General features: G+C 43.1%; 2 protein-coding genes and 2 long non-coding RNA genes across 21 annotated transcripts in view; 2 read left to right on the top strand and 2 right to left on the bottom strand.

The window, feature by feature from the left end:
• Positions 1 to 139626, top strand: part of ARB2A (ARB2 cotranscriptional regulator A) — a 269563-nt gene extending 129937 nt beyond the window's left edge. For 2 of the 6 annotated variants that reach the window (XM_077347630.1, XM_077347633.1), the window contains exons 9-12: positions 37377 to 37493; positions 45921 to 46005; positions 76067 to 76239; positions 137070 to 139626. In XM_077347630.1, coding sequence (XP_077203745.1) covers positions 37377 to 37493; positions 45921 to 46005; positions 76067 to 76239; positions 137070 to 137090 — 396 coding nt within the window. In that variant the 3' untranslated portion in view covers positions 137091 to 139626. Of the gene's footprint in view, positions 1 to 37376; positions 37494 to 45920; positions 46006 to 76066; positions 76240 to 112751; positions 125041 to 137069 lie in introns of those variants that run through there. The other 4 variants (XM_077347634.1, XM_077347632.1, XM_077347631.1 and 1 more) reach the window with 4 other exon arrangements.
• On the bottom strand, positions 125040 to 157774 carry LOC143842450 (uncharacterized). The gene is made up of 3 exons (XR_013233124.1): positions 157480 to 157774; positions 128623 to 128720; positions 125040 to 125219 (listed from the first exon to the last, which is right to left on the bottom strand). It is a non-coding gene; the product is annotated as an uncharacterized LOC143842450 (long non-coding RNA).
• A 6589-nt stretch (positions 157775 to 164363) lies between these two features.
• Positions 164364 to 175607, bottom strand: NR2F1 (nuclear receptor subfamily 2 group F member 1). 2 transcript variants are annotated; one of them, XM_077347596.1, is made up of 3 exons: positions 173222 to 175607; positions 170346 to 170873; positions 164364 to 165310 (listed from the first exon to the last, which is right to left on the bottom strand). In XM_077347596.1, the coding sequence occupies exons 1-3, from the start codon at positions 173646 to 173648 to the stop codon at positions 165030 to 165032; spliced, it is 1236 nt and encodes a 411-aa protein (XP_077203711.1). In that variant the 5' UTR covers positions 173649 to 175607; the 3' UTR covers positions 164364 to 165029. The 2 variants fall into 2 exon arrangements, with proteins under 2 accessions (XP_077203711.1, XP_077203712.1); XM_077347597.1 differs by lacking the exon at positions 173222 to 175607 and adding an exon at positions 171496 to 172785.
• A 264-nt stretch (positions 175608 to 175871) lies between these two features.
• Positions 175872 to 287044, top strand: LOC143842434 (uncharacterized). 12 transcript variants are annotated; one of them, XR_013233113.1, is made up of 10 exons: positions 176794 to 177612; positions 197429 to 197617; positions 201467 to 201550; positions 212623 to 212783; positions 219434 to 219522; positions 220331 to 220423; positions 221781 to 221865; positions 232042 to 232167; positions 255717 to 255748; positions 262964 to 265155. It is a non-coding gene; the product is annotated as an uncharacterized LOC143842434 (long non-coding RNA). The 12 variants fall into 12 exon arrangements; XR_013233112.1 differs by lacking the exon at positions 219434 to 219522 and adding an exon at positions 286679 to 287044 and having other exon boundaries at positions 176798 to 177612; positions 262964 to 263124; XR_013233116.1 differs by lacking the exons at positions 176794 to 177612; positions 219434 to 219522 and adding exons at positions 189355 to 191647; positions 192066 to 192222.
• The last annotated feature ends 1314 nt before the right edge of the window (positions 287045 to 288358 follow it).

The raw sequence follows: 288358 nt of genomic DNA, 5'->3' as shown, positions 1-288358 counted from the left end.
CGCTGATATCACTGCCCGGTCAGAACAGTTTTATCAGTGCCGTGTCGAGCCCAAGGTCACCCAGCTGGTTGCATGTGGGGGAGCACAGAATCGAACCTGGAATGCCAGATTAGAAGTCTGCACTCCTAACCACTACACCAAACTGGCTCTCACTGAATGATATGAAATTAACATATACAAATGTTGATAAAAACATCATGAAAATATATTTTTATATCATAAAATAAAGCATTCTGATGTGAAATGACAAATATGTTTTGGATTTTTGAGGATTACTGTAAGACCGTACAATAATACTAGAGGTGAAAATACCAGGCAACGCAGTGAAATTTTTAGACAGCGTGGTGACCTGAGAACTGAAATTTGTCAAGCCCTAGCATAAAGAAATTATTAATGAAACAAATCTGAGAAATATGCTTCTGGTTTTCTATATCCACTTGTTTTCTGTATTGATCTCTGTTCCACTAAATTTTATATAAACCATCCTGAGCCTCAGGGGAGGGCAGTATATAAATAAAATAATTAAATTAAGAATCACGCACTCAAGGTTTTGTGCGCAGTGTAGTACTGATAGAACAGGGATTCCTTTCCCGTTAGGAGCCGGAAACATTGGGCTATCCAGGGTTTGCTTGAACAGTGGCTCACCTAGGCTTGGTCCATGTCCCACAGTGTTATGATCTAGTTCTCATAAACAGGATGTGAGATGATAAACCTGTGCCTGGATTGCAATACTCCAGACTTGCATGATGGAATGCTCCTTATGGCGGGGGGGGGGGGGACTTCTCGCTGTGGATAGAACTACATATTTTAGTCTTCATTTCTCCCTAACACATTAGGTTGTATGAGTAGAAGAAATTCACAACATATTATTTTAATAAGGGTTTAATGAGAAGCTTGGTTGTTTCTGAAAAACAAAAGAAGAAATGACGTAAAAAGATAAATTACTGTCTTCCATTCTTCCTTCTTTTTTCCTTCTTTGTTCTGTCATTGGTCTTGCTCCCTTTCATTAGATGAAAAACAATTCTGCTGCATGTGCATGCAGATTGGGGAGTGGTGAATATATGAAGGTGCCATATCAAGATCAGTATTGTCTACTCTGTCTGGCAGCAGCTCTCCAGATTCTTAGGCAAAGGTCTTTGCACATCAACTACTATCTAATCCTTCATCTGCATGCAAAGCAGATGCTTTTAGCACTGAGCCATGGCCCCATATCTAACAGGAATGAGATGCTTCATTGTCTGCATTGGAGGGGTGAATCTAGAACAAACTCTGTCATGTATGTTGTTCCATTGAACATTTATGGTATGTCCAAGTAGGAAAACAGCTGAATAAATGTGTTCTCTGTTAATTTGATAAAGAATGTAATTGACACAACTTCAAGTGAATCAAATGAAACAGAAATTATCTAATGAAAATCAGTCTTTGTGAGGGTAATGAGGTAAATCAGAGAGGCAATTCACTATTGTCACTGGCAGAGCATGTGTGTGAGAGATGCAAATAACCACAATGCTTATGTCTTACTTTGTTTTGAAGAGTAACTCATGGTAGATGGGCAAGACCATCTACTTGATTGGACCTTTAAATAGGTAACAGCAAGAGTTGGCCCCAGATTGCCATATCCCATGTAGCTATGGGTTAATATTACTTACTGGACATCACAGAGACTTAAACCTAAAATCTGTGTGTGTGTGTGTGTGTTTAAAAGGTTACCAGTTCTCTTTTGCAACATAAAATTATTTGTACAACTTTCTGGGTTGCCTAGCTATTTGAAAATACTTAGCAGTTAAGATTTGACCTATGTATTATCTACCAATTAACATAATTATAAAGACACTTAGTATAAATCCTTAAATGCTGACTTGATAAACCTATTACATAAGAAGCTGAATTACTAACCATGCTGCTGTATGCTGTGCTTTTATATTTAATCTGCTACTGACAAGCCTTTTATGGCACAGACATAGGGAAAAATTAGTTTCATTCTGATAAAACTGGACTATATTCTGCTAGGATTAAACTATGAAAGAGAATAGCTTTTTCTTCAGCTTCCATATACTACCTTGTATTTGTGCCAAGGAAAATAGGTACTCAAATTTTGGAATATTTCATTTGGCATTATTTATACCAACTTATTCCATAGGTAAGATAAAGAGTGTATACCAATCTCAGTTCCACAAACAAAGCTTCACTAATTAATATTTATGGTAAGTGTGAGCCCAATTTGAAATCCTTGACAGTAGTAAACCTTGACTGTTGTTAACCATGACTATAATTGATGCTTATGTAAACCTAGAAGGGTTGAATTCTGTTAGAAAGAGTCTGGATGAAGCGCATATATAATTATATTGCTCTCTTCCATCTCTTACCCTTGGTTAAGGGATCAAGAACAATGTGTCTGCTATTGAGAAGGCATCAGTTTAGGCAGAAGCAAGTGAGGTATGCCTTGAACTTCATAGCCAAAGCTAGACTGACCTCATCAGATCTCAGAAGCTATGCAGGATCACCTTGATTAGTATTTTGATGGGAAGACCACCAAGGAAATCCAGGGCTGCAGTTCAGAGACAGGCAATGTCAAATAATCTGTGAACTTCTCTTGCCTGAAAAACCCTACGGAGACATTATAAGTCAACTTCAACTTGATGATGCTTTCCACCACAAAGAGAGGTATGAGCTCCTTAGGCTCTGCCATCTCTTTGTCTCTTATGCTTTCACCGTCACCATAGACCCAAGTCCCTAAGTGATAGTTTACTGGTGAAGTCCCTTCCTTCTGTCAGCATGATGCCCACTTTACCATAACAGTAATCTTGTTTTTCCCTTCCAGAAAGGAATTTAAGTCTTCTGCAGGTATCTGAGTGAATATATGTTCTCAGAGAGAAAAGGTACACTCCTAGTTCAGATGAATTTTGCTCTTATATTCATTTTCCTAAATTAAGGCATGCATGCTCTAGATCAGATTTGCTTATAGATTGCAAGTTCCAGAGTCACAGAGTTTCAAAGTAAATCATGGTGACACTACTTGAATACAAAGATACAAAACTTTATATAGCATTGTAATTATTATTATTATCATTATTATTCTGCCCTCCCATATGGTTGAGGGCAATAACATGATAGATCTGATTTAATCTTAAGAAATGACGCAATTCTATAAGAACATGCCTTGCACTAAATCAAAACAGCCTTTGACTGAATCAAAACCATTGGTTCGGAGGCAAATTATGCCATTCAGTACGTGAAAAAAATATTCTGATCATGGAAGAACTAAACTCTTTCCATGATCAGAAGAGTACCAATGCATTGTCTGTCTTGTGCAGAATTGACCCTGACCTAATAAAGTTCATGACTCACTCCAAGTATTGTTGAAAGGTTTTGACTGCTTTGTTCTGAATAGAAGTCTCTTGTGATATGTTGAAATCACTTTTAAAAAATGGGGGAATAGTTATAGGTCTGTGTTACACTATATTGTCACTTTGATGAGCAAATATGCTAATAGTATGATCAGTCACCATTTACTTGTAGTACAAAATGCTCAATTCAAATAAGTGTTTTTAAAATAATCTGTTTGGATAACATTTTCATTTTTAAATTTACAACTGGTCTAATATTTTATTAGTAGGTAATATTTTTCTTTTATCACAGAAGACAGAAAAGTATTAATTTTTATAATTGTTCTCTCTCTGGTGTTGCATCTTAAATTGATAGGTGACCAACATGTGACAGTTCTAAACGTTCTATCCTATGCAGATTTACCTCAACCAAAGCCTTTGGTGGGCTTAAGAGTTGAGTAATTCTCCATGGATAACTCTGTAAGAATTTGTTTGGAGATATAAGGCTGTGGTCTAATTTTTACAGAGATAAACAATTCTTTGTTAGCGTTCCTTTTATTAATTACAAGTACCTGTATATGCCATTAGAGTTCAATTAAACATTACTAATTTTTAAATAAAGCATACTTTACTAAATGCTTGATTCATTTTATTACCTGTTTGCTTCAATCTAGTATGAGTTTTCAACATTTGCAGTGTATATTCATTGTTTCCTTTACCAAAACTAGATTTGTGGGGGGGTTTACTACTTATATCTAGCATATGCTCAATTTTCTATATTACTAGGTAGGTAGGAAGTATGGGAAAGAGTTCTAAAAGCCTAAGCCTTTAAAAATGTTTCTATTTCTTGCTAAATTAAAGACTTTAACTTATTGTTAGGGAAGTTAAAATAATACTGACCATTCATTCCTGTATTTCTTTAGAGCTTTATTTCAGTTTCCCCTCTGCTTCTACATACAGATCTCAAGTAATTTTCAACTAGCTGTTGGAAATAACCTAGTTTAAGAGTTCAACTGAGAACGTGAGGGATTCATCATTATATATTTACTGTCTGCGGCTGATATAGCTGTAAGGTTTTTCAGATCCCATTGATCTATTGCGCATGTTCCCTCCCTGGGTTGCAGGACGTGCTTCTATTTGCATAAGGCCCTGGGCAAGGTTCTTTCTTGCATTGATTGGCCTGTCCAAGGGAGCCTGATGTGTTCTTGCATTGATCACTTTGTCTTTTCTTGGAAGACAGTGTTATACCGAGTTCATCTCAAACATTCTAGGGAGAAGCGAAAACTTTACTGCAGATGTCTCAGTTTTATTCAGATGTTCCTCTAAGTGCAGGTTTTTCTTTCTTTTCCTGGATATCCATTTCTTTCTTCTAATTTGGATGTCTCTTTGCTGCTTGGCACACTATTCATTTTATTTAAATATCAGGTAAAACAATTTTCAGGGTGTTATGGTTTTAATTCAAATAATGCATTTTGCTGTTAGCAAAAATAAATTGCATGTTCCTTAAATATTTAGAAATATATTAACCTGCCTATCCCTAGAGTTTTCTTTTCATTCCACAAATTCCACATTCCTTTAGTTGATGCAAATCAGTCCCAACACAAAATAATGACTAGGTATAATTCTCAACATGTGAATCCCATTGATCAGGAAAATTCATTATTTTAAATTAATAACTCAATATCAATGTCCACAATATGTCACTGTAAAGGAAATCTGATATTAGCCAATTGTGTGTTGTTTAGAAGACAGTAATTTCTCTAAAATTCTTTTCTTAGAAGTAGCATGAAACTGAAATCTTTAAAAAAAATCCAGGCTAAAAAGAGACAACCATTACTACAAATGCAACTATGAAACTCTTTACTTTGGAGTGATTCTACTATAGTCAAATGAAGTCACTCTTAAAGGACTAAGCACTGAAGTTTCATGGCCCCGGGGGTGTGAAAGAGCGGTGGACTCTCATCTGGAGAACTGGGTTTTTATTACCCACCCCTCCCCATGCAGTTAGCTGGGTGACTTTGGGCTAGTAACCTTTTTCAGGACTGTTCTTGCAGAGCAGTTCTGTTAGATGTCTTTTGGCCCCACTTCCCTTAGAGGGTATCTATTGTGGGGAGAGGAAGGGGAAAGTGTTTGTAACATGCTTCTGGACTCTTCTTCAGGCCAGGCTAAATGCAAGGCTGCACTGCAAAGGCCACTTAGATCAGATCTGGTAAGTTGTGCCATCAGTGGGCTTTGGCTCACCAGTTGCCTCAGATGGCAGTAGAGAAGATGACACTGCAGAAAAACCTGAGCCAAGTGGATCCTGCAGAATTGGTGGAGCTGCTGGGACTTGACTTGCTCCTGCCTGCCTGCTGCTCTCCAGCTCAGTGTCCCACTGGGAAGTTTCCCAGTAAATTAAACGGCCAGTGTTCCCCGGGGACTAAGTTGATGCATCCCTGTTTCCTGTTTTAGCACTTGCTGACTGTATTATACATCAACATTTAGGCTAAGATTCATAGAACTATTATTAGCCCAGAAAGATGACAATTTCAACTGCAGCTTCTTTAACTGATTTGGGCACAGAATATCCACCTCTACTTAATGATTAAACAGTGTCTTAAAATGTATCCATGAGAACAGTTGGACAACAATCAAAGCTCTGGTTGCATATGTGATTGTCTGCTGCTTGTGTGCATGCCTTGTTTAGATTCTAGACTTTCTGGCTAATGCATATATTTGTCTCCTCAAATATGCTTGGTATCTTAACACAGTTAACTTAGATGTGTGTGTAAACGTTCATCACACTAGCCATCACACTATGGTGCTATTAAGCACCATACGTTCATAAATACCAGGCTGTGGAATCATCTGTTTATGGCATTATGAAAACAATTAACTAAAATGGAATTTCATACCTCCTGATTTCTCAGAAAATGTCTGGTGCAATTTTGAAACTTGTATTAATGTTTAAAGAGTATAGATTTATAAGGGATATCATAAGTATCAGCTGTCGCAGCACATAAAGTGCATACAGCATGATCTAGCAAAAGTAAATACTTTGACATCCAGTTGTTGGGTTGCTAACCTCCAGGTAGGACCTGGAGATGTCCCAGAATTACAGCTGATCTCTAGACAACACAGATCATTTTCCCCAGATAAAGTGGCAGCCTCTGAAGGTAGACACTGAGGCCCCTTCATAAACCCTGTGCTGCTGCCCAGTCTCCACCCCAAATCTCCAGGAATTCCCCAGCCTGGAACTGGCAACTCTACAGTTGGCTTCAGGGAAGAAACAACTATGTGCTTATTTCTCCTTTTAAAGCAATACGACTTAATTAAACCATAGGCTTAATTTGGGTTGAATTGTGGTTATAGTGTGCTAGTGTTTCTATTATATGTGTATGTATATTTGTCTGTAGTATTTTAATTAGAAAATGCTTTGTTTTAGGAATATGTTCTTGTTCTTAATAAGAGTTAAATAAAATCTTGAATCAGTGGAATTGAGTCCACATGCATAAAATAAAGTATCTTCATTATTATGCATCTACAGCATGAGTATAACATTTCCCAAGATGTCATTTTGCTATTAGGATCTTTAGAAAATGACCTCTCAAAGTTGTGAAACTCATATTCCTCAAGAAAGCAATATAATGCTTAAAAAGTGTCTTATCTTTTTTCCATATGAATAATGAATGTAATAGGAAAAGCCATTATTAAAATAGAAGAATACATTGACCTGTGCGTTGTATATGAAAACTGCCTCTGCTTTTCATATTTGTAGCAAATGCTGACAATTCTCTAGAACTAATAAATGAGCATGCAAAAATAGTTTGTAATATTCTGTAATAAAAGGGCTAATTTTACTTATCGGTAAAGATTTTTAATTGGGACATGAAAAATATTCAGGACGTGTACAATGGTTAGCTATATACTCTGTTTATTCTTTGAAAGCCGTTATTGTTTATTATATGAAAACAATAACTGCATAAAAGTCACATTACACTAATTTCCATCATGTTAATCTTGGCCTGGTCACATTGGTTAGATATAGAATAGCAATGGAAATGGGAGCTGCTTTCTTGTCAAAAGAAAACAGATATTTCAGAACAATTTGTGATGAAACAATCCAGTACTAATTCAGAAAAGTGCTATTGCCTAGCTGTATGCGGAAATTAACTTACCACTAGAATGAGAACACACAAGTACTTCAGAAGGTTCCTTTAAAATAGCCCAGTAAAATACAAGACCCAGATATTTATCTATATTCATTTATGTTACAGTATAGTAAACAGTGTAAGTCAAGGTAATCAACAGGATTAGATAGCCAGTAAGCAGTGTAATAAGAAAATTAAAACTTGTGTAACATTGCTCTGCCTCTAGGCATGTATCAGGCTTATCTATGTTTGAGAAGTTATTTTGTTATTTAGGAAAAGTTGCTGGACTGCAGAGCTGTGTATATCAATGTAACTGAGGAATTATGCTGATTGATGATTAATTTGCCACCAAGTCACAGCAGTTAAAGATGTGCAGATCTCACATGTTGTGTTTTGAAACTAGTACTTTTAAGTTTGAGACATCATATAGCCAGTATAGGCATAATTGCTAGCAATTACTTATCTAGCAAATTGGGAAAGAAATAGACAATCACACTCTCTCTTCCATCTTTCTCATCTCTGACACATATTGTCGCACCCCTTTCCCTACTATGGTTAAGTATTACAGTGTCAGTCACATTAATTTTGTGGAATTAGTTTGCTAACTGGTGCCAAACATTCCTTGAGGGTGCCATAGTTAGCATTAATTATGATTAATATAATTGCCAATGTAACATTTAACCATGGTTAACAATGGGGGAGGAGAGGGTTCATACCTGAAGGAAGGGGGTATGAAGTCCTGTGTATTTTTTCAGATCTATTGACCAATGTTCAGATGTTATCATTGTCTTCAACATCCCATGGTTGTGGGAACTATTGACTTGACAGCTTTAAAGAGTTTGCTGTTGACTGTTTTTATATAATATGAACATACTTCTATTTTTAAAAAGTCTTTGGGTTTTCAGTCGCATTTATGTATATACTAAGATAAAGACATTATTTACAAACTTCTGTATTTGAAGAGTAGTGGAGCGATTCGATTTTTCTCTATGCTTCACAGTGAAAAAGTCCTGGCTGATTCTCTAATTGCCATAAATAGTTTGTTCAGTGCTTTCTACCCTCAAGCAGTTTCTTTGTCAATCATATTCAGTGTCCTGTCCCTTGATTAATATAAACGGATATAAGTGGAAGTAGTCTATTTTAATAACATTGCAGCCACAGTTGCATCATATGTGGGATACTTTGATGTTTTGCTTGAGGAAATGTTATATTTAATTTTGCTTTAATTTTTATATAACAATGGTCATATAAAGATACTCTAATTTTTAAGTTGCTTTCAGTAATTTCATTAAACAGTTCTGAATTGTTTTATATTTAATTTCTATATAGTGCTACTTATTACAGTTTACTATTTTTATTTCACATGGTTGTGGTTTTTATAGCCTATAAGTACAGAACATGGATATGTCATAAACCTGCTAGATTGCAAAGCTTTATCTTTATATTCCTTTTCTCTTTCTGGACATAAATGAATGATTGGTCTATGCCATGGGAAGTTAAAAATAACTACTATAATGATTACCTATTACCAGTATATTTGTGTAGCGAAAATAATACTGACCAGAGCAGCATTGTCTTAAATTCCTATCTTCTATGTGGCATGTACATTTTTGTGTCCTTGAAACATTCTGTTTCTAGTCAAGTTTCTGCTTGTTTAATTATGACTGAAGTGTTTGGAATGAGAAACAACTTGATAATTACTTCACTATGTAGTAGGTTTGCATAAATTTCATGAACCAGACAGTACAGCATGTGCATCGATATTACAAGTGTGAAAGATTAAAATTTAAAGATTATTCTGAAAGGGTCTTAATTTACTTTATACCAACATTAAAATAACTCTCAGCAATGATTTGGCACTTTAAAGTTGGGTAGGCACCTAATATTCATATTATTTAAACATATTCCTTATGAATTTTGTAAAAGCAATGATAATTGAATGCATTCTTTATCATTTACCTGCTGCTACCAGTTTTCTAGTTATCACTATATCTGTACAGACATGCATGCCCTTCAACACATTATACATGTGGAAAATTCTTGGCATTCTTAATCAGTTTTGGTGCAATAATTGTGTAACATCAAAGCCCTATTGATAGTCTTAATGTAGGAGGTGTGTTCCAGTCCTTCCCTATTTCTGCCTGACCTCTTGCACAATAGTATGCTCCGCTTTCAATCATTTCATGTCAGCCCTGCCGCATCACCAGTGAAACTTTATGTTCATGACTGTCAGCAGAAGTGGACTCTCTACGTTCTTACAATGTACATTCTACCAACCAACCAACCAAAATATAACACAAGCAGTCATATAGAATAACAGATTATAGGCTCAATTAGCTGCAAAGGGGTAGCTTCCATTTGGGATTTAACTATCCATATACTATACAGAATAATATTTAGGTGACGTTCAGTGTGTAGGATTTGAGACTATATTACTTTCCTCTCTTAAAATGAAAAGAGGGAATAGTTGTGTGTGTATAAGTGTATGCTACGTTATGTATCAGTATCCATAAAGAAAATAGTAATCTGCAATTACTATTCCATTGTAGGCTGCCCCATTTATTTACTTAGGGTTTTAACCCTTTCTTTAGCTGAAATTCTCAGTGTAGCTTGATATACTGTACTATAAAATAATCCATGATACTAAAGTACTCCTTAGTGAAGCCACGTAAGTCTAGGGTCCATTATATAACACAATTCCAACTAGACTCAGTTCATCTTTATAACTGCTCTGTGAAAATCAACCATCATTCTGAAAACAGTGGCAGTGTACACTATGTGGAACTTAGTTGCAATAAAACTGGGTTTAGATTTTTCTTTTAAGTTCCATCTTTCAGACCAAGTTTCGCAGCTTAGATCCTGATATAGTAATCTCTTCTAGTAAATAACTGTCAGTTAATGTATATGGGCTGAGTAGGGGGGAGGGGATGCCTAAAAGCCCTGACATGGACTTTCCCTCACTTCACATTAACAAGCATGTGTCAAGGTAAAAATGACTTAAAACTGGGATAAAGACATGAAAAAGGTGTAAAGTGGCAGATCCACATAGGAGCGACCTCAGCACTGGCTAAGGTCACCGTATAATAAAAGATTCCACATTTAATCAGTAGTGTTATATTTTCAAATATTATTAATTATATTAATGACTAGATTTTAGATGTACAGTTCTGATAGCTCAGGACCAATTCCCAAATTACCCAGTAACAAGGCCACATCTGCCATGTATATCCTTATTGAGGGACTGCGGCCTATCCCAGTTCCAATGAGGTCACCAGTATAGCAACCGTATCTGAAAACACATTTCAAAATAATATTCATATGAGTAACTATAAATGTTTTAATGGAAACATCTTTAAAATGTAATGGTTGAAGGCCCATCTGAGTGCCATGCTTGTCTTAGAATATGAATGCATATATTTCACTTAGTACAGAGTGACTGAATTTAGCCAATAAAAGTTTCACCCAGATTTATCTCATACAGTTATTGTAAAATGTCTAAATACCCAGGTGCTGTCGCCTTGAGTGTCAATTTATCACATTTTGTCTACTAAATTAGTGCATTTTGTGTCTTTCACTTTAAACATTAATTTAAAATGCACATTGTAATATTTTCATAAAAGCCTAATTATGTACATTGCTTTTTAAAATGCAAGGGTAGCACGAAATGTCTATTAATGCTTTAAATGAAAAAAAGACTACAAACATTATGTGATCTGAATTCATTTTCAAAGTCTTCTGTGCTTTTAATGCAAATAAAACGGCAGTTTGTCAGGCTTTCTATTAATTTGCCGTATGTTTTAAAATAGTTTATTTGACACCTTACTCATAGCTTCTTGAGTGTTCCTATTGTCTCTCAAGCTAATGTCTTTTAATATAGTGCTTCCCCCGTTTATATTTTGTTTTTATAAACCGTTGTTTGCAATATTTCTTTTCTTCTGACCCTTGAGGTAACCATATACTGCTCTATATATTTAAAATATTACGTGTTCACATTATCCAGGGTCCCTGAAACTGAATAAAATAAATGTACAAGCTTAGCCAAGGCTACCTACATATTTTCTATTAGATATGTGGGACTTTTACAGAACGCTGGCCTCTTCGACTAAATTTTTGAGTGTACTGACCATTTACTGACTTATTATTTATGTATCTAGTGAATAGTTGCTGTAATAATTTGCACCAAGGCATCTAAGTTAAATTTTAAAAATTTTGACCTCAGACCTCAACAATATAATAGAGCACACCTCTAATTAAAAGAGAGAGAGAGAAATCAAAATGTTCATTACAGGTTTAATTGTAATATCTAGTAGATTTAAAACCTTCATGCTATGTTCTGGCTATCCAATTTAGTCATTCAATCCATGCTGCCTGTATTGTGTATTCAGCAATCCCTATTAGACATCTTCACAGTGAGTGATTCTGCTGGGCTTTCTGACACCCGCTTTCATGCATGGCCTGCTATTCTGTGTGGAAATGTTTTTTTTTTTCTGAGCTGGCTGGAACATTAAAGACATCTTGGCTATGTCAGATATCTTGAGTGAGAGTGCGCGTGTGTATGCGCACTGTGTATGACTATGCTGTGTATGTTTCATTCACTGCATATAACATACTTTGATGTGTGTATTAAACTCCTATGTTCAAATATATATTTGCAGTGAATTGACTTGTATAAACATGTATTTAAACTGTATTTTTAAGTCTTGAGTTCTCCATAGATTCTGTTTTACCTCTATTTGGATGTTTGTATGTTTTAAATGACACTAGGGGGCACTGCTTATCCTCCGTTGTAGATTTCTTCTGGGACTGTGAGAAAAAACCCAACTGATTTCTGTAATCTTACTTTAATTAACAATGGTATTCTTATTTAAAAAAATCCAGACAGTTTAATTCATTGCTGTTTTTGTTTCTAGTGCAGTGTCTAATCTAGTGTAGTGCCCAAGTGCAGCATTAATACAAAGGATGATGCTATTTGTGCTTAAAACAAATACAGAATCAAATGTCCCATAGAATAAATAACTTTTTTTCCCATTTGAAATGTCATTCTTGGCAAAGCCAGAAGGCTATCTTTGCCCTGCGATGAGGTTTAGATCCCTTGCCAGCTGTGCTTCTTGCTAGCAAGTGTGATTTGGGTAGCTTTAGAAAACAAGTGAGAAGGCATCACTGTGAAGAGTTACTGTAATTCATTTGAACAAAGGTCAAGAGAAAGATATCCATGGAACAAATATTGGAAGTTTTAAAAGCACATATTCAATTATGGAGGCATGTATCAAACACATTTTCTGTACTGCATAGTTAGAATTTAATTATTGAAATATTGTTTGTAATATGGATTTCCTTCATTCCCAAAATATTCTTTACCAGTTTATAGTTGGAGTGCAGAGCTGAAAGTTAAGTAGAAGAAAACATGTTTCTGTGATATGGCAACTCATAAATTGGGAACATAGAATAAAAAAGAGTTGCCCAACACGTAAAGGTCATTCAGGATCAGTATGACCTTGCAAGTGTGTAGCTAATAGTGTTAGATATATGCTGAGTTGTTTATTGAACTGAAACAGCACAGTTTAGGTTCTTTTCAGTCTATACAACAAGTTACTGGTTCTCTTTAAATTATCACAATTACTAAATTATTGCCCAAATTGTTTCTGTTTATGTTCCCAGAACAACTGAAAATGTAGTTTGTGAGTTGCAAGATATCTTCAGCCAGCTCCTGCTAACTTTTATTTAATATCAGACAAAGCTCCACCCCTTCTTACAAGAGGAAAAACAGAAAACATGGACCCAGTCCCTAATAAATGTACTGATCTAATGGGGAATAATAAATAAGGACTTTTTGATCTAATTTTAAGAATACTAGCAAGTACAATAACAAGAATAGTTTTACATTGTTCGAGGAGGGCTTCTAGATAAAGTTATGATTACTATGATGATTTTGAAATTAAATATTTTTTCTCACTGGTAGATGGTAGTATATTTTATGTTGAGCATGATAATGAAACTGCTATCTCTTTGTGATTGCAGAAATGAAGATAAGTGAGCTGAAACATATGTTTAATGAAAACATGAAAAACAGTACAGTAAATAAAAGTTCTTCTGTATGTAATTTGCTCGTTTTCTATGTTTTATAGGCATTTTTATACTTTCCAAATGCAATTAATTGATAATTAATTAATTCCAAATGACCAGACAGTACAAGCAAACTAGTAATGACCACATATAGTATATTAGATACATTCTATGTTGGAAGATGGTTGTCTTCTTTTACAGTCCTCCTTGCCTATTAATGGCATATATTTAAATATTCTAGTGTGGCAATCTCATCACTTTATGGATGATATCAATTGGAAATTACTTGACTGTTGAGAGGAAATCAACCTTATTTTTGTTTTAACATGTAACTTTTCAGACCCTTCCTGAATAATAGTCCAAAAATCCCCAGATTTTAATGGTGCATACTGTGTTATATATTCTGGTTTAGGAGTCTGTCTTAAAAGAAAAACTGGTATCACCAACATTTGTCATTACATTTTACAAGAAAAATACCAATTTATCAGTTCTCTGTTGATAACTCTACATTAAACATGTTGCCCTTTGAGATTTTACTTTGATGCTTTAATGGAGTATAAATAATCTCTTAGAATAGATTTACCATTCCATTAAGAATGTTTCTTTTGGCTATAAAATTTTAATTTCAAGTTCTGATATACTTGTGTTAAATCTAAGACACTGGCTGGGTATAAACCACAAAACATAAGAAAGAGAGACAGAAAGAAAGTAACAGTACACTTTGCTATAGCTAATTGTTTATTACCTCAAGCCAAAGCGAAGCAGTGCTCCTGTTCAGGCCACAATGTCTGCTGAGAAGTGGGGAACTGACAGGGAAGGTCTTTAAGGTTTCTTCCTGAGGCTCATGAGAAGGAGGGCCAAGGCAGAAAAGAAGAAAAGGCAGCATCCTCTTGTAACATGAGATCATTTTCAGCACCTTTTAAAAATGGATGTTGGCGCATTTGAAGAATCAGACTAATACAATGAAGTCATTAAAGCACTATGACTGTTAAACAACCAGTCACTGAAAAGAGAAAACTATTCCAAACAAAACAAAAGAAAATTATTCCAAACAAAGCAAAGCTCAGCTTGGTAACTTTGAGAAGTTTGCTGAATTGTTAGTTCATTGTGATTTGTTCTGTGTTCAATAGTAACATATTTGGAATATTTTCTATGGGCTCACATTTTCTGTGGATTTGTCAGTAAGTGGTTGTTATCTCCACTTCCATGTGAAAATGGCTCATCAGCACCTCTAATATCCAGCAAGAGCGTTATCATAAATCATTATCATAAAAAGCATTGCAGCATACTTTTATACCAATACATTTATTTTGAAATTAATAGGGGGAAAGTAGTACAGAGACGATGCTTGAGATGGACTAATAAGCGTGCCCATGAGAGTTTCCTTTTAGAGCACTAAATGAAAGCTTTTGCATTGCTAAAAGGCTACAAAAGTTGCTTAGGTAATAAGATTCTCTCTTATCAGTAAAAATGAAGGGGGGGTGGACTGCATAGCTCAAAAGATTGGTAATCAGATTACAAAGTCTTTCACTTCTAGGTCACTGGTTCAGCTCTGCCCCCTGTTTAGCAGTGACGAAGAGCTATTCCCAGCTGATGGCTTTTCAGTGGCTTTTGTTAAATAAATCAGTTGTCTCTGACCAATGCCTAGTGAAGTCAGAATTAGCACACATGTTGCATTCTCAGTTGCATATCTTTCTGTAAGTGAGAAGAAATGTCCTCCTTGGGAGCAGAAAGGATTCCTTCAGAAAATGGACAGAGAAAGTTGATGGGACAATGTGAATGAAGCTTACTCTTTCCATTACAGAATGAATAGTTACAGTCATTTTAAGAGTATGGTGTTAAAACTCAATAGTCAAAATAATTCTTAAGGCAAACAGAAAAAAGTTGTTTTAGCAACTTAAGAAAGTTGCTAAATCTTTTACAATCTCCCCCTCCCCTTTAATTTGTTCATTCCCAAATGATCCATGTGTGAATTTGATTTAAATAATGTTATAAGGAAGGTAGACATTTCTTAACTTAAAAGTTTGAAAGGTTATCTAAGACTGCATTAAATATGGGGGATACTGTACTATTGTTTCCATTCCTTAAATGCCCAGGTAGGATTATTCTTCATTTGGATATTTGAAACAGATTCTTATTTGTCAATGCTTTAGCAAAGCTCTGGCAATTTTGCCTTGAGCATGGAAAAGGGGCTAATTCAGGGATATCTTCATCCTTATCTATTGTTCCTCTTCATATTTGTGAAACAGCCTGGGGGGTGGAACGTGTCCTGGGTGTCTGAGTTGGAATAGGGCCAATCAGGGTGCAGCCAGCAAAGCTGGTTGCACCCTGATTGGCCCTGCCCCTGCAGCTCCCGCCCTCCATCCCTGGACTCTAGCCTCTTTGTTCTCAAATGCGCCTCAGTGCCTGGAGCCAGCAGCAGGTAAGGGGAGAGGGCCCTGGCCAAAGGGTGGTGGTGAAGGGCCTGTTAATGCTAACGAGTGCCTCCAGACCTGCTAAGCAGGGCCTGCTAATGAGTTCTGTTCTGGGCCTGCAAGCGAGCTGGCCAGCCCCTGCCCGCCCCGGAGTCAGAGCGGCCCAAAGCCACCTTAAACTGGGGGGCCGGGGGGGCCCTTTCAAGGCCCGTTCTTAGGAACAGGCTTTGAAGCTAGTTTGGTAGAAAAGGGGAGTTGAGCAGAAACAACACATATGTGTCTCAGCTGCAGAAGGACTTTCAGTAGTAGATTTAGTCAGAGGGATAGTGCAGGAAGCAGAAACAAAATTCATATGCCAGGCAGGCCAAAGAGATCACGGTTCAAAACATAATATAATAACTGGTGACTGGGCTAAAGAAATCAGCTCAAAGGGCATTTGTGCATAAATCCTCTGTATTTTGAAAATCAACAAAGTGAAAAGTTTGAGGAAAATCTACCAATATATCTGTTATCAAATAATATTTGTATTAATTACAGTTATTTGGATACACAATACCGAACTAGATGCTCATCCTTATGGTCACTGTGTATTCCCACATGGGCACTGCACATGTGCAGGACTGCTTCAGAGGATACAAATGTTCCTAAGAAGACAATGTTCCCTCCCCAATATCAGTGTCCTGCCATTCTCAAAGTGAAAGTGGGAAAGACAGTGCCTCTCCCTTAATTCTCTCTTTCTGTTCTGTTATTGCCTTTAGACAAACCTAGATTTCAGGTAAATAAAAAGAGTGGTGGTGGTTTTTTCACCATCAGGCCTCAAAGACTTTGCAATTAGTGCACATTTAACTGCTCTCTTAGTAAATGCGTCTCTTTTTCTTATGGTGCATTTTCTTTCTGTGTGTTTCAAATTGTTTAACAAGGCCCTCCTTAAGAAGTATCAAGTCTTCCAGACCCATGAACATGCCCTCTGCTTCCTTGGTTATAAGGAGGAACACAGTGTCCCCAGCTAAAATATTTGTAAGCAATTCACAGAGACTTGTGGTGGGGTACAATATAAAACCACCATAATACATGATAAAACCCCATCCCATAACAGAACAACAAAACATAGTTAAAAAGAGGATAAAACAAGATTGGTGGTATAATCTCTCCCCCCATCCCTGCAGCCGTCCACTCCCTAGGATGGAGTATACTGGATGTTACTGCGTAGCCTGAGAAGGGACCCCTATTGTTCCGGGCTTTGACCACAACCAAAGACCTGGTGAAAGAGCTCCGTTTTGCAGGCTATGCAGAACTCTGATAGCTCCTTTAGGGCCCTCAGTTCTCCTAGGAACTCATTCCGCCATGTCGGAGCCAGGACCAAAAAGGCCCTGGCCCAGGTTGAGGCTTCTTTAGAGACCAAGGACCTCCAGTAGATGAGCACCCACAGAATAAAGTGCCCTGCGGAGGGAATAAGTAGACAAGTGGTCACTCAGATAGGCAGGGCCGAAGCCACAAATGGCATTACAGGATTGGCAACCAATGCAGCTGCTTCAGCACAAGCTGGATATGGGCCCTCCAAGGTGTACCAGTGAGGATCCTAGCAGTTGCATTCTGCACCAACTGACAAGGGTAGGCTTGCATAGAGCAAGTTACAGAAATCCATCCTAGAGGTGACCTTTGCATGAAACACTGTGGCTAGACAGTCTGGGGGAAGATAGGGCACTAGTAGCCTCACCTGGCAAAGGTGGTAAAATGCTGTGAGGACTACCCTTTTGACCTGGGCCTCCATAAAGAGGGCTACCCATTTAAAGGATGCTATGTGGGACCATTACCACACTGGAGGCATTGTGCCACACTGCCACCTGGTCCATTCCAGGGCTAGTTGCTTTGATTCTTCCCGCTCCCACATGGGGGAGTATTTGGCCTGCTGCATCCCATCCATCCCGGATTTCTGCCCCTGCCCCTGCCCCTGCCCCTGCCCCTGCCCCTGCCCCTGCCCCTGCATGAGGCAGCTGGAGTGGCAAGGTTCTGCCATTCTACAGGGCTACATGGACATTTAAATGTATTCCCACATTCTTAAAAATAAAAAATGCCCCAAGTGGTTCCGCCATGCTACACACCGTGGGACAGCTGCCTAGGGCATTACTTTTTAATTTTAAGAACACAGGATTGTGGGCAAGGATGGGAAAATTACAGGATGGCCTGATTTTTCTCCTTTTGGATTTTCCAGGCCTGACATATGCCCTGATGCGGCCTGTGGCAGAAAACTGAGGGCTGCAGGCCAACTGAGGGCCTGAGTCACATCAGGCCTGGAACTGCCCCGGACTGGCACCGATGTCATCTGTAAGCAGGAATTTGGCCTATCCCAGAGGAGTAGTGAGTCAGGCCAAATTCCTGTTGCAGAAATGGTCTGGGAGAAATCCCTTTCCAGCTCAAACTCAAGGGCCATACCAACCCTTATGCTACTAAGGCTGCTGAGTAACTTGCAAGATCAGCCTTGGTTCTTCAGGTCCAAAGGAAAGTCCCATCCGAGGCTCAAATCTGGTCTTATTTCCAGCCCCTGTGGCTACTTTTCAAAGCATTTCTGATTCACCTCCAAATAAGGCCAAGCACAAGCACCATGACAAATCGAGGTCTGTGCCTGCAAACCACAGCACTCAGATCTAGTGAATTCCCAGTCCTGTGATACTATTTCCATCAAACCTCCTCTAGAAACCATGAGTGAGCCCCCCCCCCCATTTTCAGGGACAGCTTCACTGTTTTTTATCATGGAGTTGAAGCCCCATTTGATGCTTCGATTTTGTGGCGGTCTAAACACAGCTTGGACCCATTTAATGTGTTCTACAGTTAATTTGAAAGTTGTTCATGCCACCTCCTGTCATGCACTTTGTCATTAACAAGGTGTTTTTTTGCACATGCTCAGTAATGTTACAGTGCATTTGCATTGTAAAAACATAGAGCTTGCTTTCCAATGAGGAAAGCCTAGTGAGTTTCCGTTTTTATTCTTGCCAGTGGTAGTTCCTGACTAGCATCCATTTCAAGGTCCACTATAATTCTGAAACCACAGCTTGCCTCCATCTTCACCAATGTGTGTGTTTGTGTGTTTTTCCCCACATAAACAGTAACATGGCAACACAATAGCCAGTCCTCTGGGAGAGTGGTATAAAAATCAAATAATGATTTTGGTGGGGCCGACTGAGCCATAACACCTACAGGTGCCCCCCAGACTGAGGGAACGAACCGACTGAGGGATTGTCAAGTTATTGTTGAAGTGCCAAGTTATTGTTGAAGGTATAAAAATATAAATATAAATAAAATAAATAAAATAAAATAAATAAATAAATAATAATAGTAGTTTTAAAGGCATGATTTGTAATGGGAGAAGTTTTACAACACCCCCCACCATCAATGGAACTAATTTTTAATTTGGTAAAGAGTCACACAACATTCATAAAAGCGGAACTTACTGCCCCCCCATGGCTGTTACCATAAAGGTGGCCCATAATGGAAGGGTGCCTCACACAGAGACACCTTCACGCACAGAAGCCTATGACTGGACTCTGGGCAGGTTGGTACATACAGAAACCAGGCTGGTAGAGACTGACCATGGAGTCAGTAGGGACCCTTAACAAATCTAGGAAGCCAGGCCAGGTCTTCATCTTGTTTGATTCACTAGATTTCTTTCTCTTGCCTGGTTTGAGCAAGACTATCTACAGGAAACAATATCCCTTCCAGGTACTAACTACAACATCTTTTGTCCAGTGCAATTTCTGCCTATCAGCATTTCTTACCCCCAAATGTCTCCTAGCCAAGGAATTGTTCCACTTGATGAGCTTACCCCATACCTCCCACTCCAGTGACCTTGTATGCCAACCACGCTATCAGATTCATACATAACTCACAACCAACTATCAATTACGGACCGCCTAGTCGGCAGTCACTGGGCTGGCCTGGGAATTTCAAACAATATATCAAACCTTGCACACACCTAAGGTATGTGTGCATGTTGTGCTGATCCCTCCACACCCAGTATCCTGTCCACCCCCTGTTGTCATCAACCCTGTGTCTTGGCTGCTTGGATGCAAGAAAGGTGCAGTATCTTGAACTTGTCCCCATGTAGAACTCTGTGTATGTATGTTTTTTTGCTTCTGTGTGTGTTTTGAATGTATCCCAATATTTTCCCCAAATAAATCCCCTAAGCATAAGCTTGTCTTCTTCATTTAAGATGGCTTTCTTCCAGGGAACGGACCCCGTAAAAAGTGGTAGTAAAGATCCTGCGTTACCCAGCCTCTTGCTATATTCATGATTCCCCAGCAATTTGGGTAACATGGCCAGCTCATTATTTCCCTGAGAATCTCCAAACCAATGTTTTCTTCCACAACATGCCTACAGGATCAGCTTCATTGTGAAGAGGCAGGCAATCTGGTGGGGTTGGTAAATTCCCCAGCCTGGGCCATGGTCAGCGTATGGAAAAAAGGCATCCCTCTCTGAGCCTCTCAAGGGCCAACAATTAAACGGCCTGGAGAGGGGAAAGGTGATTCAGCCAAGTATTTCACCATCCTGAGCTGGGGCATTGTAAAAAAATAAGAAAATTATACACATTCGCTGTCTGCTTGAGAAAGGGGATCATATGAGGAAAGAACTGCTATTTATTTATTTAGATTTATATACCGCCCTCCCCGAAGGCTCAGCTATGTTGCTGGATAGCAATGTAATTAAAACATTACATAGTAATGCAATCATCATTTTTTATTTTTAAATGACAGATGTCTCAGTATGATTTTAAAGGGGCACGAGGGTAGTAGGCAGGGCAAACACATGTCATTGACAACAGACAAAATGATGGCATGAAGGGAAAAACAATTTGACTTCAAGAATTCCCCACTTGGAAACAGCGAGTCAAGATCCAAAGGAAAAAACCTCACTGAAAGGGAGCATTTGGAAAACGCAGGGTAAGGGAAGAAGAGTTGGCTTTTTGTACCTCGCTTTTCTCTACTAGAAGGAGTCTCAGAGCAGCTTACAATTGCCTTCCCTTCCTCCTCCCACAACAGGCATCCTGTGAGATTGGTGAGGCTGAGAAAACTCTGACAGAACTGTTCTAACAGGATTGAGATAAGGCCAGTCAACCAGTTGGCTGCATGTGGAAGAGTGGGGAATCAAACCTGGCTCACCAGATTAGAAGCTGCTGCTCCTCACCATTATCCCAATCCTGAAATTCAGCTCTACTTCTGGAGAGACAGATTTTTGTGCTGAATATTTTGCATTTTTCAAATCATTAAGAACACCAATATGGAGTTATCATTCAATTTTGATTTATTATTATTTGGTTTGTTAACCAGCCCACTCTGCATCCAGGCTCCAATACACAGGTCTGCCCTTCAGCCTTGCTCATCTAACGAGGTGGAGATGTAACATTTCCCCCTGACTTGATGAATAGCTGATAGCAAATTTGCAAGATGCACTACTACATGTCTAGCTAATTCTCATTCTTAAGGACCTTCAGCTTCAGATCAGCTATGGCACATCCCATCAAGAACCTTCATAGGAAATCTTTATAGGTATAGATTGCTTCCATCAACACCCTGATCCATTGGTTTCAACAAGTCAGTTTGTTACCAGCATTACTCATTCAAAACATGCTAGGTCTCATAGCCTCAACCACTATTGTAGTCCCTTACACAAGTTTATACATGAGAACTTTCCAGCCCTGGTTCATCTGTCAGTTCAGTCCCCTTCCACATTGGGAGTCCGATAAGCTTAATATCTCCAGGCCAACTATCTGCTCCCTCTTGTGGTGGAACAAGAACCACGTTTTAAGGCAGGGATGTCAAAAACATGGTATGGGGGCTAGAACCAGCCCATCTAGGTCTTTTAACTGGCCTGTGAGCAACTGGTGTGAGCAATGAAAAGCAGGGTGGTGCTTGTGGGGAGGGGGGAGCAAATGGGTCAGCACATACAGTTAGGAGTGTGGGGTCAAAGATGTCAAGTATTAAAAAGGAAATTGACTGTGACACTGAGGTAAAACTATGTGCGGAGAATGACAGCAAAGGTGGAGAAACAGGAAGCATGGCGTTTTTTCCCTCTGATTGCAGCTCAGCAAGGATTGGCGGAGCTGAGCAGCCAGTGCTGCCATCACTACACAAATGGTGTAGTGGTCACACAGAGCAGCAGTTTGCTGATGAAGGGACAGGACCAGCAGGGGAAAGGGAGGGCAACTTGGCTGCCGTGAATGCACTCTGAGAGGGATGACATTCCAGCCTTGGAAGTGAAGCATCCATGTCCCACATATCAAGCAGCCCACACCCTGGATTCAGTCTTTGGGGCAGGGATACATACTGGTCCAGTTCAATCCATGAGAATGCTATGGTCAGACCGTTTTGCCCTGAAGGCTTGAATCAGTACCCAGCTTCCTCCTGTATAAATGGAGAGCAGATTTATACTTACCCAAAGAGGCTGATGGATCCAATGGATTTCCAGAAGGCTCTTTGGGATCCAGTGCCCTTGGTGACTCAGTTGATGGTGATAGATTAGCATAGCCACCATTCCAAAATCATTGACGAGATTGCTCCCTGGTGCCCTCTCAATTCCAGTCCCTATGATATACATAGGAGCTCTGCAAGAGGAAGAAGGAACTAAGATGGCTAGAGTGAGTCTGGCGGAAATCTCATGACAAAACTGCTAAAGGGCATGCTTGATAAATTTTCTTCCCTTTCTCACCCAGTTCCACAGTGAGATCTGTCCCAGGTTTTGTCTAAGATTATGTCTGTACCTCTAATTGCATTTCCCTCTGACTTCTCACAATGAAAATCATTTTTCTGGTAGCCATAGGGTTAGCTAATTGCAAGCCTTGAGGCCATTCCTCAAGGTAAATAACACTAGAGTGATTCTCTACACCTCCATACAATTCCTATCGAAGGTGACCTCCTCCTTCCATAGTTGAAGATAAAGTCTTTCCCGCTTACAATGTTTTCTTGCAAGCCAAGGCCATTGGCAAATGCTCACTGCATGTGAGACTGGAATTGTTTTTCTACCTTAACAGAACAAGATGCTTTTGTTGTTGTTAGGTGCAAAGTCATGTCCGACCCATCGCGACCCCATGCACAATGATCCTCCAGGCCTTCCTGTCCTCTACCATTCCTCGAAGTCCATTTAAGTTTGCACCAACTGCTTCAGTGACTCCATCCAGCCACCTCATTCTCTGTCGCCCCCTTCTTCTTTTGCCCTCAATCGCTCCCAGTATTAGGCTCTTCTCCAGGGAATCCTTCCTTCTTGTGAGGTGGCCAAAGTATTTGAGTTTCATCTTCCGGATCTGGCCTTCTAAGGAGTTGATCTCCTCTATAATTGACCAGTTTGTTCGCCTTGCAATCCAAGGGACTGGCAAGAATCTCCATGATCCAGTGTATGTTGGTCATTTGATCTCTAATTCTTCTGCCTCTTCGAAATCCTCCCTGTACTTCTTGAAGTTCTTGGTCCACATATTGCTGGAGCCCAGCTTCCAGAATTTTGAGCATAACTTTGCTAGCATAAGAAATGAGTGCAATGGTGCGGTAGTTTGAACATTCTTTGGCATTGCCCTTCTTTGGGATTAGAATGTAAACTGACCTTTTCCAATCCTGTGGCCACTGCTGAATTTTCTAAATTACTGGTATATTGAGTGTAGCACTTTTACTGCATCGTCTTTTAAGATTTTGAATAGTTCAACTGGAATGACATCACCTCCACTAGCTTTATTGTTGTCTTCCTACGGCCCATTTGACTTCCAGGATGTCTGGCTCCATGTCAGTGACTACCCCCTGGTTATCAGGGATGTTAAGCTCACTCTTGTATAGTTCTTCTGCATAATTTTGCAACTTTTTAAAATCTCTTCTGCTTCTGTTAGCCCCTACCATTTTGGTCCTTTATCATACCCATCTTTGCATGAAATGTTCTCTTCATATCTCCAATTTTCTTGAAAAGATCTCTGGTCTTCCCCATTCTATTGTTTTCTTCTACTTGTTTGCACTGTTCATTTAAGAAGGCATTCTTATCTCTTCTAGCTTTTCTTTGGAATTCTGCATTCAGTTGGGTGTATCTTTCTCTTTCTCCCTTGCCTTTCACTTTCCTTCTCTCCTCAGCTATTTGTAAAGCTTCCTCAGACAGTCATTTTGCTTTCTTGCATTTATTTTTCTTTGGGATGGTTTTAGTTGCTACCTCTTGTACAATGTTGCGAACCTCTGTCCATAGTTCTTCAGGCACTCTGTCTATCAGATCTAGTTCCTTAAATCTATTTGTCACCCCTAGACTGTTTATGCACTGGAGGTTTCATGCTGGGTTGCAGGTTGGAGTTTTAGTCGTGGAAGGTTGCCCCACCTCTTCCTATACCCACATGGGGGAACACTTGGCCCGGTGCACCTCATCCGCCCTCGATGTGTGTTCCTGCGTAGGAGCTGGGGCAGTGAAGTTCCCAGTGCATAAATGGTCCTACTGTATATTCGTTAGGGATATGATTTAGTTCATACCTGAATGGCCTAGTGCTTTTCCCTACTTTCTTCAATTTGAACCTAAATTTTGCAACAAGAAGCTGATGGTCTGAACCACAATTGGCTCCTGGTCTTGTTTTTACTGACTGTATAGAACTTATCCATCTTTAGCTGCAGAGCACATAGTCAATCTGATTTCTGTGTTGACCGTCTGGTGTTGTCCATGTCCCTTGGGTTGTTGGAAAAGAGTGTTTGATATGACCATTGTATTCTCTTGACAATATTCTACCAGCCTGTGCCCTGCTTCATTTTGTACTCCAAGGCTAAACTTACCTGTTATCCCGGTAATCTTTTGGCTTCCTACTTTAGCATTCCAATCCTCCATGATGATAAGCACATAATTTTTTGCCGTTGCTTCTAGAAGGGCTTCATAGAACTGGTCCACTTCATCCTCTTCAGTAGCAGTGGTTGGGGCATAGCAGTGGTTGGGCTATTACTGTGATGTTGAATGGTTTGCCTTGGATTCGAACTGAGATCATTCTGTCATTTTAGGGATTGTATCCCAATACTGCTTTTCCAACTCTTTTATTAATTATGAAGGCTACTCTATTTCTTCTGTGAGATTCTTGCCCACAGTAGTACACCTGATGGTCTTGACTAAGAGTTTGCAGAACAAATGTGTGGGTTTCGCAGATATTGTATAACTAAATTCCTTTACTTACCACAGTAAGTCAATTCTGTATCCTGCAAAGTGACCACAGTGGTGAAAACAGGATTTTAGTTATCAGTTCATTGAGTGATCAGTTATACGTTACTCCCTGCAGCCCCACTATGAGCTCTATTTGTTTTTCCTTACTGCTGTAGTGGAGCAGGCCAAATGTCACCAGTGTCTGAACACTACCTCAGCATGTCTAAACTGACAGTCTCATTGTTCATAAGGTCCTACACTGCCGTGCCACTGATTCCAGGCCCTACTGCCAGGTTCCCCATGGCTGCTGCTCCAGTTGGGGGCTGATGAGCTGTGCCACTAGTTGCAAAGCTGGATTCCTGATCAGCTGGACCTCAGAGTAAGGTGGGAAACTTGTTGCTGTTACCACAGCCAATGCTTCCTCATTTGTATTTTACATTGTGAACTTTTTTCCTTCTGCAAAGAGGCACCTATTCAAGGCCTCATCATGCAGCCACAGACAAAGCAATTGTGCAAATTTGCCAAATTGCCATACTAGGCTAGGTGCTACAATTAAGCAATACAGGAAAGTCATTCTTTTTGTTGGTCCCTGCTTTTGCTTTATATTCTGCTGTCTCAGAAGCCTTTGGTAAGAAATGCTCTCAAACTAGTCAGGATATCCCCCTAACAAGTGTCAGCAAGTTGAGCTGATGTTAAAAGAGACTGTGCCAAATGGAGGATCAGGTCTCGACGTGTAGCTGGCGTTTTTCCATATTTGCTAAGCCAAACTACTGGCGCCCTACCTGACCCCAAAACACCTAACCACAGTCATCCATGCGACAGTCACCTCTAGACTGGACTTCGATAACTCGCTCTGCACAGGCCTACCATTATCTTTGCTCCAGAAACTGCAACTGTTCCTGAATATGGCTGTCAGGGTTCTTACAAGAACACACTGGAGTGCACACAGTCAACCTGTGCTTCAACAGCTGTGCTGGCTCCCAATTGAATTCTGGATCAAATGTAAGGCCATCTGCAGTCCAGGTCCTGCATATCTGAGAGACTGCCTTTCTGTCTGTAGCCCACAAAGAGCACTACACTCTGTAAGTACCAACCAGCTGTGGTCCCTGGCCTCAGAGAGATACGTCTGACCCCTCCCTGGTCGAATGAGCTCCTGGAACACATCTGGGTCCTGCCAGTTAACACAGTTCTGCAGGGCCTGCAAGATGGAGTTCCTCCACCAGGCTTTTGATTGGGGCTGTTATGTTAACATCTAGCGAGCCCCCACGCATTTGTTCTGCAAACTCTTTTACCATCTACTATCCATTACCTTATCATTGAGTGTGAGATGCTAGAACACAGATTGGCTTGGATGAAATTTGAAGGGCTCTGGAAATTGTCCTGCTGAGGCAGATATTGTATACCTAAATTCCATTACTTTTAAATTGTTTTAATGGTTTTAATTTAAATTTGCAATTTAAAATTTTAAATCATTTTATATTGTATTGTACACTACCCTGAGCTGGGCAACTGAGAGGGTGGTATAAAACTCAATCAGTCAATCAAAAAATAAATGATAGTCACCAAGCATTATTTTAATTACCCACTAACATTTAGAATTTTTTAATTTTGCATTTTAGTTATTTTGTTGCTGTAAGCCACTTTGTGGATCTCATAAATGGAAACATGGGATAGAAACATTTTTTTAACAAAATATTTGCACTGGGAAAAGCATCTGATTTCTAAATGTCTGTATGTTTTCTCCCTTAGGATAAATAGTAACTTTGGAAGGTGTTTCGATTGGGAAGACAGCATACAGGGGAAAGGTTAAACACAGCACTCCCCCAGGGCATCTTCCTTGATTTGATTCAGGGCCCTCACAGCTGCTCTGAACTAAGAATAAAGAGACAAAACAACAACAAAAAGGGCACCTTGATAGTGGGTCCTCTGCATCACATCTAGTTTGGCCCTTGAGCACTACTAGGAAGTTGGTTTACCAACATTACTGTAGTGAATGATATTCACTGATCACTTTCCTTTCCTCATGTCACTTTGCAATTGAAAAAGCCATACGAAGAATTCCTTTGAACTCTCATTTTGCACTTTGATGTTTTTTTCAGCTTTTTTATTGCCGATGAGTAGAGAAATGGGAAGTCCTTAGTCTCTTGGATGCCAATTGTCTGTCTACCAGGACTGACAATTTATGACTATAAACCAATAGATTTTGGAAATGTATCAGCATTTGCCAATTCCCAGCCTCTTTTTTTATCCCTCTTCAGGGATCCTTTTAATGGCAAAGTACTTCAGGGAGTTACATTCAGTCTTCGAAAGTGAAGCACAAGAGAGATTCTGCAACCTTTGGAGAACAAAGCTTCTGTGTATTACTATTTCACCTTTGAAAATGCTTCTTTCAACCTTTGATGGAGGAAATCACTAAAGTTCTTTGAATAAGCCCAGAGTCAGGTTTACCTGACTGTGAGCTTGGTTTCTTTCCTTTGGAAATTAATTTTTTTTAAATCTTCTAGAGGAGCAGCAAATACCAGGGAAGCCTTGAGAGTCAATGAATTATCATTTACTAGCCTGATTGGCTGACCCTCACTTTTGCCTTCTATATATAAACGCCCTGCTTCCTTTCTTCACCTTTCTTAGTGCAACAAGCTCTCTTTGCTCCTCTGCCCTTCTCCTCCTCTGCTTATCCTCTTTGTACTGCTTTTACTGATGGTAATAACAATATTATCCAATACTAAAACCAACCAGATCAGCTAAAAGACTAAAAGCAAATGAAGGTCATTACCGCTTCTCCCTCTTCACTGCAGTACATCACCTTGCTTGGCTCTTATTCCACATAACTCCTGCCACTCCAGAAAAACATCTTTCCCAATGGTCTACAATGACTGCTGGGGGGAGGGAAAGTAGGAAAAAACCATGACCATCAGTGCCTTCTGCTGATGAGTTGCCGAATTCAACCCATTGCCTGTGTACTGCCTTGGGGACTTGTTATGGAAAAGTACGTATATATAAAAGTAAATAAATACTTTTATGTGCAAATTTCCTTTTGGTTAATCACTGCTTCACAACATTATGCATTTTGAACCTTTGAATAATGGAGATGTTCAAACAGTACATGCATTTAAAATCTGCATATCTTTATTGGGTGAGCTCCTTTCTGGAGTTTACAGTGAAATTACTAAAAACAAAAACACCAGGCATGCATCTCCTTGTCAATGTTTGTTATAGTGCCCTAAGTCAAGGGAGCTACTGTATTCTTGTCAATGTCCCAGAATAATTCTGTGCAGATGCCTAAAGGTGGATATAGAAATTGCTCACACTTATATCTTTCAGTGTATGAATATTGTTTGGAAAGTAGTAACCATCTATATACTAGTAGCAAAGTTGGTTAAATCTGAGGACACTTCAATATGGTGATTGAAGCTGAGAATGGGCATAACAGATCTTTCTACAAACCTGAACAATGAACCAGGTTTGCAAGAAAATCTGAAATATTTTTTAAAAATACATTAAAAGGTTTAAAAACCACAAAACGATAAAATGAGTACCTGTAGCTTTAACAAATAGATCCCCTCCCCCTGACTGTTGCAAGGCAAACACAGCAAGGCTTGCTTCCTGAGAATGAAATGCAGGGGGAGAAGGCAGGATCCTCTTTATTCCTTTTTTTCTTAATCTTCTGTGTGTTTTACATGCTCTGTGTACTTGCTTGTACCTCTTTGATGGTCTTCAATAAAAGAACATTTTCAGTTTATATCTGATTGATTTATTTAGAGTTTCTTTAAGGGAACATCCCTGTAAATGCTGGTTGAGATCCCAAAGTTATTCCCTCTTACTAAATCTCCAATTAAAATGCTAATTTCTTCAGTTAAATCATGAGACCTCCAATATGAGTAACAATTCTGTTTTGGAATGACAGTCTTGTGGGAGTCCTCCTGATCTCCTCAGACAAGCCATTCTATAAGATGGAATCCACAATAGAGAATGGCTTGGTAAAGGCTGCAAGGTGCTCAGATGAATAAAGCTGCTGAGGGGAAAGTACCTGGAGGACTGCTTCTCCTGCTGTACATTCCCAAGTCAGAATGGGCCTTATTGGGGATACAGCATAATTTGAATTGAATATGATAATGCAATTGACAACAAATGAAGTGACCACAAAATTGAGCTAAGATGCATAATTGAACTAGTAACTTGGATTGAGCCACAGTGTTCTAACGGAAATGACAGAGTTCCACAGGGACTGCAAAACGGAGCTCTTACGGCATGTCTATGGTTGAGGCCAGGCCAGTAAGAGCAATGGACCCCCCCTTGTTGTTGTTGTTGTTATGTGCGAAGTCATGTCCGACCCATCGCGACCCCATGGACAATGATCCTCCAGGCCTTCCTGTCCTCTACCATTCCCCGGAGTCCATTTAAGTTTGCACCTACTGCTTCAGTGACTCCATCCAGCCACCTCATTCTCTGTCGTCCCCTTCTTCTTTTGCCCTCGATCGCTCCCAGCATTAGGCTTTTCTCCAGGGAGTCCTTCCTTCTCATGAGGTGGCCAAAGTATTTGAGTTTCATCTTCAGGATCTGGCCTTCTAAAGAGCAGTCAGGGTTGATCTCCTCTAGGACTGACCGGTTTGTTCGCCTTGCAGTCCAAGGGACTCGCAAGAGTCTTCTCCAGCACCAGAGTTCAAAAGCCTCAATTCTTTGACGCTCGGCCTTCCTTATGGTCCAACTTTCGCAGCCATACATTGCAACTGGGAATACCATAGCCTTGACTAAACGCATTTTTGTTGGCAGGGTGATGTCTCTGCTTTTTAGGATGCTGTCTAGATTTGCCATAGCTTTCCTCCCCAGGAGCAAGCGTCTTTTAATTTCTTTGCTGCAGTCCCCATCTGCAGTGATCTTGGAGCCCCCCTTAGGCTCCACTATACAACCTTTAGCGCACCCCTTGTTAGATGACTATGGAAGGTAGGCGGGCCCTGACCATCTTGGTACCTTGGGAGTTATACGGGTTACGGGGTTTTATGGAATTTTATGGAATTTTATTTTTGTATAATAATAAAATGGCAATAACAATAACAGCTGGAATTTCCAGTCTGACTACAAGAGAGAATTATAGTAGTCTAGCCTTACATTTAGAGCCTCTTGTGGTACAGAGTGGTAAGCGGCAGAAATGCTGTCTGAAGCTGTCTGTCCATGAGGTTGGGAGTTTGATCCCAGCAGCCGGCTCAAGGTTGACTCAGCCTTCCATCCTTTCAAGGTCAGTAAAATGAGTACTCAGCTTGCTGGGGGGGGGGGGTTAAAACGGTAATGACTGGGGAAGGCACTGGCAAGGCCACCCTGTATTGAGTCTGCCATGAAAACGCTGGAGGGCATCACCCCAAGGGTCAGACATGACTCGGTGCTTGCACAGGGGATACCTTTAGCCTTGCATTTACTGTGGCATGGATCCATGTGGCCAGATAGGCCAAGTCAAGGTAGGGAGCCATTTTCCAGGCTTAATGAAGATGGGGGAAAGCATTTTTTGCAGGTGTGTTAACTTGCTTCTCCAGCAAATATCCTGAGTTCAATATATAAAGGCTCTTAACTAAGTCAGCAAGGGACAGCTCAACCCCTGTGCCTTTTCCTGCCTTAAAAACAGCGTGTGTGATTTTTAAAAGTAGTGGTTGTTGCCGTTATGGTGCTATGCATGAGCTGGGCCAGGTTATACTTAATCAGAGTACTACGTCCATGGGTAGTGGGTAGAATGCTGAAATGAAATAGACATAGTTCTTTGATAAATAGTATGGCATGCTAAAATTAGTGTGAACGAAAAACTTAAAATATTTCTGTGCCACTGCCTGAGACATTTTAGAGAATGCTAGCCTAAAAATGTTTCAAAAATAAAAATATTACAATAAACAAGTTACAAAATATAATCAAATAATCAAATTGCGTTAGCATATCATAAATACCAATATACCAGAATGTAACCCTGCCAATCACAGAAGAACAATAATTAAAAATCCAAGAAGAACTGCATCAACAGGGAGATAAATACCAGGTAAATAATAGCAGCAACAGATTTAATCGAGGCAACTATATAAAAATTGCAAGTAATTCATAATTGGAGGGAAGGCCGATTGGTATAGCCTTGACTCCTCAGATCTCAGCTGCTAAGTAAGGCTGGTATGTGGAAAGGAAATCAAGGAAAGCTCAACAGAGAGACAATGGCAAACCCATCTCTGCTACTCACTTGCCTTGAAAGGCCCTTGCCAAGGTCACCATAAACTGGTGGCACACAATTCATAATCCCAATATGAAAACATCAAGGGGATGAGTACAGAATTTAGGGGTTAAAAAAAATTTAATGAAAGCGTGCTTAAATAAAAACATCTTAAACTGGGTGCCAAAAAGTAGAGAGTCTTGATGCTGGACAGAGGGATGGGAAAAAAGCAAATTGCCACATCTGATGACATCCTTTATATTGTTTCTTCAGGTTTCTTATTTTCATAATAATTCAACTCTGTGAAATCAGTTCTAGCTAAATGCTGGATTAAATGCATTCATTCATTCATTGTGGCTGTATTAAATGCATTCATTTGTCCCTTGTGGCTCAGAAACTGGGCTGATTGGGTCAGGCTTTGGCTAGCCTATGAAGGCAAACTACAGGGAAGGGCAAAGGAAAGGACATTGTATTGGTGTCTTCCTGGTATCCAGACTTTAAGAATTGTATTATGTCCTGAGTTTTGTTGCCAAAATTTATTCTGTTTAATTCTGTGTAAAGTTCACTAAAATTATATGTTGCTTGGAGAAGTATAAACCAAATGACCTCTTATCACACACAGTTTCACACAGTTTTCACATACTGCTCCATGCCACGGGCAATTGAAGGTGTTAGTTTCTTCAAGAAAAAAAATACATTTAAGTATTTCATTTCTCACCTACTGCTTCTTGTTGGTATAGGATACAATACAGTTATCAATATTATTGAATTCTGTAATAATAGCCTAGCCAACTCCGAATCCATGTTCATTCACTGTGCCAACAGAGACTGTAATCAGGATGATATTTTAATGGCACAACTCAGTCCAATAGATATCTGGTGGGCAGAGAAATTATGAGATATTTATTTTTGATTTACATGTTTCTTCTTGATCCCCAAGTGGCTCACAATGTTCAGGAAAGATGACTATTCAGCTATAAGACTTTACAATTTAAAAATTTGGGAGAGAACAGAAATGGACCCATGAGGAGAGTGGGTAAAAGAGAGAAACAGACTAGATATTAGCCCACCTACATGCTGAGCCTCAAGGGGAGAGCAGTGAATGAATGAATGAATGAATGAATGAATGCTATCTTTAGTGAAATCCAGAAATGCCCATTCATTTTCAATGCTCTTATTTGCTTGACTCACAGCTTAACTTATCCTTTCTTTCTACAAAGTTTACAGCTCATAGCCACTGCTGTTTATTAATCTTAGGGTTGGATCCAGGCTAGATGGGTAATTTCCACCAATTCCTGCTTTCCACTGCTGTCCTCCACTTTTCAGAGTCTCTATCCAGCACAGCATCTGATATATTGGTTGAAGGACGGATGGGTGGTATTTCTGAGCTGCCCCTCTCAAAGAGGTCTCGGAGTGGCTTACTAAAGATAACAGATCTTATGGAGATCAGTGGGCTGCAGTAAGAATGGGGAGACAGGAAAATTCCATTATGCCATTCTAAACTGTAATCTGGGTGTAGCCCTTAAAATTGTATTTTCTTTAACACTTCAATGAAGGCTGGAGATCCACTTCATAGCTATTTGTGTCTGGGCAAATACAGATTTCCCACGTACAATGGGAGGAGATTAAAAACAGATACAGGAGCATTCTTGAGTATCCACATACTAATGTGATTGTGTTTGGGAATATGTTGCCTAAAATGCAGTGTGTTTTTATGCAGTCATGAGAGATATGAAATAATTTTGATCTGACTAGAGATTATTGAGTATTTGCTTGAGATATGCTGTTTATCAGCTTTTATCATTTTCTAGTAGAAAAGCACATTGCATTCTGGAATTCAACAGGTGCTAGCTCATGGTTTGGTGTGGGTTTAGTGCCTCACTTGGAAGCTAGCAACCCTAAGAGGAGGTTTCTCTGTGCATAGCAGTCTTGACCCTAGTCAGGTTTATTATTTATTTATTTATTCATTCATTTATAATTATACTAACTTCAAAGCCTGTTCCTAAGAATGGGCCTTGAAAGGGTCCCTTCCCCTGGCCAGGCAGCTTAAGGTAGCTTTGGGCCACAGCTTGCAGACTGATCAAGTGGGGTGGGCGGGGGCTGGCCAGCTCGTTAGCAGGGCCGGGACATAGTTCCTTAGCAGGCAATCAGCAAGCTGGGAGGACCTCATTAGCAGGCCCAGCCCAGCAGGCCAAGAGGCACTTGTTAGTAGGCCCAGCCTAGCAGGCTAGAAGACCCTCGTTAGCAGGCCCTCCACCACAACCCTTTGCCCAGGGCACTCTCCCCTTACCTGCTGCTGGCTCCAGGCACTGAGGCGCATCTTAGAACAAAGAGGCTAAAGTCCAGGGATGCAGGGCGGGAGCTGCAAGTGCAGGTCCAATCAGGGTGCAGCCAGTGTTGGTCTAAGAACTGTGCACTTCAGTTCTTTAGTTGAAGTGTATGCACTTTTCTCTTTTTGACTGCTTTCTCCATTTTCTGTTACACTAATTCACAAACGCTGTACCCTCTGTTTTCTTAGTTAGATAAAAGAAGAAATGAAAAGTAGCAAACTTATGGACAAGTTCTGCTGAAGAATGTTTTTTCCAAGAAACTAGTTCTCACCAAAGAAAAATGTTATAATGGGATAATTTAAGGGTCTTTAGGTTGTTGAGTGTGTAAGATTGCCTTTAATCCAATTTGTTACTGGACACATCCATCAGGCCAACCACACAGTCTATCTTACCTTTGGTGCTGGGATAGATATGGATCTGATGGCGCCCTGAAGGCTCAGGATACCACCACCCCCTGTGTGGGCAGTGGGTGTATTTTAGCCCACCTGCAGAGACTCATGGAGCTGACTGGATTGCTGAATTCTCTGTGGGACCTCCCGGTGACTCACTAACAGTGCTAGTGGAGTTGACTGCCTCCATTGCCCAGATTGCTCCTGGGAGCCCTCTCCACCTTTACCTCAAATTGTCCCCTTGGTATACCTGGGGGCTAAGGGAGAAGAAGAGGGAAGTGAGATGGAGGAAGACTCATGACAAAGCAGCAAGAACTTATTGCACACTTACGAGGGTGTATGAGATCGCGGTTAGAGTGGCTAAATGTGAGTTTTATGCCTTCTCTATCGTGTCTGCAAGTTCTCGCCCAGCCCAATTATTTATGGTAGTTTGATCTTTGACCGCCTGTGAGAAAGGATACCAAAATAGTAGTCAATTGATTCTTGGCTGTGAGGCATTAGTGAGCTTTTTCACGGACAAGGTCTTCTCACTCCACTGGGACTTTCCTGCCATGTTTAATACAGAGAGGCAACTAGAGGCCCCTTGGCTATCTTGGGGGAATACATTTGATGGCTTCAAGTGGCTCTCAGTGGATGAGTTTCTGGGGTCAGTGATCTCCGTCCATCTTAGTTGCTTAATAAGAGGGACCAGCAGATAGGAGACACTCTGGGAGAGATTATAAACCTCTCCCTGTCTATGGGGACATTCCCAGAGGTGCTGAAGGATATGGTTCATCCCTTACTGAAAAATCCATTACTGGACCTGCAGGACTTGACCAACTGCTGCCTGGTTTTGCATCTTGCGTTTGTGGACAAGATAGTTGAAAAGCCTGCTCCTGGCAACTTGGAGAAAGTTTCAGTGCTCCATCCATACCAGCCAGGCTTCTATCTTGGCCATGGGGTGGAGATGGTGTTGGTCACCTTGTGGATTATCTCCAACGCCAACTGGATTGTGGTGGTTCAGCCATCCTTGTGATGCTTGATTTGTCAGTCACATTTGATATGATCAACCATGAGTTGTTGGCCCATCACCTCACTGGGGACAGGATTCAGGGGACAGCCCTTCAATGGCTGTGCTCTTTTCTCTGGAAGTGGACTCAGAGGATGGCGGTGGGGGAGGAACTATCACACCCTTACCAACTTCCTTGCAGGGTCCAACAGGGGCGATACTCTCCACTACATTGTTTAACATCTTTATGTTTCCTCTGGCACAGCTGGTCCAGAGTTACAGGCTGGAGTATCACCAGTGTGCAGATGACACCCAGCTCTATCTCCTCATGGGTTGCCGCCCAGACTCCCCCTCCCCCACCAGATATATTTGACAGTTGTTTGGAAGCTGTTGTTGGATGGTTAGAGCAGTATCGCTGAAACTCAACCCCTCCAAGACAGAGGTTCTGTGGCTGGGCAGAAAGGCAGAAGACCAGGAAGCACACCTACCCATCCTGGCTGGGGTGCAATTTAACATCTCATCCTCAGCTGGGAATTCTGGATACCTCCCTCTCTATAGAGGCCCAGGTCACAAGTGTATGAGGCTACTAGCGCCCTATCTTCTCCTGGACTGACTAGCTAGGATCCTCACCTGTACACCTTGGAGGGCTCAGATCTGCTCTGTACTGAGGCAGTTGCACTGGTTGCCAGTCCTAGCCCAGATCAGGTTCAAGGTTTTGGTGTTAACCTTTAAGGCCAACCACAGCTTGGGCCTTGCTTATCTGAGAGACCACTTGTCTCTTAAACCCCCTGCAGGGCACTTTGTTCTGTGGTGCTAATCCACTGGAGGTCCCTGGCCACAAAGAAGCACACCTAGCCTTGACCTGAGCCAGGGTCTTTTTGGTCCTGGCCCTGACCTGGTGGAATGAGCTTCTGGGAGAGCTGAGGGCCCTAATGGAGCTATCAGAGTTGGTTGAGATCAGAGCCGGGAACAATGGGGGACCCTCCACAGGCTTTGTAGTTACATCCAGCATACTCCACCATAGGGGGGGTGGACAGCTGCAAAGATTGGGGGGGGGGGGGAGAATTACACCACCAATCTTGTTTTATCCTCTTTTTAACTATGTTTTGTAGTCCTGTTATGGGATAGGATTGTATCATGTTTTATGGGGATTTTATATTGTACCCCGCCACGAATATTGAAAAGTATAATCCACTGGTGTCTAAGTCATGGCTATCCATTGGGAGTCCCTTTGGCATTAACTCTAATCGGAGCTTCCTCAAATCATTGGGTCATTTGTATTAGTGACAGAATAACAGCTCTGTTTCTTTTTTTCTGTGCTGGATAATGTATTCTGTCATTTGGTACTTTGCTATACCAACACTAAGCACCTAGTAATCCAATACAAGCAATACCCAGTGTCAGAACATGACCCACATGTTCTCATCCAGAGAGGAAGCAGAACCTACAGATTCTGCTTGAAAATCTAGGTAATTGCCACAAATATATAGCCACATATATTGATTGTGTAAACTCACCCTTTGTATATAATCACAAGGATTCTCGTTTAGATAAATGGGCTCCTGCTCTGATGTGACATGAAAATACCTGTGTTTACTTAGCATTATAGTGATGGTGTTTTTGTTCTGTTTAGCTACAGTGTTAAATTGATTTTAAAGGTCTTAAGTGTAGTCATACACAGCAAAAGATAGTGATTTGGAAATGCTGAGTTAGCCTTCACAGCACATTCAGTGAACATTAAGTAGTATTCATTGAAAAAGTGCAAAGCCAGGGTGTTTTGTACCATTTCCCCAAAGGTTTATGTTGTAAATATCTTTGCTTTTAACATCTATTATTGTATTAATTATTTCAACAGAGTATTGAACAAGGGTTTCATTCCTTTACTCTTTATCTTACTAATATTGTTTTATTTGTTGCCTGCCCTTATTGCTTGATTGGAGATTTGTTTTTTGTAATTTGATTAGTTTGATATTCCTAAATCATAAATTGAAGAAATAAATTGTAAATTAGAAGCACAAAAATACTGGCCATATTTAGTTAAACAATGATTATATGGATGCAAAAAAATAAATAAAGAATTGCAGAGCAAAACTACAGTATGGTTATTATAGTGGATGTAAAGTGGAAACGAATGTTGCCAAACTAATCAAGGTAAGATTACTGTAAGATTCCTGATATGCAAGCTACTGAAAGCTAATATGTTAGAGACATAGTACCTTATAATTAGCCATGGAGGGTAGTTTTATCTGAAGCACAAGAATAAGAATTTGTGAAAAACCTTATAAAAGATGTCTCCAGGGAATATTCCACCTCTCCACTAAATCCTGGAATTGTCAACCCTCATGAAAAATGAAAAAAGACTGAGCAGCGAGTTCAGAGTTAGTAATGTGTGCGCTTTAAAAAGGTTTTTGGATTTGTATTTTCTTCAGATGATTCAACGAGAGGCAGAAGTAAAAAACAAAGTTACCGCTGTGGCATTAACAGATTCCGTTCACAATGTGTGGCATCAGGAAGCTGGCAAAACGATTCGGGAGTGGATGCGTGAGGTGAGACTAGAGTTTGGTGGTCAAAACGTCTGCAGGTTCATTAACTGACAACTCTAATTTCCCATATGTTTCACAGTGCAATTCTTTGTGAAGCTACATCTTCCTAAGGCCATTGACTTCAATGGGCATAAAAGGATGTAACTGTTTAGTACAGTACTGTTATGTTACTTTTTGTCACAGTATTTACTTGTTTATATGGTAGAGGCAGTTTTAAAATTAAGGGTACAATCTAAATGTAATAATTGTCATTTAACTGTGCAACAGGTGTATTGGTGTAGATTTGTGAATAAGGAAAATAGCGTGATACATTTAGTGGAGTCACTTCAAGGCTCCTTGGTCCCACTTTGATTCAACCCCTCAAGTCTTCTGTCACTAAAGGAAAGAAATGTATGTCCTTTATAGCTCCTTGAACAGAAATGAATAAATCTATAGTCATGAGGTTCCTTTTGATAAACCAGGAGTACATGGTGTTCATGTGGTTGATACTGTCAGCTAGAATGGCATCAATACGAAGTGTCATTGTTTTGCAAAAGAGACTGGGCCCAGTTATCCTCTTCCTCTATCCTCCTAGCAGATGATGTGCTGCTGGTAGTGACCATTTTTCACAGTAAACAGGTTTTTTGTTGCAGACACCTGGACACAGCCTGTTGTGTTACAAAAGGATCACCAGATGAGAGCTTTTGTTAAAAAGCTGAAAGAACCAATAATTGGTCCCAAATACTAGTTCATAGACAGACTACTATAAAAGAACCATAATTCTTCCTTCATATGCCTCATAGGATGTATAACTTATTTTTAGCCCTTACTTTATAAATAAAAGCCAGTTTAGGAAGTTTCTGAATCTCAATTCAAGCAAGTCCTTGGATACATAAAGGTATTACTAGATTGTACTCAGTGTAGACTTTTTGAAGTGTATATTTTAACTTTTAATTATGATAATCCTAACATGAAAACTAACAATTCATAAGGTAAAAAATAATATTTTTACCAGTAAAATAAAATTATAGTTTATTTCCAGTGTATTTGCCCTCTATTTGGAATTTGGAAACAATAGTAATATGTTGACAGTGTCCAGTGATAATTCTAATACTTTCAACATGATAGCGTCTTCCTGTGGATTTAGTTATATTGCTAGACCTAACTTTGTAGCTTTATAGGCTATATCTAATGGTAATAAAGAATCTCCTTGGATACTAGATTGTTAGCGCTAACTTTAAATATATATAAAAATAGTAACCTCTAAGGACTTTGTCAAAAAATTCAAAGTTTCTTTAAGAGAAACCAGAATAAGAAATCCATGTCAATATGAAAAAAATTAGGTCCTTATTTTGAATCTGATAACTACTAGTTCTTCAAAAATATTGGGACATGACAAGTTCATTGTCTTTGATTTCATTCTCAGAAAATAGATCTTAAAGAACAAGAATAATGGCAAGAGAATTAAAATGTGTATAGGGTGTTAAAGAAATCTCATCGAAGCAGTATTTTTATACTATGTGAATATTAGGTGATTGTTACTAAGACAGTGTCATATCACCTGGGTAGATTTTTACTTCACTGGGCTTAGGTCTAGTCGAAGAATGAATAATAATTAAAATCTTCTCTTGATGGCTTTCTGTGTGTAGTGCTAATTGCTGTCATTGAAAGAATGAATGGTTAAAATAGCAATTTTTCATTGCAACTATCCACTCTGTATCGTTGGCTGCCTATTTTTAGTGCCAATAGAAGTCATAATTTTTGAATTTATTAGGCACTGTGATGACTGATAAAACAAATCTTTTCTTCCCTTTTCATATCTTCACTTTGCATTTGAGAATACTTAGTTCTTACAGGCAAGTGGCACATTGTATATAAAACTAGTTAATTGTGTGCAAATCTTCTGTATCATCTCAAATTCTCTGATGTAATGCTCCATCAGTAGCAATATTAATTTTACCTATATCAAATGAACATAATACTTCATAAAAATTCGACTAGCTTTTGTAATTTGCTACCATGTTACAAATCCACATTCAGCTGTTAATTAAAATCTGGCATGCAAATTATAAAATGTGCATCTTAAACCCTTTGTCTGAAATATAGAAATAATGCTATCTCAACTATTTAAGTAAAAAGATAACAAATACACTAGTCAGTAATATTTTAAAATGTTTTCATGGGTTTTTCATACAGTTCAATGGTTTCACTGATCTACAGTTTCTTACAAAAATCTGCCATGCTTTGTGAACTTCACTTTCTAATCTCATACAGCAACCCTTCCTTTATGTTCTTCCTGCTCTCCCTGGTCCCAGAACAGTAGGGTTGCCTTGACAAATCTATTCAAAAGCCATTCCTCTGCTTTTATTGGTGGGGACTGGAGCCTTTGAAATTCTCTCCTCACTGCAACACAGCTGACATCTTCTTCCAGACAGAATGAATTAAGGAACTACAATAAGATACTTGATCTACCAGTCAAGGATCTTTCCACAGTGAGGCTGGATTCCATGGTGCACAACTAGGGCAGCAAACATCTAAAATACACAATACATGTTTGTTTGCCAGAAGAACAATCAGCCATTTTGAAACAATGATTAATGGGATTTTTAAAATGTATTTATTTATGGAGGAAAAGATTAGAAATGGCTCCCCCCATCCACTCTAATTGTAGCTCTTTAATTTGGGAGGGGACAATAACCTGCTTTATTTATATTGTATTGTAACAAAAGATAATTTTAATATATGATGGATATTTTTAAATGAAGTAAGTGCATAACAGTTTTAGAAATATACTTACCGTTTTAAAACACCAATTTTGAATTTGTTGGAAAGTAAAACAACATACTTATCCACTACTTATCCAAAGAGGCAGGATGTTGACACACAGCACACCTCCACAGAGTGACATTTACTTTTTCTCTTCTTAGAATTAATCTGTAAAATGGCAGATTTCTACACTAGCAACTTTAAGTCAATATTTTCACAAACAATATAGGGAGCCTTGCCTTAAGTATCAGTGAGAAAGGTAGACTATGTGTTTTTAATGGAATTAAAGTATATAATTTTAACTATTTTTAATTACTCAAATGCTTTAATGTTTTTATCTTCATCATCTTGTATGACATAAAAGTGTTCTAAACAGAAATTAAATAATATGAATAAGGGAAAGGGAAAAAATCAAAGAAAACTCTGCTAACATTCACGTTGGATTACTTTGAAATAATATCCGGCACACCATGGACGCTAGTCCCAAGGACAACATACTGAACCAACTCTATCCTGACGCATCAAGGTTGTAGTCTTTCTGCTCCTGGACGGAATCTTAGAAATGGCAACATCAGTTTGCAAAAAACAGTCTTCCATTCTTGCCACATCTTGTAAATTAACAAATATGTGCAGGGTTCAGCAAGATGGCTGTCCCTTTTTACCCATCCTGCCCCATCTTCATTAATGCAAATTCAAACAGAGTACCCAGCCAAAAGCTCAATGAAGAAAAAACAAATTTTGCATAAAGGTATAAAATTACACTAAATACAAAAATCACAAAATGTGTTCAGTAATCCACACAAACGGGTATATGTTCCAAACAACCCTGATATAAATCATTTTGAATGGAATTTATATGAAATACATAGCTTACTTATATTTTATTTTCCATGATATAACAATTTTGGAAGATTTTTGAATGGATGAACTCTTTACACCATTTGAATTCCATTCTTTTCTATATACAGTTATATATAAAATTGAGAGGAATAAGTTAGGGGTGTAGGCTTACGTGAAGTCTACAGATAGACATTCATATTTATATTTTCATTCACATCTCCCTTCGCGTTTCATTAATAATTTGCCATATGGACAATTCATGCAGCTGAAACATATATCAACTGGGAGGGACGATTCTGTGAGGTCAGCTCAGGAGTTAACAGAACAACTGAAGAGGAAAAGATATCTGACACATGTGATCCATGGGATCTTCCAGAGAATGGAGAAGATCAATGGAGCTGACTTACTTATAGATTAATACATTCTGATTTTCTAGGCATTAATAATTCAGCAGATAGAATATGAGGATACTATAAATGTGGATTGTGTAACATCTGTTGTTTAACCTTCGAAATTTGAGCAATTTGATTGGTCACTGACATCTTTCCATAGGACAGTATACCATTGTGCAAATTGCAGCTCAAAACAAGACATTTGCCGCCTCCGGCTCCCTAGGACTGGCCACCTTGTCTCACCCTGCACCAACTCACCTTGCCTCACACCACCTCGCCCCATGTCGCAAATTAGGCAAGCTATTAAAAAGTGCTGATGCCTGAGTCCATGGAGTCCTTGGAATACGTGCATGCTCACTCCTGCCTCCGCCCACCTCAGCTACGGACTCGACTGCTTGAGGGCGGGGAAGGGGCGTGTGGGGAGGGTGCCTGGAACAGGGGTGGGAGCGTCTGGGGCTAGCTCCTCCATACTCTCTGGCCAAGGCAGCTGCAGCTGCTGCTGCTGGCCCGCACGGCCGCCTCGCTCAACTGGCCAGCCGACCGCCACCTCCAGAGGGGGGGAGAAGCCAGGGCAGGCGGAACATTTTAGAAATGCTGCGGGACGCAAAGGCACAAAGCCTTTGAAGTCAGGGTAGTATTGCCAAAAGCGGGATATCTGGTCACTATATGACAGAATGAACTCCTGGAGGATCCGAGCCATGACAGAACTGGTACAGTTTCGTAGGGTTTGCAAGACAGAACTTTTCCACCAACCTTTTGGTTAGGTCCAGTGATCCAATAACATCTAATCCCCCTCCCCTTACAACACTCCCATGTCTGGCAGCAGATCTATTCCCAGGGATGATACTAGAAATACTAGCTGTTATGATGTTGCTGTTGGTTAAAAATGGTTTAAAGATGGTTTTAATATAGTACTATTTCGTATTGTTTTATTGATGCTGTATGCTGCCCTGAGCTGGTTTATCAGATAGGCAGTATATAAATGGAATAAAATCAATTAATTAATGTTAGAATTGTTAAGAGCAGGTCTAGGATTAAATATAAAAAACTGACTTTCCTCTTGTACCACATCTTGTTGAAGCTGGGTATACAGAAAATGATTTTTGCTTCTTTATCAGCAATAAATTCAAGCAAATTGCTTTTAATCAATTGGATCCCCAAAAGGTTCTTTTGCAACAAAAAGCAAGATTGATACATCAACTTCAGACTCTTGCCCCATTGTTTATTAGAGTACTAATCTTGTGATTGATATGTAGAATCCTTTTCCTTTAAGAAAGTGAGCAAACACTGAATAATTGATATTTATCAATTAATGGGCATATTATAATTCACAAGTCTTAGTAACCAAGGGAACTTTTCCTTTTGGATGGTTAATTATCAGCTTACTTTATTGTAGCTGTGAATGTTTTCCTATGAAGCTTGAGAGGAGTGAATGTAGTTAACTTCTGTGTTAAGTCACTGAGACTTTTACAGCTGATCTTAAGCTGTTTTCAAGTAACTTGTGAGGATAGGGAGTGACCTGTTCTGATTGCAATTAACTATGATTAGGAGAGACAAGTATAACTATATTTTAAATTAAGTATTAAGATATCATTTGGTAGTAAAAAATAGTTGACAAAAAATCCTATAAAGATATTTTTGAAAATTGGCAAATCATTGGGAGAAGCAAGCAGTCCTCCCTGGTTGTTTAAAGTTGACAGTGCTGTTTCAAAACTTAAGACTTGATAAAGCTACTTTGAACTGAGGCAGCAAAACAGGTTCATAGTTAGCTTCCCACCATTTGTGAAGACTCCATCTACTGGATGTTTTGGGAGACCACATCTTCTGAGGTATCTGGTAAAGTTGGAAATTTCTAATGCTGTGACTTTCATAACTTCATGGACATTGGTCACTATATTGTTCCCTGAGGAACTTCTTCAGAGGAGATATTTCTTGACTGTTTTCTGAACTGTATTAACGTGTTGTACTAGATCTTTACTTGTATAGCGTAGGTATTTAGAATGATCATGGACTGATGATACTGGACACATTTGCTTATATTAGAATTTGTTTGGAACATATACAAGTTTGTATGTGTTACTGAACACATGTAATTCTGGTGCCTTTACCCAAACTTTGTTTTTTCTCATTCATAGCAGAGAAGATGCAGGCTAAGCAAAGAGTGGGTTCACATTCAATCCCAGTTGATAAGGAGGGCGAGCAGCAAGATTAACTCTTCATCATCCTTAAACCTCAGAATAGCAAATTGTTAAGCTATTATAGAGCAGCTTGCCAACTCCTTTGATGAGAGACACTTATCTAGAATAACTTCCTGACGACAACTTCCTGAGTTCAAGGTTTAAGTCCCAGAGATCCTGTATTTGGTTGTTACTCAAGATTTTTCCTGGTTAATAAAAAAGATAGTGGCTTATGTCCTGTTTTGGATCTGAGGGGTCTCAATGTCTTCCTCAGGATTTGTCAATTCAGATGGTCTCCTTGATCTCAGTTTTATAGTTGTTCAACCTAGGAGATTGGTTCACTGTCTTGGAACTCCAAGACATGTATTTTTACATTTCCATTCATTCTGAGCAAAAGAAATAGTTATATTTTAAATTCCAAGAATTCCTGTATAAGTATATGGACCTGCTTTTTTGTTTGGTCACAATGCCTTGAGTTTTTATTAAACGTGCAGCAGCAGTAAGGACTGAGGGATGCTCCATCTTCCCTTATTTAGATGATGATTGGCTATTTACCGTCTGCTCTCAGCTCAGGCTACAGATACAATTGTCACTGGCCCTGGAGATATGCCAGAAGTTGTGTTTATGAATTAATTGGAAGAAATTAAACTTGATTCCCTCTTAACAAGCATCCTTTATTAGAACTGGGTTTGACTCCATTGCAGTATGAATTTTCTTGCAATAGGATCAGGTCTTGAACAAAAGCCTGGTCAACCAGGTTATTTCAGATCATGTTCAAAGGACTACTACTAACTTTGTGGTTCTCTTTGCCCAACTCAGTATGTGGCCTCTGGTTCATATGTGATTTATTCATACTGTTCATTCTCAGAACCATTACTTTTCCATTCTGTAGGTGGTGATAAGGGGGAGAGAATGGCTTTGACTACCTTTGTGGCTTCCTTTTCCTGATTGTTCCTGAGGCACCTTGTCAGATCTGCCAATATACAGTGGGATTCCCCTGACTGAAATTGTGTATTCCCAGAGTCATCAGTATTTCCTTAGGGTAGTGATCCTCTTGGGAGAATCTGCTAAGAAGCTCCCCTTTCAGGATGCCCTCACATGACAATCAAGTCTTTTCTGATATTCAAGACGTTCAGGTTTGGGTATGCGCTATAGTTCCCATGGAGCCTGTTGGATCTCAGGACAATTAGAAATGCTTTGGTTCCTTTTACAGTCCTAGTCACTGGCAAATGGGTATTAATAGCCACAACCAACATTACAGCAAAATGCTATGTAAGTAAGGGAGGTATTAGTTTTCTCCACTCTATCCACAAAGATGGAAACTTGCCTGTTTCGCTTACCTGTTATTGTTGTATGTCAAAAGGTCTCCTGTGCAAGCACACATCCCTCTCTCATTTCCTTGCTGTGGTATCCTTGTGCTCATGGGGTCCTTCCTCAGCAGCAGTGAAAGAACAGAGGGAAGAAATGTTCACCCTGCACCATCACATCACATGCTGGCTGGGCAGGAAGAAGCCAGCCCTTGAGAGGAGGGAGAGAATGTTCCTACTCTACTATAGAGCTTTGAAAAAGATATCTGAGGCAGGCTTGCACAAGCATTGTCAAATATGTGTCTGAAGATCATTAGATGAGCAACAGTGACAGTTAAATGTAACCCTGTTTTCATCTGCAGTACATGTGCATCTCTAAGAAAAACGTTTGTGTTGGGGTACACGACATAGTAGGGGTCCAGAGGATCAGGGATATGGGACAATGGCTGTGATGTTGCTTCTAAGGAAAACGTGATAGTGACATCACCCCTTCCTAGAAGTTTCCAGAAATTTTTAAATGGCTGGCAGGCCAGTGGTGGGATGTCAGTTCCAGAAAAAAAGAAATGATGTCACCTCTCTTGGAATTGTTGGAAACTGATAAAATCATAAAGTTTTCAGCAGTTCCTAGAGATGACTGACTACTTCTAAAGCTTCCCTGCAACTGATGACACATTTATAGGAATAGCCAAAAACTCTATGGTTTTCCATTGACTTTCCAGAAATTCCTAGAGAGACATGTCATCACTTATGAGATTTGGAGGTGGTGACCTATTATTGTCTTCTGACCATTAAAAAAAATTATCCTGCTCCACTAGGATCTGTGGCAGAAACAAGAGGGACAATAAAAGAACTCCTGCAGGGGAACTGGCAATGCTGTACATTAATATATTATTGCTTATGAGTGCCTTTGCCTTTAATGTGGGCTGTAATCTTCCTGTTGATTAAAATTTGTCCTCCTTAAATTTGCAGAACTGTTGTAACTGGGTATCAAGTTCAGAACCACTGGATACATCAGTTGAGTCCATGTTACCAGACTGCCCACGTGTCTCTGCAGGTATGCAAATACTGGTAATAAGCCATCTGTTGGAAGTGTTGTCAGTGCTATCCTTTTTACTTATTAAATCTTGAAAACAATTATTTCTGCTCTCTATAAGACACAGGCGTACAGGTGTTTTTCCTCACTTTTACTGTGTGTCACCATTGAGTTTTTTCATTCTGCATTGATTTTCCCCTCCCCACACTTTAGTGCTTAGTTCACTTTCTAATTGCAGTTTCACCAGGTTTTCTGAAAGTGGTTTTGTGTCAATTTTCTCTTTGTTTCAGTTCCAAACCAAAGATAATTCAAAAACATACAGATTCATTCAGATCCCCCTTGCCGATCCTTGAAGGTCCCTTCCAACCCCCATCAAGGTCATTCTGCCCATTTTGTACCTTCTGCCATTCAAGTTCCATTGATTAATGTGAAAGTTTTAGTGAGCCACACGACAGTCACCTCCAGTCTAGATTACTGTAATTTACTCATGCGGACCTTCCCTTGTCTCTGATCCACAAATTGCAGCTGGTCCAGAATGCAGCTGCCTGGGTTTTCACACAAACACCTTGAAATGTCCACATAAGGCCAGTCCTCCGGCAGCTGTGCTGTTTCCCAGTAGAATTCTGGATTTGATTCAAGATCTTGGTACTGAGCATTGCAATCAGCCAATGCCAACTGGCTGAGAGTCCCTGGCCCCAAAGAAGCTTGCTTGGCCTCAACTAGGGCCAGGGCCTTCTCAACCCTGGCCTCCACTTAGTGGAACAAATTCCTGGGTGAGATCAGGGCCCTGGTGGTATTCACCTGCAGTTCAAAACACATGCAATATGATACCAAGCAGTAAAGCGGTAAAATATAATAATATGGGCAAAAATGCCATATTAAAAAATAAGTACAAAGATCATGGAACTTTAAGGATAATTATGAAATATTAATTGATGAGATCACAAATTTTAAGGCCAAGATTCAAAGGGACATGAACCTGCTTTCTTTAATCCAAAACGCTTTATATTTATGAGGGTTTTTTTATGGCAGGTCATCCATACAAGCCAAATGCTTTTGAAATTGAAGGGTGAGGGTCAACAAGCAAAGCCTAGCAAATCTAGGTATACAGCCTGGTATGTCAAGGGTAAGGTGGCCAACAGACCTAGAGGAAAATGGTCTGTTCCTTTAATAGTGGTTTAAGGATGTTATTTACCATTACTTATCTCCATGCCATGAAAAGCTTCAAATTCCCATTCTACATACTAAGCCTCTATTAAAGATCAAGATGGGTAGCCATGTTTATTTGTCTGTAGCAGTAAAAAACAGCAAGAGCCCAGTAGCATCTTAAAGACTAAAAATATTATGGCAGGGTACGAATTTTCATGAGTCACTGTTGAAGCATCTGAAGAAGTGAGCAGTGACTTATGAAACCTCATACCCTGCACAACTTTTGTTAGTATTTAAGGTGTTACTAGACTCTTGCCCTTTTCTACAGCTATTGAAATAATTTCTTTTCTCCAGGCCAGTTGGCACCCCTAGGCAAGGGTGAAGAGGTAGAATATTTGGTGGGTCAGGAAGTAGACCCTAGAGTTAATGTTCTATTCACCAGGCAATACCATCCAGATGATATCTGGTCACCACCGATCAATTTAGCACAATTTAAACTGCAATTATGCCTCAACTGGAAATCAGGAAGTAATCATTATGTCAAGCAGAAATGCTAAGGATGTTAGCCAAGTCAAAAACTTGGACACACATTTTAGGTATTATATGACCAATTTCACGCCAATTACTTGAAATGTTAGGGGAGGGGTTTTTAGGAATAGTACTGTACCACCATTTATTGTTAAGGATTTTTAGGGGATTAATTTTTATGATGGGGGTTTTATGGTACTTGGGACTGTTTTATGATTTGTTGTAAACCGCTGTGAGCCAGCATTGCTGGTACCGGTGGTATAAAAGTGGTATAAAAATTCAATGAATTTATTTATTCATTTATTTATTTATTGTATTTATATATCGCCCTCCTCTGAGGCTCAGGGGAATGAATGAATGAATATATATATATATATATATATATATATATATATATATATATATATATATATATATATATATATATATATATATATATATATATATGCATGCATTGGGCATCCATTTTAAAAATGGGAAGCATGTCATCAGAACCTGAGAAATGTCAAGCCTCTTCTCTCTCATGCACTCATACATCTGCACAACACGCACATCTCTTTCTGTCTCTTTAATTATGAGATTCTTGGGCAAAACAAGATAAATCTCACAGCCATCCTGCAAGGCTTTTCCATTGTCACAGTATGAGGCACATCAGTTGTTTCCCATCTAGATCCCCCAAATCATTGCTCTTCAGTTAATGCCCCTATAGATAAGACAACAATATTTGCTCTTCTTTCCAGTTCAACCAATGGTTTTTCTTTTCTTGCCTCGTTCTCAAAGAGATAAATTTTGAGCTTCAAAGAAGGTATAAGGTAAAGGTAAAGGTATCCCCTGTGCAAGCACCGAGTCATGTCTGACCCTTGGGGTGATGCCCTCTAGCGTTTTCATGGCAGACTCAATACGGGGTGGTTTGCCAGTGCCTTCCCCAGTCATTACCGTTTACCCCCCAGCAAGCTGGGTACTCATTTTACCGACCTCGGAAGGATGGAAGGCTGAGTCAACCATGAGCCGGCTGCTGGGATTGAACTCCCAACCTCATGGGCAAAGCTTTCAGGCGGCTGCCTTACCACTCTGCGCCACAAGAGGCTCTTCAAAGAAGGCATACATAGCTTTAAAAACAGGAAAAAAGGCAGATTTTTTAAAATTATGGTGCTTCCCCCCCAAGTAATAGAAACAAAGTCTGTACCTTGATGTTGATATCTCAGTGGCCATTGGGAAAGTTGCTAGGCAACCACAACAGTACTGACAGCCTTTTAACCTTACTTTCTATCAATAAAAGTTGGAAGGTGAGTCTGTTCTATGTCTATTTTGGCTACCCACTTCAGTGGCAACCACCAGGCAACTTTACTCCCATGCAATTTGGGCAGTTAACTTAGGTGCAGCTGTGGCTGCTAGAGGACCTAATGCTACACAGTTTGCCAGAGTCCATGCAACTTGTGTGATTTGGCTGGGTTTGGCATTGACTTCCATACAACTCACCTGGGGAGAAAGATGGGATATAATGAAGTAAATACATAATAAATGAAGCTAGAGCCAGGGGGCAGATAAAAGGTTAGTTGATGAGTGGGAAGGAGAGAAGGAAGCTGGGAAAGGGGAGAACATATGGGGGCTGCCAGGAGAAGAGAAAGAGGAAATAGTGTAGGGAAGGGGAGATGGGGGGAAATAAAGTGACACCTGGAAGTCCTTACAAGGCCCTGCCTGTACTTTCCTTTCTATTACATGGTATATTTACCCTGTATGTATAATGTAAGAGATGGTCCAATTCACATTGTCATATTTGCTTCTGAAGTCAGGTTTGTTATCCTTGAGTGCACGTGGAAATTTACTTCTAAAATAGAAATGTTCTCCATGCCCCCTTGTACTGTGCTTGCCTTACTTCTGTTCTGCCTGCCAAATTTGATCACCATACTATCAGTATTAAGGATTATACTGTGGTAACCGAATGGCCAGATCTGAACACTTCTGTTCATTTGACAAAAGCATATTATTTGAGGACTACCTGCCTGCAGTTCCTTTGAGAGAAATGAGCACATTTAACACCTTGTCAGGAAGCATTTCTCTTGTTCCTTAAGCACTAAGCATTCCTTCCCCGTGTGCCTTGATCACGCGTACATATCCTTACTGCTTTGGAATACTGCTGGTAGCTTTTCTGTAGCATTCCTGGTGGTTCTGTCCTTCCAAAAACATACAAGGCAGACAAAAATGGCTAGCGTAGCTCCACCTCAGTGATCCAGAGGAACCAGAAGTAGAGCCAGATCTGCATGCAGTTCAGCAAGGTGGTAGTAAGGGTTAATTCTCACTTCATTAATGAAGTGCAAATTGCTATGAATTAGGGGACAATTACTCCTGAGCAGCTGGGTTCACACTTCATCTGAAGGTGGATTGGTGGACTGGGAAACTGCAAGTGTGAATTAGCTGTATGTCTCATGGGCTGCAAGAAAATCATTATTACTAGTGAGGGAAAAATATGCTGCCTTAGGTATATCAGGTGGAGTTTATGCAGCTACCCATTTTAGATGCTTTCCTTGCAAGCATGATTGCACCTTATGACTCATAATATGATGGGAAGCTTCTACATTTGGAAGACTTGACCTTTTCTGTGGGAATGATATGTGAACCCTATTGTCACTTTATGTTAACCAGTGTTGTCCACATCAATGACTTCCCTTTATTTCCTTGTGTTTGTACTGTACTTACAAAAAGAAGAAACTTGCTTTTAACAAAAATCTAGTTGTGGATTTAAGTATATTAAGAAAATACTACTTTAGATGTGAATCTACAAGTAACTTTAAGAATTTTACAGGCAGCTTTTAGAATTTTAAACTGCCACATTAGATTCATTTAAAGCTCTGTTGATGTCTCTAGTTATGTCATCGGACATTTTTTCTGGTCCAGAAAATATTTTCTTATCTTGTGAGCTATATCTCATAACAGCCAGTATAAGCACAAGAAATCTGTGTGTAAAAGCACTGCTAACTCTTATAGAAGTTGGTTATCTGTTGATATGGGCATTTCCACACAGTGTGATTGTGTATCTCAGCATACTTTGGAGAAAGGCTGGCTTCCATAGGACACTCACTGGACACTGGAAGTGCTCATCTGGACCAGAGCCTGCTTTAGAAACATAAGAGGCCTCATATAATTTTATCTGGCCTTCTGGTCCATAGAATCGATTAAGGTCCTTAGTGTTCTAAATATTAAACATTTCTTATCATTGCATGTAAAGGAGCCTACAGTATATTTATATTTCTTTTCCTGTATTTTATGTATGCTGTTTTATTTATGCCTGATCGTTTATAAAGGCAGTCATGCCAAAATGTGTCTGATCAGTGGAGGCATTGGTATGAATGTACACTTGGATTTTAATGAAGCTATACTTTAAGCCTTGGGTTTTTAATTTTAATAAATATCAATATTCAATTTTACAGTACATTCTACCCTACAGAGCCTTGAGCACATTTTCCTTATTTTAAACATTTTGGGGGGTTCTGACTCCAACTGCTTTAGTTTATTTCCTGACCTCACATTTTCTTCAACCATCCGGTTTCACTTTTTTCCCCTGGTTCTTTTGGGACAATCTTTCTGAGAACCGATACTGAGTCACATTAGTTCTCTTGTGTAATGTTTCCAGTACTTTTATTGGTTCCTCCTATTTTCCTGTAACTGGATTATGAATGTGGGACAATCCCACCCTGTGTCCCCATCCCCTTGGTAATAAGTAATTTTCATCCCTTGTGGCAGCAAATTGTGGCAGCACAGAAGCATCATTGCTCTTGTCACATGATTGTGGCAATTGGTATCTTTTTCTTTCTCCCCTCCCTGCCATTTTATTCTATGTGCCATAGCCATTTGCTTTCTTGCACTTTCATATTTCCTTTGACAGAGACCAAAGCAAGCAATACATCTAAAACAAGGCACAGGAATGCTTGTTATTCTTTCCAAAGGCTCAGGCTTTGCATGTGGGCTTGGCTTTCTTGATATGCCTCAACACCTGCCCCATGGAATGTTTTCCTTGCATAGGCAAGACTTCAATTTCTGTTTTTATGTTTTTAATTCCTCATTAGAGATATATTAGTATAAGCAATGTCCGTGTCTTGCTATCCTTTTTTGGGAACCTGATAGTTTGGGGGGGGGGGGTATTGGAGTACTTATTATCATTGAGAACCCTGTGGTGCAGGATCTGGGACACCTGGTTCAGATTCTCACTCTGCCAGGGAAATTTGCAAGGTGACCTTGAGTGAGGTATATACACTCAGCCTAACATACCTCACAGGGTTACTGTAAGAATAAATACTGTAAGAATAAAATTAAGGAGAGGAGAACAATGTAAGCTACTTTGGGTCCCCACTGGGGAAAAAAGAGAATATTAAAAAATCCCCAAACACTTTTAGTTCTGGTGGGGCTGTTGCAGAATGGCCCACTAGCCTTCTCAATTGTTCTTGGCCTGATTGAGAAGTTTACATAGACATCCATTAAGTACTGGCTACTTGAACACAGTTATTGAACACAGAACAGAAGCATGCAAATATTTATTAAATGAAATTTAGAAATATTCACTCATTGATATATATTAGTCAGGGCACAAGTCTCTAAAACGAGCAACTTCTAAAATAATAACAGCTAGCTTACTATCTAATACTTTGAAGATTACATTAGGAGGCCCAGTCTTGCTTCTCACATTTGCAGGCCTTTCTGTGATGCTGACAGCATAGTCTCAGGAAATCCCAACTAGCCACACTTCTTTCTAATTCTCGGGCCAGTTATACGCTTTGACCTATTTGAGTCAAGTGATGATCATGAACAAATCAGAACACCCTATTGTTAGAACTCTCTGGAAAATTATAGAGTCATAGAGTTGGAAGGGGCCATACCATCGAGTCGAACCCATGTTCCATGCAGGACCAGCCTAAAACATGCAGGATAAGTATCTGTCCTGCTGCTGCTTGACGACGATCAGCAAGGGGGAGCCCACCACCTCCTTAGGCAGTAGATTCCACTGTAGAACTACTCTGACTGTGAAATTTTTTTCCTGATATCTAGCCAAAATCGTTCTCCATGTAGTTTAAACTCATTACTGTGGGTCCTATCCTATGCTGCCAACAGGAACCACTCCCTGCCTCCTCTAAGTCAGAACCTTTCAAATATTTAAAGATAGCAATCATGTCCCCTCTCAACCTCCTCTTCTTCAGGCTGAACTTTCCCAAGTCCCTCAGCTCTTACTCATAGGGCTTATTCCCTACGCCCCGGATCATTCTCGTCACTCTCCTCTGAACCTCTCCGTTTTGTCCACATCTTTTTTGAAATCAGGCCACCTGAACCACAGACAGTACACCAGGTGGGGTCTGACCAGATTAACCATTGTGTTAAAAATGCTGCAACACAGTGAAAGTCCCCAAGCAAGCTGAGTCCCACTATATTATAATTAGGCATAATGCTATTTGCAGGCCCACATGGCAAAAATAACGATATTCTTTGTACCATGATAGATTTTAAGTGTGATTAATTAATATATACTTCTATACCCTGATATATGCACATGTACTTTCATTCCTATGTTGAACCTGCAGAGAAAAAAGTCCTAGAACATGTGGTTTTTGCAGAAAATCGATTGGTTTCCACATGCCAGTCAGGTTGCTTTCAAATTCTACATTATTAAGTATGGACATTTATTCCTATATCCCCTTACAGTATTGCCTCAGAACCAGTGGCAATGTTACCATGCTGTGTTCTTGAAGCAACTGGCCCAGAGAACCTTGATGTTAAACTGCTGTCATCCATATATCTAAAACAGTCTATGAGTTGAAACAAGTAATGCTGTGCAAAATGACACTGCTAGTTAATTGGGACGGGAAATGACATTCTTCAAGAACTTGAATGCTATAAGATTGACCTCTTATCAGATGTCCTATAATCCTCATCAGAAGGGGATATGTATTAGGTTAAAAATATGTTTTTGGACACAGCATGGATTCAACAGTTGGCTTGACTGAGTCCCAAGTGTTATAGAGTCTGTTTCTTAATAAAAGAGTCATGTGTTCTTGCAATGGTTAATGTATTTAATAATTTAATTTTAACATTTTCATTTCTTTAAAAATTAATGCAAAAAGGAAGAAGCAGTTGTTGTTGGCCAGGACCCAAAGAACCATGCAATTAGTTCTGCGAACCCAATGGAATGTGAACTTGTGTTGAACAGCAGTATGCTATGCAGATCAGCAAATCACTTTTGAAATTCAGGAGAGCTTCAGATGCAATTTGTGGCATGGCATATGGATCTGCTGTTCAAAGAGAAAAACAAGGAGGAAATAATCCCATTGGGCATTTACTGGCTCTTGCACACATTTAAAGTAGTTCTTGGATCCTGTCAAGAATATCCAGAATTTTCTGTTTGACTTATCTGGTTATTAATTCTAGTATCCTTTTAATTTCTGAAACTACAATTCTCCCCTTCAATTAATCCATCTTTCCACACCCTTTCCAACAGATATACAAATGTTAATTATTTAGTGTAATAAACTGGCCAAAATTTGTATCACAAATTTACATTTATTTCAGATGTATCATTAGAGCTTTGAACAAGCAAGGAAGCAATGGGTCAGTTTAAATGCAATGCTTAATTTTAACTGTGGTTAGTTTATAAACCAAGTTAGTTTATAAACCAAGATTCAGCTCACAGATGATCATTGAATCCTGGGTTTTGCTTTGCAAATCATAGTTCCACCATCACTCTCCTCCCCACCTGAGATGCAGCCAGGGTTTCACAGTGCTTCACCACATAATTCACCCTTACTATTGTCTGGTAGCATGGGGCCTCTCTTAAAAGAAAGTGCATGTTTTCCCTCTTCAGCATTGCCCTTTTCACTTCCTGTATACTCCTCTTACACAGCTTCTGCCACCCCTGCCTTCACGTGAGTATTTCTGCCTTCAACATGTGCCTTTCACCAGCACAAAAGTAGAGTCTACTTCTTAATAAAAGAAGTGTTTGTTGATTGTTTTGAACCTAAACTCCATCCAATCTTGCCTGGCTCCCTGGTACAGCACTCTGTTGAACCTGATTGAGAAAAATAGTGTTTAGTATCCTTTAAAAAAGGAGATGTCTTCTCCAGGTAAGGATCCTGAAAGGGCTCCATGAAGAACTGTATGGTCCAGTATATTCTCAGGAATGTCCTCCAACTTCCCCCCTGTCTCATACCCACTAATTATCCAAGCTGTTTGTTCAGGATGCAGCTATGACCACCTGGGCATTCCAGTTATTTCCTCAGTCATCAGCCACATCTAGTCATAAGAATGTCTCTTGGAGACCCCAAGTTCAAATCCCTGCTCTGCTATGGAAGCTTGCTTGGTGACCGTGGGCCAGTCGCACAATCCCAGTGGGAAGAGAATGATACAGACAATTTTGGGTCCCCACTGGAGAAAAGGTGAGGTATAAATGAAGTAAATAAACTAATAAAACAAAAGTGTGTCTAGTCAAGGCTATGGTCTTCTCAGTTGCAATGTGGCCGAGCGTCTCTGGTGCTGGAGAAGACTCTTGCGAGTCCCTTGGACTGCAAGGCGAACAAACCGGTCAGTCCTAGAGGAGATCATCCCTGACTGCTTTTTAGAAGGCCAGATCCTGAAGATGAAACTCAAATACTTTAGCCACCTCATGAGAAGGAAGGACTCCCTGGAGAAGAGCCTAATGCTGGGAGCAATTGAGAGCAAAATAAGAAGGGGACGACAGAGAATGAGGTGGCTGGATGGAGTCACTGAAACAGTCAGTGCGAGCTTAAATGAACTCCGGGGAATGGTAGAGGACAGGAAGGCCTGGAGGATCATTGTCCATGGGGTCGCGATGAGTTGGACACGACTTTGCAACTAACAACATAACAGAAAACTAATACAATCCACATTGATATGCAGAGTGATGGAGACCCACTATGAGCTCCCTGGAAGGAATGGCCAGGGATAGGTGGCTACACCACATGAGATAAGGAGACAAAAGCCCACAGAGTTCTCCTGGATGCTATATGTTGTGTCTCCCACTCAGGCTCTGTATTGCATCCAGAAGGATACAGCCATTTGGATCCACAGCAAACAACCCAAAGTGCACAGCTCACTGAATCGGGATATGGGACCCTGGCTGGAAATTAGGAAACCCCTCTAAATTCTCCTACATGCCATGTGTTCTGCACCACAGCCAGGCTCCTGCTTGCAGGTGTAGTGGGAAGGGCACTGTTACTGGCAAATGGAGAAACACCATGGAAAGCTTGCCCTGCCCCAGCAGACAGCAGTCACCTTGCCAGTGAGGTTAATGAGAGAATATGGCCCTAACTGTAGCCCATAACCAGCTTGCATAAGGAGATATTATCCAAATCCTTGCCAAGCCCCAGCAAGGAAACACACAGGAAGTACATCCATCCATTGTAATCACTTTCCCAGTGATGACAGTCAAAGGTGATGGCTACGGAGCAGAACCATTTAAATAATGGGAATGCCCCTGGAGTCTGGGATGGGGATGGTAGAAATAAAACACCCCTTTGGCTATGCTCAGTGCTTAGGCCTGAAAGTCTGGGTCCAGTGATCACCTTACCTGCAAAAGGTACCTTGTGGAAGACAGTCCTGAGTTATGATACAAGTGGAGGTAGCTGAGAGTCAGGGTCAAAAGGGGGCAAAGAGAAAGAGGGAAAGAAAAGGAAATGGAAAGACCAACTTCAGGATGAGTCTTCTTGATGGAGGGGGGCAGTTAGAGGCAGCTCAATGGGGGGTTTCAAAAGGAAAGCCGTGGCTAAGTTAAGTCAGTTGGCAGTAAAAACACAGATCACCTCAAAACAGTGTATCTGGAAGGGGGGGATAAAGAGCTCCCCCCATGGAAACCAGCCCGTAAAAACACTCCCAAGAGTAATCCCTCATCTTACTGCAACCCAAAAGGTGGGAGTCGCAATGAAATGAAGAGGAAACCACTAAGAAAGCAGACAGCTGGAAAACCCCACTAAACAAAAATGTCTGCTATGTGAAAGGAATTTAATCCCAATATTTTCACCATATGCTGCAAACTAACTAACAACAACAAAACCCCCAAATCTCAACACAGAGGAACCCAGGGCAAAGCCAAGTCCATTGGCACCTGACTGAGTAAGCTATCTGAGCAATACTCCACCACCACACCCAGCAGCAAAGCTCTTCCACAAGGTACATTGAAAACCACAATGTGAACAAAGGAAATACGTGCTCATCCTATATTTATATAGACCTCTGAGTCCCACTGTGACAAATGGGGGTTCTGTAAAGCTTTGGAGGGTCCCTGTTTTTGTTTCCATGGCTGGAAAACACCACCCACCCATATTTGCCTAGCATTTTCACGCCAGAGTTTCTGAGTGGGTCTCATTTTCTGAGCCACACCCCAAAGCTCAGAGGTTTCTTTAGAAACTACATGTGCTGAACCTCACCTCCTGAGCCCTGATCTGGTGAGAATTTGGTCCGAGTTTCGGCTGCTCATGCAGTTCGTGTCCATCCCCAGTACCCTATACAAAGTTAAACAAGTTAAATTACCATTGCTGTCTATAATGTTCAGAAGGTCTGTTAAAAGTTGGTGGGGTGAGTGCTTGTGATGTGCACAGTGCAGTTTGGCTAGAGCAGTCACCATTCTTTCACTGATTGTTTTTAGAAAAAATGTCTGGCACCAGGATACTATTAGGCTGTAATTAGTGTAACTAACAACTAATAGGAAAGAGCAGAATAGGGGTCACCATAAGACTTCAAAGGTCTTAACAGGTTAAGGTTGGAGGGCAATCTGTCTCCTTGCTTAATCTGTTGCCATATCTGGTGAGATTTGTTGAAATCTTCAGCGACCTCTAACCTTGAGGTGTTGCTCTCTCATAATTCACTGGTCACATGCCATGTTCTTTATTCCCGTCTCTTTAGATGAGCCTAGAGCTTTGTGAATGGCAGCTTCATTTTGGAGTTCATGTACAAATGTGCACAGATTATCAGCCTTTTCGCCCAGATAAAAGATTATCCTTTAACTGCTTTAACATTCTCATTTTGCCACCACTAGGCTAACAGTTGTTTGCTGCACTATGCAGACTGATTTGTAGGTGATGTTTTAAAAAGACTAAAGAACAAGCTGTAACAAACCGTTAAAGAGACCGGACAAAGTCTGACTCTGGTGGCACCTTTAAGACCAACAAAGTTTTATTCAAGGTATAAGCTTTTGTGTGCATGCACAGTTATTCAGATCACTTTGTTCTCCTGCTTCAGACTAACCCAGCTACCCACCTGAATATGTTAAAGATATAAAATTTCATGATTTCACAGGCTTTTATGGCATACAACTGCTTGATGCTTATGTTGTTATTCTGCAGCAGAAATTAATACTTTCAGCTACTATTAGATATAATTTTGTTTTTCTCCCAAATTAATTTTAGTCCTTGTCAGTTTCACAAGTTTCATCATAGGGTACCTTAACTAAAATACAGCTGGAAGGTTACGGAATTTTTCCTGTATTACATCCCTCCTTTCAGTGTTTCACTTTACTTTGTTGTGGTCTGTTTTCCCAAGTCTCATGACTCTTGCAACACACACACAGGCACACAGAAAGCATGCACGAGGAATTATGGCTCCCTCCTACCTTTTCACTCTCTGGGTCCCAGAAATATACTTTCTGAATGTTTGAGCACCACAGGCCTATCGCCTGAAGTCACTTTTGCAAAGTAATATACAGCCAAGCAAATGAGGTTTGGCTTTAATTACAATTTAAAATTTAAAGGCCTTTTAAAAGAGTGGGAGAATGAAAGAGGAGAAAGCAGTCTGAGACCAGATTTGAAGATCAGTACTGGGGGGGGGGGGAGGAATCATACAAGGATTTTTCAAGCAGTGACACTAAGAATAGTATTTGGAAAATCTTTTCTTTCAAGACTATCTTGCGATTAACTAGGGGAGTACTACATCAAAGCTGTACTGACTTCAAAGCGCAGAACCACTTACAGCTTCCAGCTATTCCTAAAACCTACCACTTCACCCTGCCAACAACTCATCTTAGCAGGTTCACTAAGTTACATCCATCTACTTCCTATCCTTTATTTAAAGGGAGGAAAAATGCAGTTTGAATTAAATATTATTCCAAACACCAAACTAAATTCAAAATTAAACATGCAAGTACTAAAGGAAAGCTTTAAAGACATTAAACTTGGAGATCAATTGTTGTGCTGCTTATTCTTTTGCAGTTTCATCTGACTGCTGTAATGAAACGTCTCATGAGAATTGTCAGGGCTACATTCCACTTCAGGTTAGCCCTCAAATGATATGATCACATAGCTTTTGATAAATAATAACTGCTTTGAAGAAATGACCAGAGAACTTACCTTTGCAGTAAGTCTTCAGTAAGTCTTGAAAGAGAGTTGACCCTCTGGGGAATATATATTTTTTTAAACATAACTCTGCCGAAACTTGATGCTCTTATGTTTACATTCTATAGACCTGAGGATTTCAAAATTTGTTCCATATAATTGTTGGTAATGATTTCCCACCACAACTGTCTTTCAAAGCAAGAGAGTAAGGTGTATTTCTGAATGAACCTAGTAGCATAATTGATCAGTGGTAATCACTTGTTGCTGTAATTTCTCCTCCTTATTAACTGGGGAGAGAATGAGACTATTGTATATTAGGTAAAGCTATCAATTGATTAAACTTTTTAAAAGAATTAAATTTTTACACAATTTAATCTATCCCTAAATTAAAATACATTTACATATTTCAAACCCTTAATGAATGGGTTTTCCTTAGCCACCTGAGGGAAGAGGACATTCCTCTGGAGTATAAAATAGCTTATAATTTCATATTGTCTGCTGGCTTTGGGTATAAACCAGAAGAGGAAATCCACATTAAGTTTCTATTTCACCAAATTTAGCACAGAGATGATGAAGCTGACACAGCTGGGTGACTTGTATGCAAGCTGGCCTTTCAAGAGTTTCAGAGCATTTGCTTATGGTCAGCCCCACACATCAGTCTACAATCAAATGTCGTTCATCAGCTGCACTGATTAATTGTTTTCAGTCTTAATGTGGTATTTTTGTGTCAGCACACTCATTCATCTGCCGGAGAGAGATTTTTGTACTCTACAGTAATAAGAAGGCACTGAAATGGTAATTTACTGTGGTACTAATATTATTCAACATTTCAAATTGTTCCGTTATTATTTTCTGATCGGGAATTCTTATGCCTCAGCTTTTTAAAGTGGAACATTAATCTCGAAATAAAATTTGTCTTGTAAATGACACGTTAATAGAAAGTTAGGAACAAGTGAGCTTCTTTCCGTGTGTTTTATGGAACAGTTTATATGATCAGCAGAGATCTGTGACATGGTCTCTGGAGCTGTGCCATTAATCCATTTACAGGCTCTCATTGCAGTGAAGAGAAATTACTGGCAAAGGAAGAGATCCTATGTGAAGGAGAATGTCTTTGCTTAATTTGTACTCTTTTCCTTTTTTTTATTCTGCAAATGCAGCTGGCACTCTAGCAAATGTCTGAGCCAGCCTGTTCTATTAAAATTGAAAGAATGTGGCAACAGTCAGCAATTTTGAGCCTCTTGGCTAGAGTCCAATCAGCTTGTTGTTTGGCCACACTTAGTTCCACCCCGCTGAGCTCAGAAGGCAGCAGTGGCCCATTTCTGCACTGACCTATTGGTCATGACCACTCCTACCTCATTCGGAGGGTTTTACATCCTAATCTGCTTGCTCACATAATGGAGATCTAAAGCAATAAAATGAAGATTTAAAGTACCAGAAACTTGGTGGTGGTTAACTGTTTCAGATGAATGACTGGTAATAGGTGCAAATGAATGAATGTAAAGCATTCTGTTGAAGAAGATTTTGTCTCTTAAGAAGCGACATATAAAAAGAGGGAAGTGCCTAGGAACTTAATGCTAGATGTTAAAATTCTATGGCAGATGTATGTTCTGTATAAAGAACATTCCTTTGCTTTCTTTTTTTTTGCTTTTTTTTCTTTTGGTTAAGAAAAAGTGCTTTCAGGCTGGCTTATACAATCAAATGTTGATGTGTTTGAAACAGATTGTTGTTAGAGAGCCACATGCATCATCTTTGAATTCATGTATTTTGCTTCATTATTGAGGTTGGTTGGTTGGGTTTTTTTGGTAAAAAGAATATATTTCCCTACCGTAAATGAACAGCTTTGCCATTTGAGGTTCACTGAAAATAAAGAAAGGTATCATATGGCTTGTTCTTTGTTAAACTTAGCATACTGGGTATTTTTGTACCATTTATAACAGAATTGTGGTACATGGTTATGGCAAAATAGGGCAGCCACATTTGAACGTGTTAAATCTATTATATATTAGTTGCAGCCGTCTAGCTCTGTGAACACATTTCTATCACTCTTAAAGAGGTAAAATGGACCAGGTTTTTTTTTTTATAAACGATATAAATGCACTTGCAGAACTCATATTTATTCTTTTTTTCTGTGATCTCTTTCCAGACTAGTAGTCTATTGTCAGCACTTGAACTGGTTAAAACACCAAATAAGTAAAGAAAGAAAGTAAAGGAAAAAAGTTGCTGCCAATTTTTTCTTGCATTTGTGCATAACATTCCTGAAAGTATATGTTCCTTTAAGGTTTATTTTTTAAAAATTAGTCTGCTTTCTTGTATGTACGTTTTTTGTTTAATCTTTTATATCCTTTGTGTTCAAAGATTAAGGAAGCGACAAGTACTGCATACTGCATTTAAATGTACTTTGGATATAGCACAGTGGGAAATTTCCCTCCCTATGAAGCTGTCCTCCATACTTTATTAAACAACTTTAAATACATCATTTTTTTCACCATTCATTTTTTTCCTTTGACTTCAAAGAGCATAATTCTATTGTAAAGATGGAGATCTGTAACTATCTCAAGTAGGTTAAGAGCTGTTTCTTAGAAATGCTTCTGCATTATCTGACATATTTATATGGTTTTCTATTGGATATTGGATGGTGAAGAAGTCATAGTCTTTATGCAGATGTTTTTATGCTGTCCATAAGTAGAACTATTTGATAGAGATGGTGTAGTGCTGCAGTCAAGGTGGCAGATTAAGATTGGAAGAGCCAGGTTCAAATTCTCTCTTTCTGCTTCATAGGATGATCTTAAGCCAGATACTGGCTGTTCAGGCATAATATGAAATCATGGTTTTCTTTAATCGTTATTATTTGTGCAATCAGTATCAGGCCACGGCTCCTCCTCCTCCTCCTCCTCCCTGGCTGCTGCCTCAAGGGCTGCCCTGCCACTCTGCCGCCAGCTCACCTTTCGTGCTCTCCAGCGGCCGCCATGGCTTGGGCACCCCCTCGGCATGGCACTATGCAGCTGCTGCTGGCAGAGCTCCCCAGTGGGCGGCAGAAAGTCAGGGGCGCCGGCGGGAAAGCAAGTGGAGCAGGGGCTCACGCGGCAGCGACAGCCGTCGGCAAAAGACTAACCCCCCCTGGGCCTCAGTAAAATTGTCAAGCGTTGACTGGTCCCCGGTGATAAAAAGGTTAGGGACCACTGATCTAGGTTCCATAGGGCATGCAAAATTGAGCTTTTCTGCCAGGCATTTGGTTGAGGCCTGGGGGATGTGACCGGAGTTACGAGCTGTGTGTCCCAAGTGTCACCTTCTAAGCATATATGATCAGAGCCCTCATGTTATACCATCAGGCTGGGACAGCTGAGTTGGGTTAGGAGTATTAGGGAAGTTTATACCGCCATTTTTTGATACTGTTTTGATATTGTCATTAATGTTTTAATGGGGGTTTATGGGTTATTCTGTCTATTTTGATTGTTGTTAGCTGCCACAAGAAGACACTGTTGAGAGTGATGGGTATAAATTAAAGTATAGATAGATAGATAGATAGATAGATAGATAGATAGATAGATAGATAGATAGATAGATAGATAGATAGATAGATAGATAGATAGATAGATAGATAGATAGATAGATAGATAGATAGATGGACGGATGGACGGACGGACGGACGGACGGACGGACGGACGGACGGACGGACGGACGGACGGACGGACGGACGGACGGACATTCAATTTCTGATTTATCTTGGCAGATGCTGGCTTCATTGCCTTTACTGTTTTCACCTTTCCCATGGTTAGTTTCCCATCTTGCATTGCAAAGAGGACCATGCTGGAGAGTGAACCATGCTGTCTGAATATGTATGTCTCCTGAAACCATAGCTAAGACCAGGGTAGTCAAACTGTGGCCCTCCAGATGTCCATGGACTACAATTCCCATGAGCTCCTGCCAGCATTTGCTGGCAGGGGCTCATGGGAATTATAGTCCATGGACATCTGGAGGGCCGCAGTTTGACCACCCCTGGCTAAGACTAACTGTGGCTGATAAGTCAAGTTCAAATTATGGTTTCAATTCCTACTTTACTGGTCCTTAACTAATAAGCATTAGTAGGCAGACCTGTATTTAGACTTACTAGCCATAACTAGTTTAATTGAAACATGACACTTTAACCAAACCACTGTCTTTAATCAGGGTGGGTAGGACAGGGGACAGTTCGCTTGTGCATCAGGTTCTGAATTCCCAGATTCCATTTTTAAAAAGAACTTTCCTAACCCTTTTTATTGTGGAGCCATGCTGTTGCATTTATGTCTCCACAATGGATGGGGATATAATCTTGTTTTTAAAGGATTCACATTAATTTTATTCTTATGAAAGCTACAATGCATATCGTTTATCCTCATTTTTGCCAAGGGGGTTAAAATATAATGCAGTGATTCCATTGTTTCCTCTGAATTTTAAGTGTGGTAAAGGTAAAGGTATCCCCTGTGCAACCACCAGGTCATGTCTGACCCTTGGGGTGACGCCCTCTAGCGATTTCATGGCAGACTCAATACGGGCTGGTCAGCCAGTGCCTTCCCCAGTCATTACCATTTACCTCCCAGCAAGCTGGGCACTCATTTTACCAACCTTGGAAGGATGGAAGGCTGAGTCAACCTTGAGCCAGCTGCTGGGATTGAACTACCAGCCTCATAGGCAGAGCTTCAGACTGCATATCTGCTGCCTTACCACTCTGCGCCACAAGAAGCTCTTGTGTGGTACTACATTATTAAAGTGTGTGGGGAGAAAGGAGATTGCAGTTTTCCAATGCTGAGGAGAAAGGATTCTGTGGATGGCCAAAAGGATTTTTCTTCCAGGATTGACCTGTGCTGAAAATGGAATCTGTGTCTGAGGGCCTATGGTGGACCTCAGCAGCACTGTCATTCATCCTAATGGGTCTTGCTGGGTTGTTTTGTAGACCAAATGTCTCTGTGTACTACCCTGAGTTCTTTGGAGGAAGGATGGGATAACGAAATAAATATTGTTTATAAATGACACACTTTCCAACATTCGTGAAGACTGATTCTGTTACTTGTTGTACATACTTTAAGACAGGGTTTCTCAACCAGGGTTTAATGAAGCCCGGGGGTTTCTTGATGGCCCTGGAAAGGTTTCCTGAACAGGTTTCCTGAACAGGTGGGAATTAATTGATTTTTAATATATTTTATAAATTTGTTAGGTGATATGACCAAATATGGTCATGTCAACCCACTAATCTCTTCCATAATGGCCAGTGTTAGGTCTGGAGGGGGTAGGAAAGGGAGGGGCCCCAGGTGGGGCATGTACACACCTATGCTTCCCAACCATATTCTGCACAATCGTGCTACTTCTCAACACCTGAAGAATGGTTCAAGGGTTTCTCAGCGGTAAAAAGGTTAAGAAAGGCTGCTTTAAGATATGGTGTATGACAACAATGCTTCTGAATCGTTACAGGATGTTGTGCAAGCAGATAGATAGATCTGTCCACATATTTAAAGTCAGGTGCTTTCTGTTAGGAGAAAAAACCTTTTTTTCAGGGAGGGAAACAGACTCACATATTTCCAATTTAGTTGGCCGTTTACACTGTATTGCTTATGAAAATAATTGGGATTGATGCTACTATTATCATAGAGAGTTTATTAGAAACTAATCTTTTAAAAACTATTTGGAATAAGATAAACTCTGACTTCCTTGTCTCATGATAAAGGTCAAAGTAAAGAAGAAAGTGCCACTGGTTTATGTTAGGTGACACTGTGCCCTCCTTGTCTAATTTGATTACCCAGAGTCACCAAAGCCCCAGGCAAAGCTGATTTTAGTTATAATCAGCTTCTTAAACCTTTGAGAACTAATATAAACACTATCTACCGGTGGTTAATTATGTTGCTCTCTTACATACAGCAAGGTGCAAAGGTAAAAATGTATACCTAGAGTAATTTGTGTTTGTGAAGAAATAGATCCCCTTAACAGATTACAAATAGTTTGTTTTCTAAATGCATTGATTTAATTTTCTGAAGGGATAAGATTAATTACAAGAGGAGAGAATTCAAAATCAGAGTTCTGACAACAAAAGTAAATTAATTAATATTACATTTTATAAATCAGTAGAGGGAGCACAATCACATGTTCCATGTGTAGAAGAGTGATGCATGACACATGCTTTTTCCACAGACTTTTCCAATAGCACTTTCCAACCTGCATTACTTAAGGGGGGGGGCGGAATACACAGTATGAGGGTACATATTTTACACCTAAAAAATTCCCAGGTTATCCTTTTCACTTGCAGGATCTCAAATGGCAAGGTTACAGAAGAATTCTGCCTGTGATCATGGAAGGTTGTTTCTTATAGAGTAGGAACTACTGGACTAAGTGACTCATGTTCTGATTCCAATTAAAGCATTTGACATGTTCAGACCACTTTTTTCTCACTTTACCCTATCTCCATTATTTTAAAAAGTTCATGGTGTTTGAACTCCATGAAAAGATTAGAATTATTCCTGAAAATGTCCTGTTGGCCATGTGAGGACAATAAAATAAAACTGAAGAACTGTAATCTGACATAAATTTTGTATTGTGTAAAACTGTTCTGCTATGTCTTTCTTTCTGATCTTATTTTTCACATTTTGAAGTTCACTCAGTCCTGGATGAATTAATATAAAGCAGCTGGTGTGAACTTGGCCTTACTGAGTATACAAAAAGAATAAAAGTCAAGGTCGTATGCTTCCCTCACACACAATCCAGTGAAAAGGATGCATAAAAATAGTCTGGACTAGAAGCCCCACTGTGTGGAAGTCAAGCCTAGCAATGAGGTTTTTTCATCTCCTTCTGCAGACATTCATCCTGTAGGAAAAGCTACCCCTAGGGTTCAAGAGACAATTTGGAATCTCATGAGATGTAGTAGCAGGGGCTTCAGCTAGAGGGAGAACCTGCGGAAATTTTAATTTAATTTATTTTTCCTTCCTTCCCACTGGGGACCCCAAATGTCTTGTCCTCGCCACCATTTTCCCTCACAACAACACTGTGAAGTAGGGAAGGCTGTGAGTTAGGGTCACCCCTATCTTAGTTTATCACTCTAACCATTATACCACACTGGTTCTCTGTAAATCATTCTGTCTTATATGAAAGAAAGCGAGAGCCAGCATGTTGTAGTAGTTGAGAGTGATTTGATTCCCCACTCCTCCACATGAAGCCTGCTGGTTGACCGGCCCTTGGGCCAGTCACAGTTCTTTCAGAACTCTTTCAGCTCCACCTACCTCACAAGGTAACTGTTATGGAGAGGAGAAGGGAAGGCAGTCACTAGCTGCTTTGAGACTCCTTAAGATAGAGAAAAGCAGAATCTAAAAAATCTGCTCTTCTCATTCAAGAAGATCTTTGGATGCCATCCAGCATCTCTAGAATCACTGCAACATTTTGATAACAGACTCATAGTCAACTTGCATTAGAAGCTCTGGTCATTTGCACGCATACATTGAAACATTATGGCTGTAAATGTGGGATTTTTTGGGGTGGAGGGAGGGTAAATAGCTGAAACAGTGTAAGGTGAAGCTGGTGAGTGGAATCTCTACAGCAGGGGTAGTCAAACTGTGGCTCTTCAGATGCCAGCATTCGCTGGCAGGGGCTCATGGGAATTATAATCCATGGACATCTGGAGGGCCGCAGTTTGACTACAACTGCTCTACAGTCTAGTAGTTTCCACCAGAATGCTGACATTTATTATCTGACAAAAAGTAATATGAGTAATGTCCAGCAGCAATCAGATTATTGGGAAGTACTTGATGGAAAGCCCAGGAAATAAACTTAGCTTAATTTCCCAGCTAAAAAGAAGACTTTATGAAGCCTAGACTTGTTACATAGATAAAGTAGAGTTGTTGGGAAATGTTCTGCATGACTTCTGCCTGGGGATAGATATCCTGTTCTAGCTTTTAGAATTATTTGTAGCCAGAAATCCTTTTTTTTTGGGGGGGGGACAACAAATTTTTTGCTAAGGGGGTAGTTTAGCACAGTGAAGAGCAGCCCATTAAGTGCCTGTATGGAACTGTTCTGCACTTGAAATCTAGCCATTGTTGTCTACTTCTAATTATGAACCTGTCCATTTTCTGACAAGAAAAATATAGATGTTGTTGAACTGTTGCCAAATGTGAACCCAATACACAAGCCTGAGTTACACATTTTTTAAAAATGTTTCACAGATTAAATTCAGAAGCAAGGGAGAATCAGTGAAAATTACACACACACCCTTACACACACACAGTTCTGATAAAAACAGAAGCGTCTTTCCTTTAATGCTGTGGTCCCCAACTTTTAAAAAGTCTCTTTAGCATTCTGATTTTTAACCTACTGCTCCAATGCAAGGCTGCCAAATGATCGGGAAAACAGAGTCCAGTCTTCTCTTCTGCCTTGGTTCAAATCAGTCAGCAGGTGATGCTTCAGGTAGTATGGGAAGAAGCTTAAAAGTTGTATGGCCTGTAAAGGCTTAAATATCAAGCTGCTGTTACACAGAAGCAGGATAAAGATCTATTTATATGCAGCTCTGGGAAAACCCCTGTAGAGGAAATGCAGTCCCAGCATGAACAGACATGGCAATACAATGAAAAACTTCCACTGTCCCTTTTCATTCAGACTTCTGTTAAAAGGACAGGATATTCTTTTTTCCTGGTCAGCTAACAACCTTTGACACAATCAAGGCAAACCAAAAGCACTCTAAACTTCCATGGACTACAGGGGAGGATTCACTTGCCTATTTAAATTAATGGATAGGTGGTGTGCTTAGCTCTGGGGCTGGATCAGTCTGAGGCTATAATCTCAGAACCATTTCCTGGGAGTAGGCCCCATTGAATAAAATGGAACTTACTTCCAAGTAGACAGCTGAGCAAGCATGTTTAGCAATGCAGCCTCAATTTACCTGCATTGTAGTAGAGCTGCATAGAACTGTTTAGGTATCATAAGAAGGGTAACACTTTTTTTTAAGTTACAAGGAAACTTGGATATAAACAGAGAGAAAATGAGTTGAGATTAACCACTGGTTCCAACAGTCAGGCTGCAAACCTTAAAGCTGCTAAGGCTGCAAGCAGAACTCCTTCCCCAAGGAGAAGAAGGCTGGTAACTCAGTGATTGCTGGAGTGGCCCATTTGAACTTCAGCCTGACAGAATGCCAGCCCCAAGATCAGCTAAGAAAATGGCAGGAGTTGCAGGAAATTACAGTTCTCCAACCTGGGCCATCTTGGTGTAGCAGCTGCTGGAGGCCAAGCATAGTGAACAAGTGTTTCCATTTGGAAGAACATAGTGCTGTCCACGCTGGTCTTGAGGAAAGAACATGCCTTGAACAGTGCATGTGAGTTCTGGGCTCATTTGTTCACTCAAGTGCCTTGTCTCAGTTGTGTTCAGTTTGTCTTCTTCTATGGGGGACCAGTTAACACTTGTCTGTTGTTTTGCAACCACCATTGCCTTCCCTGGCACTGGGTGCTCCTACAACTCTGCCCAATTCTTCTAACTACTTGTATCTGCCCTTGATGTGAACTGATGAGAGATGCTTTTTTAAAGCTATTTTGTGAGGGGGCAGGGCACTTTCGGAGCAAGATGTTGGCCGTGTCAGCCTACCCCTGGCTTTGGGGTTGCTTTGAATAGTCACTAAATATTATATACTGTGATATGATGATGCTGCCAGAAAAAGGAATTTATTATAAACCTTCTTAGGAAACTTAGAAGTCATAGTATAGGTGGGCAACTATTCTTGCAGGTTGGTAGCTAGTTAAAAAAGAAAATGAAAAAAACAAAAAATAAACATTTTCTCCAAAAAATGGTAGGAAGGAAGCACAATTTTTAGAGTACCTGTGGGCAAGCTAGATGCTACACAGAAGATGTGCATGATGGACTTCTTTAATAAATGAAGAGGAGCCATGAGAGGCTGTATGTTTGACTGGAGAAGAGGGAACTTCATCCTTCCCATGTGAGTTTTATTTCAGTTCAGATTCTATTCCTGAGGTTGTTTTTCATATCTGGAGTAAAATATAGAAATAGAATTTTAAAGCATATTTTATTTAATCTGTTTCAGATATCCTTACACATTATGGTTACAATTGCAATTATTATACTGATTATATTGTAGTCTGCCTCAAGCCTTTAGCACAGACTGTCATATACATTTAAAGAAACTAAGCAAAACTCATTAGTCTGAGGATATAGACACCTCATCAAAGCATATAGTTGTCTGTGATGGTTTAATATATTGTGAAAGAGACTAAAGTCTCATGTTCATAAGGTGCCTTTCTACACCATACAAGACCAGAGATTTCAGTGGCCCAAGCTGCAGTCTTTTGGTTGTCGGATCCCTAATTGATTCCAGAAGTCCCTTCCTTTTCCTACTGCTGTCTATCGATCTTCCCTTGTTGCAGCAGGCTTCTGCACTGTTGATCACAGCACTGCAGTGTGTAGCTAACCCCAGGCAGCAGCTGCTCTTCAATCCCTTTTTTTTTTTTTTTTGGCTGGGAGCCCTTCTTCCTCTCAGCTGTATCTGCTGTGGAAGTGCTCAGTGCTGCTGAGAGACACCACATGCTACAAATGGAAAGCAGAGCCAGTGGGAGATTCTAATTGCTTCCGACTTGGGATAGATGGTTGGAAGCTGGGAGACAGAAGCCTGGGAGAGGACACCAGGGAGGAAGCAAATGATGGGAGATGGCAAATGGGAACAAGAGGAGGGAAGGCCTGTAACACAAGTACAGGATGTTTCATTTTCTGAAGCTAGTGTGAGGTAAATGGCAAAAAGAAGGCAAAAGGGAAAGTGATAGGGGAAGAAACAAAATAAAGGCATTAGTTTAAAAGTCAGTTGACAAATGCTAATAAAATTAGCAAAGGAAAGTGTAAGATTTGAACTGTTTTAAAAGTATCATCTTTAAATACATTTAGAAGAAGAAGAGTTGGTTCTTATATGCTATTTTTCTCTACCAGAAGGAGTCTTAAAGCAGCTTACAGTCGCCTTCCCTTTCCTCTCCCCAGAACAGATACCCTGTGAGGTGAGGCTGAGAGAGCCCTGCTCGGTCAGAACAGCTTTATCAGTGCTGTGGCGAGTCCAAGGTCACCCAGCTAGCTGCATGTGGGGGAGCATGGAATCAAACCTGGCAAACCTGGCTCACCAGATGACGCGCCTAACCACTACATCAAGCTGGCTCTCAGCTGAATCAGAGAAAGGTCCATTTAGCCCAACATCCTGCTTTCCTAATTGGCCAACAATATGCCGCAGCAAAACATGGGAGGTAAATGCCTCCTCTGCTGTCGCTCCTTAAACAGGTATGAAGAAATACACTTCCTTTGAACATGAGGTTCTAGCCATCATAGTTGTCATTGTTGAAACTCTCCCCATAGCCTGCCTAATTCTTTTTAAAGACCTTCTGAGCTAGTTTCTCTCACTTGATCTTGGACATGAATTCAGTAAATTAGCTCTGTACTATATGTACATTTTCCTGCTGTCCTAGCAACTCTTGGATGCTCCTGAGTTCCAGTCCACCATGCATAGTCTCTGTTGTGTACTGTCTGGGCATTTTAAGTCGTCAGGGTCATATATGTGTTGGTTGTTGAACCTGTTGGTTTTTCCCTGTTCCAAGAGGTATACCTGGCTTTGATCAGGGCCTGGGCATTCTGAGCCCTGGCCTCAGCCTTGTGGAATTAGCTCCTGGAAGAACTGCAGGCCCTGATAGAGCTATCACAGTTCTGCAGGGCCTGCAAGACAGAACTTTTCCACCAGGCATTTGGTTGAGGCCAGGTCAGGAAGATCATGTCCCTCCCTGTATAGGCCCTGTGTGCCAGACATCTGGACAGGAGTTACCCTCTTGGGGTAGAAGAAGAAGAGTTGGTTCTTATATGCCGCTTTTCCCTACCTGAAGGAGACCCAAAGGGGCTTACAGTCTCCTTCCCATTCCTAGTGGGAAGTGGCTAGGATGGTGGTAGGGGCTTGCTGCCAGGTATGGATGGGGGGATCATGCTGCCATTATTTGTAGTGTATCTCTATTGTATTTTATTGGGTTTTTATGACTGAATGTAAATCACCACGAGTCAGCTGGGTCCGGGAGTGGAGGTTAATAAAGGCTAATATAGAATAAATAAATGTCAGTTATGTTGAGCTGAGTACAGTAACTGATTAAATCACTGTGGCATGATCTCACTCGCTGAAATGTTGTGGTTACCCCCACTTCTTGTAGTAGTTGTGGTCAGTGTAGTGTCAGAATTCCAAAAGTGCCTGAAGGCCCAAAAGGAATGGGGACCTCTGCTATATACAGTAATGTAGCCCTCCTTTAACCATTGCAGTGTAACATAGTCCCATTACCTTCATAAAAATGGCTTCCTGAACACTTTTTGCATAGTTTGCAGAACACTGTAAGTGTGGAGGTATTCCTGGCCTCTTAGGCAGGCCAGGTGGAAGCCACAACTCAGAATGTATGTGTACATATTGTATCTGCCAGATCTCACTCAGGCCCCATCCATGATGTAATGCCTGCCAGAGTCAAAGTCTTAGAATCATAGATTGGAAGGTATCTTCAGGGTCATCTAGTCCAACCCTTTGCACAATGCAAGAACTCACAACTACCTGCCTACCCACAGTGACCCCTATTTCATGTCCAAGTGATTCCCCACCACCACCAAAAATCTCCATGATTCTACCTGGCCTGGAGGGAATTCACCTACCATCCCACAGAGGCAATCAGCAATTCCCTTAGTGTACAAGGAAGGACCACAATAGACAAACACTGGCACATCCCTTCCTGTCCACCCACTCACAAACTGCCTAAGTTCATAAAATCAGCATTTCTGTCAGATAGCTATTTATCCTCTGCTTCAAAACCTCCAAAGAAGGAGAACCCATCATCTCCTGCATCTCCGACTGAGGGATGTCAAGTTATTGTTGAAGTGCCGCTGAAGTGCCAGTTGATATTTTGTTGTTATTGTTATATTGATTTTTGATATTGATTTTGATAGTGTTCTATGTGAATGTTCAAAAAAGTTTTATGTAAACCGCCCAGAGCTGTAGGGAAGGGTGGTATAAAAATATAAATAAATAAATAATCTCCCGAGGAAGCATGTTGCCTACTCACCAACAGCAAGTTGGAGAGTAGGCAACCATTTCCTGCAAACAGGGATCACTAAAGAGTCCAAGTAAGGCATTTATGCATAGTGTAACTTACAGAAGTGGTCTCATGCAGGTTATTCCTCTACTTCCCGTACCTGGCCAGTTGGATCTATCTCACCACTTCACATGCCCATGAGACTGCCTGTTGGCTTTCATAGAATCATAGAGTTGGAAGGGACCTCCTAGTTCATCTATTCCAACCCCTTGCACTATGCAGGACACTCACAACCCTATCACTCATCCACTGTAACCTGCCACCCCCTTGAATCTTCACAGAATCAGCCTCTCTGTCATATGGCTATCCAGCCTCTGTTTAAAAATTTCCAAAGATTGAAAACCCACCACCTCCCAAGAAAGCCTGTTCCACTGAGAAACCGCTCTGTCAGGAACTTCTTCTGGAGTAAAGGCTTTCCCCTTACTGTTAGGGATTCTCCTTTTCTTCCCTCCAACTCCTCAACCTAGCCATCCTTAAATCAATTTCCAGCAACTACTTACCACTGGGGTGCTATGGGAGGGGCCCAGGCTCACACCATCCTCTGTACCTCCTCCAATCCAGAGGCATGCCCTTTCCTGACAAGACAACTCCATCTCCCAGTATGGAGCCCTGGCTCAGGTAAGATCTTCTGGCCAGACCCACACTATGAGTGTATCATCACCCACCTTTGTTTCTACCGGTGCCCATACAGCTCCAGGTGGCTCCCCTCAGCCACTTGCAGAGTGTAGCTGTCATGGCAGGGAGTAGGAGGAAAAGCAGTCCTACATATGATGGTCCAAAGCCATAAAGGGCCTTATATGTCAGTTACCTTCAACAGAGCCCAGTAACTGATGAAGTCACTATGAAGTGGATATTATATGAATGTTCCATGACATTTACATACACAGATCTTCTTTTGGCCCCTAAATCCTCATAGTGTAGTATATGTATATTTAAATATTCTTGTGAATGTTCTCAAATGTAGTGAATTGAATCTCACATGATGTTGAGGGGAACACTCGATTATTTTAATATTTTTAGACAATTGTTGTAGTAGTATGTTAAAACAGTCAACCTGTTTTGGACACAAATATAAAGTGATTTTAAAAAACAACAACACCAACAAAGATATTTAGTGATCAAAATATAGTTTCAGGCATTTTTAACCTTTCCACGGGGCAGATTCTTCAAACTCCTGTGACTTTTGACAGTAGGGATGCTTTAGAAAATGTGTGATGATAGAAATACCTGATTGAAGGTTACTTAAATGCTACTGTACTAAATCACCAGCCATGCTTGAGAATAGTAATTCTTGATAGAATTTAACACTCACAATTGACTTGTAAGTACAGGTGTCAAAGCCACCTACTTTGGTGTCAGAAAGGTTTTGTTTTTGAATTGTGTGCTATTTATTTTAATTACAAGATCATTTTTCCTGTTTGATACCGAGTTTGTTTGAAAGAAGCCTAATTGTGTTATTTGTAATGTAAGTAGATTATTCAATACTTTGTGGACATGTCTTATCGCAGAATATAAAACAAGATAAACAGAAACATCTCTCATTAAATATACGAAAGGACACATTTTGTTTCTGATTCAGTGATGAGCTTCATATTAGTCTGCATGCTGTAAACCAAAATAACTTGGGAACTATGCTACATAGCTACCGTGTTTTATGATCTGAGAGACTGTATTTGATGCAGTAGAATTAAGCATATGTGCCAAAAGCCACATGTTCAATGTTTGTCACTTCTGGCTACAGGATTTGAGGGTCACTACTAGAATAGGGAATGCTGAGTTAGATGGATAAGTAATAGGTGGTTTTGTGTATGCCTTATCTATCCATCCATCTGTCTACATAATCTTGCTTATAGAGTGTGTGGGCCCTTCTTCTCTAGAAATGTTTATAGAGTAGCTGGCAAAGTTATATCAAGAATGGTTTACTGTTACGAAGACAGTCACAGTACAAGTTAGAGATCCCCTTCTCACATATGTGTGATAGATGGAAGAATAGAAACCACCCAGCAATATATTACCCAGTGAGAATAGGGCTCTAACAACCAACAGGAGCTGTGCTCTGAAGCAGAATCAGTTAGATGTGACACTTGAGCTTTGTCAATGGGAAATGGTCAGTTGGAGATGACAGTTTGTTGAACGGGTTAGCATAACAGGAAAGAGGGATGAAGGTAGCACAGGGATCAGATTTTCATTAACAATGCAGTCCTAAACAGTGCTACAGCAGTCCTAAACAGTGCTCCTAAGTCCACTGGAAACAGTAGGCGTAGAAGGATTTGACTTTGCGTAGGCTTGCATTAGAAGTCCCCTGATGGTCACAAAACTCGTTTAGTGACTTGAGAGCCTTGGGTGGTTCCTTGACATGCCATATGTGGCTGTTCTGAGCACCATTCTCCAGTGTGGCAACTGACCTGTGTTCCAGTAGCCAGGTCATTGCCTGGTACAGCTTGTTATTGGGAGGCGATTCATACCTTGAAACGACTGCTGCCAGAGGGATTGGTAAACTTCAAGCCTCATGCCAGGAATGGAAGTAAAGGGCCCATCTTCTCCAACACACACACACACACACACACACACACACACATCCTATCTTTGAACTCTCATTGCAGCACCCGAGCAGCTGCCAGGAGCAGAGCAAGCTGACTACAGGGAAGAGAGAATAAAGTGACCACCTGAACAGCCTCCCAGGAAAAGAGCAATTTGGCCACAATGCAGGAGGGGGATTACTCCCCTTTCTTCACACACAACTTGCTGCACACCCTTGCCTAAGCTGCTGTGCTTCATGCTGAGGAGATAGCAAGAAGGCAGAGAGGGTGATAGCCCAGGGCCTGGTTTGGGCATTTTGGAATCATTTGCCTAGTGTGCAGTACCCAAAATAGAATGTCCACTAGACTGGAAAACCTTTTATGATTTTATTCAACTGCAGAAGAACAAAATGACACAGGGGGGTTGTCCCAGAAAAGCCTGTGTGTTGAACAAAGACTTTATAATATTCCATTGAAGGCAGGGAAAGATGATGCTTTTCGGGTCAAACTAGTAACCTGGGGTCTCCACTCCCTTGCACATCCCACAGGACCACCCCATTGCCATTATGCTAAGTCACCGGGAAAAGGTTACAAAAGGCAATTTCCCATGCTTTCTCAGTCCTCTGGTAGCATAAACAATGGCATGATATAAACAATTGTCTCTGGCCTTGAGAATAGAACATATCAGATACAGTCAAAAACTGGGTCTTCTATTATGAAACAATCTGGTACACTAAGCTGCTCATTACAAAATAATAATTAAGAAAATTTCAATTTACCCCCCCCCCAAACGTCAAGGGGAACACTTCCCTTCAATCCAGAGGTGCAACGGCTGGCCAAAGTTCAGTGGTGCTGGGAAGAGACAACCTTACATGCTCAGGGGTACTCTGGTAACGAGAAAGATTCATATATTTTGTATGAATAGTCATTTCTTAGATTATTATATATAGTGGATTCCTCTGATTGATAGTAGTTGTGAATGTGGCTCTCCATGAGCCACAAATGGAGTGCTGCTGCCTTATACTGGCCAGAAAATGAGTGACAATGTTATCAAGTTACAGCAGGGTCCAAAGTTTAGCTCTAATCGTTTATTCAGAGTGCTGTGAACTGGGAAAGTGAAGAAGCTGGGGTGCTGTCTGGTGAAGTGAAGGTATAAAAGCAACATGCCCCAGGAAATGTCATAATATGTTATTACAAATTTATTCCTTCAAAATTTATTTTTTTAAATAGTGAGACTGCACAATATAGCACTCTACTTCTTGGGGCATTGGCAGAGCCATTGGAGTCCCTTCTGATAAACCAGAAGTGGATCAGCCTCCACCTGAAGTGATATAATCACCAGCAACAGGTACCTAAGAAAAGTGGGTATGCAGAAGCATATAGTGTGGCAGAGGAACAATGGCTAAACTAAGAGGAAGGAAGCAATACTGAGGGGACTGAGTCCTCTTTGTCTCCCCATCTGCAGCGACAAGCAAAAATGCACCTCAGGTGGGAGATGTAAACGAGAGACCTGGACAACAGGGCGGAGGGCAAGCTGGGGCCCAACAGCATACAGAAATGTGGTACAACATCTTCTCATTTCCTGCAATGAAAGAATCACGTGCTCCATCTCAGAAATGGGACTTAGGTGCTTGGCAGGTATTATGTGTCATGTTATCAACTTCTCAAGGTAGAACCTGGAGTTTTGAAATTAACAATTCTAGACTATAGGCATACGTTTCTTGGCATGTTCCAGGGGTGGAATTCTATAAGAAATAAAAGTTCTAGAGTGTCTGCAGGGGGGGATGATCTATAGCTTCTGCTTCTCTTATGGTATACTGCAGAGATGAGGAGAAACTGATTGATCGATAGCCATAAATGCACTAAAGTCCAGAGGCAAGTCAATGACGGGAAGACACTGCTGTCTGTTGACATTCTCTTGTGGGTCTACCTCTAATAAAACTTGAAATACTTTTGAGGGGTTTTTAGGTTGAGTTGAACATGACAAAATAACAGTCTGTTATACCACTACAAATAGTTATGATTAAATTGTTAGTAAGACATGCAGAATACATGCTCACAGGACCTGACCCATGATGTAAGATGCGAGAAAAAGGCAGGTGGAAGTGTTACGTTGGCTATCAATTTTACCACAAAATCAAAGAATTAGGGTTTGCTGAATCAGTTATTTTAATTTAGTTTTTTTCTTTGTGCTTGATAAATTTGTTCTTCACATTTTTTTAAATACCTCCCCCTGATTTTCTACCCTCCTATGCTTATAATCTGCTCTCATCTGGTCTTCTCAGGGTCTTTACTCTTGCTTGAATGCATGCTCATTCACTGATGGTTATGAGAGGCATCTTCACTTCTCTGACAAAATTTGTTTCAATTAATTTCTACAATTCTTATCTAAGCAGGGTGGTCCCTTCCTTCTCTCAGATCAAAATCCTGATATAACTTTGGATGTTTTTTCCTTTTGTATTTAGGGAAATAAATATAACTTAACAATGACATTTCAGGTTGTTATACTGCTTAAGGCATTGAGCCATAGAGCTTTGCTTGGATGAAGGGAAATTTGAATTTTGGTGGGGGGAACAAATCTCATGGGAAGGAGATTATTTTGGAGGTTCTGACCTTTGCCCTGGATGTGACATCACAGGTAATATCACATCCCCACTGAGCTCCCTCCACTCCCCTAAATCTGCCCTCTCCAGGCAATACCCCCAATCTCCAAGAATTCCCAAGCTGTTATTAAAATAGTGTGAGTTTTTAACCTCTGGAAGGCTACTCTCCACCTCTACATTTTCAAAGTGTTCACATTCAGTTTTTTCCTCTACCTTACTACATATACATAATATATGTACTGTTCCTGTGAAGCATGGTGGGCACTGGAACTGAATGAAAGAACTTGGAATCACTGTAGTATGTTGGTAGCAGTAGAACAAGAGTGCCTAATTCCCCACCCTTTGAAACCTTTAGGTACTCTTAGTCCCTGATAGTGACTGAAAATAAGATTCATACTATTAGATATAAACGTAATAGATATGCTGAAGCAGGTAACCTTCTCCAGGAGATCTTCCTATACTGTTAAGTGATAACAGAAAACTTCTAAAATCTCAAAAATACTGTTAGCCAAAGAGTTTCACAGACTCTAAGCAAGAGCGCAAATATATTAAAAGATCTCTTACCTGACCTCACAAAAATATGATCAAATCTAAAATGTAGCATTTAGAAAATGTATACTATTCTTTGTTAGATTTCCAGTCTTTTTGAGAACTGACTGGTGCACAATAATGAGGCCAAATCCTTATCACTTTGGATAAGGACACCTAAGGGAGCAACACAAAGAAGGCAATACAAAAATTTGTCTAGGGAAACTTGGCATTGAACATCAAACCAACTGAAGAGGAAATGTGAGAAACTGTTCAAAGCTGGTTATGTATGATATAACATTCTAAAACGTTTCCAGATATGTATTTACTACTGAACTCATTTTATGGTAGACAAGTAAAGCATGTTATACCCTTTAAACAGTAAAATAGTCAATTTTTAAAAAAAATCTATAATTTTAATCAAAACTTTGTTTCAGTCATTGAAATTCTGTTATTGCTGCTTACAAACATTAAAGTCAATCAAAACATCAGTAGCTTGTGAAATCAATATTTTTAATATGTTTGCATTGCAGTGCTGCAGATTTTGGGCTAATAGATCGCACCCATATTGATTTCCATGGGAAATGTTAGTCTGATACTGAAATAATTAAAAAAAAGCACCAGGGATTATTGGTTTGGAATTTTGAAGGAGATAGAAGTATAAAAATTGGTTATTGACCAAATGGCTTGGGGTGAATGAACCTTGGGCATATGCAATAAACTTGTAGCACAGAGTCATTACTGAATACTACCTTACTCCCTTAAACCCCAAAGAAGTCAATAACCCATTATAACAATGCAAATTGTGGTGAAATAACACATGGGGCATGTTAGTATAACATTTTCTCAAATCAACAGGATATTCATAAGTAGATATTCATCTACTTCAGTCATCTTCTTAAACACCAAAAAGGAGGAACAAATTTTCTCATAAGATGAATAGATTTACAGGTGTGGGAAATGTTAAATGAAAATTCCTCTTGCAGTTAATTTCAAGTTTACAAGTTCACAGACTGAAAATGTTAAGTGCAAATGATCTGTTGTGATACTATACAAGCATATTGCCATACCATCATGAGGCCATGCAAGAAATTATTGCTTACTTAGATAATTTGGAAGTAATATCTACAAATTGTAAATATTTTTTCCGATATTACTACATCTGAATTCCAACAAAACACTTTATTTCCTCTGATCTTTAAGTGTTTGGTGACCTTAACATAGAGTACACCAAGCCTTTCTCAACCTTTTTACCATTGGGAAACCCTTGACACATTCTTCAGCTTCAAGAAAACCTGGGAGTGATGCCAGCAGGCCACAACTTTCTGCCATGCCCCCCAAAATCACATGTCATCAGAAGTGACATCACCCAGACATTCCCATTGGATGTGATATCACTAGGCCAGCAAGGATTTGTTTGGCCAGGACCTCTTCTCTTCCCACCCCTTCCAGGCCTATAATTGGCCATTTGAGGGGGGGGGCAGGACAACATAACCATATACGGTCATATCACCCAATTTTTATTTTAATTTAAAAATATATTTTAAATTAATTAATTCTCAGCCAATTGGAGAATCCCTTCCAGGCCTATCAGGAAACCCCAGGGTTTCACAAAAACCTGATCAAGAAAGCCTGGTTTAAATAAACACCACATTATGTGTTAAAACTGTTCCTGGGGGTTTTGTGTGCTCTTTAGAGACTTAACATAGTTCGCTTAACATGAACAAAAGTTATATTTGCATCTTTTGACTACAGTTGCATTGGCTCCCAGTAAAGTTCCAAATCAAGTTCAAAGGTGTTGATGTTGATAATGACCTTCAGAGCCCTACGCAGTCTGAGACTTATATACCTGAGAGACCGTCTTTCCGATTATGTGCCCTGGAGAGCACATAGGTCACCTGGTACAAACCTATTGGTAGTCCCTGTCCACAAAACCATCTGCCTGGCCTCAACCAGAGCCAGGGCCTTTTTGGACCTGGCTCCAACCTGGCGGAATGAGCTGGTACCTGAGACTAAGGCCCAGATGAAGCTATTACAGTTCCACAGGTCCTGCAAGGCAGCACCTTTCCACTAGGCCTATAGTTGAGGGCAGGGTGACCTACTGAAAGGGCCTCCTTCCAATCTTTGTAGTTCTTCCCCACTCCCCTCTTGTCCATATCATGGAAGTACCTATGTATTCAGTAGGGGTGGTGGTGGGGAAGAGGACAGGGAAAATAGGTAATTAGATCAATAAAATTAATTGCCAGGTTGATAATAGATTTTTAGTGATTAATTTTTAGAATGTAAACTTTATTAATAAAGTGTATATGTATGTATTTTTATTATGTTGTAAACCACCTTGAGCCCTATGGGAGAGATGCAGTTTAGAACTAGAATAATAACAATGTTTTTCAGAATACCAAATGCATGTTTATTTGTAAAATTCTATTGATATTAAATGAATCACATTTACGCATTTAAAAATGACAAAGTAATTATTTATCCTAATACCCATTATAATATAGACTTTGTTATTGACATAAGGCAAGCATGATCTGATAAATTAACATATGTACAGAAAATTCTTATTGTAACTGATGCATATCCATGCGGTGTTTTAGTATCCTGATTTTATATATGGGAAATTGATACAGCCATCTTCACAAAACGATTCTTGAAAGATGTAGCAATACTGGGCTTTATTTTTCAAATTTTATGGTATCTACCTCCACTCATGTTAAATTATTTTCCATTTGAAAGTTGAGCATATTTCCACTTCTGTCTTCCTCAGAGGCTAGTTAATATACAGAACTTCAGTTCATCAGCTGTAAATTGAAGCTGTGTTTGCAAGTTACAGCAAACACATGTAGAATCAGCAAATGGTACACTTGATTTTTCCTTATATATGCATTGAGTAATTATGTTATATTGATTAAACTGCGTGTTTCTACAGGTACCGTACCCCAGTTTCCTTTGTAAACGGAACATACATAGTCTCTTTTACAAACTTATGTTCCCACATTTATGCAGAATGTATGCTCATTCTCTGTAATGATGGTGATATTGATGACGATGATGATTGGATTTGTTACCTGCCACTATTGGCGAACCATCTTGCAGTGGGTTACAAGATAAAACCCCACATTAAAATATAACACAAATCCACCCCACAACAACTAATCTCCTCACGGTGCGCCAACAACTAATCTCTTCACGGGGTATCAACGGATGGTGTTGGTTCTACCCTACGATGGTCTGGCCTAATATAAATTCTCCTGGAGTCTTGCCTGGACGGGCTCATGATCTTCTGTGCCATGTCCTTAATCATAAGCCCGGCAGAAGAGCTCTGTTTTACGGGCCCTGTAGAATGCGGAAAGCTCCCGCAGAGCCCTCAGTTCTTCTGGGAGCTCATTCCAACAGGCTGGGGCCAGGATCGAGAAGACCCTGGCCCTGGTCAAGACCAGGCAGGCTTCCCGGGGGCCAGGAACCACCAACAAATTGGAACCCACAGAGTGTGAAGCCCTGTGGTGTGCATAAGGCAAAAGGCGGTCTCTCAGATATGTGGGCCCCAGACCACAAAGGGCCTTAAAGGTCAAAACTAAAACTTGAACCTGATCCGGGCTACAACAGATAACGAATGCAACTACCTCTACACAGGCTGGATATGAGCCCTCCAAGATATTCCTGTGAGGACCCTAGCTGCTGTATTTTGCACCAGCTACAATTTCCTGGTCAAAGACAAAGGCAGGCCTGTGTAGAGTGAGTTACAGAAGTCAATTCTGCAGGTGACTGTCACATGGATCACCATGGCCAGGTGTTCTGAAGACAGGTAGGGCTTATATTCTTAAGGAATAAAGCATAGCTTGTGACAAAAGGAGTAGTATTTGGAAATTTCTGTTGGTATGGAATGCCAATATTAACTGGAGTGGGTCATAGGGACAACATCAAGCTTGGCTAATCTACACTGGCTTCCAATTTGTTTCCAGGCAAAATTCCAATTCAATATGGTGATAAGTTTTCAAAGCCTTATATGGCTTGGGACTGACATATCTGAAGGATTGCCTAAACTCTTTTGAACCAGCTCCACAATTATGGTCATTGGAAGCTCTGTTCGAGGAGCCCTACTGTCCAAGATTAGGAAGGTGACAACCCAGGGGAGGGCCTTCTCAGGCATGGCACCAAGACTCTGGAGCATGCTTCACATGATTCTTCTGGCCTTTTCTGTTGCTGTAGAAAATATATATATATTTGGCATTTCCTCAATGATACCTCCTTAGCCAGTATTTCTCTGTTTTGTATATATTTAACTCTTTAAAAAAACTTTTTAAAAATTGCTTTAATTATATATGCTTGAGAGGAGAGTTGATTTTAATGATTTTATAATATGCTTTTATGATGCATGGTTTAAAATTTTAGTTGCCTTGGAGGAGCTTGTAAGGACAGAAAGGCAGGATCCAAATAAATAAAGTAATAAGGAGCCATGGAATACTTTGATATTTTAGAAATACATTTATTTATTTATTTATTTATTTATTTATTTATTTATTTATTTATTTATTTATTTATTTATTTATTTATTTATTTATTTATTTATTTATTTATATACCCCCCCTCTCCGAAGGATCATTAGAATTAGAGTTAGTGTTCTCATTAGATCAAGTTGATTGTCTGATTTGAATATTTTATCGAAGAGGTTAAGTAGATAAGAAGAAACAAGTTGAAATTTAATCCAGACAAGATGAAGGTAATGATGGCTAGGGAGGATGATAATTTAAATGGGATTCATCTTCCACACTGTGCCAGCTGTTGATGGATCAGATGAAAAGTCTGGAGGTACTTTTGGACTTAGCCTTGCGATTACAGACTCACAGGGAGGCCCAGCGAATAATCATGAGGTGATTCCTATCCAACCCACCTGACCCTAGCTTTGCTACAGCAGCTCCCCACCCTTTCTACCTGACACCAACTGTGGTGGTGATGGAGGCAGCTCCCTCCCATTCCATCTGACCCAGCTTTTATGCCTCAACAGCACTGTCATAGGCTCTCCCCAGCAATCTGGACTCCGGCAGCTGTGATGATGGAGTCAGCTTCCCTCATCCCACCTGACTCCAGCCGCACTACCTTAATGGCAGTGACTCCTGACTTCACTTGTGGCTCCAACAGAGGAGCATTGTTTACATATATATGGACAACTCTCTTATGTTAAAATGAGTAGCCATGTTGGTCTGAAGTAGCATGATAAAATCAGAGTCCAGTAGCACAAAGATTTATTCAAGGCGAGAGCTTTCGAGTGCAAGTACTCTTGGTCAGACTAAGAACTGACCATCATAACAGTAGGGGGCTTTAAACTCCCCTCCACTGCCATCATAATCCGTTTTTCAGATTTTTCTATAAACCTGGGTATCCCCCAAGTTAACAACAAAATCTTCCTTCTGTGTAAATGTTCCTGATCCACAGAGTTAAATATCTTCAATTAGGGTCTCACTTCACTATTAGATATAAGATGTTGCACTTGTACTCGACATTCCTTCTTTCATATAACCTAGTACAAGGCATAAGCCCTTCTAGAATCAGCATCCCTTACCACACTGATGCATACTTCTACAACCTGTAGGCTGGGTTGCTTCCACATGTGGGGCAGCCCTGGAAGACAACTTGGAAACGTCAGCTAATGCAAAGTGTAACTGCCCATTTACATTCCAGTGTGCCTTCATGATCATTCTCACCAGTAGTAGAACAACTGCATTGGTTACCTGTATGCTTCCAGGTTCCACTCGGAGTGCAGCTTTCTATCTTTCAATCTCTTTGCAACCTGGTGCCACACACCTGAAGGATCATTACTCTTTGCACGAATTCACTTACATGCTACTTGCACTCCATGCTGCTATTGTTCCTTCCCATGTGATGGTACAAACTTATGCAGTGGATTCTTGAGCATTCTGCTTTGCTGTTCTATCCTGTAATATCACCTGCTTGAAGGCATGCAAGGTAGTGCTTTTCCAGGGGGTGTTTTTGCTGATTCATTGGTGCTCACTTTCTAGCTAATGTAGTGTTTGGATATTTGTGCAGTTGCTGGGCTTACATTTTTAGCAACTGCTAGCTGAGGGCATACAATATTGGATTATTTTTTATAGTTTTTAATTAATCTGTTTTAAGATTAACTTGAATTTTTGCAGAAATACAGGGTACATCTATTATAAAAAGAAAAACACACTACAGTTGTTATTCTTAACCCTCCCCCGCCAGTTTTAGAGTTTTGATAATTACTCCCCAGGACAATGTAATAAAGTGAAAGTGTTAAAGTTAATTTCTGTGCCTCATCAGGTCAACCCTCTTTGGATGGAGAATCACCTCACCAGTCTTGTTAGAAGAGAAAAATTCCTTTCCTGAGCTCCAATAAGATGGAATCAAAATAAGCTTGGAGAGCCCTCAGTCATCTACGCTTAACCCAGAGAAGGCATTTAGAACAGCTTTCAAAAACGTTATGCTGAGTTCACAGACAGAGAGAGAGGATGTTCCAGATTCTCCAGTTCTGGCACATATCCAAAGAGATGCTAGAGTATGACATTTCCCCATTCTTTCATGTAACTAGCAGTACCTGTCTGCTACTCATATCAAAATTAGCTTATTGTAGAGTCATAAGACATTAAAGGTAAAGGTATCCCCTGTGCAAGTACCGGGTCATGTTTGACCCTTGGGGTGATGCCCTCTGGCATTTTCATGGCAGACTCAATATGGGGTGGTTTGCCAGTGCCTTCCCCAGTCATTACTGTTTACCCCCCCCCCCAGCAAGCTGGGTACTCATTTTACCGACCTCGGAAGGATGGAAGGCTGAGTCAACCTTGAGCTGGCTGCTGGGATTGAACTCCCAGCCTCATGGGCAGAGCTTTCAGACTGCATGTCTGCTGTCTTACCACTCTGTGCCACAAGAAGCCCAGTAAGACATTAAAGGTAAAAGGTAAAGGTATCCCCTGTGCAAGCACCGAGTCATGTCTGACCCTTGGGGTGACGCCCTCCAGCATTTTCATGGCAGACTCAATACAGGGTGGCCTTGCTAGTGCCTTCCCCTGTCATTACTGTTTTACCCCCAAGCAAGCTGGGGACTCATTTTACCGACCTCGGAAGGATGGAAGGCTTAGTCAACCTTGAGCCGGCTGCTGGGATTGAACTCCCAGCCTCATGGGCAGAGCCTTCAGACAGCATTTCTGCCGCTTACCACTCTACGCCACAACAGGCCTCGGGTCACAAATACAGACAAGCTACTGCCTCCAGCTTCACTGCTGAGAATCAGCATGACCCCAGAGCAAAAGGCACCCATGTTCTATTGTGATGATGTACATGGTTGCATGGTATTTCCTGTATATGTTTTCTACATAGGAATTCTTCCATGTTTTGGCTCTGCATCATTGATTTCCTTCAGTATACTAATTACTTTTGTTTTCCATGCATGCTATTACTCTACTAATCCGTAATTAACAGTCTTGTAATTGCTTGGTTAGCCCTAGTCCTGCCCTTGTTTGCCACTTGTCCCAGTACACACTCACCTCCCACTATCACACACATTCTCCCTTAATTTCCAGAGCATAATCTACATCCTTGGGGGAAAGGAAGGATCAAACCATAGATTGATTAAGGAGTGGTCTTCTCCTGTTTTCCCAGAACATTCCAGCCTATTGGCAGAGAATTAGTGTCTAGGCAGAGTTCCATGAAGTTCATTCCTCTAATTCCAGTTAAATTTCTCTTGTCCTCTTTCTCCCAGTCCCAATGCATTTTAGCTATGGTGGAGTCTGCACGAGGCTTTTATTGCAATCCCAGGTCGTTTCAGTCCCTGCCGTCTACACGGATGCAATTTCCATTTGATTTTGGGCAATTTAAATTTCCCCTCTGCAACAAACATGAGTGACTCTACCTTTTCCTCGCGATATCCTGGAGTGCTTTTAACCCTCGATATTTAAAAAATCGCATGACTAAAGGTGCAGCTCACTGCTTTTCCCTGAACTAACTTGCTGCCAAGCCTCCAGCATTGTACAAAAGCCCTGCAGAGATTTGCCTCTTGCCTGAGAGGCTGCTTGCTGGCTGGCTGGCTGGCTGGCTGGCTGGCTGCTTGGCTCCCTCCCTAGCTCACTCCCCCCCCCCCACGCTCATTACAGAAAGAGCCTCGTGGTGCTTCTCCACTGGCTTTCAAAAGAGGAGAAATCCTCCGCCCTCTCCTCTCTCAGCTCCCCGAGTGGTGCAGAGCACTTTCTGTTTCAAGTCAGGGGAAAGTAATGAGGAACACCTGAGCTCAAATTGATCTGAATTCAATAGGAATAAACAAAGTAAGTGCAGATTCAGCCTAGGGATGGGTTTATTTATTTATTTATTTAATCTCAAAGTTGGAAGGAGTCACCAGGGTCATCTAGCCTAACCCCAGCCTGTGTAAGAACTACAGCTATAATATCAGTGACTAATAGGTGTCTAGTAAATACTAAAACATCTAATGATGAAGAATTTGCTCCCTCACAAGGGAGATTATTCCACTGTCAAATACACTACCATCAGGAGGTTCTTCCTCAAATTTTGATGAAATCTTTCCTTTTAACCCATTTCATTTTTCCTCATTATTGTACTGGTTTGTTTATCTGTTTAACATATTCAGCTGCCTTTCTGCCTTGCAGTACTCATGGGGACTTAAAATATAAATTAAACCTCCAATTTGATGGCCTCCTTAATATTCATCCTTCTCATTGTGTTGGCTACAGGCCTGTACAGTTCTACAGTGGTGATGCACTGAAATAGCACTATTGGTTTTTCAGCAGACTCGTTTTCTAACCTGGATTGTCCAGGTAAGCCTGATCCCGTGGAACCTGGCTAGTATTTGGATGGGAGACCTCCAAGGATTTGGGTTATAGTTCTTCCGAGGAACACAAGGGGTCATGATGTGGAGGCAGGAAATGGAAAACCACCTCCAAATATTTGTTACTTGACTACGAGACAATCATCAGATCTCCTCGCTACAGTACATAAATGCCATATAATAGATAAATCCATTTCCAAAATCATTAATTTACTGAGAGCCAGCTTGGTGTAGTGGTTAGGAGTGTGGACTTCTAATCTGGCAAACTGGGTTTGATTCCACACTCCCCCACATGCAGCCAGCTGGGTTACCTTGGGCTCGCCACAGTACTGTGATAGAGCTATTCTGACCAAGCAGTAATATCAAGGCTCTCTCAGAATAAAGGGAAGGCAAGTGTAAGCTGCTTTGAGACTCCTTCTGGTAGAGAAAAGCAGCATATAAGAACCAAATCTTCTCCTCCTCCTCCTCCTTCTTCTAGATCTGCCTTAATAGACACTAACTTTTTGACTTCATCTACAGACATTTAACATAACTGAATCATTTAGGAAGAAGAGGTAGACCAAAGTCTGCTGCTATCTATACATTACAAACCCTTTCCCAGCATGGATCAGGACTGCAGAAAAGGAGCATATTACAAGAAATACAGGGGAAAATATGGTTTGGTGTTGTAAGTGAAGTTGATAAAGAAAATCTTCATAGGTAATCCAACATTAGTTCCTTTTGTGATCGCTGCTGTATAGAAAGTCACAACCTGAATTGCTTCAGTTTTACTGAAAAAAGGTTGATAGGTCATGGTCTCATTGCTGACCTATAAATATGGTCAGACTTAGAGATTTGCATTTTTCTTAGCCTTTGTTTTGTGGGGCACTTTTGTTACGAGCCTCTTGTGGCGCAGAGTGGTAAGGCAGCCGTCTGAAAGCTTTGCCCATGAGGCTGGGAGTTCAATCCCAGCAGCCGGCTCAAGGTTGACTCAGCCTTCCATCCTTCCGAGGTCGGTAAAATGAGTACCCAGCTTGCTGGGGGGTAAACGGTCATGACTGGGGAAGGCACTGGCAAACCACCCCGTATTGAGTCTGCCATGAAAACGCTAGAGGGCGTCACCCCAAGGGTCAGACATGACTCAGTGCTTGCACAGGGGATACCTTTACCTTTACCTTTTACCTTTGTTAACCTTTACTCTTAGAATTCTTTGGTAATATAAACTAAAATGTCAGAAATCAAAATGGAAATAAAAAGTTTCCATCATAATCTTCATTTTTGATCTGTATATTTCTGAGACTTTCTTTGTATACATATGTTTATAGTGGAAATATTGTCCTAATACTGTATGGTTTTACCCCTATCTTCTGGTTCTGAATGCTAGAAAATACGAAACCAACTTTTCTTAGGAAGCCCTTTGCCAGAAGCCCAATTCCAATGCTAATACTAAAACATGGAGTAAGAGAAATGCTATGATTAAGTAAACATAGGGTTTCCTTCACAACGCAAAACCGTCAAAACCTTACTTGTACATGACTCTCTAGAAACCATGAAGGATGCATGCAAACATGCATAGACTAAAAACAGTCAGAATCATGTATGATTACATGTACTTAAAATAATAAACATCCCTTGGAATACAGGTATTAGAATGACAATGCATGATTGTTTTTGTATTATTTATTTTCTTTCATAATGGGGAGAAATTGGTTCCAAATGTGTTGTCTTGACCCCCTACTCCATACATGTTAGTTCCTAACCTTAAATGATGTTTCTCCAGTCTCGGCTGTATTTACAGTAATTATATGCATAATGTAGCATATTATTGTCTGGACTTCCTGTTTAATCAGTACAGAGCTTCTTACAAGTGCAGCTGAAAAGGGCAAACAAAATTAAAGCTTTATATACGAAAACAAGTTTGATTTGCTAAGCTCCCAGCATTCCAAAGTACACAAATTTGTTCCACTAAGTTTTCCGATGGCTTGCAGATGGGCAATGATTAATCAGAGAGCTAACTGAAGTAGTTTGCAATTAAACTGGAAAGCTCTGAAGCATGCTAATTGAATCAGAAAATTAGAGGCACTGAACAGTAATTGGCTATTTCTCATGCAGCAGGTGCCAGACCACTCATCTGTGGAACAAGGTATTTAAGGCACATTAGCACTAGTAAAAATACTTCTTGATATGGAACAGCTAGATTTTCTGCTCATTTTCACCATGGATGCCAAAACATACAGCTGGGATGTCTGGTGCTTCGATTCATGTTAGTTTCTGTAAGATAAGCACGTAGAGAACTACCATCATGCAACCTGTATATACACCATGAGCATTTTGTAAGGGTCAAATAGTATCGGGGAAGGATAGTTTTGAGTTACACAGAAGTCTTCATCAGGAGATGCATATTTATCACAACAGACAATTTCAATCAATGTGTTTAGTATCTGTTATTCTCAGGGGCAAATTTAATACCTATCTGATAAAAATCACATCAAGATTCACTAGCATTCCTAAAATCAGTTGAAACACTTGAGTTGGAGTTTTGCAGAGTAGCTGTTTGGATGAAGGAGAAGGAATGTGTTAGCCATGTATTTTAACCTGTTGTTCTTAACAGTTGTGCATCAGCAAGGACATTGTAGGATGTTACAGAATATTATGTATATAAAACCATGACTGACCTGTGTGAAGTGGCTAAAATTAAAACTAAAGGAGATGAGAAGCTCAAGGGGGGATGGGACTATATTTTAGCTACAGTGATATATGTTGAAAAGGATGGTGAATTTAGAAGTGCTAACACTGTAATCTGAATGCCATTATGGGCATCCTGGTGGGACTCATTTGCAAAGATGTGGTTTACCATTGCTGTCTGGCAACATATTCTCTAAGGCTGCACCACAAAACATGGAAGTATTTGCCTGTAAAATTTGTGAGCTTAATTTATGTCTAAATCAGTATACTTAAGAAAGAGCTTTTATATCACATGACTTCATGCAAATCATTTTTCTTTGCTGCTAAGACCTTAAGTAATGCGAAGAACACTATACATTCCTTTAAACATACAGGCCCTCTACAGAGACTCAAGAGAACTGTTTCTCTATGGCTGGGCTCCTACTTAGGGACCAAAACCTTTGAAAATGGATGGCTATTTCCCCTCCCCTGCATTGGAGAATGCTCTGGTCAGTGCTGTCAACTGCCAGAAAAATGCAAGTCTGGCACGAAGACTGTTGCATTCTGAGGTAGCCACAGAAGTTGCTTCCCCACGATGTATCCCCAGTGTGGAAGGCCAGCATGCATAAGTCTTTTCCACAAGCCTCCATGTTGGAACCAAAATATCTAAATGTGAAAGAAACTTCTACAGAAGTCAGTGTGAGTTTGTTTCACAAGCCTGCTCTGATTCAGTGAGAGAGATCCATGCCACACTCATGTATACACAGCTCCTAGGCAGGTACCATAGAAGCCTCCCATAGTGCCAGTGACCTGTTGACTGAAGAGGGAGGCGCTGGACTCAGATAGCTTTCCGTGGCTCCCAACAGGTGACAGAGCTGTTAGGCAGGAAAACCAAGGCACTGTTGTAAGCACAGCAACAGGCTACATCACAGCTGTCCACTGGATATGGAGTACTGTGGTTTGGACTGAGGTATCAGGGAAAATCCATTAACATCTCTTTGACACCTCATTCTCCTGCATAAGTACCAAATGTCTTCAGCGGTGGCCTCCTCAACTTCAGCATTATAATGCAGAAAATCCATGGTAATGAATCTCTTGAAGACTTTTTATAAAAATTGCAGATTACTGGACTGTGGGCTAGTGGGATTAGATTGAGTCACATTAAGAAATAAAGTCACTTTTTCTTATTTCTGGGTATATTTGAAATTTTGTAATGGGGAGATGTTAGCTGAATATTAGTTGAAGGCATCGGCACAATAAATCTAATACTGCTGTGAGCTTAGTAGATGCATAAAGCCAATTCATATTATGCCTCAGCATGAGTTTATATCTTCTAATTAGCACCACCATTTTATGGAGAGCACATGCTATGAAAGTTTGTTTGGCTTGCCAACAGAGACCAGAGGACATAGTGTAGTTCCCTGGTAGAACAAGAAGGACCGTGTTGTGACACAAAAGACTTGTAACTTAAAACAGTGGGAAATTGCAAAAAAGTGAGACTGAATAACTGCCATTGTAGCGAGTATTAATAAAGTTGTATCTATTTTGTAATGAACCTGTATAGTGTGCATGGTATTTTTCTCATTATTAATTACTTAAGTACTCTACTATTATTTTTTTTAAGTAAATGAAACATTAAAACCTATTCTGACTTTTGAAAAATAGAATATTACCATCTCCAAATGCTAACCATATCATTTAGCAGATGACTGCAGAATGTAGTGTATTTTGAACAGAAACATAAATTATAAATTGTAAACAGTGCATAGGGGATATGTTATTACTGTGTCTCATTTAAATTAAGTCAGGGAGCTTTCTCTGAAGCAGATTATGTGACTTCATTAAGTTTTAAAATCCCCTTTATAATGTTTTATTAAGATCTTTTGGCAACTGCCTATAAAAACCTGTGTTTGAACAGTACATAGCTGGATTAAAAAAAAAATAACTTCAGCAGTAGCTCACAAGCATATACATATCTTCCAGCACTATTTCTGCACATTTCAGTACCGTCAAAAGTACCTTGCCTCTCTAATTCTCCCCTCCTTACTCCCATCTTTGTTTTTGGTGTGTGTGTGTATAGGTTTTTTTTTTTTTGCTGTTTTTAAACTAAAAAAGCAGCTCTGAAACATTTACATGATCAATGTTTGCTGCTTGAGGGATAAAGTTTGCTCTTCCATGGACAAGTGAGAACATATTGATCATTTTATTCTATTTGCTATTTCTAAATTCAATATACCTCTTGAGTCGATAAGCAAGATCGAGAGCATATTCTCTCTCTTTTTGTATGTGTGCCTGCTTGTAGCTTGTTCTCAAGATTCAAGATACATTTTTGATTAATCACAAATGCTCTGGGGTCAGGGAGAGCAAATGTGTTTGTGGAGTGTCAGCTGATGCTGTCAGATAAATGTCTTAAGCTTAGCCAGGGTTCATGCCCCAGCTTTAGGCTGTGCCAAATGTCTCCCCTTGTTGAGGAAGATAACAGCTACACTGGAGGCAACTGAGCTGTTTGTTCACCGAAAGGGCTGACCTTGCCATATGGGGCTACAATCAGGTGAAAGAAATAGCGCCTCTGTTATAATTGAAACTTTTAAGAAAAACTTAACTCGTCTTAATTTTACTTCTCAATGCAGATCAATATTTCCAAGTGCCATGTTGGCTTGCCATCTTTGTTTCTTCTGACAGCTACATGGGGCGTTAGCCTCATATACTCTGTGTCGTTACTACTTTCCCCATTTATAGCCATTTAGCATTGCTGTGAGAAAACAGGCAGAGCACTTGAAGGAATATTGTTAACAACTTTTTTCTAGTCCCATTGCCAGAGGGCCTGAATTCTCAGGACAAAAGAGAATGAAAAGTTCCAGCTGCAAGCTTGTAAATAAATGATTGCCCTTTTTTATTTCACATTCGTCTTAAAAAATGAAGTTCCAAGACTACAGAAAAGGTCGTATGAGGTAACCCTGTCCGCCTTTTGGACTTCTAAAAACCTGTTTAATCACATTTGCCTCATCTATCGCTATTTGTCTTCTATCACTAGACAGTACATAAATAAGAAATAGTGGCACAGTTGGTCTGCTAACACCTGGAGAACATTTTGTATCAAGCCTGTCTATGATTTGTAATGCTACAGGCAAAAGACTGTATCATATGGTGGTGCATAAATAAGTGAAAACTCTCTGGGCTACTTGAGGACTTTGTTGTAAAACACCTAAAATCAGGGCCTTTTCTTCATCTTACTGCAGACTGTTCTCTACTTCAAATACAACAATCCACTTTTTCTTTCCTTTTACAAAGTTTCATACTGTCATGGGTAAATCAACTGAACTAATTAGACACAATAATGCTGTATAAAAATTGGAGGGGGGGTTTAACACATCTGTCATGAACTCCCACCAGATTTCTTGGAAATGAGACATTTTAAATATTTTATGCTAAACACAAAATATCTTCAGGAAATTGTTTTATATTCTGTCTCCCGAAACAAACCCCGCAGTATGTGATGAATAATCTTGCTGTTGTTCTAAAATCTCCTCATCTTTGTTCAGGACCACTGTAGATAAATGGTATATGTGACAAAAAATTTTTTTTATCACAGAGTATATCATTTTTAGTAGGTTTAGAGGACTTTGGCACCCCATCATTATGCCCATATTGTGCCAAATGCATAGCAGAAATATGCACTTTGGCGTCATAAGATGAGAAACAGCAGTGAGGAATCTTGCCAATCGAAAGAATATTTTCTTCTCAGTGATTTATTTTCAACCAACATCTAAATCAAATTGAATGCAAATATTTTGCACTGTAAACTAATTTGAATTGTACCTCTAGCAGTCTTTGCTTCAAGATATATTTTTGCCTAACAAAAGCAATATTTAGCACATTCCCACCATACTTTTCCATGATGCAAAACATTTCCCAGTTTTCAAATTGTATGATTTGTAGGTCTGCCTAGAAACAAGGTGGGTGTGGATATGAGTATTTTAAAACTGAAAGCACAGTAATATCAGAGGAGCAGAGGCTAAAAAGCAAGTGGTCGTACATGCTGGAATCACACAAATTCCATAGTTGTACATTCACTGATTTCTCAGCCATGCCTTGCAAGGAGCTGACCACAGACACATTCCTGACTTTGTCTTTTAATCCTTATTAAGAAGAAAAATATCCCCTGCCTGACAATCTTTTAAAATATTTCTCCATTAGGACCATGCTGTCCCTTCCATGCAAACATATATTTCATCTTTGACAACTGTTTCATGGCACTTGATGTTACTGATGGTGCATGCACAACTTCTGCTGCTTCTTTTTTTTTCTAGGACAGCTGCCAACTGCAGTTGACCCTGCTGTGTTTTTCAGCTCCAGTACATCTTATAAAATAAAGTAGTGTTGTCATGCTGGAAACATATTTGAGGAAATAATTCATGACTCTAGCTCAACAGACTGAAAGGCTCTGTGTAGTGTGGAAATTACCCCATGGATTCTCAGTCAATGGTGACAACCAAAACTCTTCTTAAGACCTGGTTTAAGAAGGAGAATGGGGATGAGAACATAAGTGAATATTCTGCCCCGAGGTTCAGTTCAGTTAGTAAGGCAGAGTAACAAAAAGAAATGCAGATGTGTGATTGTCATTTTCCCAGTATTCTTTTCAAAGACAGAGCTTTAGATGGTCAAAATTATCCTTTCTCTCTTTCTCTCCCTCTCTGTCTTAACCCTAAATATGGTTACTTAAACTGTATCCTGTATTTATTTCTTTTAAAATAATTGGGTTTCTAGTACTCATGATTGTGGAGAAAAGCCTGGTGATCCCCAGCATTTTAGGCTCAAATGTGTTTGATGTGATTAGCAGAACACAAAATTTATCCTCATGCTTGATGGTCTCAACCTTGCCCTCTTTCCTTATGCATTCCATTTTTGCAATGTCCTAACTGAGCGTTCCCTTATATAACTCTCCTTTGGCCTGGGGGACATTTCAGGTATAAGGACTTCCTATACAGATTGGAATTTTCATATGTCTAATTAATAGTCACTTATGGCAGATGCATGTCTGTTTATTTTGCTACATGCCCATATCATAGGGTCTCATAAAACAGACTCCCTGCCATGCTTTGTGATATACATCCATGGTATATGCAATGTCCTATCTGGAAATTACATCCACAGGGGACCATCATCATTATCATCATGAAGGAGCCTTATAAAATACTCATGTGGGCCCAATAATCAATAGATCAGTTATTATAAAATAATATCAGTTTTTATTTATTTATTCAATTTATATATCGCCCCTCACTGTGATCATTGGTCACATTCCCCAAAACTTTTTTTTATTCTAAACCTTGGATATCCCATTAATAATTCCAATCTTCTTGTATTGTTCTATGTTAAGCTCCTTTTTTGATCCTGTTATTTTTCTATGAAATAGATTAAATACAGAATGGGAGTAGTATTCCAGAAATTCTAAACTGGAAATTAAAAAAAAAAAAACTTGTCAGCAATCAGGTTGGAGAGAAATAACAAAGATGTCCATATATTTTCAACATTAATATAGAATTTCATGAAGATGAAAAATTAAATAAGGTAAAAGTGAAATAGAAAGCTCTAACTAAATATCTATCAAAATACATTAGAGGAGACATCTAGCTGCCTTGGTAGAAGTTTTGCCCTCTGTGTACTTGTACCTGTAACTGCCTTGGCTCTTCAAGGCTGTCTTTCTAGAAAACAAAAGGAAACATGAAAGTTAACTAGATAAAATTAGAGCGAAAACAAAGAAAGTAAACATATTTAACAGCGCAATCCTAAGAAGAGTTATACTATTCTAAATCCATTGAGCTAACTGGGCTTATTATGGTGTATAATTCTTTAGGATTGCTCTGTAATAAGAAATCATAGCTATATACAGATGGTTAATCCAGAGATTGGAGTGATTCTTCTTCTAACCTGAGGAAAACCCCAGTTTTGCAATGAAAAAAAGAAGATTAAAAAAATACATTGAGGAATTAATTGCCCCTCCACAAAAAAATGGAACCAGCACCTATGCTTTTAAGAAATATATGCTCGCTGCTGTGTCTATCACTAGGCAACCACGGCAATATCACCAGTCTTCAAGCCTTAGTTTCAATCAGTAAAAGGCAGAGGAAAGGACAGGACCCTTTCCAGGGTTGTTTTGGTCTCTGAAGGAGGACTCCTCGGGTCCAGACCTGGCAATGATCTCTGGCAACTTGATATTATTTGATTTACAGGACTCATCCAAATCTTGTGGCTGCCTTCTGTTCAACAGTAGCCATGTCACAAGAGCCAATGTAATGTATATTTACAGTTTCAGATTAGGATCTGGAAGATTCAAGTTTGAATCCCCAATTTGTATGAAAGCTCACTGGGATACCTCAGGCCGGTTACACAGTCTCAGCCTAACTTATCTCACAGGGGTTTTGTGAGGATAAAACAGAGAAAAGGAGAGTGATGTCAGCTGATTTGGGTCTCCATCATGCATAAAGGCAGGTAAATGAAGTAAATATAAAATAAAGCCAAACATGAGGCAGATATAGGTAGATTGGTGGGTAGGTGAGAAACAGAGAAGGAAGAAGGGAAAGGTGGGAATATGGGGATTTCCAAGAGGAGGGAGAAAGAGAATAGAATGGGGGAAAGGAAAAGAAGGAAATGAGGTGCCCCTCACAAATCCTTGCAGGCTTCTCCCCATGCAACTGGGCCATAGTTGTCCTGACTAAAGGCTGCCACAAGGATGAAAGGCTGGAAAGCTGAAAAGAAGGGGGCAGATAAAACTGGATTGGCTGATGGGGGGAAAGGAGACCAGGGTGTAAACTGCACGGAGCTTTTATTCCACTCCCAGGTCGATTCAGTCCCTCCCGTCTGCACTGAAATCGATTTCCAGTTTGATTTCCATCAATGGAAATTTTCCATCTGCAACCGTCATGCCTCGACCCGCATTCACAAGTCAAGTCTGACTAACTTTATCTCTCTTTTTGAGAAAGTTACTACCTTACTGTATCAAGGGAATGCTGTGGACATGGCTTATCTCATTTTTAGTAAAGCTTATAATAAGGTTCCACATGATATTTTTGCTGACATTGGTAAAATGTGATGTGGATTCTATTACTGTTAGGTGGATTGATAACTGGTTGACAGATATTATCCGAAGGATGCTTATTAATGGTTCATTGTCCTTTTGGAGAGGAGTAACAAGTGGAGTGCCTCAGGGATCTGTCCTGGGCCCTTTGTTGTTCAACATATTTATAAATGATTTGGGTGAAGGAATAGAGAAGGTACTTATTAAATTTGCAAGTGATACTAAACTACAAGTAGCAGACATACCAGAAAACAGAATCAGAATGCAGGATGATCTTGACAGGCTGGAAAACTGGGCTAAAAAGAATTTCAGTAGTGAAAAAAGTTCAGTATCTCAAAATCAAATGTATCATTATCAGATGGGGGAGACTTGTCTTGGCAGTAGTATGTGCAGAAAGGATCTAGGAGTTTTAGTAGACCATATACTGAACATGAGTCAGCAGTGTGACTCATTGGCTAAAAAGGCAAATGGGATTTTGGACTGTATCAAAAGTAGTATAGTGCCCAGATCGTGCAAGGTGATGGTAACGCTTTACTCAGCTTTGGTTGGACCTCTTTTGGGCACCACAATTGAAGAAGCATGTAAACAAACTGGAGCATATCCAGAGGAGGGAAACAAAAATAATGAGGGGTTTGGAGACCAAGACTTATGAGAAAAGGTTGAGAGAGCTTGATTTGTTTAGCCTAGAGAGAAGACAGCTAGGAGGTGATACAATAGCCATCTTCAAGTACTTGAAGGGCTGTCACATAGAGGATGGAGCAGAGTTGTTTTCTTTTATCCCAGAGGGTAGGACCAGAACCAATGGGATGAAATTAATTCAAAAGAATTTTCAGCTAAATCCGTATAGGTCTCTCACTTGTAAATCCATCACTTGTAAATGTCTAATTATGTAGCAGAATTTCCGGAGGACTCCGTTTTGGTTTGAGATTCTAGTGTGGATAGTGTAGTGTACCAGGAACCAACTTTTTAAAAAATCAAATAAAAAAATGGCTCATAATAATTAGCTAAGTCTGAAACTTCTGATTGAGTTTACTTTAAAATATGTGAGGCTTGGGGGCTGTTTTTTATAAATAAAAATAAGGCACAGCAGTTATTTAACAGCTCATTTCTGAAAAATTCTTCATGAGAGGAAATGATGTATAAAATACAGAAACATACAAATAATGCAGAATATGCATCTATAAGATTGCTACTCAAAATCTTATAATCCTATTATAATTTTTAAAATGTCTTTGAAGGGCAAGTAAGCCCGCTGTCTGGAAGAAATAAAAAACAAGTAAGTACAAAGGTTAAAATCTGTATAAAATTACAAAATACATTCTTTTAACACTAAAATCAAGCCTACAGGAAACATATGTATCATTAAAATTCATGAACATGGAAATTACATTTAACAAACATACCCATATACTGGCAATGCATTTATTTATATATATTGAGACCTATTATCTCAAAAATGGGTAAGGCAAAAACAGATGATTTATCCTTACCCCAAAGAAAACACATATTCAACATTTAGTAGTTATGGCATCTACTTCTGATGAGATATTTTTAAGATCCTGTGTTTCCAAATATGACTGCTAGTAGTGACTGAATCATTATGACCGTTTATGCACTGGGAACTTCACTGCCCCATCCCCCTATCAGGAGGACAGATAGGGGGTGGATGATGTGCACCAGGCCAAATGCTCCCCCATGTGGGTGCAGGAAGAGGTGGGGCAACCTGCCATGACTAAAACTCCAGCCTGCATCCCGGCATGAAACCTCCAGTGCATAAACGGTCTATGAGAGGCAGACAAAAATAATAGAGCAAACAAAGCTATCGCATCAAACTCAAGATCTTCACTTAACCCTTTTAGGGTACATAGTGTGTTGGTTTAGGATGAATTGGACTTCTTTTATTGGTAATACTGCCATTGGACTTGCAAATTCTTTCTTCAGGCAGAAACGTTATGTCTGTGGAATAGAATCATAGAATAACAGAGTTGGAAGGGATCTCCTGGATCATTTAGTCCAATGCCCTACAATATGCAGGACACAATCATCCACTGAAACCTGCCACCCCCTTGAACCTTCACAGAATCAGCCTCTCTGTCAGATGGCTATCCAGCATCTGTTTTAAAATTTCCAAAGATGGAGAACCCACCACCTCCCTAGGAAGCCTGTTCCACCGAGAAACTGCTCTGTTCCAGATGGTTAGATAGAATTTCTTTTGAATTAATTTCCTCCCATTGGTTCTGGTTCATCCCTCCGGGGCAAGAGAGAACAACTCTGCTCCATCCTCTATATGGCTGCCTTATAAATACTTGAAGATGGTTATCAGATCCCCTCTTAGTCATCTCTTCTCCAGGCTAAACAGACCAAGCTTCCCCAACCTTTTCTCATACGTCTTATTCTCCAAACCCTTCCTCATATTTGTTGCCCTTCTCTGGACACGTTCCAGTTTGTCTACAGCTCTCTTCAATTGTGGTGCCCAAAACTGAACACAGTACTCCAAGTGAGGCCAAACCAGAGCAGAGTAAAGCAGTACCATCACCTCCTGTGATCTGGACACGATACTCCATTTGATACAGCCCCAAATCCCATTTGCCTTTTTAGCCACCAAGTCACACTGCTGATTCATGTTCAGTGTATGGTCTACTAAGAATCCTAGATCCTTTACGCACATACTACTGAGAATGAAAACAAACTCTGGATCTTTGGTGGACAAGCAAAAAAATCTGTAGGCCCCAAGTCTAGCTAAGTAATTGACTACTGCTGATGGATACTAGCGGTAAGTAGTGGGTCACTGAAGGGAGAAGACATATTTGATATCTCTGTTGCAACTTTTTATGTTACTGAGTTCAATGCATGTTAAAGCCAATAGAGATTATTGAGTAGCAGCCAATAGACCTCGGTTCTGGAGCTCTGTTTAGAATTGTAACATTTTTGTAGAGGGCTGTATTAGGGCTAAGTAACCCTAATCAAGTATTTTCCATAAATGCTTTAAGATTGAAGCCACTTTGGAATGCCTTGATTATGAAGCCCTTTCAAAGCAACCCATAACCCATAACTGGCACATGAACCAAAGCTTCTACCCATTGCCTATGTGTTAGCTACAAATGCTGCACTGGAGGGAAGGGATGGGATATCTTAGGCTGAAAGGGAAGCAGCTGTCTTGGTACTAGTCCAACCACCTGCTCAGTGTAGGAAATCCAAAGCTAGAGGATTCCTGATACCTCCCTGGATAGTTACTTCATAATTAGCATATGGGAATTTCTAATAATTGCATACTTATAAACTTTATAGGTGCTTATCTTTACCAGGGCCTGCTTTTGAAACATTAGATGCCTCAATGTATTCTGGTCCACAGAATTGACTAGTAGATGATTAACTTACAGGGATTTTTTTAAAGGTTTCCCTAATTGATTTACATCATGCTATTATAAGACAACTTTTCTTCTTTATTTCCTTTCAGAGGGTCATAGTGTCCTAAGTATATAATATAATTTTATGTATAGGGGTTAACCCTGTATATAACAATCCTTGTAATTCTTGTATTTTATGTATGCTGTTTTTATTCATGCCTGACAGTTGATAAAGGTGGTAATGCGGAAACGCATCCAGTCAGTGGAGGCATTGGTATGCATGCATGCACTGGTTTTATTGAGGCTACGCAATAAGCCTTGGGTTTTTAACTTTAATAGATATTAGTACTATGTTTTTTAATTGTATTCTGCCCTACCGAGGCTTAAATTCACTTCCCTTATTTTGACCTTTTTGGGTTCCCCATTGGTCTCTCTCCATGGAACCACCTGATACTGGTATGGGTTGGCTCAGAGCTGTGTGGCCTTGTGGCAAAAGTGGCAGCAACTATTGTAATATTCTGGGCACTGGCTGGGAGAAGGACCTGTTGAAGGAGGAAATAATGACTACTGGAAGTGAAAAGTAGGGTTTGATTATCTTTTTCCTTCCTCTGCAAATTATTATTTTGTACTTATGAATGTCTATCCTTAAGAATGGTTGGATTATTATCTGAGCATCATTAGAGAAGATCACAACTGTGCACTGCCCCATTGCCTCTTTCCTATTATTTTCCCCCTATAGATGAGTATATTCAATAGTTCAGGACTGATATAATGTTGCAATAGATAGTTATTGTCACATGAAAAAGTGTGAGCATCCTCTTCAACTAGTTTCCCATTACTCTACTGTTTTCTACCAAATGTCTATATTTGAAACTGAGCTTGTAATAAATGGTACCTTTTTCATCTTCTCAAGTAAGCTTAACAGGAACGCGAAGTATGTTTTTGGGATATGCCAAGCAGGAATGGCCTTTCTGCGTAGCTTGAATAATTAGCTGTCCAATGAAGATATCAGACAGGCACAGAGATAAGCTATGTTTGTGTTAAATGATAAGAAAACTTTCAAAAGCAAAAGCTTTTAGACATATGGAATATACGAACAACACCCAATTTGTTCCATTATTTTCTCCAACATAAGGAGAAATGTATGACTAGATTATTGGACCTAAACTGAAGCTAGAATGTTGAAGGGGGCAAATTAAATTCAGACTTAAGTACTAAGTTGTTCAGTACAATTTTGTAAATGTGTACAATTCATTTTAAAAAACTAATTTGTTGGTTCCTAGCAGTGTCTTTATCTACAGCATAATAGAAATCTTCATTTAACCTGGCATCCGAAACGACATTTTCTCTTTTATTGGACTAATCAGTGGTTTTTTTAAGTAGTAAATGACAAAAAAATGAGTACTATTACTGTCAAAAGCCCACAGGGATGTGTTCATCCCATAACCAAAAAGATAGCCTGTTCCATTTTGACTAACTCAGATATATAAAGGGCATATATAGATCATCTGGACCTGTTTGTTGGGATTATATAGGAAAAGCTCTGTCAGTTCACTACTGTGCCAACTTGGTGTAGTGAGTAAGATCTGGAGAACTAGGTTTGATTCCCCACTCCTTCACATGTAGCTAGCTAGGTGACCTTGGGCTGGTCACAGTTTCTCTCAGCGCTCTCTCACCCTCATGTTCTTCACAGGGTGTCTGTTGTGAGGAGAGGGAAGGTTGAAGAGTTGTTTTTTTATATGCTGCTTTTTTCTACTGTAAGGAGTCTCAAAGCGACTTACAATCACCTTCCTTTTCCTCTCCCCACAACAGACACCCTGTGAGGTAGGTGAGGCTCAGAGAGCCCTGATATTACTGCTTGGTCAGAACAGTTCTATCAGGGCTGTGATGTGTCCAAGGCCACTCAGCTGGCTGCATGTGGAGCAGCAGGGAATCAAATGCAGCTTGCCAGATTAGAAGCTGCTGCTCTTAACAACTATACCCAAGGCAATTGTAAGCTGCTTTGAGACTCCTTTGGGTAATAAAAAGCACGGTACAAAACCCCAGCTCTTCTTCTTCTACTGGGTCAAAAAGTAAGGCCATGAGGACAAAATCTACAGTGAGTGGTAACCATTCACTTCAGTTGTAGAAAATAAAGTGCTCCTCTCCATTGGAAATGGAATAATGCAAGTCTCAGGATAGGATAATGGGCCACTTTTTGCCTCACCTGAACTGTATTTATAATAGCACTGAGTTCTATACGACAAAATGAAAGATCTGCAATATGGGACATAACAGCTTAGGCAAAAAAAAATGTGTTTTTTTTCTTGAATAAGAAAAAGTAAATTGCTGCACTTAGGATGCCATTATGTTGGTTGCAAAATCCAGCACAAGTGGTCTCACATCCACTGTCAGACCCCGCAGTTTTGTCTCTCTCTCCAAATCAGGAAATGGAAAACGGCAACCACAAAGACTTTCCAGAGAGTAAATCCCTTTCCTGAGAGTAAATCCCATAGAATAACATATGATTTGCTTTTAAGTCAACCTGCTTAGCTCCCTAAGTCAGTGCACATTGTTGTTTATTTCAGTAGGACTAGTGTGGGAAGATAATTCAGTGCATGTGCTAACAGTATAATTTATACAGATGCTTCTTCTAAAACTCATGACATATACAGTCTAGGTCATGTAATGATTCTTAGCACTTCCTCCGGCTCCCAACCTCCTGGAGAACTCCTGGAATTAAAACTGATCTTCAAACTACAGATTTCACTTCCCCTGGAAAAAGTGTCTGTTTTGGGGGGTAGCCTCTATGGTAATATACTCTTTTGAGCAGGAATTCCTCAACCTGGAGCTGAGAACCCTATTCAGCAATTATTAGTAGAGTCTAGCAGCCAAAACATTTCCAATAAGCTTCCAAAGGCTGTGGTAATGTGTAAGGAAACACTAGGGTAGAATTTACAATATTGTGGACTTTTGAGATAAGCAGATCATCCATGACTAAAATGCCCATAAACCAAACCTGTTTTAGCTGATCTCATCTAAAAGACATTGTGGGAATGACAACAAAGTATTTTCTTTTGTCTAATGCAGATTATTTTTCTTGTAATACTTAGGAGAAGAATGAGGAAAAGACTTTTCCAAATCCATATCTCTTGTTTAATTCACTTAGATATGTCACATCCATGGCTGTTTTTTCTGCTGCATGTACATACCCTTCTTATTATTTGAGTTTAGGCAAATCTTCGTGTTGACCTGATATGGACCAAAAGTGAAGATGTGGCTGACTGTATAATCATAAATAGGATTGGGATGATGGGAAATAAGGCCACAAACACTGAAGATCTTATGGTCGTAGGCAGTGGTCCCCAGCCTTTTTATCATCGGGGACCAGTCAATGCTTGACAATTTTACTGAGGCCCAGGGGGGGCAGCCTTTTGCTGAGGGACATCACCGCAGCCACCTGAGCCCCTGCTTTGCTTGCTTTCCCACCGGTGCCCTTGATTTCCCGCCTCCCACTGGGGAACGCTGCCAGCAGCAGCTGCGCAGTGTCACGCCAAGGGGGAGCCCCAGCCATGGTGGCCGCTGGAGAGCACCAAAGGTGAGCCAGTGGCAGGGCAGCCCCTGAGACAGCCACCGGGGAGGAGTACAAGGAGGAGCCACAGCCCGGTACTGACCGATCGATGGACCAGTACCAGTCCCTTGACCGGGGGTTGGGGACAGCTGGTCTTAGGTACTATATTGGCTAAGCTTAAGCACTGAGGTGTATCTCACAAATTTTTCACTGATGAAGAAAGGGAGAAAGGGTTGCTTTTGACCATCTACAAGACTTGTGCTGGAGATCATGATACCTGCATAGATGAAAGCCATATGGAAAAGAGGCAGTAGTAAGGAAGGGAATTGGCCAAGACTGAGAGTAAAAGTTGTTTGGAGCCACTGCATTGTCTCCATCCAGACAAGCTAATTCAAGCATCATCATGAAATAGGATGGTAACATCGCAGCCTCACCAGCTGTTGTGAAAATAAAACTAGTGCTAGACGATGGTTCATATTTCTGAAACTGAACTCTGGTTTTCTCATAACATTTACTAATCCTTCTTCCGCATGTATAACTTACATGACACATCAGAACATTACAAGTCACAACAGAACATTCTACAGCGCACAAGAAAATAAGAAATCCTAGAATAAAAACTTGGTCAGTTCTCTGCCATCAGTCTTTGGATTATAAACAACTAGTAATTAAGCCCGCTGTAACTGCAATACAGCGGGCGCTAGCTGGTTGTGGGCCTGCCTCCTCCGCGCCGTGGCCTACCCGGGTGTTCTTGGTCCATGGTGGGGGCTGCGCTGGTGGTGGCTGTGGCGGGCCATCCTTCGTCTTCAGCAGGGTATGCTGCATCTTCGGCCTCTGCTGATGGCCTCCTCCTTGGCTGACGTGGCTGTCTTGGGCGGTGGCTGTCTGAGGTGGCGGCCTGATGTGGCGAGAGGCGCAAAGCGCCTCTTGCCGCGTCAGGCCGCCGGGCAGGGAGCCCCCGGCAGCTGCGCTCCGTGCGACTGCCGGGGGCTCCCTCGGGTGGCGGCCTGACGCGGCGAGAGGCACAAAGCGCCTCTCACCACGTCAGGCCGGGAGCAACTGCGAGCCACGCTGTGCGCGGCTCATAGTTGCTGGGGCTGGGAATCAGAGGGACCAATCGGCAGGCGCTTTGCGCCTGCCGATTGGTCCCTCCGATTGTCTGTCATGAGGAAGGGTCCAATCCGGATTGGACCCTTCCTCATCCCGGACACATCCCGTCCCAGAACGCCATACTCTTTTATTTAGTCCGTGGTGCCCGTGGCGCCACGGGCGATGTACAGATAGTGTTAAAAATGAGTATGAAGTTGGAGTACACAAGACTTTGTGCGTGTTAGTAGTTAACAAAGTAATATTAATTTTGCAGTTCCTCTTTCATATGAATTTACCAACTGTAAGTATGCTTAGGAAATTGGAAAAGATGTCCTTATCAAGTGTGATTTTTTGGTTTAAAAGAGCTATAGTATGTACAATAGCAATTCACATTGCAATTATTTTACATTTTCCCATATTCTATCCTATAATAACTATACTATTTGTGTCAGTCTATAATAACAAGGAGACATCAAGTATAGACTAGAAGGCTGCATTATTTCCTTTGCTGCATAAATTATTCTTGTTCTTTCTCTCATCCTGGTATCCCAAAGGACACTCTTCCATCCAGACAAGCTAATTAAAGCATCATTAGGAAAAGCTCCTTGAGCAAACTCCAGAAACTAACATCAAGGCTGAATGGGTCTTGGATCTCACAAAAGCTAGAATAGAACCAGTGAAAGTCATCAATATGAGAACTCACTAGGACCTGGATAGTTGTGTGATAACTCTGAAGGCTGCTTTACATATTCTCTCTGAAATGGTAGCCCCTTTGCTCCAGCTAGAGTCTTCAACTTGCTACCTTTTGGGTGAGGTGGAGCACAAGGACAATCCCTTAAATATATGAATCCCAGTCCATGGAGGGCTTTAAAGGTAATAACCAGCACCATGAATTGAACTGAGAAATAAACTGTCAAGGAAGCTGTTTTAAAATAGACAATTTTTGCTGACAAAAATAATGACAGTCAAACTGCCAGGTTCTGCACCCGTTGCAATTTCTGGATTGTCTTCAAAGTTAGTTCACTCGAGAGAGATGGCCTCTGTAGCCCATTCACAGGCCGTCCTAGGCATTTGATTGACCACTCTGTGGAACAAGATGCTAGACTAGATGAACCACTAGTCGGATCCAGCAGGATTCTGCTGACGTGTTTTGCAGATGCCAATTCTACTCCATCCATCCAAACATACTCAAGCATCAGCTTTCCCAACCACCATGACTTTGGCCCAGTCTGGATTCAGCACCAGCTTGTTATACCTTAGCTACTTGACCGCAGACTTGGCATTCATTCCTGGTTGAAAATGATGGACCTGGCTCATTACCTCTATTCTGACCATCAGCATATAAATTTTTAGCATGTAGCTGAGACTTTTAGACAAAGTTGTGCATGACAGCATGTACTTGGAAATTCTCAATAGCTGCTGCTGTATTTAGAAACTTCTTCCCTTCAGCTTTAGCATCTTGCAGAAGCTGTGAAACCTTGTTCTGTCCAGATGGGCTTTTAGTGATCAGAGGCCTGATGGCACTTGGAAAAATTGGGCTAGTAAATATTTTTGTGTATTTTGAGATTTCCAAGGGTTGTATCTTAATATTTTATATGCTTTAGTATATGTTGTTTGTGATTTTAAAATATACTGTAACTGCCTATGGATATATCAGGACAGCCTGAGTTGAAATTCCATATGAATAACCAGCCAAGGAGATTGGTTTATATGTTTTTTTGTTCAAGTCATCTGAGGTATTGATAATGACTGTTAGATATCAAGGAGCTCCTGCATCATACTTCATTAAAACCCAGGCTAATTCCTTAAAGATATCCATTCAGGTATCTTGTGTAATCTTCTATCAGGATTGTATCTCCACTGCAGTTTGTAAGGCACTACCTGTTTGGACTAGGATAAAGACCTATTGTTACCATGAGCCCTGTTTCAAGCTAAACAGTCTGCCAGTCCTTTGTGGCTGCCATTTTTATCAGGCATTCAGAACAGCTTTCCTTTGCTGATCTGCCATTTTCGAACATATCACTGTTTCACTTGTATGATTTCTAGTGAGACAAGCTCAGACCTGGCTGCTTTTCTCTCAGTAACAGAGAAAAGAAATGTCTCTGGTGCCTACTCTGCAGAGAAAGTTCATTCATGTGTAAATTATCAGTTGGCCTTTATTTGCTCGGCCTGTGGAGAGTACACATGCAGATAAAAGGCTCGGTGGGTCAGGGTTTCGTACATGCCGGTTTCTCCAGTGGCCACAATGACACTGTTAGAATTGTTGTCAGAGATTATCAGGCCGCCTAGGATGTCTTATCGTTATTTACTTGCAGTTTACAGTGTTAAAATAAAATACAGCAAGTGGTCTCCTTTTAGAACATTTGAACAAAATCGATATTGTAACTGTTTAGATTATTAATAATACCTCTATTTTATCAAAAATGTTCAAAACCCCCTACAAATCTGTGGGATGATGGTTTCTACTCTTGGATGTTAAAATAACTATATTTGAAATATGCTTTTATTTCATGAATTAGTTGATCTCTAGCAAGGAAGAGACAGTTCAGTTTGCAATACTCAGTGCTTCCTTTTCTAATATGTACAATTGCTAGTGCTGTTACTGAATCATGCTGCACTGATTTAAATCTGTCACTGTTATTTTCTGTTGCTCAAGATATTTGTTGTACATTCGTCCATTCTGTACATATGTTTGTCCTGGCATAAGAAATAGGCAGCAGCTGTAATCTATGTAGAGTCAGTAGAAAACATTGTTTGATCTGCAAGATCAGTAGCCTGTTAGTTGCCTTTCATGGAAACATAATCAAGAATCATTAAGGCCTATTAGCAGTTGTGTTGTCAGTACATTTTCTAATGCCGTTTTCAGAGCCCCAGTTATCCTCACTAAAGTAAAAGTTGTTAACCTACAACTGTCTCTTAGTTACACAAGGTTGATCATCAATGAGATAGGATACTAAGCTTGTGAAATGGAAATTCAAGGCCCATAGGATTTGATCCATCAGGTCAACTTCAATGTAGACATTTGGGACCAACCTGACATTGAAAGGCTGGCAACAAGGTCATAACTGGAAATAATATTGTTAACATATCTGCATATGTTTATATTAAAACTCCTGTTTATTTTATTTAAATTGATAACATCATTTTGCATTAATTTTTACCTTCCTTTGCAATATTTTTGCTAACTTTGTTCCTGGTTATATTCAATTTTGGATCTTTTGTTGCCATTCAAATACACAGCCACTTTGCTTGCTTGCTTTTTAAAAATTGCCTTTGAGAATTATACTAGTTACTTCAACATCTTAAATGCCCAACTAGTTCCTTTATGTGTTTGGGGTGGGGGAAAGAGATTCCCTACTTTTGTTTTTATGTAATAGGATTTTAATTATTTCTTGAACTTTTCCTGTTTGGCAGAATGGAAGAGTTTAGTGCAAAACACTCTGGGAGTCTTGGCTCTTGCAGTGTTTTTCTACAAAAAGAGCAAATCATAGCCACTGGCACAAGAAGATAAAAGTTCTTTCTAAAGATGACAGTAATTCCTTCACCAAAGTGCATGTTCTTTTGGATTCTTGCATTTAAAATGTGTTATATGGTGTAGTCCAAAGTGCTGAAGAATGGGAATATTTGTTGTTCAAGTTGTTGTTATGACTGCTGGTGTGAATTAGTAATGGCATTACTTGTCAAAGTGGCTGATTTTTGGTACTTGAGCTGATCCGGGGGGTGGGTTGCAAAGTAATATTTAATCTCACCATGACTTCATGGACATGCCCACATGATAACAAAGCCAAAGTCAGTTCAGAGTGAGGGAGGGGTAGATCACACATGTTTCTGGAGAGTGTAGGTAACCAGTGTATTAGAAAGGTGACGTAGAAATCCTAGTGGATGTAGTTACATCTTAACTGATTGGCAAGGGAGCTCCTTTCCTATGGCAACTTTCCAGTGGGGTACTGTTAACATCTAGTCTTGCTCATAATGTAAATCATCAAGTTTCTTTACCGTTGAATCCAAAAGCCATGTCTAGGTTTCAATCAAGAGTTGCCATTCTTTAGGATTGGCCCCTGAAGAACACCAAAACAAGGAAATACCGTGAGGCTGTAAGAAAAGTATGTTTATGTATGCCAAAGCATTAACTGTATATTATTAGAATACGGTATATGTCATTGCAATATATTAATAGTAGAGTCCTAAGCAGAGTTGCATACTTGATTCCATTGACTCAGTGATTTAACTATGCTAAGGTGTAACTCTGTTGAGTACTTTATTAAAGTTTTGCATTTATAGTGCATCTTTTTGCATGGGTATTTCTATTAATGTTTGAAATAGGAACTGGTGGTAAGCTTGCCTCTTCTCTTTGCAACCCCTTAATTTTCATAGCATAATCGTATCTAGAAACAGGTCTCCTCTAACTCATTTTCCTTTCCCACCCCACCAGTGCTCAGTTGCTCTCAGAAGTCCATAGTCCCCGGACGCCAATGAGCGTGAAGGATACATGGTGTCTGTGGGAGAGAGTGTTCTTTGTTGTCATTTAAAAATGAATATTTGCCTGCATACCAAGACAACTGATGAGTTTGCAGAAACCCATATTATCTGCGGTTAGTCTATTTTACTATCCATTTGATATGCATGTGACAATCAAGCTTATTGTTAGACAGCCCAGCTCATAAGGAACCCTGGTGAGGACCAAGTTAGTAATCCTTCCTCCCAAAATCTTCCACTCTAAACTTATAGGTCTGAGTGGGCTAATTTCTTCTCCTTACTGCCTTTAAGTGACATTCATCTATTCTCATCCTTTGGTGCTCCTAGAGAACATCCAGTTACCAGGCTATCCCAATCCTTAGTATGTAGAAATCCCTACCTTGTCTCTGCGTGGCCTGGGTTTGCAGTTTTTATGATCGCAATGGGGTTGTCCATCATTAGATATAGTGACACCTGGGGGGTCACCATGAATTGCATGGAGGGAAGAATTCGGAAATGTCCACCACCCAAAATACTCCCCTTAAAGATTGTCTAAATTCTCAGGGCTTGAACAAACTAACTTCCCTTCACCCCCCTGTTTCCCCCTAAAATGGAACATATTTAGTACTCATCAGGCCAAGGGTGCTTTTCAAAGCAGTTCAGAAGTCACATTCAAAAGCAAGAAATGTAAACATTCCACTGGTTTGCTTAAGGTTATCCTGAATAGAGTTTTTTTATCTGCAAAAATAAGCAGATAAGTTAGGTGGCAATTCACTTTAATAATATCAACCTGTTTGTACAGTAACAAAACAGAATATTTGGCAGGCATCTGTGAATACAAATATGTTTCACATCTATGATTATACTACCTAGTATACAAATATACCACTATCTTCAACATATTAACAACACTTTGTGGCAGTTTTCCTGAAAATATATTTTATACATCTGTGAAGAGATACACATGATATAATTATATGACAAAATAAAAACACTGTAGGTAGCAAGCAGATTTGTTTATGTATATACTGATCTTATTCACCATGATAACTGAACTCAAATTTATGGTATTATTTATAGGCCACAGTTCTCTGTTAACTTACTTTAAAATATCAGTGCCAACTTTTGAAAGCAGTAGTATGAAAATGACAGCCATAATGTTACAGATATACAGAATCCTGTAAAAAGAAATGTACTGTACAAACTTCTCTGTCATTATTTCCATTAAAAAGCACTGGTGGGGGGAGGTGTGTAGCACCTAGAATCTGTTTTCATATAGGATACTGAATAGCCTTTTTGGTATCATACTTTTAGTTATTAAAATGTTTATAACCCATCCTGTCTTACTTAAAACCCCATTAGATAGTCTGCCTCTGTTCTATGTTGTTTCATAGGAGCAAATTTTTAAATACATAAATATAATTTCAGGAGTTTCAGGTAGCCATGTTGGTCTGCAGTAGAAGAACTAGACTGTTTCCACATGGAGGGGTAAAATGTGAGTGGCTTCCTGATTGCAAACACAGGATGGTAAATCTTGCATTGCAGCCCTCCTCACAGGGAGACTCCTCTGTTTTGCCTCCTGACAAGGCTGCAAGAGAAAGCAACACAAACACATCCCTCAGCTCCTTGGTTTGTCAGTCACAGCAAGCCACCAATCACAGTACAGCAACTATATCGTGACTGAAATTTTGTGTCCCCACCCGAGACCCCCCCATTTTTAAAGGTACTTCCGCGTTGCTGTGCGTAATACCACAACACAGGTATATTTTGAATAAAAATCAACACTGCCATATTGCTATGGAGAAATGCTAGAACGATACAGCCTCTTTTTGGAATTTGTGTTCTTTTGCAGTTTATTTCTGTCTGGATGGATTTCTGAGATACTGAATATGGTCCCTGGAGCCCCAAAATACATTTTGTTCCAATTGTTGGCTTTAAAACAGAGCGCTCAGACCCCTGTATGATAAAGGTAAAGGTAAAGGTATCCCCTGTGCAAGCACCGAGTCATGTCTGACCCTTGGGGTGACGCCCTCCAGCGTTTTCATGGCAGACTCAATACGGGGTGGTTTGCCAGTGCCTTCCCCAGTCATTACCGTTTACCCCCCAGCAAGCTGGGTACCCCTGTATGATAAGACAGCCCAATCACCCCCCCCCCTTTCCAGCTCATTTCCCACCTCCAGAAAACAGAAACGTGGCTGTTATTGCCTGCCATGTTATGAGAAGGCTGGAGAGGTAACTGACGCCCAAAACAACATTTTATGTAAATGGTTGGCTTTAAAACAAGGTGTTCAGACCCCTGTATGGTCAGGAGAAGGATGCTTGATCACCCCTCTCCCCTTTCCCAGCTCATTTCTTACCTCCAGAAAACAGAAAAGGGGTTGCATTTTGCCTGCCTGATTCCAAAAAGACCATGGACACTTTAAAGAAGATTTTACCCAAAGAACTTGTGAAGCCATTTTGTACAGTGCAACCCTGTTATCTGTCCAGAAAAGCCCTGTTGAATAATACAGTTTTACATAGTTTTAGGAAAGCCACAAGACTGGGATTCTTCCTGAGCTCCCCAGAAAGGTCGTTCCATAAGATGAGCCACAGTGGAAGAAGCAGGTGTACAGGCAGTTGTTGGTTGTTTTTATCATGAACAACTGGGTTATCAATTTTTTTATCGTAAAGGCACAATATTTTTCACAATAGAATCAGAGTCCAGTAGCACCTTTAAGACCAACAAAGATTTATTCAAGGTGTGAGCTTTCGAGTGCAATCACTCTTTGTCAGACTTTTATTGTACTACTTCAGACCAACACTCATTTGAATCTATTTTTGACAAGACACTTTTTGTGAACATTATTACAGCAGAATTCATGAAATTGGTATACTTCATCCAATAACAAGAAACTATGTGTTGTAATATAGAATATCTTCCCATATGTATGCATGTATGCACGTATATATGTATGTAATGTGCTTACTTATTTTGAGATTTCTTAACCACCCCTCTCTAAAACTGTTCTTGGGGCAGTGTATATCAGTAAATAAAATACAAATATAAATCTGAATAAAATACTAAAACTTGGCTAAAACCAATTTCCTTAAATTCCCACTTTGTTCAAAGCATAACATCTGAATGAGTCAGGTGAACTAGCTAAAATGTATTTCAGAAAGGCCTAGCTTGTAATGGGGGTAGCATCTGTTATCTGTTATATAAGATGTTTTGTCTGGAGTTAAAAAAACAGAGATCCTTTTACTCAGTTCTTCTCTGGCCTTCCATCAGTGGCAAACTGTACCATTATTTGCAAAGAAGTGTGAGCAGGCAAATACTCACTGAGACATTCCTTCTAAGGATGTCATTCTTTCTAGAACCTGAGAATCTCCTGGAATTACATCTCATCACCAGAGTACAGAGATCGGTTCCCCTGGAGAAAGTGGCTGCTTTGGAGGGTGGACTCTGTGACATTATACCCCACTGAAGTTCTTGTTCTCCTGGGGCTCCATTCCCAAATCTCCAGGAATTTCCCTACCTGCATCTGACAACCCTACCCCCCATTCTCAGCCGGTGGCCAGGGGGGACCTGACAACCCTGATTCCTACTCATGACATCAGTCCATTTCCCTTTTTTACATTTCCAGGCCCCTGCCTGTTCTGTACAGGAAAGGAGATTCTGGAACCACTTCTCCTTTCTAGAATACAGGTTTTAATCTTGCAGGCGGGGAAGTGTACTTGACAAAATTCCTCATCTGCTGATTTCTGTGAGACAATGTCTGTGTAACCGATCATATACTTGTCACTCAGGTGGAAAAGGAAATTTCCAAACTCAGTCCCTGTATGGTGCAGGTCATAGAGTACCCATTCCTGTCCTCAGTACCATGCCTAGATCATATCATGAGTGACCCAACATCATGCTACATGTGAACTTTGTGGGTAAATGGTCAAAGCAAGTTTCCCACATTTGCAGATTTCACATTCACGTCCCCTCGAGGACAGAGTGTGATTGATTACGGCTTATGCACTTTTAACTGCTTCCAAAATATTTCTTCTTTCTCTATAGAGTCACGTACTGAGAGTGACCACCTTCTACTGACTCTAAACTGGGATCATACTGGGATAGATGTTTACAGTCCCAGTGTATCTCTACCAGCAGCTCCCACTGAATCTTGTTTGAAACGGATTAGATGGTCCGCTAAGATGAAGAGATTACATCTCTTTTGGAATCTGAAAGAATGACAGAACTTCAGAAGACTTTAATTAACTCAAGCTCACCTATGACTGCTGTAGAGCTGTATTCTCAGATAGTTGACCTTTGCGGCCTTAAAGCACAACCAGTCCGTAACAAAGGCAGCAATTCCTCCTGGTTTGACCAAGAATGTCATATCTCAAAAAAAAAACTGAGAGAGCTATTTAGACAGGCCCAATCGTCAGAGGATCTGACTATTATCCACAGTTACTTTGAACAAAAAAAGCAGTATAATTATCTAATCCGAGAGAAAAAAACGGCTTTATTCTCACAATAATTGGGCCTGCCTATTTGATATTGTTAAATCCAAAAATTCCAAAGCATTCTGATCAGCTATAAGAGGACCCTTGAGTGGGAAGACTGGTAATTCAGAACTTATTATTGCCCCCCAAGTTTGGGTTGATCATTTTTCTGCTCTATTTAATGTCCCAGCAGCTCCAGAAAATCTGCTGGATGACTCCATCCCAACTAATGTCCCTAGATGGTCCCCAGTTTTGCCTGACGAAGTAGAGGAACTAATTCTGAGCCTTAAGATAGGGCATCCTATCAGCTGAACTTCCAAAAAAAACAACCCTAAATGGTGGGCTCCACTTTGGCCAACTTATTTACCTTAATTGACTTACATGGGATTGTCCCAAGTTCTTGGTTGAATTCAATCATTGTTCCCATGTTTAAAAATGGTGACCATAACGACCCTAATAATTTTAGACCTATTAGTTTATTATCAATTATTATAGGTAAGATTTATGCAAAACATCTTGAACGGCGCCTAACTTATTGGGCTCGCTCTCAAAGAATTATAGGTCCTGAACAGATTGGTTTCTTGCAGGGTAAATCTACTATAGATCATTGTTTAACTCTCTCATGCCTGGCTGAGAAATATACGTCCCAAAATGGTAAGAGGCTATACACAGCTTTTATAGACCTTAAAAGTGCCTTTGATAAGATAGATAGGGATATACTCTGGAATAAATTGCGATTAATGGGTATGGAACCGAGACTTGTGTTTCTCATCCAAAAACTTTGTGTCCACCTCCTGTCAAGTCCGGTATTCTTCAAAGGGAGACTTAACCTCTAAGATCTCAATGACCATTGGAGTTAAGCAAGGCTGTATTCTGGCCCCCTTGTTGTTTAATTTATTCATTAATGATTTAGCGCAAAAACTGGAACCTATTAATGGTCATCCCCCAAAACTTGGTTCCCAGCATATTCCTTTGTTGTTGTATGCCGACGATACTACAATACTCTCATATACAAGGGTTGGCTTACAACGATATTTATCCACCTTTTACCAATATTGCCAAGATAATAAGTTAGTAATTAACTATGGTAAAACAAAAGTTTTGGTTTTCTCTAAGAGCTGGCATGCAATGACTTAGTCTATTGGAGGCAATTCAATAGAACAAGTCAAAACATTTAAGTATCTAGGTGTTACCTTCCAATATGACCAGAAATGGCGTTCCCACTGCCAACAAGCTATCAATCTGGCCAAATCCTCATCTTCCTTGATAAAACAGTTCTTTTTCACTGCAAAAGGTAACCAATTTATTCTTGCAGCAATTAAAAATTTTAATGCCAAAGTAATGTCCCAGCTCCTGTTTGGATGCCCCTTATGGGTTCCTGCCTTTAACAAATCTACTGAGGGTATTCAATCTGCTTTCTATAGGCAAATTGCAGGGGTTCCCAATTGTGTCTCCTACCATGCCATTTGCGCAGAATTTGGCCAAATTAGGGTAGAGACAAGGGCCTGGATAGCTACTTTTAAATTTGGGGTCAGACTATTTTTTAGAATAGAAACTGGCAGCCTTTTAACTTCTCTAAAAAGTGACCCTCTTAAATTTCGATGGTTCCAGGCTATTGAACAAAAATTAGTCTCCATTGGCATCGATCTGAACTCCCTACTACCTCTGGAAGAAAAATGTATCTTCTGGATTATTAAACAGAGAATATTAGACCATGAGCAGCAGGAACTCATACCTACCCAGCCTCGAGTCTGCTCACCAGCATTCCTTGGCATCACTATGCAGAGAAACATTATGCCTACATATTTGCATCTTCTTGATGTCCCACCCCTGAGAAGAGCTTTTCTCCTGGCACGAATGAATGCTTTCCCCTCAAAGGTCTTAGAGGGAAGATTCCACCGTATCCCATACCATGCGAGACTCTGTCCGTGTGGTTCTGGCTGCCCTGACTCTGTCTCACACATTTTGTTAGACCTTATATGAGCAGTGTCGGGATGACAGCTTTGTTGCTTTGCTGGGAAACAAGCCTTCTGTAAGTAAATCTATCACCTTGCAATTTCTGCTCTCTGACAAAGACCCAGAGGTAACCATTTTAGTTGCCAGAGTTTTAACTAAGATGCTTTTATAATATGCTGCCTACCTTGTATTTTATCTTTTATAGTTTATTTAATCATTTTAAGATCTGTTTGGTTATGTAACCCCATGGCCTATTTTATTATTTTGTTGAAATTTTAAACCCGATTTTTATATGTCTTATACATATTTTATGCCAATAAAAGGTGACTGACTGACTGACTGACTGTGAACTTTGTGGGACTGTAAAAGAAGTAGGGCAGGATTCATGTCAGGAGTGGGGAATTTCCAAGCAATGCCAGCCATATTAAGTGCCTCAAGTTAAATCCTAGTATGTCTGAACTGGTACACAGATATATGGTTATTGTAATCATCCTGATAATATAAATGAATTTTGGAGTATAGGGTGAATTTCATATCACATGGAGAACAGGGACAAATAAGAGACAGTTGATTCCTCCTTTAATGCTACAGACATATTAACTGATATTTGTGACTTTGATCATCTTCAGACCAAGTATTGTGATCTGCAGTCTTTATTCCTCATTGAGAAGTCTGTTTTTCTGAGGATTTTCATAAGATGTAGAGTGAGCAAAAAAGAAACTGTAACATATGGCATATCATATTTTTAATGTTCAGTTAGCAAACACTCAGCGGCTACCAAAAATAGTAACTATCATACCACTAAGAACTATCAATGCACTGCAGCTTAGTCATTTTGGCATTAGAACTAAATAAAGATGTAGAAGGCTTTTCAAAAACAGGCTGATACATGAGAACTATTTGATCCTGTTCTTAGTTGGGAAGGGGGACGGTCAGAGATTAAAAATACTAATTAGAAAACTGAACGTTTCATACTGAACTCATTATGATTATAGCATTTAAAATATTCTTAAAGTTCCTGTTTTTATAGTATCTACATTGTAGATTTGCCAAGACTGCCTTTCTGCTAACCTTCTTTTCTGTTTCTTCTAAAAAATGTCATTTAAAAGTATTTATTTACAAAACTTTTACTCCACCTTTCTGCCACCAAGGTGGTTTGCAGATTAAATGCATACATATTAAAATTCATCTTATAACTATTAAAAATCAACATAATGTACACATCCAAAACATTTTTTAAAAAACTACAGGGCAGAAAGGAGAGATCACTGAAAGAACACCAGATGAAACCCAAAAGATTCTGTCAGAAGATGGCAGACAAAACGAACAGATGAATCTGCCTGAAGATAGAGTTGCAGAGTTTTTGGTGCCACAACACAGAAGGCCCTCTTCTGGGTTGCGACCCACCTAATCTCAGAAAGCAAAGGGCACCCAAAACAGGGCATCTGAAGAAGACTGTAGTAGTTGGGTAGGTTAGTATTAACTCGTTACATAGTTTGTTATAAACAATAAGATCTGGGTAGATCTAGGGTCCCTCCCCAGGACCCTGAACACCTAGGGCAGAAGGTGCCCCCCCTTGCCCCAGAGGTCAGCTGGCAGTGCATGCTGGGGTGATGCTATTTGGCCCATTCTGGACTGATGAGTTGGGAAGGAGTAGAATGGGATTGTGCTGCCAGAGGATTTTATAATTTGCAATTTTTACTGAATTTTATTGGGGTTTTATTGCAAGCCGCCATGAGCCAGTTTAGCCTGGGAGTGGCGGTCAATAAAGCAAACTAACAAAATAATAATAATAATGAGAGTGCTAATGGAATCTGCCACTGTTCGTATTTGCACTCTCTATAGTAGCATTGATCAGGATCACTAATATATTTCAATCTAGTCTGTTACTTTTGCTTCCAGTGAGTAATGGTACTTGATAAGGCTATGCTGTTAACCATTGCTTATGGAGAGGGGCATTCTACAAATAATAATAAATAACTAAGACTGGTCCCACTCCAGCCCCATCCTTTCAAAAAAATTATGTTGACAATTCATCTTTGTATACATCAGTAGGCATATTTATAAGACGATTAATAGCTGTTACATGCAAGTATTTTTAAGAAACTGTAGACAAATGTCCTTTACCAAAGGGTCCTATGGAAAATTAGCAGGCATGGAATAACAGAGTGTTGTGGAAGTAGGAATGGAATGAATACAACTCAGCCATGAAGCTTACATTAACTAGTCATACTCTCTTGGCCTAACATTCTTTATAGGGCTGTTATGAGGATAAAATGAACACAGGGAGAACCATATATACCAAAGGTGTCAACAATAAAGCCCGGGGGCTGGAACTGACCTGTTCAGGGCTCTTATCTGGCCCACGAGCAATTGACATGGCAGAGGAAACAAAAGCTTGTTTGTGGGGAGGCAAGTGAGTGGAGCGATTCCAATTGTGACTTCAGAATGGCAGAACATGGTAAGTTGGGAGCCTCCTCAGCCACATTTGTGTACGGCATGCATCTCTGCTCAGCCTGCAGCTCTGTTGATGTTGTCCCAGGTGGCTGCCAGGATTGACATTTGTGATCCTATGCTGGAGCCTGCTGGTAGCCAGCACCACTGCTGTATTCACGCAGCACTGTGTTTTGGCCCAAAGGGGCAACCTGCAGCAGTTAATTCCACACATTAGGGGCCTAGTCTTGCCATCGAGTATGCAGTTCGGTAGCTTGTTCTCTCTCCTTCCCCAGCCTTCGGCCACAAGTGTCTGTTGCCTCATGGGAGGAAGCATTCTCTGGCTATACTGATCATTGGATGGCCTGAGGCCTCTGCCACGTTCACAACTTTCTTGCATGTGGTGCTTGCTCCTCCATCAGATGATCTGGTGGTCTTTGGTCGGGGGGAGGGGGGATCCGCTTAATGGGGATGACATAGCTTGCCAATAATCTCTGGCTTGGATTCCCAGCATTGCCCAGCCATAGATTGCCTGACAGATTTGCCTGTTGACTTTAGGAGAGGGGTTTTAATGGGGTATGCTTTTAGGTAACCCACCTTGAGCTTCAGAATAAGGTGGGCTACAGATTGAATAAATAATAATAATAATAATGCAGTCATTTTCTCCAGGGGAATTGAACTCTATAATCTGGAGATAGCCTGTCATTCTGGGTGATCCACAGGCCCCACAAACAGGCTGGCAACCCTAAAATTGGCTGTAGGTATTCAAGAAGATCTTGGTCAGTTAAAAATTCACTGAATCGCTATTCCAAGTAGGTCAGAGAAATAGAAAACATACAAATCCAATTAAAACAATTATTAGGACCAGAGCTGAAAATAGCATAGATGGAGTTTGATTAAGACTTTATTAATGTTCGCAAGGATCACAGTAACAAATATGCCTTTCCTAATGAGCATCTTCCTTTTCTGTATCTTTCACAGCCCTACCATATTCTTCTGGAGATGGGCAGATAAGAATAGCATACAGTATTCTAAACAAAGCCATATTATAATTGTACATAATTGTGTTAAACCTGATTACTTATTTTCAGCTCTGGTGGCAGGTTACAGTGGCTGAGCGATAGGGTTGTGAATGTGCTGCATAGTGCAGGGGGTTGGACTAGATGACCCCTGCCACATCCTTGAATCTTCACAGAATCAGCCTTTCTGTCAGATGGCCATCCAGCCTCTAGATCCTTTAGTTTCCAAGATTGTACTGCTTCCATGTAGGTCACATATAATAACAATATAGGACTCAGTTATCAACAGCTCACTTTTCGTTAGTGACAGTTAATAGGTACAAAGGACATCATCAAGAACATCATCAAGAATTGTTTTCCTAAGCATGGGTCCCATACCGAATTTCTTTCAAAATGCTTGAACTCTGCTTCTTGAAGGAAAACACTGACAGTCTCAACCAACAATGAATTTTTCAGATGCTTCTCTGATGGCCCTGAGCACCTGTCAAAAGTGCAGCACACAAATCTGCCTTATTCCCCTTATGATATCAGCAATTGATATTGGCTGAAACTCAAAGAATGTTTCACATTTGGCCCCTACAGACAATATTCTGTTTCCATGGCAGTGTATTCCTCAGTCCAAACTAGGGGAAGTGCATTCAGTTAATCCAAGCTGAAAAAATACCCGAGAAACACTTTATTGGTATTTTTGGAGTATTAGTTCAGCCTGATAAACATTTTGTTATTTTTTGGCTATCCTAAATTAGTGAGCCTTAAAATTCCAAAATATTCAGGCTTTACTGGACCACCATATAGCCACAGTTGTGAAAGCTTGGAGAAGACATTTAAAGGGATTTCGACTCTTAAATGCCTTCAGAATGCACTCATGGCACTGCTGTGGCTTGCAAAAAGTATTACATTTTAAAGAAGAAGAAGAAGAAGAAGAAGAGTTGGTTCTTATATGCCGCTTTTCCCTACCCGAAGGAGGCTCAAAGCGGCTTACAGTCGCCTTCCCATTCCTCTCCCCACAACAGACACCCTGTGGGGTGGGTGAGGCTGAGAGAGCCCTGATATCACTGCCCAGTCAGAACAGTTTTATCAGTGCCGTGGCGAGCCCAAGGTCACCCAGCTGGTTGCATGTGGGGGAGCGGAGAATCGAACCCGGCATGCCAGATTAGAAGTCCGCACTCCTAACCACTACACCAAACTGGCTCTCTGGACTGTTCCCTCTAAAGTTTAAATGCCTTGGAAACAATGGAGGATTGGGGCACCTTCTTTGAGGGCCCATAGAATTAGACCCCCTCGTCCAGTCTTTTTCGAACTTTGTTAGTTGTTTTTATGAGAAGCATCCGCAGCCATGCTGCCCAGGGCCCCAAATACCCCCAGATCAATTCTCCATTATAGCATATCGGGACAATTCACTTTAATCCCATAAACTATAATGGGGCTGGGGGAAAATCAACATTCCTGAATATTTACCCAATCCAAATACTATACCAGTACTGGGATTTGGGAATATCAGGAAATACCAACTTTTTACTTGAACATGAAAAATAATGGAGGCTTTTTGTATGTGTTTTTACATGCTCCTATCCCAAACATATCTGTAAAACATAAAATGGAAAAGTTACTGTTCTGGGACTTGTTACTGAAAGCAGAACAAAAGTCAAACAATGGGTATTAGACAGTTGGGAAGTAAAATGTTAAAACAACTGTTTTTCTTGGGTGTTTTGCTGATATAATATTTATAGATTGATTGTGGATATCACACACTTTGTAGAAGATCACATGGGATTCCTGTTCAGTAATTCTTAGCAGGTAACTTACCCATCATAATCTTTTGCTCTTAACTGTACAGAAACCTGATATTTTAAATTACACATTCCAGCAGTGAACATGGTAGTCCTGTGTCAGATCAGCAAAATGGGACCATCCACAGACACGGTAAAGGAGTCTAGATTCTACATACTTGGGGAACTTTCCCAAGTATTGGGGGGGGGGGAGTTTAGGTTTCTTTAAGATCCTAGTAACAGTCTTGCAATTGACAAAAATATTGTCTTGTGGTATCATTTACAAAAAACTGTCCTGTAAGAAGAGGAGTGGATTTTAAGAGTTTGATTGGCTTTGAGCATAGTCTAAGGAATCTGACGAAGGGAGCATTGACTCTTGAACGCTTATATACCCCCCAAAATCATGTGAGTCTCCAAGGTGCTACTGGAATCAAATCTAGCTGTTCTGCTGCAGACAAATATTAAATCTTGATATCTTTTGATCCACTAGTAGGAGTTGTAAGCTCCCTGTTTAGTACTATGCATACTGTTAGCACTGTGATCTCATTGTTATAATGATGGCATATGTAAAACATAGATGTGGCAAGGGCAAATCAGCCCTAGAGTAGGCTAAGTTCATGACAGGAATTTATTTGAATAGTGAAAAGGCTAGAAGCCCTGCTGAACTGAACATTCTTGGGTGACAGATGTCTAAAATAAAGGAGCCAAAATGCTTCATGGGGAAAACAGTATTGTTTTACAATAATTGTTGCTATGTTTACTATTCTTGAATCCTGTTTCTCAGGTTTCATGTCTGTTTCCCATGGAAGGAGAAACAGATGCACCACAATAGTGGTAATGCAATTATCATGATGTGTGTTAATATTCCAAATGATGACTTCTTCAAGAGTAGAACAACCTCGGTCACCTTTCAGATTCTTCATCAGAACTCAAATAAAATACCCAGCTGCTAACATACAATCAAAATATTAGTTTCCTTTGATGGATAAGAATTTGTCATTTAGAAAACAAGCCTGAACACATTGTTTGACTCCAGAGATGCAAACAGATTGTGTATGACAATGCCATCGGAACAAAACATCTTTTCACAAAGTACAGCTTCAGTTAAATAATCCTCATTTTAAAATGGTGATTAATGAATGGATTATCAATTAATACAATGAATGTTTTTAGCCACATATGCTAATTTCCGTGTTTAGCTGTATTTGATGCAATTCACATCTAAAAGGTTTTTAGAATGTGCTTCAAGCAGCAAAAATAGAGTAGTTGCATGGAAAGTTCTTGGAATGTTGGAAGTTGGACTCTGGAACAGTGAATTCTTTTTTTAAATCACATATTTATTTATTTATTTATTTATTTATTTATTTATTTATTTATTTATTTATTTATTTATTTATTTATTTATTTATTTATTTATTTATTTATTTATTTATTTATTTATTTATTTATCATACTTTTATACCGCCCTCCCCGGAGGCTCATATTGGAGTTACATGAGCCATAGTTTAGAGGCAGAGCTTTTCTATATACTTCAACAGTACCAATTTTGTACACTTGGTGTAAACTACTGATTAATTTGTTAAGTTTAAGTTTTATATAGATTTAGCTCACTATCTGCCTGTTTAGATTATAATACACATATTTATATTGATTTCTGTAAGTTATAGAGGGGAATCTTTGTGCTTCAAATTGGCTATAAATTATAAATAAAATATATCTCAAAAGGCTGTGCATTAAAAGAAACAATGTTCTTACAAGACACTCAGATGTAAAGCTCTTTAGTGCTATTAACTTTATGGCTGCACCATTCAGTAGCTGACCCGTAGCAATGTTCACCATCCGTAAAATCATAGACCAGATGACCATCATCTGCCATTTCCAGGAAGAGTCATTACTAGACCACTGCTCTGGTAAATAGTAAATATTCACTATATAAATATAAATTTATTTGGTGGAAAAACAAAATTATCTTGCCCTAGTCAGAAAAGTAGAATGGTATACCTGGAATGAATATATTTTGTAGATAGTATGTACCAATTTCTGAGAACCTACAAGAGCTAATTGGATGCTTTCTTTTTCAAAAGAGGATTCATATCACTAAGGAGGAGTACTTAGATCAGAATCAACTTAAATCTCATAATAACTGTAGAAGTATATCTGATACAATCATTAAGGTTGACCTTCTGGAGAGAGAAGTTATCCCACATTTCATATCTGTCCAGGGCATCACAGTATGCAAGTCTTTTGGTGCTACACCAGAGTTGAATAGGGGGAAAGGCATACATGACAACTTACAAACTTGTGTTTACAGAAGAGAAGTTACGCACTTTTATGAGTGTGCAGCTCCCAAATTACTCTACTTATGCTAGTAAAATTCTAATGTAAATGTATTTTAGCTTATCTAGACCCCAGCATATTGTTACTGGGTAGCATTGTCTGTCCTTCATGATGTCACTGTTAGAAATAACACAGATGGTATGGGATCTTATTTAATGATTCAATGTACCTTTCCCTTAAATAAAATGGGATATGTTTCTCCATTTATAATGTGATTTTAGTACTCTACCTACACCTATCACATTGAGATTAGTTAGATCTTTACAAAAAAGCTAATATGAAAGCATTCAAATAGGCCATGAGATATGTATTAAGTTGGCGTTGCCAGTACAAACTCACCTATATTAGGAACATGATATCAATTTTTCTCTACACACCATTTGTGGATAGGGTATTTTTACCCCCAGCAAGCTTGAACTGAGGCACTTGCTCAAGCACTATAGAATTGTGAGTCAAGAAAATACTTACATATAAAAAGCCCAAATTTGTAATCTCCAGAATCTGTTTTCCTTATCACAAATGGTTTTTAGGAGGACATTAGTTTACAAATTACAAATTGCAGCTATTAGAGGACTTGGTTTTCACAGAAATGTTTATGAAGGTACCATCTGACTGCAGCTAAGCAGAAAGTTGCTAGGTCAGTCCAAGCAGGTCTGAGGTTTTAATACACTAAGGGAAAACTATTTTTTCTCAAGGTTTTTCTAGAAAGAGTTCATTACTAAGTTATATACAGTGCTAGATGATGAGAACTGGATCATAGGCAACTTTGGGAAATCTGCCATTATAAATTATGTAGCTATTTGCTAGAAGCAGCATCAAAAAAAAAATGCCACAGCATATGTCTAGGTGGAGATAGTATTTATGATCATAGAAATAAAGATTTTGGCAGCATTTATATACTACTCAAGGCTGAATACTTTGAGGACAATAGACTACTAGAAAATACATTTTATGATGTGTGAAAGCATCAAAGGCGCTTCAATGGGAATATAGAATTCATGAATTTGGTAAACTTTAAGACTCTTGATTTATGAAGGCATATCAGGCTTTGTGATAGGGGTGCCAAGCCAAGGACTCACCCGCCCCCTGGTCCTGTTGCCCACCACCACTTCTGTGGGAGAAAACTTAAAAAGTAAAACAAGGCCTTGACTAGTTACAAGAGGTTCTTTCCTGGCAATTCCTAGAACTTCCCAGAAGTGACAAAGGGTAGCTCTAGGAACCATCAGAAACACGATAGTAAAACCAGACATTCTTACTGTGGTATTTCCAGTTATTCCTAGAGCTATCTTTTGTGGCTTCTGGGTAGCCCTGGGACCAGGAACTCTGTGGTAAGAACTTCCTGTAAATAGACAAGGCTGTTTCTTATTCATTTTTCTCCTAGGATACTGGCAACCCACAACTCCATGGCATGAACATAATGATGGTGATTCAGTCCTAAAGTTTTCTCCCTTTATTGCTTTTCCCATGGCTGAAACTGTTATTTGCACAACTTATATTTCAGTTCTCTGTTAAGTTTCTTGGGCCCAAACCGACAGACGAGGCCTTCTCAGTGTTTGGAGGGGTACTTTTTAAAAGATTCATCGTCCCTCGTGGTTTTGCCTGCGTGCTTAGATGGTATCTTGCTTAACCATACAATATAGACAAGGTATAGTCACTTGGATATTCAAGACTAAGAGCTGAAATTTTATCTATACGGTGTTGCTAAATGAGCAGCAATAACAAAGCAGAGTAAGAGGCAATTTGTTCAAGTAAATGTTATTGATAATAATTTTTTTCATGACTATGTTATGCCTTGTCATATTTCCATCTTGAAAAGTACCATATTTGCTTTGATAGATTTTACTATGTTTTATGCTGTAATATAGTATTCTGTGTGGCCAATCTTTTGTATATTTTAAACTGTCATTATTAAGACATATTATAAATAAGAAAGCCACACATTCTAAGCTTATTTATGAATCACAGTGTATGACTCTTAATAGAATACATCATCTACAGTGGCACATACCCAGCCATGCAGTTCTCTTTGTGGAAGTGTGGGCTGTAGATTCCACCTATTCTCCCCATCTCACTGGAGACCTCCACTGATCCCAGGAACAAAATGGGAGGGGCTCAGCTTACAGTAGGAAGCAGAAAAATCTCTGCAAAGTTTGCAGATGTTTGGATACATGCCAGTGTTCCCAGATCCTGGGTTTGTTTTGTTTTGTTTTATAGTTACAAATATCTAGACTCCCAAGTTTAAGGGTTTGAAACAGAGTTACAAAAGTAAAAAATCTCCTGTATTTCATATGTATAAAGGAGAATCAGAGGAGTTGAAGTGTCAATGCAATCCACAGCAGAGGCCTACACAGTTCACAAGCCTCACCTTTTCCGCACCTCAGTTTTGCTGCTGTTTCCTGGCCAGTTGAATCCCCAGCTGATGCTCTGATTTTGCAGTATCCCTTCCACAAAGGACATTTATTTAAGGGGTCCCCTCCTTTGTCAGTGTCAGAACCTCCTTCTTTTGTGCATGTGCATATTATAACACTGTAAAAAAAAAGGCAGGATGCTTTGCGGGGAGCAGCATGTTTGGTGCCATTTCTAAAGACCCCTGCCCCTCCTTAGCTGCCAACAGTGAAAATGGCTGGCAGTCGTGGAACTGGATACACCAGTTCATGAAGCATGCTAAATATGTCCCCATGTACTTAGCCCATGACAGAGTATCCTTGTCTTGCACACGCAGTAATGTTCTAACATAACATTGTAAAAAACAACAACAAAAATCTCATGGTTGCTGACATTGAAATGTCTGCATTTTAGGTTGCATATATTGCTTGCCCTTCATATATGCTTGTTCTTTGCATATCATGTTTTTCCATATTCCATCTCTGTTTGCCCAGCTAAAGGGGAGGAAGGAAGATACATTAAATCTGGCTTTAAGAGACCACCACTGCACTAGACTATGACATTTCAAAAGTCCTCTGCTCTTTCTGTTAATTGTGGAACTAGATATATCAATTCAATAATTATGAAGATGCTAAATGTCATCAGCACTGGTAACTCCTCTCTTTTTTTGCATAACATCATAACATTAAAAAAGAGAGAACAATAAAAGTAGGTGGCATCAAAACCTACCCACAAAAAAAAAATGGGGGATTGCACGGAGAAACCTTGTTACCCATTTTGTCCCATGGTATAACACTGCTTTAGTATAATGGGGGGGAAATGTGCCATAACACAATCAACACTTAGAACAAAACACCAGATTGCTCAGGGGACAACCAGAGGGTAGTGAGCATGTGACACTGAGGACAAAAATGGCAGCACAGCAGAAAACCAAATTCGAATCCAAGAATTACTCACTGGAAAACTGTGAGGAAGAAAACTGGAGGAAGAAATACATGGCTGTAAAGGAGGATTTGGAAACCACAGGGTAAGAGGGCATGAACTTTGTATTTACTCTTGGGGAGACCAAATATCATGCTGGAAGTTTTGCATTGCTCCATACTTTTGTTATTGTTGTTGTTAGTTACAAAGTCGTGTCCGAACCATCGTAACCCCATCGACAATGATCCTCCAGGCCTTCCTGTCCTCTACCATTCCCCGGAGTCCATTCTTTATGAATGCTAATGTGGGGAAATGGTAACAGTACCTTTAAATTCCCCAGTGCTGTGAGAGAAGACAAAGCTGTGGCTATTCTCTCCTACACATACTTGTCATAAAGAACAGAATCCTGAATGCTGCCTCGGGAAGGGCCAAATAATTGAACCAGGGATGGAAGGAAAGGAAAACCCACAGCTGTCTTTTAGTTTTCGGCTGCATCTGGAGAATGAAAAGGTACAATGTGGATCTTCATGTTGCAGCTCTGTGTGAAAGCATTTCAAAGAAATGTGGGACAAATATGATACCTTGCCCTTTGCCGGGTGTACAACAATACGGAAATGGGAACAAGTGCATTGCTTATAAATCTATACAGACATGACAAGAATGAAGCATTTGATGCTGATGTAATACTGGGGTATCATTAGTCTATCTATCTATCTATCTATCTATCTATCTATCTATCTATCTATCTATCTATCTATCTATCTATCTATCTATCTATCTATCTATCTATCTATCTATGCACTTTTACACCCTCTCACACCCCCTCTCCATTGTGAGGGCCAAGATTTGCCCTTGTATTTGCACAGAAAGCTATACTACACAAAACTTCAGGGAGAGTTTGAAATGGCAGCTCTAAATATTATTTTAACAATGTATTTATTAATGTAGTTGTTCCCCAGCTTTCTCCCCAAAGGGGTCCCAAAGTTTTCCTTTTCCGTTGTTCTTCTCTCCTCCATTTTATCCCCACAACAACCCAGTGAGATTGGTTAGGCTGAAAGAGTGTGCTGGAGTTGTGTGCGGCGGCGTCCAAATCGGCCATTCCAGGCCAATGCAGCCAACGCTGCAACGCACTGCAGGGGGGGGAGGCACGGGCACTGGTGCGTAACTTGGCGCACACACGCAGGCGCAGAGTGTATGTGCACCGCGTTACACACTGGCACCCATGCCTCCCCTCTCCCCCCCTCGCGGCGCAGTGCTGACTGCATTGGCCTGGAACAGCCGATTTGGAGGCCGCCGTGCACAACCCTAAGTGTGACTAATCTAAGGTTATCCAGCAAGTCTCCATGGCCCAGGCAGGAATTTGAATCTGCATCTCTCAGATACTTATCCAACACTCTAAACTAGCGATTCCCAACCTGTGGGCCGCGGACCACAGGTGGTCCGCAGACTAATTGGAGGTGGGCCGCAAAGGACGCCTTCTCCCCCCCCAGCCCTTTACTTCACCCCCCTGGTCCTTTACAACACACTTTGGGTGTCATTGTCTCCCATCACTCCCAGATGGGACTATCTCGTTGCAGAGAAACAAGCTCAGGGTTCCCATTGATTTGTCATTGTCATGAGTTAAAATTTCCTTATGTTCCTTATGTTAAATAAAATGTTCCTTATGTTCATTGTTGTTGCGTGTCTGTATCTTATTTTGAAGGGATGTTTAAACATTACCATAGTGATCAGAGAGCGTTAGGGCAGTGGTTGAGAGTAGAGGAGTAAACTACCCCCCCTCCACCGGGCCTCAGTAAAATTGTCAAGCCTTGGGTGGTCCCCGGTGATAAAAAGGTTGGGGACCACTGCTCTAAACCACTATTCCGCTTGCTCCAAAAAGCACATGAGATAGGACTGTTTGATATATTGCAAAATCTAAAGGAATAAATATTCAGACAATAATGGCAAATATTGTTGCTAAAAATGGAGCTACTTAGTGTATTATAGTTTTTACCAACTGGAAGAACAGGAGATTAAAATAGGCACCGAAAAATAGAAGCCATCAACTTTGTAGTAAAAGGGATTTCTTCATTCCCTGCTGCATACATTCAACATTAACAAGATATAGGAACAATACAGAAACATATGACACCTGTTTATTAAAATTATTTGTGGGATTTATATTCACACCTCCAGAAACAATCCCTCCTTCGAATTGCTTCTTACTCTCTGGGAAAAAAATAGAATCTGCCTGCAGCCGAATAGATAATAAATCTAGATATTGAATAAACTTAGTAATAATATTTAGTTCAGTATTATATGATCTCACACTATATAGTGTGAGGTTAGCCATATCACTAGCCCAGCCCTTATACTTCATGTAAACTTATGTCCTTTAAAATACTACTAGTTTCTTTCTCCAAACTAGAATCAGTTCATGAGGATGTACTTATTTATACTATTTAAAATCTATATCCCGCATTTAAGATGGTTAAGAAAATGGCAACAAAGACTGCAGTAAAATGACATAAATTGTTATTGTATAATAAATTATACTTCTCAGCCTTCCTACACAGCTTCATGAAGTTACAGCACCAACAATATCCGGCAAAGCCCCCTCCCCCCCCCAAAAAATGAGGCTCACTTGAAATCTCTCCTGAACCTGTGGGATGAGAGAACTCTTCAAATTTCAACAGGTAAACTGTTCCATCCAGTGACCAAAATACAACAGAGAAAAACGATCTGTGAATACAGTAAGAAAAAGATGAGCAGAAATTGAAATGCAAAAAGATGCAATTAAAATATTTAAGAGATAGTTAAATCAGGGGGTTTGATTTATTATTGATATACTATCACAGATATTTATAATTATTAAAATGAAAAAGTTGCATTTGCCACACAGTAGTTTATAAGAAATATACGATCCATTACTTATAATCTTTTAATCTCCAAGATCTTTCAAAAGCTGGAGGTTTGCCTGGATCTTCTCTTTCATGTTACCTTGTTTGCTGATCCGATGTATGTCTTTCTAAGAAAGCTCACGCCTTGAATAAATCTTTGTTGGTCTTAAAGGTGCCACTAGACTCTAAATATAGACCTGTTATTTACCTGCTGCAGAAGATGAAGGAATCAGAGACAGGTCAGAGGATTAGAAGGATTACAAAAATAGTAATTATCTAATAGATTGCCTTGCATAGGTATTGCATAGTTACCAGAAATGGAAGTAATAAAGTGTAATTAAAAACATATTTAAATGCATTTTACTGCATTCTTAAAAGCATTTTACTGAGCATTCTAAAAGAGTTTCACCCAAAGACTAGTTTTTCTCAATTTCCCCACAAATACCCTCCTCCCTCCTTTTCCCTGTGCCTTTTGCTTCTTTAGCACATGGGAATAAAAAAGGTAATATGTGTGACCCACGTGACTACTCTCAGCACATTTCTGGTGTTCAGCAGTAATCTCCAGCCACTGGCCTCCCTGGATTCCCAAGCAGTTGTTGGAGTGTGGTGGATAAAAGACATAGCTAGAGGTTACGGACAGCCACCTCATGGTTACTCCAGGAAGTGTATCCAGAGTCAGTCAGCTGTGTTACAAAGGATTGATTCAAGGCAGAACAGGTGTAAAGGACAGCAGTCAAGATTATGAAATGCAGAATTTGCCATGGAAAGATATTTTAAAATCTTTATCCATTCCAATTAGAAAAAAACAAACTGAGAGGAACGTAATAGAAAAGGCAAGACTAATTAATTAGGCTAAAGCACGTTGGCTGGACAATTATCATGGACTTCACATTTGAAATCAGAATGCTTGAAAGGCTTTCAATATTACAGGCATCAAACTCTGAAATAGTTTCCTTGGAATGTTAATCAGTATACAGAAATCTATTTGGGCTCTTGACAGGGCTGCTCACAGCTGAACCCAATAAAGTCTCAAGAGGAGACTTCTGTCTTCTTGTAAACATAAAACAGAGACTTTGCAAAATGAATGGATTTTGAGGGGAAAGAGAGGTGGGAATGTGCATGCCTGCAAGTTTCTCTGTGTCACAAACCTCTGCTGCTTCTACAAAAATTAATATTCTCAAAACTTGTAATCCCCTTCTTACCAAGTCTGTATGGATGATCAAGTTATCAAAATATATCCCCCTGCCCCCCAAAAATGATGTATGTCACCCTTGTGATGACACCAAGAGAATATTCTGAATGAGAACATTTTCTTCCAAAAATCAATGGCACCAAGAAGGTTTGTCTTGCAAAAAAAGGTACAAGCAACCAAACTGGATTTAGATTATGGTCATAAAAGTCTTCTGAAATGCATGGTCTCCTCAGAATCTGACCAAACGGGCTGCAAAGTTGCCACTGTGATAAATATTTAAGATGAAATGTATCATCCTACAGATGTAGATGTATACTGAAATTGCTTTACTTCAGTACAGCAGAGGAAACCGTTGTTTTACACATCTTGTACACTCCACAGGAAGAATTTATTGTTCTGCATAGCTTGTAAACTCCATGGAAGGGTTTTTTTGACCCAAACAGCAGGAAGATACCCAAGGAGGGAGTCTCTGACCTACACAGCTAGAAACTGTATGTGTAAATTATAAAGGTTCTAAATTCTGCTCCTGGACTCAAATAAGCTGTAAACTTTGCAAATTTAGGATTTGCAGTTCAAGGAGTTTATTCAAAAAATAAAAATATAATTAAAAAGTAAACTCCCCTCCCCCCCCAAATGTTGATTTTCTTTTTCCCTTGGTTTAAGAAAGATATCCACAATAGCTGTATAAATATTATTTCAAGAAGATTGGCTAATTAGTGCATACTGCACATGTTTTTGATCACTATTAATGGAAATACAGCACCAAATTACACTTCACGGTTTCTAATTTATCTCAGTATAATTTCTCCATCCTTATTAATGTTTGCCTTACCTTTCAATTGATATATCATTTGCTAATTAATTTAATGAATTAATGTGGAATTTATGCTTCTGGATTATGATGCTTTAAAATGTGAGACTAATACATACATTACTATTTTGAAATATCCATTATTTCTGGTAGAACCCCAGGCCTGTGGAAATAGTTCCCACTGATCTCAATTTAGACATCTACTGGTTTCTGAAATCCTGGCCCTAAACTTGTACACTGGCTTCTGTGTGTGTGTTGGTGGTGCCATCTCAGAGTGAGTTTCATTGCACTGATAACAACAATTAGTACAAACCTATTTGGCAGCACAGCAAAACTTAGGATAATCAGTTGTGATGCAGCTAATCCCCAGTACTGCTTATTGCTGAGAAGACATTTGAAAGATGTTATACAGGGCCTAGTTCATCTACCGGGTGGGGGGGGGATCACTTGTCCAATTCAGCATGAGCAGTCATTATATCATTTTCTGAATTGGGCCACTCAGATACAAAGAAGTGTAGTGTGATCACCCCCGCACACACCTGTTCAGTAAACAGAGTCGAATGTGCTGCTGTGCCATTTGCAGCACTCTGGGGAGAAAAACAACAACACCCACAAGGGTGAGGGGACAATTTTAAGCCCTCTCTTCCTCCCTCACACAGGTTGATCAGTGCCATCAAACTATCACAGGCAGAGATGTGTCCTTTTATGCATCCCACTGCTCCATGTTAGGTCCTATGGATCAGGATCACTGGCTATGACTTTACAGTCCTGGAAATACTGTCCCTGCCTCTGGCAATCTCTTAGTTTGCTTTGAGAGCAAGAGCTTGTTAGCTCTGCCTTAAGACAAAAGGCAGGTAACAGAACCTCTGTGGTCTCTTAGTTTAATACAAGCAGCAGTTCTTTGTCTGCAACTTCAGCCCAGCCTTTCTTACACCAGGAAAAGTGTGTGATTGGATAACCCTTTACTTGTCTTTTGTTATTTAGTCAGAATGAGTGTGTTTAACACAATTATTATTGACAGATCTGCTTGAGATTATTTCTAAGTTTCTCATTATTCTGCAGCTGTAAGTGTATTTTTTTTTAAGATGGCACTATTTTTTCCCCAGGAGTTAAAATTTACTACACAATGATTTCTCTCCCTCCCTTTCTCTCTTTGAAGTATTACAATAGTTGTTTCCCACCCACACCAGTGCTGTGGTATCTTCCTGATTCCGCATGAGTTTTCGGAAATAATTGCCAGTAGTTCAGCAAATTCATTAACTAATTCCCTCATGACTCTGTAATGCTTGTCATCCAGACCTGCTGATTTGTATATTAAATTTTTCTAAGTATTCCCTCATCTGTTTTCCCCCCTAATTCAACAGCAATATTGAAAAGGTCTTCATTGTTTGTCAGTACTACCTTTCTTTGTCATTAGACTGATATTAAAACTGTATACCATCTTTTAGATGAATAATCTATTTCATCTTATTCATTAATGGATCCATTTTGCCTTTATTATTTATTTTCCTTTCATATTAAAAAGCCTTGCAACTCCCACAAATACCTTTGATGAATATGGAACTGTTTTGCATTCTTCCCACTTTCCTCTTTAAATTGCTTGCCTAAATATCACTTCCCATTTTTAAACTGGCTACCTCACTCCCCGCCCCCCCCCCCCCAAGCTGCTGTTTTCTATCCTCAGGTCTTGGAACACTCTCTTGTGAAACTGCATGTGCTCCTTCTATTCATGCTTCTGGTGCAATTGGGGGGGGGAGGGCTCAAGGATATTCCAGCTTTTTCCCACTCACTGATTTTAATACACTTGCGCATTACATCATAGTCCTCTGATTAAGTCCCCTATGTTTTATTTTTGGAAGCTGTTGGGTTGTTATTTTATACATTTCTTGGTAAATTTGCATTAAATTTAAAGAGTTTTTATTCACTCATTTCAGATATTCCATATTTTCTTCTCTCCAAGCAATTCTGCCTCTTGGCAAAGAGTGCTTTTTAGTTACTCTCACTAAATTGTAATCACTGTCTTTGATCACAGATATCTACTACTTTCTTCCCCAACCAACAAATGTTTCATGAAGCTGCTCTATAGGAATCTATAGCCAGTAATTGGGATGCTAATTAGATGTTGCCTTAGTTGGTTCCGTCATGGTCCCTAGAAATGTGCAGCAAAGTCCAGTGTCTTCTTAATTTTACATTACTCCCCCTACAAGTAAAATGAGTATGCTGCACATAGATGTACCGGGTGGCAAAACAAGCCTTGGTACACAGTCCAAGGGAATTCTGGCATCTGTGGGGGACCCCTCTGATGCAGAAAAGTCTGAATGGAGGTTATAAAACCAGCATCCCCTCATACAACTAAAACTGGTAGAAATTCAAGTGTGTGCATGCATGCTACCCCCCAGTTTTTGGTAGCAGAGTGCAACGGGCAGCTACATGGTGTTAAGAGAAAGGAAAGCAGGATTGCTGCTAGCTTCCATTCAGGCTGGGACCTGTTGGGAAGGGGGCTGGACTCCATGGATATGCAACTGGCCATTTGTGGGATCTGTGTTTATTTATCATATTCCTACCCAAAGTATTTTATCTGATTTAGCTAGATTTTTCCTTCTCTCTTTCTCTCACTCTCTGATGATGAGTGCTCATGCCCTGAATAAATCTTTGTTGGTCTTAAAGATGCTACTGGACTCTGATTTTATTGTGTGTGTAATCAACCCACCGACCTAACAATCGTCCTATGGCCATGTCATCCTACTGCAGTTTAGAGCCACCTCTAGACTCTTTACCTCTTTCCATTTGGTGAAGTGGTTACATAAGAAGGGTTCAATTGGACCTATCCACAGATGGTGGCCATAATCTTTATATGCTGCAAAATACAGCACTATTTTTCCCCTTGACAGTTGACTGTGAATGTCTCTGAGTAGACAATATGGAGGGGCAGCATTTATCCTTGCCAAGATAAGAGTGCTAGGATTTCATAGCAATCTGAGTCAAGCAACAAGATCATCATAATTGTGGAAAGTAAAAAGCCGTTGAAGTGATTTTACCACAAGGGAAATTGTTCATCCATCGGTGAGATTGTTACTAGTAAGAGACAATGAGGAGAGGGATTTCAAATTGCTTTAGCCCATTGAATCATCAGGTCCCTCTAGATTCAAAAGCCTGAATTGGTTTTGGAGAGGGTGGCGTAAGAGGATTGCTGCAGGAAATCTTAACAAGTTGATCATAGTCTCGGTAACACAAGCTAGAGTGAGTATGATCTCTCCTGAGGCAAAGTGTAGGTTATACAGTGAAGGGGAAAAGACGAAGAGCACAATTAGCACATAGCTTCTCTCGCTTATTTTCTTGTCATGTGTAGCTAGAAGATGGCTGTTCACCAAGGAAAATGAATCGAATAAATAATAGAGCATCCAACTCTCTCTGCGAGTAACTCAGTATGCGCATAGGCCTGTATTTGCAAGTGAATGTGTTTGTATGGGGCAAGAGCGATTAAGAGATCTGTAGCAACTAGAAGGGGAAATGTATTTGTGCTGTCAGTGGGAAAAGTGTGGGGAGTGTTTGTCCCACTATGCAGATGTGCAGAACAGATTAGTACATGAAGCAGATTTCTGGATGGAGATCATTGATTATTGATGCTGTCTGTTTAAATGGAATCAAAAGCTGGGAGAGATGAAAAATGTGTTGTTGTGGCTGTTTTAAAGGACAGCATGTTGGGTGCTTGACTGCCTTTCTACTCATAGTCTGTATACCAGAAAGGTGCACTGTGTGTTGGCATGTAAGATGTGTGGGCAGCCGAGGTGTCTTTGCAAAAGCAGGATGTGTCACGTTCCTTGTGTGACAGTGAGTCCTCTGAGCTCTCACGGAAGGCCTTCGGGACAGTTTGCTGCGATGCAAACTCTTTGTGTAAAAGGTGCTTACAGGCGATTGTCTCATGTAAAAAATGTAGTTTCAAGTGACCTGTCCTAAGTTTGCAAAGGGCATAGGGGCCATAAGCACAAAGTGAATTTGAAAAGTACTTCTCTGCTGAAACAGGCATATGAACTGTAGAAGGGTCTTTTGTATGGTGGTTGCCTCTGGAGGGGGAATCTCTTTGTGGGGGCCATAAGAAAGTCGGTTTTGTATGGGAGCAGCTCTGCTATTGTATGCTGATAGCACATCAGCGCTGCGATCCATCAGGGACTCAGGATATGTTTTGTGTGCTTGTATGCGCGCACGTGTGCATCTCTTTCCTGTCCCAGAGATACCCAACCACCCGTCAGGCAAGCTCTCCTTCAGGGTAGGCCAGGGCCATCATGTCCTTTATTGTTGTAACTCCCAGATTGTGATACTCTCACAAAACTGTTGCTAGGCAACAAATGTGGTTACCAGGTCTCAGCGAATAGCTGAAGGGGAAAGCAAAGTGTTGCACCATTGTAGAGTAACCATAGCAATGACCTACTATTACAGAGTGGAGAATTATCATTAACAATGTTAAAGTATCATACAGGAGTCTGGGATCTGGAGGCTTCCCAGCAGCATCTCTGCATAATTGCGTTATCTCGGAAGGGCTCTGAACTCTTTCAGGGCACCTGGATTTTTTTTGGGGGGGGGGGAGCGTTATTAGATAATGCTGCTATTTGGTTAATACAAAGAATGGGCAGGACAGTGAAAGGTTTGGGGGGCTTCTTATCCAAATAAATGTGGCTCCGAGGCAACTGTAGAGGGGAAAAACAAAAACAGAATGTCCCTCACCTTTTTCTGGAATATGATGGAAGGTACCAAACTGTGTAAAAACTGGTAGGGTGATTAGTCATGTATCTGTATGAACTACAAGTGCAGAATTCTATATGTTTGCAGAAGACTGTCTTCTACTATTGCTCTTTCTGATAAATTACGCTGCTAGAGGGAAGGCTCTAGGTGAGCATGTGTTTTTTAAACATCAAAGAACAGGGTAACATCTGCTATTTTCCTGCAATAGTATTGCTGGGCTGATGCTAGGGATGCCACCCTGCAGGTGAGATCTGGGGAACCCCTGGAATTCCAGCTCATCTCCAGATTGTATAGATCAGATCCCTTAGAGAAAATTAATGCTTTGGAGGGCAGACTCCACTGAAGTCCCTGTCCTCCCTAGGCTCCATCCTGAAATCTGCAGGATCTGGATCTGATGCACACTGGATTGTGGCCCACAATAGTGAAATCTCTGCTAGGGCCACAGAATGTACCCGATTAAGCAGCTGTAATAGGAGGCATGGAGAAAAAGCTGCATGTGCCCCAAAAGAGTCCTGCCCACCTCTGCACCTGGTCACTCTTAAGTAGCTTAGTGGATTTCACCTGCCTGACTTGCTGGTGGCAGACAGAATAAGTGACCTTTGACCAGGGAAAGCTAGGAAGCAATTCCTCCACCCTCCCTCACCACTTTAGGAGGGTAGTGGCTTGAGCATGTGCAGAATACTTTGGCATAGACATATCCTGCCCTTAATTACGTGGCAGGAAGCATCCCAGGCTGCTTCAAAGTGCCCTTTTCCTCCTTGCCAGTGACTTGGACCCTCCCTTTGCTGGATTTAGCCGGTGTGGTGTAGTCATTAAGCAGGCTGGACCGGGATTCAAATCCTAGTTTTGTGCCATGGAAGCTTGCTGGGGGACCTTGGCCTGCTATTATTGTCTCAGCCTGACCTGCCACACAGGGTTGTTTCCAGGATAAAATAGATAACAACATATGCTGCTTTGGTGGGAAAGGCAGGGTACAGATGAAGTAAAAAAAACAAATGAATAGGTACAGTTGCCAACACCAGCCTGGGAAATTCCTGGAGCTTTAGGGGCAGTGTCAGAGCAGGGTGGAGTTTTTGTTTGGAAGGAACCCCTGGGGATAGGATACCACAGAGTCTGCCACCAAAGTTTCCCTTTCCTCCAGGGAAATTGATCTCTGTAATTTGCAGATCAACTGATTCCAGACCTCCAGGCCCCACCTGAAGATTGGTAACCCTAATCTCAGGGTTGCAGCGCACTTCCCTTCGCCAGCACAACGAGTGTGTGTGTGTGTGTGAGAGAGAGAGAGAGAGAGAAAGGGTGTGTGAATGAAAGCCTCCTGATCCTGCGGCGGGCGCCTGGCTCTAGCGAGCGTTCCTCAGTGCAACCCCTGCAGCTCGCTGCGAAGGGCGGGCCGAGCCGCCTCCTTCCCCTCCCTCCGCCAGTGACGCGCTGCTCTTTCTGTCTTGCAGGTACGGAGAGGCACGAGCTGACCTCCTGGAAGAGCTTCCCGTCCATCTTCCGGTTCTTCGGCGAGGCGCTGGAGGCGAAGCAGAGCTCGGGCAAAGGGGTTCCGACACGGCGCTCGCAGAGGATCCGCTACGAGGAGCTGTAGGGCGGGCGGGTGGGCGGGCGGCGCTCGGCAGCCCCAGCCCCTCATTAGATTGTTTTCTGGCGAGAGCGCAGGGTCGCCGTGTCTACATCTAAGTAGCGTTTTGCATTATTTCTAGATGAGTGCAACTGTCAAAGCAATATGGGTTCACTGGTTGTGCTTCCTGTGGGCTGCGGCTGGGATCGCGGGCTGCCCATCAGTGCGCAGATTAAGGCTGACAGCAGCACCGCTCCGCGCAGCCTGGTGCAGCTCTAATTACCCTGACAGCACCCGGCACCGAGCTGATGGCGGCCACCGTGCCTCCGCCCCGGTCCTAGCGCCCCCGGCTCCCCCACTCCCGCCCAGCGCCAATTGCCTCTCTGTCAGCTGGCCTGTGCCCCCCCCCCCCCATCGGAGCTGTTTTTAGTTCGTGGTACGTTTTAACACAACAACTCCGAGGGCTCTCTCTGACCAGGTTCCCTCCCCCCCCCCCGCACACACACACCTCCACACACAAACGCCTCCGTTTTTAGGCCTTTTAATGGTTTCTAACTCCCTGTTTTTAAAGCCCGAAGGCTGGCGACGGCAGCGATCCTAAATGAGCCCCCCCCCGCCCCTCTTGGAAGGAAGCGTCGTGGAAGGCTGCGAGCCTCGAGGAGGCGCTCCTGAACAAAGGCCACCCCGCTTTGTTTCCCACCCGGGTCCTGCAGAGGCAAAGCTCTGTTGCTGCGGGAGGCAGATCGGCAGGAGAGCCCTGCAACTGCGGAGGGGGATGAGGCCTTCACTGAATGCCCCACCGTGGGGCTAACGGAGCGCTCTTTTACGGGGGGGGGGGAGGGGGGCTGGAGCTGATTGCTGAGTCAGAGACGCCCTAGTGACAAATAGGCCGTAGATCCCATGCCAGATTGGGGGGGGGGGGCTGCTTCTGCTTCTTGGTTGAAACGTTTGTTTTTTATTCGACCAGAATATCTATTTTGTGACAGATCACTTTCCTATGATTTTTTAAGATGTTGAGTAGTATCCAGTCAGTGCACCTGACACCCACCCCATCCCACCCCGCAGCCTTTTTCCTTGCAGGGCTTTTCCTCGTCCGGTGGGATGGGTGGGGTCCTCTTTTGGGGGGAGCATATCTCACTTCCTGCATCTTCACTTGGTAGCAAGTTCTACCTGAAGCCAGGGGCGTTTGGTCTCCTGGAGACACTGTGAAAAAATATTGATAGCAAAAAAAGAAAAGAAAAATCACTGCCATTGCTAATAACTTCTATTATTAGCCAGATAATTTCATTTTTCGTGTTCCTTCCATTTCTAGTTACTCGTCATGACTCATGGCTTTTTAAAAGTAGGCCTGAGTCCCATAGCCTGTCACTGAATAGTTCCCAAGAGTTGTTGCATCCAATACTTTTGCCTTCCTACCTTCACCAGAACAGCACTAAATCCCAACCTGGTTACTGGTGGAGAAAATGGGAGAGCCTCATCCCCCCCCCCTTTCAAGCTCTGTACAAGCCCCACTGCTCACTGTGGCCAAGGGCCCCACTTGTGTGCCATGGGAAACAGGAGAAGCCTGAGATCCAAACTGGCACATGAGGCAATCCAGATAGATCCCTCTCTTTTAAGCAGCAAGGTGTGGCTGGCACCCCAGCAGATGTGTGAGGGTATTTATTAGGATATGAACTTCTCAGAAGGTTCCCTAAAGGGACCTGTTTTCTTTGGGTTCCACCTGTGTCTTTGACCCGGTGTGCTTCAGCCTCACTTTTTGGGACAGGGATGCCTCCTGTTCTCTCGCTGTGATCTTCCCAAAGCCCAGGGGTTCTGGTTTCCAGGGTTCTGTTGGTGATGTCTGCCTCAGCATCAGCATCCGGGTGCTGTTGTTCATTTGGATTACATGGCCTGAGTTTACATCACAGTGTTCCAGAGCTGGTTTTTGTGCAATGGATGGGTCCTGTGCATGCTGGAGCTGGGCAAGGAATTCACCCTTCCTGAAACTCAACCTCACATACACACACACACACAGGGCCCTTCTGGTCACTTGTCTCCCCCAGGTCACTGTCCCCTGGAATTATGCCTTTCAGGTCACCCCCAGCAGAGGGTGCCTGACCAGTGTATGGTTGTTTTCCCTTTTTCCTTGGGTTGCCTCCATAGTAATGAAATCTCTGGCTTCTTCCACTAGCAAAAGACCTGGGCCTCCTCACAGCCCCTGGGAAAGGTGCCAAACCTTGCCAAAGGACTCTGTCCCAAAGGACTCTGTCCCAAGACCTCGAAACTCCTCCTGCTGTTCCCAGCATCCTCCCCCACCCTTTCCCCTGCCGCTGCCTGGTTTGTGGTTGAGCTGTGTTTTTTATTCCTAGCTGCTTTTGGACCAAACTGTGAAGCACAGGGCATGGGGGGGATTGCTCTCTTTTCTGTTTACACTAAACCAATAAAAGCTGGTTTCTGTCCTATGAGGTGAGTGTTGCTTCCTTGCATTTCCTTTGGGCAGGGCACCAGGAGGGCGCATCACCCCGCATGGCGGAAGCCTGAGCTGCAAAGGCCTGTGGGCTGCCCAAAGACAGGAGCTGCCAGCCCACTAAAGGGCTTGGGAGATGGGTGCAGGCTGGGTGAGTGGCAGGATTCCTAAGGGGCCTTTGAGAACAATGCATGGCTGGAACCCAAACAACCGAGGCCAAGTCCAGCCCTGCCTTGGTCCCCCGGCAGTTGGTCTCCATGAGCCCCGGGGACGCTTCAAGCAGCCAACGACCTTTCTGAAGGCTGCCCAAGTGACAAGTCCCATGGGATTGTTGAGGGTGGATCTTGCTCACTGACAGAAAGCAATGGGTGGGACATCCCATACTGGCTTTGGCTTGGGCTGAAATGCCTATTGCTTTTATTTCACTGACATCATGTCTCATCTGCCTTTCTCCCAGAGACTGTGTCGGATTACGCATAATCCAATCAATAAAACACCATTCACAAAACAATGTGTTAGGGTTGTAAAATCAGGAACCAACCAGAAATCTAAAAGAACTGAAACCTAGCATAGGTATGAATGTGACATGTTATACAGTGCAAGATTACACCATAGGATCCTACATACAGCAAACTGTATACAGATGGCTAGACCACAGTCCCTAATAAGTAACTTTGTGAACCATTTTATACAGCGCAACCATTTTAGATGTGCAGAATAAATCAGTCTTGCATTGAACAAAGTCTGAGTCAATCATAAGAGTTGGAAGGGACCTCCAGGGTCATATAGTCCAACCCCCTGCACAATGGCACTTTTAAGACCAACAAAGTTTTATTCAAGGTATGAGCTTTCTGGTGTAGGCACACTTGGCCAGGTACCAGCTTTGCATAATTTGCATAAAGCCAAGAGTGGGGATCCTCCTCAGGAAGGCCTCAGGCCTCTTTGCCTGGACAACTCTATTCGGATACCCCATCATGTCTCGGTCTGGAATCCTGTAGGATGGCCCTCCACGGGTCTGCAGACTTATTCAAATAGCAATGGAATGAGTCCCAGGCTCCAAGCAAATCTGTTACTCTGCTCACTGTATTCTGTGGGCAATAAGTCCTGGAGAAGGGCTTCATGAAATCACACACACACATGCTAAGATCACCAGAGTTTTGTTGAATGTTGCTTATTCCAGCAAACAGTTGATTCCAAATATACTGACCAGGGATGCAACTGAAAAAGGGAACGGGCCAGATTCTTAAGGGGGGAGGGACTCTTCTATCCAAGTGCTGGAGGGGGTGCCCTTAGACTGGGAGTCTGGGGCAGTTGTGATTGTGATGCTTGCCAGATAAGCTCACTTGGCCGAGCCTGGGCCAGGCTGCATCCCTGCCCCTCTCAAAGCAGTGCTGCTTTACTGGATCTTCCTGATGGTGGGAGGCCCCTTGGTCTTTGCAGAGGTGGGCAGCAGCTCAAGTGCTGCTCCAGGCAAACCAGTGGGAATCCTTTCTTGGCAAAGCAGGAGGGAGAGGGCCTTTCTCTCCCGCACTCCCAGAATTTGAGTGAGTGGACATTAAAAGCGCTTCATTCTTTGCCAGGGCTCTTTTGAAGGCTTAGCAAGAGGGAGCCACTGAATCGCCTTCCCCTCCACTGCCAGGGAACGGGGCTGCATAGGGCAAATAGGTACAGGAAACTCAGCAACTAGCAATGGTGACCGTAGGCTGCTGGGGCATGGGGTGGAGAGAAGGCAAGCAGCCCCCTCCCCTGTTGATGAACAGGGACTGCACTTTGCCCTAATCAAAAGGACCTTATTTTGGGGGGGGGGGGAGTAATCAATTATGTCCTTAAAGAACACTTCTTAGGGTTGGATGTTGGTTTAATTGATTCCTTTGGATCGATTGTTTTAAAGTTTGACACCACTGGGTGTTTCACATTCATACAGCTTCAGTGGCAGCCAGAAGGCCTCTCAAAGCCCTGCTAGACTGGGACCCAGTCAAGTGGCCGCACAACACACACACACACACACAGAGCGGTCAGTTGTTTTCGAGGGTGACCCAGCCGGGCTGCATTGGAAAAGTCAGATTCAAGTCCAGAAGTACCAACATTATTTTCGTGGTAGAAGCTTTCCAGGGTGTTGAAACTCCCTTCACCAGATATCTTATCAAAGAACTGTTGACTCTGAAGGTCTTACACAAAATCCATCTTGATTTCTGATATCATTTTTAGAATGAGAGGCAGGTTTTCTCTGCCTCTCTTTTACTGGCTTTAAAAAAACAACAATAGATGATATCGTACGTTACTGTCATGCTGACCAGTAGTCCAAAGATGATGCAGGCTTTCCAGTTACTCAGAACTCTTAACTGGCTGGAGGGATACTGGGAGCACAGAGAAAGGGGGGGGGGGAGAGAAGGTGGAATTACCCACACCATTTAGATTATAAAGGCCATGCTAGAATGCTGTCTTTGAAGGGGTCTCAGATGAATGCTCACAGATGAGTTTCTCCCCCTTTGGGCGTCTTGTTTCACATATGAAGGATTTCTTTGCCTCTTCCAAACTTGCAACGGCTTTAAACCAGTGGTCTGGTCACAAAAATAATCTCACCGATTCCGTGGCTTTGTTTATGTGGAAAAACCTCCTCAAGAGATTCTTCCTTAAAAGGCTCCCATTTTGCAGATGGGCGAGGCTGAGAGCCTGGCCGCTGACCAGGGGATGGAGAGGATCTGTTTGGACCGATGAACTAGCAGTCGGGAGGCAAAAGTAGGGTCGTTTATGCAGCCCAGCACCTTCGCTTTAATAAGCATGAGCCGCGGATTCCTCTCCAGCTCAAGTCGGACGTCTAAATCTTCCTTTTCTCCAAAGCGGCGCAATCCGCGTTCTCCCCCCCCCCCGCCTTTCCCAGTTTGATTCTCAAGTACAATTGAAACCTGACACAACAAGAGATCGTTTGTATGCCAGTGTTCAACTTTTTATTCCAACTGAATTAAAAATAATAATAAAATCTGCTAAATAACGTGGGTAGTACTCGGTGTGTCTGACAGGAGAACGGCGTTAATCGCTGGCTGCGTCCCCCAAGTGTGAAAAAATGAACTCCCCCAAACTTTGTGAGCGGCGCCCTGGTTCCTAAGTCCTCCCCCTCCCCCGCGCCATTTTCACTTTTCTCCCCAGTTTCGGATTGCGTGTGTTTGCGAGCGTTTCACCAGATCAGTGACAGCTCTTTATTTGCATAATTATATGCTCTGGTCTGAAGAGAAAACTAACCCTCAAATTTCATGGGTCACCAAACTGCGACAATCAATGTTTTATCACGTATGCTAAGCAAAACCTAAGAAGCTATATGAAGTTTCTTGGGGAGTTTTTGCTCCTCAGAAAATTAAAGGCGCGGTGCCTCTTGAATGGAGGCAAAATCTTTCCAAGCTCTTTGTAACCGAATTCTGTTTGAAGGGGGGAAACTAGAGATTAGCACGGAGATCTGGCTGGGGTGTGTGTGTGTGGGGGGGGGGGGAGACAGAGAGAGAGAGAGAGAGAGAAACTCTCCAGCATGACATCCTGGATGCTTTTCCCAAAAGGAGCCCGGAGGCATTTGCCCCCTCGCTGGATCCAGATCCTGCAAATCAACTTTGCTGCCAGAACGAAAAGAGGGAGCTTTGGGGAGACGCGGCTGGCGGGGCTGCAGCTTTCTTGGCATTTCTTCCAGGATGACTGTGGAGGGAGCTGAACTGGGGAGATGGGAGGGGGGGGGGAGAACAATTCCTCCAGCTCGAGGGTCCAGGCAGAGGCGACCCGGTTGCAAGACCGCAATCGAAATATGGTCTGCTTGTATCACTCCAGAATTTAAATAGCTTTCCCTCCCACCCCCCCACCCCCCCGCCCCGTGTGTGTATGCTAAATTTACATTGTGCCCAGAAAACTTCTATTTGGACCTTGGGGAGAGGGACATGGCAAGACGTAGAGGTGCAATATGTCTATCGAGAAACTGGATTTGAAATACAATGGGAATATCACCCAAATCTCCGCCGGCCCTCTGACACACACACACACACACACACACACCCCAGCTGAAAACAAGGTTTGCCAGGCCCATCGACTGCCTAATAGTTTCATGTCGGCCTCATGAGGACGGAGGAGCTCTGGATTTCAACTCTGATAAACGTCTGTTGTGGCAGGAAAGGAAGGGCTGGGGACTGACCACGAGCCAGTAGCGTAAACCGGGAAAGGGCTCGACTCCCAGGACTTTTGCCTCAAAAGGGAAATGCCACCGCTGGGGCAATGACATTGGCTTGGCAGAGTTTGGGGGGCAGGAAGCTGGCCGGTCCCAGCGGCGAGACTGAGAGGGTCTTCTGAGGACGTTGCTGCCGAGGGCTCTGAAGATACTGGCGCGGATTTTCCCGGAGTCTCCCAGACACGTCCTAACCCTTTCCGCAGGCAGTTTTGGCAAAGGCCGCTTGAAAGGGAGCTGCGAACCCATCCGAGCTCTGCAAGGAGAGCAGGCAGAGACTTTGGGTTTGCTTTCTATCCTATTAGCGGGGGGGGGGGGGGAGCGCTTTTGCCAGGGATGAGCCCCATCGAGGTGGACAAGCTTGAAAGACCCTGCAAGACTCGGCTAGCAGCTCAAGCTTCCTCGGTTCCCTCGCAGTATCAAGGAGATGCTGCGCACCCGTGCTCCCAGCCCGCACATTCCTCACTCTAAGAAGACCTGGTTTTCCTTTAGAAGGGAAAAATACTTCATAAGAAGTGGGGTGGGGAGGGGTGGAGCTGGGGACAGAGGAGAACAAACAAGCAGTTCCTCACCCATTAAAGGTTTGCTAAGAGCAGGGTTGCATCGAGTTACCTGCCTCTTGCAGGCTCTGGCCGAACCAGCCTGAGAAATGGATCAGATCGGTCGCTCACCTGGAGAACAGAACCTTTGCGAGTCAAAGGCAATTGTGAACGGTCTCCGTGCCTCACCTAACGGTCTGCCTAAGCCTGGTCGGACTTTTCCAGTGGCAAATTGACTTCATTTTTTGAAGGAAAGGGCTTATGAAGATTCCAGGCAAAGGTCCACATTGCTTCTCATTAGCATATTTTAAAAAAATAGATTGGATCTAATTGTATTCCCAACCATCTACCCACTCCTAAAATCCAACTTTTGCTTTCAAAGCCATGTTAAAGGGAGCCCTGGATCATAACTCCAAGCCAGCTAGGTCATTTCCACCTCTCCCCAGGCAAAGCAGTTCTCCTAGATTCAGAAAAAGTGGAATACCTTTCCTCCCAGTTCTGTCTATATGTTGTTAAAACCATTGTTGACTAAAATGAAGTTACCACCACAACTTTAACAAGCCTGTTAAAAATACCAAATACGACTACTGTGACAGGTTATGCATCTGCATGAATGTTGTCTTTTTCACAGCTCTACTTTTGTGTAAGATTCGTGTGTATGCAACTGAGGGTGGTTTCACTTTCTCTTCCCTAAGTAATAGCTCAGAGCTTCTCTTTAAAAGTTTGCAACAATATTTGCAACAATTCCTCTGTCATCCCACTAACTGGTAAAGTGAGTTTCCGCTGCCGTGCTGATGTCCTGTCCTTTTCTTTTCTTTTTGTGGTAGGGATCAAAGCAACAATTTCCAGGGAGTTTAGAATGGGACACAAAGAACGAAGTAATAATCTACTAATCCATCACTGATCATACTTTGGTTCAGGGCGGTGCATTCGGACTTCTTTAAGGCCATTTGGGGGGGGGGGGTGATTCTCTATAAGTATTGTAGCTACGCAACTGGCATGCTCCAGTGCTTGAAACCTCGACCTTTCCCAGGAGAATACTCTTTCTGCACTGTCTTTTCTTTAAATATCAGTTTGATAGAGGATCAGATTCTAGGTTTCCTTTCTTAACCTCCTGTGAAAGTGTGAGGGTAAAAAGACTGAAATTTATAAGTAAATCTGTCAGTATTGACTCAGCCCTTCAGCTTTCTGTTCAACCTGCTCCAATTAGAGTGGAAAGTTATTCTTCGAATGATTTTTCTCCTCATTTGCCCTCTCCGAAGTTGGATTGTTACAAAGAATTTAGAACACAGAAAAATCAGGACGACTGCGGGAAGGGGTGGGGGAAGTGACTCAATTTTTCTGAGGGGGGGGGAGACAAATGTTGATGACAGACTGAGACTGGGTCCAATTTCAGTGGGGCTTGCCTAGGCGGGAACCCTGGAAAGCGAGGCAAAGCTGGATCTGCTCCGTCCATTCCTGGTAGCACCATGGACAGCGCCTAGTTCTGTGCTCTCTCACAGCCCCAGAAACTCCTCATGCCCAGCCCGCTCCCAACTACTCCGCTTTGCCTTCCTTGCACCTTTCCTTGCTCTTCTGGCCGGATCCAGTGGCACTCCTCAGCTCCCATTTCCCTTTCACTTTCTGAAACCCACTAAGCCCCCGCCCCCCAATCCCTTTTGCCGTGATTCCGGCAGCGCCCACTTTGAGCTTATCTGATCTAAGGCTTTCTCGTTTGCTCCGTGCCTTGTGCGTGAGCGCGCCTGCGTGTCGTTTTCCCTTCCCAAGCCTATCGTCGTCTGCTTTGCGCAAAGCCTATATTGGGCGAGCCAAGGTTCGCCTGACCTGTAGCAAAGTCGATTCTCACTTTCCCTTTGATGCGCGCCTACTCTGCGCAATCCTACTCCCAGACAGCTGGTTAATTGCAGCCTCCAGAGAGGCACCCCAGAGCCACGGCCCCACCTAAGAGCTGAGGAGTCTGACAGCAACTCACTTGACAGCCCTCCCTGCCTCGCTGCCCCCCTTGTCCATCACCTCCCTGCTCAAAGGTCGGCGACTCTCTGCCTCAGACCCATAACTTTACCTCTTCCCTTCCAGTCTCACCACCTGCTGCGATCAACAGGACTTTAAGCCCTGCTCATTTTCTTCTTCTTCTTTTAGGTTATGCATAAGGGGGGGGGGGTTTGATTGTCTCTTTTCTTTCTCTTTGATCACATCCCTGTCATTTTAGCAAACAACCTGGAGCCTTACAGCTTGTAAAGTCAAGCTATTTACGTGTTCGCTGTTTAAATGCAACACGGTGCTGGTTGCTCATTAAAACGTCGCGCGCTCAGCCTTGGCTGGGTGAAGGATCGCTGTTCTTTACGGGCACTTCTCTGATCAAGTCCGTGTTGTACCGGTGTTCGAGGAGTGCTTGGGGGAGTTACAAATTTCCGGGTGGGGGGGTTAACCCCCCTACACACATATGCACACTCAACAACTACAAAAAGTTGCAGACCTTCAAACTTCTAAGCTAGAAAAGTAACTAAGTGGTGGTAAGAACGGCATTGGGGTTTTAGAAGAACTCATCTCCCACCACCCCAGTTACAAAGAAATAAGATCGGACTTCGCGAAACAGTTCTTCGGGGGTGTGTTCCAGGGCTTTGTTTGCGAAGATGCCTATTTTATCTGTTTGCCTAATCTCTGAGATGAGACTTGCTTTTCAAAGGGGTTCTTTTACAAGATGGAAAATATTCGTTTTCTTGCAGCCATTTTCCGGCCAAGTTCTAAAGGCGGGGTGCGGGTAGGGAGGCAAGTCTCTAGATTCATACTGGCAATTCCAGTCCTGAGATGAATTATCCTCCTCCCTGCCCCACTTCTTGCATTAGAACAGGGCATGCACTCGGAGGGTTGCCCCGAACCTCACGGGAAGGGAACCCTTTCCCCTAGATTGCCGGCGGGGCGAGGGCGGAAGGTGCTTTTGTTTTTGTGAGTAGCTTTCCAAAGCCGAAGCCACGGGACTGAACATTAATTCAGCAACCTGTTGAATCGACAAAACTTGACTGCTCTTTCTCGCCCCTTTGCAGCCTGTCTCTAGTAGATTCACGTTTGCCATGGGAGTCGTTGTGCAAGTCGGCTCCTGGAGTATGTGTTTTGAAAGTGAACAAATCGGCCATGATGCAGTTAGATGTATGCATATTGAGAAGCAGGATGCTAAAGGGTTGTCGTTAGGATGTCTGGCTACTTGGAAATTAAATATTTGTTCCTAACTTTGGACCGCATTCGAGTTCCTGAAAGCATTCACCCTGCCAGCTTTACAAATAATTTCTTGTTTCTGCTTTGACACTGAATCTTAATGCCTCAATGGCCACAAATTCCTCTTTCTTCCGATAGTTTAGCTGCTTATGGGTCATAGTTTTTCCTGTGCATTTATGAGTATTTAAAAATAAGTTTTAATAGGAGGCATACACAAAACATTGCAGTCTAAGAAAAGAAGGGAAATAGTAGTTTCAATTATTTCCTTCTCAGTTATTCCTCCCAGCTCAGCTTTTTTTCTTCTGATTGTTTTCTTTTTCTCTGATTCCTGGCAGGATCTGAAAAACCCCTCTCTCTCTCTCTCTCTCTCTCTCTCTCACACACACACACACACACACACACACTGCTCCTTCTCTTACCTCCTGTAACCCTTCAAAGTCGTTCGAAATTACTTTTCTTGTCTTTTGGCCATTTGTCAATGTCAAAAGTACCTGGGCTATCTAGTGAAATGAAAGTGTTTTGTATATATTTTAGAGATAGAAAAGGACTCTTCAGTTGAGGTTTTTTTTGGAGATCAATCGGTGACCATTAATGTCCAAATGCCCATGGAATATTTATGCAGTGAAATAGCCCAGTTTTCCAAATAATATCCTTGGACAAAGTTGAAGAATCCTTATGATATCCCTCCAGACACCAACAATGTCTTATTGGACATTGTCAAGAGTGATCAGTTTTAGGCAAGATTTTGGAACATAGAGGATAATGTTCGATGTTAATTTTAGCTCTGCCTCAGTAATTTTTCTGCTGGGAGTGTATGGATCTATCTATCTATCTATCTATCTATCTATCTATCTATCTATCTATCTATCTATCTATCTATCTATCTATCTATCTATCTATCTATCTATCTATCTATCTATCTATCTTTGTCCGTCTGTCTAACTGCCCAGCCACACTCTCAACATACCAGAAAGCTTCCATATATATTACCTGATCTGCACAAACGTGAAAGAGATTCCTTTGTTAAAATGCTGCAGATCTCTGCTTCCTATCTCCATTCTTCTCAATGGAAGCGAACTTTAGAGAGCTGGTGAACTCAAAGATATCACAATACGCTATTCTCTGCTTTATTCATCTTGAGGATTTGGGCTCCTTGCAAAAATAATACCGATCTTGATATGGGACTGGATGAAATATATCTTTCTGATACTTTCCAGTCCTCTGATAACCATGTTACTCAAGCAAAGTACTCTGCATGTGTGTGTGCCTGTGTGTGTGTGAGTGCATGTAAGGGCACCCTAGCACCAAGGAGACCCGGTGGGTGCTTCTTTCCAGGGCAGGTTTGCCTGCCCACTAAAACAAACTGGATTCTCCTGCCTTCCAAGCACTGTTCTTTCTAATAACTCTCACCTGCCCATTGCTAATGAAACAGATCTCCGGGTGATTTGAATTGCTAAGCGGTGTGTATGTGTGTGGGGGAGTGTTAGACGAATCAAAGCTGAGGTAGTGCTGGTACTCCAGCCAAGAGAAGATGAGGCAAGGCAAGGCAAAATTCCTGCGAGGAAGAGGGACTCATCCCTGTAGGTAAAACCGGAACCCAGGAGCCAAATTCTACAGCATTTAAGAGTTTCATTATCAGCTTTCAAGCCTGCTACACAAGAAGCGTTTGCTGAACTTAATCTGAAACATCTGTCTGCAACAGTAGCACATTTTTGTGCTTTTATGCATATGTGTGTGTGCGTGTGTGTGCGTGCGTGGTTTGGAGCTGATCAAGTTGTAAATTTTCCGCCTTAGGTTTTCAGCGCCTCCTAGTTACAGCCTAACACTTCGAGCTTTTACAAAGGCTCTACATAAAAGGGAGAAAATGAAATAATAACCATGTAATTTATCAAATGTTACCAGTCACACCAAACCAACCCATTTCCCCCCTGAGCTAATGATAAAAAAGATCGTAAATTTTGGATAAATTGAGTCAGAATGGATAGTGCCGCATATTGCCCCTGAAAATCCCATCTGCAACCCATCTCTCCTTTTAAAAATTATAAATACAATTCATATTTCTTATAAGCAGAATAAGGATAATGCTTGTACTGTTTTACTTGATTGTGTTAAGCGAACTTTCAGATTTCTTTTCTGGGGAGACGTTTACCATGGAAGGAATGCCTCATCATTTAATCACTATTCACTGTCCAGTCTTTTGAACTCCAAACCAGTTTTCTGAATTAAATGAATACATTTAGAGAACAGAGAGCAATTCCTTGCAGAGTAAATTTAAAACTTAGAAACAATTGAAATAGGCCCCCTCCCAGCATCAAAAAATATAGAAAAGTCAAGATAAGACCTGCATTTGATGTGTATGGCCTTTAACAAGTTTAAATCTCTCTTCCCTGTTTTGATCTACTTGCGACAGAGGGACAAGGAGGCCAGTTTAATGTGCCCAGCTCCTCTTTCTGCAGGAGCAGGACCTGGCCAGTGTATTTGCCTTGGAGCATCACTGGGGCAAACTTTACTGCCACCAATTGTTGTGGAGTCACCCAAACACAAATTAGATACAAGTTGGTCCAGCTTGCCATGAACCCCTCACATCCACACGCATAGAGAAAAACCAAACACACACACACACACACACACACAAAATCCCAACATTAAGCAGATTACAACATGATTACAACAGGAACTGGCAGAAGAGATGCCACGGTTCACGTTTTGTTTCTCAACTGGCTTTTCTTTGAATCGGGATATTTATAGGCTCGGTGTAATTCTTCATATTATTTTATTAGCACTCTTGGGCTGGGGCTATGATGCAGTCCCGTCCCCCCCCCCCAAAGAAAGAGAGCAAGACCTGATTTCTGTGGCGGTGGAGAGATGCAAAAAGGGGCATTTCAGCTCTGAACGGGAAAGTCTTGAGAGAGAGAGCGCCATCTAGCAAACAAACCGAGAATCAAAGGCAAGGAGTCAAAAAGACCCTTCGGGCAGGCAGCGAGAAAGAGAGTGAGAGCCAGAGCAGGAAACTTACCCTCCCACCATAGTTTCACCTGGACTGAGTGCTCTGCCACCCCCACCCCCTCCCCACAGACAACAATCCACACCCTGTTAAGTGTTAAGAGGGCTTCCAGCTCTCCCCGCCTGCTTCTGGAGGAGCAGCTCTGCTTCCCCCCCTCCCTTGCTGGGGCGTCTTCGGCTTCCTTAGACTCTCCGGCTCTTCCTTAAGCGAGACTCTCCGGGCTCTGCTATTTATCCGACCAGGTAAATCCACCTGGCTGGCATGCAGTGACTTTCAGCGCTCGCTATCTTCTCCCAGCATCTCTAAAGCAGGGGGGGAGAGGGGGAGACATCCCGGGCAATACGGGAAGGGCATCTTGTCCTTTAGCTGTAACCCTGGAGCTCCCACCCCAGCAGACAAAGCGATTTGCTGATATCATGAAATATGGGAGTGTAAACGCTCCCCTGAAATAGGAGCAGTGTCTTTGATCAAACTTGGATTTCAAATGACTTTGTTGTTCCAGAGAAACAGTCCCCTTCTATATGTATTTTCTTGTCTTTCATAGGGCAACAAAGCAAAGACAAAAGTATTACTCAATCATCTGTGCTATTTTATTAGAGGCATCTTTTGGGTTTGGTTTTCTTTAAAAAAAAATAACTTTCAGGATCCCAAGCTAGACGGGGAGGGGGAGACAGGGAGGGGGAAGGGGAATAAACCAGGCCTGCATTTTTCAAAGCGATATTTACATTAGTTCTCCAAAATGAAATAAAGACAGCAAATGATTTTGCTGGAAAGAAAGAGTGGCCATTCTACTGCAAGTATATTGAAGATTTCATAATAAGGGGGGGGGGGTCTTATAAAGGCTTCATCAAAATCAGCTCCACGTGTGTTTGGGAAGAAAAAGATCACCAACCCACACACCTTCGCGCCGAGATCTCTTTATTGGCAGCTGCAAGAAAATGTTCAATGCAGAATTTCAATCAGACCCAGAGAAGTCCAAATGTCAGGGATCTCTCTTCTTGTCATGCTGTGTTGAGGTCTTTGGGCTTTGAACCATCTCCCTGGGACAGGTGTACTTTTCAAAATATTTTGCAATAAGGTTTTTGGGGGGGAGAGGGGGCTAGACAAAAGCATTTTGAAATATGCATTCTAGGAATCCACTACTGAAAGGTTTCTGGCGGATGCCACATCCTCGCCCCGCTCGTTTCGGCGGTGTGTTTCCCAGGCACTTCAGAAGACACAGCCCCGCAATGAAATGAGCGCTGAAATTTCGGATTCCCCCTCTAATCATATGCAGTTCGTTCCAAGGGCGCTGGCTTGTTCTCCTGCCTCCCTGTCTGACAACAGACGGCTGGGTTCTGCCTCCAACCTCTTCCTGCGGGAGGGGGTCTGAACGTTCTGTCTGGTAGGATCCTGGGGAAGATGGTCTGGGGTGGGGGGTCCTTCATCCCCCCCCAGCAGGGTTTGGGGTGCTCTTCAGATTTCGCAGGCCACTTGGCAAAGTGAAGAACATGGGGCGGGCGGGCTGAGCTCTTCGGGCGCCTCCTTCCAACACGCACACGCGCACACACACACACACTTCGGATTTTCCTACCCAGGAAACCTGCTCCTCAATGGGGTTCCCCAGCTGTTTAAATGAGCATTGATTTATTGCGTCTAAAAGTAAATTTACACACACGCCAACATCGCTCGGTTTCGTTTCCCCATACCCGAAGATTTATTTTCTACTTAGCGCTTTCCTGACAAACCGTTGTCCTTTAACTTTATTACACATCGATGAGGAAATCTTTCTTCTCCTGCCCCGAATTTATTGCTCTTGTTACCTGGTTTGTGGCAGGGAGTGTGTGTGTGTGTGTGTGTGTGTGGGGGGGGGTCACACAAGAACTTTATCGCAAACCAGAGATGCTGCGCTCAGGAAAAGACGCGACCACTGTCGCTGGAAGACCTCTCACTGCAACCCGCAGACTCAGAGTGATGGAAAGAGGGGCTGGGGAGGAAGTTAATTAAGATTTCTCAAATCTGAAGGACGGTTTGAAACAGGGGCAGACCTTTACCTCCTCGGATGCTTTGCACACACACAAAAAAGGTTTGGGAAACATGTAGTGAAACAGAATCAATGGCTGAGGAGTAACTGCTCCTCTGAAAAGCCAAATCAACCCAGAGCACACGCTCCCCCCCCCCGCCCCACGCTGCCTTACCTCTGCGCAGTAAACTCCCAATTACTCGACTAGGGACTGCTTGATCCCCGGGGACTGGGCTGCCCTTTGAAGCCGTTTTTACGGGACGCTTCATCTACGTTTGGGCTGCCTTCCGCTCTCATTAAAAGGCCACGGGCTCCTTTCCCCCGAGACGCAGGCTGCGCTTCATGTGAACCTCTTGCCAAGCCGAGCTCTTAGCGCTTGAGCCCCGGGATGGAGCGCAGGGGTCAGGAACGCCCCAGGAGCGAGGACTGGACAGCAGTGGGTGGCTGGAGGCGCCAGGGGCCAGGGGAGTGAGGGGTGCTCAGCGACTGGGGCACGTGTGAATGCCCCCATCACACACTGGGGCCTCCCCTAATCACTCCGGAGCCTGGTGGGTCGAGGAGGGGGTGCGCATTGGGCGGGGCCAGCAGGAGTTGTGACAGGGCTGATCCGAGGAGGCCGCCTAGAGAGCTTTGTCCCAGAGGCCCTTTTCCCTGGCCCGAAAGGCTCCGCTGCGGGAGAGGCATCCCGGGGGAACCCCCACCGGCCTGGCCCTCTTGTTGTCGGGGGGTGGGGGGTGGGGGGTGGGGAGGCTGCGCCGGAGAGGGCCGCGGAAAGAGAGCTGGATGCAAGCAAAGCTCCCGGGCAGAGAAGGGAGTGCTCCTTAGTCCCCAGGAGAGTCTGTAGAGGCAGCCAAGACCCTGCTTGCTCCGAAGGAGGCAAAGGAGAAAGGGGCCACCCTCCCCCCTCCCCCATTCACATTAAGCACATTTCTTTCTGGCTGCCCTTTGAATGGAGCCATGTCACTCAGAGAAGGGAGGGCCAGCACTTTAACCTCTGGCTCTTTCTCGCCTCCCAGGCCAGTGGCTGGCCTCTCCCTCCTTCCCTTCCTCCCCCAGAACACCGGCCAAGGAGGGCTGAGGAGCCAGCAAAGATCTCGGCTCCCTCCTGATGCTCCGAGGCCGGGTCTTCATGGAAGCTGCAGGCCCCCAGCAGCCGGCAAGTGGGGTGTGTGTGTTTGTGTGAGGGGGGTGCACTTGGGCTTCCTTTTGAGAAGGCGATCTGGTCCACCTGGGCTGCTAGGATCCTGTTGGGCCCAGCCAACTTGGAAGTGGAAGGGGGGCTAGGATGGACAGTCCTACAAAGGCCTTTTGTGCAGGCCAGTCCCAGCGCTGCCTCTCCTGCAGCCGCCTGCTGTTGTTGGGGGGGGGGGAGTACAGAAGGAAAGCATCCTCAACTGTTCTGCCACAACCAGGCCTAAGCAATCAGCTCCGCAGAGCAGTCCAGCCTCAAGCCCTGCAGGTGGATTTCTTCTGGGTGGGGCTTGGGCAGCAGGGACCATGGAGGCCGGTCCCCGGTCCCCCCTTCCCCAGCACCGCACTGGAGAAAGCCAACTCCATAGGAATCCACAGGGCTGCAAAGGGGAGGATTTGAGCCTGTCTGTCTGCTGCCTCCCTTCCTTTGCATGAGGAATCCTTTCCTGCCGGGTAACCCTCAGTGTTCGAGGGCTCTTGCGAAGAATGCCCCAGTGCCTCTGACCCCGCCCTCACAAGCGGCTGTCGGTTCCGCAGGCCTTAGACTGAGATTTTATTTCATGTCCATCGAAAAGGAGATGCAGAGTGGTGTGTGAGTGTGTGTGAGACGGATCTCTTCTTGCGCGGCATTCCCTCCCCTCCCCCCAGCCCAGGTTGCCTTTCTCCTGTGCACTCAAGAGTCTGCTCTGATGGGGAAGATTTGCAGTCTGATCCATTAGGCATTTAAGCAGCACTTCTCCTGCTGAAATCTAACTCCTCTTATCTGGGCCCGGGGATTTGGGAAAAGGAGGGGATCCCACTGGGGTGGCCGGCAGCAACAGGCCATGTGTGAACCCAGGAGGCCAAGATTACGGCATAGCTGAGTTGTAGTTTGGTTTGGATGGGAAAGTTGCAGTCTGAGAGAGAAGGGCCGCCATCTCCCCCCCCCCCCATCTGATATTTGCTGAGGAGGGACAGAAATATTGAGAAGCCCTAATGAGCCGATGCCCTCCCCTCCAGTCCCCAGCAAGGGCCATGTTAGTGGGGAAACCCAAAGGCCTCTCCCTTCCCTCCGCATCATCCCGACGACCACTCGCTCAGGCTCCGCTTTCTGGCGCCCTTTGGAAGCAGGAGGAGGAGCGCTGCAGAGAGCATCAAACGCCAGTTAAAGCGCTATTAAGCCCCGCAGAAGGTGCAGGGCGCGCGCCTCGTTCCGCCTTGCGAAGCAATTAAATTACGGCAAATTCCTCTTTAAATAATATCGTTTGGAATCCGTCGCTAAGATTCGAGGATGTCTGGGGTTAAGTAGCTTTTAAAACGTCAGTTCTAAATGGCTTATGCAATGAATAGCTACCTTTAAATCCTAACCCCATTATAAATATGCGGTACATGTGGATGTCAGTTTATCTCTACATATTTCTTTTTCAAATGAGGGAAGCATTCATGATCATCGTCATAAAAAAAGCTCCTTGACATATTTTAGTTTAGAAAAGCAGATGTTAATTTCCCTCCTCCTCCCCTCCCTCCCTCCCTCCCTCTCCTACACGCACACACGCAGGCTTGCTCTCGCTCCCCACATCTTGTTTTATGACCAGCTCAGTTGGAAAGGAGCCAGCCTGGCCTTCTTCGGTGCTCAGTGACTACTAGTCGGGGCACAGGAGAGTTTTCACAGTGGAATTGAAGTACGTCTTCCAGCCATACGACAAACATCTGTGGGAGGAGGGGCAGGTTGCAAGAGCACCACAAATCAAAGAAATGAGAGAGGCTGTAAAACAGGGGAAGGGTGAGGGTGTTCTAGTGAGACACCGGCAGCCGAGGGGAGGGGACGCCTGGTGGAGATATACCCCCCTCCAAAAGCAGGAAGAGCCGCCCTAGGGTCTGGCTCAAGGGGGGCATTTTTTCTTATGAAACAAGCCCACAGGAAGAATCTGCACCAGATGGAGTGGCCCTGGTGGCTCTCCCCATGCCAAGATCACGCGAAAGCGGCACTTTTGGGGGATTATTATTATTATTATTTTCATCATCATTCTCATCATCATCATTAAAGCTTTGGGAGGTTTTGCTGCACCCCAACTGCTTCTGTTTGGAGCAGCCCTCTTTGGTTGCTGGGGGTGGGGTGGGAGTAGATGTTTTTCACCCCCGGCGCTCACCCCAGCCAGCCATCCTGCCTGCCTGCCTGCCTGCCTTGCCTTCGAAGTGATCAAGTGTAAGAATTCCCAGCGTTTTCTCTCTCCCCTCCCCCTGTCTCTTTTCGCCCCATTAACTAATATGTTTGAGAAGGTTCTTGTTTGCACTGAGTTACATGGGGACCAGAATACATGGGAGGGCGAAAAGGAAAGGAGGGGGGGGGGAGGAAGGAGAGAGGAGGGAACTGAGCCCACGACTGAGCCTTCTCTGGCATAACAATTAACAGTATGCAATATTTATAGCTCTGCAATGTTTGCCGTCAGGAAAGAAAAAACACACAAACGTAAAATTGGTGGAAGTTTAATAAACAGACACCCAGAGATTGATCAAATAGAATGAATAAACATGCCTGCATTACGCAAGAAGCCGGTGGTGGTCTTTCGGCCTGATCCTGGGAAGGGCCCAGGGATGGAGGGGTGGGGGTGGGCTGCTTCCTGCAGTAGGTGGATGTGTCCGGCTGCCTGCTGCTATCAATGCCCCCTGGGGACAGAAAGGGTCACACACGTCCCCTCCATCCCAGTCCTCGGTATTGTGCTCCGTGGTGGAGCCCATAGCAGGCAACGACGCTCGGCAAGTGTGATCTCAGTCTCCGCGAGCTGCAGGGGAAGCGCTGCTTCCTCGCCCTTGATTAATCGACAGGAAATGATGCGGTTAAGCACTGGGGTCACCAGTCCAATGGGTCGCAGGCGGCTGTCACAGGCCAGGCCCCGGCTGGCCACAGCAGCCCCCTGGAGAACCCTCTGGGGTGCCTGACCGGCAGAGGGGCTAGGAGTCCTCTAGGCACCCCCTATTCGGGGACAGGCGCGACAGCCCAGTGGACAGACAAGGGCCAGGGGAAGCTTGGCCAGCCAGGCGGGCAGCGCCTGCGGGGAGCCGTTCCCACCCCGGGAGAGTGGGAGGGGAAGCCCCGCCCCTTCTCTGGGAGCAGAAAGGGATAGGCCGGCCAGCAGATGATGTCACCATGCACTGCAGGCGGGGGCTGGGGGGGGGAGAGCCCGTCTGGGTCTCAACAGTTGGGAAGTTCAGCTGCGGAGAAAAAAGAAAGCGGGGGAGAAAACCCCATTCGGGCCTGGGAGTGCTTCGCTCCTCTCTCTCTTCCCCCTCCCCCCCTGGGAGTATCTAGTGGGGGGAGGGGCCTCGCAGATCGGTGTCGCTGGAATCCTTGAGAAGCACCTGGCAGGGAGTGTGTGTTTGTGTGCATGTTGTGGGACATGGGACAAATCCAAGCAGTTGCGTCTAAGCCAGACTCTCCTACAGCCTGAAGCTGACCCACCCGACCCAGCACTCGAGCGCTGAGATGACTTGGAGAGAGGGCTGATGCCAGGCTGAGCTTTGTGGAGTTGGCACTGGGGGCCTCTCTCCCCAGCCCAGTCCAGCCCCTCTGACAGTCTGCTCAGCCTGCCCTCCTGTCCCCCTCGCCCTCACTCCTGCACAGCCCTCCACCTCCTTTGCCCTGCGTGGCAATCCCCGGGTCCGGGGGCTGGCCAGGACGTGTGCTACTCCCCTCCCCAGCTGAAGCCCCAGTGGGCACTTACTTTTGGAGCTGGACTTCTGGTTGCTGCCTGCCGCCTTCCTGCTGGTCCTCCTCACCCGGCCCTGGATTGCGGGACCTCCTTGGTCATTCCACCAGGACATGTCCCCGAAGCAAAGACATGACACTCCCCCCATCTGCCTCTGGCTTGCCCCCTCCCTTCACAGGCAGCTTTCTCCTCCGCTGCCTGCCTGCCTCTTGCTGTATTTCATCATCAGATGAGGCTGGGGAAGGGGGGGTGGGACAGCCCCCCTCCTCCGGTGGCAGCCGAGTTCTTTGGGAGCCGTGCCCTCAAGGCCGTCCTTGGCAAGGAAGTGCAGATTGAGACATATCGGGATCCCTATAAAAGGGTCATTGCTGAAGGGAGGTTGGACACCAAGTTTGGAGGCCTCGTGACTGGCATTCATGAGAGGCCTGCATATTTTAAAACAACAACAAAGCGAGCCCCCAAAGAAGGGCTTAGGGGGAGAGGAGAAGAGAAGAGAAGAGAAGGGGGGCCCACTGGGAGAGAAGTTACTAAGTGACAAACATCTGTCAACGTGGTCTAATTTGTACGCTTTGCTGCCAGAAGAAAATGACCCGTTTTGTGGGCGTCCTTTAGTAGACGCAAGGATCTTTGTGCATCTCTGCATCCCAGTCGTTGTGTGCTTCATGCCAGCGCCTTTATCCAACAGAGCTCCGGGGAAAGCAGGAATCCTTTCTGGCCTTGGGCTTGAAGTCAGCCGCCCACACCCTTCGCCTGCCTTTCCCTGGCCTCCTCTGGAGATGATCTTTCCAGGAGGGAAAATACATTTTGTCAGGGAAAAGAGAGCAGGGGGCAAGAGATCAAATGAACAGCCAGAATCAATCGCCCATCTCCCCTTTGCCTGGGCTGGTCGACAGCAAACACCACCACAGTGCTGACCCCCGAAGTAGGGGGGCAGCAGGATTGCCACTCTCCAGACCCAACGAAGCAGAGTGGTGGGGCTTTTCCTCCAGCGCATCGAGCCACTGGTGCACCTCTGAGCAGGACTGAGAAACACTCTACCACAAGGCCTGAAGGGAGGTTGGGGGGGGATTTCTGGGGTGAAGGGCCTGCGGAGAAGCCAGTTTCTCTGCCAGACGTGGCAAAACAAAAGGAGGCGAGGCCTAGTGGTGAGCTGGATATCTCTGTTAGTTGTCAGCGCAGGTCTGGGGCCAAGCAGGGAATGCTAAGCAGCCCTGGCGGGGTGGGGGGGGGGAAGCAGCAGAGCAGTCTCTCTCTCTCTCTCTCTCTCTCTCTCTGTCCCCCCCCCATGCCTCCTCCCTCTCCGGACTCACCAAGAGGCTCCCTAGCTTCCTGCCTCTTACTTATCTACAAGGTCCCTGAACCACAAAATCAGCATCCCCTCCTGGGGGTTCCATAAGAATTCCTCCAGGTTGACCTACACAGCCTGGGCCGCGGCAATGGTTTCGCCCTCTGCAACCACCGAGTGGGAGAATCGGCTGGAGGCCCTGAGCTTCGGGAATGCGCGAAGGGTACACGTGAGGCTACATCTAAGGAATCCCAGGGTCAACTGTGGTTTTGGCTCTTCGTCATGTTTTATTTTCACGGCCTTTCTTAAGCAGAGAGATCGATAAGTGACCCCCCAGTGCGGTTGATGCTTTATTTATATAGCCGAGCAGTGATATGATCAGCAACCGTCTTCCTAAATCAACCAACTGGGTTAGCTTGCAGCTTCGCCTCCTCCTCCTCCTCCTCCTCCACCATCACCCCCAAGTTCTTTCCCGTTCTCCTCTCTGTTGGGGCCAGTTTCTGAGCTGAAGTGTTGAACCGGAGCGTCCAGGGCTTTCTGTGTGGCCGAGGGCCCTGCTGCAGGGGGGGGGGGAGGTAAACGGACCTTCCTGGACGGCGCCCGGGATTCACTGGGCTGCTTTCAAAGGCTGCTCAACGTTATCCTTATGTTTCCAAGTAGCGGGGGGAGGGGGAGGAGATCCAATTTCCCTCTGCCCGCTTGTTAATTGCGTTATTTCCTAGCCATTATATTTATAGACCGATTTGCTGCTTTCCGTGTTATGGCTTTGTGTCTCTAATGGAAACCATGTGGGCTACAGAATGGGTGTGTGTGCAAAAGACCGACTTGCGAGTAATGCTGCCTATGGCTGTGCTGCTGACCAGCAGTGCTGAGTTTTTCCACTCTGTCTCTGTCTCTTGAACTGCCATGTGCTCCACCAAGCCTGGAGCCGTGACTTTGCATTCAGTTATTCCACCAAGGAGCTGTGGATGAGGAATGCTGTGAGAACACGACCAGAGGTGCCTCCCCCAATTCCCTTTCCTTCCTATCCCCTCTACAGGTGGCACCTTGCATTAAAGGAGCTGGGTTGGGGGGCGTGGGGGAGAAAAGTCCCACGTGTCTGTGCAGACTTGCTTACTTGGAAATAAGCCCTTGGCGGGGTTTACACGGGATCAAATGCACTCATAGGATTGGCCTGAAATCCCCTCCCCGAGTTTCTTGGTTGCAGCCATGGTGGCTGATTCAGCTGAAATCCGAGTATTTCGGCTTTGGAGGCCTCCTGCAGCTACAGCTACAAGGAGGGCCGAGAAGTCACCTGCTGGCTCTTCTGCTGGGGTTCCTGCCGCATAAATAAGGCTTGGATCAGGGTCTCAGTCCCTACGTCCCCTGTCCTCCTGAAGCAACTTCCAAGCATCGAAGAGAGCCGGGTGGGAGGGGAGCAGGGGCACCGGAGTCACCTTTGCCTGCTTGGCATTTGGGATATCGCAGTTCACCACTTCTTGCTTTCCTGCCAGCTATTATTTGTGAAGAGTTTTCTTTGGGCTGAGTAGTGGTGCTGGTGCTGGTGGGGAGAAGGATTTAGAAGGGAAGTATTTCAGTAGAATACTTCAGTCCGGATCATTCAATGATTGTTTTTTAAAAAGTCCCCTCGCCCCACTTTGCACGCAGGTTTGCTGACAAGGAAGGCTAATAAATGAGAGGTGCTTTCAGAGAGATATCTCAGACGTGAAATTGCGCCCAGCTGGTTGTGTAAGCAAACAAATGGTCCCGTGTTCGAGACTCTCGACTTGCGGCCTGATGAATGGGACGTGGCGGCGGCAAATGGCTCTTTAACTCGTTCGGCAAGACAACTCTTGGAGTCTCGCAAGGCCGGGAGTCGGCTGCATGGATCCCGAGCCAGCCCTGGGAATGAGACTGTGAGGGCTTTCCGCTTCTGGCTGCATCCCTATGCCCCCCACCCACCGCTGAGGCCTCCTCCAGTCACCGATGGACTCTAACCCCCCCCCCCAGTCTGCACAAGGTCCAGTTGCCCCCCCCCAGTGACTGCCAGCCATAAGGGTCTCCCTGCCTCCTTTATCGCCAGAAAACCTTTCCAAAAACAACCTGCTTAAAAACATGTTTTGTCTCAATACAGGAGGCCTGCGTGAGTTTTTAAGTCATCACACTTCCATTGTTGTAAGCCAGGGATCTGCAGCAGGGGTGGGGTGAGCAAAGACCTTTGAGAAAAGCGAAGACTCAGGTTGGGCTAGGAAGACTCCGAAGCACTCTAAGTCAGACTTAATTGATGATGGTGTGGGTGGGGGAAGTGGCGTGTGCCCCCTCCCTGACCTAAGGCGACATCGAGGTCTGGCTCTTCCAGCATCGCCTGGAAGCCCAAAGAAGACACTGACACCATCCCTGTCACTCTTTTTGCAAGCCGGACTGGCTTGCCTGCAGCCTGCAGAGGAACCCTTCCCGCCTGGTGTTGGTGATGCCTGTTTCTATCAGCAGGCTGGGGGGGGGGGTATCCCGATTCATGGGCAGTCCCTTGGGGGAACTTCTTTCCAACTTGTCCTGAAATTCTTTCCCACCACCTTGCCCTCTTTTTGTGAACCTTTGGCCTTTCAAAATGACCCGGCCATTTGAAAAAAGAAACACCAGAATGAGAGAGAAAGATTGCTCTGGGCCAGCGAACTGCTTGTTCTTTCTCTCTGCCCAAGAACTGGAGCACTCGTTTTTTTAATTGTGCCCCCCCCCTTTTAGATTGCCCTTCTTAAAGGAAAAGATATCCCCACTTGAAGCCATTCCGAAGGGATGCTGGCACTCTTGATCTCATCTCTTCCTCTTGGCAGAAGAAGGAAGCCATGCCCAACCCACAGAGTCCACACACAGGCTTTTGGATCCTGCGAGGAATCCTTTTATTCCAGATCCAAAGCAGCCTGACGCAAACCTCTCCCGATTTCTGCCCAAAGCGCTTAGGAGGTCTTATCCACAAGATGAATCACTTGAGGCCGATCTCCAGCCTGCCCCTAAGCAACTATGGCAGGAGGGCCCGTTGCCTTGGCCGGGTCTCATCCTTTCAGCGCATCGCACCTCTGGCTTGGCTTGACTGAATGCGGCCCAGGGCTTAACAGACAGAGGCATTTTCACACGTCAAAGGCCGTTTATTCATTAGCTCCCCCCTCCCATCCCACCCTACAGTTCTCCTGTTTATTAGCGGTCCGGCAATTGGCACCAGTCATCTCCAGGCAAACAAGTCCTGGCGCTCCTCTCGGAAAATTGGATTGACTAGAAGAGGCTTTTAATTGGGGCGTGGAAGGAGAATAGAAGGAGGCCAGCCCGGGTGGAGGGTGGAGGGAAGGCGGGTGGTAGGGCACCTGGCGCCTCTGCGTGGGCCTCGCTCTCCGGAGGGCATTTGGGGGCCCAGGCGGTGGCTGAGCAGGCAAACTGGGCTGGAAGACTGCAACGCCGGGCACCAAAGTTCTCCATGGGAAGAGAGAGTCCCACCTGGGGCTCAGGCGATTTCCTGAGAAGGGCAAAGGATTTGTAAAGCATCTCCTATAGATATTAACACCCGAGAAAGTCTTGGCTTTCAGAAACAATCTCTAAAGCCATCATCGATGTGGGTGGGTGATTTGCTTGGTTTGGTTGGTTAAAAGAACCCAGGCCCCCCGGCAAGCAGCCGTCGGATCCCCTCCCCAAGAGCTGGAGATCTGGGTGCAGCTCGTAAAGACCGAGGGGGCCACTGCAAATAAGGGAAATCTGCGTTCCTGACCATCAATACTTAAATGGGATTTTTGGGATGGGAAGCAGTAGTAATTCTATTATTATCCACCAAGTGGAAAACGGAGGGCAGGAGAAGGATAACATGGCAATGAATACACTTAGTTCTGACCCCCCTTTTTTTTCTTTCGCTTTTTCAGTACTTGCTCTCCAAGGGGCTGTATGGCCCATGCCTCTCAGCTCCCGGAGATCTGATGAGCTTTCCTACTCTTCTACCCCCCAGGGAACTAGAGGAACCCCCAGCCTTGGCGATTCACCAGGAGTTCCATCCAAAGGGAGCTTCCTCCAGCTTTCCTGCTGAAATTGTCTGGTCCAGAGACTCCAGCTAGCTGGCAGTGATGATTATGCAGAGATGAGTGCCCACCCTATAGAAATGCTCTCTCTCTCTCTCTCTCTCTCTCTCTCTCTCTCTCTCTTTCTTTCTCTCTCTCTTGGATCTACTGCGTCTAGAATATTAAAAAACCCCAGGCGGGTTGCACTGAAGGATCTTGTTAATGCAAAATCCCCCCCCCCAATCCTGGAGAGTGTAGACAGCAAATTAAAAGGAAAAAAAAACATTGCCAGTCACTCCTCCAATTGAAAATCTTGCCTCATCCTGGATATGTTCAGAGGGCTGGGATTGGGAGGGGGGACTCACAAATGTTATTTTTAAAGACTCAGCTTTATTAATACGTTAAGAAAGAGCTCCCTTGGCAGTGTGTGTTCTTACCATGCTGCCTCAGATCCTATAAAACATTAATGCCCTGAAAGCTGTTACAGAGATCAGCAGCGACCAGCTCCAAGCACCAGGGGAAGCCTTTGCCTTCAAAAGCAGCTCCACTTGGAGAAAGATTGGTACGTTTGCTAAAGGGATGGGGTGGGCTGTCCGGTGGTCTTTTAAAAGAGACAGTGAATTAGGATTCAGGGAGAGGCATCCAAGTGCCCACAGGAACAGAGGCACATGCGCGTCCTTGAGCCTGTACACACGACCAGACACATGTCTCTCCCCCTCCCCACAGATTTTAATACAGATCTCTGGGGTGGGGGTGGGGGCAGTTCATTCTTTGTAGGTATGGAGGGGGGAAAAATCATCCAGCAACTCCCACTAACACACACCACATAAACAAGAAGCCACGAACCCATTTAGAACCAGTGGTTAAATCAAGATGTACACCAGGAATAAATCGTCCATGCCTGATCCCACACAACAGAAGAGTCTTAGTTTTGTAAATGATCGGGGGGGGGGGGGGGAGGGGGGGAGGAGAAGGTCTTTAGTTCTGATCTCAAAAAGAAGAAAACAAGCAACATTGTAAGGTTCTGCAACCTTCTCTCCACTTTGTATCCCATATTAGACACAGCGGGATCTGCAATGGTCAAGTAGCCAAAGTGATTCTTCTAACTTTTCTATTCTTTCACTGTCAGAAAACCAGTCAGCTGGTGGAAGACTGCGAGATGTGTGCCCCTTGAACAGGAACCTTTCCAATTTATTTATTCATAGTAAAACACACTTCCTCCCATGAAAGTCCAGGAGAAATTCCAGCCCCTTTCTGGGGAGAAACAAGTACCCTCCCCCCACCCTGCCCAGAAATCCAAAATCGCAGGTCTGCTTCAAGGAACAAGACTCAGGAGCTGGTGTGGGGGGGGGGGTTTGGAGTTGCTGTTGGGGTTTCTCTTCTCTTTCTCTCTCTTTTCTTTTTTTTTGCTAAATTCTTTTATTTTTGTTTAAATTCTCACTTCAATTTTAATTCTTGAAGAACAGCTTCGACAACATATATCGCACTCAATATAAGAAGCAAAGGGTTATATCAAAAATTATTAGTATAGAATCACAGGAAACCTGGTTTGGAACCAGAAAAAAATACAAAACAGATATAGATACATACACACAGAACAATTCCTTGTTTGTTTTTTAATAATTATTTGGAAAATGTTATTTCCCACCCCTCCTAATCCTTATTTGTTTCTTGTGTTTTTTTCCTCCTTTATGCGCATACGATGCTTTAAATTTTACAAAAAAAGTGAAAATAAAGACTAATATTTTACAAAATCAAGAACAACGTTCGTGGTAAGCGTTTGCCTGTGGCCCCCCCTTCCTTTTCTACACCAGTCAATTCGCCTTCCGTTTTTGCTTTTGTTTCATTTTGTTTAAGCGGTGTGTGTTTGTTTGTTTGCTGTACAGACGAAATCCATCTCAGTCCGTCATAAATCCAGGAAGATCCATTCTAGACTCCTTTCGGGGTTTATATGAAAATCCCTTCAGTCCTTTATTTTCCTTTTTAAAAAATTCTCCCATCTGGGTCTTATTAGTTCCACAAACACGGCATGTCCTTTTAATGTTTTATCTTATTTTGTTTTCCGCCACCGGCCCGGCTGTGTGTCTCTAAGCACCTTGCTCTCCCAGTGTCTGAGCTCTCGGACTGTCACTGTTTGCCTCGGGACCCCCACAGCCGAGGCAGTGCGGGCCGGCCTCCCCTCTGGCGTGGGAGTTCTTCTGGGTCTGGGTCTCTCTTTCTCTTTCTCTCTCTCTCTCTCTCTCTCAGTGGGGAGGCCGTGAGGAGCTCTAGGAGCACTGGATGGACATGTAAGGCCAGTTGAAGCTGCTGCCGGAGAGCAGCATGTCTCGAATGAGCGTCTCGATGGGGGTTTTACCTACCAAGCGGACGAAGAAGAGCTGTTCGATGACCGACGAGGAGACGGTGCGCAGCGAAGGCAGCCGGAGAAGTAGCTTGCCAAAGCGGCTGGGCTGGTTGGGGTACTGGCTCCGCACGTATTCCTCCAGGGCACACTGCGACTTCTCCTGCAGGCTCTCAATGTGCGCCGCGTCCGACAGGCCACAGGCATCTGCCCCACCCGGGCGGGAAACAAGAGGGGGAACACAGTTAGCCGGGGTGGGGGTCGAACGGCACACAGCCTGCCCATAGGGCCCTCCGTGCTGCCTCTCCTGCCGCTGCGCGTGGTGGGCTTTCCTCCTTCCCCTTGCCAAGACACCCAGCTGCCAACCTGGCCCCCGACCCCACGACGGGACCACCAGCTCATGGTTAGCCCATGGCCATTGGCTTCCCCCACCGAGCCTGGCAGGCAGGACTCTGCCGCCTCTGCTCCGCCGCCTCTCCACCGCCCCCAGCTCAGATCAGCAGCGAGAGGAAGCCATGGACAGGCGGCATCAACAGGCCCAGGCGAGCAAGGGCACAAGCGGCAGGCCTGGAGAGCCGCCGGCCCTGAAGGGGCCAAGGAAGAGGAGGGAGGGGAAGCCTGCTTTGTCTCGGGATCGGGGAGATCGACTCTTTGCCAATCGGCCACATCGCTGTAAGCTGTATAATCTGTGTGAGGAAGATGATTCCTACCCCCCCCCCCAACCCAAGCCTGTGTTAAGCAGGCATCTGCAGCTGCTCTCACTGCCTCGCTCGCACGCACAAAGCTGCGCCGGCTGCCGCGCATGAGCCCGGATGACAATTGGCTAGAAACAGGGGCCAACAGCCGGCCCGGGGGTGGTGAACTGTCCCCCCCTCAGTACACAGATGCCTTGCGTGTTCCTCTTGGTCAGCAAGCCAGCAAGAGGACCCCCCTCCCCATACATTTGCTTTCTTTCTTTCTTTCTTTCTTTCTTTCTTTCTTTCTTTCTTTCTTTCTTTCTTTCTTTCTTTCTTTCTTTCTTTCTTTCTTTCTTTCTTTCTTTCTTTCTTTCTTTCTTTCTTTCTTTCTTTCCAGGAAAGACTAGTCTTCCCTTCCTCGCCCCCAATAAAAATAGACAGAATTTGGAAGGGAGTGAAAGCCCCACACCTAGGCGGTGAAAAATGTTGAGAAACGTAGAGTCTCTGTCGCCTCCCTCCTTCAAATGCAAACCCAGTTTTCTTATATTAATAATAAATTTTTCAAAACACCAGGATCACAAGGCAGCACAGTCGGGGAGAAGGGCGGCTGAGCACAGATCAAAGGCAGCCTTTGCTCAATCTAAATTAATCGCAGGGCAATGCCCCCCAAAAGGACAGAAGAGCCTTGCGAATGGAAAACGATGACCCTGCAAAAGGCACTACAGAGTATTCAAAGAAGCCCCCTCCCCAAGAAGAAGAGATTCAGGGGCAAGTGCATTTTTATAGCATTGTAGTTTATTGCGGATGGGGTCCTGTCTGCTTACAAGCCTGGTGTCACAAAGATTGCCCAGCGCCTTCATCTCCAAGCCTCTGGCCTCCAGCGAAAATAGAAATAAACCAAGCTATAATTCAGAGGTTCTAAGGAAAAGACCCCGTAACCCCAGCGACAGTCTAAGGAGCGCAAGGATGTACAATTACTCGCATGGACTGTTGTGCTAATCTCTACTCTTGCCTTAAATGCAGTGATCGTTTGTAATATCTCTAAAGGGGGGGGGGGAGAAGAGAAGCAGGGTGCAACACATCCCCTCGCAGGGGGAGCGGTCACTAGTAGAGAGTCACCGGCCTTTTTCGACTGTGATTGTCAAAGAGTACCTTCCCCAGCCCCAGCCAGCCTCTGGCTCACTTTTGATTCCACATAACTTGCCAAACAAGGTAATCTGAAATGGGGCCGATTAAGCATGTTTCTCTGGAGCCCTTTCTGGTCCCAGTGCCCAGGACAGTAAAACGTGTATCCGGGCATCTACCACCCCCCTCTGGCTCAGAGCGCCCTGGGAACCTGGAGAGCAGACATCGACACCTCTTTCTTTTTGCATTCCCAAACACTCCTCTGAACAAACGCCGCCTCTGTTAAACGCCTCTTAGTCCTTCTGGTTGAAACCCCCACCCCAAGCACGCGCCCCTTGCATTAAACAGGCCTCAGTCCAAAAAGACTTCTTTCCCAGTCAGTGCCAAGAAATGGAGGGTGGGGTGGGGTTTGCTTTCAACCTCTGCAGTAACAACAGGATCTGAAAATTAATTAAACAATCTATGCTATCTGATCGATTAGCTGATTGAGTTGAGATGAAATAGAGCAAAGACAGAAAGCCCTGCATAAGTCATGCACCTTCTGTGAGTTACGTCTCACAAAGGGCGAAGAGGGCTGGTGGTGGTGGGTGGACCAAGAGAAAGACGGGGAGGTGGAAACTGCGCGTGGCCCACTTTTTAAGATGGCCATATTTCTTCCTGCAGTCATTATTTCTCCATATTTCTTCCTCCAGTCTATGGCAAAGAAATGATGTAAATAAATAATCATTACTGTTCCTTACAAGCCAACCTGAGCCTTTGTACTACAGGGAATGTATTTCATGTAACGCATCCAGAAGAGTTTAGTGTTCAGAAAATATAGACATAATCAGCTCGCATATAACCTGAAATCAAAGTTCTTATGGCACAGAAGATAGATTTATTGAACTGATCTGATCTACCCATCCCTCCATGGGAGTCTTTGTATATCAAAACTGGAGGGGGGGGGATTCTGAAGGAGCATTCTTTAATGAAGCTTGCATGTTTGTGTGAAACAAACCCCTGAAAAACAAAGCAGGTTTATAGCTTTCAAGCTCCTGGTGGGACAGACTCCAAACTTTGGTGGGTGCCGTGGTGGTGGCAACGTCCAAACCAGCAAACCCACGCCAGAAACGCTGGTTTCCCTCCTCTGGGAAAATGCTGGCTTGGAAGTAAGCCTCTTCTGGCACTTAGGACGGGTTGGTCCAATTAAAACCCTTGGGACAAGGTGACTAAAAATGTCTTTTCCATCCATCAAAGTTTGCTTAAAAGTTGGATGACTTGGCGAAAACCCTGCCTGAAATTATCCTCTGGCGAGCAATCAAAGGAAGATGAGGCCCAAGCAGAAATGGGTAGAAAAGGGGAGGGGGGGAGGAGAACAGAAACAGATCTCTGTTGTGGGAGAGTTGTAGTCTTATATCTTAATGTCCCGCATCCCAGCCTTGGAAAACAACACGATTCTTATTTTTCCCTCTCTCCAGTTAATTGCACTGTCTTGGTGAAAACGGAAAGATATTAAAAAGCAGGCGGCGCGGACATGTAGATAGGAACAGAGATAGAGATAACAGCCTTATAAAGTCATCCAGCTATGGCCTGAGCCAGAATTTGACAGAGCAGAAAAAAACCATCCTCCCCCCTCTCTGATAGACGGGTAAGTGTGTGTGTGTATTGAGGGGAGTGTGCCAAGCCAAGGAATCCGGCCATCCTCTTTATTTACTGCGAATACCTAGAAGCCACATTTCCCAAACCAGCCTGGCTTGTTTCACTCACCCACTGGCAAGTTTAGATCCCCCCCCCCCCCCCAGTTAGCAAACAACGTCGCAGGCCACAGAAGGACTCTCCAGTTAAATCATCCTGAAACAAAAAATGCCACTTTTTGTCAGGTTTGAGAAACGGGCTTCCCGTCAGGCAAAGCTGCTGGAGATGAAAATGCACCCCGGTGTCGAGGCGACTGTTCAGTAAATCTCCCCATTTGTTTCAAGATCCGCACTTGATCCTCTGCAAAGAAAGCGGCCAGCCTTCCGCCACCCTCAAGGCGGGCCTGCATTTGCAGCCTGAGGAACGAGGGGGGGCAGTCACAGTCCACCGTCTGGGAGCACCGCGCATACCAATGAGATCCCCTCCCGGCCTAAATAACATTAGCTGATGTTCAAATCGATATTAATACTACATTTGCTACATTACAATATCGCATGCAAATGCAACACAATGTAAACACTCTCGCTCCTGCGAGGAAGGCGACACGCTTTTGGGATGGAGCCCCGCACCGGGCCAGGCCCGCGGCACGCTAGGCCATCTTTGCAGCAGGCAAATTTAACACCCGTTTCGGGACACTTTTAAAGGGCAGTTTGAACTGGTCCCAGAGGGGTAAAAGATATTTCCAGAAAGTTTTTAAAAGGTGGCAGATCCAACACTCATACACACCACCAAACTGTCACCCCGCAAATTTTTATCTGGGTTGCTATTTCCGGGCGCTTTGATGTTTCTATATATTTTCATCGGGCAGGTTATGGGGATAAAAGACATCCTGTAGTCTTACGGGCTCCAACCGGAGCACTTCAAAGGCAACGCTAATGCACTCTCCTGCAAAGTTAATTTGAACCATCTATCATCAGCAAAATTGCTAACATGCGCCTTGCCCCTGCCGACCCCTGATTTGATATTTTTGCAGGCAATCGGTTTCCTTGCATGGTGATATCTGCGTGGTTTTGCATCATAGGAAGAAAAGGAAGGGGATCTTGCAGGCTGGACCTCCTAACCCTGAGCAAGACTGTGAGTCTTGGCTGGCGGGGGAATGCTCTCTCTCTCTGTCTCTCTGTCTGTCTCTCTCAGTAGAGCTGGAATCCATTTTTATGAGCCTCACTAACTGCAGCAACTGCAAATATGAATGGTTTCCGATAAGGGGGAAATCAGGCTGCAGTAAAGCAGTGTTATTTATGATTTCTTTGCACTTGTGTCTTTCTTAATGGAACCAGCTCTGGCGGGGAGCCCTTTTTGCAAGGCCATGAAAACACTAGCCTGCCTGCCCCTCCTCCCGTTTCTTTCTTAGGAACTCCCCTCAAAAAGGAAAGGTGGGTGAGAGATGCCAGGTTTCAGAAAAACCTCCCCCCCCCCCAGACACCCACCCCAGCCCCTGGCACCCTGTTTGGCCAGAATACAGCAGACCACCAAACCACCTTCTGTTTGTCAGTTTCACCGGAGGCCTACAGGAAACTTTCAGGCACCGTGAGGGCCAGAGCCGAGGCATGGGGGGGAGCCTATCCCTGGAATGGAGGGGCTCCTTGTGGATCTACATTGCTTGGGGTGGCAGGAGGGGAGAAATGGGGTCTCTTCCCCAACGCCCCAGTGGCACCTGTGGAGAGGCTCCCTGGGCCTGGCCAGGCCGCTGCTCCTACGGGGCTGCCTCCCCCTCCTGCTGCCTGTGCCCGGGCTGCGGCCTCCCCTGCCTGGAGCCATGCACTGACCTGACGTGAAGAGGACGATGGCTTTGAGGCAGCTGTATTCGGCCGAGTCCACGTGCAGGGCCTTGAGCTTCTCCACCTGTTCCTGGAAGATGCGGATGTGGTCCATGAAGGCCACCACTCGGTCCGCGGACATGGGCGAGGCATGTAGGCCGGCGGCAGCCAGGAGCGGGGCCACGTGCAGGGGCATGGAGCACTGGGCGGCGTTGAGGACGAAGAGCTCACTCCAGGTGAGGCGCAGCAGGGCCACCTGGTCGGTGATCTGCAGGTCTGGGAAGAAGGGAATGTTGCGGGCCCACTCGACGGCGCTGAAGAGCAGCCGCGCCGCCAGCTCGCAGATGTTCTCAATGCCCATGATGTTGTTGGGCTGCATGCACTGGCTGCCATAGCGCGACGTCGGGTAGGGCTCGGCCCGCAGCAGCAGCGATATGTAGCCCGACAGGTAGCAGTGCCCATTCAGTGGGTCGCCGTTGGTCAGCGCATACTGGCCCGGGTTCGGTTGGCTCGGAGGCATCCTTCCTCGCTGAACCGCTGACGGAAAGAGGGAGAGAGAGGGAACAGGAGAGGAAATGTGCATCCAGCAGCCTTGGCGAACCAGCCCCAGCCCTGCCAGCCGTACGCAATGCAAAGCTGCCTTCCCGCCGCAACACACAGGCACACACACACACAAATCCCGGCAGGAAGGTGGGAGATGCGCACAATGCAAGCCCCCGGATTGCCATTGTTGTGCAAATGGAGACCTCGCTACTCCCCGGCAAGGCTGCATCCTCATCCTCATCATCTTTATCATTATTAATAATAATCATAAAAATTAATAAATTAATAATAATAAATAATATGCAGAAAGCACCCCTGCCATAACACTAGTGCTCTCACAGTGGTTTCCCAGAGACCCCCGCAGCCTTTGGAGCCTCTCAGCCAAGCAGGCATTGGAAGTCCCAAAAGGCCACCCAGCAAAGCCAGCTTCCACCTCACAAAAGGGCTTGGGGGGGGACCCCACTCTTCCATAGGGCTTCCCCGGCTCAGCTTCGGTCAGTTTAAAATGAAAGCTATACTCCGAGAAAGCTTTCCCTGTCCAAAGGTCGAGGGAAGGAGCTTTATCGTGCTTCTTGTTATTATTTAAAGAGAGAAACAGAATAAGGTGGGAACTTACTGAATCCAAACATGAGGGTCAAAGTGGGAGGGCTAGGATTAAGTTCTCGCCTTGGCTGGTGGAGCTGGACAAAGGCAGCCCCGTGAAGGCGCGAGCTGGCCTCGGCTTCCAAAAAGGGCGCAGGAACTGTCCCAATGCCCCAAAGGCAAGCAGGCTCGGAGTTCTTGAAGCTGAGCAAAGTTTGCGTGTAGGACTCTGTGTGTGTGTGTGTGTGTGTGTGTGTATGCGCGCAAGTGTGTGTGTGTGAGTGGAGTGAGTGGGGGGTACTTAATCAAGGCCGGCACTTCAGCCTCCTGCCATGTAAACAAAGGTAACTTGAGGCGAGGATTCCACCACACTGCAAAGCTCAGAAAATTAATATTTTCCATTTTGTGGTGGCAGTGGGGAAGGGGATATTTTCTGCAGTCTTCTCTGGACTAAATCCTTCTTTTTACAGCAAAACTGTAATGTTCCCATGGACCTGTCAGAAACTCACCCCCAGCTCAAAATTAGACTTCCAGACCTGGCACCTTTGGGTTTCCATTCAATGCAAATCCCATTCTCTCCCTTCTCCCTTTTCTTCTGTCTGTATATGTATATCCCCCCACCCCCTCTCCTATCAACAACCCCCTAAGCTACATATGAAGTCCTCAGTGGCCAGTTTTCAAGAAATCCCTTGCTTGCTTGTGGTAGACCGGAGAGAGACAAAATACTATCCCAAAAGCCATCTACTGTCAAAGGGACAATTTGCCACATTGGAATTTGAAGACATCATTAAAGGGAGTTAGAAAGTCCAGCTTTAACCATCACATTGCTAAACGTGGAGGGGCAAAATAAAATAAAGGCACAGACACCAGGCCATTAACCTTGAAATGTATGTGTGTGCCACAAATAACTAGGTAAAACACACACACACACACACGGACACACTCCCCTTTTGGGGGGAATTGTGAGACTGGTTCATTTTGTTCTCCAGTGCTGAGCACTCGCTTTCCAGAGCTCCGCAAAGTGTTATGATTTTTGTTTAAAAGGGGTGTGTGTGTGCTGGTGTCAGAAACGGTGCCCTGGATAGCATTTGGGGTGCAGCACTGAAAGAGACGGCAGAGTCTGACGGCCAAAGGGATCAAATGAGCAGCATGCGAAGAGGGACAAAAATGACAAGACTGGGAAAGCACAAACTTTCCTTGGGAAGCACGAGGCAGTGAAAACAAGGCCGGATCTTGCAAGAGGCAGCCGAGCAGACCAGGAGGGGGCATGAAAGCGGCGGCACAAGGAGCAGCAGCATTTTACCCTCCCCCCCAAAAAAAATCCCCTCCTCACCAGCATTATTATGATTACTTCCCCCACCCCTTCAGGTTTCAGGTGGATCTAAAGGGATCCAACTGAGGATTCCTTCCCCTTCCTTTCACTCTGGGAGGGGGGGGGGAAGGCCCAGAACCCAAAGAGAAACATGACCTGAGCTCAGAGATCTGGCTTCCCTTCCCCTGCTCTGATCCAACAATAGAGAAGGAGCTGTGGTTCAGCCCGGGACCTTCTCTGCATACTCGAGGCTTTCCTGAGTAAAGCTCAGACAAACAACAATACAACGGACATTAACGAGGGCAGCCTGCGATGCAGGGGGAGCTTGGAGGAGAGGGGGGCGCCAGCAGTTCTCTCCTGTCCCCTCCCTCCCTCCCTCCCCCCTGGCGATCTGCTGAGGGGGAGAGACCCCCGCCAGGCTGGAGTAGAATAGGGAAGAAATATTCACCTTCCCGCCTCATGCCCACTTTGAGGCACTTCTTGAGGCGACAGTACTGGCACTGGTTGCGGTGGTGCTGGTCGATGGGACAGTTCCGGTTGGCCCGGCAAGTGTACGTTAAGTTCCGGCGGACGCTCCGCTTGAAGAAACTTTTGCAGCCCTCGCAGGTGAACTGCCCGTAGTGCTTCCCGCTGGACTTGTCGCCACACACCACACACTCGATGTGCTGCTGCTGCTGCTGCCCGCCGCCCTGCTGCTGCTGCTGCCCCTTGTCGCCGGGCGTGGACGGGGCCCCCGGCTGGCTCGGCGTCTGCGGCGTGTGGGGAGCTGCCGAGGCCCCTTGCTGCGGGTCCCGGCCCGGCTGAGCTGCTCCGGCGGGGCCGCCCCCGGCCACGTCCTCCTGCGCATCTCGCCAGCTGCTAACTACCATTGCCATATCTCGGCCCACGGAGGAAAAAAAAGAGCGGGTGGGGGTGGGGTGGGGGGCTGCTGCTGGGGAAGAGGCCGGGAGAGGAGGGGAGTGGGGAGGGGTGGGGGTGGGGGAGACGGGCGGCCGCCTGGTTTCTGGGGGGGCAGGAGAAGGACCGGGCTCCTCCCGCCTCTCTGCTCGGCTGCCGCCGCCGCTCTGCTCGGCTCGCGAAGGGTTGGCGGCTTCCCTTTGGCTGCCCTGCCCCCGCCTGCCCTCCTTCCTCCTCCTCCTCCTCCTGCTCGCTGTCGGGCTCCGGGTCGGGGGCCGCAGGATCCCAGAGGGCTACCTAGACGCCCCCTGGCCTGCGCTGTCCGCTGGGCCGGTGCTCAGCCTGCCGCCGCACCGCGTCCCCCCTCAAGTTGCGAAGCCCGGCAGGGTGAAGGAGGCGGCAGGCAGAGGCATCCAGGGGAGGGAGGGAGGAAGGAGGGGGGCTGACGGAAATCCCGGCGGGGGAGCGGGAAGAGGCAGCCGGGCGCTTGCAGGACGCTCGCCCCAGCCCGTCCGTCCGTCCGCCCGCCCGCCACCCGCCCGCCCGGCAGAACGCAAGCCCGCGCCGCCAAGGCAGCAAGCGAGCGAGCGCGGGAGGGAGGGAGGGAGGGAGGGAGGGAGGGGGGAGCCGGGCTGGGACCGCTGCTGGGGCTGGGACCGGAACCGGGGCTGCAGCCGCCTCCGTGGCCGCCACTGCCGCTGCTCGGAGGGTCGCTGGCCGCCGGGCCCGACCAGGAGGGGAACGAGGCAGGCGGGGAAGCGGGCGAGGCGCTCAGGGTATGCGGGTGTCCGGCAGCCAGGTCGGAGGCAGGGCGGCGGAGGCGGCCATGCAGGGCAGGCGCTTCGGGGCTCCGGCCGGGAGGGTGCGCCGGGCGAGGGGAGGCGCTGGGGGTTCCGGCTGCCGCGGTGCTGCTCTGCCGCCCTTGCTGCTGCCGCCGCCGCTTCCTTCGCCGGGGATGCTGCGCTGCTGCTGGAGCCGGAGCCGGAGCTGGTGGTGCTGCTGGCGCCTCTGCTGCCGCCGCGGTGCTGCTCACTTGCTCTCACCCGCCCGGCTGCCTCAATTGCGCGGGGAGAGATACAAAGGCGATCGGCGAGCCCCTCGGACGGGGGCGACTTTGCCCGGGAGATGGATCCGCAGCCAAGCGCCTAAGCCTGGCGCCACCATGGAGAAGGAGGCGATGAAGCCGAAGCAGACGAAAAAGAGGCGAATGTCACCCGCCGCGGAGGGGAGGGAGAAGGGAGCAGGCGAGAGAGATCCAAAGTAGGTCGAATAAATAAACCCGCTTCTCCCGGCGCCTTCCTCGCTTGCTTCTTGCCTTCTTTCTTCTGTGGAGCTGGTGACAATAATCACTAGAGATCGCCCAAGAAAACTGCTCTTATTTTTTTTTTAAGAAAAAAAATTGGAGGAAAAAAATCTTCAGCAGCCACGAGCAAAAAACCCTCCCCTAAAATAAAAAAAGTGTTTAAAAATGGACGATGTGAAGATCTTAAAAGCAGTCCCTCTTTTTTTTCCCCTTTGCTCTTTTCCTTTTCTTTGCGGTTTTTCTTTTTCTTTTTAAGTTTCTCCTTTCTCTAGCCTCATGGAAGAAGGAAGCAAAAGACACAGGGAAAAGAAAGGTGGAAAAAGAGAGGAGGAAAGAAGAAGTGGAAGAAAAAAAACCTTCAACTAATAGAATATGCAAGAAAGGAGAGAGAGAGAGAGAGAGAGAGAGAGGAAGAGAGAGAGGGAGAGGGAGAGAGAGAAGCAAAAAATGAATGCGTTTAAACGGGAAGACTAGCAGAGCAATGTTTCCGAAAGGGGGATCTGCGCGAATGTCTGTATATAGTGAACTTTGACACTACTATTGAAACTGACACGTTTCTATGGAGATCGCTGCCTTATATGGAGCTCATGTCAAGGAGCCAAGAGAGGGGCTGCTGGCAACTGATAATCAAAGGCGACTGACTGGTCAGAGCCCTGAATTGGGGGGAGAGAAAATGGGCGGCTAAGGTTAGCCAAGCCTCCTTCCTTCCATTGGCTGAAGTCTCCTCCCCCCCTCCGCCTATTCTTTGCTACCTACTGACTGAGATGGGAAGGAAGGAGGGGGAGGAAGGGAGGGGGAGGGAAAGAGCAAGAGAGAGAGAGAGAGAGAGAGAGAGAGAGAGAGAGCGCGGGAGGGAGGGAGGGAGGGAGGGAAGGGGGTTCTTCTGACAGGCGCAATTTACATTGAGATCGCCCTGCTCTGCTATTTACTTTGAGACCTGATTAGTATGGGTCGTCTATGGTCACACACACAGACACACACGCACGTTAAAAGAAAGAAGGGGGGGCGCAAGAAAGAGATGCCTTGCGATAAGGGGAATTAAAAGGGGAATTAAAAGGAAATTATTTTGGTTCATTCTGAAAAGTTTTTTTTTTCAAATTAGATTTCTCTGTGTCTCTCTGGGATTTTATTTTCATTCAAAAAGACCCTGATTAGGAATTACAACACTTGGATTGGATTCCATTGTTTAATGACTGGAAGTAGATGGCTAAGGAGATTCCATAAGGAACGTAAGTATTTAGAATACATTTGTGGTTCCATATGTTTCGGTTCAACACGTCCCCCTCTCTCCTCTCCTCTCCCATCTCGCCTGCTCCCTTTCCTTATGTTAACCCCTTGGTGGTTTTATTTTTTATGTTTCATTATCTTCACTAGCACTGAGTGGATTTCACCCAGCCTGAAATCAACACCTCCCTTCACTTGGAAAGACCCCCCCTCCATTTCTAACATATTTAAAAAAAAAGATACCTAACGTCCTCTTGTTCCCACCAGGCTCCTTCGTTTTCCAATAATGTTTTAAACAGAGTTGGTAATGATTAATATATAACAAAAATAACCTATCATTTTAGATATCCAGGAGGATCAATGCTTGCAAAGGAAAGTTCATGAGAGAGAGAGAGAGAGAGAGAGAGAGAGAATGTGAGTTTGGAAGAGTGTATCCTGGGAACAGAAAGGTGGGGGAGGCAGAGAGCTGCCTTCGCTCATCTCAATGGAATCGCTAGATCATGCTGCCATCTGGCGGACAGGAAGAGAGAGGTGAAACGAAACACCCTCTTCATTTCCTAGTGGGGAGGGGGAGGGGGCACTATGAAGCTTGTGCCGCTAGTGGAGGGACTAATCATTCCCTCATTGTTTTCCTGCCCCCTGAAACTGCCTGTGCGGGAGGGCAACCCGTTCCGAATGAACTATTTCCCATTAACTCCAGGGGTATTCGCTTACTCGGGGACTCTCCGGTCTGTGCTCCCTACCTCTTCCCCGTCCTTCCAACTTGTCTCCAAGTTTTTCTATCGGCTGTGAGTGAGAAGGGTGCTTAGGTTTAAGGGAAGAGTTTCAAAAGTGTTCCATATCGGAGGGGGAGCAAAGTGGTGCGCTTTTCCTGCCTGGCTTCTGAAATCTCCGAAGTCAGTTGGGAAAGGGGAATCCTGGATCAAAATATACAATTTGAGATCTGGTGGTGCGGTAATGAAGAGGGTGCCCCCCCACACCCACCATCACTTTCCCCTGCCAAGCTGTCCCTATTGTAGATTGTGCTGATAAAAAGGGATGTTATTGACTATGCAAAAGCAAGCTGCCCTCGCCTGCCTCTCTCTCTCTCTCCTTCAACTCTGGGTCCTGTCTTGTGGTGGACACTGAAAAGGTGAAACGAATACGATTAAACCACACACACTCTCTTTCACACAGGCCAGCTCCATGCCGGTATTATCTAAGATTTTACTCCCTGGACTGTGAAGATACCGGAGGAAAGAAAGAGAGGCAAAGCAAGAGAGAGGGAGGGAGGGAGAGAGGGAGGGAGGGAGGGAGGGAGAGAGAGCGAGGCTAAGAGAAGGTACAGAGGGAGGCAGCGCGGACGGCTCCTTGACAAGGTTTCTTCGGTCGCCAGATTCTGTCCACGGTCAACGGGCAGCCCTCGGCCGGACAAGGCAAGTAGTTTTGGCTTTCTCTAGTTCGGGATTCTGACGGGGGATGGAAAATCTGGGCAGGAGGTCGAGTTGGTTGGAAATGGGATCTCCCCCCCCTTCCCCATGTAACTTCCTTTGATGGATTTCCGCCAAAAGCAGAAACTTGCCAGGATAACTTTTTAAAAATCCCCTCACCCCCTGTTGTAGTATCATGATTGCATTTCTGGATACTTTGCAAGGAATCCAGCTCCGGCCCGTTGAAATTTCCCAACCAGATTTCCTCTGAAGCAGATTGCGGGGGGGGGGGGAATTCCGTGATGATGGGGGCTTCTAAGTTGGCGGGGGAGGAGAGTGAGTAGACTGGCAGAGATGGCGAAAGTATAACAGTGTTAGTGCCCCCCCAGCGCTTTTTTAAAAACCCTCTTCATTTGGAGGTCACGGTTCCTTGCAGTCTCCTGGCTTTACTCAGGAGGCACTCTGCGTCTTCAGAGGGGAAAGCGAAACCTGAGCAGGGCTCTGTCCCACAGTCATGATCCTTGCTGTGTCTCGGTGACCTTCGACCAGTCCGCAGAGTCCCCGCTTGTGGAGCTGCTCTGGTTTGGAAGCCTCGGCTTGCCCGCCCTCTCCTGCGGACCGAGGGATGGCAGTGCGTCTCCAGAATCACGGCTGCGTGCCAAGACTGGGCTCTTTCACCTGCTTCGTTTGTTATTTGATCACCTAATGAAAAGATCGATTGCAGCCTGTTTAACTGGCGGTGGGGTGGGCAGTGTCAACAGATTAAAGGCACAACAGTAAGGAAGTTCAGAGGAAGGGGGGCAGAGAGGAAGAGATGAGTTTGCAATAAGAAAAAAAAAAAAGGTCTGCTATAAATTAAAGCGGAACAAAATCTACCCTCGGTCCCAATTGTGTTCTGTTTGTCAGAGGCTGGGTTTCCAATATTTTTTTTTGAGGTGGGATATTTTTTATTTGCAAATTACTATTTAACCCCTGTGCAGCAGGAGCATAAAACAGCACCCTTTCCATGTCTCTTTTTAGGCAACTTGGGTGGGTGGGGGCTGCCATTTTGACAGGCTCCCAAGGAATGCCCATCCTTTAGGGAGCCAGGCCTGTGTCTTGGAAGGCGAAAGCGGCAGCAGCACAGGAAACCTTGAGCAGGAGACCGCCTCGTCTTCTCCGGAAGCTCAGTCTAGAGATCCGGGGCTCCAGTGCCACGGGGCAGCCTTTTGTTTGACAGCTTCTGGCTGAGAAGCCGAGCAGAGCAGCAGCGAGCCCTGACTTTCCCTCTCCCCACTGGCATCCCTGCCCTGCCCTGCCCTGCACTTGGCTTCTGTGGCACGGACCGGACCCGAGGATCCGTCCTTGCGCTGGGATGGGCAAGCACCAAATGATGCGCGCCTTCGCAGAGGACAGGGCTGCTCGGAATGAGGCAATCCCGGGTGATTTCCAGAGGCATGAATTACCGGCGGGCAGCGGGTGGAAATAAAGCATGCGAGGCTCTGATGCTCTGCCAAAGGCCCAGTGTAAAGGTTTTGTGGCTGCCCGTCCTGGTTTTTTGAGAGACTAGAACTTGTTAGCACTCCCCTGGCATTCCGGGCAAGGTTTTGTAACCCGATATTAAAAAAAAAAACAGATGGAGTAAGGCTGAGAGTCAGCCCACAAGGAAAAAGAACACATTTACTTGGAAGGAAGCACATTCAGTTGAAGGCCAGAGGGACTTACAGCTTCTTGGTGGGTTTAGGAGAGAATCGGTGCCTTCTGGCACGCTCTGAGGGTGGGAGAAATACAAAAGGAACGTTTTGGATCTGCCTCAATTGTTTCTGGGGCAGAGCAGAGATAATTTAATAAAGTGTGCTTGAGCCTGTGTGGTGGTGGTGGAAGCCTCTGACACCTGCGAGCACTGTTGCCAGGGGCACTTTCCAAAGGTATGTCATGTAGAGTAGGCATCCAGTCCACATACTTGTGCTCAGTTACAGTTACGTGTTGGCGTATCCTTACATGGAAAGATATTGGTGGACAAATAACCTCGCTCTCTCCAGAGTGGCCGCAGCAGTTGGGCAAATGTGCCTTTCTGGTAGCAACTTTGAGCAGTTTACTCCCGATTCTGGTAAGAGATCCAGCTGCATTTCGTTCCGACATGACATTTGGGAAGTGCTTTTTAAAGCACACATATGCCATTCCCGTTCTACACAGATCAACTTAAAACAGACCCAACAAGCCATACGGAAGGCGTGCTTTGAATTCTGTTCTCGCGCTTACACGCTTACACACACACACACACACACACACACAATGTGCTGGGCCATTTGCCCCACAAATCAGCACGGCTCACTCACTCTGCAAACTCCTGACAAGCGTTGCCTTTTAGAATTTGGATGCACAATCCATCAGATGGGTCAGTGAGCGAGTAAGTGTGTGTGTGTGTAATGAATGTATGCTCCCCCCCCCAGTGCTATTTCCAGTCTTTGGAAAATATTCATTGTTCTGTCTGCCTCCCCCCTCCCTGAGCCCCTTCTCCCAGCGACTTGCATTGTGTCCTGGCTGGCCCCTGCTCCGATCTCCAGCTGGCGAAGCCATCGGCTTGTCTAGCCCGGCCAAGCCTGCATACAAGCTAGCCCTTGGCAGTGAGGCTTAATCTGCTCCAGGCCGCCTCCACCAGCAGCGGAAGTAGGCCCTGTTCAGTGGGAGCAGTGCCGGGTCAGACGCTTGCCCCACTTGAGGACTGCAGCTTCTCTCTGATTTTCTCCCCCCCCCCCCCCACAGTCGCTTTCTGCATTAACCTAGTTCCATGGATTAAAGTGCCAGAGCTCTGTGCTATTCTCAGATGGCCTTTCCCTTGCAAGGTCACGGCCAGTAGATTCAGGCATTCTTTTGCAAGGATCCACTGGAAACCAGGCCATTTCACTTCCTTGTGAAGGGACCACTTGTTTACTGACAGGCCAAGAGGCCACACTCCCAAGACTCCTGAGAAGCTAAGGTTCACCATGGCCTGTGCTGAAAGCCAGTCCCCGATGGCCAAGAGCCTTCTTGCATGTGCTTCTGGGAGTCAAGTGTGGGAACTTGGGGGGGGGGGAAACCCACCCACATGGATTCCCATGGGGGAGTAAAAGACTGGGTCTTTGAAAACGACCAGCTCTGTGTGCACAAAAGGTCCTTTGGCTGCTCAGATCCAGCATCCCAATAGGGCACATTTGAAAGCTATCCCTGCTTAGTCTACGGTTTTAACAAACTGCAATCTGAAGCATCCTTACAGGGATGCGATTCCTGCTGGAAAGCACCCAGGTTTACTTCTGTGTCAATATGGTGTCGATCAGCCCTGAAGAGAGCTTAGAAAGACAACACCAAAGCAGCCTCTTTATTAAAGGGAGACAGCCCACCAGAAGTTCTAACCTTCAAAAAGGCTCCCTTTTTCAGTGTTCTAGCAGAGGGGGTGTCCCCACTTACTTTCCTGGCTAGCAACCAGCCCTTTGACTGGGAAACCCAAATGAGGCCATCCTGCGTGAAGAGCCAGCCAAGCATGCTTGGCCTGCCTTCCGAGTGTGTGTGGTTTAAAGGCTGTGCAGCCATTGGCCTTCCCTAGGCCAAGCAGCCTGATCCCACTGCAATGCGGCCAACTCCCAGTTTGCAGAGGGGCTGTAAAGGGCAGCTTCCCGAATGCATATGTTTCCTGGTTGGAAGGATCAGGCCCAGGGCAGGCTTGGGAACACACAACTGGCAATTTTCCAGCTTAGTTGGGTTTCTTTCTCCCTCTGCAAAAGGGTGAATTCTCACAGTCAGATATCTGCTCTTGACATTAGTAATGCTGAGGGGGGCTGCATGTGAGGAGCGAAGAGAAACAATGGTGAAAGCCAGGAAAGAAATGTGTGTGGGGGGCGGACTCAAGACTTTTCCTGCAGGCTTCTCAGAGGGCAGGCGGATGGCTTGGGTTCCTCAGAGGGCCTGCTCGGTGGCTTAGGCTCCTCTCTCAATGCCACAGCAAGGCAGGCCCGAGCCAGCTGACCAAAGTTCACAAAGCCCTGTGTGTAGAACCGTTTCCCTGCAAGGAGGGACCCTTGCGCGGCAGGATCATTCCCCGTAAGAATTGCAGCGTCCCCGTTGGGGATCAGCCCATCGGATGTGGGGCTGAGCTGGGTCTCTTTCTCCACGCTAAAACTAAGAACCAAAAGAAGGTGTTAAAGAGGAGGGGGGGGGCTGTAGGATGAGTGTTGCCCTGCTAGCCTGGGGTCCTCTTGAGCATAGCTGAGGCTTGATAATAAGCCTGGCTTTTCACTTAAAACTGTCAGGGCTGAGATATGTTCATTACAGGCCTGAGTTGTCAGGCAGGGAGGGGAAACCTAGGTTTTTAGGGTTGTTAAAAAAAAAAAAAGCCAGTGAAATGAGGCACTCAAGCAGACCAGAGAGAATCAAGGGACACTGGAGCTGGAGTAGGGGAGCATTGGGGGGGGGGGCTGTGAGAGCCACAGTAATGTGCAGGGGGGGGGCAGGGCAGCTCCTACAAGCCCCCCAAATGTGAGCCTGGCCAAGGGGGGATCCCTTTTATTGTGAGCCCCTGGCATAGAAGCTTCTGAAGCTGAAAGGGAAAAGGAGGGAGGGCTTTTTGTCCCAACCGATCCTCCGCTATTCTGATGGCTCAGGTTGGTGTGAAAGGGACGAAGAGGTCACTTGAAATCGCCTTTTATCTACTCCTCTTTTCTCTCTGGATCAGCAGCTTTGAATAGGCGCCATCTAATCGCTCTTCATAGAAAGAAAGTGGGCAAGCCACGAAAATGCCTTGACTCTGGAAGGAGGGGACGGGATTGCATTCTTCTTGCTCCCAGGCCTCCAGCCAGGCGTCGGGGAGCAGAGGAATGCTGCGAGCCTAGGGCAGGCTCCGCCAGCAGAATGGCCGGCCGGTGGCGGAGAGAGACGGAGAGGCACAGATCTCTTCACCTCTTCCTCTGCCATTCACAGCCGCAGTAACGCCGCTGTCTGGCTTGCCCTGCCCGTGTCCAGCCCTCTGGCTTTGGCTTTATTCATTTTGTGCAAACCTCTCCCCCACACCACGTCTGGAATAAATGGAGGGTGCAAATCTATGAAGATCTTAACCCCCACCCCCTTTGCGCAATGATTCTGGTAGTGTCCCTGCTTTCTGCAGGCCAGGCTCCAATCTGGCAGGGAAAAGGATGGGACCCGTCTGACTGGCAGGCCCACACTGCTGCATGTGGTCCCCCCTCACTGCATTGTCGTCCAAGAGCCCCAGCCACATGTGTCGGGGAGCCACAACCCCGACTTACAATTCCTCGAGCCCGGCAGCCCAGCCGCACCTACCCCCTGGCCAGGAATAGCCACCTTGCCCTTCTGGGTCCCGGGGAGCTCGAAATGTCTGGCCAGACAGGGCCACCCAGTCCCACCTCCACCACCCGTAGAAGGGTTTCACTGAAGCTGCCACCTGCCCCACCTTCCTCACCGCCTTAGCCTGAACCTAGCAGGCCTTTCCCCTCCTTCCATCCCCCTCTCCATCCACAGAACTCGATTTTGGAGTTGGGGAAGCCCCAAAGGTCGGGCGTCATGGATTAAATGAACTAGAAGGAGCCCGGACCGCTGACATTATAAAGCTCCGCTGGGGCGTCAAACCAGTCTTTAACGCATTGCTTCCACTCCGCCGGCCCAAGCCCCCTTCCCAGCCTCTGTCCCCATCCGCAGGAAAAGGGTCGGATCGCCTCTTCTCTCCTCATTCCCTACCCCCCCCATGAGACCCCCCCCCCCATGCCATGGAGGGACTGGGATTCCAATCAGGCTTTTGGCACCTCCAGGAAATGATCCCCAGAGTCATGAGCAGGACATAGGATTGATTTAGTTTTAGCACCCTGCGCCAAAGTCCCCCGAAGTTACTCCCCAATGCAGAGTCAAAGTGGAGGAAGGAGGGAGGGAGCGCGCGAAAGAAGCCCTGCCAAGGCAGCCTCGCAACCGCCTCCATTGGGCGACAGTGACCGCGCTTCCCGCCTGGCCGGGTAAGGCTTGTTTTAACAAACGGCGGCAGCCCAAGGGACAAATGTCTGGGAGCTTCTGAACCCTTCAGTTTTGCTAGAAGCGAAAGCAAGCCCAGGGTGGAGAACAGGGAAATCACCGCCCCAAGCCAGAGGCGGAATGGAACCAGAGGCAGCCCTAGGGACGCGGAAAACCTGACCGGAGCTCTCCCTCGAGAAGTTTCAGCCAGATCCGGTGACCATTTGCTCAGTGCAAATGGCCACGAAGAAATAAACCTAAACCTCAGGCCGGCTAGTTTGGGTTGTAGTAGTTTAGCAAGACTAATTGCAGACAATGGAGCTAAAATGACTTTCCCAATTAGCTGCTGGTTGGAGTTTAGTTGGAGGAACTGTCAGCTTCACCGATGGGTAATTGCTTTATTGCTCACAAAACTATCATCTATTTAGAACATATGTGCTAATTACTGTGGATGGGCGTTGGGGAGAAAAAGAGAGAGAGAGAGAGGAGACCATAAATCTATTAGTACTTGAAAAAAGTCCAAGGGGCTTGGGAGCCGGGCAAACTCTTTTTCACGTTATGATTTTGTTTTTGGTTTTTTTAGGGGGGAGGCTCCTGGAGGTAGTGCCCCATTATCTGTTGCCCCCACGGCAACAACTCCTGAAGGAAATTGATCCCCCGAAGCCTAACTAAACATGTGGCCCGATCCACAATGCACAAACTAGAATCCTGGGTTGAAATAGATGTAATGCCCTGGTAGGGAGATGGAGTGCAAAATCCGCATCCTAACAGTGGCCTTTGGCTTCTTGTAGTGGGGAAAGCAGGGTTCAGATGCCAGAGGTCTTTTGGGGGGGGGGGGCTCAGAAGGAGGCGCCGCTCTCTTCCCCCTTTTCTACCCTCCCCCATTTCTTTCCCTGCCAAAAAAGCTGAAGTTCCTTTTGGCTGGTCAAATGGTTGCGCTTGGAATACTGACAATTAAATCCACTTCCTTTTGGGAGAGAAAAATGGGGTTAACTGGATTGGCTTTTGCACCCACTAAGGTGGAGACCAGGTCAGGGTATGCTCCTGCAAAAAGTTGAGGCAGTCGGGAGCTGGGGCAGTTGGTCTCCCAAGCCCATAGGCAGAGCGGGCTTTGTGGCAGGGATGCCTCCCGGTTGGAAGGTGACAAACAAGCTAGTGGAAAAACAGACCGTTGTGTGCCGTTGTTTGACTGGAAGCCCTGGGGATGGGAAGGGAAGGGAAAGGGGCTCTTGCTATCCATGAGCCCCGCGACCCTCTCTTCTGGGTCCCTCCTATGCCCCTGCCCTTTCCCTTAAAAGTCCTTGGGCTGCTTCACACTCCTTGCTGGATGGGCTTGGTCAGGGACAAGTGTGTGGGGGGGGATGTCCTTCTCTCTCAGCTCTCCCCGTTTCCCAGTCTCATCCTGTGTTCCTGGGCTGAGATTGTGATCCTAGATCTTCACCCCCCTCATTCCAAGGAGGGACGGTAAATGCAAATGCTTTTTTGGGGGGGAGGGCAGAGCCAACTTAAGGGGCCCACAGGCATCCCCTGCCTTGGGACGCCACTTTCCCCTTTTAAGCAGCACTGCTCCTGCCTACCACGTCAACTGCGGATGGGGGCAGTGGGAGACATCTTCCCCAGCCTGAGCATCGAGGATTCATTTATCAAGCAGCCATGAGGTTGCAACCAAACATACCTCTCTCCCCCTCTTTCCCTACCTTTCTTAAACTTTCCACTCTCATCCCCCCCAACGCCCCCCTCCGGGTATGTTTAGTGCTTTCCGTATCTGGTTTTGGGAAGTCACGTTAAGGCCGTGAGCAGGGAACTGCCTTTTTCCTTCTTCTTTTTCTTTTTTGGGCTGCCTGCTGGGATTTCCTGAGCGAGATCACGACATCTCTCTGAAATGGGATCCCTCACTTTTAAGCTTGGTGTAGCTGTTAATAGCAGCCCTGTGAGGTGTGGTTAATTGGTGGGGATAAAGGCGTAATGACTTCACAGGGAGACGGCAATGATCCTTTAATGTACCTTAAAGAAACACACACACACACCGGGTGAGAGATGGCATCTCTTGGCTCAGAAGAGCCGTCCAAAGTGGCTTCAGCTTTGCAGGAAACACAAGCCTATCTGGATCTCGTCTCTCCTGCAAGTGGTGGGAGGCATCTCTGGTGCTCAAACAAGTACCCTCAACTGGAAATAATGAAAAGGGTTGGGGGGGGGGGCGGCTGGCAGAAATCAGTTCTAGAAGTTTTTGTGGTCATCCTTGGCCAGGAGCTGCAGACCAGCTTTTCGGCCATCCTTTGCAAACGCAGAGGCGGAGCAGCGCCCTTGCCCCAAAAGAGCCTGAAGGCCAGGCAGGTTTTCAAACTGCGGGCAGAGTGCCCCATTTCAGGGACCCTGGGGACTTTGCACTGCCTGCCGCTCGCCCGTCAGCCACGAACTGCTCTGTGCATTGAATATAACCGGGGTCTCTTGGTCTCCCGGAGGCTGCCCAAATCTCGAGCTTGTGACCTGTCACCAGAATCCCTCCCCTGCCACGGGCTTGAAGCAAAGCGAAGGGCTCCAAACACTCCACCCCTCCTGCAGTCGCGGTGCTTCTATATTATGGGTGGGGGTAAGCTCACCCCACCCATCCCTAAAACCTTCAGATAATTTCCTGCTCTCTCGGGCTGAGGTGGCAGATGGTTCCATGGAGACCAACTGGACTTCCTCCCCAACAAGTGGGGTGGGGCTGCCTTTTCACTTGCCCGGGGTGTGCGTGTCGACCGCGCGCTCTCCAACCCCCTTGGAAGAGTATTTCTCCTGCGCATTTCTTTGACTGTTGCACCCCTGCCTGTGCAGATAGGCTGACCTCCAAAGGTATACACAGCTATCCTTAAACACACATGCATGTAACATACCTGTTTCGGGACACACAACCTGGGGAGCAAAGGGCAGAAATAACTGTGCGAGGCGGTGCCTTCGTTGGTCGTCTTGTCTCGCTTATCTTGTCTAACCAAAGCGAAAGATGCAACAAATGTAACTCATTCTTTTGCCCCTGGACCTTATTAAATTCTTCCTCCATACTTCTCTCCCCCCATTTAATTACTCCCTGAGCCTGATCCTCAAGGCTTCCCTGGAAGTAAATGCCCTTGCAAGGCGATGAATCCCAGTGAACAGGCTCCGGGCGCGCAGCTAAACCCTTTGAAATCTATGGGACGCGCCTAAGTTCCGAGTTGAGATGCCAAAATTGTCATCTTTTAATATTCGGTTATTATCAAACGCGGAGACTAAATGGTGCACTGGCCATAGATCAAGGGAATAATCAAAACAGACTCTTCGGCCATTTCGTTTTCCTTTGAATCACGTGGAAGTGGTTTACACCCGGCGGGATGCTAACCTTTCCCTTCCAGTTTTCTCTATGCGGGGACAGCAATTAATGCTTATTATTTTAAAAAGGGAGGTAGAACACAGGTGCTTCAGTGACAGCTCTGGAATGTTAATCTCCCAGATCCCTTAACTAAAAAGGGAGCACAGAAACAACATTTCCTCTCCAGGGGCAAGAGAGCCATTCTCTCCTGAAATGCACCCGCTTAATCCAGAGAGGCACAGATATTTGCAGATGTTCCCTGATTGGTACTTTCTCTCGAGTAAATGTGCTTTCGAACTCCGCGGGATTCATTTTGCTTAAGGCAAGGCAAGGGTTTTCCGAGTGCCGGGCAAGTCCATCCAGCTAAAAGAAGCCGGGTGCAACCCCAGGTAAAAGTCCATACGATTTCTTTAGGTGAAAATCTTCTGCACCTTTACTTGGAAACTGTCTTCACTAAAAGACACTTCCCAAATAAGCCTGCAAAGGATCAGGCAAAAGCCTTGTTTATCTGGGAGTAAATTCCGTGAGAACGCAATGTATTTTCTCTGGATCTGTAACTTGGAGCAGTTTGGGAAATGAGAGTCCTTTGGAGTAAGTGGCTTATAGATTGATGGGTTCTAGACTGCGACGTAGACCCTGAGAGTTGCCGGGACTCACAGACCCCCAACAGGGCAATTACTCTGGGCAGCCGATGCCCAGAGAGCCATGCCAGACGTGTTACAGATTTCTTATGTGAGGTGCACCCAGCGTGTTGTGTTTCAGAGCCTCTGCCAAGGAACTCTTGGCTCGGATCTACTTGGGTGTCCCGACTGAGATAGGGTGGTGGTGGTGGTGGTGGTGGTCGAGGAGGCTCCGGAGGCAACAAGGGTCAGTGGAGTCTTTGTCAATTCCCAGCCTTGGCCCTGGTCACCTCTGCGTTCTTGAAGCCCTGGAAGAGCACCTTGGAGTGCCTTGGCTGCTTTCCCTCCCTGCCAAAGAGAAGGACCAATTTCACCTCTTGAGGAAGGCAGGCGGAGGGCACCCTCCTCTGCCTTGCAACAGGCAGCAATGCCCTCTCCTTTTGGCCAGAGGTGCGCATGGATCAGTTTCCCATTGACCCCAGTCCATCCAGATTTAATGCCTGTTTCCTGGATTCTCCCTTCCTTGATTTCACAGTCCTCTCAACCTGAACTAAATAAGAAGGAACTTGATTTGGAGTGAACGGGAAAAAGTCGGACTGCGCCAAGTCACACCTTGGCCTTGCCACTCCTTTCCCCCTGCACTGGCTTGGCATCTATGAGTTACGCCAGCTTAATCGCTCCCGGGAACCCCTTTTAAAGCCCTAATGCTCTCCCTCTCCCTGTGTTACTTTACGGTCCATTAAAGGAGGCTCCCTCTAGCTTCGCCTCCACCTCCGGTGCAGAACCTCGTTGCTCAGTGCTCCTTGATTCCAAAGCAGCCGCACAGTTGACACCAGATTACTCGGGAGTAGGTGGCTTCGCAACAGCCGGCGTAAAGGGGCAGGTTTCCCAACCACCCTTAACTAGAATCATAGCCAGTTCTGGGCGGCAGAAGCAAGCCCTGACTGCAACCCAGGCAGCGAGCTCCACCGAGCAACGAAGCCGCGGGTGGGTGTTAGGATCAAGCCGCTTCGCTCCCACTCGGCTATTTGGGCCTAAGTAACCTCCTCCCCCTCCTCTGAGAAACTGTGGATACCGGAAGGCTGGCCTTTTTTTGTTTTGTTTTTTAAAGTTCCAAATCTGAGTCGAGGAGTCCTCCGGCTTCACTGCTTCCTGGATCGGAGCTGTGTTTGAAGCGGGAAGAGAGAAGGGTCGTGTAATCAAAGGGGGGGGGGGAGTCATGGAGGAGCAGACAGCAGCGCTGCTTGGAGAAGCTATGGGGGGGGGGAGCTGCGCATGTCCAGGTGATCTGTGGCCCGGCACGGGAGAGACTACTGGCTTTTCTGAGCTGTTTTGCAGATTACTGGAGTGCCTGACTAGATGGGAGCTTGTCAAGGGGGGGGGGGAGCCGGACAAGGAGACTTTATGCATGGGATCCAGCCTGTTGCCCACCTGGGGACCAGGACAGTGGTGAGAAAAGGGGAGGCCAGGGCCAAAACAGGCCTTGCGCTGCTTCCCCCGCTGCGGAGGCAGAGAGAGAGAGAGAAAGAGAAAGAGGGAGGGAGGGGATATCTGCAAAGGACCTGGGCTTGCCCAGCAGCCCTACTCTCAACGGGACCTCGCCCACCCAGGGGAAGACGCTGCAGAGGCATTAGGGCAGGCAAGAGAGGGAGGCGGATCCCCCTCTGCTAGGGGAGCCTTCCCAGGGCTTTTCCCAGACTCCGCTTCCCCAAGGTGGCCAGCTCAAGCCCCAGCTGCATGAGGGCAGATGGGGTGGGGGGCAGGGGCCTGGGGAGAAGCAAGGAGGGGCAAAGGGGAGCTTTGGAGTAAAGGTAGGATTCGCAGCTGGGAGGGATGCCGGACTGGAATACTACACAAAGGGGACATGCAGTCTCTGAGCTTGTGCAGAGTGCCCCCCCCCCATAATGATCAGCAATGGCTTTTCACTGGGCTGGGCTGGCCTGTGTCCTTTTTGAAAACAACCCACAACCACACCTGCCTCTCCAAAAAACCCATCAGACAGTTGCCCCAACAGGTTGGTTTTTACATTTCTAGCCTCCTATTTCCTTCTTTCCCTTCTTGCCGCTTTTTCTTCTGCAAGACCTCTCTCCCTCCCAGCATGGGCAGCTTGTCCCAGCCAAGAGATGAAACTCAGGGAAGAGCTTCCTCCGGTTCATTTCTGTCTGTGAAAGGGACAAGAACCTTGCCCGAAAGAAAGCTGATCTGACAGTTCTGAATCTGCATGGCTAAGCAAACAACAACACTACCCCGTAAACCTGCACGGGCAGTCAGGTCAGAATAGGGCTGACATTTGTGACTTCGCAAGATGCCTGTGGAACCTGCTGGGATCTGAGCGGGGTTTGTGTGTTTGTAGTGAAGCCGGGTTGGGATCTCAGGGCTCCCGCAGCTCCGCTCCTTGTGCGGCTAAGCCGAAAGTGTGTCGAATCCATCTCCTGCGCCTTCAAGGCATTTGAAGCGGCCACAAACGCCTCCCTTTGGAAGGAGGCTCATTTCTCAACTTTACGGGTTTGTTCCCTTATGCCATCCCTGCCCAGCCAGTATCTTTGGAGAGGAAAATGTCATAACCCTTGCTCAGAAAGGTCAGCATCCACCACCCTGCCTACCGAGCGTTCTATGTTCTACTTGCTGCCGTCCTCAGCATCACAGCGAAGGAAGGAACTTTTTGCTTGTTCCTCGGGATCCATGTCCAAGCAGACTTGCAAGTCAAGGCTGGGGATCTTTCAAGGGCAATTTAGGAGGCTTCCCAACTCACCCACCAACTCAAACTCCTACGATGCATTCACAGAGAGGAGAAATAATAATATTGATCCGTTGGAGTAGGAGAGAGTTTATAGTGATGTCTTTATTCTGCGTTCTTTTTGCATTTTAAACAAATCAGGACCCCGTGTAAAATGCTGGGGGCACAGTCCACCTGAGCTTGCCATGCAGGGGTTGGGAGGGCTCCAGGGCAACTGCGGTCAGGGGCTCCTTGAAGCCATCACACCACTCAGCTGGCCTCTGCCTCTCTTGGGAACCAGTTGGAAACTTCCCAATAAGCCCGGGACAGAGATTCTTTCCAGGCTCCTATCCACTGGAAGGCTGGGCAGAATATTTGGAGAAGCTGGAAGCCTTATGGGCTCTTGGACCACACGGTGAGCGCCTGTACAAGCATCACTGAAATCAGTAGGACTTACTTTTGAGTAGGCATCTGTTGTGCCCTGCTGCCCAGTTAAAGGGTAGAACCAGGAACTATCCCTAATGCTGTGTAACATCATCCTTTTAACAATTCCTCAGGTCTAAGGGAAGGAAAACCGCCTGTGCCCTTCCCTTTCCAGTAAACACTTCGGGATGAATTGTTTTAAAATGATGATAGTGATTGTACAGAAGGACAGGCTAAGCAATGCGGGATCTTTGTGTAAGGGGTCCTTTGCAAGAGAGGAACACTGGAGGGACCTTGGGGTCAGTCAGCCAAGGGATTCCCCAACTCCCCCAGCCCCCATTCATTGTCCACAATAAAGGCCAAGTGCTGGGCCAGATGCTACGATGATAAGGTGAGGTGGTGGAATGGATGTGTGAGCAGGTAAGATTGGCAAGAGTGACACTGTTAACTGAAAACATCTAATTAACAGTGACTTCATTTGATTGGGAGGATGAAAAAGCCTTTTTAAATCAATCCAGATTTACTAGTCTCGGCTGCAGCCAATTTATGACTCTGGAGGCCGGAGAGAGCCTGCTTTCCTTCAAGATGTCATGGGGGGGGGGGGGGGATCAGGGACTAGGTGAAGTCATTTGGTTACCCAGTGGAAACTCTCGGAGTCCCTTGCTTCTGGGATTGAAGGCCCTGCTGCTTCTTCTTTTTATTAGGAACAGGCCAAGCCCGCCCGGCTTCTTGAAGCAATTAGGCCCTCCCAATTAGCATTCTTCTCTTGACCCCTAAAGCTTCTCCAGGTCCTTGCATTAAACAGCTCTTCAAAGAAAGGGAAAAACGTGAGCACCCGGGTGGACGTGGGCTGCTGAGGCCGGATTCGACCAAGCCCACATCCCAAGAGGAAAGGTCAGGGTGGATCAGGGACGAAGCTCGAGGCAGGCAATGCAAGAGGCCGGCCAGCTCCAGGCCTTGAAGAGACTCCCCCACAAATGAAGCTTTACGGTAAAGATTTATACTCCCCTCTTGATAAAACAGTCTTCCTTGGATTAGCATGCCTGTTGTCATACAAGATTTTTGTGAGCAAGCGCTTGATTCACTGGGCAAAGGGAAGGGATCTTGTGACGCCTGCCCAGATAGGGATCGACTGCTGGGGCAGGAGCTTCTACGCTGGTGCTGGGCAATGGGAAACGTCACCCATTCTTGTTCCAGGCAACTTTTAAAGGTGTTTTTACTAACAACTTACTCAAGGTTGCCCAAAGAGTTGGGGGGTGGGGGACCCAACAGATTCTAGCCTACTAGGAAGGCAGGTCCTATGAATGGGAAGGGGTGTTTTCCAGGTGTGTGGAGTGATGAGGACCCTGTAGTTTGCACATGAGGAGAGGCCCTCTTTCAGGTGCTCACTCTCTTCTCACTCTTTCAGAGTCTCAGGGCAAGTACAGAGTTACATTCTGTCCTGTAATTAAAAAACAAACAAACAGGGATCGAAACTCTGGCCTCTTAAGGACACATTCAGAACCGTACATTGGACCACAGAAGGAGAGTTGGTGTTAAAGCTAACAAAAGCTTCACAACAAAAGGTATTTGTTGCTCTTCTTGTTTTGCTGAAAAGATGCTTAGTCATGTTTCTCATGCACTGGCAAATGCCTTCCCTGTCAGTCGCAAATAGCAGAAAGGTAAGTGAGGGTGCGCCAGGAGTTTGCAGAGATACCTGTGAAGGACAGCAATGTGTCTCTCTCCCCCAGGAACCCAGTGAAGGCTGCCAGTTGGCCCCTTGAATGGAGGCTCAGTGCATAGAAATGGAAAGCAGAAGCTTTTCATAGCACAGAGAGGAACAAACATCTGGTGGCAAATAACATCCCATTAAGCCTCTGATGAGGGGCAGGCCATTTTCAACCTGAGATCCAATCTTATGTCACCAGGGGAGGGAACAAAGAGATGGAGCCGAAGGAAACAGAAGAGGCAGGCTCCCCCACCCCCCATGCATTTTTGGTTAGCTACAACCCTGCCACTGCTGAGGCAAGAGCCAGGTGTCTGGAGAGCGTCCAGAGACCCGGGTTCTTTATGCCTCTGCTTCATGTTGCCTTGCCCCATTTTGCAACCCCATCGGGGCGCATTAAGAGGAAGAAGGCCTTTGTGTGCATGGTATCAATTTGGTGTTTTGAGCAATAAAGTGCTTTAGGGTTAGCAGATAATTGCTTCCCCAATAACTTTGTGAGCCGGGCAACAAACATGATGAGTTTTTAGATGCAGGACAACGTTTGATTCCAGGTCCCAAATCTGGGAGTGTCAATCAGGCTTTTGTAAGGTTGGGGCTAGAGGGGGGCTACTGGAGGCCTCTTAGACAAGGCTGGGTCCCGGGCAGCCCTGTTCCTTCCCTACACTGCCTTCTTATTGTCTGTTCTTTTGCATTGGCCTTTTGGCCCAATGCCTCAGGGGAGCAAAGAGCACCTTCTTAGGGACCCTGTCTCCATGCCTAGTTAGGACATCGCAGGATATTGAAGGCTGCCTCCTCAGGCTGGTAGAATTGGATTCCCAGTTACAGCAAAGCTTTTTTTTTAATGTTCTTTGATAACAGTGGAGATGATGGGGTTTGATTTTTGTTTTGTTTTTTAATGGTAAGTGTTTAAAGCAATCATGATTGCTTCTGCCAGTGCTGTGCAGCATAATCAAATTTATAAAAATGCACTGAAGGGTAAAAAAAGTGGAGGAGGTTTCTAATCCGAGTAAGACTGAGGCAATAGCAGCTTAGGAGTTATGCTGGTGTGCATTGGGTTGAGGATTCAGAAGAAATGAGGCCTACACAAGTTGTAGGGGGCCTTGCCGGTCACTCTGGGGTTGCAGTCCTAATACACATGTCCAGGTTCTTTCAAGAACCACTTAGTCCCAGATGGACCTGTCCATTAGCTTAGATCTGCCCCCCCCCTTCCTAGAGAAGACTGACTATGTAAACAATACGGATGTACATTTATTTACACATGTATTTATTTCCCTCCTCCCTCCTTAATAGGGACGTAAAGCAGCTTACATCCTTCTCCTCTCCTTATTTTTTATCCTTGCAACAACAACCCTGTAATGTAGGTTAGGCTGAGAATGTGTGAGCGGCCCGAGGTCACCCAGCAAGCATCAGTGGCAGAGTGAGGATACAAACCGGGTCTCCCAGATTCTAGTTCAGCACTCTAACCCACTACACATGCTGCCTCTCCCATGAGATGAAAGTTATGCTAGAATTCAAGCCCAGGCTTAGCCCTGGCATCTATTTTGAACACCAGGATTCTGCCCTGGAACATTTGAAGGGACAGCCCCCCCCCCCAAGGCTTTTGAGCATATGCAGAACACATTACATTCAGCGGCTTTGACAGGGAGCCTAACTGAGGAAATCAGTTCAGGAATACTGTATTACCTGTTATTAGTTATAGTGCTCCTGGTTTTCTGTTTTATTTTGCTGATAGGCAGCCCAGTCTCAGCACTGTACTCTTCAGAAAACAAGAAGGGCTACACGACATATCCTTTAACACAGGCAACATGAGATCAACCAAAGACAGAGGAAGTTCAAGGAGAGTTTTGCTGCTCAGCATCTTGGCCCTTGCAGTTTGTTCTAGGAGTGGCCCTAGTGGGGGGGGGGATCTGCCTCTTGGGGACTTTGACAGATTGGTCCAGAAGTCCAAGCAGCCCTGTCAGATTGGAAGGACTTGCTAGCAAGGGGTCAGGGGCTCCCTGCTCTGCCCTCTCAAGGCTCACTGCTTTACAGACAAATGCAGGCAGAGTGTGACTTCACAACAAACAAGATCAGGCCTTCGAAGAAAAGGCATCTCCAGTGTTTCTCTGCCGGGGTAGATCAGCTCCAGTGAGCCCCCAGCCAGGCAGAATCCATCTGACTCATTAGGCTACCGTGAGCAATGCAAAAGCCACCAAGTACTGGAGGGAGGGGGTGGGGCACTTTGCACGGGGTTGGCTCAGAGAAAGAGCAAAGCGCTTTGTCTTTTAAGGTGGATCTACGCAGGGGTAGTCAAACTGCGGCCCTCCAGATATCCATGGACTACAATTCCCATGAGCCCCTGCCAGCATGGGAATTGTAGTCCATGAGCATCTGGAGGGCCGCAGTTTGACTACCCCTGATCTACAGGATGTGCAACCTACCAGGCTGGGGAGCCCAAAGAGCCATGGGTACCTTGCCCCTTTTGAGAAAAATAGCTCCATTGGGCTTGGTCAGAGGCCACTGAAGGGGCTCTTGTTGAGGGAAGGTTCCAACCACTGGACTGTTGGAAAGCCTGCCTAGAGCCTGGGTGCCCCTGGGATGCTGCCAGCTGCTTTAGGATGCAATCCCAGGGCATCTTCTGGATTGCATGGGCATGGATCCACGTTCAGTGTAGAACAGCCACCTGCTCCCTTCATGGGGGGACAGTATGTCAACACGTATTAAGGATACCACCATCACAGTTTTTGCACCCCCGACATCATCAGTTCCAAGGGGGAGGGTGGAGTGCCTACAGCACTCAAAATGGTCTTCCCCACTCTTTCCCAGTCCTCTTCAGTCATGGAGGTAGGCAGACTGGTGGGGTGGAGCAAAGATGAAAAGCTGTCTCACAATCAGGAAAAGATCTGGACTGGGGTGCCATCAAGGGATTTCTAGGAGGGACTACTTCAAGGGGGCTGGTGGTCTTTTAGTCATCTTTACTCAAACCCGGGGGTCCAAGCACAGCAAATGGGTTGTTCTTTTAACCTCTCCCCCCTCCCCAAGTTTATGAACGAAGGGGGCTGTAGTCTCATCAGAGTGAGTGAATATGAATGCAGAAGGGGGAGGGACGGTGATGCCGGATTGATTGATGTCGTGTACAAGGCTGTGATCTTGGGTGTGGGGCTGAAACTGGCTGGGTTGTGGGCCTATTTCTCTTTTCTCAAGAGCCCCTCTAGATTCCGGAGGCACAGATCGGAAGGGGAAAAAACGGCTCAGAAAATATAGTCATTCACCCACTGGCTTCTCACCAGCCAGGGAAGGGGGAAAAAAAATCTTTATAGGGCGAAACAGGCAATCAAGTGAAATCTATCCTCTTTAAATAAACGGATTCCTCTGTATTTTCCCAGTGTTGGTGTAAGTTGTTGTCTGCGCTGTCCCCCTGGGCTTTTCCCTCTGCTCTCTGATTCGGTGTATAAAAGCAGTCCTGAATGATGGATTACTGTGTCATTGCAGCCTGCGAAGGATTAATTTGTTTCATTGATTTCTCTTTAGGCAGATTGCCAGAATCTGCTGCTTCCCACCTTTCCCTGAGACTTCCAGCAGTAATAGACAGTAATAGCCTAAGACAAATTCAGCCAGTTTTGTGTAAAAATAGAAATGCAGAGCCCTGAAATTCGCAGGGGGAAGTTGCCTTCCCGTGTTGGGCTGAGGTCTGGGAATATTTTTCGAGCAGTCTCTCTTACTTTGAGAAAGGGCCATTTAACTGGGACAGCTATAAGCCGCTAAGAGGAGGTTGATGCTGGGGCTCAGAACCCGGAGCATCTCCTTAGGGCCAGGGTTTGTAGCCGCAGCCAGCATTAGAACACTGGAAACGAGAAAAGTGAAGAGCGTTCCTGAGCTTGTACAGAATGCCCTCCCTTCTTGAACCCTCCTCTTTTGCTGGACAAGGAGGAAGAAGACCAGTGATCTTTTAGTAAACTTTCACCAGGTTGTCAAAAAATGGCCAGAGATTATTTTTACCCCCCCCCATGCAGTACATTTCCGGGTCAGAGGTGTGTCTTCTTGCAGCTCGGAAGGCACCTCTCAGACATGCAGAGAGGCGGCTCCGAAAATCAATGGGAGGCTGGCCATCGATTGACATGGGGTGTGCCTCCCCCCCTCCCCATTGCTTTTTACAGCCAGCCAATGCCTGGCTTGGACATACTGAAAGGCCATCGGAAAACCATTACAGGGCCTGGCGGGGACGCGGGAGACCCCGGCAAAGGAAGGGGAGCGAGCGAGAGAGAGAGAGAGAGAGACCTCATCCTATAGCGATCAATTGGCCTGTCTGCCTGCCTGCCATCCTGCCAAGAGACTTCAGGAGTCTGAGTCCCCCAGCTCCGCCGCCCCAGCCAAGTGCACGGCAGGGAGGGAACTGTCGGATCAATGTGTCTGGAAGCATTAAAAGGGTCACTGGATGGTGGAAAAGGGAAGCCTCGGCTGGCAGAGAGGCAGCTGGCCCCTAGGCATCACGCTCGTGGCTCATCCCATCCAGTGCCGAGGGAAGGCGGTGCATGGAGGGTGTCCTGCAAGTTGTGGCCCATGAAAACCCATGGGATTTGTTTAATCTAGGTGGAGTTCAGTCCCAATAGTTTTTCTCAGCTATGGGGTGGGACATTGGGGGACAGACATGGGGGCTATCAAGTCATCTCCTGCACCATCGACTTCTGAAACCGATGATATCAGTAAGTATGGAGTCGGCCAGTGGCTTGGGAAAGTGATTTACTTCCCAGGCCGAAAACTGTATTGATTTAGTCGTAGCAGCTTATATTTTCGGTGTAATTAGCAGGCGGTCAACCTAGTAACCTTCCCCCCCCCCCCCCTTTTAAGCATCTCGTTTTTTAACTGATACGTGGATGGATTGGCCAACCATAATCAAACCACAGGGTATTCATGAAGGCAGGCAAGCCTTTTATGACTGGGAAACGAAGGCTTCACTCTCGCCTGTAAAGGGAAAGCTCTGGGGCAAACCCTTTCCACTGGCAAACACATTCCTTTATGTCCGCGTCACTGTCCTTTGACAACAATCGTGAGTCAGCCTGTCAGTTTCCTGCGAATCTTTTTCACAGGGCGGCTTTGGCAAAGAGGATCCTAGCGGCTGTTGAGGAGAGTGTGGAAGAGAAAAGCCTTGTTGGGATCTGTCGCCAAATGTTTGCTGGCTGGTAGCTCCTATTTGCCTGGCAAAACCCCGGTACTCAACAGCACCTCCATTCAGATGCAACGTCCATCCAAACATGGGTCTCAAGCCACTGTGGGAGGTATGTGGTCAATTCCAAAGACTGAGCACTGGGTCGAAAGTGATTGAAATCCCCTTGACGAGATCTTGGAGCCTAGAAGGGATCCCAGACAAATATCCTTCCTGTGAACGTTTGCCTGCTGCCTACAAGCTGCCCCCCCCCCCCCAGATGATCTTGGTGTAGATTAATTCCTTCCTATTAACAACACACTTGTGTTTAAATGTGGCCGGTGTAGCAGTTCTGCGAGTTGGGCTGGCATTCTTTCCAGTGAACTGAAAAGGAGACAGTAACTTTCCTGGGGCTGATCATTTCAGGGCTATTGGTGTGAAAAGCTTCCTGCTGGCTTTTGTGTTCTGTTCAAGATTTCTTAGACTGGAGAAAAAAACAAAGATCACATAGTTTAGCCCCTCTGCTTTAAGGCACAGTCATTTGCAGATCAGTCCTCCAGAGATCAGCCCAGGCAATCCAGACCGCAGACTGCCAACACATCCCAGGAAGCTTTTGGGCAAGCTAAGGCCTCAGATAGAAATGTCAATTTTAGCCTGATCCATGTAATTAAGAAAGGCAAACATCTAAGTGGATAGCTGGTTACACTGATCTGAACAAAAATCCTTCTTTCATACCCAGAGTGGTGGTAGTGGGGAATCAAGAGAGTCAAATAACCTGATAAGCAGTCCCACTGATGTACCTACAGCAGTGAAACCCCTCTTTTCCTCCCTCTTTCATTTCATATCTTACCTGGTCTTCTTAACTAGAGATGCCATGGAGTGAACCTGGAACCATCTGCATGCAAAGCAAGTGCTCTCCTGGTGAGCTGGACCCTGGCCTAGATTGCCCAAGCAAGCTTGATCCCATCAAAACTCACTAGCTAAGCAGAGATGACCCTGACTGGTATTTGGATGAGAGACACCCAGTAATTTGGGTGATAGTTCCTCAAAGGAACACTAGGGGTCATGATGTGGATCTGGCTACACGCCATACAATAAACAATAAATACAAATAATGCTAGTGAGCTATGATGCTTCTTAAGATGGAGAAATGGGTGCTTGAATGCTTCCCTCAGATTTCTTTTTCAAAGATCCTTGTTGGACTTGCCAAAGGGGTACAACAAAGTGAAGGTTCTATCCTAGTCCACTCCCTGTTATGCTCCTTTGGAATAAGGGATTTTGCTTGTGACTATGTATGTGTGTATAAATTCAAGCATTTAGCTTATTGTTGCAGTGTGAAGCAGTTCAGTTAAGAGCAGATGATCAGGTAGTTTGAGTCTTCCCTTTGGAAATGTTCTGAGACCACAGGCATCAGAAAAGTGACTAAGAATGAAGTCCTGTGTTACATTGTCCACAGTCCTACATAAACATGCATTGGATCAGGCATCATAAATGATAAGCTGTTCATTTTGCTATCATGTGAATGAAGGGCTTTGTCATCCAATAAGGTTCATTCAGAATAAATTATTTCACTTCTATTGTACATGTGCTTAGCAGTCAGCTTGTGGTCATCAAACAGTAAATAAATACTGTAAGTTTTTCTCAAAGAAGTTCTGTTGAACTTTGTGATCACTGGAAGAATTCTGTAGATTTAATGCAGGCTTTCTCAATCAGGGTTTTGTGAAGCTCTAGGGTTTCTTGATGGCTCTCAAAGGGTTTCCTGAATGGGTGGAAGTGAATTAATTTCTAATATATGTTTTAAATTTGTTAGACTTTCAGTGGGTGATATAACCATATATGGTCATGTCAATCTGCACCCCCCCCCCATTGGCCAGTGATGAGCCTGGAGGGGGTGCGAAGGGGAGGGGCCCCAGAGAGCCAGTTTGGTGTAGTGGTGTGGACTTCTAATCTGGCATGCCGGGTTCGATTCTGCACTCCCCCACATGCAGCCAGCTGGGTGACCTTGGGCTTGCCATGGCACTGATAAAACTGTTCTGACTGAGCAGTGATATCTCAGCCTCACCCACCTCACAGGGTGTCTGTTGTGGGGGAGAGGAAAGGGAAGGCAACTGTAAGCCGCTTTGAGCCTCCTTCGGGTAGAGAAAAGTGGCATATAAGAACCAACTCTTCTTCTTCTTCAGATGGGCATGTACACAGCTGTGTTTCTCAATCAAATTCTGCACAGTTGTGCCACTTCTGGGAGTTTCTTGAAGCTTGAAGAATGTTTCAGAGGTTTCTCAATGATAACAAAGCTGAGAAAGGCTGGTTTATATAATTGTTTAAATGGGTTGATTACGGATGCAGTCCCATGTACACAATACCCTGGAGCAAGCCCCACTGGACACTGGACGTTTCTCAGGTCTGCCCTCAGGATTAAATGCAATCTCAGAGGTGTGAATGAATTGACAGCTCCTCCCTTTGCTATAAGCAAAAACACAGCATGAAGCTCTTCTCAAGGTGTGGCAGGGTGTGGTATTTCAAAAAAGTATGGAATTATTAACCCGTGAACAATCTTCAAGCATGACAGTGTGATATAATTGTACAGGTTCAACCTTCTAAAATCAAATTCAAAACAACTGTAAGGCCAGAACCCCCAAGTGGCTGTTAAAAGATATTCTGAAAGCAATGCAAGGTAAAAAGTAGGTATGATGATTAAAAACATGCACGCATGCACAAAAACTAAACCAGCTGGCTGACTGCAATTCCATGCGCACTTTACTTGGGGGAAAAAGCTCCACTGAACTCAGTGGGACTTCCTTCTTTTGGAGGGAACATACATAAGATCAGAAGGTGCCAGTTGCTGAAATCCCATCTGTGATGCCTCTTATACGGCTGAGAACCATTTTGTTATTCTACCTAATGAACAGTTGAGTATTACCGAGGAACCTGAATATTCTTACGTCAAGAATGCCGCATGTCTGGTTGGTCCCCTGTAATTAGCTGCCAAGTGCTATTGGCAAGATCAGTGTGATAAAGGAGAATGCTGATGAAATAAACTACTTCTCAAACGGCTCTCACTTGGGAGCACTTTATGGCCACACTAATTCCTCAAATGTTTTATTATCCCCCTTTCACAGCGCATGGCAAATCTGAGCCAAAACAGTCAATATATCCTTTTGCCCTCTTTGTCTTCTGCCACCTGCAATAAAACAGTAACATGAATTTCAGTGACATCCAAGTCTGAATGTCGAAAACGAAGCTGTAGCCTTACATCTCTCCAGAGCTGGAGAAGAACAAGAGCCGGGAAGATTAGCAAACATTAACCCCCCTCAAACAGTTCAGGACAAGGAGTGCAGGCCTATTGAAGTGACAGATGTACACTACTGGCTGATTTAACACTAACGGCACCTTTTAACACTTGCCAGTTCTAAGAGTTTCCAATAAAAGTAGCCCCACGCTTATCAGGGAAAAGGCTTAATGTTACATTACGATATGTTTTCTCAAATTTATATTACTGGAAAACTTGAGGCTCAGTTATTTTATTCAAAGTGCATGTGAGATTAACACTCAGCGCTGGAGTATAATATAGCTTCAAGTGAGACCACACACGTTATTTCCAGCTGTGACCTTAGGATCAGTTTGTCTTTGGGCAAAATGGAGTCCTGCCCCCCACTTTGCCAGTGCTGGATTTACACATAGTAAAAGCTTAGTTTCTGTCCACATGGCGTCCTGAAATCCTATGGGTTTTATAGTAGCAGTGTATTCTTAACAACTTTATTCTCATGATCTGCAGGAAATTTGCTTTTCATCTGAATAAGCCATTCTTAAAAACCCAATCCTTCCCCTCTTGGCATTTTTGAAGCTGGGAATACAACACTCTTAAGTATGAAAATAAAGCAAAATATTTTTAAAAAAAATATCGTAAAAAGAAAAAGTTGATTGTTCCTTGGATGAAAAGGGTGTTTTCAACTTCTAAAATAAATTCACATCATTTTGATTTCAGTTTGCATCAGCTGAAGCCAACAGTAGTCCTACTGGGAATATGTAAAAAGAAAGACTGCCATTTTCAGATGAAAGGGATTTTTTGGTAAGTAAATGAATAAAAGCATTTCTTTATTTTTTATGTGGACGTGAAGAATAGCTTGAAAAGCCAGTTGATCACTTGACCACTAATAAAGGCAGATCCACGGTGTGCAGTGAAAATAGTCATTCTTTTGTTGAACCAAGCTGAGCCACCTAACCCCAGGCATGGATGAGCTTGTAGAACAGACCCGGGCCAGTGACCAGCATGCTCTGGAGTCAGGCATGGCTCTGAGAAATGCATTGTACTCAGAGCCAACTGGGGAGACTTGATCAGGTTATTTCAATGACTTTGCTGACTATGGTAGGCCCACAGGGGGCATGCTCAGTAGATGGCAAAGCTTTTCCTTGTGAGCACTTCTATTGTACTTTAAAGGACATTCAGAAAGTTTTCTGGTGCATATCCCAGTGACATAACCAGGGCCCTCTTATGAACACAGATAAGCAATTCAGATGGGTTGCATAGAAACAGTTTCAGGGACTTCTGGCCTTGGCCAGAAATAGTACAATCCATGACATAAGTTTACATTTTATAATGGTCTTGAAAAACTTGTGTAAAAATCTGTGAAATCAACATCTGCAAACATTGTGTCTTCCCATTTACATTATGAGTCCTGATCTACTAGAATGTTTCTTCATGCCTATCATCAATCCTTCAGGCTTTTTCAAGAATACAACCTGGTTTTGAATAGGGGGTGGTTGCTTGAGGAGGTCAGCCCATAATTAGTCAGACCCTCCTGGCCTAACCTCCTCCCCCTGTTCTGTTCTCTACTACAACCCTTGGGAGAACCAGATTCCCAGGGACAGAAGAGTGCTGAGAGACATCACAGTCAAAAATATAGTCCAGGGGTAGTCAAACTGAGGCCCTCCAGATGTCCATGGACTACAATTCCCATGAGCCTCTGCCAGCACTGGCAGGGGCTCATGGGAATTGTCGTACATGGACATCTGGAGGTCCGCAGTTTGACTACCCCTGAATAGACTGTGGTATCTCTCAGCACTTTTCTGTTCCTGGAAATCTGGTCCTCAAAGGGTTGTGGGAAAGAATTTCAGAGCACTGGTAATCTCAGATGCAAAGAACATGGGCATTCACTTTAGAGGTAGGGTGTGACATGCATATCAAACAGTTCTCTTGTGTTATTGATGTAATACTAGGAGTCCTTAAAGTAAACTGGCAAATACAGAGTAAAAAATATTCAAGACAGAAAAGCTTCCACTGATGCCCTTTCAGATAGGTGCTCCACCTAGTCCAATATAGAACCATAGATTCCTCAATATGAACTCAGAAGAAAAAAAAGGAATCACAAGGCAAGATAATGTAACAATCCTCTCTGTATTATTATTAAAAGTCCAAATAATGAAATCCCCAGGCTGTGATGAGCATTTGCCAATGTGATACATATTACTATAACATAACTACATTGGAAGGTATGTCTTATTGTAGCTCTGTAAAATTATGAATTATGGTTTTTTGAAAGTGTATATTTCAACTTGTTTACTTATTCCGCAGAGCAACCACTGATGAAGATACGTAGAAAGCAGGTTATTTATCTAGGATCCCGTTTTGGTTGACCCTTTATCATTATTTGGACTTTTACTATTAATACAGAGAGGACTATTACACTATCTTGCCTTGTGATTCCTTTTTTTTCTTCTGGGCTCCACCCAGTCCAGCTTATGGTTTTACACAGCGGACAATAAGTTGCCCTGTCCAAACAAACAGGGTATAGAGCAGCCTTTCTCACTGTTGAGACCCCTGAAATCTTCCTTAGGCTTTGATCAACCCCAGAAGTGGTGCAATAGTACAGAATATAATTGGGAAGCAAAGCAGTGTACATGCCCATCCCTCCCCACCACACAACAGCCTTGTGGGGTAGATCGAGATAGAATGTTCATCTGTCTGGAGCAGCAGAAAAGAGCAAGATCGGCATGGTGGGACAAGAAGCAGAACTGAACTGAAAAACCTTGGAAAATAGCCAATTTATATACAATAATAATGCACAATGGATCTTCACATCATTGGTTAGTTTTGGTTTAATTTCTGTGAAAGAACACTTGCATAATTTTATGGTTGGGGGTCATGACAACATGAGGAACTGTATTAAAGGGTCGCAGCATTGAGAATTACTGTTATAGAAGCTAACTTCATTGGCTATGGCTAGCAGTCATGGATGAATCTCTCCTCCATGAGTCTGTCTATTCTCCTTTTAAAGCCATCTATGCTCTTGGCCATCTGTACCACTACTATCAGTGAAGACCATAGTTTAATTACTCATCTTTTCTTTTGTCTACCTTGAACCCATTTCCCAGCTATTTCATTGGGTACACTAGTATTATAGGGGTGGAGAAGAGCCCATCTCTATTTACTTTCTCTGTCCATTGCATAGTTTAATGCACCTTTGTCATGTTTCCCCTTAGCAGTCTTTTTTTCCAGAATAAAAAGTCCCAGATTCTCTAGCCTTTCCTCACAGGAAAGGATCTCCAACCCCTTAATCATCTTGGTTGCCCCCTTTTATCTCTAGCATTGCAAAAGAAAACAAAGGAAGATTCTTTCAAGATAGTCCACTGAAGAGCAGCAGGTTGTGAAATCTAGATCCTCCCATTTGTGCATATTTCACCATGTGATGACAATTCCGTGATACTAGATTGGTCATGAATATATTTTGTAGTTAGCCAGAATGAGGCAGGATTTAAATATAGAGGGTGCTACTCCACAAATGAAGAGCCTCTTGTGGCGCAGAGTGGTAAGGCAGCCGTCTGAAAGCTTTGCCCATAAGGCTGGGAGTTCAATCCCAGCAGCCGGCTCAAGGTTGACTCAGCCTTCCATCCTTCCGAGGTCGGTAAAATGAGTACCCAGCTTGCTGGGGGGTAAACGGTCATGACTGGGGAAGGCACTGGCAAACCACCCCGTATTGAGTCTGCCATGAAAACGCTAGAGGGCGTCACCCCAAGGGTCAGACATGACTCGGTGCTTGCACAGGGGATACCTTTACCTTTACCTTTACTCCACAAATGAAACATTAATAAACCCTTATTATTGTTGTTGTTGTTGTTGTTGTTATTCAGTTTATTTCCCACCACTCCCTTGCAGCTTGTGGCAGGTCACAGTGTCTTAAAACCCCATTAAAACCCCATTAAAAGACATAAAAACATTACCAACATGGCGGAAGATCAATAAAAATCCGACTTCCCCCCACTACTAGCGGGGTGGAGAAGGAGGTCCCGATGATGTCACGTGGCCCCTTTGTCTCTAGGTTGGGTGGATATGGCCTTGGACCTTCAGTTATTGATCCCTATGCAACAAAAAGTGTAACATTTCAGTTAGGATAATTGTACTTAACCCATCTTAACCATAAGTCTTATATATAAAAGAAAAAGGGCCATGTAGGTGGCCCTGTCTGGGCCTGGGCACCATCCCTGTCTGGGTGGTGTCTGGGTCAGCTTTGCTGGGCGCGTCTGGATTGGGCTGGCCCCTGGAAAAGCGGCCAGGGGGCCCCTTTCAAAGCCCGTTCTTACGAATGGGCTTTGAAGCTAGTTTTATTTATTAATTATTTGGAAGTATTTCTACCCTGCCTAGCTGCCATAGGTATTCAAGCCAACTAAGTACTCTCTGTTATAGTGTAGGATGTTAATTGTGAAAATACATGCACCTATACATGTTGCTGTGTAGAACTAGAGATGTCAAAGGCAAAAGATAGTTAATGTAGTTGTTGTGATAGCTGAATGGAGAGAAAGCAAGCTGGGTGAGTAACTCTGGTTTAGTGGCTATCAGTGCAATCCTAAAGACTCTTTCCTGGGAGTAAACTCAAGTAAGATTCTGGGTAGATCAACTTAGGATTGCTCTGTAGGGGAATCTGGGAAGTTGCTGTTTCAAATATCAGACACTAAGAGAGCCCTGCTCTTTGCCTCAACCTCCAACTACAATAATAAGGGGGGTAATAATTCTTGGTATGTGGCTATGGTGAGGGTTACTTTGCTAATGTATCTGAAGGGCCTTGATGATGAGAAGTGCAATATACATTCTATTATCTCAGTCATATTGTTATCACCCACAATCAGAAGCTGGTCTAGTAAAGCTCCCAGAGAAACTAATGATTTTTCCTGATACTGGAATAATGAATTCTGTATACAATTCTGTGTTATTCATCCGCCCCCCACCCCCTGATCATACATTTCCCCGCAATAATTTATATCATTATCAATGGCTCATTAATGCATTGTGAAAATCTGGTAGCCTGATGGGTTTTAATTATTTTGAGAGTTTTTCTTTTTTGGGGGCGGGATGCTTATTATTCAGCCCGAAGTTTAACGGACTTGATTTACAACATGAAACAGGAGCTGAGGTGGCTAGTGCACAAACGTTTCTGAACAGTATTTAGGGAGGAAACATGGTTAACCATTAACCTCAGCTATTGTCAAGCTTTTATACCAAAAGTCACTTCTCTGTTCTCTTGTTATATTTGAGCTAAAAGTCATCATCATTTAGTTGTGTTTCTTTAAAATACTTTTAGAGATTTCTGAAATCTTGTACACAGAGAAGGGGGCAGAAAGGGCATGTTTCATTTGCTTCATGCATCTGTTTTATTAAAACTGCATTTGACAGCCTGCTGAAAGTTACTCAACAAATGCTTTGTTCTCTACGGTCCCTTTGGTTACACATGGTGGGATCTTGCAATTGTATATTCTTGTGTTTGACCAAGCTATTGGAATTAGTCCTATCCAATCGTCTCCGCAACTCTACACTGCATTAAACATCTTAGCAGCTTTTTAGTTTTACTACGTTTCAGGGTATTGAGAAAATTGCTACCATTAACAAAAGTGGCTCTGAGGAGTCTGGAGGACTTCAGGAATGTTAATGTGTTGTAGAGACTTAAACATGTTAGTTCCAATTTGTTCCAGACAGATAGGAAAGCAGCTCTTCTGACTGCAGTTTGGTAACCTTTGCATGAGTTCATCCATGACATTTCCTAGCAAACAGAAAGGGGACAGGTTTGGGTAGTTGTGGTGGGTTAAAATTGGCAACTTTAGTTTGTATAAGCCCCCATCCTGACCTTTCCGTAAATGTTAAAGATGTGAGCCGGCATGCTCACACTTCTTTTCTGTAACACTTATATAGAATTAAGACACATTCATTTAAAGACAACGTATTTCTGAGATAAATGGGCTTAGGACCACAATGTCTAAGATGACTAATACTTTATGCTTGGATATGCATCCCACTACTTTTGCTACTATTTTGCTAAAGAGAGTCAATCAAGGACCAAAGTACATTTTTCATTTTATCCCTGTTTGGAAAATAACTTAAGCATGTGAATCACAGACATTAATGGGATGCAAGAGTTTTCTGAAACCAAAGAATAAAAAAAAAATATTTAAATTCATAATAAAATCAAACCTAAAATCTTATAAAATGTGTGAGTATTTACACTTTATGCAGATTATTTATGTAATCCCTGTATTAATGCAATACACAAAGGTTTCTGGTAGCTGTGTTGGTCCTGAGAAAGATCTCAAGACTAAAATCATGGGATAACTTTTATTAATACTAGTCAAAATATCACAAAACAGCAAGGGACAGCTTGAAAATGTTTGTCTTGGCTTGATCTTAGAATTACATGGCTTTTGTTTTTGTATATATACAATTAACCCATATTTTAAATGTATCTCATGTTAAGTAATAAACAGTACTTGAATAAAACATAAAAATATTGTTTTCCCTGATAGACAATAGAAGTGTTAAAAGACTAAGCAGTCCAGGCTATATTATAATAATTTGTGGCTCTGAAACAAAAGGCTTATTAATTTCCAACTCTCTGTAATAGTTTTAAAATCTTCCTCTTTATTTAATGTCAGTCCAATGTATTTGTCAGTTTAATTGTATCTTAAATTGCTACTTGTTTTTATGGTTATTATTGGAAACAAAAGTTTGGACTGTGAAATATATATTAGAAAAAATGCACATTAAAAATCTTGTATTTCATAGAACCATTTTCCCTGTCACAAGTCATAAATTATGGTTTAAAAATATAAATAAGAGATTTGCAAAAAGTTTAGATTCTTGTAATGATTACCAATATTCTATCAAGGTCTATAACCTAGGAAAGAGTCTGAATATGTATTGTACATTAATTCAGTTTACGGTACATACTGAACTTGACCCTCCAGGTTAACTGGTTAGGAAATTACTGAAATGTGATTTGATATTAGGATATGGTTAGTCCCAGGTTTTACATTTTGATACTGCAGCTGGTTACATTTCATTGTAGGAGGAAGTTAACAATCATATTTGGGATCAATTTTTATAGACATTCACAACTAGTTCTAATAGGAAGTTGTATTTACATGTATAGATTGCTGCTAGAAAGCTGATAAAGCAATTGTAAGTTTTACGGTCCTATCTAAAAGATAAAAAATGCAACTGCAAAATATATTTTTTTCAGAATATGTCAGTGGTCTCAGTTTAGAAGCTTATTTTTAAGAAAAAAAGAAAAGAAAAGGGGATTTGACAGATGCATGCCGTATTCTACAAGCAATGGTTGCTGCAACAGTTAAAATTCTTGTAAAAGGATAACTCTGATTTCATAGTAATGATAAATTATTTCCCAACTTCAAGCAACTTAAACAATAACATTGCCAAACCATTGAAGTGAAATTAAAAACAATCTAGATTTCAGTGAGCATGGAGAAATGCATATTTGAAAAATGAACATGTAAAAACAAAAGGCATTCTGTATAATGTCAGAAACCAGTCTTTAAAGCATACTGATTTTGGTGGGAAAGGAGACCAGATGAAAGCAAAATGTATACAAGAAGACATGTCAAATAGCAACTTTTCCCAATGCAGCTTAGTTTTACACCCCCCCCCCCATTTTAGTTGGATTCTTGTTTTTACAGAAATCTACATTTGAAGATCACATCCTCTTTAGTATGCTATAACATGGTTGTTGCTTTTTAGCTAAGAGAATAGGTTGATGATCTGTAAAGATTAAGAGGTAGGGAAAAGGATGCTGCTGTTAAACAGATGGCATGCGATATGAATTATGTCATTTCTATAGTTATAAAATAACTTGAGAAAATGTACTGTAACAGTATGATCTATGCTAAGATTCATTACCCCCCAAATGCTGTCAGAAGGAAATGGGGGGTAGGAGAGGATAGGTTGTTTCTCTGCAAACTTTACATCATAAAAAGATTCAGCTTCCAAAGACAGAAATCTAGCTTTGTCTGTTAGGTGAGTGGTCACTCCCTTTGTGTGAACGTTAAAGAGCCAAACAGATTCATGCAAATGACTGTGGGGGTATTTAATTTGTTCTACTGAAATAGCAGCAACTACAAGAAACAGCAATGAAAGTCACATAATGACATAAGAATACTAGGAAATCCAAGGATTTTAGTAGGGCCCATTATTCATTCAATCCCTGGCAGCCTTTATGATTACAAATCACTTGATTGACTAACTAGACATTCTCAAAGTGAATTATGAATCAGCTTCATTTTTCCTGGGTGATAGTTGGTACACGTTGTAACTCTTCCTCTTTGTGATATATCAAGTCCTTGTAACAGTAATAAGAGATATAATCAACTCTTTATTTCAGGACAAATAAATTGCCTTTTCAAAAAATGAAATGTGGTTGCTAACATTTTAACAGGGTGGCAATGTAATTCCTGCCTGCTATTGCAAGGCGGCAGCTGATGTGATGGAATCATTTTTAAGTATTTGACTTTGTTGAAATTATTTGAAGAGTAATATGCCTTCCGTCTATATGTGGCACTCCCATAGGTTTCTGTGAAAATTTGCAACATAGATATGGGAAATATATGGCCTCTCCATCCCCCTAACCCCGATTGGAGACATCAGTGCTGAAGCAGTACAATCTATGGCCTTTTGTATTTGAGTATGAAGAATATCCTTGAATTGCAGTCTGAACTATGGTACACTCAGGGCAGAGGGGGGGGGAATGCAACATTTCAACAGGAGCTCTCGACCAGTTTGATTACTCTGTATTTATCAATTGGCTGCCTATCAGTAACTATCAGTAAAAATCTTATTTATTTTTATATTTCTCCAAGACTCAAAGGGTTGGGGATGTCTCTGCAGCATTTGGTAGAATCAGTCGCTTTTCTTGTCACCTCAGTATTCTGGTCTTCTATTGACTCAAGGAAACTATTCAGCTGGTATTAGTCATACAGCTCCTAATTTTACCTCTTCTGGATTATCATACACAAGTTTAAAATTAAGAGGAAGAGGATTTGGAATGAGGAGAAATAGTGTTCCCTATAAAAATGTCGGCAAAAATATCAGTGAGTTTTATTTTAGTTTAAACCGAATCTTCTGACAATTTACAGATTTCACAGATTTATTGAGGCATATTAAGATTATGCTTCAGTACTCCTGTTACTTTAAAAATGCCCCCAAACTCCTCTTTCTTTCTTTCTTTCTTTCTTTCTTTCTTTCTTTCTTTCTTTCTTTCTTTCTTTCTTTCTTTCTTTCTTTCTTTCTTTCTTTCTTGGATGCAACAGAACAACATCTTCATGTCCACCCTGGGACCTAGGCATAGGAAGAACACAACATCACCTGGTAAATAACACCCCATTCAGGTTCTGTTCAAGGAACAGGACCTTTCCCCCTTCAAGGCTGCCAGCAACCCTGATTCACATATGCATGGAAAGGAGGCAACAGAATACTGAGGTGGCAGAATGAATTTCGGAATGCAGGTGAAGGATTATAAAAGGGCCCATTTTGGAATACTGCTGTATGTTAACAACCTTCTGCAAGTAAGAAATCCCCACATACCCAATAGCACAACAGGAAGAGAATCTTTCTCCCTGTCATGTTCTAGTTTTCTGTTTGTGTGGGTTTTTTGTTTGATTTTGTATTCAAAGGGAGGTGGGGCGGGGACAAATAACAAAGCTGGCATCCATCTCCAGCCCTCTGAGGTAGTGCAGCATACTCTCTCATTGCCTTGCCACCTTATTCTCCTGAGAGGGTGATCCAGGCCTTCGTTGTCAAACAAAATTGATTTTGAGACTGGCCAGGATAAAGTAATAGACAGATGCATGTTCAAAAGAAGTTGTGTGGGTTTTATTGGTTCGGATCCTTTGGTGGCTCAAGACAGATCTCCCCCTACTTTTCCTCCTCTCTCAGCAGCTGCCTGACTGTCCTGAAAACCCTCTGCTGAGGGTTGGGAGATCCTTGTAAACAAAATGCAGCAGGGCACAGAAAGCTGCAGGTAGGGAGGAATGAAGGACATAAAATCCCCTTGCAGTGCTATAAGTTTCCACCACTATGAGGTCATGTTCAGTAGTTTGGATCCATTGAGGCTGTTCCACAAATGGAAAGCTTTTCATCTGCTTGCTCTTGCTGCAGCTTCAGTTGCACCCAGACATGGCTCCTGGGGAACAAGGTGCTGTGGGGGAGGTAGGGGGCAAGAATGTCATGCTCTGCAAGCAGAAAGCCTGCCATTTCTGGCTGATCCAGGCCCCTGTGTCTTCTTGGCTACTTGATTGCATGGCAAAGTGACCCTCATTAGGGCTGATCTATGTTAGGGCATTAGGGGAAAAAATATCTGAGTGACTATGAAAATGGAACCCTCAATGAAATTTAATAAGAATGAGTTTCAGCTTTGGTTCCAATTCCACCTTTGAAGTGCAGAGACAGGACTCAAGAAGAAACGGATTTCCTTACTGACATGTGTGGCAATACAAAGTCAGATGTGTCTGCTACCCATCTTGCTCTGGAGGAAACAGTCATCAGTCTTAAGGACAAGAAAAGGAACCTCTATGATATGTCATTGGCTCCCAAATGGATGGGCAAATTGTCTTTCAGAGCAGTACTGCTGACTGTATGAGAATCTGTGGTGGGCAGTGTGTCTCACAGTCATGAAATAAAGCCTTGGAGAATGGAGTTCTTTCCTCCCTGACCCCTTTCCAAGTCTTTCTATGGACTACAGTTGAATGTATACCGTAGTTAAGGTTAGACAAAGAGTTGGTTCTTATATGTCACTTTTCTCTACCAGAAGGAGTCTCAAAGCAGCTTACAATCGCCTTCCTTTCCTCTCCATACAACAGACATCTTGTGAGGTAAAAGAAGAAGAGTTGGTTCTTATATGCTGCTTTTCTCTACCCGAAGGGGCTTACAGTCGCCTTCCTCTCCCCACAACAGACACCCTGTGAGGGAGGTAAGGCTGAGAGAGCCCTGATATTACTGCTTGGTCAGAACAGCTTTATCAGTGCTGTGGTGAGCCCAAGGTCATCCACCTGGCTTCATGTAGGGGAGTGCGGAATCCAACCCGGCTCCCCAGAACCACTACACCAAGCCGGCTCTAGTTAGAAACTAGAAAAAGGCTGGTTAAGAAGGAACACTTCTGCACATTCCATTATTCCTGTAGCAAATCCCATTTCTTTTTGTGACATCACAATTAGTTTTCAGTAATCACTGTTCAGTATTTCCTCAGTTCATTCATGCATGGGCAGGGCTTCAACTCTCGGTGCAGCAGCTATATTATTCCTATTACTTCCACATTTCTCTTTGGGTATTCATTTTTTTGCAGTGGCTTTTTGGGAGCAACTCTGCTTTTTGGCTACTTTCCTATTCTGACATTGTCCAGAGTTTTGTCTATTTTGTGCTGCTGACTTATGAAGCCCATTGTGCAAACAGAACAGTGACAATATTTGTTCTCAGTAAAGAAGAAATCCAGAGTCGGTGGGGTTTTATTGTTGCAATCTGCTAATGAGAGGAAGCCTGAAGTTGTTGTGCTTCAGGAAAATCTTCAGGCAATATCAGTGTTGGTGGGTTTCTGTGTCATTTCTCTCTCTCTCTCTCTTTCTCTCTCTCTCTTTTTTTTTTCTTTTTTGGAAGAGAAAAACAGATGTGGTGAAGTGGGAACTTTCTGAGCAAAAACACTGTTGTTCAATAAAATTGCATACTTTGGAATTTCATGTTATGTTTCATTCTGTGAGACTTAAGTGGAACCAGAGATGGTCCTCTACCTCTCTTGGCTCCTAATTTGTCTTTTTTCCTCTGCCATTTTGTTCATGGAAATAATGAGCAGTTGACCTTCATCACACTTCTCTGTGCAGAACAGAACCATAGCAACTTGCCCACTCCATGGAGGCAAAGCAGTGAAGCCCTTTAAACTCAGTCGAAGCGGATGGGAGTGCGTCCTCCGTGTGCAGGATCAGAGTCCAACCTGTATTTGCTTTCCAGAGCAGCCCAAATAACCAACAAACCACCTGAAAACGTAAGGAATTATTGGGTCCTGTTTTATTTATACAGGACACCATGAAGTTCATGAGTTTATAATTTGCCACCTATATTCTGTTATAACCAACGGTTATACAGTTCAGCTGTTCATATGTTTACCTCCCATTGACATTAGTGGGAGACTGAAGGGCATATCTCTGCTTAGGACAGCACTGTTGTACAGAGACAGACTGGCAGGACTAAGGTCTCCCAGTGAGGTTCTTGGCGGGGTGGGGTTTGAACCAGGATCGTTGGGTCGTAGGTACACTCTGACTCTCATGCTGGCTAACTCCCTCCAGGTGTTATAATTGAGCATTACAGGAGATTTAATTTGGCTTTTTCTGATAAGAAAATACTTGTACTATCTTGCCCAAGGGTCATTTTTATTGCTTTAATTCGTATTAACCCTTTCTCATCTATGTGTAAGTTATACACACAGTGTTTCCTTTGGAAGTGCTCTCTGTTTTCCAGCAAATATTCCATGGTCGCCATGAAGGTAATCGTTAGCGTCTTTAAAAGCTATGTGGCATATAGAAAATTTCAGCTGCCAAATCTTTATGCAGCATAAAATCTGGGCTGAATCAATAGGATACACAAGAACAATATCTGATCATATCTGCATACTGAGGCACAGTGCTTGGTACCATCCTTGATGCAAAACAACCTTTTCCAACCTTTTTGAGGCTTTGAGGAGTCCTGGAAGTGATGTCAACTGGCCACGCCTCCCTACCACATCCCTGGAACTGACTCCACCACTCCAATAACTGCACTGATTACCAAATGAATTCCAGATCAGATGTAAGGTTCTGGTAATCACCCTGAAGGCCATATGCAGTCTGGGCCCAGTGTACCTGAGGGACTGACTCTCTGCCTTCACCCCTCAAAGAGCGTTATGCTCTGCCACCTCCAACTGGCTGGTGAACCCTCCAACTGGCTGGTGAGGCAGTAAGGGAAAGCAAGAAGAAGAAGAAGAAGAAGAAGAAGAAGAAGAAGAAGAAGAAGAAGAAGAAGAAGAAGAAGAAGAGTTGGTTCTTATATGTGTCTATATGTCACTTGTCTCTACCCAAAGGAGGCTCAAAGCGGTTTACAGTCACCTTCCATTTTCTGTCCCCACAACAGACACTCTGTGAGGGAAGTGAGGCTGAGAGACCCCTGATATTACTGCTCAGTCAGAACAGTTTTATCAGTGCCGTGGCAAGCCCAAGGTCACCCAGCTGGCTGCATGTGGGGGAGTGCAGAATCAAACCCGGCATGCCAGATTAGAAGTCCACACTCCTAACCACTACACCAAACTGGCTTTCAATGGAAGTGGCTGATTTTCTAGATTGTCCCCAAATCCATTAAAGCAGGAGTGGAAAGGCTGCGGCACCCTTTTGTCAATCCTGTGGTCGTATGGAGATCCATGGGCCCTGGGTTGGAAAGGTGCTATAAAAAGAGGGTTGCCTAAGTATGTTTAAAACTGGGATTAGAGTTGTCACCTTTAGGTTGGAAAATACCTGGCGATTCTTGGGGTGGAGCCTGAGAAGGGTGGGGTCTTGGGAGGGAAAACACAGTGATGTTGTAGAATCCACCTTCCAAAGCAACCATTTTCTCCAGGTGAACTGAGCTCTGTTGCCCGGAGATCAGCTTTTAATAGTGGAAGATCTCCCACACTCGCCAGGAGGTTGGCAACCCTACCTGGGATAGTGCCTTGGTAAGGAGCAAAAGGAAAGTATACAGGCCATATGTAATTCACACAACTTTGCCTAGCCAAGGATTTGAAGATACGGCACAATTAAAAGAAAAACAATTCCCTTATATAACTGGCCTGTATCTGACATAAGAATTTTGGATAACATGCTGTATCTCAGAAGACAAAATACCATTCAGAGATGTTAGCTATGGTTTCCTGAACAGAGTTTACAAAGCATTATAGTCCTGAATATAATTGTACCACAAGCATTTAGTTACTATTATCTGGAAAAAAAGTACATCTTCATCATGACAAGACACTTAGATATAATGGGAAATGTATATACAGATGCTTATTTATTTTCCAAGACAGGAAAGGAAAGTCAGGTTGGTGTGCAGTAATTATGCATTTAATTATTGTGATTACCTCCACTGTTGCAGCCCATATTATATTTGAAATTAATCTGTAGCTCAGCAAGCATACTATTAAGGCAGTGTACAGTGCAATCCCAAACAGACTTAACACCTTTCTAAATCCATTGAACTTTACTGGTTTGGAAGGGAGTAACTCTGCTTAGTAGTATTCATAACAGGCCTGGAGAAAAATATCCTGTCCCTTTAACAGAGGCTTAATATGTATTAACGGGCTGGTGACATTTTTATGGCATAGAGGTAAGTAATATCATCTGACTAATAACATCCCATTAAGTCTCAGGTCATTCTTCCCCAAGCAGTTGGCAACCTTACTGCTTAGAACTGGGTGAGTAGTGTTGTAGTTCTGAGACTAGCAGAGCAGTCCTCCTAAGGAGTATAAAAGCGCAAGACCCCAAGAGCACCTTAGAGACTAACACATTTGCGGCAGGGTATGAGATTTTGTGGGTTGCTGCTCACAAAAGCTCATACCCTGCCACAACCTTTGTGAATCTTTAAGGTGCTACTGGATTCTTGCTTTTTTCTACTGCTACAGACAGATTAACATGGCTACCCATCTAGAGCAATCCTAAGTAGGGTTTCTCGATGGAGCAGATTTCCTGGAAAGTGTGTTTAGGATTGCACTGGTGTGCTGTGAACCAAGAATTTGTTTCGTTTGGTAATTTTGGCCAAGGCATTCTCTTTCTCTGTCTCAATCTCTGCATCCGCAGTATGGGGATAATAAAACAATGCCACCATCCATATCATAAAGCAGCCTATATAAAGATTTCTGAATATGGAAAAGGTGCTATGTTACTTATTATTGTAAACTAGTCTAGAGTCTAGTTGTGTCAGTCACAACCTCTGCCTCACAGGGCATCTACTGAGTGGTAAGACAAACTGAGGGATGCCATGTAAATGAGAATTCGCATCAGGCATGAAGAGCATGGGAGGTTTGCTGAAGAATCGAAGACAAATGACTGTAAATTTGTACCCAAGTATATCCAAGATGTCCTGGCAATGATCCTTTCAGTGCCCTTTAGACAATTGGACACAAGGGAAATTGCCAGATACACCTTGGAGACAAATCTGTAAATGAAAATTGAGAGCCATTCAGCATCTGTAAAATCAAGTGAAAGGCTTACCTTTTGCAGATGCCATATTTTTGGTGTTTTGCAGGACATCGCCAACATTCAGTGCCCCAGCAGCAAACCGTCAGCTACATTCTCCATTTTAAAGCAAAAGCTGGGAAATCCCAAAAAGTGGATTACCCCAACTATCTAGTGTGAAGAAGAGGAGAGCATCCAGCAAGCCACATGCCAAGGAAATGTGCAGAGCCAAAGTAGTGCTATCTCCACCTCCAGTGCTCCCCTTTGCACCCGCCTCCCCCTTGCTTCTACTGGGCATGGAGATTTTCTTTTTGTTTTAAAGCCCACTCCCTGGAGCAACGAATACATGTTAAATCGCCCAGGCAAAGGAAAACATCCCCCCCCCACGCACACACACACCAGTTAACACATAAAGCATGTCTCTCTAAAGTCCCCCCTCCCTAAAATCAGAAACATTATTGCTTCAAGGCTAATGATTCCAAAAGAGGTGGCATTAAAAAAAGCACTATGCATCTATAATTAGACGCATAGGTGCCTAAACAGAGAAGTTTTACTTTAAAAAATTAGCTTGCAACGCAAGCCCCTTAAAACAGGGAGAAAGGTGATTGGCTGCCTGGCTCGATTGACAGGTGGAGGAGAGTCGTGTGTATTGTGCGTTCTTCTCCACCATTTCAAGCTGGCGTGCAGATGCCCAGAGGTGCGAGAGGGTGGTAGAGGGAAGGGAGAGAGCCAGGTAGTGAGGAATGACCGGACATCATTAATAGCATTACATCATGGCACCGGCATAATGCTATTTTTTTCAATGTGCAGAAATGCTGAGTTTTCTGTAGGTCAGTACTTGAATGGTTGACTTGGTAGGTCCATTTTTTTATCGCAAGCCTTTGAGTAAGAAAAAACCTTGATGGTAGAAAAGCAAAACATTTAGATGCCTGGAAACACTTCAGAAGAAAGCCTAGAACAGAAACACAGCAAAAGGAGTTAAAGAAAGAATATGGGAGTCAATTAAACAGTCTGACTGAAAAAAGGGTGCAGAATAAAAGCAGCACTGCTTGTTGGGATGGGGTGGCAACTTGGCATTCTGCATCCTGGGCCAATAGAGGCACAAGATGTTGATGGGAGCTCAGGGAGAAGTCTGAACCTTCCCTGGCCTAAATCTCCCTAGAGAAGTCTGCCTCATGCTTTGAGAGCCTTTGTGTTCTATTATTCAATATGCTCCATCAAGACAAGGGGTCACTTACAGAAGTTTGATCATTGTTTAACATACACGATGATCTGTATTCATCTTCACCATTTCAGAGCTTCCACTTGGCAGCTTTCCTGATGACATTCCTCTTTTGCTAGCTCTTTGAACTGTCACTTGCATTACTTTGTGTTCTCTGAACTCACCTTCAGCAGGCAGTTTTCAAGTTACCTTTCCCAACCTACTGATGGCAGACTTTTCTGCATAGCCTTCCCAGAGCTCAGCATCCATAATGTATCATCCTTTAATAAAAGGGAGGATCTAAGACTGCAGGCAGATATGTAATTAAAACTGACCAACAACATTCCAGAGGTAATGACTGATCTTAAAAGCAGGCATGTGCTTTTCTCAGTAGGATTTGCATAGAGATGTGGAAGGGCTAGTTGATGAATTGGTGTCTTCTTCCAGTGTTTCTTGTGCTGGAGAATGATGCTTTCTCTAGTAGATTTTTTGAACAAGAGCTATTAAGTTGGCAGCATAAACAGCAGTGGCACCTTAAAGAATAACAGGTGCTCATTCGTTCTTCCCTTCGACTCAAAATGATTGAGTGTTCATTATTGTCATTCTGACATATAAGGATCTGCAATCAAGATATCAGAATGTGCAGTGCACTGCCTTAGGGCAAACTAGAAGTCATGGCATCCCTGGATCCAACCCATGGATGCTGGCATTTTAAAGCTTAATGAGGACTGAATGATGCTGTGAAGGAGGCCCACAGAGAGCAGAGTAAGATACACTTGTCCCCATCCTCCCAAGGGCCTTTTGAAGTGCCAAAACAGATTAGTCCCAGAGCAGTTTTGTAACTTGATAAGGTGTAGTGTGGGCAGGATTGCCAAGACCCTCCTGATAGGGGATGGAGTTGCCAGGTCCAGGTTAGGAAATTCCTGGGGATTTGGGGATGGAGCCTGAGTAGGACAGGGACCTTAATGACATAAAGTCCAGCCTCCAATGAAGCCATTCTCTCTCCCCCCCCCCGGGGAACAAATTTCTGTAGTCTGGCGAGGAGCTATAATTCCAGGGGATCCCAAGGTCCCACCTGGAAGCTGCCACTCCTAGGTGTGGGGGATCAAGAGCCCTTTAAACTGGAGGTAGATGGAGAAAACTGACCCTCTCGGTGCCATCCTAAGCAGAATTACACCTTTTTAGGCCCATTGATTTAAAAGAACCGAGGAGGGTGTAAAACTGCCTTGGAAGGCATTGTGAAATACCTATTAAATAGATATACAATTCAAGGGCATGAAATTCTGTATTTAAGCTGTTCATTGATTTTTACCTTTTACAAACCCAGCGAAGTCAGTCTGTGTCAGATATGTAGGTCAGTACTCAAAATAGCTTACTAGAATATATCAGTGAATCTACAAGAAATTGTAGGAGTTAACGGTTGACCTGAAACTGAACAGAATCGTTCAATCTGATCAAACTATAATGTGCATCAACACATGGCCCTTAGTTCTGATTTTATTGTTATTCCAGCTCCCTATTACAATCTACATAAGAGAAACATGAAAGCGGCTGAGCTTCTTGACTATCAACAATAGTGAGCAACACAAGTATTCAGTTCAAATGAAAGTTACAACAAAGCAAAAACCTGGGAGCCTGGGATAAGAACTTGTATGAAGTTCAATAAAATCAGGGTTTCCAGTAGCACCTTTAAGACCAGCAAAGATTTATTCAGGGTGTGAGCTTTTGAGTGCAAGCGCTCTGAGGAAGAGTGCTTGCACTCGAAAGCTCATGCCCTGAATAAATCTTTGTTGGTCTTAAAGGTGCTTCTGGATTCTGATTTTATTGTGCTACTTCAGACCAACTTGGCTACCTATTTGTATGAAGTTGTTGGCCAAGTTGCACTCCTTAGAAAACTGGAAAAGCAGAACTATTGTCATCTTCCATACTTCAATGAGCAGAAACCCATATTTCCTTACACTATGTGGATGAACTCATTTCTCCTCACATTTGTGGATTTCTATGCTATATGGTAATACCTCTCAGTTCCAAATCAGCTCCATGCATTTTTGCAACCAAACCAAGTTTTCATGGGTGGCTGTTTGGTTTAATTATAGGACTGTTTTGAAGCTTGTGACCCATATATATCCTTCCAGGCTGTTTCTGGAGAATAAATAGACTATTTGTATACAAGATAACCACTTATTCTGAATTCACTGTGCATGGGGCAAGACAGGGATGAAATGTCAGAGTTGATGATCCCCTTTTTTCCTGCAGAACATCTGGCTGCTCAGGTTGATGCCTTGGAAACTGTCCATTGATAGAATTCCTGCCAAGGGATTTGTTGCTGAGAGGGCTTACAAAAGGTGTCTTGATTCTTTTGATGCTTTACAAACTTTCCTCCTCTACCCCTCTTGGTCACCTTTAGTACATCCATATCTCCTTGGATAATGCATATAAACTATTCTAATTGTCAGAGACAGAGGCAATCACAGTTTTGAGAGATTCCCCATGATATACAAATAGCAAAGCAATGTATCAGGAAACAGCTGGATGAGAATTCCAATCCTGGAAGTGCTAGGGTTTTTTTTTTTTTTTTAATTTGGCTCTTTTGCTCTGTAAAGCAGTGCTAATGGAGTTTGTATTTTGTGAAATAAAACATGAGTTTATAATACTGAGTTTAATCATAGTAGTAGTAATAGTGCTACAATACATGGCCATTGCACCTCCCTAAAGAATATGACAACACTGATTGTTTCTGGGTGAAATTGAAGTCATTTTATTAAACCATGTTTATCTTGCTTTTCATAAATCTCCCACAAAGTGGCTGACATCATCCCCAAAACTCAATTACAATAGATAGCATAAACTGATTACAATTCTGCAGTGGCCAACAGGATGGCAAGTAGAGGACAAACCCAAAGAAAAATCACCAAGAACCCCCAACACAATCCAACATCAATCTCACCTGACAGCCAGACACTGATTAACTAAGCCTAAATCTTGACAAATGCAAAAAGAAACATTTTCTCTGTTTATGAAAGTCAAAAGGAAACAGCACGCCTTAGGGAGAAGCGGTATCACAGGTGCTTTCCCCCCCCCCCCAGCAATTTGTCTGTGTCCTTAATGTCCTGGTTTGACCCACAGCAACTTTTAATACTTTTTGCCTCGCAGGGGAATACCATCCACAGCACGATTTTACACGGACTCATAAACCACATGACTCTTTCTCTTTTGGCATAAGGAAGGCCACAACTTTTATTAAACGTAAGCGTTGAGCAGCATGGGGAAGAATCCCGCCATCTTGTGACCCCAGTCACGAGGCAGCCAACCGTTCACGCAGGAACGCCCAAGAATATATGGCTCTCCGCCATAACTTCTTGTGCCCCCAATGTCCTGCTGGGAAACTGGGAGGTGGCACCCAAGGACCCGCTGAGGCGTGAACCCCTGCTGGATTCCCCTGCCACCTGGAAATGCAGTTCGGCCGTTCTGGTTTCCCTCCATGAGCGGAAACCAAACGACACCGCCTTCTCACAGCCTCTTATAGAGGCCTCCATCCAAGAGCAGGGCAGCAAGCAGGCCTGATCCGCTCACAAAGGGATCTCCCCATGCCACATATCCCGCAAGCTGTGATGGAAATTAAGCATTAGCATTGCAATTAACAAAACAACACTAGCATTAATTCACATAACCGCATAACTTAACTCTTTCTTTCTTTCTGCTTCTTTTCTTTTTAAAACAAATTACTTTTCTTTTTAAATTTATAACAGGTTACTAAAAGACACTTACATAAGTACTGTAAACACTCATCACAGACATTAACACCAAATAACAGACATTAACACCAAACAATTCTTCATACAATAACAGTAACACCCCCCCCCCCCAAACCTTATAACACTCCAGTAGGGATGGGTGGGCGGGAATTTCTTGGCCGATGCCGAGAGGAAAGAGGCGCGAGCCCTCCCCCTCCCTGCCATATAAGGCAGGGACAAGGAGAAGGCCAACAGCCTTCCTAACGTGCGGCGCACGCGCCGCCTGAGGCACGCCCCAGAAGCCTCGGGACATTTCCCGAGCCGTCTGGTGTCCTCGCACTGCGGGCTTCCCCGCAGCGGCAAAATGTAGCCGGGGTAAGTCCCGGCTACTCTTCTCAAGCAAGGCAACATAACAAAATGGTTACTATATGTCATAATTTGTAGTACAAAATATGCACTTCTATTTCTGCCACTCTCCGTTTATACTCACATTCTCTATATTAACTAGGCATACGAAAAGGGATCTAGTTCCTTGGTGGGTGCACTACATGGAGAACTGAGTTTGAACATGGGAGACAGAAGCTAAAAATTTTCATCAGTAATGAAGCTTATAGGGTGGCCTTGGGCAAATCACTGTCTCTCGTTCCATGTTACTTTATGAGGATACAGTAAAGCACTTCCTCTCCTGAACTGGTATACTAGTATAAGTTCCATTGCGAGGCAGATCGTATCAAAAGTAAGAAGAAGCCTGGCTCAGCTATGCAAACCATACATTTTAAAAGACCTTTTATTTTCTTTACTGAACAATGGACCTTCATTTAGATTTTCAGGCAGTGCTTTGTCAATTTCCTGTTCTCTGTGATTATCAGCAGGGAACCAATGAAAAGGGCCTACAGGAAGTCACCTACATCCCCTTCTTTGTTTCCCTGGAACCAATATGCAATATTAATACAGGTAAGGCTATTCATTAGTCATCTGACTATAATTCATCAAGTAACTTACAAACTGTTGTGTAACTTGTATAATTGTGTAACTTGCTATTGTGTAACTTGTATAATTCACACTTTACCCTCCCACCTACTCAGGGGGAAAGGAATCATACCCCTATTACTCTAATACTTTGGCCAGATGTATAATTGATAAACAGTCTATGTAAGTAATAATTATTGTCCAAATTAAAAATACACATTGTTCTTCTGCACTGTGCTTATAGTGAAAAACTCACGGTGGCTCCAGTGAAAATAAAAAGGCATCAAGTAATTCATTCCCCATGCAAGGTAGCACTGTTAACTTACTCTGTACCACTGATGTGAACACTGACTAGCTTGTCTAAGACTAGCTAAGGAATTTGTGCCAGAGAGAGGGCTATCAAGTCTCCCAGGGTGGCAGGAAATCTCCTGTTGGCAGCCCTTCTCCCTGCTACTGCTTGGTGGGCAACAGGGGGGAAACGTTGGTGGAAGAGCTGGCATTGACAATGTACTAATGTCATGTCCCATGTCAACTAGACGTGAAATCTCTGTATAGTAGTGATGCGCTAAAACTCTGTGGTTTAACTGTTAGATTCTTGGGGCAAATGCTGGAGTATCATCCCTATGCGATGACACCAAACCCAGGGTTATCCGGAAGTGATATCACTACATAGCAGCAGTTGTCAAGAACTCAAAAACTCAACAGTTTAATCATGGTGTTTTGGGCAAATAGAATTTAGGCTTTGCCCTTACATGAAGATGTCACTTCTGGGTAACACATGAAATGACACCATTGTATTGCTACTCAAGTACTTCTCAATGGATCCAATATAATCTTATGACTGTCCATCCTCCATTGAGGTCATCCAACAGATTTTCTGAAAGCCATTAATTCATTAAAAAATTAGTAAGTATGCCTCTAATATTTGAAGGTGTTTAAAAAACATCAGAGTGGGAGGAAAACATAAAACATGTCTACTATTTATTTAGTAGGCGTTTATCTTCCCTTCCTTCAAGGAGCTTAGGGCAGTAAAAATCCATCTCCCCTCCTCCATTTTCCTCTCATAACAAACAGGTGAAGTAAGTTTGGCCAAAGGACTGTGATTGCCCCAAGGTTGACCAGTAAACCTCTCTAGCAGAGGAGGGATTGGAGCCTAGGTATGTAAGGTGCTCGCCCAATATTCTAACCATTACACCATGCTGACCATGCCCTGGGAACAGAAAAAAAAAACAGGTAGCATTTCTGCATGGTGTAAACCGATATATCTTTACTGACTTTGAGTTTCTTCATGATTACTTGGCCCCAAGATGTACCTGGTAAAATTACTTGTTTTGAAGGGAATGATCCAGAGATAACAAGGCCAGAATCCAGGCAGCTTCTTTCTCAAGAAGCTCTTGTGCTCTTGCAAGATGATCTCTGTTTTCAGTGAATTCCCCCCCAATCCTTGGCAATCTAATGGTCTCTGACCCATTTTTGGAGACACAGGGGAAGAGAAAGGCATGAAAACCATTTTCTTCAAGCCAGGCACAACTCATGGTTCTTAGGATCTAATCTATTTATTTCCCTCATGCTCCATTATTAAAAGATAAAAAGTGACCTCAGCTTCCCCATCCCCCAACGTTCTTTATATACCGATCTTGTAACACAAAAATAGAACGAAGCCTACAGGTAGCTCGTCAGCCCTCTCCCCACTTAAACCGCATGACCTAAGCTAGCATTAGCCTACTTGAGTGCAAAAGTGTAAGTGAACGATTTAGAAGGCTCCTTAATCTGTTTTTTTTAAAAAAAACATACATCCAATATATCTCAAATTGTTTCTTCTGACCACAAATGGGTGGAGATCTCCAAGGATGTATCCTAATTACAGAAGTTATTCTTTGCTTTAATAACTAATATAATGTGCTTTGAAGTAATGTGATCTCACACTGTAATCTGCCATCAAACACCTAAACTAACAGAAAAGGTAGAAGCCCTCACCATGGAGATGGTGGAGACGGAAGTGTGTAATCAGATAAATGAAAAAAAAAAGTTTTGAAAAGGATTGCCGAAGAGTAACAGGAGATATTACTGGTGTGTTTCTTACTTCACTGTTGTTTTTCTTTCAGTAAAAGTTCTATCAGCTGGGGAGAGTTGTTCTCTTCTTTGAAGCTAGCTCTTGTTTCTCTGAAGTCAGATTCCTTATTCCCAGGGCTCCACTCTGCAATGCCAGCACAAACATACATCAGCAGCTGCACAGCACTTTTAAGAGTTAGCAAGAAGCTATCAAGCAATTACTTATTCCATTTTAGATCCATGCCTGTGACTTCTACGTAGCACATCTGAAGTTTCAGGAATGAGCAAATCAAAGGCAGTAAAGTCAACAATAGCAAAAAGGAAATGTGTGGGAGTGAAGCAATGAAGTGTAGCTGCATTTAACAGGAAAGATAATATCCCAAAAGGTGAGGGATGTCCACTGTATAACATCAATGGCAACCCCACGCAGAACATTTTGGATTAGGCATTCTCTTTGATTTTTGAAGCATTGATCCAGTGATAGATCAGAATTGCTTTTAATTGAATGATCAAGTGTAGGATGTGCCACAGATATAGGCCAGTTGGGATACTTTCACTAAAATATTATGGGATTTCTGTATATATGGTGAGACGTAGGCAGGTGAGGGCTGTGGTGGTTGGCCAGGCAGACAGGCTGGCTCCTATTCCTGCAAAGTGCCTGCTGTTTCCTCCCAGTGGCCCCCAGGATACGGCTGGAATCCCCCCTCCCCTTGCAGTTCCATCATGTGCTGCTGCACTGGCTGCCATTGGACGAAGGCCTGCACAGGAATGGGGTCTACATATCTTAAAATGTACACAATGCTAGTCCAGTAATGTGCCATCATAAGTGTAGTAACAGGCATATACATTGGCCTTTACCACACTGACAGTATTATTTATCACATTGGGACCCTAGGTTTTTCACGCACAAGTGTGTATGTTCAGGTCTATAAAGCAGCTAAGAGGGTCATGAAAATGGAGCAGTGCCAGGGTTCAAGTGAAAAATCCCACACCGAGCTGTTTTATGCTTTGGTAGGAGTGTCTTTTCCCCCTCTGCATTTTCAGCTGGTGAATTGTATATGTGTGGGGGTGTGAAAGGGAAAAATTAAATATTCCCCCAATCTTATCTTCTTGGACCATGCTTTTAGGACTAAATTACGTGTCTGGAACCCCAGTCATAAAACTCTATCCTGAGACACACCTAGTTTGGCTTTGATACTAAATGCACGTATTATTAATTATTGCTTGTTCAAGGAACTGCTAGAGACTATTAGGGCTTCTTTAAAAAGCACCTTTGAGCCTCTTTCTCATTCCTTGCACACATCTGGGGATGCTGTTAATGTGGGCAGGAATGCAGGAAAGAGCATTTTAAAAAAGCAAATGTGCCTTTTTGGCTAAGGTAGACTTTGCACCTGGATTTCAGATACATTGATGAAAAAAATCTACTGAAAATGTCCTTGAGAGGGAAAAAAGCAACATAGTGATACAAGCTTCATTATCAGATTGAGCAGGAGAAGACGGGAGCTTGACAAGACACAAGATTTTCACTTGCGGATGATCCTTCTGCCATATCTGCTGCCATTTTCTATCTGCTTTGTGACATGGTCTTAAAAAACACAAGTAGGGAAATGTGGCTTCAGGCATGCCCATAACAGTTTGATCGATAGCAGCTGTTAATCGTGGGTAGTGTATGTAGAACATTAAATCGGTAATAGAAAACATACAAAATGTGGTGCAATCTCTCTCTGTGTCATATAATTCAGAAGGGTTGGGTTGCAGGAGTCATTCACAGGCCTTTAGGACTGTCACAGTTGAATAGTAACTCACCACAGGCACATGATGACCCAAGAGTAAGTTGGACAGACAGTAAGGACAGTGTGGCCCAAATGCCTGTTATTTCCTGCTTGCCTAAACAAGGACTGTTAATTCAGGATAACAGTGATGCTGATGTTGATGCTGATGATGTGAATCCATCATTTCTGAAACAATCTTGGGTATTCCTCATGGTGTAAACAATCTCCCAGTTTGCTACTTTTCCTGTCATAAGATGGCCTCCATATTGCCCCTTCAATGCTTTTCTAAACATTTTGAATCTTTTCTAAATCATTCTGAATGCACAAAATATGTGTATTCTAAAGCAGCAACCAGATTTGCCGACTTCATAGTCCCTGCAGATTCTTGCGTAGTCTGAAGGAACGCATGTAAAAAACTCCCAAAACATTTCCTCTACTTAGTGGAGCATTTCATTCTCTATTTCCTTCCACACCTGCATACCAACTAAGTGACTGGCATCACAACAAAGTGAAAGAGCACCTTCCTCTTTGGTGTTGGCAGGTAATGTTTTAATCACAGTTGCTCTGATAAATGTACTGGGGTGGGTGTGGAAATCACCTTTCACATGCAAACTCAAACACAATCATGCTTCTGAAAGGCAACACCAGTCATTCCTGGCTTCAGCATTCCCATCATATTTCCTACACACTCCCCCTACACCCATTTGAAAGCATTGCTAATGCTGGTCTCCAAGTGCTTGTGTCATTTTGCAACACTGAGCCTAAAAACACACTCATTTAGAATGGCATGACAATGCACCCTACAATCATAGACAACTTTTTCATGCCACCAAATGGTAAGCATTCTTGGGAATCTATTTACTTGGAGGAAAGAACAGGGGATAAAAAAGAGTGCAATGAATTTTTTAAAGTCCACTTATTCAATTGTTGCCATAGATCAAGGTCAGGCTGCTACATTCCAGAAGGCTGGCAATGTAATTTTTCCTTTTAGAGATTTATTATCTGAAAATTGGCCCCATTTATTGCATATTCTCTCTCTCTCTCTCACCCACCCACCCACCCAGAAAAGCATATGTGCAATATGATATATCAGTATCTCTTTCTATACTGCCATTAGGCTGAAAAACATTTTAGAAGCTATGTGGGAATCCTGCATAAATTGTTCCTTTTTTGTACCTATTAGACTCTCAAAGGTAAAATTACATTGCATTTCAAAATTGAAATATATATTACTCAGACAAAGCACCAGATCTCAAATTGTGCAGCCTTTCCTTCCATTTGTGGGCAATTACTTATACCAGTGCTCTGCCAATCTCACTATTTTCACCAGAGTGAGACGAGATCTCGCTTTACATTATGGGCTGACTTTTGTGACCAGTTTTCAATCTATTTGTATGAGGGAAATGGATCCCACAGAACCTCCCTCTTCCTGACACTGATAGCTGCAGCCTGCACATGATAAAAAGACTGTGGTGCTGTATTGCATTTATGATGGTGAAGCCTCTAATGCAAAGAGCTGAGCTAGGCCAATGGGCATGGAATGTTGACACAGATTTTAGTTACTCAGAGCTGTCAGATAATTTTCTGCTGGTCCAGTTTGTGTGCAGTTTGTGTGTTTTCAGTTTGACCAGATTTAGCTGCGATGGGATGAGGACTGGGAAAAGTCAAGGAGGTATAGAGGGGTTTTTTTAAAAGCCTTTATGAGCTTGTATATGTTGCAACTTCCCAGTTGATCCCCAGCTCCCTTATGCCAAGTTTGCCAAGAGCCTAGTGGGACTATTTTGTTTTTCTTCAAAAAATCTTTTATGGTCAACTCCCCTTGCTAGGGAGTTCAGTATCCCAGTAGAAGCTGTCAGCATCAGGAGAATTCCTCCCCCTTGTATGCTTTCCTCTGGCTCTCTTGAACCACGAGAGTTTAGGCTGTGTGTGCATGCAAAAAATCAATGGGGAGCTGTGGGCTATTTTCCCCTATCCTTTCTTTCCCTATCTGTCTGTATGCATCAGAGCAGTCTGTATTCAACACTGAGGCACTTGGTCTTCATGAAGCAAAACAGCCCGTTGATGTGGGTGAGATTTTATGCTGTTAGTTTACACATAGAGATTGTGAAAAATAGAACTTTCAGGAACTACATTAAAACCTAAAAAGTGCTGGCAGAAGTTATATATGCCAAGGAGTAGAGGACAGGTTCTTTAAAAAATAAATAGCTTTATTGAGAATAGAAACAACTTTGTAAAGAGAAAGAAGAGAGATAGTCTTAACATTCCAACTGTCTAACTGTTCTTCTGGAGACAATCAGGGAGGAAGTGTGTTCAAAGGAGCAGGAAGTCTCCAAGTCTCCAACTATTGAAAAATACAAGAAAGAGCCTAATCTAAATAGGCTAACAACTCATTAATTAATTAATTCATAGTTGCATTTATTGACTGCCACTATCAGACCCTGCTGGCTCGTGGTGATTTACAAAAAATTATAAAATGGTATAAAATATAATTGCAGAAATATACAACCCTACAACTGGTGGCAAAACCCCATATAAAACCTCCCCTCCCTTCCTGACTGAGGGACTGGTTCAAGATAGAGCATCCTGGCATAACCTGGCAAAGCTTACCTTAGATAGATTTAGCATACAACTCCAAGCCAGGTTAATTTATATGGATCCTTCTCTGGCCTGGACATTATCTTTTACAGCCCAATCAAAATTAGGAGTGTAGGCTTAAACTTTCTCCTTCAAGCCCACTTTCAACCAATCACTTCAGAAGTCTGGATAAAGAGGTCAAGGCACCAACTAGGGAAATGAATCCATCCTGATTCTTCTTAATCAAATATTCAATTGAAGCTGGGATTCAGTTTCCTTTGGCTAGCCCAGAGATCACCATAAACATGGCTCTCCCTTTCTGGAATGGCATTTTTGGACTGCATTCCTCATCTACCAAAGAACAGGCAGGTTCGAGTCCGTAGCATCTTAGAGACCAACAAGATTTAAGAGGCATGAGCGTTTGAGAGTCAAAGCTCCCTTTGTCAGACCAAAAGGTACTCAAGGAGCTTGGATTCTTGAAAGATCACACCCTGAAAAATTGGTTAGTCCCTAAGGTGCTACTGGACTCCAATCTAGCTCTTCTTCTGCCGACTAACATGGCTATCCTCTTAAACTACTCACATTTTTGGGTGTGTGTGTATTATTCTACCACTTGGTGAAGTGGTTTGGAGCACCAACTTCTAACCTGGTGATCCTCGCTCTTCCTCCACATTCAGCCAGCTGGGTGATGTTTGGCTCGCCCCAGCAGTGATAAAGCTGTTCTGATCAAACAGTAATATCAGGGCTCTCTCAGCCACACATACCTCACAGGGTGTCTGTTGTGGGGAGAGGAACAGGAAGGCGAATGTAAGCTGCTTTGAGACTCCTGATAGAGAAAAAAGAACCAACTCTTCTTCTAAAAGTACATTTTGTCTTTTTACAACAGAATAGTAGGGGGATTTAATTGGCTGTGGCCAGTTTGGTGTAGTGGTTAGGAATGCGGACTTCTAATCTGGCATGCCAGGTTCAATTCTGCACTCCCCCACATGCAACCAGCTGAGTGACCTTGGGCTCGCCACGGCACTGATAAAACTGTTCTAACCGGGCAGTGATATCAGCGCTCTCTCAGCCTCACCCACCTCACAGGGTGTCTGTTGTGGGGAGAGGAATGGGAAGGCGACTGTAAGCCACTTTGAGACTCCTTTGGGTAGGGAAAAGCAGCATATGAGAATCAACTCTTCTTCTTCTGTCTGTGTAGCATTATGCCCTGGCCAAGGAGGGCCATGAACTACAGGAAAGTGAGGACTGAACTTCACAAATTAATTTGAATTACTCAGTTCTTTCTTTGCAGACTTCTAATACTTTATTTCCCTGATTTACCAGAGAATATAAAAGCCCAGCTTTGCTTAGCTCAGCCAGAAAGGTTTGGAGATAAGTCCAATGTTGGAGGGTTAGGTATCTGTCACTGCCGTTTGCCTCCTCAGTCTAAAAACATGTTTCTCTTGGTTGTCTGGGGATAGGCATTGAATTATGGTTTTATGATGGCACATTAAAGGATCATGCCAACCTGGTCAAAGCCTATAATAAGACAAATCATTGTTGATGGTACAGTTTAAATTTGCAGAGAGGAGCAGAGCAGTTGGCTGCTTAAAAGAATAAAATAGTTTTTTTGTGTGTGAAGAGAAACACTTTGTACAGCAAAAGAGGAGGAGAGAGATTCCTTACTCTCTGTCTAACTGTTATCTGGAGTCATTCTGTCTAGTTCTGGAGGGAAGCAGGAAAGAGGTATGCTTAAAGGAGCAGGGAGTCTCCAACTGAATCAATCACGACACAGAGGAGATTATTTGAAAAATATTAGGAAGTTACTAACCTAAATAGGCTAAATACAGCTCCTCTGATGTCCTCTGCAGCAGGTGTAGTAAGCCTGTGGTCCTCCAGATGTCAATGGACTACAATTCCCATGAGCCCCTGCCAGCAAATGTTGGCAGAGGCTCATGGGAATTGTAGTCCATTGACAACTGGAGGACCACAGGTTGACTACCACTGCTCTGCAGGACATTCAGTCATGCATGCTACAGCTCTTGTGTATTCCAACAATTGTGAGTTAGCATAAGTACTCTGGCGAAGGGGCTAGGGTTACCAGGTCTTCATCACCCTAAATCTCATTGGATGAATTCTGATAGTCTAATGCAGGGGTAGTCAAACTGCGGCCCTCCAGATGTCCATGGACTACAGTTCCCAGAAGCCCCTGCCAGCAAATGCTGGCAGGGACTTCTGGGAATTGTAGTCCATGGACATCTGGAGGGCCGCAGTTTGACTACCCCTGGTCTAATGGGTGGGAGACCACTTATGTTGGTCTTATTGCATAAGGTCACATTGCGTAGCTATATCATCAATATTGGTCTTATTGCATAAGGTCACATTGCATAGCTATATCATCAATATTACTTCCCCATACTACTAGTAGAAGAAGAGATGTGGATCAGAGTTTGGCAGTGGCTAATTATGGGTGAATAAAAAGCATTCTGCACATGCTTGGAGGCATGCATTCTTTCCCACAGGAAAGTTATGACAAGTTAATTTGTAATTAATGTTGAAAACCAGATAGCAGGCCGAGTAACTGGGCATTCATTTTTCTGCAACTGTATCCCCCTGTCTCACCTTCTCCCAAGGCAAACTTTCAACTCCAAATAGAGGCAGCAACTCCAAACTGTATAAAATTCACTTTACTTATTGGCCACCACTGTGGATATTAAAGAGAACAGAGCTTCCGCCTCTCCCCCAGAAACAAAAACAGGGCTCAGGGAACAAAATGGTGATGAAACAGCAGAAGATAATGCAACTAATCAGAGAGGGGTTGATCCACTCTACTCCAGACATTTTGCAGGTTCCTCACTCCCATTCCTTTCTTTATTTTCCTGGGCTCCAGGATCACTGCAAATGGGGACTGCAGCAAAGAAATTAAAAGACGCTTGCTCCTGGGGAGGAAAGCTATGGCAAATTAGACAGCATCTTAAATAGCAGAGACATCACCCTGCCAACAAAAGTGTGTCTAGTCAAGGCTATGGTATTCCCAGTTGCAATGTATGGCTGTGAAAGTTGGGCCATAAGGAAGGCCGAGCGTCAAAGAATTGAGGCTTTTGAGCTCTGGTGCTGGAGAAGACTCTTGTGAGTCCCTTGGACTGCAAGACGAACAAACCAGTCAGTCCTAGTGGAGATCAGCCCTGACTGCTCCTTAGAAAGCCAGATCCTGAAGATGAAGCTCAAATACTTTGGCCACCTCATGAGAAGGAAGGACTCCCTGGAGAAGAGCCTAATACTGGGAGCTATTGAGGGCATAAGAAGGGGACAACATAAGGGGACAACAGAGAATGAGGTGGCTGGATGGAATCATTGAAGCAGTCGGTGCAAACTTAAATGGACTCTGGGGAATGGTAGAGAATAGGAAGGCCTGGAGGATGGGCTCCATGGGGTCGCGATGGGTCGGACACGACTTCGCACCTAACAACAAAACATTTTCCTTTCTACATCCAGAATGAAAGGGGATGGAAGTTCCTACTTTTTCTGGAGTGGAAAGCTGGGAATTGACAGATGTAGCATGATAGAATGTGGGCTAAATGGTCTGACTTGGTCTAGGTCAGGATTTTCTTTTCTACACAATGTCTGGCAAACTTCAGAAATTTCCAAAGAACTGGCAACAGTAGCTGGAACTTCCTCCACCTTCCAGCTAGTAAGAATGCACGGCCATGGCAGTGGCGTTATTTTCTTTCTTCATCCCGATACAGCCGTAGATAATAAAAGGTGTTTTGCTTTCTTTTCCCAGGCAATGAAGGGAGCGACTTGAATGAAGTTCCACGTTCGTCATAACAAGCATAATAATTAAAAATTGATGACACGACACACACTGGAATGTGAAAAACAAACAGAGGTCAGAATTTGATGACCCAAGGTATGAAATATTCAATTAGAAAACAAACAAAACAGGGAGGGAAGCATGGGGCCTGGTGTAGCGAGGAAGGCTGCCTGAGGCCAAGAACTCTGGGGAGCAGCGCCAATAAGATATTAAAACCACCCTACATTACTTTGTTTTCTATCTCCTGAACAAATAAATGTTGGAAATATGTTTATCTGTTCCGTTTTACCAGTGAAAACATTTCCCACAATGTATATATTAAGAGAGGATGTATAGTTATTTCCCAGCACTCAAGGCAAGGCGAGTGTGGCCTGGTGGGATGGGCGGGGGAGATGTGGGACAGATACTTGAGTAGAAACAGGCTTTGACTAACAGGGGGTCTTGCTTGGGCCATGATGTACCATGTCCCACATGCTGATTACTTGAACAGACCTGCTGCCAAGATAAATTTTCCTTGGACTCGAGAGTTTATAGGATGTGCTTGGCTCACCTTGCCAGCACAGCAGTTTCTTCCCCACACAAACAATTCTGCCTTCGCTAGTCAGGATATAAACAGAAAGAATGCTTGGTTAATTATTTGTATAATGGCAAAGATAGCTGAAATCTGGACATCGCAGAAGGGCTGCAAGGCTCCTCTTGGGTGCATCTGTATGAGCAGTGATGCATGGACTGCGATGGGCTCTTTCAGCACCATCCAAGCCATACAAGCCACAAAATGTCCCTGACTGTCTGCCAAAAACATGATTAAAACCAGCCAAAAGGGTCTAGAGATCCAGGCCTTTCAAACCAACATCTGGAGACCTAAGAGGAAATCCTCGAGTTTGCATCATTTTGAGATGGCCGGCAAGTCAGGGAGCAAAGCAAAGGCATTGTTGTAGAAAGCATTGTTGTAGATCATGAAGAAATCTGTTCAGTGGCTCTCTCAAGAAATCCATCCAGAGATCTTTATAAAGCTGGCCATAGCACCCAGCTAGCCATAGCATCTTTAATTTCAGCCAACACATCAGTGAAAATAGATTCGGGTGGGTAACCGAGTTGGTCTGATGCAGTAGAACAAGTTGGGAGTCCAGGGGCACCTTTAAGACCAACCACGTTTTATTCAAGGTACGAACTTTCACGTGCAAGTGATTCCTCTTTGCACAATTGTGTCTGTGGTTGTCAAGTACTTATAGTAGGAATGTGAGAAGGAGCAATGTGGTATGGGGGAATCCTGCACTGACATTCCTTCTGCTACTGTGCCAACTGTGTCTGCCCTGGAATGGCTGCCATCTGGAGCACCCTTGTTACTTGATGCAATGAAAATACACTCTGGCATAAAAATATCAACTTTTTAGAGACTATTAATTCTTAAGGTCCTAATAATCTAGTGATCCAATAAAAATGGCAAGCATGTCATCACTTCAATACAGCCACAGACATTTTCTTATGTGCTGAAAAGGAAATAACAGGGTCTTGACAGATACCCTGAAATGTCTGCTTTATTTATAACTGAACTGGAATGAAAAAAAGTTATCCCGATATGAAACAGGAGGCATTAGGTATAGGTGTTTTTCAGGCCTCTTAGGTTTCTAAAGCAGGCCCTGGTCCAGATGAGCACTTCCAGTGTCCAGGGAGTGTCCTATAGGAGCCAAAAGTATGCTGAAGTCATTGTATGTAAAGGAGCCTACTGTATATGTAATATTTCTTTCCCTATTTTTAATATATGCTGTTCTATTTATGCCTGACCATTGATAAAGACGGTCATGCTGAAACACATCTGGTCAGTGGAGGTATTAGTATGATTATACACATAGATTTTAAAAATGAATTTTAATAAATATTAATATTCAATTTTACATTACGTTCTACCCTATAGATGCTTGAGCACATTTTCCTTATTTTGACCCTTTGTGGGGGGATGCTAGGATTTAGACCAGGCTTTCTCAACCAGGGTTTCATGAAACAATGGGGTTTCTATACAGCCCTGAAAGGGTTTCCTGAAGGGGTGGGAGTTAATTAATTTATATATATATACATTTTTAGATTTGTTAAACATTTAACAGTGATTTGACCATATGTGGTCGACACATCCCTTCCCTCCCAAACTGGCCAATGATGGGCCAGGAGGGGGTGGGAAGGGAAGGGGCCCTGGGTGGGCATATACACAGCTATGCTTCGCAGCCATAATCTGCACAATTGTACCACTTCTGGGGTTTCTCAAAGCCTGAAGAATGTTTCAAGGTTTTCTCAAAAAGCAGTTAGACAGCACCTGTTTGGGGGCATCCCAAGATTGGTCTGATTTTAACCTCAATGGGATTGGTAGCCCCAGGAGTAATGGATCCTGGCTATGTCCCATGATAAGACGAGCAAACGAGCAGAATGTTTCTACACAACATTCTTTTAGCTGAGAGTTTTGTGTGTGACTTCAATTTAGGTTTGTGTCATCATAATTTTAAAGGTGAAACAAAAGAGATCCAAATTACAGATTTCTCAGATGTTCTTTTCTGTGTTTTTGCATCAGCTCCAGAGGTGTGGCATAAACAAATAGGCTTTTTAAAAAAGGTGTGTTTTGGAATAAGCAAATGACTAAGAAAAAATAGCTATTGGGAATTTCTGTGTGGAAACAGATCTACACTTGGGCAAGAGTTAGAGCCAGTTTGGTGTAGTGGTTAGGAGTGCGGACATCTAATCTGGCATGCCGGGTTCGATTCTGCGCTTCCCCACATGCAACCAGCTGGGTGACCTTGGGCTAGCCATGGCACTGATAAAACTGTTCTGATCGAGCAGCGATATCAGGGCTCTCTCAGCCTCACCCACCCCACAGGGTGTCTGTTGTGGGGAGAGGAAAGGGAAGGCGAATGTAAGCCGCTTTGAGCCTCCTTCAGATAGAGAAAAGCGGCATATAAGAACCAACTCTTCTTCTTCTTCTTCTTCTTCTTCTTCTTCTTCTTCTTCTTCTTCTTCTTCTTCTTCTTCTTCTTCTTCTTTTGTAGTCCTACATATTTTTGTTACCCGCTGTCTTCTCCAGGTATTTGCTGGAGAGGTTTTTGGTCACATTTTTTGGCTATAAAATTGGAACTGAGTGCAAAAAAGCGTTCAAAGTTCATCCTGTTAAATTTGTGGCCTGATGCAATGTGCCAGTACTTGCTAGGATCTTCATTTCTAAATTTGCACTTCTTAAATGCTAGCCTTTGACTTTGGTCTTTTAAATGAATGACTCCTTCCCTTTGCCACATCACAAAAATGCAGTGAGCCACATGGCATGCATGCTTATTCAACAATGTCACATCTAAAGTTCTCTTAAATGCACTTATAAATGAATGATGTATATTCTGGGGAAAGGATGCAGCTTAACTGTGAAGCAATTTACATGCAGAAGGTCTCAAGTTCAAATTGTGGCATCATCAGTTACAAAAATTAGGGTGTAGGTGATGTGAAAGACTTCTACCCAAGATACTGGAGTGCACAATTACATATAAAGCAGCTTCCTGATTTCTGTTCATGCTGCCTGTCAAGTTTTACCAGGCAAACTATTATTTTATGCAGGCCCGGTTTAAGGATTTACAGGCCTGTAGCACTAGAGCCGTTGAGGCCCTAGCAGAGTACAACTGGTGCTATTCTTTGTGCAGCACAAGTAACAGCGGGGCACCCTTCCTAGGCATAGTTTGGGACTCTGGAAGTAACTGATACTTTCACTTTGCTGAAAACATTTACTAGTATTATCCTGAATGCTAAAATTCCCTAGTATAAAAAAGAAAACAACCAATTAAAAAAAAAATTGAGTACACTCAGGGACTGTCCTCCTCTTTGAGGGCTGTAATTCCATTTCAAGAACAGTAATGTCTCTCCCAGGGATCCTTTTACATGTGCCAGCTACTCACTGCAGTTCAGAGGGTGCCTTCCTGCCTCAGCTGACACCAGCAGCTCCAAGCTGCCCACAGCCCCCCCCACTGCCTTCAGCTTTGCCCTTCAGATTGGGGGGGGGGCAGCTCTGGCATTCCCTTAAAGGGTTTTCTTGCAGGGGAGTCTGTTTCTTTGGGGGTGGATTGCCTTGTCACTTGACAGGCTGCAGCAGAGGCCATCAAATGCAGTACATGCTGTGGCCAGAGTATTCCCTCCCCTTTTCTCCTGTTGTGCTTTGTGCCTGTGTGTGTGAATGTAGTAAAATGGATGACAGAATTAACTGAAATCTGATTAGGAGTGGAGGGAAACTCCACCCCTTGAATTTGTTCTTTTTCCTTAGCTTTCAGTGCCTATGTTAGTTGGCCTTGGGTTGCAATAAAATGTTGTGTTCTGAAGCTCCTGTGAGTACGTAGATTTATTCCCCCACACATTACAAAAGTGAACCTCTTGGATTCTTATGGGACCTTAGCTGAAACCAGGCTTTCCTGCAGGGCTGAGGTGAAAAGGGAGTACCTAAAGTCAGGGGTGGGGGTGGGATTTTTGGCAGAGGGAATGCAGCAAAGCCTTCTGCAGTCGGCCACGTCAGTGGCGGCTAAAGAGCAGGGCTGCCGCGTGGACGTGGCGGGCCTGCTGACTTGCGGTGAGCCCCTCCCTGAGCTAGATCTAGAGATGAGCAGTGATCTAGAGACAATGGTAGAGGCTTGCAGATTGCAGTTGGGAGGGTGTGGGTGTTTCCCTCCTGGGCTTTGGGCTTTGGCTAGCCCCTACTAGCAACTGTTTGTATTTTGGGGCACAGACTGACAGACAGACCAGCATCTGTCCTGCAATTCTGGAAAGTGCAGGAAGATTTAAATAAAGAATATTTACAGCCTGAAACTATAAATAGTGAACAAGTAATTGGCTGGAGAGACATAGGAACTGAGTTGACTTTTCTCAAGCTTGGCCTGCTAAAAAAACACAGTATTTTCTGGGAAGGTCCTATGAAATCAAAGGCATAAGTGGCCCAGAATTTCAAGAGGAGTTAGTTTTACAGGAAAGTAGACAGTGAGACTTTGGGGAAAACTAGGTGATCCACTTTTATTCAGCAACAACTTGGCCTTGTGGACAACAACAGGGACTGCAGTTGCCAGCAGTAGGCCTCAGGCTTCAGAAGGGCAGACATCACCAGCCAAACAACAGACTATGCTAGCCGAGGGATATCTGTGGCAACATGCATTCCCTTTGAAGGGCACTTGTGTGGGGGAGAGAGCTTTCCCTTCAGGTTAACTGCCTGGAGATGAGCTGTACTTTCAGGGGATTCTCAGACCCCACCTGGAGGCTGGCATCTCTAAACCTCAATGGGATACAATGCTACGCAGTCACCCCTCCATAGCACCCATTTTTGCCTGCGGAGCTCATCTTTATAGTCTGGAGATGAGCAGCAATTCCAGGAGATCTCCAGGCCCCACCTGGAGATTGGCTGTCCCTGGTCTGAACATATTCCTTGAAGTCTGGAAGTGGGGCCTCAAAAGTGTGTAATGCCCCCACAGCCACCTAACACCCCTTGACCTATTTCAGGTCAAGAAAACACTGGAGAGAGGAGTAAAAGTTGCCAGCTTGATGCAGGTTCATGTTCTGGAATTCCATACTACCTAGGTGTGCCTTCTGACTTGTAAGAGCAGCAGCCTCTAATTCTTTGCATGCAGCTAGCTGGGTGACCTTGGGTCAGTCACAGTTCTTTCAGAGTTCTCTCAGCCTCACCTACCTCACGGGGTATCTGTTGTAGGGAAAGGAAAGGTAAGTGATTGTAAGCTGCTTTGAGATGCCTTCAGGTTGTAAAAGCAGGGTATAACACAAAACAACCCAGCTCTTCTTCTTGGTCTATCCCCAAGTCCCTGCTGTAATCTGTTAACGAGGTCCGATCCTCCTCAGTGAAATATAATTCATTTTCTGTTAAGGCTCCCATTTCATGAAATGTATTTCTAAGGAGGTTCATGAAACACCTTCCTTCTTGGTATTTTTCAGAACCTGTAAGTCTATCTTTTTTTGGTGGACAGTTGAGGACTGATATATTGGATTAGCAAAATGCTGCATTTAATGAGTTCTTTTGTGATCAGTCCCATGGTGTGGGCAGTCCATTGCTGCTTAATTTGTTGAAATGATGGTTGTCACTTTTTTTATTGAGTGGTACTTTAATGTGTTAGAAGTATAAACTGCTTTGAGTCACAGACGGGAAAGCTAGAAATGTTAAAGTCAATAAGTAGAATAATATATTTTTAGCATTGGGCCATGCCATAATATTCGGTTATATAATCTGTAACATATGATAAAAATACTATGGGCAGGATCTTTCAAAAGCTCCCTTTACGACAGCAGAAGGCAGTTTTGTCTTTGATTTCTGTAGAATATACATGAGCTTTGCATAGGCTGCTTCTGCCTACATGAGGAAGTGGAGGCAGAAAAGCCCTTTTCTGCTTATCATTCTTAAGATTTAACCCATTTTTGTTTTTAAAGGAGTCCTTCTGAAAAACTCTTGAAACAGGCCGAAAATGTGGAAGTTGGTCTTTATTTTACTTATGGAAATCATAATAAATTCTGCAGCAATAAATCGCTGTTGGTACTGCAGGTTGTTAATCTCCATTGCCCAATCAACTGAACTGGTTGTATTAAAATTTGGAATTAATTTTGTTGTTTATAAGCAAAACATCCCTGTTTCCACAGACAGTAGTGACTTCCAGTACTGAGTTCCAAGCAATCTTTTCCCGCCATATAAAATGGGCACTAAGTCTTCCCAAGAGTTCCCCTTTTTGAGACTTTCTGTAAACCAATGATTGTGGTTTAATGAGAGCATATTAATTGATATGCTCTGAACTCTCACAAATAGCAGATTTACCTTTAATTTATGAGCCTCTTGTGGCGCAGAGTGGTAAGGCAGCCGTCTGACAGCTTTGCCCATGAGGCTGGGAGTTCAATCCCAGCAGCCGGCTCAAGGTTGACTCAGCCTTCCATCCTTCCGAGGTCGGTAAAATGAGTACCCGGCATGCTGGGGGGTAAACGGTCATGACTGGGGAAGGCACTGGCAAACCACCCCGTATTGAGTCTGCCAAGAAAACGCTAGAGGGCGTCACCCCAAGGGTCAGACATGACTCGGTGCTTGCACAGGGGATACCTTTACCTTTACCTTTACCTTTAATTCCCCTTGCATTTCTTTATCTGTACCAGTCAAAGCAATGCTTGCTTTCTTCTTGCTCAATGGCAATATACACCATTGATGGTGTTCTTGTGAAGAAATAAGTCTTCACAACCAAACAGTAGAAGATGTATGTCAGATGGCTCTCCAATAACATTAAGGGAGAAAGCAGCTGATATATGGGATATTGAAGGCAGATTAAGTTGTTAATGTATATTAGTATATTCTTAATTTCCTTTTAATTGAAAAAGACATATTGACTTTAATTAGAACCATTTCACAGGAACTGTCAATTAGCACATGTCAGACTAGTTAATTCAGAACAGAATTCTTTTAATTAGGGTCTGCTTTCCTTTAACTGTGAGGCCAATGAAACCAGCCTTTCCTTATCAAGATTTTAAATGTCTCTAAGACATACAATACAAATGTAGTCTCTTATCTATTATTAGAAGCCCATATGGACAACATTAAATGATGGGGCTGGGATTGTTCATGAAAAGCTTGAAAAGGAGAAAAATAAAGAGAGAACCTTTCAACAAAGATTGCTTTAAACATGATTACTTTAAATATCCTGATTTACCCTCCGAAATGAATGATATGCGTGCTCCCATTTAGAGAATTATTTAATATCCCTTCATGTAAGTGTGTCTAGCCAAACATTTTTTCTGATGTGTAAAGATATGTAATATAATATTATCCAGACAGTGAAGCAGCAGAAATGAACTCCCATCAAGAAAGGGAAATGATCCCTCCGCTTCATTTTAGAAGGTGCAACAGAAACGCGGTTACCTACAGCTGCATGCGTATGGTAATGTTTGAAAATGCAAATAAAGTGATCCTGTACCCCCTGGCACTAGCTGTGCATCTTGATGTCCTGCTGAATGTAGGGCCCTTATGCACATATAATTAGCAATGGTAATAAACTTAGTTTTCCTAAAGAAAAGGGTACCAGGATAGAGGCTAAAGATGAGGAAGGTTCTTTCTGGCATAGGCACATATACCTTGCCTAGATTTGTGTTTTCAAAATTGGCTTCTACATTCAGTGCCACAGAGGCTGATTCTGCATGGGTGGAAAAGGCTGGAAGGGGACTCATATGGACATGGGGCTAATCCCTGCATGTATATGAAGTTGCCGCCAGGCCAGTGCCTTCCCGGGCCTGGTATGGATTGAGCCCTCAGTAGCCCCACACTAAGGGAAAATAGATTCTTCCGCATTCCCTTTTCATGCTGTGGGGGCCAATGGAGGCTGGGAGGGGAGGGGAAATACCCTTCTCAGCTTTGTGGTGCTGCGGGATTGACCGGGGCTTGAAAAAATGTTGCAGGAAGATGGGATCATGTTCTTGCACAATCCCACCTTCCTGCAAAATACCAACCTCTGTGGCCCCCCCACATGGCAGAACCTGTCTGCTATGGCTGCGTCCCTTGAGGGGGCACATATCAGCAGCAGACTGGGTGCTCCGCTGAAATGTGTCCCCTGTGGGGGCCCAGAAAGCTGCGGAGCATGCACCACACTGGAGGTGTCCCACAGTGGGGCCACCAATATGGAATTGGCCAGAGCCTCACTGGTTTTAATGGGGGATATTGTAGAATTCTAAAGTGTCTATTTCACATAAAGATCTTAACTGGCTAGAATGTCTGCCCTGTGCGAGAAATTGACCAGTACTATATATTTTCTGTCTTTAAGGGGTGTATTTTATTACTGTCAAGTTACAGATGATTATGGCGACCCTGTAGGGCTTTCAAGGCAAGAGACATTTAGAAGGAGAAGAGTTGGTTCTTATATGCCGCTTTTCTCTACCAGAAGGAGTCTCAAAGCGGCTTACAATCACCTTTCCTTTCCTCTCCCTGCAACAGGTAGGTGAAGCTGAGAGACAGCTTTATCAGTGCTGTGGCGAGTCCAAGGTCACTCAGCTGGCTGCATGTGGAGGAGTATGGAATCAAACCTGGCTCACCAGATTAGAAGTTGGTGCTCCTAACCACTACACCAACCACTACACCAACCACTACACCTAACCACTACACCCAGGCTTGCCATTGCATGTCTCTGTGTAGTGACCCTGGACTTCCTTGGTGTTCTCCCAGTGTTGACCCTGCTTAGCTTCCGAGATCTGATAAGATCTGGCTAGTCTGGGTTATCCAGGTCAGGGCTTAATGAGGCCCAGTCATGGAATTTAATGTAAAGCACAAATGTTATTTATTTTATTTTAATTTAATTTAATTATATTCTATACTGCCCTCCTGTGAGGCTCAGGGCGCTTTACATAAAACGTGGAGGGTATACATTGAATCATGGTACAATAATAACAATAATCATAACAGTGGGTTCCAAGTTAACAACAGGTTTACAACTGTTTATAACACAACAATCTTTTATAACTTCTAACATTAATCATAGAGAGGTCAATTTGTACTCTAATCATTGTGGGGGGTGTCTGGGGGGGGGGCTAGTGGATATTGTTTGGCCTGTCTGTCTCAACCAAATGCCTGGTGGAGGAGCTCCCTTTTACAGGCCCTGTGGAATTGTGGGAGTTCAGGAAGGGCCCTGATCTCTTAAGGAAGCTTGTTCCACCAGGTGGGGGCCAGGACAGAGAAAGCTCTGGCCCTGGTTGAGGTCTGACTTGCTTCTTTAGGGATCCTCAGCCAGTAGGTGGTAGCAGAGTGTAAGGCTCTTTTGGGGGTATAGGCAGGTAGGCTGTCTCTCAGGTACACTGGGCCCAGACTGTAGATGGCCTTGTAGGTGATTACCAAAACTTTAAGCCTGATCCAGAATTCAACTGGAAGCCAGCAAAGTTGTTGGACTGCTGGCTGAATGTGTGCCCTCCATGGTTTATTTGTGAGGATCCTTCAAGCAGCATTCTGGACCTGTTGCAGTTTTCAGATCAAGGTTAAGGGAAGGCCTGCGTAGAGCAAGTTGCAAAAGTATAGTCTAGAGGTGACCATCACATGGATCACTGTGGCTAGGTTTTCTGGGGCCAAATAGGGGCTAGTAGCTTAGCTTAACATAGATGGTAAAAAGCCTGCCATGCTACTCTCATGACCTGTGCCTCCATGGAAAGGGAAGCATCAAGGATCATACCCACGTTTCTGGCAGAGTGAGCTATTGTTAGCTGCACCCTGTCCAGGTTGGGTAGGCACACTTCCTTGTTTGGATCCTTCCTGACCAGCCACAGGACCTCTGTCTTTGAAGGGCTGAGCTTCAGATGAATCTGCTTGAGCCACCTCATCACTGCTTCCAGGCATCTGGCTAAGGATTCAGGGGGAGAGTCAGGGTGGCCACCCATCAGGGGGAAGAACTGGGTGTCATCTGCATACTGATGGCATCCCAGCTCAAACTTCTGCACCAGCTGAGCAAGAGAGTGCATGAAGATATTAAATAGGATTGGGGAGAGGACTGCTCCCTGTGGGACAGTTAGATATTCTCTCTCTTATAGCTACCCACTGTCCATGACTCTGGAGAAAGGAGATCAGCCATTTGAGGGCTGTATCCTGGCATTGGTGAGGTGGTGAGCTAAGAGCTCATGATCTACTGTGTCAAATGCTGCTGACAGATCTAATAGTACAAGCAGTGCTGACATGCCTCAGTCCAGCTGGCAGCGGACGTCATCCATCAGGGCAACTACCGCTGTTTCTACCCCATGGCCAGGCTGGAAACCTAAGTGGAATGGGTCAAGGGCTGCATTTTCCTCCAGGAATGTTGATATTTGGTCCTCAACGGCCCTTTCAACCAACTTCCCCACAAACGCTAAGTGTGAGATGCGGTGGTAGTTGTCAGGCTCCTGTGGGTCCAACGCATGCACCATTGCCTCTTTTAATCCCTCCTGGAATTCTCCCATTGAAAGGGAGAAGTTGATTATTTTTCTGAGGAATGCCCCTAGGTGTAAACTGCACGGAGCTTTTATTCCAATCCCAGGTTGATTCAGTCCCTGCCGTCTACTCTGAATGCGATTTCCGTTTGGATTTTGGGCGATTTAAATTTTCCTTCTGCAGCAAGAAGGATTGATCCGGAGTGACCATACCTTTATTGTGCGATATATTAGAGTGCTTTTAAACCTCAATGTTTTTCAAATCCGGATTGGGAAAGCAAGCTCCGTGGTAGAGAACCTCTGATAGGCCACCCCTGATCATGTGACAAGCTTGCCTTAAAGGAGAAGCCCCTAATTTCTCTCAACTTCTGTTGGTCCTGGATTTTTTCTCCCTTCTCTGCCTTTTTCGATCCTCTCCTGACCCCCTCCAAGAAAAGAAAGAGGCTCCCTGCTTGGCTCCTCTCCCCCCCTTCAAGAAAAGAAAGAAAGAGGCTTGGCTCCCCCCTCCCTTTCTGTGCTTCCCAAACCATGTGCAGAACACTTTCCTGTTTCAATGGGGAGGGGGGGGGAAGAGGAAGACTCGAGTTCAAAGCGATCTGGATTCAACAGGATTGACAATGGAATAAACAAAGTAAGTGCAGACTTCTGTTGGTTGTTTTTAGGAGCCATGATGGGCATGAGTCTGTTGGGCATGTGGTTGTATGTAAAATGTATATCTTTTATAGGCCTTGCTCCATTTGTTAGCATATGTTAGCCTGAATCAGTTGTAGCTCATTGAATCTGCTTATGACTTCCTGCAACAACTCCAAACAGGCATTTTTATTCTCATTGTTCTCATGCATGGTTAGCATCCTTGAGAACCAGATCTGATAACTTGTCTGCCAACATAAATCCCAAGAGCTAGAACACTGAAACTAATTGGCAACCAGTAACTAGTCTCCACATTTTCAAATGAAAGTATCACTTTCAGAGAAACATCATGACATTTATTCAGCAGAAACATGGTGTTTTCATACATGCACTCTCAGTACGAACTCAGATCTCTATTTGATGAGGGGGCAATAGGTTGGAGGCAGAACTAAAGCAGTGAGTGATTACTGGTTGGGAAAAAAAAAGGTTTTCATATCGCTCCTGGAATAAATATATGAACTTCTGATTTTCCACTACAATCAGAGGGCTGGTGTACGCCAGAGAAAGCATTCACGGACCACATAGTACCGTGGATTAATTGTGCATAGCTAAAATTCAGCCTAAGAGATATTTTACATTTCCATGTTTTTAAAAAAAGAATCCCTTACAAGTGGGTCTCTTCGATGGGCACTACACATCCTGTCACAGGTTGGTTCATACTTCTTTTGGACTATTGCATACACATACACAGAGGTATGGCTAGCTCTACACACTTGCAGTCATGATAGGCCACCTTTTATTCTTTTTTGTTTGTTTAGGAAAGCCATCTTGGAACTTCCCCCCCTCAACTTAGTTAACCGCTAGTTTTTATAATACTGTGTCATTGTTACCAATAGCCGGAGAGAGAAAAGCTGTTGTCCAGATGTTTGTAGTCTTTGAAACCTCAACTAGTTTTAAAGAGGACATCACATTTTCATTTGACAATGATTTTGGTTTCTTCTCAAACCAATATGCTGAAAGCCATAAAAAATAACGCTGAGAACAAGTCAGATGGCATTTTCTTAAAACCTACCTTTGTGTCTCCCAGTGAATGCCACACCGGATTCTAGCAAGAGACAAAGACTGGGCATGATCCAGCTGATGCTGGTCCAATGCACTTTTTAATGGAATGATTTCATAGAATAAATTTTTAGCACCCCCCAAAATCGCAGAAGATTGGAGAATCATTTAGAATAACATGCTGTGGGGTTAGAGCTTCAGCGTTAAGGATTTTGTCTGGGTGAAGTTGGAGTTCACAGAGAGAAAGATTCTGCCAGAGGAAGGGCAATTCCTGCAGAATCCCTCTCTTGCTAAAGCTCTAGTACTCTGTGAAGTACGGTCCCTGGAGTATCCTGCCTTTCCCCCATTCCTCAACAACATTTAGGTAGGCTTGTTTAAATGCTTAACATGATAGACTAAGAACCATCCTGTAACTTGATCAGGTTGCTAACCACAATGCATTTTTATTAGTGATTTTGTCATATCGTTTATGAGATACAAAACTGATCTCCTCAGACAATGTGGATAAGGTTGTGAATGTCATAAAAAGGTTTCTGCTGATGCAAGAGACCAATGGTTTCCTATTCCATATGAGGCGTGATAAAAATGCAGTTCTGAATTCCATCCCTGTGTTTAAATGGAAGTAAACCTTCATTTGATGTAAGAGGGCATTTCCATGTAAATATGTTTACGACTCTATTCTAAGGGATATTGCCAGTTTTTTTAATGTACCATTTACTTTACAATCTGATGCCACAGTGGTCTTAGACAGAACTAGTATCATAAATCCTGTAGTATACTGAACCTGTCTCTTTAAGTGGAACTCCATCTCTTCGCATGTCTTCAGGAATATACTAGTTAGAACTGAGTTGTTGGTACTCCAGCATTAAGTCCAAGTTGTTCCTTGTCTTGCTGTTCTGCACATTAAAGAAGTTCTGAAGACATCCTGCCTGCTGTGTCTCTCTGGCCTTAGGGTAGACGGTTTATGCACCTCCACAGTGAGTATATTTTACAGAGAAGCCAAACACCATAAATACCATGGTCTATTTCCATCCTCACATAGAAACCACTCTTGCCAAATATTTAGTCATAAGGTAAAGGTAAAGGTATCCCCTGTGCAAGCACCGAGTCATGTCTGACCCTTGGGGTGACGCCCTCTAGCGTTTTCATGGCAGAATCAATACGGGGTGGTTTGCCAGTGTCTTCCCCAGTCATTACCGTTTACCCCCCCTGCAAGCTGGGTACTCATTTTACCGACCTCGGAAGGATGGAAGGCTGAGTCAACCTTGAGCCGGCTGCTGGGATTGAACTCCCAGCCTCATGGGCAAAGCTTTCAGACTGCATGTCTGCTGCCTTACCACTCTGCGCCACAAGAGGCTCTATTTAGTCATAGACAAAGTAATACCAAAATCCATATCTGCTAGCAAAGAGGACTTAAATACAAGACAAGCACCAGGAACTATCACCAGCTGTATTCAAAGAACTCTCAAAGGGGTGACTGACTAACTCATAATCAGAGAGAATATGAGAAAGTTTCAGTTGTGGCAAACCCCCCTTAAAAACTATCCTTCAAAACAGCAGAGGAGAAAATGAACAGAAAAGCCTGCTGATATTTGGGGACAGTTGGTTGATAAAAATAAGAAGGGATGGTAAGAGTGGGCATGATAAAAAAAAAAGCATTCAGCTAATTCAACAGGCCCAAGCACCAATTAATGCCTCCAGTGCTCTGTCTAAGGAAAGTCTAACAGTCTTTAGGTCAATCAACAAGAGAAACAGAGGGAACAGCCTAGAAAGGAAGGCTTAGATTCAAGATTGGACTGCAAAATGAGATATGTATGGATATGAAGGCTACCAGTATCCTCAGAAAACAGGACGTTCAAATGAAAGTGAAAAGCTAGCTTCCATGTTGGCACTCCACTGATTCCAAGCCCACTTCCAATTGAAAAAACACATAGTCAACACCACAAAAAACTCCAATGATTTCCAAAAGGAAAACCTCAAAAAGTTAATCTGTAGAACTACCAATTCCAGTAATCCAAGAGGCCATCCCATTAAAAAGATGACAGCACTTTAACCATAAATACATGAATTCCTGCAGGAACGTACTGACCCCCAGCACAGAAAGAAAGCAACAAATAGCCACAGAGGTTTTTCACAGTTTTGTGGTTTTTGATGTGTCCATTGACACACAGGTCAGACCTGTGTCCATTGACACACAGGTGTGACATCAAAACCCACAAAACTGAAAAACCTGTAGGGGAACAACTTTCCAGGACATTCAATAAGGGACCTGAAAGTAGCTGTTTTATTGCAAAGGAAATTCAAGAACAGGCTAGAAAGGGAGATTGCAGAAATATATTCCCACTGCCATGATGGTCAGTTCATAGTCTGAGGAAGAGTGCTTGCACTCGAAAGCTCACACCTTGAATAAATCTTGGTCTTAAAGGTGCCACTGGACTCTGATACAGTCTCTCCATATTGGAGATGGTCTAAGTTCACTCAAAGACTAAATGGAAAAAGCGAGATCAGAGTCATGGATGGCACAGTTCATTTCCCACTGTTTTAGCAGACATCTTTCCTTATCCTCCCTGAATTCCTAAAGCCAAAACAAGCTAATTCCACAAGAATGCATGTGTACTAATAATTTATGAGACTATCTGATAAATCTAGCAGCTTTTGTTTATCCCATTGATCAACCAATTATATACAGTCTGGATATAAGTTCCAGAACACAGTTTGCTCACCCATTTTAAGTATGCATAAACTAAGCAGCCACTGTGTACAGCCCTAATGACTTTTCAATGAGCTCTGATTACAGTAAAAGTCTGTCATGCACTGAGAATTCCAAGTCATTACAGAACTTCAACTGCACTTGAACTGGAGCAGAATTTTTACAATTATCGCTGTGATTTCTTCTAGCTCCTTTTGCTCCTTGATCTTCTGTACCAGTGCTAACTTTTCTGCTAACTTTGATTCATGAAAAGTTGACCCTTAAGGCATAACCATTTTAGAGAATGCTACAAGATACAGTGGATTTCACCCAATATGATAGCAGGGATTTTTTTTATTTTAAAAAGAGGCTCTTAGTAAAAATTGCATTTTTGTTAAGTGATTGGTCATATGAATCTTGTACTGTTCATGTATTGTTCATGAATCAAGTTGAGGGCCATTTAAAAATGACTAAGCGTTAAGGAAACCTAATAGCTTTTTAACAGATTATTTAAATGACTGAAGCTATGATTTCCAATCATTTTTATCCAAACAGCAGAGCTGCAGAAAGCTTTGGTGGAATTCTCAGTGAAAAGAAAGTAACTTCCTGATTAAACTTCTTTGGTGCTGGCTTTAAGGCTTTACAGGAAAAAAAAGAGAGGAAACTCTCAGCTATGTGTTCATATTTTGGCACCTGGAGCCCAACAGAGTAATAGATTGACCCAATCCAGATGAAAGAAATGGTGGCTTGAGGGATTCTTTCTATACTGTGAGTCATAGTCAGTAAAGCAGAGAAGTACTTTCTGAAGATGTTCTTCATACAGATTTGTCAGAACAGAAATAGGTTTTTAAGATATCTCTGGCCTAAAAAACTGGCATGTTGTCATGAATTTTGATAGTGGTTTAACAGCATTCTAGCAACATATGTAGCTTGAATGGGAATTCTTTCATGCTGATCAGTAATTCTTCTACACTATAATTTATAGTATGTTAGTACTGCAAATACAGATGTTGTTTTGCAAATTGCTACCTAAACCCGATCCAGCTCATAAGAACATAAGAGAAGCCATGTTGATTTACCCAGTTAAATACTCTGACCAATTATGCACAGGCAAGGAAGGGTGGTCCAGCACCTGCATGACAGCAGGGCTAATTCCTGCTTATGCATGACACTGGTGCCATCAAGGCCCCCTCCTGGCCCTGCCTTAATGCTTATGGTGGCCTGCGGCAAGGGAACACTGATTTTTCTGCATTCCCTTTCTTGCCATAGCAGCCATCAAAGATCTGGCCAGGCCAGGCCCTTGCATACGGGAAGAGCTGGGCCTTCGAGACCTGGCTCCCCCCCACCTATGGCATCCCCAAAGGGACACAAAATTCAGCTTTGTGGTGCTGCGGAGCCAAATGGGGTATTTCTACACCCTCTAAGATGGTGGGACTATCCCACCATCCTGCGGTTGGACCCCCATGCCCATTGCCCCCCCTGCTGCTGCTGCCTTGAGACACAGCAGAGCTTCCAGCCCTGGAATTGTGTATGCACATGCACAGCTCCGAGGCAGGCTATGTGCACTGGGGGATTTCAACAGGAAGCGGCAGGACATGCTGCCCTGCTGTGAGAAACCAGTAGTGGTCTGGCATAGCTACTGCAATGCATAATAGGTCTTTGTGTCACATGGTGGCCAAAACTCAGGTGTTATCAGGAAGTCTACTTCAGAAGCTCTCTCACTGTGGCCCCCCAAGCACCAAGAATACAAAGTATCACTACACCAGACATAGAGTTCCAACTATACCACATGAGTAATAGCTACTGATGGACCTCTGCTCCATATATTCACCCAACCCTTTCTTGGAGCTGTTTATACTTGTAGCTACCACCACTTCCTGCAGCACTAAATTCCATCTGTTAATTACTCTTTGGGTGAAGAAATACTTCCTTCTATTTATTCTAAGCTTACTGCTCATCAATTTCATTGAGTATCCACAAGTTCTTGTATTGTGAGAAAGGGAGAATAGTACTTCTTTCTCTGTCTTCTCTATCCCATGCATAATTTTGTAAATTTCTATCATGTCACCCCTCAGTTGTCAATTTTCCAAGCTAATAATTTAATTGCCATTTTTTAACCCTTTCCAATGCTGTATTTTTTCTGAAGTGTGGTGACCAGAACCCCTAGGATTTGCTTGGCAACATCTGTTTGGACACCCTTGTCCACAAGACTATTCACCCCCTCAGAGAACTCTAAAGGGTTAGTGAGACAAAAGCTTCTCTTACAGAATCCATAGTATTTCTTCCTTAATAGCTTTTGTTCATCAATGAGTTTACTAATTCTATTTTTTATAATGGATTTTATAAACCTATCTGATATCAATGGTAGACTGACTGGCCTGTAACTTCCTGGATATCCTCTGGAACCTTTTAATATTAAAGCTTAGATATTTATTTATGTTATATTCATTTTCAAGGCTTATATAATTTAAAAGCCACTTACCTGCTCCTCACATGTCTACTACACCTACCTGTTTGTTCCCTCATTCCAGACACTTTGTCACTGGAGTTGAGACACTTTGTCACTTGAACAGGGCCTGCTACCTTACAGAGCTTCCTTCATATTCCTAGTGTTTTCAGTCCAGTTTTGCTAATGATCCCTTGAGCGCTAATCATACCATTAATGCTCAATATGATGAGATGGACCTTCCCACTCCCAGCAATTTCCTGCAATTAATTACCCTAGTGAAGTCCTGGGTACTAAAAGTTATAGCTATGATAGTGTTGGTTCTAGAGCTGCATCTGGACACCACAGAATAACATGGAACTATGTCATGCCAAGTGACAGGACCATAACCCAGTAATGGATGATCTGGTACCAAAGTGTTGGTGACATGATCAAGACACAATTAAAATTGATACTTTTGTATTTCATAGAATCATAGAGTTGGAAGGGAACATACAGGCCATCTAATCCAACCCCCTGCTCAATGCAGGATCAGCCCAAAGCATCCTAAAGCAATTTCTATTTATAGCACCTTCCCCTCACATATGAGGGGCATAACAAGAAGTATTAATTGGAGTCTGAAGAAAGCTAGACTTACATTTAGCAATACGCAATCAGTTCTATGGAAACACATTGGTATGGTATTTAAAGCCCCCCCCCCCGAAAAAAAACATAGCTGGCAAGCAGAAGGCATGGTGAGGGAGGCAGATTCCCCCACCATAATTTAAAATGTCCAAAAGGCTCCTGGTGAGTGCCCAGTCATCCCCCAGCCACCCCCCATTCGACCCAGGAAAATTAATCGGGGGTGGTTCACCCCTCCATCACTCCCACCTTCGCTGAGCAGGAATTGGAGGGGGGAGAGCTGGAGTGAAGGCAGGACATTGCAGAGCTAGCTATTGCACATTTCACCCTCCATAAATTCCTTCTGCTGGTTGCCTGCTGCTTATCCGCTGGTGTATAATGCTTTTTAGGGTGGTGAATCCACTTTTTGGGATTCCCGAAGTTGCGCTTTAAAATGGAGAATGTAGCGAGCCAGCTGCTGTCCAGATGCTGGATGTAGGCAATGTCATGTGGAGGGGCCAGAATATGCTGCCTACATTTGGCAAACATTACACTACATTTATCACATGTGGAAATGCTCCTTGTTTTCAAACAATCCTCAAAGTACACATAAAGCACTAGATACTTTCAGATTGGTATCTGTGTTGCCCTGCAGTTGAAGACCTAGATCTGAGTCTAGCTCCTTTTTAAGCACTAGGATTATGCATATTACATATAGTTTAAGAAGGCTGCCAATCAGCACATCGTATTTGGTAGCAAAGTCATAAAAACAACATGATAGTATCTCATAAGGGAAATGTTACATGCAGATGTCTTTTCCTATTATCGTATAAACTGATGGTGTGTTTTTATTTTTATGAACAATTTCAGATATAAATATTTTCCCCCAAACATTCATTTTGTGAAAAGTATAAACACAATATGAATGTACTATGTAAATCTGATTTTAATGTCTGAATAGAAGTTTTAAAATAACTGGCAGTGAATACTTCTGTTTTTTGTTGCTACTCCTTCTGATAAAGGGAGTGATATTCTGTAATCAGAACCACATATCCTTAACATAATACAAAAGAGCATGGTTTTCTTGGCCTTGTCTGTCTGAACACATTGGTTGCTCATTTTATAGTGGTTGTGTAGAGGACTGCATCACATGTCCCTAAGTAAATACTAAGGGCACAGGAAAGGAAAGAGGAAATCAAACGTTCCTTGCTGCTGTTGTCAGTGAGATTTCCATGGTGTCTAGGCACATTTGGCAGCACTTCATTTTTATTGTGCTGTACCGCTAGCAATGTCACATAACATTACGTTAATACCAAGGAAGTGAAAAAGGAGCAGAAAAGCCAAACAAATCGCTCCCATTAGTATTATTACAGTAGTTGGACATCAGTGCACTTTATATACATAACCTTTATGTGGAAGAATGCTCAATATTGCAACAAAGGATGTAGGGAATCTATGCTGGTTCATGCCAGCTGCATTTCTCCATAAGTACTCCTGCAGTAGCTAGACAGGTACCTGGTATCTATCAGATGAAATTACTGCAGCTCTGCTCAGGCAAAATACAACCATCACTATGAAAAAGCCAAGTTTGTATATAGAAGACCTGTTGCCAGTTCTGATGCTGTCTTTGTCAGGTGAAACTCAAAGGTTTTTCTGGAAAGTAACAGCAGTAAAATCATAACAAAATTCTAGTTACTTTTAAAACACTCTGCTATTTTGTTAGCATTCTTGATCTTTCCCATATCTTTGTCCTTGTGACCATGTGGGCTTCGTTGCTGGCTTTCAGTGCTTTGAATACTGAGAGCACCCAGAGATATTTCAGACTCTGAGATGACAGTATGGAATATTCATGGTGAGGAAAGTATGTAAAGATAATCTGTGGAAATGTGTCTCAGATTAACGTGCACTCTAAATTCAATGCAGCTATTTTCAGATAGAGAATTTTAAATTCACCACCACAGAAAACCAAACCAAGCCAAACTGATGGTCAAGCACAACATTCCATTATGATGAACTTTTATCTTAACCATTAGTAGCCTTTAATAATTTGGAAACAGCCTGGTGGGTGGAGCGTGTCTGGGACACGGAGAGTGTCTGGGCTCCATTTCTGTCTGCCCGGATATGCTCTGTGGGCCAATCATGGCGTTAGACTACCCCTTGGAGGAACCACCCTCCATAGCCAGCCACACAGCTCTCCCGCACCCTTATGGCTGACAACCCTGCCTACTGAGGGCTGCACATCTGTGGTGCCCTGCCACTCCACCTGGAGGGCGGCAGCTCAGAGGAGAATGTGGCGGTGGTGAGGAGCTGGTGGCCATGCTACCAAGGGGACACCCACACCGGACAGCCTGAGAGGGAGCTGCACGGATGGCAGATTACAGGCAGCAGTGACCACGAGGTGGAGAGTAGAGAGACCACACAAGAGACCATGAGGCTGCAGTGGTGGAGAGGCCACACAGGAGCCACCACTGGTGGCAGTGCAGAGTCAGCAGCAGCAGCGGCAGAGAGGAGGCTGCGGCAGCCAGGAGCCACCGCCGCTGCCACTCAGTCCAAGCACTTCTAGCCCCAAGGACCACATACGCTCTCCACGCTGCCTTCAGAGATGGAGGTGGCTGCAGGTCAGAAAGCCACTCCATCCGTTGCCAGCCCTGCCTCCTCCCCACACCCTTTCAGCTGCTAGCACCCGCTGCATTTCGGCCTGCAGCGGGCTTTGTGCCTTGTCTATATATAAAATATAAAATATATAAAATCTTAAAATGCACCATTCTTTTGTAAACACACAGTTTCTTCTTCTTTATTATATAACCATTAAACGGACTTCAAGCCACATTAACTGACACATCACTTAAGAATTATAACAATTGTTCCATCTGAGTTATAATACCCTACTAAATTTTCTCCAACCCAAACAGCTTTGTGATGTTTTGCAATATAGATTGTGTAAAATGTAAATTAAAAGACATATTTTTATCTATGAATACTCTAGTATTTGTATCTTTTAAACTTTTCAAACCTTAGCTAGTTCTTTTCTACCCACCAAAAGAATGTTGGCAGAGTTTAAATATGCAGTCGGGTACAGCACTGGCTACTTAAAGAATAAAAGAATGGAAACAACTTTGTAAAGCAAAAGAGGAGAAAGAATTCTAGAAGTCTCATTATTTTTCTTCGTTTGAAGGCAAACAGGGAAGAAAGGAACAGGAAGGCTCCAAATGAGCCAATCAGGACAGAGGAGGAGATTATTTGAAAAATGCCAGGAAGTTCCCAATCTCAAAATGCTAACCACACACATCTTCTCCAATGCCCCCTGGAGGATATTCTTAATATATGCTGTTGAGTTATGCACACTACAAACCTTACATATTCCAACAAATAATACATAATGAAGTTTCTAAACCTTTTAAAAAAGAAAGCCATTCAACATAATTTAACAGAAATAATTTTTGAGTAGGCTCAACTACATTTATTTATTTGATTTGTTGGTACCCCACTTTTATCCATAATAAAGACTCAAAATGGTTCTTATCATTCTCTTCTCCTTCATTTTATCCTCACAACAACCCTATGAGGTAGATTATACTGACAGAGTGAAACTAGCCCAAGGTCACTCGCTGAGCTTCCATGGCCCAAGAGGCAGTAGTCTGACTCTCTTAACAACTACACCAAATTGATTCTACATAATCAAACCATTTGTCAAACAGTGAACATTTATTTATTTATTTTTATTTCTTTGTTTGACTTATATCCCGCCACCCGGCAAGCCATCTTGTGGTGGGTTACATAATAAGCCCACATAAAATTCAATTAAACCCCATTAAAACCATCATCCAGACAGTTTACATCCATGGCGGTAACAGACACCCTCTCTCCGAACCGGTGTGACTATTCAGGGTGCCAGGAGGAAAACTAAGCAAACTACCACCAGCAGATGATCTAAAAATGTGGTGGCAGTGCCTTCCTATGGCCGTCCGAACTTCCATGCCCTGTCCTCAACCATATACCTGGCGAAGTATACCTTGTATGAGTTTAGTGCTCAGACCTGCTTCTACTGACTCAATGCTTGATTAAAGGACAGAGAGTTTCTAAATTCAATCTGGGATTCTGTTGTGTATCATTCTTAGTATACTGATTAATTTAGCATTGGGCATCATTCAAAGCTGTATAATTTATAAGAATTCAATTGTCAATAATGGAGATGTAAAATTTGCAGAAATTTTGAAACCACAAATACAAAAGTGAAATACTTTCCTATCAAATATAAATTTATTTTACAAGTTTAGCACCATAAAATGCATTATTTGTAATCTAGTTAGCATAAAAATTGTACTATTTTTAATTTTTACTTAAAAAAAACAAATTACAGATATACTTAATACTTGAGAGTGAAATACAAATGGCTATACCCTATGTAGCTTAATTTTTGCTACCTGAGAGGAAGGAAAAAAATTCTGTAGTCAATAAAGTGCATTAATTTTTAGAAAAACATTATCAGGCACAGTTGGCAGCATTACCAGCATATTTGGATATGAAATAAAACTTTATAACATTGAATTCATTAATAATGTATTATCATTAAACACATAAAATATTAATTATTGACCAGATTATTTACACTGAAAACAAAAATATATTCTTGAAAATATGTTGTATATGTTTATACTATAGAAATTATCATTGTATAAAGTTGTAGATTGTCTTGCATAACAATTTTTATAGCATGCATTTCCAATAAAACCTTCTTTCCCCTTTCCAAAAGGGAAAACAAAGCCGAACACCAAACTCATAATACATGGGTGTTTTCCCCTGCAGTATTCACCACATTTCCCCTGTTTTTCCAAAGTTGAGCAGATTCTTCAAACTCTTTCAGGTTATATATTTGAAAGGACTAAAATCTTGTGCTAAAAATTTCACTCTTTTCAAAAGATAATATATTTCATGGGGTGTGTGTTTCTTTTTAGTGCTTCTCCAAATTTCCCACTAAATGTTTCTTCAGGCTCACACAAAAAGTCCCTGACTTTGGAACAATATTATTATGGACATATGGACTATGTAAATATTAGTTTAGGTCAGGTCATCTCAGTAGAAGAACCTCTGTTTTCCATGCAGGAAGTTCCATGTTCAGTCCTTGGCATCTCCAGTTAAAAAGGACCAGGCAGTGCATAATATAAAAGCCTGAGGCCCAGGAAAGCTACTGCCAGTCTGAGTAGACAATACTGACCTTGATGGACCAATGGTCTGATTTAGTATAAGGTAGCCTCAAGTGTAGTCAGTCCCCAAAATCTCCTTTTAATCATATTTCATGTTTTTCAGGAGGGTGACTATGTGATGAAGTCATGACATAGGTAAGTCTTCCTAAAAGTTACAGGGAGTAGGAGAAATTTATCATTTGAGTGCTGTCTTTGGCTGTATTTCTATGTTGGCTATCATGTTTAGTTATGTTCTTATAATGCTAGCAGAGGTAGCTTCTCTCTCTCTCTCTCTGTGTGTGTGTGTGTGTGTGTGTGTGTATGTGTTTGTGAGACAGAGAACATGTGAAGGAAGAAGGAGCATAAGATAAAAACTTCTTCCATAGCACATTTATATCTCTTCCTTCTTTTTGCTTTTAAAGGTATAATAGTTGCACTTCACTGAACAAAAAGAAATCACAAATGCTAGTTATATGCATTCAAACATGACTAATCAAAATACAATCTGACCACACCTGGCATTAAATAATCCAAATTCAATTTTGGGGGGGGGGGGATTGGTGCCAACTAAACAAAATTTGGCTATTTCTAGAGGCACTGGGTACTTGACAAACCAACCATCCAACAAGGAAACATACTCCATGTTTGTACTGCATTGAATCATCCCTGACAGGTTTTTCTGTGAACAGTTTTCCCTCCAATCACACAGTTGCCTCATTGTCTTAGGGAGGGCACTCATTCTGTATCCTGGAGGTCTGTTTGCTGGAGCCATTCTAGATACTAAGAATTAGCGTGATAGCAGGAGTGAGCAAATGATTTGCTTAAACAGCAGGTAACACACTGATTCTTATTTGCTTCATTGTAAGCATTGTCCATTTATCCCTTCGCTCTGTTTTTTTTTCACTTTTATATCATAAGAGAAATCACCCTATTTCTCCATGACTGTTAAGCTTACTCAGAAATCTTCTCATTTTGGATCATAGCACATGGTAAGAATGGGACCAAGCCTTCCCCTGTCCCATTTTCAGAACCCAAAACAGCCCCGGGAATTGCTATTTGATCCAATGTATGTAATACTTAACATGTATTGATAAGGTCCACATTTATTGCAAGCAAGTTTCCATAGTGAGGCAAAGAGTGGTTCCTTGGAGTTGTTTCAGGTTGGGAGTAGTCAAGAGGAATGTTTATGCTTCCTTTCTGCATTGATCAGAGTCCCTGTCTAAAGCAGGGCCCTTCATGTCTAGAAGTGAACTCCAGGCATGAAATTCCAAGGCCTTGTCCGTTAAATAGACCCAAGCACAGTGTAATGTGTCGTTAGTCCTTGCAAGCCTCACTTCACTGGGGGGGGGGGGGATTCAAAACTGCATTCCAACTTCCTAAGAGACAAACAAAAATTACAGGTAGAAATGTGTTTTTCATTGAAACCAGTGTAAACATTACTCAGATGCATAAGATGCATTAAAGAACTAAGTGTTTAAAAATAAATAAATAAAATGAGCTAAAGTCAAACCTGGATAAACTATCTGAGTACATCTTAATTAAATAAATAAAGATATATGATCATCCTGATTCTTATCTAAACATAATACCATGTATGTTACTATAGGACATATTGTATTTTAGATCATAAACAAATGTTATTTAGCTTATGTCTATATTTTATGCAGATTGCTTTAGAAGCCTGGGAAAGTTTCCTATTCAATATCACAGGCTTGCTAGTTATATAAAAGAGCAATCTCAATTGTTAAAAAATAAAAAAATGCTTATACCTACTCCTAAGGACCAAATAATTTCACCAGTTTACTGTGCGATCCTGAACACAATTGTACCCTTTTAAATATATGGTTTCAGAAAGCTGTATCTCTGTACAGGATTGCACTGCTGGAGGATTACACTCGACACTGGCATGTTAATCTTGTGTTCGTCCCCCCACTCCCATTTTTTTTGAAAAACCCTATTTGCCATGGTAGTGGGTTTGTTGTTTTTTTTTTTAAGAAGAATCAGTCAGCTTGGTGTATTCAGGTAGAATTGATGCTGCCTGCCTGCTTATTCTCCTTCCTTATTTACCTTAGGAAGAGTTTTTGAGAGATAGCTAGCTAACAGAAGTTGCCATGGATGGAAGAAGAACTTTGGGAGGGGGAAATTCTTAACTCATGATATTGTGATAATAAATGCAAAATGCAGTTGTTAACTTTAAGAGCACAAAGAGGCCTTTGCTGGAACAGTCTTTCTTCCAGCCCTGGCCAGCCATGCTTCCAAGAAGCCCACAAGCAGGATATGAGGGCACCCACCCTCCCATGACACTGCTGGGAGATGGGATAACATACAAGGGTAGAGAATAATCTGAGACCCAAGAGTTCCCAAGCCTGAATCTAGTATTGGGCGGGAAGTCAATATTATTATTATTGTTATTGTTAAATTTATTAACTACCACTTCCAGACAGGCTGACTTATGGTGTGTTACATACAGACACTCAAAACAATAACAATCTACACTTAAAACCCCATTAAAACCCTGTAAAATAACATAAAATACAAAAACTGAATGATGGAAATAATGATACTCTGTCTAGACAGCTCCCACCAATAGGTGGGGTGGCTAGGAGAGGGGTGTGACAATCAACCACGCTAGTGGACCAGCGTGGAAGCATATCTTCCAGGGGAGTCCCATCTGATCTTCTAACAGCACTCAACCATAGACCTGGCAGAAAAGCTCCGTTTTGTAGGCCCTGTGAAAAGCTGAGAGCTCTCCCAGGGCCTGCAGCTCCTCCAGGAGCTCATTCCACTAGGTAGGGGCCAGGACTGAGTTCATTCCACCAGGTTGAGGCCAGACATACTTCTCTGGGGCCAGGAATGATCAACAAGTTGGAACCCACAGAGTGCAAAGCCCTGCGGGGGGCATAGGGTGACAAAGCAGTCCCTCAGATATGTGGGTTCCAGACCACTAAGAGTCTTAAAGGTCAAAACCAAAACCTTTAATCAAATCCGGGCCGCAAGTGGCAACCAATGCAGCTGACTTAGCACAAGCTGGATGTGGGCCCTCCAAGGTGTTCTTGTGAGGACTGTAGAGCTGCATTTTGCAGCAGCTGCAATTTCCAGTTCACTGACAAGGGCAGGACCATGTAGAGTGAGTTACAGAAATCAATTCTGAAGGTGATTGTCGTATGGATCACCAAGGCCAGATGTTCAGGGAAGAGGTAGGGTGCTAGTAGCCGAGACTGACGAAGATGGAAGAATGCCTGGCGGGCTACTGTCTTGCCCTGAGCCTCCATAGTCAGTGAGGCATCCAAGATCACACCCAAATTCCTGGCTTGGGGCGCGATGGTAAGTTGCGTCTTGGCCAGGGGGAGTAAACACGCTTCCTGTTCCGCCCTCTTCCCACCTAGCCATAGGACCTCCATCTAATAGGTGGCTTCAGATAAGGCAGTCATGCGCAGGCCAATTCTTGCAATACGGGAAATTTCAGGAGGCAATGGTGTTCCTTACAGAGCTTTTAAGTTTACACTGAAAGCACTAAATGCTAAACATTTTTGTTTATGGTATCAGGTATCTCAAGAAGTGAGCAGTGATTCATGAAAGCTCATACTCGGCCACAAATTTTGTTACTCTTTAAGGTGCTACTAGACTAATGCTCTTAGCCAGTTTGGTGTAGTGGTTAGGAGTGCGGACTTCTAATCTGGCATGCCGGGTTCGATTCTGCACTCCCCCACATGCAACCAGCTGGGTGACCTTGGGTTCGCCACGGCACTGATAAAACTGTTCTGACCGAGCAGTGATATCAGGGCTCTCTCAGCCTCACCCACCCCACAGGGTGTCTGTTGTGGGGAGAGGAATGGGAAGGTGACTGTAAGCTGCTTTGAGCCTCCTTCGGGTAGGGAAAAGCGGCATATAAGAACCAACTCTTCTTCTTCTTCTTCTTCTTTCCTGTGTAAAGAAAAGAAAACCTTTAATGGAATTTGACAAATGTCTGATTGACACACTAGCTCCCTATTCTCATGGCTTGACTCCAGACCCTAGAGCAGTGGTCACCAAACTTTTTATCACTGGGGACCGGTCAACGCTTGACAGTTTTACTGAGGGCCAGGGGGGGGTAGTCTTTTGCCGAGGGACGTCGCCACCACCTGAGCCCTTGCTCCACTTGCTTTCCCGCCAGCGCCCCTGACTTCCCGCCACCCACTGGGGGGGGGGCGCTGCCAGCAGCAGCTGCACAGTGCCACACCGAGGCATGGTTGGTTTGTTTGGAATTGCCTAGTGTTATATGCTGTTTTATAGGTTGCATCTGGTCAGCTTTTCTGCTGGCGAAAAAGGAAGGATCACCAAGAAGGGTTATGCTGGGGATCATGGGATCAGCCTGTAAAAAAGCCATTTGGGACATGGGCTGTAGTGAGGATGGGATTTAGAAAAGCCTATAGGATGCTTTTTAAGAAGGCCATAGGTACTCTATTCTTCCAGAGGTAGTACAATAACCTTTATGTTGCACAGTTGTACTTAACAGATATCTGGAGGTGGAATATTTGCTGATGATATAAAGGCCAGGCATTCTGGCTCTTAAGAGTGGACTGAAAGGTGCACTTTATCCTCAAGGCTCTGCATAGAAAGGAACTTCCTTTTAGAAGGAATATTGTAGACCAGTCATTAGAATCACACCTCTGGCCATGCTTAGTCTTAAATTACGCTAAACAGGAAGGAAAACAGAAGCTCAGCCCAGATTTTCTTAGCTGGCAGAGCCATTCTCAAGAATTCTCCTTCTTTTGTACATGTGGTCCCCTTATCTTGCTGCTTTCCTTTTAGAACTATTTAAATGTTCAAGTCACTATTTTAAACTCACAAAGCAATACTTTTCCTATCTTTATTTGTTTATGATATGAAATTTATACCCTGCCCTTCTGCCATCACCAAGGGCCACCAAGGCAGCTCACAGGTTAAAAGCTCACCTTAAAAACAATTAAAACCCGATAAAAGCCTGCCATTCAAACAATTAAAACCAAGTTAAAGTACACATATGATAGGATGACATAAACATACAAAAAATTAGAAACAGAGTGGAAGGAGGGATCACTGAGGGAATGCCAAAAGAAACAAAACAATCTTAACCCACTGGAAGAAGACCGCAGCAGAAAGGAACTGGTGAGTCTCTCTGGGGAGAGTTCTAGAGTTATTATCCATGGAATTTCTGGAATAATGCTACATAAACATATCAAAAGAGAACAAATAATTATGCAAGTGGCGTTATATTCCACTTGTTATTTATTTCTGTTTGACCTTTCTCTGTGTTTTAATTCCTATATGCAGAATGCTGCATAGTGAATTTCTGTCCCCAGGTGCTTTGAACCTTTGCTTCCACGTGTAAATACTAATACACAAAGATTTGTTTATGTATCAGAGCATGTGGCTTGAGTTAGGCGCAACGGTGTTTAGCATCTTGATATAAACCTGCTGAAATCCAAATAACTGAGCTTAACCGTAGAAAAGGAACCTCAGTGCTACAAATGTGTGAAAAATATGATGGAGGAAAGTGGCATATGCCAATCTGATCCACAGGGATGTGAAATTATGATGATCTATTAATTTATTAATTATAATGTTCTGTCTTCTAATGCAGGAAGGGTATTATTATGATAATAATCTTTCAGGTCTTTTTAAAGAACATGGTCATTGGGGGCGGGAAGCTCCAATATGTTTTGAGGAACTAGACACAACAAAATAGATTGAAGATAAAATGTCATCTTGACTTTCTGACCTTCCTTTGAGTTTCTTCTTCTGTGGGTTTTAAAACTTATTGATGTTATTTGTCCAGAGATTTTTCTTTCTCTGTTTTACAACTGCTTTTATTATTGATGTCATTATCCCCCTTGCAAAATTTAGAGGAGATAAATCTAATAATGGAATATCATATCAAATTAACTATTTTGTCCTATTTTGGGTGATTGGCTTCCTTTCAGTTTTAATCAAACCCTATTTTTCATATAGTTACTCTCCATTTCTCCTTCCCAGAAAGTACCAATACAAACCATGGTTTTAAATAATGTTCACTCTGTGACTCAATTTAATAATGAAAATAACTCACACAACTTGCAACGTTTTAGCATTTTTCTGCTAAAGTTGATATAGTCTCCTGTTTTTATGATGTCACCCATTCTACATTAGGATTGAATCCTACTTCATTAGGGTTAAACCTAGTTGAGAAGCGTACTCTATTAGGACTGGCTGGAACATTTAATTGATACTAAACATATACCATTACTTCTAGCAATGGGGTTCTGTGAGAAAATATTTCTGCTCATGTTCTCCTTCTAACCAGGGCCACAAAAACAGGGAAGTACTCTGCATCTAGTAGCAAGGGCACATGTGCATGCACTGAAGATCATTTCTATCAGATCTGACAGTCCTGATCATGTTTGGGGGGGGGGGGAGGAAATGTGGGGATCTTTGAGTACCACAGTGTGCAAGCATCTGTGATGGGCTGAAATCTTTAGGTGAGAGCCCTGGTGTTTTATGCTTTACATGTAGTAGGAAAGCAATGGTAGATGATCTGAAATAAGATAACAGAAATTATTCATTCAGGGAACCCAAGCAGTTTTTGAAAGCTGTCATGTTGCTGGCAGTTGTGATGAGCATTGACTTCTGTCTTGTAAAACATATTAATTGAACCTCCCCATGAAGCTGTGTTCTACAGGACTGCTGTTTCTTTCAAAAGAACACATCACAATAAGTGATGAGGCTTGACTACACAAATGCTTCCATTGCAAACCAATTTAGAATGTGCATTTATTCCATCTCTGTTTGTGTACAGATCTATATGCATTTCACATATCTTAAGGATGCCTGAAGCAGCATCGGTAGAGATTAGTTTATTATGAAACTTTTTGCAGAAGTCCTGAGCACTGAGCATCGAACCTCGACAAACAGTTGAAAATATGGCCTGTCTGTACAAACTTCAGTGTACGACAAGGAATGCTGGCAGGCTGCCTGGTTTCTACTTAAAGGATTGTCATTCAGGGGAAAATAAATTTCTCTAACTAGACAAAAGTCAATGTTTTCCTGTTTTACTGCAATCAGACTGATACAGCTGATAATTTAAAGTCTTGGCACTAATAATATCTGTGAATAATCAGTTCCCTCAATTCATCACAACTACAAGATTCCTTCATTTTCTCTCTCTCTACAAATATGACTAAGATATTTAACAGCTCAGATACTCCCTCCCTAATATTTCATGACATATATTGAGCAATTGAGAGCTCATGCCTGTATTAGCAGATCCATTTGGAAGCAGCTTTTTACCAAATTACAACAAGCCTGTATGTAATCAGGACTGCAAACCTTTCTTATAACATTCCATTCTATTTTAATTTTATGTATATCTTCTAGTCTGTTCGCCTGTCAAGGAGATGTGGAAATGTGCTGGCATTCCAGCTGAAGACATCATTATGAGTGAGAAAATGCTCAAGGCCTTTTTTAAAAGTGGGAACTGAAAGAGACGCTTCCCTTCTTTGACTCCAGGGGATGCTGGTAGCTGGCCCAGCAGACAGGTACTGGGGGGTCAGAGGCTAGCACTGCCATGTGTGTGCTGTGCACCCTCAGGATTTCTCCAGGAGGCGGGTAAGCAAGTAATCAGGCCCAATCTTAATAAGGAGGCTCTGCATGAAAAGAAGAGGTTGACAACAAAAGAAAAGCAACCTGCGAGAAGTGAAGTCTAGGCAACCCAACACTCGGCAGCCACAATTTTAATAATCTGACAGGTTGAGTTCCCTAATCTTTGTTATTGATATTGACGGGAAGCTTCATAAGGTTTTAGAGATTTGAATCTATTGAGACACGCTGCAGTGTTCCTACAACATGGGAACAAGTTTGTTGGAGATCACTGCTCTTCTTTCTCTGTGATAAAAATTGATATGAACTGTTTTAAACTGCTGGCAGATAATTACTCTGAACACTCAATAAGGAAAGCTATATCTTTAGAGTCTTCCTTTATCTAAAAAAAAAATCCCACTTTTCCCCCTCTTTTGTTTCTTTGATTACTTGGAGCCTTGTAATCAAACTAAGCTTAGTTTCAGGACCCTTGGGGCAGTATCTCTTAGTTCCCTGTCAAGCTGTGTTGCAAAACAATCAATCTTGCTCTTGCACTCTCTTGGCGGAAGTGCCACGACACCAAGAGTGCAATGCTTTGCTCTTGCCATGAAGCCTCAATGACAAAAGTTTTTATAAGAAGCTGACTGTATTTAGGGTTATGAATATGCAATGACTCTCATTAGTATTGAAGCACAGGAGCAGGGGCTGACATCCCCCGCCACTTTGAGCTGCTGCAGAATTGTCTAATGAATTGTCTTGCTCTTTCACTTGCACAGGCTCTTTCTGTTGTGGCTCCCCGTTCCAAGGGGAGTTGCCCAGTTCGAGAATACCATTGACTGCAGAAATTAATTGCCAAGAACTGCTCTTGATTTTGTTAAACAATCTTGAGACAGTGTTTAAATTGTCAAAACAGAAAACCATTCAACTTTACAGGAGATAAAACCAATAGGACGGAGGGGACCTGTGTGTCAATGTCATTTGGACACACATATTTTTTTCGTATGTCTGCATGTACGATGCAGGGTTTTTAATTTATATACAGATGTCCATACATGATACTGCATATATGCACATGCATCCCCCCCCCCACAATCCCATAAGATCAACACAGGGAAATCAAGTCATAGACGTCTGACATATCTTGATCTGACATTTTCCTCTTCAATAGAACAAAGAGGGATGACAGAAGGATCTCAAAATGAAAGCTATTCATACAGCACAAAGCTATTTGGGGAACCCTTTAGGACTCTTTCTCACACTTTCTCCCCCTTTTCCAATTGGGCCTCCGCCAAACATTTTGTGGTTCACACATACACAATCTTAGATGAATACGAGGCTGATAACATTTGCAGCGACTGATTAAGATATCTGCCGTGATGTGGAGTCTATGAGAAGCAGCTAAACACTCTTAGTTACATGGCTCAGCAGCCTAAGTTTTATGTTTCTTTTCTCATTAGAATTACTTCCTTCCAGTTTTTTTAAAATATAAAGGGACTTGGGCACTCCTCACAGGTTGTGAAGATAGGAATGAATTGAAATTCATAAGGTCTTCTAAGAAGCAGGTTGAAAGATGTGCAAATAGAATTCAGCATATGGACTTTGCGGCAAAGGGATAACCTTACGTGTTCCTTAATTCATTTTATTTGTGAAGGGAATATTCACAGTGGAAGGAAGAGGAACTGTTCCTTTTTGTTGCTCCCCCTCCCAGCATGACAAGAACGTTGTGTACTCCTTGACCCACCTCCTTCAGGACCCAGATTCATATTTCCATCTTAAGTGGGACCTCATATATATCAATATATACAGTTTTTTTTAAAAAAAATAGTTCTGACAAAAGTGGAGCGAGTCTCATACATCAAGCACTTGTTACCTCTCTTGGCCTTAGTGATTGCACATGACTACGAACAAGTCAGTGATAAAATCTGAAGAAAGATGAAACCAATCTGAGCCTTTTTAAAGACCATCAATCATTCTGTGCAGCCATGATATTATTAGTTCAAGTAAGCCTTGTTCTCCCATTTCATGGACATCATAACCCCCAATCTTTTTCCTACCCCAAGACCAATGCTGAGAAATTGTTTTATGTCTTAGTAGGGACTATGTCTTAGTAGGGAACCAATCATATCTAGTGATGTAACAAGCTACTGACTTATTTTAAAACCTCCCTAATTTTTGCCTTTTAGCTCTTCATTGCTATAAGCTCATACTTCTAAAAATGGGTGATTAAAAAAAAATCACAATATTATATTAAAAATATGATGGCAATAGGTGAATTTCCCACATATCATTGGCTTCCACTTGATGTTTACCACATGTGAATCACTACAGAAGAATATTTGGTTCCTGTGTTTTTTTTAATTATACTGCCACTAAATCCTAACCACTCCCAGCTGTAAAAACAGCAGGCGCAAGGACAGCAAAAGTGAAACAATTGTTTTGAAACATGAAATGTTCAAATCATCTAAGCAAATAATAACCGGCATGTCTCATGGATGTTGTTATGAACCCTGGAATTGTATTGTATAAAAATATTTCAGTTTTAATTGCAAATCTGGGCAGAGATGATTTGGGGTGTGTAATTAGCACATAAATTCCAGACTTTGTGACTGCTGTGCAAATACACAGTATTTATGGAACGATTATCTAATAGTTCAATGTTTCCTGCTCTCAGTGAATACTGTAACATCTGACTTAATAAAGGAAAACACGGTTAATTCATGGATTTCTAATATACAACATTCAGTCCAGTCCAGTACAACAGCTACAGACTTCTTTCTTTAAACTTACTGCCTATGTAGTCTTTCCTCACCAGCATGAGTGACAGAAATTTATTTCTGTGAAAGAAGGACATTCCTGCTTCAAAAAACAAAAACAAACCTGATGGGACATCTTTTCCTCCATTAGGTCAGCCTCTCTGACCTATCATTGACGGCATCTTTCTCGGGGCTTGATTGAATTTACCAGTTTCAGAGCTGGAGGATTTAGGACTATTTTGTGGGAAAGTCAATCATATATAGATGTCAAGGAGAATAATTAGGAATCTGTAGTGGCAAATTTGAGCAGTAATAGTCCCTCCCACCCTGAATATGGAAAGAAGTGTAGCCTGTTGATATATTTGCACTCATGTGTGAGTTTTGCAAGCATTATGTCTCAGGCATGGCTTTTAAAGAACTGGCTGCAGTCTGACAGAAACCTTTGCTCCACAGAACAAGAATAAAAGCACTGCATGAGAGGTACTTGGCAACATTCAATTGATACACAGGTGCATACCTGTTGTTGTTTTTAAAACAGTCACATTCATGGATGGGTAATTCAGGACCTTATTTTATGGAGGCTCACTTCATTCTTCTTTAACTCACACAGTAACCTATTCTCTTCCCTCTGTGAACATTTCCACACCTATGGGCCTGCTCCCCCCCCCCCCAAAAAAAAGAATTTGTTCTTTTCTGGCCTATGCCCATTGAGTATAATTCATTGTTGTGTGAAAAGGTTGGCAATTGTACCTCCTATATAGAGTAGGTGATCCAAGTTTGTATTTCTCAAAGCATGAAAGGTGATTAACTTTTCTTACTGTGAAATGAAAGGAATAAAACTGTATTTTTAATTTCAAATTATCAGAAAGATCCCAGACATACCCAAGGAGAGGTGCAATCTCTGCATCAGGAAACTGCCAGTTTAGGGAACAGCCAGTTCTGCTGAGGACTTTTTGGTAGGTCAGTAGTAATCCAAACATGGGTGCTCTCCATTTATTAGCAAATTGGCCAGGATGACCATGGACTGTATGAATATTGCAGGTAGAAAATTAGCATACCCCTGACATGCCTCATTTCTCTATGCAGGCTGTCAAAAGGAATGATATAGTCACACACACATAGTCTCCTTCCCTTCCATATCTGCAGCTTGCAGAAAGGTAGTCAAGAAAAAAAAAGTGCTTCATTTTGATTCCACTGATTGAATAGCCAGTGGCTTTCAAAAGCCTGACAGATTCCACACGAGGAATTTGCCCCAAGACATCCTCTCATTGCTCTTGGGATTTACTGCTGCTTCCACATGATGTCAGCAACAACTTGGAGCTCTCAAGTGGCTGGCACAAGTTTTAGTCAAATTTGCTCCACGATGAGGGAAATCGCCAAAACTCGATTTGCCGCATTTTGCCGTACAGCTATCTGGGGAGCAAACAGGCAAGCCTGAATGTGGAGAGAAACGTGCAACAGTCTTGGCAGCATTTTGCCCACCTTTGCACCTGCCCTTCCCTCTCCATTTCCTGATCGTGATTAAAAATAAATAAATGGTGCAGTACATGTTGCTGCAGGACAGCAAAGCTACATTCCTCATGTAAAAATAAAATGTTCTCCTCACTGTGCATGGTCATTTTGGGATTGGGCAGCCAAAACACATTATCGTTTGCGTTGTCTACTGGTGGGGTATGAACAGGGAAAGGGCGTGTGATGAAGCAGCCCTCTACCAATCAGCTAGGCATCTATGCTCTTTGTTTTTAAACCTTACTATGAACACACAATTACTCATCGGGGTCCAGTTACCATGGCCAGCATATCACAAATCTTCTTGAACATAAATAGAGATCATTACATGAAGAATCCCCAAAACAGGAGGGAAGTTGTCTTTGTTGTGGTGTTTCTCGATAGCAATGCGGAAATACACTTTAAAAAAAATTGAGCTTGGGGTGGTGGGAAAGGAAGTTTGAGTCCCTGATACAACCATTGGTGCCTTGAGGTGATTGACAAGCTGAGGAGCAGGAGCAGAAGTTTGTGTTGTTTTCCCTTGCTGCCTCATCGGGAGGCAAAAAGCCTTGATGAGGTGATGGGAAAACATGGGAGGGGTCTCCCATTAGGAAGCTTGTAAACACACAGCTTCCAACTGCACATTTGCAAGCAGGAGACAGCATGAGTTTTACGCCTCCATGTGGAATCAGTCCCTTTGTTACAGGGCCACTTCTGACATTATTTGTTTATTTTCATTTATAATCTGCCTTTATCACTGGGACATCCTGTGGGGGCAACCTGATGTGTGCCTCTGTGTGTACAATGGGGTTGGATCCTGACAGAATTTTCCTGATTCTTGCTTCCCAATGCAGCCCACTGATCTCCAATGAATGGAGAATGAAAGCACTGTGGTGGAAAGGGGGGGAAAATGGACATTTCCAATTTAATCTGGAGCCAGCCTGAGTCAGGGAGCTACAACTGATCCAGTCTTTTGGCTGCATGGCTGTGAGATAAACACAGCCATAAACAAATACTTGCTGCATGCAGACATTATAGTTTTATGGGCAAAGAAGTGGAGTGCAGACACATGTTTAAAAAGAAAAAATAATAATAATGAGAAGCACTTGTCTGAGTAGCTAGTTAATTTCAGGCCCTCCTGCAGGACAGTGTCCACCCTCTCAGCGTTTTGTCCACAAGAGCTCTCCCTCAGTCTGAGATCAAAGCTGGTGGTGAATGTTGCCCTCAGATGAATGAGTCTGCAGGGGGCTGAGGAACTTGCTGCCAACACAATAGATCCAAGGTAGGTGAATCATTGCTGGCTTTAGTCACAGAGCTGCGAGGGTTTGTGTCACAGACCACTGGAAACAAGTGGTTACAGCCCTGCAAACGACAGCCTTCCTTTTTGTCCTTCTGATGTGCAGCGATAGGGCAAGACGGAATTCATGCAAGGGCACACCTCCCAGCCTTGCAGTCAATTCTGAACGTAGACGGGAATTGTGATATCAATGTCATGGTGCACATGCTTTGAAAAAGTCGTTAGGAAGAATAATAGAGAGATTCAGAAGGAAGCCACTGAAAGCTGTAATTTAAGGTTCCAGAAGCCTCAGTATTACGATTACCATTAAAATTTACAGTGACAGAAGCCCAATTACATATGGTTATTTTCTTTTCTTAAATCAAACCATATTTCTGCTGTACATGAAAGATTCATTTCCTCCTACCAATCACTGTCACGGGAACCTATCTTTGTAGCTTCTGGTGTCAGAAGAGATGGGGTAGCCTTATCCCTGTGACAATGAAAGGATCAATGGGGAAGCAAAGCTGGGAGCCTCTTTGGAACTAGCCGAGGAGAATGATTTGCATGATAATCAGCCGTGGATCTGCTCAGTGCAAGCCTCTCCACTTAGCAAAGTGCAGCTCAACTTTAATAGCAGCCGTGAAACAGAAACTAAGTGGGGGCTTCACCACTAACTCTAGGAAAGCTGACAGGTAAAGCCAAAGGAACGAGGGAAACCGCTCCTGGAACAGCATTAATGACCATTTGGGATAAAAGAGGCTCAAGTGCACAGCGACAGTACTGACTATTTGTTTACTCAATTAAACCTGTTCATTGACTCCAACTGAATGACCAGGGAAGGGATGAAAATCACTTTTACAACACAACATCCCCACCTTTCTCTCCAGCTCATTCCCTCCTGGCCACTAGGTGCAACATTATTATTTTCGCAAACAGGTTTGCAAATTCAATGACTGGGCTAACTATGCATTGGTAGATTTGATTGAACACAATATATATCCCATCGACTCCCCCCTCCCCACTCTATGATCACACCAGCTTTAGGAATAGGTTAGGCAGAGAGAGTGGGATGGATTCTACTACGTCATCCGGCCATTCCAGAAGCAGAGTTTGGAAGGCTTCCTCCAGTGAAACTGATACTGCCTCAAGGAAAAGAGGCATTTAAGTTGAAGGAAGGACTCTTAGGCTCAATATGAACCACTCTACTGACTGATCCTAGATAGCCTAGCAAACTTCACAGCTGAACAGGCATTGGTAGCTATGGAGCTAAAGTAACATATCAAAGCTCTTCCTCTGCCCTGTGAATTTTCTTAAGTGGTTGTAAATCTAATCAAAGCAGTGCAAGGCAGAACTCCTGTGCCCACCATTCTGTACAAATCTACAGTATGCCTACCAGTCATAGGTGAGCAGGAGTATTTATCAAGTTCAAAAGCCTTAGTAACAAAACAATTCCAGTTGCCATTTGGTGACATATAAAATCTGTGGCATTAAAAACAGCACACACGTTAGTGTGTAAGGATTTTATCTTCCAGATATCAGTAAGCAAACAAATAAAACCTGTAAAGGAACATTTACAAATGCTTTTGAACTTACCATTGGATACTATCCACCTGAGAAAGCAATGAGTCATTAAGCCAGGCTTAACTAGCCTTACTTTCTTGAATTAACTCTGTTTTACTAGGGCTGAAACTGCACAGAGCTTTTATTCCAATCCCAGGTTGATTCAGTCTCTCCCATCTACACTGAATGTGATTTCCATTTTGATTTGGGGCAATTTAATTTCCCCCCTGCAACAAGCAGGACTGATCTGGAGTCATCCTACCTTTTCCCGGCAATATCCTGGAGTGGATATAACCCTCGATATCTGAAAAATCAGCATGAATAAAGGTGCAGCTCTCAGCTTGTCCTGAACTCACTTGTTGCCTTGAGCCTCCAATGCTGTAGAAAAGCCCTGTTTGGCCAGGGCATCAGTTCAAAGGTTTCCTCGTTCCCAGGCTGCAAGGTTTCCCTTAAAGGGGAAGGCCTAAATTCTTTCAGCAGAGACTCCAGAAGCCCTAAGTTCTCTCAGCAGAGATTTTTCTCTTGGATTTATTCCCCCTCCTCTGCTGTCTCCAATCCTCTACCCCCTCACCTTCAAGAAAAGAAAGAGGCTCCTGCTGCACTTGGCTCCCTCTTCTGAGCTTCCCTAATCAGGCGCAGAACACTTTTCTGTTTCAATGGGGAGGGGGGGTGATAGAGGAAGACCTGAGTTCAAATCAATCTGAATTCAGCAGGATCCACAACGGAATAAACAAAGTAAGTGCAGAATCAGCCCAGTTCAATCAGTGTGCAGTAAACAATAAAGTCTACTGTAATGTTCTGAGCCATAGCTATTACCTATCTTCCCCATAATGACAGGTTTATGCGGTTTGTCAAAGCTCACCATCTAAGCAAACCAGACTGGATTATTTCAACTATAGAGTGATTAAAGACTCTCATGTCAGGAAATAAATGCCCAATAGCTGTTTGCCAATAGGAGAATTGGGGAAATGTTCACTGAGGTTGTTTCTCCGGAAGCAGAAGGAATGTCAGTCAGTGAAAAAAGCAGCATTTGCAGAGGTAAAACTAAGCTTCCTCTTACACTAAGGGTATCTAGATTCCACCTGAAAGCCAGAAGTTTGTTTTTTATAGCCAGAACTATTCTTTATATCTTTGGGACCAAATAACGAGCTATCCCAACAGCAGACCAGAAAAACTTTATCTCAGTGCCTGCTTCTCAGAACTACAATAGGTTTCACGCTCATCTTGGTCTCTGATGCTCTACATAACTGGTGAGAATGGGCTGTACAATCCACATGGATGGCTTCCTACATAGTCTACAGGAGGTTTTAGGGGAAGAGGTATTTGCCTTCCTCTAAAATGCCACTACTGATCCTTGCTGCATGATACAGTGCTAACCAGGATAGTTGGAAATTATATTGGAATAAGTTGCAAAGACTAAATGGCGGTGATGCCCTATAAGAAGTCAAACTCCATGTACAAGTTCTAGTTTCTTCTGACTATGTTTTTGTATGGCATTTGTGTAGTGTAGCCAGGAGATCCAAATATTTTCTGGCAGCCAGGCAAGGGACCTCTGGAGGTGGCTTGCCATTTCCTATCTCCGCATCAGTTCCCTGGAGGAACTACCACCCAAATTCTTAGAGGTCCAACTACTAGCCAGGGTTGGCCCTGCTTAGCTTCTGTTGGGTTTTAGCTTGGCTGGGCTATCCAGGTCAGGCTATCCAGTCCTTCTGACTGCTGCTGTTCAAATGATGAGCAATTATACTGATTGGTAACTGCAATTCAAACTATCCCTATGTTATTGCTATCAGATTGTAGACTGAATAATTGAGTGACAAAGACAAAGACTGTCTGTTATGTCTCTTGAATGCTAAAATATCTGAGAGAGAGAGAAGCAAAACAGCATAAAGGAATAATTGGACCATTTCTGCACAAGGAATATGTTCCCAGACTGCCTTTGAATGTTGGAGGCTTTTAGAGTCCCCTCCACACGATGTCGCCTGCATGTCGAGGCTGTCCTGTAGCTAGGTCATGATTTGGCCATTTTTAACTCATGATATCAGGAATTGCCAAAACTGGATTTGCCACCCTAAATTGTGCATCCAGTGAGCAACCAGTGAGCAACTTATCCGTACAGGGATAAGACTGTATGAAGGGGAAAATGCATGGTAGTCTTGGCAGCTTTGTCCCACCCTTGCACCCGCCCTCCCCTCTCCATTTCCTGCTCTGAGTAATTTTTTTTTAATGGCATGGTCCGCATTGCAGCACTACCTACATTGTCAAAGGTAAAATAAAATCTTTAAAGTGTCTGTGGTCTTTTTGGGATCAGGCAGGCAAAACACAACCCCTTTTCTGTTTTCTGGAGGTGGGGAATGAGCTGGGAAAGAAGGGGGGGCAGGTGATCAGGCTGCCTTCTCCCGATAATACAGGGATCTGTGCACCTTGTTTTAAAGCCAACCATTAGCACAAAATGTCTTTTTGGGCTCCAGGGACCATGTTCCGCATCTCAGAAATCCACCCTACAGGTATAAACTGCAAAAGAACATAAATTCCAAAAAGGGTGGGGAATGCTGTATTGTTCTGGCATTTCTCCATTGCAATGGGGCAGTGTTGATTTCTATTAAAAATACATCTGTGTTGAGGCATTACCACATAGCAATGTGGAAGTACAATGTGGAAATGCCGGAGTGGAGGTAGAAGTTCGGCTTCTTTTCCCTTACAGCCTCATCAGGAGGCAAAAAACTGTGATGGGGCAGAGGGAAAACGCGGGAGGGGTCTCCCTATAAGGAGGGCTGCAAAGGTGAGATTTACCATTCCGTGTTTGCAAGCAGGAAGCCACTCGTGTTTTAGCCCTCCAAGCGGAAATGGTCCCAATTTCACCTGCTTGGGGTTTGCTTGATTTGGTGATGAGAAAATCAAGTTAGAAAAAGTTGCCTTATAGCTTGCTTTGATCTTTCAGTGACCATATCACTTCAAATATGGAATATTTTTCAGGCATCTATGCTAAGCATATTTCACAGAATCATAGAATATCAGAGTTGTATGGGACCTCTTGGGTCATATTTAAAATCCTTAGAAGATTAGAATGATGATTATATTGTAATAGTACTACTAAATTAGTAGATTACTAAGTGGTTTTTGGTACATCTCTGTAGGTTGATGTTTGTTTGTTTATTTATTTATTTACTGTCCTCCCCAAAGGCTCAGGTTTCAATAAACCTGATATGAACAGTCAGGTGGCTCTTTTTAGAGGCAGGGAAAGTGGTTGGTGAAAGAGTATAAACCCAAACATTTCGCAGCTGGAGATGACATACAATATTCTGATGTACTTACAGGCAAAGAGAAGTGCAGCGATTCACACCCTTGGATATTTGGGCTGGATGTGTTGATGCTTTTATTGATCTTTTCTCTATCAATGTGCAAAGTGTTTTACATGGATTATCTTCAGAATAGCTGGGAAACAATCAATTAGGTTGAAGACTGCTTGACATACAGTAGGAAAGAGTGGCTACTGTATGGGGTTATACAACTGATAGCATACAGAAATTTTACTCATGTTATTTTGTTCTTTCACATATTTTTTTTCATTTTCTCTGTTACAAGTATTATACTTGTCTGGATTCTGCTATTAAAAATCATTTCTATTCATTCCCATTTCAATTTCCACTTGTAATCTTTTTGTTTTCCACTGAATTGGGACAAAATTGTCAAGGACTATACTGGTTATATGAACCTCTTGTGGCGCAGAGTGGTAAGGCAGCAGACATGCAGTCTGAAAGCTCTGCCTATGAGGCTGGGAGTTCAATTCCAGCAGCCGGCTCAAGATTGACTCAGCCTTCCATCCTTCCGAGGTCGGTAAAATGAGTACCCAGCTTGCTGGGGGGTAAATGGTAATGACTGGGGAAGGCACTGGCAAACCACCCCGTATTGAGTCTGCCATGAAAACGCTAGAGGGCGTCACCCCAAGGGTCAGATAAGACCCGGTGCTTGCACCGGGGATACCTTTACCTTTACCTTTATACTGATTATAGAAAGCCTCTTCCTTGTCCATTGTCAAGCAGACAGGAGAAAATATCCCCATTCCTGAGGCAGCTACATTTCTCACTTGCACAGGCAATACAGAGGTGTAAACTGGTATGTTAGTCTCCATTTCGAGGTCTTCCAGGGTCTAATTTTTAAAATTCCCCTCAGTTGCACAATCCAGTTTTCTTCAAAAACAGAATAAGACTATAGCTGAGGTATGTATGGAGATATTCTGTTTGACATATGGGCATTTTTACCTTTTAATTTTTGTATTATATATTTTAATCTCCATTATCTTTACAGAGTGGTGGTCCTAGACAATATTTATTTTAGAAGGTGGGCTCCAAAAAGAAACACTTTAGAAACATTGGCTGGGGCTATACCAAACAGTAAGTCATCACCATTCTTATGAACATCAAACATATACAATAAATTAGACTTCCTTTAAAAGAATAAAAAGCGGCAAAGACTTATCAGCAGCCGCCATTGATGCAGCGGAGGAGCAGGCGGCAAGAAGACACGTGGGAGGGGGAGGTTCAAAGCCTGGTTGGCGCCTGGGCGTGGGCTCAGGGCGCCTTAAAAGGCGCCATGTGGAGGAGCCCTGCCTTTTGCACCAGGCTTGCCGCCCGAGCAGCTTCCCTCCCACCCACCCTGTTTTGTTGGCTGTTAAGCTTATGTCTGTATGGCCACTGGATGATGTCTTTATATTGCATTTTGTCACAGCTGGCGGTTTTGGCATGGGATGGAGCCTGTTTGGGGGGAGTTCGGTCTGCGCATCGGACTCCCCAGGTTTGGGACCTCTCTACGAGGTGGCAGGTCTGCGAGCAGGGCTGACCCGGCTGGGAAGGCTTGGGGCTCGCAGTGCCAGGTAGCCCGGGGTGGGACCAAGAAGGAGGTGGGCACCTCTCCTTGGCACCCCGGGGCTTACAGTGCCAGGTGGCCTGGGGCGGTGGCCGAGGGAAGTGTGCGCTTCCTCTTGGCGCCCCAGATGGACACTTCCCTATGGTGGGAATCCAGTGGCAAGGGGACCCGCGTTCCTGGTGGGGGAACCGGGTGGGCCCCAGGGCGCCACTGGCTCTTCCTATGGATGGGATCCCAGCAGCAAGGAGGCCTGTGTTCCCAGCGGGGGATCCGGAAGTACTCCAGGGCGCTGCTGGGTCCGGGTTCTTGTGGTCTTCTGACTGCAAGTCAGGCTCCCTCTCCCATGCTGTGCCAACACTCCTGTGGAGTATTAATAAAGCTGTGGCCTTGTTTAAGCCAACTAAAATGTGTGAGTGTCTTCCTTGAGCCCAAAATGCCCTCCTGCAAGTCAATATATGCTCATTCTCACATGTCTTTAACATTAATTTTTCCAGGATTTTTCTTGACCACCCAGCAAAACTTTAGAATTTATTTTTAGACAAGAGAGCATTGAGTAGTATACATTGACCCCTGAGGAAGACCCTTGTGGGTCAAAACATGTTTGGTGTGTTGTTCATATGCAGTTAGATATGTATTGTTTTTACTTTGTTTTAAATATATTATTAGTGCTCTTTAATAAGTATTTGTAATAATTTTTTAATATTGTTTTAACATTATTTTGCTGCTGAACTTTTGAATTCCTGACTTTGTCCAGGTTGGTTTTCAGTTCCCGTTTTGGTTTTGCAAACTCTTTTAGTTAGGCAAGACAGGTATATATGTGGTGATCCCCCCCGCCCCCCAGTCTGTATCATACCAGTACAATTGAAAGAAACAAGTAGCAAAGTATTGAAAGAGAATTCATGGCCATACGTATTTTGGAATGTCATTTCTCTTTTTGTTCAGATTAATTATAGCAACTAAATTAATAGAATTTGTCCAAACACACACTCCAAACAAGAAACAATGTTTAAACATACATCTATTTCACCATGGGTTCATACCAGAAATCCTCAGCTTTCAAGTTCCCACTGCATGTACATGTAGCAGAACAGACATCTATAGCAACTTAAAATGTGATAACATGTACTGCATACACATTATCTGCAATATCTAAGCAACAGGACTTTTGTGAACAACACTCAATAAATTCCATGGGTGACCATTGGAACATATACCTCCTGCATACAAACTTTGTATTTATTATATAACATTCATGGAAAGAATATGGAATTGTCAGGATTTTCACTCCCTATTCTTTTGGGATGTATTTTTCATGGCTACTGAAGGCAAGGGAAAACAAGGTTCCAAAGTTGTTTAGATTCTCAGGCTGAAGGGCTGGTGTGTTCCTGCTGCTTTTTTTGCAGACAAACTTGATGGCTGACAACAGATGTGCCACAGACAGAATGCTTTGCACTGTCTTTTCTACCACATCTCCATCTCATTCAAAATACAGATTTCACAGTGTCCCCAGGAGGCATATTCCCTGCACTGGGAATTTGCTCATCTCCTGAGATGGGGGAGATCAAAGTTCTGTTTTGGATCAGTTGAGGATATTGAGGAATCGCAGCCACCACACAAGTACTTTCCATCCCCGTTGTCAATATCATATGTGAAACCATTTGAACTGTAATTCATCTATTGCAGTTATATTATGTATGCGTAATATATTTTTTTGACTTTGGTTTTATTAAATGTACTGGATTGAATGTTGACAGTTGTATAAATCATTTTAATTAATTTATTGAGTGGCTTTAAGGGATAATTGCAAAAGTTTTTGAGAGTCCTAAAGGAAGGTAAATTATAATTCCAATTTTCCTCCAGCTTTGGAAGAAAGCCAGAAGAGAACAATTACCTTTACATCCCCCCTCCCCATCAATTTGGGTATTAGGACAAGGAACTTAGCATGTTTGTATGGCTTAGACACTGACAGATTCTTCAGGGACCTGATTCCTGGGATGTTCCCTTATTGCAGCCTTACTGATTAACTGGGGGCAGCCAATATTAAACTATCATTAAATGCTTAATTCATTCATTTGCACCTATTAATGGATTACTCCCTGCATCCCAAACAGAAGTACTTCAATAGTGTGTTTATGCAGATCATATGGAAAAACATATATGGGGTAGGGGAGAGAACAGGACAGAATGCAATTTCCTTTTCCTTTACCCCACAAACTCATCATAACTTGAAGTCAACCAAGTCAGCATTTTATACCAGCCGCCACTTTGACATGACAGGCATGGTATTTTCATACTAACAGAATTGCTGAGGAAATTCTCCCTAGCAAAAGTTTGTCATGAGAAGGATTGCATAAAATAACAGATGGGTAGGCAACAGCTGAAATTAATTCATTTCAAAAGAAGACCCAGTCCCATGGCTACTATGGACTGGCTCTCCTTAATGCTCATAGTTCAAAAGCGAGATTGAGAGGGATTCTTCCCTGAAACTGAAGGTCGAGTTTTGATCCATAAAGGTTGGCAGCTTTGTGAGCAATGAGGAATTTTTACTTTAACTCTAGCCATTGAATCCGAAGAGTAATTGCCACCCTGGAAAGGTAATTACATATGCTATTGTTTATACACATAATAGGCCTGGAATGCATGTTCTGCAGATAGAAAAAAAAAGAGAGAGAAGAAAATCCTGCTTTCACATTGGGGCGGTACACAATGTATAGTGACAGAACGCCACAAATAGCATTCATACTCTTGCATGTTAATGGGCGATTTCTCTTGGTGTGTGTATTTAAGGGAGGGGGAAGGGATTTGAAGCAAAGAAGGGGAGGGAAGGCAGTGAAGGTTTCAAAAAACAGTACCATGTAAATACAAGTGATTTCTGTCTCTCTTTAAAAAAAAACAAAAAAAATCCAAGGAATCATGAGAAATGTTTTTGAAGTTTCAAAGGGACTGCACTGGTTTCTTACCCCATGGGAATATTAATTAGTCCCAAACTTGTATAATTCATTGAACAATACCATATGTGTTAGCAAAAGGAATTACAGGCAAGGCTTTGCTACAGGGGAACTTGACTTGAATTGCCCTGAAATTGGACCAAGCAGCTTGACAGAATATTGGATAGCATTCTGAAGCATCCCACTGTGCCAAGAGTCGAACACACGCACAGAAAAAGAAAAAAAAGAATCCGAGTGACCAAAGTCTTCCTTACCCATTTAACTCTTGTATCTATTTCTATCATCCTCATTGCCAAAATATGTTAGAAATAAACAACCAGAGGGACTCGGTGACCTTGATATTCTTTCTGGGCAGTTGGTGTGCAAAGGATATTTCAAAATATTGCATGGCTCATGATGACACCAAGCCAAAGAATACTTCTGTATTATAATATTGAACTGGGCATTGTCAGAGGCTGAAGCAATTCATGGCAGGTTATTCTCTGTTGCGGTGTCCAGCAAATTGCATGACCAGCTTGTTAGGCTTGACAACAGCGCTTTTCCTAACAAAGGCCTCAACAGCGCAGAGCAGCAGTGGAATGTCAAAATGAGCGCATTTCACACACAGATGTGTGACCATAATGGCTCTAAGAAGATGCATGTGGTGGAGAGGAGAAGGGGGTTGGGGAAGGCTAACAGCTAGTGTGGAGGGGGGCATGGTCCCACTGACCATTTTTAATCCATCCTTCTGTAAACAATTCAACATTTTCATTGTTCTCCAAAAACTAATAAAGAGAAACAAGCACTTTTCATTCATCTTGAAGTAATTTTCTGTCAGGTTCAAGCCCCTTGTGGCCTACAGCTTGTGCACAGCTAGCTGCGTGATACAACAACTATTTCAATTTATTTTACAAACTCCTACCATTCAAATGTCAGTTAGTGTTCGCCAAGCCGGCATCTGAAATTGTGCAGTTAACGAGTTTTACAACATTTCTATCAAGAGAAACTGTTTAGCATAACTGACTCTTAAGGAGTTATTATACCTCTAAAAATCCATTTTAAGGGGCATTATTTAAATAAAATAGAAAAACGGTTCACTGCCTTTTAAAGGGGCTACAAAAAAAGTCCATCAGATCCAGTGCAGTAATCCTCAGCTTAAAGCACTCTCGAGAGCACTTCTGGGAATTATCAGCATAATGAAATGTTTTGTGAAATGTCCAGATAGATTCCTCTACTCAACAATTTTATGGCACCATATTTATTTTCTGCCCCCCCCCTTTTAAAAAAAAGAAGTGAATTACTTTTCGAGGAGATGACTCTACACTCTGTAGATTAACTGAACACATTATTACCAAGGTTATAGTCGAAGGGAGAACTCAGTTTGCAGCATCGTCAGTGTAAGACTAGGAGAAAGACCAGCCTTTTATTCTGTCCTCCTCTCAAAATGGGTTAAACCACAATGAAGGCTTATGCAAATATGCCTTCTCCTTGTACCTCATTTCCCATACTCTTAAACAACTCTGTTAGACATTTGCACCTGTAAAAAGACTTTATTGGAATCAGTTTAGATTCTCTGTAGGTTAATTAAATGAACAAACAGGAAATAAAAAGTTACAATGAAAAAGAACTGATTTAATAGGCTGATATTTCTAGATATTGAAATTAAAAAGAAATAGACTTCACAAATTAACCATGGTGGCCAATGACCCAAAGCTAGTTTGATGGTCACAGTCCATAATAGGGGCATAGCACATAATAGTAAGTTGATCTTACATATTAAATTACCTAATGGGGTTAAAAACCGCACTTGAAGCATAAATGACTTCATCATATCATAGTTGTATATAAAGTGAATACTAGAAGGCCAAAAATGCATTTCTAAATAGACCATGCAATGCCTTTATACTTTGTAAGCCATATTTGCTTAGGCAGAGCAGTATTTATATATTCTTCTTTTCTGTTCTTTCTCTTCTTTTCCCATTTGTTCTTCACAGCCTTTGGCATTGTTAGCTGGTTTGGCATGATTGTTTTTGTTTTACCTTTTGGTAAAGTACTTAATTATTATAAGGCAATGTATAAATAATTAGTCAGACCTACAAGTTGAAGGCCATTTGCTATGATAGTCAGCATGAAAAGAAATATTGGATTACCACCTGGGGGAATAAGTACTAACCTATCACTTGTATTCAGGTATGCAGCCATGTTGGTCTGAAGCAGCAGAATAAAGTCTGAGTCCTGTGACATCTTTAAGACCAACTAAGTTTTATTTGTGTGCCTGCACACTTCATCAGATACAGTGACCCATGGGCTGACATTGGTCCCAAACGAATGGGGTTTTTATTGGGGTTTTATCTGATTTTTGTTACCCGCCATGAGCCATCTGGGAGTGGTGGGCTAAAAGTCAAATAAATAAAATATAAACAAATAAATAAACATCTTCACATATCTGTGAACTCTTATATTTGTATGCTTATTTACAGTGATTAACAGATTTTGATTACTGCCTTAATCTGATCTCAGCTATTATCACACAATCTTATGCATCTTCACTTTAGGCAGCCTTTCCTGGCAATTATCCCCCTCTATCTATATGTATTGTTTGAGGATATTCTGTTTCACTTTCTCTTATGAACTGTGCATGCACACAAATAAAACTTTGTATCACTTGTATAGCATTTTAAAACTTTTTTTTTAATACCCCACTTTTCACTACCAAAAGGTGTCCCAAAGCAGCTTACAAAATATTTCTCTTCCTCTCCTTATAACACACAGAGTGAGGTAGGGGGACTGAGAGAGCTCTCTGAGAGAACAGTTCTAAGTTTATTTCTAAGAGAACTGTGCCTGGCCCAAGGTCACCCAGCTGGCTGCATGTGGAAGAGTGGGGAATCAAACCCAGTTCACCAGATTAGAAACGGCCACACTTTAACCGCTATATCATGCTGGTCCATGACATTTGGTACATAATTGTTACAAGTTACAGTTTATTTGTTACTTTTGTATACCACCCTCCCCTGAGGCTCAGGGCAGTTCCATCCTTCCTCAGTGCTATGATTCTGCTTCCCCCACATTATCTGACCATTGGATTACCACCTGAAAAGCGCCAAACTAATGAACACTAAGGCTTGGTTGATCCATAATGTGAAACCATTTTAACTACTGAGCCATCATGAGACCATGAGAAAATGGCTAATAGAAAATTATGCCGGTTAGAACATAAGGATTTTCTACTGTTCTGCTGTGTGCTTCAGATAGTGGCCAAGACAAAAAAAGAGGAACAAACATATCCATTCTGCACATCTGCCAATGTTGCTGGATGTCCGCAGCAGCCCGATCCGCTACAATTTGTAGTGGAATTTTGACATTTCGCACAGTGCAAATTGTAGTGCAATATTCATGCATTGGCTCCAGATTGGAGACTGAATGAGGTTCAAAGTGCTGGTGCTAACCTTTAAAGCCCTAAATGATCATGGGTCAGTGTACCTATGGGACCAGCTTTCCCCTTATAACCCCTCAAGAGCACTAAGATCTTTGAGTAAACTTCTGCTCAGGGTCCCTAGCCCCAAAGAAGTGAAGTTGGCTTTGACCAGGGCCAGGGCCTTTTTGGGCTTGGCCCCAGCCTGGTGGAATGAGCTCCCAGAGGAGTCAGTTGTTGAGTCAGTTCTGCAGGGCCTGCAGGATGGAGCTAGACCACTGGGTTTATGGTTGAGGCCTGAAATAAGACCCACCAAGAATAGCTGGCCTCACTGCTGGGAGGGGGGAGAGAAGAAAAAACAGAAGATCATCTCCATGCCAACCCTCACCATCGGGCAAATTACTTTAAGAGGCAGTAGTTATATTAACTATATTGTAAATGTTTAAATCTTTTAAAACTTTAAGTCATTTTAATGCTGTTATCTTCCCTGAGTGATGCAGAAAAGCAGGATACAAATTTAAAAAAAATATTATAATTAAGGTAAGTGAGTGCAGGAAAAGCAAGGCTGGGTGTTGATGGGATTAGTCCAAGGATGAGTCAATAGGTTTTGGGAGGCTTATTTTCCCCGATTATGCATATCTCTGGGGTGTGGAAGGGGTAGTAGACAGTCAACCACTCTTACTCACACTTCTAAGTTACTTGTCCAGGCTTGTTCCTGACTGGTGTCCATTTTTTTTCCCATTTTCTGCCAGGCAGTGTCTTGAACTTATGAATTTTGGGGTTCTATTTTAAGGAAAGTGTTTATTGTTATTCTAGCTATAAACTGCCCCCCCACCCTGTGTGTAGAGGGGTCTGACTGCTAACACAGGAACCTGTGCCTAATGGCTGAGTTGCCCTACATCAGCTCATTTGGATCAGTCTCCCACCCATTCCTCTTTTAATACACATAATAAGACGCTTAACCACAATATTGCCATGGACCACTTTCTTTCACCTTTCTTGTCCTCATTTCTTATTATCATTCTCACATTCACCAGTGAAAAAGTGTAACTATCTCCCTTACCAGTAAAAAAATAGATCTCTTCCACATATTTCTGGTAAGGGCTTTGAGAAGGAGCCTGTCTAATGGCTTAAGTGCCACTCAGTGCTTAACACCAACTCAGGGTAGCTGTCCCATCCCTGAGTGCCTCCTCCTCCAATTGGGTTGCCTATCTGTCCAGCGGCCAGCCACTCACCTTCCGTCCCCCACCCCTGACCACCCCTCCTCCTTCCACTTCTCTCTGAGGCTCAGAGGCTGAGATCCCTGCTGTAGCTGCTCCTGCTGGTGAGTTACCTAACAGCTGCATGCAGCCTTTCCAGGTCCTGGGGGGAGGGGGAGGGGTTTGCAGAATTCTTCCCTCCCCCCCAACTTGCACTCATTGTATTTCTGAATGCAATCGGCTTGGCCCTTAGTACATACATAAGCCTCCAACTGGAAGTCATGTTACAACAAAATTCCTGAATTTTTCTTTCAGATGTTACTTTAGAAGATAACAATCAGATATGCAATGTACTTGCACACCATCTGCTTACCACTTCCTTTAAATTATGACTTTTATTTTGCAGGCATATACTAAAGGTTTAGTGTGCACCTTCTAAGTGAAGTTTATTTCATGTTTACGTCACTGTGCCATCACTGCAATAAACAAAAATGCTGCAAGTGCTAAATCGTGCATCTCTATAACATGTGTTTTAGTTAACATATGCTAAAAATGTATACCTGGCTCACACTTTACAGGTTGCATGTATACTTTAATTGACATATACCCACTCAAAATAGAAAGTGTCTAGTAGCCCACAGCAATTGTTTCAGTTCAGTGAATGGATGGGAAATCAGCATTAGGCTTGGGGCCAAAACAGATCTGATGGAGATCACAGTTTACCATCAGGCTGTAAAAAGTAAATTGTGTGCAGCTGCAATTTTTATGTGAGAAGGGATAGGGGATTTAACTCTTAAAGATCTGCTTGCCTTCATTAATCTGTACTGGACTTCCTACTGTTATTAGAAATTTTAAAGGAAAAAAGACGTGCCTCTTTAAAGCCTGTCTTTTTTCTTTAAAAGTTTTAATAATAGCATAGGAAACCTGGTTTTAATAAGCAAAACCAAGCAGAACAGGATAAATGCAGCCCAGATCCAAATAAATATGTGCACATGTGCACACACTGTGCCTTTTACAGACTGATGGTGAGCCACAATCTTCATCTTATCTATTTTGTCCCTCCTGTACATGAAGCTTTTGAGGAATGGTAACTCTAATGACCCCCTCCCAATAACAGATCTCCCATCATCCTATTCGTACTATATTTTGGTCATTTTCTCCAAGTCACAATGTGACCGCACAGCCATCAGTAATGGCCTCATTCTTTCAAGAATTGACAAGACAGATTTGCTATTCCCAATGTCAAAACCTGCACTTCTAAAATGGCATTTAATGAATTGGCATTGTAGTAGTTGCTAGACTGTGAATGTAGGGTAATTATGACCACTTGGAGAGATAGTCTCTGAAGTATGCCATGACTTCTCTGCAATCTAGGATTTGTGATATTAGGAGGACATGCACAGTGGAAGTCAATTAAGAGGTCTATGCCACAGGACAATCAGTGCTCTATTTAAATAGTACTAGGGGCAACGCCTGTTGTATCCAGGAATACAACGGGCGCTAGACCTTGGCGGTTGGAAGAGGAGGGGGAGGAGTTGTCCAGTCTGTAAGGGCATGGGGTTGAATGTGTGTGTTGTGTGGGAGGTTGTGATGGCATGGTGGCAAATGAGGGCGTGGGTGTGGAGATATGGGTGTCAAGAACCTGTGGTTTGGAATGTTCATTGAATATGGGAGAGGACTGACCTTTGGGAATTGTGGCATAGTGGATACAAATGAGTTTTTCAGAGCCATGTATTCAGATATGTGAAAGGAAAATCAGATTGGAGACTCTTCTTAGGGGGAGATTACATGGCAACCAATTCCTCCTAGTTCTGTGTCATTTCCCTTCTGGTGTGAATTAGGCCACAGACACCGAAATGTCCCCTTGCCCTAATGCACATGGGGTACTCACAGTACACAGATGTCCACCCTGCTCCTTCTGTCTCCATTTTTTCACTGTTGATAAAATGTTATACGCCCACATGCTGCTTTCATAGTTGCTCCTTAAAAGAAGAACTGGATTTTTGTACCCTATTGTTTACTACCCGTAGGAGGCTCAAAGCGGTTTACAAACACCTTTTCCCTTTGTCTCCTCACAACAGATAACCTGGATGTGGGGCTGTGGGAGGTCTGAGAGAGTTGGGAATGGGCCACAGTCACCCAGCAGGCCTCAAGTGTCTCAAAGTATTTTCCAATCATCTTCCCTTCCTCTCCCCATAGCAGATTCCCTGTGAGGGAGGTGGGATAGAGAGCCCCACTTGGAAGCTGGCAACCCTAAGAGGAAGTCTCTCTGTACACAGCAGTCTTGACCTTAGTAAGGTTTTTTATACTGTTTTTTTATTTGCCAGGCCAAGGTTGAAAAAAGTCATTAAAGTTCCAATGTCTCTCCAGCCATTTACTTGTTCACTATTTACCATTTTAGGCTGTAAATATTCTTTATTTAGATCTTCCTGCACTTTCCAGACTCACAGGACTGATGCTGTGGTGGTCAGCTGCAGACTGGCAGCGATGTCTCCAGATTGCCCCTGGCTGGGCTGGGTGGACGGGTCCTGTCAGAACTTTGGCCCAGTGATTGGGCCAAAGTTCTGAGTGGGTGTGACCTGTCTGAGTCAGGGCCCAATCCGGACATGCGAAGCATATCCCAATTGGGCTTTGCCTCTGACAGGCCATGCCCACTCTCCGCCCACTTAGCTCTTAGCAAAATATATATAATAACAACTCCGGCTGTTACAGATGAAGAATCTGGTGCAAAGATTCTCTAAAACTGAGAATGGTGCCTTTCTAGGAGATACAACTGCATGACTATAGACATATATGAAATATTTCTATTCAGAGCTGGTACATTTGCTGCTTTTTGTGGTATTATGTAGATACTCATGGTGAGATATTATTTAAAACAGGCACTTAGAAACCAAAAAGGATTCTATCACTTTGGTAGAGTGGTCAAGAACAGCACTCTCTGATCTGGAGAACTGGGTTTGATTCCTCGCTACTCCACATAAAGCAAGCTGGGTGACCTTGGGTTGGATACAATTCTATCAGAGCTCTTTCAGCTCTACCAGCATCACAGTGTATCTGTTTGGGAAGAGTGAAGGAAGGCGATTGTAAGCTGCTTTGAGATTTCTTTGGATAACCTCTATTTTTCGTTAAGAATAGGTACCCCATCCTCTGCTCTCTTTCCTTGCCTTTTCCCTTTACCGAGGCCAACAGTGCTATGGGCTGATAGAAAACAAGGGCAACTTGCTGCCACTAAGTACTTTTACATGAAACCACAGGCACTGAGAGATCTCAGAATTTCTCCTTCTTCTTTGCTAATGCCTTGCAACGCTCCTGTCTGATGTGCATGCGTGTTGGGAAGGAGGAAAGCATTAGCTTCTGCATCTGTGCTTTCCCCTACCATGTTATCCAGAGGTAGACCACATATTGTGGGAGAGGTAAAGTTTGGGCTTTTCTTTATCCTCCTCCCCATGCATCCGTACCTCTGTATAGGCCTGCATTCCCACCAGCTCTCTCTGTCTCTCATCTGTCAGCACCAGATGTAGCTACTTGGTCGATACCCTCCACATGTGCTCTGCCTGTCTGCTACTGTGTACAAGCAAAGCCTGGCCTCCCTCCTGTGGCAGATGGGCTGGGTGCAAGCTGGAGCTGCAGCATCTTCCCCCTTTTGAGCTTCTTCATCGAGCTTCTTCATCTATCTCCCCAAGATGACCTATTGAGGTAAAACAACTCTTGTGGGTTGTATCTATCATTCTTTGTCCTGCCTTGTTTTCTTTTTCCTTTCTGGTACATACACACAACAGCCCCAGAATGGAACAACTCAGGCAAATGTGTCCTGCCCCTACTCAGTCTTCAAAGGTTTTGCCAGAGCCAATGAGGATATGCAATGATGATCAAACAATGGGAATACTATGCACAGCAACACTAATTAGGATGATCTTATTTGGTGGGAAGATGGACAAGTATGTCTGGTTGGCAGACAATCCTGTCAGGCTTGTGTCTGATGACTCTCTCTCTCTCTCTCTCTCTCTCTCTCTCTCTCTCTCTCTTTTTGCAGTTTGTTGCATCTTCTGCTGTCCAAGAAAACAAGAAAAAATATGAAGGACTTGCATAACCATCAGTATCTGAAGAAGTGGACAGTGACTCACAGATCTCATTCCCTGCCACAACTTTTGTTAGTCTTTAAGGTGCTACTGGAATCTTGCTCTTTTCTATTGTATCTGTTAAACAGGAAGATTTTCATCTACTGCTGACATCTGAACATAATTTTGTTCAGACTCAGAGCATTTTCTAATAGAGATGCTATTGAATTTTTTCAGCTCAGGTTTTGCTTCTACCTGACATAAACTGAACCTTGTTTTCTGTTCCCACTTGTTGATTTTTTCTCATTCAAATATAAATAAAATATTTTATTTGCATATCACCCAGTCTCAAGGCAGTTAACAACATTTTAAAAACAATTCACAATAAATAATAAAACAGTATATAGCTTGGTGTAGTGGTTAGGAGCACTGACTTCTAATCTGGGGAGTTGGGTTTGATTCTGCGCTCCCCCACATGCAACCAGCTGGGTGACCTTGGACTTGCCACAGCACTGATAAAGCTGTTCTGACCGAGCAGTGATATCAGGGCTCTCTCAGCCTCACCCACCTCACAGGGTGTCTGTTGTGGGGAGAGGAATAGGAAGGCAACTGTAAGCTGCTTTAAGCCTCCTTCAGGTAGAGAAAAGTGGCATATAAGAACTGACTCTTATTCTTCAAGTGTCTATTGTGGGAAGAGGAAAGGTAAGGTAGAGAAAAAGTGGCATATAAGAATCAATTCTTCTCCTTCTTCAAAACTGCTTCCTATATGTCTTATATGTCTTTCTTAGCATCAGTATATGAAAATGATTTTCATGATATGTATAATTATGTGTGGGTATAAATGGCTTCAAAGAAGCCACAGAGTCACTGAAGCAAAAATCGATTTATCGGAAGTATTCAAAATAATTACATAGACCTTTCCACATTGGAAATTTGCCACGCCTTACCACTCATCATGTGGTGGGGCAAATTCCTGGTTCTGCTCGATGTTGGTGTCGGGCTGGGGCCATTGCTGGCATGGGCTAAATCAGGCCCTCTGTTGCCTCACGCAAGGGAATGAGGATATATCCCTGCTTATGTCCGGTCAGGCCCATCCTCATGCAATACTGTATTCCTAAACAGCAAAACAAACAAAGCCCTCTCCACCCCAAAGTGGGGCAGATGAGGGGCCACCAGCAAAATGCTCCCCGGTGTGGGAGCAGGAAGAGGTGAGGCAACATGCCCTGGTGTAAGCACCCAGTGGCAGCCTGGCACTGGCCTGGTGAGCTGCCTAAGTGTATAAGAGGTCATACAAAAATTAAAAAGTATACTTAATTGCTTAGTAAAAACATGTCCCTTCCATAACTACAGCCAGTGGCACTGGAACAAGTGAAAATGGTATCTACCCTCATGGTCCTATATTGGTTGCTGTCATCCCATTCTCTACTCATCTCTAGAGCATCTTGCTGTCCATGGGAGAAAAACCCATTCGGCACACATTGGATAATGCACTTTCAGTTTGCTTTGTGCAGCTGGCTTTTCCTGTGCAAAACAGGACAATTTACTTTTAAAATGCATTGAAGTGTATTATCCAGTGTTTGCAAAATGAGAAGGACATGGGAGGACCAGAATCAAATCACCATACCGCCATCAAATTCACTAGGCAAACTTCAGGC

The sequence above is a fragment of the Paroedura picta genome, chromosome 7 (genome assembly GCF_049243985.1).
Source record: "Paroedura picta isolate Pp20150507F chromosome 7, Ppicta_v3.0, whole genome shotgun sequence".
In the NCBI taxonomy this organism is placed as follows: domain Eukaryota; kingdom Metazoa; phylum Chordata; class Lepidosauria; order Squamata; family Gekkonidae; genus Paroedura; species Paroedura picta.
Note: the sequence above shows the minus strand (reverse complement) of the source record. Positions and strands in the feature narration are given on the sequence as shown.

What these genes read in the sequence shown, in the direction of transcription:
- NR2F1 (XM_077347596.1), bottom strand. Translation starts at nt 173,648, where the DNA reads ATGGCAATGGTAGTTAGCAGCTGGCGAGATGCGCAGGAGGACGTGGCC. An exon ending in AGTGGGCATGAGGCGGGAAG is followed by an intron (nt 170,874 to 173,221) that starts GTGAATATTTCT and finishes TCTTTCCGTCAG; the next exon opens with CGGTTCAGCGAGGAAGGATG. An exon ending in CATCGTCCTCTTCACGTCAG is followed by an intron (nt 165,311 to 170,345) that starts GTCAGTGCATGG and finishes CGGGTGGGGCAG; the next exon opens with ATGCCTGTGGCCTGTCGGAC.